The following is a 288,358-nucleotide window of genomic DNA, read 5'->3' as shown; positions in this document are numbered from 1 at the left end:
GAACACGTTGTCTTGACCAAAGCAGCTTCCCTTTGATCTGTTTTATACTTTAGACTTTCATAAAATATTTCTTTTGAAGAGAAGGGTCCATACTTTAAAATGTTTCAAAACTAAAGATGTAGGTCATCATCTTTGTTTTGCAAAGACTGATGACCATAGGGAGGAAGTTAAGGTCGGGAGGTAGTGGAAGAGATAGATGGAACTGGAACAGGTCGCTGCCATTCCCAGGCAGCTTCTGGGTTTCTCCTGATGGAATGCCAGCACTTGAAGGGGTGTTTTTTGAGTTTCTAGCCTCTCCAGTGACAACCATGCTATCCAGTAGCTACGTCCTGTCCAGGCAAACAAGAAAAGATGTAAGTGATCCCCTCTCTTCTTTCCAGGTGCTCCCTCTTGGATTCACACAATAAGGATGCAGTCGTTCACGTGGTATTTCTAATGCTCTGCCATTCATTTGGTATTCCCAGTACAGTGAGAATTGGCCAAGTCTCTTAATACTTCACAGGCTCCTGGAGTTCTATGCGAGAACCCACCTCTAGAGCTGTTTCCTTGGGAATGTGAAAAAAGTCACAGCTTTGTTAGCCAATTTCCTAATCATATTTCCCCTCCCTAGGCATATTGGTGCAAGGCTGAGTTTTGCAGATATTTCTGTGCTTTTCTGCTGAATACCTTTGGATAATGACATGGCCATTAGAACTGTCTACCAGCTCTCATGGGGCCTTGGTTCTTTGTCCTGGGGAAACTCATGGACCATCTAACTCAGAGAGCCCATCCAGAAATTGCATTTTTCTGGGAAGTCGGGCCCCAGCATCTGGGCTGCTGGAAGTGCTGAGCCCAGGGCAGGCTTGAGGCAGAGCGGTGTGGGTGGGTTTCATGAGGATAATGCGGATGAGGAGATATGTGTTTTGGAGCTTGTGGATGAGGAGAAAATGGTGCTCTTGTCTCAGAGGCACTGAGACACATGGGCACGGGGCTGGGGTGGGGCTGGGGGGTCAAGGTGACTGTTACAGAACAGAGAGATTGGCGTGGGCATCGCTGTGGATATGGGAGCCCCAGGAAAAAAATCAAGGCATCAGATTGACAAGGACAGCCAAAAGAAATAAAGACCATTGCCGGTGCACTATTAAGCACACACCTGAAGAGTGTAGATACCCAGACAGGCAGATTCTAGGATTCCTATGTTACGCCCATTCACCTCCTACAGAAGAAAATGAAAAGAACCTGGTTGTGGGGAAAATCCTCGTAGAGAGGTGGCCCAGCAGCAGGCAGCAGCCTGTGGTCTGGATCATATTTTGTCTTCCAGCATAACAGCTGAGCTATCCAGGGAAACTTCCTCAGCCTCTGTAAGCCTCAGTTTACAGAGATAGGAGATAGGGGTAGTGGCCATAGCTCTTCCTCTCAGAGTGTGAAGACAGAGAGTCTGCGTTTCCGTGCTTAGCACAGAGCCCAGCACATGCAACAAGAGGCAGCTGTTGTCAACCTGAAGCTGTTCTTCACTCCCTCCGCGGGAATGTGGACCCAGCCAGGGCCAGGGTAGAGAACCTCAAGGGGGAATCGTCTTGCCTCATCAGTGGCTGAGCAGAGACCACTCTGAGGAACCCACCATGCCGTGGGGCTAGAGCGAGTTGTGTGGTCTAAAGGGCTTGGGAAGAAGAGACCCAGGAAAGAAGCACCATCCTGAAATCTTTGATGGGCTCTCAGAGAGAAGAGGGGGTTTTGGGCTTTGCTACCCCAGAGGACAGATTGGAGTCCCTTGGCAAAGGTGGACCCCTGAGGCAGCCCAAGGAAGTCCTTTCTCCTAATGAGAGTCGGAGAAGAACAGAAGGTGCTGTCTGGAAACGCTCTGAGTTCCCTTCTCAAAGGCTCTTTACTGTGGTTATAACGTATGTGTCGCCAAGGACCCTCAAGAGAACAGAGCTAGAGAACCTTTGCCTCAGGAAATGTTCAAGCCAAAGCTGGATGGTCAAATGCTGGCGAGGGGTGCCCAGCACTGTGCAAGGCTGAGACCAGACAGCCCACTCCTGGGATGGGACTATCTACAGCTCAGTTGCATTGAGCACAGTTACATGCCAGGCAGGCCCAAGGCGAAATGCAGAACACACACACCTCATCTCCACAACACCAACATGAGGCTGTTTTACAGAAGAGGAAACTGAGGTCCTTGGATGGGAAGTCACTTGCCAAAGCTGCACAGTTAGAACACAGAGCCAAGATCAAAATCCAGGCCCAGCTGGCCATAGAGCCTCTGTGAGCTAACTGCCGCCCTGCACGGCTCCAGCCAGGGCGCTTGTCCTTGCCCTGCCTTCGTGCTGCTTGTGGCCAGGGCCTCTGGTGACAGGGGAGATGGAACCATGTGAGCCTGGGAAGCAGGCTGGCAGGAAGTGGCTGGCACTGTCCTGGCCTAGGGTAGGGCCAAGAGACCACAGCACTTTTACATCACTAGGAGAGATAGGACCTTGCCTGGGGCTGGGAGGGTTTCTCTAGCAGCATTGACTGGTCTGTTGCTTTGCATGCCTATTGCTTTGTATGGAGTAGGTATCTGATTTCCCCAACACCTGCCAGCTCCGCCTCTGCGTTCTTTCCCTTCCTTGTACACCCAGCCCCTGCCTCCCACCCTGGCATCTCCCTCCCTTCCCCCGCTATACAGAGATCTGAGTCATTGACAGCAAGTGGGTGAGAAGAAACAGAGAAGGCAAATCAAGAAATAAAAACCCTAAGGGCAGCAACAATTAATATTTAACTTGAAAATTGCCTGGGAACAGAAAGCTCGGGCTATTCATGTGCAAATCATATGCAAATCATATGCAAACACTCTCTACATCAGGCCCTTGCAATTATTCTCCAAACCTGCCTGGCCTGCTCTAAGGGCAGCTTGGGAACCCCCAGCAACCCAATCCTGCTGCAGGCTACACAGTTCCCCACAACAGGGCTGGGGAGGCTCTCCAGGTGACGCCACTTGAGTGACACCAACTTGTCCCAGAATTCCTCAGGTCAAAGCTCTTCCCAGTTATTGAGGAAATGTTTCTCCTGCCAGGGAGAGTTTCTAGCCCCACATCTGGGGTCCCCTTGCCACTCCCCAAAAATGCCTTCCTGATGGTCGCCCATGGCCTCCTGATGACTAAATCCCAATGCCTCTACTCATCACCCATTTCCAGGCAAAAGCCAGTGCATCTGATGCCTGAAGCTGGCTTCTTCTGTGGTGCCCACCCAAGGACTCCTCCTTTCTCTCTGGCTGCCCTTCCATGGCCCTGTCAGTGTCACCTTAGCTCTAGCGCCAGGGTGAGCCTGAGAAGGGCTCTTCTAGCCCCCATCTGATACGTCCTGGGCAGGAGGATGGGTCTCTTTGGAGGGTATGGGCAGGCCCTGCCCAGGCTCCTGATTATCCTGCACATGGCAGGAAAACAGTTCAGGCCCCACTCCCCTCCCTGGGTCACCCCAATCTGGCATCACTAGAAGCCTTGAGTTCACTTGCAGGGTTAGGTGACCTGGAGCTCCCGGGCCTGAGACCACAGGCTGAAGGCAGGTGCCTTTCTTTTTTTTTTCACAGTGGGAGCTCCCAGAGCAGGATGCAGCCCACCAGGCCCGTGCTCACCACTGCACCTGGACCTTGACAGTGTCCCATGGGGCATCACGTCCACCTGCACCCAAGCTGGGGAAGGAGGACACACAGGACCTGGGAGCAGCCCCAGCCCCTGCCGGAACAGCCTTTAGCACACGCGCTTGTCACCATCTCTGCCTGCATCCCTCACTCGGCTGCTTCGGCTTCTACTGGATCTGATTTAGTTCATATCCACAACCACTGAAGAAGGAGCCGGCAAAGAGTTCAGCACATTGGCTGGCCTATGTTCAGTACCTAATCTGAGGCAATTGCCCTTGATCATAAATGCGGAAATAAGCCAAGTGTCCACAGTTCCAAAGGGTTGCCTTGTTCTCACTGGCGTTGCAGAGCCTGGGGTTATGCACTGCCAGGCAGAGCTGTCCTGGCCAGCACCACCGTCCTCACTCATCATGCCCAGAGCAGGTGGAATAGGAGATGGTGAGGGGGTGGGCCCCACCATGTGTGGATAATTCCCTAATTCCATGATGCCTGTGGCAATTCATCCCACTAGGTATTTACTGAGCATCTGCTATGTGCTTGGCACTGCCCTGGCTTTAAAGCAAAGCCCTTCCCTCAGGGAGCTTCCATATCCATGGGGAACCTGAATTAAGAAGGAACCTGAATTCACTATCAATTGTAAGAGAGAGAGAAAGAGAGAGGAAAAAAATATTTACCACATTAAACATAAAAGGTAACATGTGAGATAAAAAGTGCCTCCCGCTGGGTGTGGTGGCTCACACCTGTAATCTCAGCACTTTGGGAGGGTGAGATAGGAGGATCACTTGAGGCCAGGAGTTCGAGATCAGTGTGGGCAACATAATGAGGCCCTGTCTCCACAAAAAATTAAAAATTTAGCTGAGCACAGTGACTTGTGCCTGTAGTCCCAGTTATTTGGGAGGTTAAGGCAGGAGCATTGCTTGAACCTAGGAGGTGGAGGCTGTAATGAGCTGTGATCATGCTACTGCACTCCCGCATGGGCAACAGAGTGAGACTCTGTCTTAAAAAAAAGTGCATCACCCCATTTTCAGAAATATTAAAATGTAGAGAAAAATTACATCTGAAACCCAAAGGACTGTAATAATATAGTTTATGGTAACATAACAATAATACATAGTAATATATATATTATAGTCATAAAGGGCACTTTATTTTAATAGCAACTCACCTGGTTGCCAGAAAGAAAAACTCAGTCACAGTAACTCAAATATAAAGAACAGAGGACAATTTATGACATTCAACAGCAAGATACACATCTAGGCCCTACAGGAGCCATGCTGGGGCCGGAATGGCATTGAGAATGGCAGCAGCCACCCTCGGCCTGGTCTCCCCTCTTCATGCCTTTCTCACTGCATGTTTCACACTCATCTTTCCACCAACAGCTTCCTCTGCTTCCTCGTGTTTCTGTCTGGACTGGCCAGGTCTCTGACTGTGGTCACAACTTTTGGTCCCCCACAGTGAGCTCCAGAGTAGTCATTCCAGGTTCCCGGGAGACAGTTTTAAAAATTTAGCTGAGTATGGTGACTTGTGCCTGTAGTCCCAGATACTTGGGAGGCTGAGGCAGGAGGATTGCTTGAGCCTAGGAGGTGGAGGCTGCAGTGAGCCATGATCATGATATGTGCACTTGTTCAGATATCAGTGTGACTCATTCCAACAAAGAGACCCCAACTCTGCAGTTGGCTTCAACCAGATCCACATTTGTTTCTCTCCTGCCAAAGTCTTTGCTGCCTGCTGCTCTCCTCTGCAAACTCTCCAGGCCTCTAGACTCCTTCCATCTTGTTCTTAGGGTGAGGACTTTGCCCACGTGGTCCACAGGGCTCATCCACACGGCAGGAGAAGAACGGGAGAAAAGCAGGGCCCTGAAATTGTATGCATCATCTTCATTCCCAGGGCCACAATTTACCCACAGGACTAAGCCTAGCTTCAAGGGAGCCCAGAATATGTCATCTTTGCTTGGCAGTCAATGTGGGAGGGCCATCAGCCATCTTTGACATAGGCAGGCCAGTTAGTTGTGTTGGTGAGAGGGAGGAATTTCTGCAAGGGGCTGCAAGATAGAGCCTTGGCAGCCTAGGGGCTCCCCTCCAGCAGCGTCCTGAAAGACGGCAAGCCCACCCTGTGCTGAATGCATGCTGGGCCATGCACTAGGGGACCTCTGACTTGTGAGAGCACTGAGGGAAATACTTAGCGAAGGTACCTAGGAGTCAGGATCTGCAGACCGAGCAGTGTGGGGCATCTCAGGAGTCTCTCCTTAGAGACCTCTTTTTTCTGTCAGGGTCAAGGAGCATCAATTAAATTTAGGCGTGGGAGGAAGAAAAGAGAGAAAAGCAGAGGAGAAAGGGAACAGAAGGTAAATACAGTCCCCAGGTTTATTCAAAAGGACTCTTACATGAGTTCCAAGGAAACCTCTTACTCTCAGTAGATAAAAAACTGCCTGGGAGGGTGATCGAGAGCTGATTTGTGATAAAGAATCTAAAGCAATAGGGGTATGTCTAGCACAGGGGAGACACTCAGCAAATGGCAGAGTTCTGTTTAGACTGAAGGGCACTTAAGCGGCACGGTTCAGTTGGGAGGTGCCCTCCGCATGCTGCATAGTCCAAGCACGGGCAGCCTTTCTTTGCCTTTCCCAGTTTGTGGGGAAGTGGTTCTCCAGTTTTAGAGTGCATAGAATCGCCTCCCACTCCCAGAGATTTTGCTTTTGTTAGGCTTAGGGTGGGGCCCAGGGATCTGCATTTTCATGCCCGGAAGTCTGGGGCAAGTAGTAGAAAGGCTGAACTTGGAGAGATTTCGCAGAAGGGGGAATGTCCTTCTCGGAGTTGGCTCTCTTCATCGACATAGTCATCCCCTACACAACGATCAGCATTGTGCCCCTTGGGATACAACTTCTCTAATTCCTTTTCTTGTGACGTTCCTGGGGGTGGAAGATGAGATGGGAGTTGTGGGAGGAAAGGCGAGGTGATGATGGGGATTCATTTGGTCAGAAAAGTTTATCTGGAGCATCCCCAAGCCCAGATAATTACCTCCCCCTCAAGCCTCCATTAGAAAACCAGTGGGCTATTTGGGCAGCATCTGAGGTCACTTCCACAACCAGAATGTGCAGACCCATTGGAGACACTGGAACACTATTAATAGTGTTGGGGAGGGGGGCAGGACCAAGCTCGGGGAATGGGAAATGCTTCTTCCAGGAGCACACAAGTCCTCCAAGAGCCCAGGACATCTCAGACATGAATGCAGTCATCCTGGCTGACCCCACAGCCATAGCTGCTGGCGCTCAGGGCGAAGCACAGGCAAAAGTGCAGCCCTCCCCAAAGCCCTTCTCTCTTACACATCAGACACAGAGGCCTCAGTTCTCTCGGAATCACATTTATCAACCTTTTTTCTTATTACTAGAATAAATATACTATCATCATAAGGTGTTTTCTGAAGATATGGAAAGACACAAAAGAAAAACAAAAGCCGCCTGTAATCCTACCATCCAGAAATAACCATTATTAACATTTTAGAGTAACACACTACTAGTTTTTCCTATGCATACATTTGCATAAAATTGCTTACATCAAATTTGGATTTTACCAAATCCTCTGCTCCGTAACCTGCATGCTTCACTTAACGATGTAGAATACTTTCCCGCGTCATCAAGTATTCTTTGACAGTCTCATTTTTTCCATCTCTTATTATTTTAATTTAAAGTTCCATGATACGTCTGCAGGATGTGCAGGTTTGTTACCTAGGTAGATTGTGGTTTGCTGCACCTACTAACCCATCGCTTAGGTATTAATCCCACATGCATTAGCTAATTTTCCTGATGCTCTCCCTCCCGCTGCACCCACCGGCCCCAGTGTGTGTTGTCTCCCTCCCTGTGTCCATGTGCTCTCGTGGTTCAGCTCCCACTTGTAAGTGAGAGTGTGCCACGTTTGGTTTTCTGTTCCTGCGTTAGTTTGCTGAGGATAATGGCTTCCAGCTCCATCCATGTCCCTGCAAAGGACATGATCTTGTTCCTTTTTATGACAGCCTCATTTTTAATAGCTCATCATATTCTAGCATAACAACTTAATTCGGACATTTTGGTTATTTCTGTTCTTTTATTTTTGCTACTATAAATTCTATATATCAGTACTGGTTTTCTTAGGATTGATTCTGAGATAATAAATTCTTCGGTCAAAGTACTTTTTTAAGTTTTAGGTACACATTACTAAATTGTAGATACTCAAGCAGAGCTTGAAGAAGGCATAATGAAGACCATTATGGGATCCACATCAGACTTCGGGGTATGAGGAGAGCAGTGCTGAGAAAGGGACTGTCTGAGCTCAATTCCTGACACCACGAAGAGATACTTGGTCAAGGCTGGATTGAAAAAATTTCCCCACCCTTCCCAAGAAAATCAATCCAAAACCCCAACAGTCCCTTAATAATCTATAGAAGATGTCTCTTTTCTGACGATATGCAACCCATTTTAGGGATTCTATGTGAATTTTCATCTGGACTATAGCAATCATTTCTGAAAACCAGACTTTTGAAAGAAGCACATTTAACTTTTTTAAAAATCACATTTTTAGTGCACGCTGTTATCATTGTTACTTATTCAAATGTGTTGATGGTAGAGTAGGTGGAAGGATAATGTTTGCATTGGCATGGCAACCAGCGACTAACTCAATTCCCTTCACAGCCAATAATGGCTTCTTTGACTAACACAGGGCCAGAAATGGATTTTCTTTTTGCCCCTGTGTGTCAGTAGCTTAAGTAGAGAAAAGGTTACCCACTCGTGATCTAACCCTTTTTTATTCTATTTATATTTTCAGTTTGTGCCACCTTTGGGGCTATGTTTAGTGAGTTTACTTCCCACCCTGTAATGTGAGATTTATTTTGATCTACAGATGCCTCGAGTAGGGTGTAAAATATGACTCTGGATTATGGTAACAGCTAATATTTATTAATCCTTACTGTAGTACCAGCCACTCAGCAAGGCATATAAAGTGCCTTGCTGAGTGGCTGGTACTACGGTAAGGATTTTGTTTTAGTCCTTAACAAAACTCTATGATGTGGGTCCTATTATTATCACCCTTTATTAAACAGGAGAGGAAGCGGGTGGAGGTTCCATGACTTGGCGAAAGACACAGAGTTCACAACAGGAGGGCAGAACCTGTGCTCCGGAGTGGAGAGTCAGACCCCTCTGCCATCCAGGCTGCATGGCGTCCCTGCGGGGATGTGGGATTTAACGGCCCAGCTCATGGCCAAGAAGGAGCTCTTCCTTCATGTGACAGTCCTTGAGCATATCCTTTCTCGGACCTTCTGGGCTGGAAAATGCCAGCACTTCAGTCAGTCCTCACATAAAAGTTCCTTCTTGTGTTTGCCTAATTGAATAAACCCTGGAGATTAAATGAGATTTTTCTTTCCTTTCTTTTGGTCTCACAGATGGTATCTTAGTTTCATCAACTCTCAGTTTTTTCATCTATAAAACGTAAAGCTAAAGCTGGTTCCCATGAGGGTTGTGAAGATGGCAGGGGCAGACCTCTGCAGAAGCCCGTTGCATGGGGCCTGGCGCACAGTAGGTGCTCAATAAAGCTCACTTGCCTGTGTCTCTTGTTGGATTTCCAATGGCAACCTGTCTCCATTGTAGAGCTCCTGGATGATCAATGTCATCTCTGCTCCTCCTGGCAGCACAGGGGTCCCACCCAGGCCAGGTGAGTTGGGAACCTGGCCTCATCCTCCAGTGAGTCATGAGGTCAGAAGTTGCAGTGGAGAGATGGGAACACAGGCCCAGGAGCAGTGGCTGTGGGGTTGCACCAGCGTAAGAAGCCCTTCAAAAGCTATCAGAAGGCTGACTCTGGACAATTCATGGACGACAGTCTGTTAGTCACTTATTGGCTCTGTAGGCATCAAAAACCAGCAAAACAAGGAACACTAGTGCTTGGTGAAATCCTTGGGAAGAACTCCACAAGCACAGATAGGAAATGACTGGAGGAGAGCAGTTATGAGTTGAGGGAAGCAAGAGATCTGAATGAACTATGGACTGACCATGGGCTACCAATGCATGCAGCTCTATCAAAACTCTGGCAACATGCATTACCTCATAGCATGACACTATGCAGCCATGAAAAAGAAAGCTGCAGACTGCTATTTTATGACATGGGAACATAGGCCCAGCATCTTGTTAATAAAGCAACCCAAACATTGTGTATCATATAATTATAAATACGAAAAACATTTTTAAAAAATGGCCAAAACTTTAGTAGTATCCTTCTTTGAGTGATTGAATTATGGGTTGGTTTTTATTTTTGTGTTTGAAAATAAAATTTCCCATAATAAACATTTACTTATTTTGTAATCAGGAAAAAAATAAGCATACCTTTTAAAGAGCACAGTCATTTCATTGAGGTTTTAAGGCTAGAAAGATAATTGGTACATTTGAGCTGGCAGAGCAGGTTCTGTCAAAAGCCCCAGGCCATTGATTCAACAAATTCACTGAGTGACTGTCAGGTGTTAAGCACTGTTCTAGGCTCCGTTCTGGACTCTGTGATAGTAGGGACGTGAACAACTTGGGAAGTTCAAGGGAAGGTTCACCGGAAAATCAAAGGTTTCACAGTCAAGGAGGTCAGTGATACTCAAACTTGTGCTCCTCAGATGGGCAAATCAGTATAACCTGAAAGCTTTTTTGAAATGCAAAGTCCCAGGCCCTACCTCAAAGGTACTGAATCAGAAGGTGCAGGGCTCAGAAATCCGTGCTTTAACAAGCTTTCCAGATGATTCTAAGCAAGCTACAGAATCTGAGAAGCACTGAGCTAGGTTATGCTGCAGGAACTAATAGCCCTCATCTCCAGACTCAGAGTGAAAAAGATTGCTTTCTTAGGGACACCTCATGTTCATGGAGGGCTAATTGTACTCTTCTTCATGACCCAGGCTGACCCACTCAGCTACCTTGTCTGGAACAATGCCAATCATCAAGGCAGATGGAAATCAGGGCACAGTGAACCACAACCTCACTCTAAGGCTTCTGCTTATCAGGGTTGTGACTCATATTTTATTGGCTAAAGCAAGTCACATGGCTAAGTCTCCATAAATGGGTTAATGAGGTTGGGAAATACGAATTTTCCCCAGGATAAAAACAACACATTTCCTTTTGGCTTTTTATTTTTGAGTTAATTATAGACTGCCTGCACTGTAAAAAAACAATACAAAGAGATCCTATATACCCTTCACTCAGTTTCCCCCAATGGTAACATCCTGCATAATCATAGAAAAATATCAGAACCAGGAAATCGATATTGATACAGTCCAGCAACCCAATTCAGATGTCATGTTTTACATTCACTCCTTTGTATGTGTGCATTTAGTTCTATGCAATTTTATCATACAGCAAATGTTTTTAAATGATAATCCAGTCTACCCCACCAAGTAAAGGACTAGGGCTACATAGGTTGGGAAGTAAGACTGCTATCTCTCCTCTCACCAAGATCTCTGTCTTTGAAAAATGAGTTCATGGAGACTGGTGGGACTAAATTAGACTCAATAAAAATGTCTTTAAATCTATCCTGAGTAGTCATAAAGGTAGTGGACACTTGTAGGTTTGGTCTACCCAGCATAATTCCCCCTTCTGGGGACAGAACTTGTAGTTTGTTTTGGGAAAGCTTCCTTCTCCCATTTTCAGGCCACATGTGCAGGTGGGGTGGACCACGTTCTGAGATTTAAGGATGGGCACCACACCTGGCTCATACTTGGCCTTGCAACACATTCCATCCTCCTGGCACAGTCCCTGGTTCAGAGACGGACCCATGAACTAAGCTGGTCCCGTAAGGACCAACCTAGGACATTTCACTGAAACTCTTGACAAAGATGTTCTGTTTCCACTGGTGCTGCCAAACTGGTAAATTATAACCTTGGATGCTGGAGACCACCAGATAAAGAAAGTCTAGCTGAAAATGCAATCAACACTAAGAAATGAAAGTAGACGACCACGCCGTGATAACATTGTATGATCCCCTGGATCCAGCCATGCCTGATGCTTCACTCCTTTTGGACTTTCCAGCTAAGTGAGCTAAGAGTTCTCTTTTAAAAAAATTCCTGCTTAAACTAGTTGGAATGGGGATTCCTGTTACTTATTCCTAAGAGTCTTCAAGTCCTAACTTATCCAAGAAGGGACTTCCCAATGCTAGACAGGGTAAGCAAAGAAGAGCAGTAGTTCTCCTCTTCCCAACAGTTGAAGTGAAAATAAGTGCATAGAGAGGCACACACACATACGGATGTTGTAGGAAGTGTGTGTGTGTGCGCGTGCATATATATATATTTCCTCCCTAACCACTTAAGCCCTGTTCAGAAACTGTCTACCTTAAAAAGTCGGGCAACGCCTAAGAAAATAGAATAAACTCCCTCTTCCTTGCCCTTGCCTTGGGATGGGTTTCCCACGCTTGTGAGAGAATTTTCAGATCTGGAAAAAAAAAATTGTGCAAAGGGACTCTTCAATGCTGAATGTTTATGATTGTAAGACTTATTTTACTGGGCAAATTTTGAAACTAGTAACTATGAAGGCTGTAGAGAAAGCTATAAAATGAACAATATTCTCAGAGTTTTGCAATGTTATTTTTCCTCCCAGGGGTTTCCAATCGGCCTGAGTGTTCACATGGTTATGCAGGTAAGTGCCAACAGATTGATGCATTTTCCCCATTGAACAGAAAGCTGTGTGTATGTGGGATCAATAAAATATGCAAATGAAGCCTCAAATTCCAGAGTATGTAAATGTGGGTATTTTAATTTCCCTTGATAATGGACAAATACAGCCATGAGAAGTTTCCCTGGGAGTTTTGTCATCTGCCATTTACAGACAGTGGGAAGTTATGCAGCAATTAGCTGAGGAGGGAGAAGAAGTGTTCCCCAGCTTGAGGAGGCTATAAAGGGCCAGAATGTGTTAGTACCAGTCCAAAATACACAGATCCTCCCAGGAAGCTGCTAGAAAAATGCAAAAAGTGAAGTCTAGATTGTGAAATTATGCTTCGTTCTTCTGTGCACTCAAAAGAGCTGCCACTTGGCTGCTATTGTGACTTTGAAACCCACTATAAGGAACACTTCTGCCACTGGAAACTTAATTGTGGCCTGTTTTGAAGATGTATGCTTTCATGGGAAATTATGGTGGAGCTCTTTGAGCCCTGTTTCAATGGTCTATCACTTCAGCAGGGCTCTTCTCCTGAATGGAGCTGCTGGAGCCCCGGTGGAAGTGGCATCTCAGCAGTGGGCCCTGAAGCTCTGCCACTGACAGCTGTGTCATCACCGCACATGGCTCACCCTTTCTGAGCCTTGATTTTCTTATGGATAAAATGCAATACTACCTATTCCATAGCTTTGTGGTAAAGATTTATAATAGGTAATAGGTTCATAATCCTTTTGCAAACATAAAGGCACATGCACACGAGACGCCACTATTGAAGATTCCTAAGGTCGTGTTTGAGAAGACACACAGACATCACAAGATCAACCATACGTAGGAAGAATGTAGTTTTCTATTAAGGAACGAGCCTAGGAAAGTGAGATTGGAGTAAAAATACAATGTAATGGGTAGACTTTTACACTTTGGGACTTAGCCATTGAAAACTGATCAGAAGGAACCTAATTTTATTTATTTATTTATTTTTTGGTAGAGACAGGGTCTCAGCATGTTGCCCAGGCTGGTCTTGAACTCCTGGGATCAAGTGATCCATCCACCTTAGCCTCCAAAAGTGCTTGGGGTTAGGCGTGTGCCACCATGCCTGGACAAAAGGAACTTAGTTTTGAAGTAGAGAAAGGCTGCAAAAAATTTTGAGTCCCTCAAGGTACTGAAAAGAACAAGATGAAGTTTCTGCAAGTTACTTGTATGTTTCTTGGTAATGGACAACTGTGTAGTATCAGTGAGAACACAGTTCAAACTAGAGTTTGAATCCTTGCCTACATGGCCTTATGCTCATTTTCTTCCTTACTGCCTCTGGGTGGTTTTCTTGTCTGTAACATTGGGATTACAATACACAACAGAAAGGGTTAGATTGAGGATTAAATGAGAAGTGCAGGGAAAGAAGTGAATGCCAAGAAAGGCTATGATTTGAAGAAATTTGGGATTCCAGGAGAACTAAAGAAAAGTATATTTTTACAAGGCCATAGAGAAAATAGACAGATAAAAACTGTCTGCGGTTTGTCAGCAGATTAGGCTATATCTTTTCTGCTTTCAATTTACTATTTTTCTCTTTCCTTCATTGTTACCTCAACTGCATATTGCTCCGATTTTATATAAACCCTGTGTCCCAACAGGGAAGCCCTGTGGAAATGAAATACTTAGTGGTATTTCCAACTTTCAGAAAGATTTCAGTAAGGACAGCTCTGCTCTGGGTGATGCTTTGCATTAATCCAATGGATGAAGAGTCTATTCCCAGCATTGAGACTGTTAACAGAAAGGTTTGAACAGAGGGGCAGGCTTGGGAAACTGGACAGATTCCCAGATTCACCCGAGTCAAGTCTTTCCAGTTTTGCTTCATCATGTTGTTTGAAATAAATTCCCAGAACATAAGATTCTGCCACATTCAGAAAAAATGTTCCAGAATTCCATACAAATGTTATTTGGCTGATTAGCTTCTTTAAGATGATCAAAGCTGTTTTCTTCACCATCAGTACCAATAATCAAGGGTTGACTCTGGTAAAATGGGAAATATTTTTGAAATACCATCATGCTTTTAGGACTCAGTCAATTTCATCTTAGGATGGCCGAATACTATCTTGCTTGCTTTCCCACTCCCAAGATGAGTTACAAATCATATTTAAATAGTAAAATGATTCATCACGCCATTGGTTTGAGGGAGGAATGAGGATTATATCTTCTTAAACTTTATGTGCACAGTGCCCAGCACAGTTGATGAAATGGATAATAATTGTGTAGGAAACACATTATAGATTTCTCACAAGAACAGTTTGTATTCAACAAAACTATGAGCTAGTTAGGAATTATACATAGTTAAGCAAATATACATAACTGACCCACCACAGCCATGCATCACTTAATGATGGGGATGACTTCTGAAAAATGTGTCAACGGGCAATGTCATTATTGTGTGAACATCACAGAACGGACTTACACAAACCTAGATGGTGGAGCCTAATACACACCTAGGCTATATGGGATAGCCTATTGCTCCAAGGCTGTAAATTTGTACAGCATGTTGCTGCACTGAATACTGTAGGCAATTGTAACACAATGGTATTTGTGTATTTAAATATATCCAAACACAGAAAACGTAGTGCATTGCACCAGGATGTTATGACAGCTACAGTGTCACTAGGCAACAGGAATTTTTCAGGTCCATTATAATCTTACGGGACCACTTTCATATATGCATCTACACAGTCCATTGTTTACCAAAACTTTGTCATTTGGCATGTAACTATGATCCATATCACCTATAAACATTAATTGAGAACCTACTGTGTGCCACACATGGTTCTAAGTACTAGAGATACAAAGACAAATAGGGCATGATTCCTGCCTTCACGTTCAGTCTGATAGGAAAGAAGCCAGTACTGGTCAAGGTTCTGAATTGCGGACAATATAATAATCCACTCTAGCTAGTTTGAACTGAAAGGGATTAATTAAGGTTTATAAATATCTCAAAAAACCATTGGGAAGTAACAGACTCTATGCTGAGCTTCCAGGACTCCACCAAAATAGCTTGCTCAAAAGACAAGTTATCTTTCCCACAGACAGGAACCTCTGAATCAGGAAGCTAACACCACTGCTCTTGGCTCCATAACCATATCACATCTGCCATCATCCAAGCCAGCAGAATGAATGCCCCATATCCTGTCTCTTTTCCCATGAAACTTAGATATGAGTCCAAGTCCTGCACGAGCATATCTGGTTTGCAGAATATAAATCAATATCTGCACCCTAGCACAACAGGCTGGGAATTGTAGGTGTGGTTTGATGGTAATTTGAGATGTATACCATGAGGAACTATGAAAATATGGAGAAGCTATTTAAAAGATTTAGGGCTGCTAGAAATGACCATTGTCCTCTGCAGTTATCAAATAAATAAATACTGTAGAAAGTGCAATGATGTGACTGACATATACGTGGAATACTTTAGGATTACAGAGAATGTTTAAATAATCTAGAATGAAGAAGACATCATGGAAAGTAATCTCTTGAACTGAGCCTTGACTGAGTAGGAATTAGCCAGGCAAAGAATTCCAGGGAGAAAACATTCCAGTGGCACTCAACATTCAAAAAAATAGTCCAATAACTTTGAGAACCAATCAGCTTTGGGCTGTACTGAGGTTACAGTTGTGATTTTAAAAAAGACCCATGCCTTGTCCCGATGGAGCACACAGCCCTGGGCAGCGGGAGAAAGGCCGCACTGAACTAAGTTCAGTGGATTGATGCAATTTTGCTATAAGATCAAATATAGGCAACATGGGGATCACGGCGCGTGCTTAGGGAGATGCACAAGGTGGCTGTATTATCTTCTATCCGCACCCTAGCTGCTGAGTGGGCACTGGCTTGAGGACAGCCAAGCCCTATGCCTGCCCATGACCTCAGAGTTAGCAAGAAGCAAAACTCATCCCCAACAGAGATGATGGTGATCAGCTGCTGAAATCAAATTCTCTCCTTCTAAGGATTGAACTGAAGGGTGAGTGGAGAAGATTCATGAGTTGGCTAACAGAAATAAAAGCAGAGAAAACTCACCTGAGAGAAGCTGAATTTTGTGTAAACAGAAGACAAAATCCATGAGGTATGAAAACAATGCCTTGACTAGAGGATGAGGCGTTAATGGAAAGGCAGGAACAGCAGAGGCCAAGGAAGAATGATGTCAGGCTCAGTAATGGCAGAGAATCAACAAGCTCCTGCTAAGGAGGTCAATGAGAGTCCAGTCCCAAGAGCTGTGCTGGATCCTTACATTTCTGGGACTCCATTCTAATCTCTGCAAGACCCAGGTATTTGGCTGTGCCTGGGAGGTCCTGTGTTTTTGTTTTTTTTTTTTTTTTCCAGTTCCCATCTGCAACCTCCCCAACCCTGTGAGTAGCCTCCCAGCCTCTCTGTTCCATGCCATCAACTAACACAGTGGGAAGCTGAAAGTTCTGGATCTTGGCCCAATCTACACGGAAGGGGGAGAACACTTTTCTTAAAACAAAAAAGATACCAGAGTTAAACATTAATTGATAACAGTTTAAGTTTAGGTTTTGTTATATTTCATTTGTAAGTATAAGTTTATTTCTTACCAAAGTGCTACTGCATGTTTATTGACTTGAATTGCTATGAAAATGTTACTAACAACAAGTGAAATAATATGTGCTGTTATTATATCCTCCTACCTCAATATCCTTTGACTCTCCTCCTCCCTTCCTGGAGATGAAGTCTGCATGCATAAAAAAGCTGGGATCACCAGTAAAGCAAATAGCAGAAATGCATGTTTTATTGCATAATATTAAAGAAAATCTACTTTATATTCAGAACAATACAGCCCTTCTTTCTTATCCTCAGCATGTAATAAAATGCTAAACACATATCTGGTGCTCTTAAATGCATATTGATTGATAATGTTTAAAATCAAAGGATGTTCAAATGCAAGTTACTGCTTCTGTGTGAAGCTAGATTTGAAAAAGAAAGACCCTGGGTTACTGTCCTAAATGGTGTAGCCTTCTCCCATTATGGGAACTTTTTCTTTAGTAGAGGGAGTTTATTGATTCTCTGCCATTACTAAGACTCAGCCCTCTCTGCCTGAGCTTCCACTGTTCCTGAGAAGGTTGGGCCATGCAGGGTCCAGGTGGAAAGCTGAGGAAGATGGGAGAAAATGAAGCCACTGTCCCAGGAGGAACTAGCAGCCCAAGGGACCAGTGACAGCCAGACCACATATTGATCAAGCAAGGAATTAGAGTGGATATAGAAATACAGCTGGCGCTGGGGCAGGGGTAGCTTTTGCTCGCTCATTCATTCATTCAGCAGAGATTTATTGAGGAGGAGGATTCAGGACTAAAAGACACAGGTCCTGTTCTCAACTTGTCATAAGCAAGGGAATCAGGCTGTCAGGGCAATCTACATGAGGTGATGTACAGCTGATACAGCAGAAGAGTCCAGCCTCCTGAAATGGACTGGGAGGAGATGATGAGGCGGCCCCTCGGCTGGCTAGCTGTGTTCATGCACAGCTTCAGCTCTGCCAGACAGGAGCAGGTTAGAGAGAAGTGACTGGCAAAAATCAAACAAAGAACAGCAACAGCAACAGTAGGTCCCGGGGACCCCACGTAGAATGTCAGTTTGGCTGGCTAGTTGCCATAATGGAAGTCTACTATTACCATTATAGTTATTCGTTAATATCTTTTATTGAGCACTTTATCTAGAACTTTATTTTATCTAGATGCTCTGCCAAGTAGTCTTTTGATTTCTCGTTTAGTCCTTCATTGTACAGGTGAGGGACACTGAGCCTTGGGGAGGTGATACTACAAGTCAATGCCTCAAACGCTAGGAACCCACCCATCAGTTGGGCTTCCAACTTTTGCTCTCATGGACCCCCAGGTCTCCCTTCCCATCTAGATACCTCGGCATCTAGAACCACAGCTGGTTCTAATCTCTGGTTGCTCTGGTGGAGGCAACAACTAAAATATGAATGTCCTGTTTTCACAGACCTGGGGATCAACAGCAGCTGCAAGAAGGCTGAGATAGTTCTGGTGTCTGTAGAATGAGGAGGGAATTGGCTCTCTGTCGTTTCACCTCCCACCAACAGTCTGTGTAAGATGCTTCGGATGTTCTGGCATTGAACTAAGTTCAGTGGATTGACACAAAACAGGGAGGTGAGGCGGAGGCTAGAACAATGAAGGCTGTTTCCGATTCCCAGGATTTGGAGGTTGTCTTTCAGCAATGACATTCCCAGAATGAAAGGTGAAATTGTCAGAGAAGGCTGGGGAAATAAGGATGAACCTTGCTGAATGGAGCATGGTCAAGTGGTAGAAAATTAAAGAGCTCTTTGTTAGTCACACAAAGGAGCAATTGGGTACTGGTTGCAAAAAGAAAAATAGGGTGATGTCTTTGAGACCAGGGAAATAAAGCTTAAAGAGATGTATTTTTTTGTTAGACACAATTGGTTTTACCTTTCGCTGTTCCTATCTTTATTGAGCCTTTGTTCTTTCTCCTAATATTCTGTTCCACGGGGGCATTTCATTGAATGCCCACTGTGAAGAAATAGACTCATTTAAATAGACTTTCACATTAATGTGATAATCCATCTTCAAACTGGAAACTAGAGGGCCAATTTGTCTTGGTCCATCACATCACCATTTAGATGCAGATTCATTTCTGTGACTGTTCCTTCTCCTCCCTCAAGTCCCCCCCTACCTGCTTCACTGTACATCCTTACCGGCTGCTCCAGCATTCAGAGTGGGGGGGTGTGGCACTCCTCCCATGTCAGGCACTGGTGGGGGTGGTGACGGTGCCTTCAGCTTAGATCTTGTTCTTGGGGAGTCCCAGTGGCTTCCAACCCTGGACAAGATGTTGTGAGAGTTCGGAAAAGGTAGCCAGCCTTCCCCGTGGGAGAATCAGGGCAGGCTTCATGGAGAAGACAGCTGGTCCCTGAAAGGAGGCATCTTGCAATCATGGAGGGAATATTCAGGGGCAAGAAAAGAAAATGTAAAGGGAGAGTGCAGGATGGGTAACTGGGAAAAAGGGGAATGGGAGCAAGGGCCAGCAGAGAGTTCATTTTCCAAGACAAACCTATGGAAACTGCCACTTGCTCTTGTCACGGTATTTGGATTGTGCACTTGGGACCTTGGGGACAGAGGTGTTGGAAAAGTCTTTAAGTCTTTCCAAAAGGAACCAATGTTATAATGGAATGCCTTGTGTTTGCACAGCCATCTAAGTCACATCTACGAGTGTATGTATACAGTATATAGATGTGTGTATACACACACACACACACACACACACACACACACACACACACACACACGAATTTCCTTTCTTTTCTTTTTCCTTCCCTAAACAATGGTTCTCAAAGTTTAGATGAGTTGGCATTGCAGACTGTGGGCCTACCCAGCATTTTTTGATTTTGGGATTCAGTAGGTATGGGAGTAAACCATAATTTGCACTTCTGACAGGTTATTGCTACTAGTCAGAGACCACGCTTTAAGAATTGCTGGTCTAAAGTATTCCTAAAAAAAGGCTAAAGGGTGAGTTAAGTATGTGAGTAAAAACGACCTTTATGTTTTTGTTTTGTTTTGTTTTGTTTGAGATCGAGTCTCGCTCTGTCACCCAAGCTGGAGTGAGGTGGCACAGTCATAGCTCACTGCAGCCTGGAACTTCCAGCCTTAAGCGCTCCTCCCACCTCAGTCTCCCCAGTAGCTGGGACCACAGATTTGAGCCACTGTGCCCAGGCAACTTTTTAATTATTTTTAAAAGAAACCTCATCAAATAGACAAGTCAGTCTGCAGTTCCAAGATTCACCCAGAAGATTCTGGGGCTTCAAATGACAGTGAGATGGCAGAGCTCATCTTCCTAAGGAGGAAATGCCTGTTAGCAGGATGCTTTGAGACAAATTAGGCCAGGAAGTGGGGAGCCCTGGGTTACAGCAGTTCTTTACCAGCCTCTGTACCTGGGATGCCCCATCTATCCTGAAGGCACCTCCCTCACCCAAGTGCCCAGGGCAGCTGGTGCCAAAGAAGGTGCTAGAACGAGTGCTGCATCTGGTCTGCAAGCCTGCTCTGCATCCTCAAGAGACACGTGCTCTGGGGTCCTGGGGGTTGGTGGACCCCAAGTCTCCCAGGAAACCTCCCTGCTGGTTTCCCACAAGGAGAGACCTTGCACCTCCACTGCCTTGTTATCTGTTCCTGTTTATATCTCATTATCCCAGCAACTGCTCGGCCACTGAGACTACCCAGCTTGAATGTTATTTCCCATTTATGATTGTTAAAAAGAGAAAAGAATCTCTTTCACAATAACCTCCTGGAAGCTTAGGAAGCAAGGGCCATCTGACAGGTCATACTTGTACAAAAGAAAACCTTTGAAATGCATGTTAAGGTAGTAATTTCCTTCATGTGTATCACAGAGAATTTCTAAAGCAGTCATGTTGCTTTCTTTTTTTTCCAATAAGCTCATTAGTCTGTGACATGCATTTTATTTGGAGCAAATGGGTCAAGGATAGGGAGGAGAAGGCCCCAGGAAGAAAGTTCCCTTAGAAATCATGTTTTGAAAAGATTACATATTTATCTATGCCAAGGAAAACTATCAGATGTACAGGTCATGTTAATAGTAGTTATCTCTGATGGTAGTATTATGTACAATTTTTATTTATTCTTTGCTCTTGTATGCCATTTGTAGTCAGAAAAAAAAATGTGTTTTAAAAATCAGTCTTCGGTCCCGTTGCCCTGGGGATATGGTACGTGTGCACGAGACCAAACCCGTAGGCAAACAGTGATTACAATGAGAGGTTCACATAGAAGGAGAGGTTCTGCAGGCCAGGGCAGAGAAATCCATGAAAAATGGGTGTTGGTTGGTTCCTGGGGGACATGTGGCTCTGAAAAAAGATGAAAAAAGTTCTACTTTTATTTCAGAAATAAGAACTGGCTTTTAACCCAGAAGAGAAAAAGAGGAAGGCACCAAGTTTTAAGTCTAGCAAAGGCAGGGGTGTTGTGGGTCGGAGGTGCCCCCTCTGTGGCTTCCCAAGAAGCAAGGATCCCTGTCCCCTAGTGCTCCCCTGTCCCCCGTCTGTGAGGCCCTCACCTTCCCCAAGGAACACCTTTGAAAGAGAGCAAAGGGTTTAAATGACTTTGCTGCAAAAAGCCCTGGCTGGCATCTCTGAAAATGATCTCAGTTTCTTTTTCTTTTCTTCTCTCTCTCGTCTTCTTCCTTCTGCATGACTGCATGGAGTTACTACATGTAATTCTAATGGATCTGTAAAGTGTCACCTTCCTTTGCGACTGCTCTGTTCTCTTCAGAATCCCAGGCCTATTCCAGACCTCTGGGAGATATTCTTACCTAACTTACTGACTCGGCTCACAGAGGGTCTCTGGCTGTGCTGCAGGCTGTGGAGGTTGGGTTTTCTCCATTCGTTTGTTGTCAGCCTTCTTTGGGGACTCTTCTTAGATTCTTGGATGAGAAAAAACCTATAAAAATCCAAGATGGCCAATTAATAAGACAGCACATTAAAACAAGGAGATCTCATTTTCTATGGATTGGCAAAGATGTTGGAATAATCCCACACGGAGCCCCCAGCATATACTCTCTCCCATCTCTGTCTTGGGAATATAAACTGATGCAACATTCCTGGAGGGCAATATAACAATGGGTACATAAAGCTTTAAGACCATGTTACACCCCTGGACCTAGCAATTTCACTTCAAGTAACCAGTCATAAGAAAATAATCAGAGATGTCCCCAAACAATTAATTATGCACAAGATGTTTGCCAAAGCATCATTTATATTAAATAATATTAAATTTATATTTTGTTCTTCTAAAAAGAAGAAAAATAGGGCAGCTGATTAAATGAGTGATAAATACATACAGTAGAATACTATGCAGTAATTATAAATCATGTAGCAGAAGTAGATTTAATGGTGTTCAAAGTATTTGTGCTTTACTGTCAAATAAAATCCTGAAGAGTACACCCAGCCTGCCGTGACCACAACTCTCTACTGAGTCAGTATTCATCAATAGCCACTTGCTTTTGTGACATGTGACACCTGCTTCTTCCCTCAATACTTTGGTCTGTGCTGGAGAGGTACAGAACAAAATCAGCTCCCCCAAAGTAGCTTTTTTTAAAAATTGCAAGTGAAGGAAAATCTAAACCAAACAGGCTTGGGAACAAACAGTATTGAATTGGCTAATAACCCAAAGGCAGGGCTGGATTCAGCTGGGAAACCATCCAGTGGTTCCACAATGTCACCACGGACCTGGCTTCTTCCTGGGAAGTTATTTGTCTCTCCTGTCTTTCCTTACGAATTATGTCTGAGTTGGTCATTGACAGGGGTTTTTAAATATCTGCTAGGAAGCCACTGGAGTTGTCCCTCATTTACTTATCCCCTTGGGATCAGGCAGGGTGCAGAGGATTTCTCTTCTGCGCTGCAGGGAGTTGATGGCATCGTTGGTTCATTTTCGCTTCATGGCTGTAGTAATTCCATCTTTACCTCACATATTCCAGAGGAGGAGAGAAAAAAAGGTTTGGTAGCTTTTACACAAGTTCTGGGAGTAATGTCTTCATTTGTCCAAATTCTATCATGTGACCATCCCTGAACCAATCACTTAATTGACAGGGGACACACGAATTGGCCAGTGCTGGAGGTTATGAGAGGTGGGAGAAGGAATCCATGGGGCAAAGGAACCCACAAAACACATATTACAAAAAGAAAAGATGCGCTAGTCACATAAACAAGAAAAAGGTTAACTGGTCACTCATTTCTTTATTGGAGCATTTAATGTTAATGTATACATATTATACATCTACAGTATATATGATCAAGAAAGAGGTGGGAAGAGGAAGGGCTGAGTATGTAGGATTTCACACGGAGAACACTGGAAGATGCTGGAGTGAACCTCAGGTAGGTAGGGTAACCATTTATCCTAATCTGGTGGGGACAGTCTTAGTTTATCCCTGCTGCTCCAGTTTCATCACCATTAGTCCCTACATTCCCTCTCAGAAGGGACCCAATTTGAATGATAAATTATATGGCCACTTCCAGTGACCAGTATTGAGGACTCCAAATTGCTAAATGTTGAATTGTGAATCACTGACCCAATCAGACCTTCTCTTGGAGGGCTGTGAATTTGAGACTAAGAAAAAGAGAAACATTAAGAAAAAAACGGAAACAGAGAAGCACAAGCAGTAATAGCACAGGTGGAGGAAGGCTGAGTCCTGGGTTTGGTGGGTCCCAGAACAGGAGCCATAGGGTGCGGCAGAGGAGCCCAGGGAAATCAGCCAACCCCAGGCACCCTGACTCACCAGACTGTTAGGCTGCTGAGATGCTGTCCTGGGTCAACTCACTCCCTAGGATGCTTGCACAACCTTCACCCCTGGAGCTCCCCTGAGCCCACTACAGCCTTTCTTGTTCTGGTTCTCAACTCTGGCTGTACGTCAGAACCACACTTGGAGCACTTAGGATATACAGACCATCAAAACACTGCCACTCTCTGCTCCAGGTTTTTTATTTACCAGGAAACATATTTCAAAATATTAGCTTCAAAACCTGGTTTGTTCTAGATGATGAGATTATAGCATGTTTTAATATATTCTCCTTTGTTCTTTGTCATATTTTCCAAAAGTTCCTCAATGAACAAATATTTCTTTTGTAATAAGAAAAAAGTAGGTATTAGGAAATAAGAAAATAGAAGTAATCCTTTACATTTATGGTCAGTTAATTGTCCACAGGGTGACAAGGTGATTCAACAGGGGAGAAAAATCATCCTTTTCAACAGATAATGCTGGGACCTCTGGATATCCACAAGCAAACGAATGAAGTTGGACCTTTGTACCATTATTAACTCAAAGTGAATCACAGACCTAAATATAAGAGCTAAACTATAGAACTCTTAGAAGAAAACGTAAGTATAAATCTTCATAGAACTAGGGTCATGGGTTTCTTAGATATAACAACAAAAAGGAACAAGAGACAAAAAAATAAAAAAGATAAATTGGAGCTTATTTAATTTAAAAACTTTGTGCTTCAAAGGACATCATTAAACAAGTGAAAAGACAACCCACAGTATGGGAGAAAATATTTGTATTTCTCCTACATAATACATACATAATACATAATACAAGAAATCTTGTAGCTCAACAATGAAAAAGATAACAATTTAAAAATAGGCAGAAGATTTGAATACGTATTTCTATAAAGAAGATAGACATAGCCAATAACCATATGAAAAGGTGCTCAATATCAGTGGTCACTAAGGAAATGTAAATCAAAATCACAGTGAGATACCTGACTTCACACCCACCAGGATGTGTTAAAATAAAAAAGACAATAATAAATGTTAGCAAGGATATGAAGAAATTAGAACCCTCCTACATTCCTGATGGGACTATAAAATTGTGCAGCCCTTTTTAAAAGAGTTTGGCAGCTCCTCAAAAAGTTAAATATAATGTTATCATATGACCCAGCAATTCCACTCCTAGGTATATACCCAAGAGAAGTAAAAACATATTTCTACACAAAACTTATTTAAGAATATTCATAGCAGCATTATTTATAATAGCCTAAAGTTGAAAACAACCCAAATATCCATCAGCAATTGAATGAATAAATAAAATGTGGTACATCCATACAATGTAAGTATTCAACAATTTAAAAAAGAAAAAAAGGAATGGGCCCAGCCTGGTGGCTCCTGCCTACATCTCAGCACTTTGGGAGATCGAGGTAGGAGGGTTGCTTGAGTTCAGGAGCTTGAGACCAGCCTGGGCAACATAGTAAAACCTTGTCTCTACCAAAAAAAAACAAAACAAAACAAAAAAAACAACAAAACCCCAAAAAGATAGCTGGGTGTGGTAGGGTGGGCCTGTAGTCCCAGCTACTGCAGTGGAAGGGAGGGCACTTAGGTGGGAGGATCACTTGAGCCCAGGAGGTTGAGGCTTCAGTTAGCCATGATTGTTCCAGTGTACTTCAGCCTTGGAGAGAGTGAGGCCCTGTCTCAAAAAATTTTAAAGAAACATTTAAAAAAATTTTTAAAAAGAATGGAATACTGATACATGCAACAATATAAACGGACCTTGAAAACTATAGTAAGTGAAAGAAGCCAGTCACAAAAGATCACACATTGTATGAGTCCATGTATATATGAAATGTCCAAAACCGTCAAAGTAATAGAGGTAGAAAATAGATTAGTAGTTGCTGGGAGCATGGGTTAGTGACCGCTAATGAGTATGAGATTCCTTTTTTGCACGACAAAAATGTTCTAAAATTAGACAGTGGTGATGGTTGTGCAATTCTGTAAATGTACTAAAAACAACTGAATTGTACATTTAAAAGGGTAAACGTTGGGGCACATAAATTATATCTCAATAAAGCTCTTATTAAACGGTAAAGTAACAAACAAGGAAGTCAGTAGCAAAAGCATGTGGGAATAAACTGAGGGCATTTCTAGAGGGGCAGAGGTTAGAATAGCGGGAAGGACTGGGAATGAATAAAAATGAATGAGGTGGGAGGGCAGGAGGTCCTCTGAGCCCATCCTGCCTCACCTGGCCACAGCCTGCTCACTGGTCCACCTGACTGAATTCCTTGAACTGCAATAGTGTTCCAGGACATTTTTAAAAATCAAGAGATAATTGGGGTGGGGGACAATTATATCTTGCGAATCCATCTGTTCCTATTTCTTAAAGTATGTTTTAGAACAGTTTTAGATTTACAGAAAATTTTTCTGTAAATTTAGATGTACAGGAAAATTTGTGCAGAGAGTTCCCACATATCCTGCACCCAGTTTCTGCTATTAGTAACAACTGACATTTTCGTAGTACATTAGTCACAATTAATAACACAATATTGATACATTATTATTATTTAGTATTATTTGAGACACAGTCTCACTCTGTCACCCAGGCTAGGATGCAGTGGCATGATCTTGGCTTACTGCAACTTCTACCTCCTGGGTTCAAACCCATCCTCCTACCTCAGCCTCCTGAATAGCTGAATTACAGACATGCATCACCACACTCAGCTAATGTTTAAATGTTTTTTTGTAGAGACGGGGTCTCACTATATTGCCCAGGCTTGATACATTCTTATTAGCTAAAGCTTATTCTTTATTCAGATTTCCTTGGGTTTTTAAAAAATCAGTATCTCTTTTCTGTCCTAGGACCCTACCAAGAACCAGCTCAGTCAGGAGACCCCCACCCAGGCGAGCTGAAGGTATTGAGAGGCAGGCACCAAGATAGCCAACAGAGTGGATCTATCCTGGGGACCAACAGCCTGAGAGCCTGCTGGACTGACAGCTCTCTAGACTGAAGGCCCTGAGCAGAGATTCATCCACATATTTATTTGCTCGTTGACAGGTGACTCTTCTTAATACACAGGTGTTCTACATATACACATAACTCAGGAATGCCTACCACTGATTGCAAACTAAAAGTATCTTTTACAAGAGAACCGTGGAGGCAGGGTTAACCTAATGTTTCTCAACAGGACCCCTCCTGGACGCTACATTACATTTCGTCTTTATGTTTCTTTGGGCTCCTCTTGACTGTGCCAGCTTCCCGGACTTTCCTTGTTTCTGATGTCCTGGGCAGCTTCGGGGAGTAGTTACTGGTCAGGCATTTTGGAGAAACCCTCTGTTGAGATTTGTATGATGCTTTTCTCATAAGTAGACTAGGCATAAAGGATTTTTCAGAAGATGATCACAGAGGTAAAATGACATTTTATCACATATCCAGGGCACACATTATCAATATGACTTATCAGTGTCGATGCTGACTTTGATCACTGGTTCCTTCATTTACATAGTTACTCATTTTTCCCACCTTTTCCACATTCTAGTCTTTGGACGGAAGTCCCTGTATGCAGCCCACACTTAAGAAGTGCAGAGACAGGCTCCACCTTATAAGACGGAGTATCTATATCAATTATTTGGAATTCTTCTGTTTTGGAGATTTGTCTCTTCTATCCAATGCCACTCATTTGTCTATGTCAGTATGAACTTAAGGATATTTATTTTATACTTTCGGTTATAACATAATTCTATTTTATTTTATTTTGAGACAGAGTTTCACTCGTTACCCAGGCTGGAGTGCAAGGGCAGGATCTTGGCTCACTGCAACCTCAGCCTCCTGGGTTTAAGCAATTCTCCTGCCTCAGCCTCCCGAGTAGCTGGGACTACAGGTACACGCCACCACACCCAGCTAATTTTTGTATTTTTAGTAGAGATGGGGTTTTCACCATGTTGACCAGGATGGTCTCGATCTCTTGACCTCGTGATCCACCCGCCTCCGCCTCCCCAAGTTCTGGGATTATAGGTGTGAGCCACCACGCCCGGACCGTATTTTATTTTTGTTGTTATGTTTGCTCAAATTGTTCCAGCTTTGGCCACTGGGAACTCTTCACCACAACTGGCAGGGAGAGGGTGTTTGGCTTTTTAAACATTTTAATTTATTTTTAGCCCTTCTTTACTTTCTGGCAGTACAAGATAAGAGCCTTTTTAAAAATATTACAAAACATTTCAATCTTAGAGAAAACTAAAGAAAATAGTATAAATAAATCTCACATTCCAGTGCCTTAGATCTAATAACTGCTAACTTTTTTTTGGGTATATTCATATCATCTGTTTTTATTTTTATATCTAACAAAGATTTTAAAAACCTGTAACTATAAAAACTGCAATGTCACTATCACATCCCACAAAACAAACACTAATCCCTGAGTATTACCTATGATAAGTCAGTGCTTAATCTTCCCTGTTTAAAAAGGCATTTTAAAAAAAATTTTAAAGTTTCAAAAAAAAAAAAAAGGCATTTTTATAGCTGTGTTGTTGAAATCAGGTTTACACTGGATTTGGCTAATTGTATCTTCATGGTGCTATTTAAGATGTTCATCTATCTCCCATATTTTTTATAAGCTAGAATTAGATCCAGAAGTTTGATTATGTCCCCCAAAGTTAAAAACATAAATGGGGAAGCCTACACCCTGAATGAGACTTTTTATTTTGATGAAACTTATCTCTCGTGGAAGTGAATGCCCTCCAGACCCTACATTCAGGAGAAAGCAAGAGGCTTGAAGGCTGCCAGGAATTCACTGCTGATGACGCCCAGTGGAAGTGCCAGGAGAGATGTAACCAGGCTCGTATTTTATTAAGGCTGTGAAAGTTGTTTGCGAGTGCTTTGGTTACCAAGTTCCATCGGTTTTTATGGACTGCCCCAACTCTATTTTTCCCATAAGCCCTACTATTTTTTAGCATGCCATTTTGTAGAACTCAGGCTTTTTAGCAATGTATATGTAACGTTACAGAAATGCCGATACATTGTTCTTGAAAAGAATAGGAAGCAGTCAGGTCAGTCCTGGAAATCTGAGAACGTTTGGTGTCTCTGTGTGCAAGACCCCTCTTGGCCTGTTCCCACTGCCACAGAGCCTGTCGGTCCTCTTGAGGGATTAGGTTGCAGCTCCTCCTCGGAACCTCCTCATGGTCCATAGGGAGGAGTCCGGGCTAGAGACTTAGCTTGAGTCCTTTTGGTGCTCCTGCCTGGCAGGGCCTTACCTCTGTGCAGCTTCTCTCAGTTCTCCTGGTTCTGCTTCGTTTATTCCCATAGCCTCTGTCCCTGTACCCGGGCAGCAGGATCAGTTTCTTTTACAAAATATCATGAGGCGGCTTCCTGCCCCTTTCCTCAGGACAGCAAATTGAGTTCCCACATCTGCCGTGCAAGAAGGACCTTTTGGAAATGTTAATTAACGATGAGGCCAGGCATTGACAGACCAAGCTCAGGAAACAGCTCGTGCGTGCCAGGTGATTGTGTTCCCAGGCAAAACTGTAGACATACTGTTGCTTTGGGAGTGCTTTTTTAATGAGTCATTTGTAGTGCTGGGAGAAAGGATTTTTCTTGTAGTTTTCTCTCTTTCTCTATTTTACTCTGTTCCCTGCCCCCCCAATCAATTTTTCAAGTAATTCCAAAGTCTTGGTGCCAGGTATCTTAGCCAGTGAGAAAATTAAGTTTAAACTAAAATGTATGTCTTATAAAAACAAACAAAATACACCCTATGCTGCTTTTAGAAAGAAGGCCACTGGGTGGATGACAGTTGTGAAATCAACAGAATTATGTCAAGTGACTAGGCCCCGCATCACGTCTTCCAACTTGGGTACCCCATCTCCTTCCTATTCCAAAGACCAGGGGGTACCACCAGATCCCCTTTGACACATGGAATCATGTAGACTGAACCTGTCACCGGGACTGCTCCCTCCTGCTTTCGGAGAATGGTCCTCCTGCTGGGGGAATGGGGCGGGTCTCAGGCTCCAGCTGGAGTTTTGCCGCCAGGCCAGTGGCCACCCCACTGCACCATGTCTGTGATGGAAGAATTTCCACGTCTGCAGGTGACTCTGGAGTGGACTCTTTGTGCTATGTCCTTTCAGATTCCTTCTTGGCTACAGTTCCCACCCATGAGGCTCCAAGAATGTCTTTGAGGTTCTTGACTCAAATAAGGTGAGAGTGGACACAGACAGCCTCATTCTTCATGGCCCAGAACCCGGGATGACCGTGCGCTTCCTTCTGTTCCTAATCCTGCTTCCCTCTCCTTCTTGGGATCCTTCTTTTAAAAAATTCCCCTGCTTTCCTGAATCCCTATTTCCTCCCGTTTCTCTGAACGTTCTACTCCCTTCCTCAGAAATCACAAGTTTCTTCTTGTGTCTTACATATTTCCCAACTTCCAGAACTTTCTGGATCTGGACAAAGAGGAGGGCCCCCTTTAGTCTCCTGGGTGGAGACCAATCTCCGATCTCCATCATCATCTGTTTGATGAGTCAAACGGCAGATGCACATTCAGCCTCTTGCTCATCGGTAAAATAGAGATAAGACTCACCCATTTCTCAGGCTTGCTGTAGTATCAAAAAGTGGCTTGCTGGGTGGTGGCCATTATTACTCCTGATGGTGGAAATGGAACATCATTTTAGTTTCCAAAATGGTGTTTCCAGCCGGTTCAGCTGTACCAGCACCTTTCTGGTAAAGCTGGACCTCGAGGCTGTAGGTTGAGGGCAGCCTAAATGTGGTCAGCCTGCTGAGCCCCAACTCCCTGCCAGCTTGCAGGCTCCTCTCTCGGTCCCTCCAGGAGCATCTATGCTGTGCTACTCTTTCAGGAGTCTGTTCAGCCACTGACGGCTTCCAAAACCTCCCCCTTCAGACCAGACCCTGGGGCCTTCGCCTCCTTTGCAGATCGAGAGAACTGGGGTCCTAGGGCAAATGCGAGGTGGAGCTCTACAACCACCTTCCAGATCCAGATTCAAGGAAGGGCCTTTCCCAACCTCTTTCCAAGTTCATCCTCACCTTTCTCATTGTTTGATTGAAACAAGGTCTCCTCCTATCACCCACTGTAGGGGGGCAATCATGGCTCACTGCAATCTCCACATCCTGGGCTCCAGTGATCCTCCCACCTCAGCCCCCTCGGGTAGCTGGGACTACAGGCATGAACCACCGTGCCTGGCTAATTTTTTGTATTTTTTGTAGAGATAGAGTTTCACTTTGTTGCCCAGGCTGGTCTCAAACTCCTGGACTTAAGCTATCCACCTGCCACACTCCCAAGGTGCTGAGACTACAGATCTGAGCCACCGCCCCCAGCCACCCTGCCTTTTAACAGAGAGTTGGAGGCGGCACGGAGTGCGGTAGGTGACCATTCCACAGACTCAAACCTGGCTCTCTCAGGCTTTCTAGTTCGGCTGAAAATCAACGTTTACAAGGTGGGAACGGGGAGCATTGGGTATTTCATTCCTTACAAAGCTCCTGTTGGGGCTGGAGGGTCAGTCTACAATATATCTGATGAAATTTGTCTCATGGGAGTCCAATTCCTGTATCTGATTCCCAAAAGTTTTGCCTGAAACCCAGATCCCATAATAAGACAGCCACCCAAGTGTGACGGAAGTCACTGAGAACTGCAGTACTTCAGAGTGGTTGGATTTGGGAAACAGAGAGCAATACTTTTTTCTACAAATCAATTCTGCTGAAGGATGGTGTACCCTCTGTCATGTGCAGTAGCAATTCAGCGTCCACTTGGTAAAAATAGCTTTTTAATTTATTGACTGGAAAAATACTCTATTTATCAAACCATTCTGGGTTTTTTCTAAAGATAAAATGGAGATAAAACCCAAAAGGAAAATTAAAGCTTTAATGCAGTCTTGCAGACTTCTGCTTCATTTCATTGTAAATTGTGTGCAATAAAACATAGCATCCGCAGCCTGCATAAAGCAGCTGTATAATTTTCTTTTGTGCAGGGAACTAATTCTGAAGACTTCTCACCTAAGAGAAGGCTTACGATGGTGGATGACTCCCCTACACTAATTATGTCTTCCTTTATATCTTTGGCTTGAACTCTAATTTGCTTACAGTTTAATGAACATCAGTTCTTGCTGCGAAATATCTAAGTACCTGGGAGATTGAACACTTAGGCAGTCAAATGCTCTCACTCCCAACACTAATCTTCAAACCCTCTGCATTCTAAACAGACTTCTAAAGGAGAGTGGCTCTTTAAAGGCTTGTGAATCACTTTTGAGCAGTAACTGTACACTTAAATTAAAAGCCATGATCTGGCAGGAAACTTGGGTTGTGCTTAAAAAAAGAAAGAAAGGAAAGGAAAAAGAAAAGAAAAGGCTCTCCTAGTTCAGGTACAAGGCATGAATTGCACGTTTCCACCATTGCCTGACCCAAAAACCATAAATTTTATAGCTGTTTGTTTCCCTGACTTTGGTTTTCCCAACAGTTTCTCCAAAAACACTTAGTTGCTTTCTGCAGGTGTTTTCCCTTTACAGATGAGAATTTAGAAACTGAGGAGCTGGAGAGGCAAGGAGAGGGTTTCCAACCTGGACCTTGCCACTGATTTCCAAGGTCTCTTTCCTTTAACACTTAACTCCTGGAATGGTGATGCTGAGCTTACTTTGATGGCAGATAATTTCAATATATATCATTACAATGAATGGCCATTGCATGCTTCACTTGCCATGACTTCCCAAACTTCAGTATTTGAGATGAAGGATCTCACTCAGATATATGACCTAGAGGGCAAAAGTACAGCTTCTGGTTCAGCAGGTCTGGGACTAGACCCAAGAGTTTGCATTTCTGAGAAACTCTCTGGTGAGGCTGCTGCTGCCACAGGACAATGCAATGTACTCCGAGTAGTAAGAATGAAGCTCTGTACCTAGATAGTCTTGAGTCTATCTTCATTATGGCCTCTGAGGTAGTACTGCCACACATGAGGCCACTGATACGCAAAACAGAGGAAGTAATGTACCTAAGGCCACCTAGCTATAAACGGCAGAGTCTGAATTTGATTCCATTCCATTTGACTCCAAAGCTTGAGCATACAGGCTTTTTCACTCTTGTGAAAAGGAAGACATGAAATGAATTTGGTTCATTGATCTTAACCCAGAATATTCTGTGTGCAGTCCTTGTTAAAGCCAACAAGCCATCTCTTAATTTGTCTCCATTGTCAATCAAGGTTTGTGTCTAGCTGGGCATCACTGTGTTGCCATAGGAGGACCCAACCTCGACAAGCACTGAGTGGCCTATGTAGGTCGACCCAGAGCTCCTGGCAAGGCAAGGGAGGAATCAGTGTGATGGAGGTCTCTGGTCACATCTCTCTAATGCTTTCAGCACTCCCCAAGGAAGCCATTTTCTCTCTGATGACTTTGGGTCAGATTACTCAGACGTGGATTGCAGGCAGACAGGGAAACTTTTGCCCTTCACTTGGGCATTTAAAATGGCACAGTGTGTTGCTTCTCCATTTGGTTGAAATAATCTACCTTTTTCTAACACTGCACGCTTAAGTCAGGGCCCTAAAGAGTTAAATGGTGGTTAAATGTGTCCACACTGGAGCCAGAATATGTGGTTAAATGTGTCCACACTGGAGCCAGAATGCCTGGGTTCAAACCCTGGCTTAGCTGGCTACTGTGAACTTGGGTAATTTACATGACCTTTCTGTGCCTGTGGTTTCTCACCTGAAAAAGAGAAGATGATAACAATATTTCCCTCATAGGCTTATTGTAAGGATTACAAAATTTATTCATGTGAGGCGCCTTGCCATGGGATAGCACCTCAAAAATGTGAACTGTCATTATTAACAGGAAGGTGGAACAGCCTTGCGGAGAGTGCTTCCTGAAATGTGGGTGATGTTTTCTTCTCCAATACCTGTAGCCCAAGGAGCTACTTTTACTGATTCTTTACAATAGGGAATAATGGGGAAATACACTTTTGGAAAGAACTGAAACTATAAATAGTCCAAAGCAGAGAGAAAGAAAAATGTATAGGTGAATGTTAGCACTTCTATGGATGATTCTTCTGTTTGCACGTTGAGTCTTGAGGCTATTTAAGACCTCCTGCTTTGATTACAGCTGTGTGCACAGGCTATGTTTGCTGAGCCTAGTTCCTGTGGTATCATTGCAGGACCGAAATGCAAACATACTTGTAAAGAGGAAACACACTTTTATTTCCTAAGGGCCCTCTAATCAAGGCAAAAGCTATTACTTGATCGCATAATTAACCTTAGGAATAGAAGTGTAAACAGCACAATTCATGAATTTGTTAATTGGTCTTCCCTGCTACCGATATTAGCCCAAGTTGATCTGTTGTTCTCCTCTGTTGATTATCTTAAACAGGAAGTTTTCTAATTTGGATTTCTCCAGGGTAAGCAAGAGAAAAGAGTGAAGTAAGATATTTTTAACAGCTTGAGAATATTCTGTAATTTTTTTTTCTTAGAGGTGGACATAACTGGAGTGAAGATACTATATATCTTATCAGATTCAGACTTCTTTACAGATTTCCATTCTGTGAACTGATTAGCCACTTTGCTGGTTACTGATGTGGGAGCTTTCCCCCAACCTCACCTCCCAGGCAGTGAATACATAAAACAACCAGTAATGTTCATAGGCAGTCATGCTTCTAGGACTCTAAATCTCAATCTAATTTGATTCTAATTTATTTTCCCCATTGCAATTCCTCACTCCTTAGCTGAGTGGAAATAAACAGAAACACTGGGTGTGTGTAGGCTTAGGTCCTACAGATGAAGAATATGTGTGTATGTGTGCACATGTGTGTGTGTAGTCTGGGGTGAGGAGGCTTTCAGGAATATAGTACTGGAATCCCTCTCTTATGAGTTTTAAAGAATTGTACTCACCAACTAGGAGACTTGAATTCTGAGCAAGTGGACATGGCACATCTATAGTTAGGAACTTGAGCCAAGTTCCAGAAACACCCAATCAACACTTCAGAGATTCTTTCACTGGAGCCCTGGTATGACACCTAGTTATTCAACTAAATTAGACCTTAAGCCTCTAAGGGCTGCTTTAACTAAAAAAAAAAAAAAAAAAAAATTGGCCAGGCACAGTGGCTCACGCCTATAATCCCAGCAATTTGGGAGTCTGAGGTGGGTGGATCACGAGATCAGGAGATTGAGACCATCCTGGCCAGTATGGTGAAATCCTCTCTCTACTAAAAACACAAAAATTCGTTGGGCATGGTGGCACGTGCCTGTAATCCCAGCTACTCAGGTGGCTGAGGCAGGAGAATAGCTTGAACCAGGGAGTCAGAGGTTTCAGTGAGCCAGTATCGCACCACTGCACTACAGATGGCGACAGTGCAAGACTCTGTCTGGAAAAAAAAAAAAATTTTTTTCACTGATGGTAGTGATACTCGGCCTGATTTATTCACACATATTTTTAAAATTTTTCAGATACATCTTATGAATCGTCACTGATCACTTCAGAAAATTAAGAAGCTGCCCACTTGAACAGACAACTTCAGTTAAGAAGGAATGGTTTAAAAGCTCTTAACAAAGAGAAACTTGCTAGTGGTCTCTCCAGTTACTTTGAAACCTTAAGGAATCTTGCTGGGTAATAGTCTAGGTCACCAAGCAGAAAGCCACAGTGAAACATATACAAATGAATAGCCTGTGGCTATGGGATTCAAACACCACAAACCGCCACGTGTAGAAACTTGGAATGTCTGTGGTTAGGGGGCTTTCTGGAAATCTAGGATGTGTTCAAAAGGATCAGGTGGCAGCAGTCTGTCATTTAGACTTCAGAACTTAGCCTGGAGAGCCGAGCTGACACAGGGAGCCCCCCAGGCTGACTGCCATGCTATGGGTGGGTCTCTGAAGCTCCCACTGGTTCTAGGGCCTTGAGAGAGAGCAGTCAGGGCAGATGATTTAATGGGCAATGCCTCTGACTGTCTCTGGCAGGTTTGGAAAATCAGGAGTAATTCACAGTGATGGCACACCCTGTCACAGCTGGGCTGGGGACCAATGTACACCCAGACCAATTCACACTGCACACTTCCAGGTATGAAAGACCTTTGGTCATCATGGGAATTATGAACTCACCCTAAGGATTCCACATAGCGGGACTCATAGAGGTGCACAGAAGTTCTTCCAACTCATTGCTTCTACTCTTCTATGGACCCCACTCTGCACATTTTGAAATTTCGATCTAGAATTTCAAGGGAAAAAGAGAGTCAGAAAGGGACACCCTGAACTTCACTTTATAAAAAGTTCAGTCATTTTCATTTTACTGAGAAGTATTTCCAAGTGGAGAAAACACTTGAGATATCTGGTGGGAGAATTTGGAAATAAACCCCAAGGGAAGTTAGGTGGAGGTGATGGAAAAAAACAGGTTGGAGAGGGGAGAGGGCGCTTATATCCTTGGGGATCCCCAAGTGACTGGTCCTCTTGATATAAGATGCATAGGGTTACAACTCAGTTTATCCATCTGCCCATGCTCGAATTAGAACCTGAAGTCAAAAGCTCTGGATTCTGCTAGTTCCAGATCTTAATGAATGATCACTTCCACCTTGAGACTGAGGAATACTGCTAACAGTAATATTATCAAGTACTTTTTATTAAGAACTCATGAGACAGAGACTATGCTAAGCACATTACCTACATCATCTGTGCAGTCTTCAGCAGCCTGATGAGGTTAGGACGATTATTGTGCCTGTTTTACAGATGAAACAAGAGATCAGAGAACTGAGGTAATTTGCCCTCACATGGCTTCCATCCTAGCCTCTACTTAGTTTTAGAACTCCTCCAGGAGGGGCACCCCTAAGACCCTCTTTGTGACATGAGACTGACTAGATAGATCATTGGTCTATCTAGATAGATCCACTGGCATTGGTAAAGAATGGTCAACTGTTTCTGAAATCTGCCATATTGATTTTTGGGGGAGGGGTGTTAGGGGTAACTTGCTTTAAAAAAATATATTTTCAGCAAAGTAATGCAAACACTCAAAGCATATCAAAATGCTATAACCCTCCACTTTCCCCCTAGCCATAGAGGCAAATATTTTTAACTTGTAGCTAACTCTTCTGATATATAGCTCCCATCTTTACATAAACGCATCTTTTTATTTTTTAGGTTTTAAAAAATCATTTTAGACATTAATAACTTCCAATTATGGTAGATTAGGATTTAACTCTCCCTCTACTATCCTCTCCTCCCCTATATGTTTTCACAATCATAATCACAGTATTTATTTTACACTTTTATGGTTATGTATAGTTTAGTAGAGTTTCTAGGGCTAACTAGTACACCAGGATGTTTTTAAACATACTTTTAAAAATTAATAATTGCCTTACTTTTATCTGTTGCATAGTTTTTTATATATTGAACCTTAAACAAATTTCTAAATGTACCATCAGCTGTTCTGAATATTGAGACTTCTTTTTCTTTAAAAGCTCTAGCATGATAATGAGACGATGATCATTTCCTTTTGTATTCTTGGGACCTTTCTTCCATTACTTTCTCTGCTTACACCTCAACTGCTCATTCTTGAATTCAAATGCCCATCCTAGAACTCCCTTCGCCCATCTTCTGTGTTACAATCCCTATTTTCTGTCTATCACGTTTTTCCAGATTGTGGTTTGTTGGACCACATGTTCTGAAAGAAAGAGTTTCTGAGAAGGAGTGCTTTGTGTCCTTCCATGATGAAAATGTCTTTATTCTACCTCCCACTTGATGATTTGGCTGGGTATAAATTCTAAATTGAAAATACTTTGCCTAAACAATTTTGAAGACTTTTGTCTTCTATTATAGCATCTGATGTTGCTATTGAGAAGTCCAAAATTCCCATTCTTATTTTTTTAACCCCGAGTTTTCTCTCCGCAACTTTTTAGGAATGTCTTTTTAGCCCAGGTGTTTCAAAATTTCATAATGATGAACCATGGATGGGCAGTTTGTTTTTCACTCATTTATTCAAAGGGCACTCAGTGGGCCATTGCTATCTAGGGGTTTTCTGTCATCCAATTCTGTTTATTTTTCCTGCATTTAAAAATGTTTTATCCTTTGTTCTCTATTTTCTGTTTTGGACACCCTGTTATTTTAATGTCAGATGTCCCAGAATGATCCTCTACGTTTTTTATATTTTTTTCTACTAATTTCCATCTCTTCCTTTAACTTTTGTTTGATTTCCTCAATTCTTATGTTCAGTTGAAGGTTTTCTTTTTATATTTCTATTATTTTAGTTTCCATGAGCTCTTTAAAAAATTGTGTCCTATACAGGGCACAGTGGTTCACATTTGTAATCCCAGCACTGAGAGCAGCCTGGGGAACGTGGTGAAACCCTATCTCTACAAAAAAATAAATTAAAAATTGGCCAGGTGTGGTGGCATGAGTAGTCCCAGCTATGCAGGAGGCTGAAGTGGCAGGAACACCTGAGCCTGGGGAGGTCGAGGCTGCAGTGAGCTGAGACTTTGCCACTGCACTCCAGCCTGGGGGACAGAGTGAGACTTTGTCTTTAAAAAAATGTATTCTGGCCGGGCACGGTGGCTCAAGTCTGTAATCCCAGCACTTTGGGAGGCCGAGGCGGGTGGATCACGAGGTCAAGAGATCGAGACCATCCTGTTCAACATGGTGAAACCCCATCTCTACTAAAAATACAAAAAATTAGCTGGGCACGGTTGCGCGTGCCTGTAATCCCAGCTACTCAGGAGGCTGAGGCAGGAGAATTGCCTGAACCCAGGAGGCGGAGGTTGCGGTGAGCCGCGATCGCGCCATTGCACTCCAGCCTGGGTAACAAGAGCGAAACTCCGTCTCAAAAAAAAAAAAAAAGTATTCTGGGCCAGGCATGGTGGTTCACGCCTGTAATCACTGAGTTCAGGAGTTCGAGACCAGCCTGACCAACATGGTGAAATCCCATCTCCACTAAAAATACAAAAATTAGCCAGGCATAGTGGCGCATGCCTGTAGTCCCAGCCACTTGGGAGGCTGAGGCAGGAGAATTGCATGAACCCAGCAGGCGGGGATTGTAGTGAGCTGAGATTGTACCACTGCACTCCAGTTTGGGTGACACAGCAAGACTCTGTCTCAAAAAAAAAAAAAAAAAAAAAAAGTACTCCGTTCCCATATTATAAGATGCAGTATCTTTTTGAGGGTATAAAACATTCTTTCTCAAAGTTTATTTCATGGGTTTTTGGCTTAGTCTTTTAAATCAGAGGCTTTTCTCAAATGTTCTTTGATTCTTGGCTATCTGTTCATATTTTAGAGGCAGATGCTAAAAAGTGAATAGGAAGCTCTGTGTGGTTAGAGCTCATAGAATGAGAAATTTCTCCTTTGATTGGGTGGGGAGGCAGTAGTTTCATTGAAGGAGTCCTCCAATAAAATCCTGATGCCATTGCATCCAACCCTCCAATAAAATGCCAGTGTCATGCTTCTCTGCCCAATGCCAGTCTAGAGACTTTTTCTCTCAGGTTGTTCACTTCTCTGGAAAAGAGTTCTCTGGTATATTTCAGACTGTTGGCATTCTGGGAGAGGGTTAAGGAGCATTTAATCTCTATTTTTGTTTCTGAGCCTCTCCTGTGCCTGTGTGCTCAGTGCAGGGTGGGGTGAGGTGGGTAAGTGGGATAGTGGGTAACACAGAGGTGGTCTCCTGGCTGAGAAGAGGAGGTAGGACTCCAACCATTCCATGTGTTCTTCCTTTCAGCTAGTCCTCCAGTTGTCAGATCATGTCTTACCTTTGCCTTCTACAGAAAAGGAAGTAGCTCACTTCTCATTTGTATCCCCCTTTCTGGGCACATTGGACTGTAGCTTTTCTACACTCTAGTCTTAGAGTAATCCACTTCTACATCTGTGTCCTATATCCAAACCGGATGAAATCTTTTGTCTACTCGATTCTCTCCTCCTAGTTCCTTTTTAGGGTCCTGCTTTTCAGATTTCTCAATTGAAATAAATTCTTTAGAGGGAAGGAAATAATTTATCATTTAATATTGGATTCCTGTTGCCTTTTTTTGTTTGTTTGTTTGAGATGAAGTTTTCCTCTTGTTGCCCAGGCTGGAGTGCAGTGGCGTGATCTTGGCTCAGTGCAACCTCCATATCCCGGGGTCAAGTGATTCTCCTGGCTCAGCCTCCTGAGTAGCTGGGATTACACTTACCACCATGCCCTGCTAATTTTTGTATTTTTAGTATGGATGGGGTTTCACCATGTTGGCCAGGCTGGTCTTGAACTCCTGACCTCAGGTGATCTGCCCACCTCGGCCTCCCAAAGTGCTGGATTAGAGGTGTGAGCCACTGTATCCAGCCCAGATTGCATATTGCCGTCTAACAGGGGAGACTAATCTCTTGGGTTCCTGGCACATTTGGGGAGGTAGTTCAAGCATTGTGTCCTGGAAGTCTTACAGATCTGCTCTTCCAGATAAACTTTGAAATAGTAATCTGAAATATAGTTACCAATGTCTTGTTAGTGGTAGTGATAATAACAAAGATGGCTAGTATTCATTAAACACATAATTAGGTTGGCACTGTACCAGGTGCTTTATGTTATTTCATGTAACATTCACAACAGTTACTTTCTTTTTTACAGATGATGAAAGAGGTTCAGAAAGATTTTAAAACCCTAGCTGGGCAATCCCAGCACTTTGGGAGGCCGAGGTGGGTGGATCATGAGGTCAGGAGCTCGAGACCAGCCTGACCAATGTGGTGAAACCTCCATCTCTACTAAAAATACAAAAAAAAAAAAAAAAAAAAAAAAAAAAAATTAGCCAGGCATGGTGGTACACGCCTGTAATCCCAGCTACTTGGGAGGCTGAGGCAGGAAGGCAGAGATGGGAGGTTGCAGTCAGCCGAGTTCCCACCATTGCACTCCAGCTGGGGGCGACAGTGTGCGACTCCGTCTCAAAAACAAAAAAACAAAAAAAAAAAAACAAAAAAAAAAGAAAGAAACCTTCTAGAGTCACATGAGCAGCTGAGATGGAATTTGAACTCAACTGTCTTCCTCATTCCTAATAATAAAATAATAATAGCTGCAACATTTAATGAGAATTTGCTAGGTATTCAACTAAGTTGTATACAGCCCTAACTCTCCTGACAATACAGCGTACCAGTTTGCTCCTTCACTTGCCTAGCTGTCTTTAGAACACAAGTACATCAATGATCAATTTATTTTTAACTTTTTTTTATGTAACGGAAGTATCCATCTTCTGTAGAAATAGCATTTTTTTTTCTCCTGAATTATCTGGCAATAGTCTTTCTATTAGTAATACACGATTTTACCTACTTTTCCTAACATTTCATCACTATGGGGATCGCTTAGAGTTAAGTTCTTTCTTCTTAGGCGACTCACTCTCTTTGTTTCTGCAGTAGGAAAAAACTGCAAGGGGATTAGCACAGCCAAACCATACCAGGAATCTACTACACATTTGTTCTTTAGGCCTCCCCTGTTGAAAATCTGGCACATTCAGGTCTCATGAGACTCAAAAAAAAAAAAAAAAAAAAAAAAAAAAAGAAAGAAAAGAAAAGAAAAGAAAGAAAGAAAGAAAACCAGGCACTAGCTTTATGTCAGCTTCTAGTTTGACAGGTCAAGACTGGGGCTACATCATTTTCTGGCATGACCTATGAAACACTACATGTTCCCGTATTTGCAAGGCAGTTGTGAAATCAATACGTAACACAGTGGTTACAAGGTTGGGTTCTGGAGCCCCAATACTCAGGTTTTAATCCCAGTTTCTCCAAGTTTTATTTTATTGTGTTTTGTTGAAACAGGGTCTTGCCTTGTCACCCAGGCTGTAGTACAATGGTACAACCACAGCTCACTGCAGCCTCAACCTCCTAGGCTCAAGCTATCCTCACACCTCAGCCTCCCAAGTGGCTGGAACTATAGGCATGTGCCACCATTGGGCTAATTTTTCTTTTCTTTCTTTCTTTTTTTTTTTTTTGTAGAGATGAGGTTTCACCATGTTGCCCAGGCTGGTCTGGAACTCCTGGGTGATCCTCCTGCCTTGGCTTCCCAAAGTGCTGGGATCACAGGTGTGAGCCACCACACATCAGCCCCCCTTTTCTTCCTCTTAAGTGTGTCCTTGAATAAGTTACTTGACATCTTTGTGTCTCAGTTTTCTTGTCTGTAAAATGAGATTTTGTATTAATAATAATAGTACATCATGGGATATTTGAGAATATTAATTTAAAAATACTTAGAACCATGCTAAGTTTTAAGTGCACAATGGTAGTAAGCTATGATAGTTTATTACAGGTAATAACAACAAACAACCCTTTAACAAATATGTGCCAAGCACTATGCCATGTGCTTTACATACATTGTCTTATGTAGTCCTCATGTTACCCATTCATAAGTGGGGTAGAACACAGAAGGTTAGACAGGTAGACATGGATTCATGTTGAAACTGATGAAGCTAATCTTGAGGCTCTCATTAAGAGATTTGTGGGAGAGCTAGGGGTTGCTGGGAGTTGTAGTATTTCAGGTGGGCAAGAGAAGCCAGGCTACAATCTGAAGCATTTCTGATAATTGCCTAAAGAGATCTGACTTGGTGGCTCACACTTGTAATCCTAGCACTTTGGGAGGTTGAGGAGGGAGGACTACCTGAGTCTGAGCTCAGTTCGAGGCCACCCTGGGGACAACATAGTGAGGTCCCATCTGTACTAACATACAAAAAATTAGCTGGGCTTGGTGGTGCACACCTGTAATCCCAGCTACTCAGGAGGCTGATGCAGGAGAATAGCTTGACGCCAGGAGGTAGAGGCTGCAGTTAGCCAAGACTGCACCACTACACTCCAGCCTGGGCCACAGAGCAAGGCTCTGAAAAAAAAGATACCGGAAGAAAAGGTGTCTGCATTTCCTAGACTTCAGTAATTTATCATCTTTCTCATTCCAAATGCTTATTTTTGGATCTAATTGTATGGTTAAGCTTCAGGCTCCCAAAACTCAGATCCAACCCTGACCAGAAATGTATGTGGTTTTGCTCTTTATCTCTATACCATACTGTGTTCTTGCTGGATGTATTTAAGCTACTCAAATTCCCAAATTCCCTTTAAAGGAGTGGACAGCATACTCAAAATCGTAGTTTTTCTAACTACATTTAGTAAGGAGAAAGAGTCTGATAAATTCTTAGTGGGTGCAATGTAAGTTTAAAAACCTTGCAAATAACTTTTCCCTCTAGGTGAGTAGTGGGTTTTTTTTTTTTTTTTTTTTTAATTTATATATAATCAATGAAACTCCTGGAAAAGGGTAAACTGGTAATATATTTTTGTGGTCTATTACATTTGAATCTTTGATTTGCAAGTGGTTTCAAAATAATTTTACTTGCAGAGCATGTCTGCTGAAGCAAAATAGAATCCAAACAGCCTTCATAGGTTTTGCCATGATAGATAGATAATCCAAAGGAAAGAATGAAACATCAAAATGTCCACTCAGTGGCTTCTTGTCCTTAAGAATCCTAGGGAGAATCAGATCATCTGAAATAGAAACTCTGCTATTTTTATACCCAACTGCAAATTGGGAAGTCGCCAGGTTTTTCATCTCAGCAATCCTAGGAACTGGATCTAGAATTTGTTTATACTTCACGCTCTGGAGAAACGTGCATTCTGAATCCTTTCAGCTTTTGGTGCTTTTCCTTTCCCTGAAGAATCTTGAAATTTTTTGTCTCATTCAACCTAGAAAGAGAAGGTGGCAGGGGACAAAGTTGGCAAGAACCTCACTCATTTGGGCATCACTAGTATTAACTGAATGGATGAGACATGTTGGTTAGTCAACAATGCCAGATCTTGCTATGTTTGTTTGGAATTCAGAGCAATGACTAGGCACTCCCCAGAAAAAGGAGCTGGGTGCAGCCACTTTGGATCTAACTTCATAACCATCTCCTGAGCAGCAGGAAATACCCAGATCAAAAATTATGCATCAACTTTTCAAATTACTGTATGGTTGCTAGATGCAAGACTCCGGGAACATTATGCACACACACATATGCCACTCTCTTCAGACATGGAGGCCACTAATCTATCTGGAGAGGAACATTAGGAAGTCTCCTCTTGGCCACCAACCCTTTCCCTTTATGGCCTATTCCTTGCTTTTGATAGGTGAAAAAAAAGAGGCCTAAGGGAATAATGGTATGACTCAGTAAGAACAAGAGGCTTATTCTCAGTTTCCAATATATTCTTGTGTATGTATGTATGTGTATACACACACACACACATAAACAAAAGCCATCTTCAAAATGTAGCAAGGCAGGGAACATTAAAACAATCTATGTCAGAAGCATTTATTCAAATCCATTCATCAGCAAACCTAAGCCACTTCTACTGTTAAGAGTTACAAATTGCACTGCAAAATAGGAGGTTCTCTTAAAATTGCTGTAAGGGACAAGACTGGATCCTTTATTGGCTGATGAACCTGAGGGAGTATAGTTACAATTCTGATTTTTATTGGGGCAGGGGATGACTCAAAGAATGAAAATGAAGCTGTGTCTGAGGGGTTATTGATTGGGGTGAAATATTTCAAAAACTTTCCTTCTCCTGGAGGGAACCAACCAGAAAAAATGTAAGCAATGGAGTTCCATGTTTCTGGTTTCAACATGGAATAGAGGGAGTTACAGGGGCAAGGACAGTGGTGGGTAGGCGCCTCTGAGATGTCTTCTCTTCTCCACCTACGTACCTTTGTTTCAGTGTGCAATGCATATCTCAGGGAGAAGTGTACAGAAAACCAGGGCTCAGCTGGGTCTGGGAAAGCTGCCCTTGGTCCCCATTTCACTTTAGGGAAGAGAAAAGCACAGAGGTCTTTTGTAGCCTCTAATCAATTCAGGGAAATAGAAGAGTTTAAAACAGGCTAGCTCAAAGCGGGTAAAGAAAATGGCTTAAAGCAGTTAATACCAATAACTAAATGTCAATTAGTTTTTTGAAACGAAAACAAATAAGGTTGGCTGAATGAAACATTTACTTAACCATTTGGTAGGCATTAGCTGTTGCAAACTAATGAAATAGCTGTGGTAATTGAATCTCAGTAAGGGGGTTTCAAAGTGTCAAAATTATAAACAATTCTAATAAAAAATAATGAGATAATCAACTCTCTTTGCTCAATTCAAGAAGTATACTAAATACCTGCTACTGGCTTTAATGTGTTACTTTTGTGTCCTAATTTCAGCTTTAGTTTCAGGCAATGTTTGATATTTGGAAACTTGTAACATCTAAATATGAAGAGTACTTATATCTGTTATGAAGATTTGAAAATGTACAGTTTTATAATGTGATCCATTTTTTCATTAAGGAGGCCACAAAATGAAGTTCTCTTGGTGACCTTTTTTTTTTTTTTAACTACAACTGTAATTTTTATTCCTGTAGAATGATGCTAACATTTTCCTTTTCAAGATCTATCATAATAAAGATTATTCATTTACTCATAAAACGGTATTTAATGAACACCTAAATACAGTCATCCCTCCATTATTTGTGGCCTCTCCATCCATGGATTAAACCAACAGAGAGTCAAAAATATTTGGAAAAAAAAAAAAAAAAGGATGGTTGTGTCTGTATTGAACACATACAGACTTTTCCCCTTGTCGTGATTCCCTAAACAAAACAGTACGATAACTATTCACATAGTATTTACATTGTCTTAGGTATGATGAGTAATCTAGAGATGATTTAAAGTATACGGGAAGATTTGCATATGTTACATGCAAATTCTATGCCATTTTCTATCAGTGACTTGAGCATCCATGAACTTTGATATCCACAGGGGTGGGGTTGGGGGGATCCTAAAACCAATCTCCCCCAGATACTGAGGGATGACTGTATATACAAAATCACTGTCAGGTGCTCAATACCAGTTGATCTCAGAAGGTTTCTGTAAGACTCAAATGAGAATCTAGGTGGCTCCACTTAATGGATTGCTCTGTGTGTGTGTGCATGTGTGTGTGCGCGTGCACGCACGCACTATTTTTTTTACATAATCTAAATGAGTCGCAAATACATTCAATTCTCAAATATAGAAAGTTATCTGGGTCTATTTACTTAAAAAATTTTAATAGAAGCTACCATTTACTGAGGTCTAAATGCCATCAGTATGCTATGTGCTTTACAATGTTTCACTTTATCTTTTTATAATAACTTTAGGAGATGGGTATCCTCTACATATTAAATGAGGAAACGTGGGTTCAAGAAATGTGATAAAGGTCCCAATAACTAGACCATATTAGAACTGAGATATGAATTCAGGCCTATTTGTCTGCAAAGCCTGTGAACTCATTCTCTAAAGTTCTAAAAATGGATGTTTCTCTTCAATTATATCATATAGTTAAGCCTCATTTACATGCTTTTATGAAAAATCAAGCAGTTTTAAGAACTATCAAAAGAATTACAACTTTTTCTTGATAATTCACAGTCATTAAAGCGAACAGTAGTCATGGTTTGGGCTGTAACCTGGTTTACTCTAAAGACCCTGCACTTCACGGCCTAGTAAGATTTTTGCCTTGCATTTAACCAGGTAGTTTTTTTTTTTTTTTTTTTTCCTTTACCCTGTCACTTTCCCTTGTTATTTTTGTATCTGTAATTTGCTGTGGACTTACTATTTGACTTATTAATCAAATAACCAAATGTACAGAAATGGTATCTAAAGCAGTGGCTCTTTAGTATCCACAACTCACCTGGTGAGCTAGTTTAAATGCAGGTTCTTGGGTCACACTCCCAGATGTTCTGATTTAGTAGCTTTGGGAGAATGAGGCCCAGGACTTGCCCTATGAGTAAAGAACACATACTTTATGACTATGAGAAAGGAAGTCCATTTTTAGTAACTTTTAGATTTTCATCTGTGGCCTGGTTAGTTGAGTATACATATATATATATATATATATATATATATATATATATATATATATCTCCTGCTATTTGAGATATTAAATATATTTAGAACTACATACTTTCAAAAACAACTTTATTTTCCCCCTTACATTATAAAATACTGGATTTGCTGAACAAAATGGCTACAGAAGCATCAGAAAATACCAGAAAAAAGGCTTATTTCCCTCTCAAACCTTGCTTTAGTCTGTCAAACTTTCTTAAAGGACAACATGTATTTACTCAGTCTTTGGAAATATGGGTTTGAGTCCTGGCGTTCTGCTAGTTATATGATGTGACAAATTGCCTAACCAGTCTCAGCTGCAGATTTTTGCTCGTCCATAAAATGGGAGATAATAGTGCCTACTTCTCTGGGATAGTGGGAGCTTGAGAGAGAATGAACAGAAAGTATTTAGGGTAAGCACTTAAAATGTGGTCAAAACTTCAAAATACATTTGTTACTTAAAAACCTTCTCGTTGTAATTATCACAAAAGTTTTGTGATTCTTTGAGGGAACTAGACTTCATATTTGTATCTCTAATGAGTGCAGATTGCTCATCTATGCAATCTACAGAGATGAGCACAGTGGAGTGTCCTCCTTTGCGGTCTAGGAGAGAAATAAAATTTGTACTTGCGGTACATTATCCTTACTTTCCTGTATAAAATAGGCTTGAAGTATTGATTTCTATGTCACACAGCAGGGGAGGCAAAGAAACCAAGACTTTGCTGATTTAAATATTATAGACAAATCCTAAATACTTATAATGAAGTATTATTACTTCAATGGAAGAAACAGACATACTAACATGAAAAAACACATTTTATTGCACTTAAGTTATAAGAAAATAAAATTTCTAAGTGAATCAAACCATAGACACAATCCCTTTAAAGGTTGTTTTCCTCCATCATGTCAGGTTGTTACATAACTAAAATTAACCAACTTGAATCTGATTGTTTTAAATCAGACTATAAATAAACAAAAAAAAAAAAACAGGAGGAGGAAAAAAAGATCACCTAGGATACAGTGTTAAACCACTTTCACAGTTCAGCTTGAGTTGTGGCTCTTGGAGAATGAGGCAAACCATCTGACTTTTTCATTCATTTTGTTTGTTTGCATGTGACGCCTTTACTATAAAAACTGAATAGTTTCTGCTTTGTCAGTTACTCAGAGCAATAAATCTGTAACAGTTGTTTTCCCAAATACTGTAAAACACTAAGACTGACCAGCAACTTTAATTTTGTGTTTTATATATTTTTAAAATATTTTGTCAGTTTTACGATGTACGTTCATCCATTCACCACAGCCCTCAAAAAGAAAAGTTTCTCCACAGAACAGGCAAGTAATAGCTCTGTTCCAAGGAATGTGTTTTAATTTTTGCCCAGATAAAAGAAAATAAGCTTTGCACACACTCTCAATTCTTTACTTGCAGGCAAACTTCACTCTTTATTATCTGAAACTCTTCCATTCTCAGCCTCTTAGAGGCACAGATGGCTCAAGTTTCAGTGGCAAAAAGTCTTTTTTCCGTAACCAAACTAGAGCAAATTTGGAATTCAGTCTGGGACTAAAACGTCACAGCAGAAAAAAAATAAAAAAAAATAATTTGCTTTTTTCTTTCTTTCATTTAGCAGCATAAGTAAGTTTGGCCACTGGGAGTACAGTACAGGGTGGGACAACAATCCCATATTTGAAGACCTACTTCTAGCACCAGCATCAAGAATTAAATCCATCTCAGGACTCACAGAACCCAGGACAACTTGCCACCTTTGAGCAACATATGCATTGAAGAATGTATATGGAAGCAACAGTAAATAGATTAACAGAGGCTAATACTGTGATTGATTGACATTGGCAATGGTTGGCAAAAAAAAAAAAAAAAAAAAAAAAAAGCTTTTCATGATAACTGTACAGAAACAATTCACAGTAATTTTTTTTAAGCTTTTCCACTCCAGAAAAATGACTTTTTGTTGCAGATGCTCTCTAATTAGAAAGTCAACCAGTACGTGTTTTGATGTTATTGCAGTTCCTTTCTAGGTGTCAGTGGTAAAAGAACAGGCTAGCAGAATCTGTAATGATGTTTCAGCATTAACACTGCCCAATGACCACTGGAGAAGAAAATAAAGAAATAATTGCACCTGGTTTGATTTAGAAAGTCTCATTTTGCAAAGCTGCCCTCAGTCAAAAGTGAAGCCTGTTATGTGATGAGACAGCAGACGCCTCTCTTGTCAGTTATGGTTTGTCATCTCTTCTTCTTTTCCTTCTTAGTCTGTAGGTCTTTTCAATCTGTTGCCCCAAGCCAACATCCTGCACCACTGAGAACAAGGGATTTTTTTCTTTTTCTTTTCTTTTTTTCTTTTTTGCAGGGGGAAGGGTAGGGAGTATATTGTCTACACAATTGGACAAATTCATCTTTTCTGCTCTTCACTTCATGTCCACATCAAAGTCCAGCACCAGCAGCTTGGTTTCTTCAGTCCCATTCCGACTCCCAACTGCACACACCAGCTTTGTGTTTGAGGCTCTGATCCGCCACACAACTCCCCCACTCCCCCCACTCTCCAATGTGACTAGGTTTCGAATAAATTCACCCGTTTTCAAGTCCCATAGTTTTACAGTTCCATCATCTGAGCTGGTAATTACAAAGTTCTTGTTGAACTGTAAACAGGTCACAGCACTCTGATGCTTGTTGGGACCTAGACAAAAACCAAAAGAATTTAATTACTGGTTAGAAATAATGGCTATGGGTTAGTTACATTATAATTTGTAGACTTCTACTTTAGAACATATGATAAATGCAACATTTGAAGTGATACTTATTTAGAAATATATGTCCTCAGTATTTTAGGATCAGGATGGATGTAAGAAAATCTGGTAGTGATTTGTAACTGAAACATTAACTTTCAAGAGGTCTGTTGTGCAAGAAGCTTGGTTAGCTACTAGACAAACATCTTATTTTTGGCTGTGTGAAAGAGAGCATTCCTTGGTGAGGATGTAGATAGTACAACTTTATGCTTTCTGCTAATGGACAAATGAGGACTAAGAGATCTATTTCCCTCACCACTATGAACCAGTCAAAGCTGATTGGACACTATTCTAAAACTCTGAGACGAGACAAAACCAATGAGTAAAAAGCTGCAATGTTGCCTATCAGATGACCCCACCAAAACAACAACAACAACAACAACAACAACAACAACAACAACAAAACCACTTTCTAAGGGCTACACCAAATAGAAAAAGTTGATCATGAGGCACTGTTATACCTCATGTAACATTAGTGATTTTCACTTGTCTCTTACTCTATTTTAGTAGGTACTATTATACCTCTCCATTCCAGGTAAGCACGTGACTAAATGGGAGGCCAAAGCAATTTTCTATCAGGGATGCTTTTGTTTTTTTTTCAATAAGGTAGCCCTTTAAAATGGGACAAATGAAAAATGCAATGGTCAATCAAAAATTATAATGAGTAAGTTGCTTCTATGATATAGCAAGATCTTTCTCCTCACTGTTCTTTAAGGTTAAGTAGAGTCAATTGAACATGCAGGAAGTGATTAAACAATTTTATGTTACATATTAAAAACACAGTTTAAAACATCTCCTTAAGAGTAGACTAGTTCTGTAAGTCAGAGTAAAAATATTCATAAACTTTTCTGAAGTAAGCATTCTGTATGAGGTTGGCTATTTTTGTAATGCTAAAGCTCCATATTTTTCTTGAATAACAATTTCCTTTTTAATAAACAAAACTAAAGGTGAGTAACCAATACTTACCTTGCAATGTTTGTAAACACTGTCCTGTTTTGATATCCCAGATTTTAACTGTAGAATCTGCATTCCCAGAGACAAGAATATTGTCTTTGAGTTCCATTCCACTTGTTAATGACTGATGCCCTGTTAGCGTGTGAATGCAATTCCCTGTCTCCACATCCCAAACTCGGATTGATGTATCAAGAGATCCACTGACCACATGGATACCATCAAACTACAACAGACACAGTTTGTTAGAAGAGAAGTAAGGATACTTTTCCTATTAATTACTGACCTTAATCCTAGCAGGAATGGGGGAAGAGCATGGGAAACAGGTAATGCCAGGAACAAAATGAGGTGCTAGGATAAATTGGCAATGAGAATAAAGTGCATGTCATCAAGCAACTCTACAATGTATGTTCTCAGACACTTCTATCAGAAATGCTCATCTTTATACCCAGCAGTTTCAAACTAGATGCAGAAACAACTTAAAATGAAAACAAAGCACCTAAAACAAACAATAGATTAATTTTCAAATCATCTGTCCCCACTTAGCTATACACCATGGATGACTGAGAGAATTGTTATTTGAGTTTTACTTCCCACTAGGAAGTTGAAACTAATGACATAGCTTATGATAAATGGAGTGCTTATTAGCACCTAAGGCATGAAAAGGGCTAGAGATAACTTTTGTGATGTTCAAAAGTAAGTTCCATTAAAAACTGTGTGTAAAATAAAATTTCACTTGTAAGAACCTAATGCTAATTAGGAAATATGCCAAAAGATAATTATATCTGGAATCAGAAGAAGTGGCATTTTGATATCAAAAGCACGCTACAAACTACCTCTTCTCCAGCTTCCCAGCTACACCAAAAGCCATAACAATCTTTCATTTCTATATAATAATGTGGCTACCTCTTTTCTCAACCAAATAGTTTATTTAAATTAGGATATTATACTGATTAGGCCTTCTGAGCATATCACAAAACATACAAATGGTTGCAGCCAATTCCCCTTCCACCAAATTCAGCACCTTTTCTAATTTAGCAAATATCTTTATCATATTGCCAGTATTTCATGACATGGACAACATCCCTTTGACAAAGAAACAAATATCCTAAGAACAGAACTGTCAGTACTAAGATTATGTACTAATTTGCTGAACATTGATGGGCAGTAACTGGCAAATAAACTATATAAGGTATAGAAAATATTTTAAAATTGAAAATGTTGCCTTTCTGGAAATAAAACAAGATTCATATTCTAAACCTTCTATTCATCTAGTTAATGATCTCAAAATACGGCAATGTTTTTAAGGATACTGGCTTGGAATGTAAACCAAAAAAAAAAAAAAAAAATCAGCTTAGTCAACTTTACTTTTTTATGACTAGAAATCAGTACCCCTGGGATAGCAGAGCGCTTTACGCAGAAAGGATCTATTTCGACTCTGAACGGGGATGGAATCACAATTACATGGTCCATCAACTTTCAGCTATCAAAGCAAAGGGGCAGTTTTGGCCATATTAATTCTCTGGCAAAGGAGTTTCTTAAAACCCAGGTTACTCTCCTATGAGACTATTTAGCCATTAATTAACATAGCAAAACTCAGAGTCCCAAATTGTCAGGTTGCAAGACAAATATTTGTATTTCACAGGGAAAATAGATGACAGAAAGTTAAAAGTATTTAAATAATTTTGAAATTTATACTTTCTTCATGCCAATTTTAAAGTGTATATAAACAGAATAATCTGATTAATCTTTTTGGACTACAGTGGATCAGCAATTTGACAGTTATTATTTGGGTAAAACAACCTTATGATTCATCAGGAGAGCATCTAAGAGAGAGATAAAGATCTCTTACCTGTAATGAATAGACTCTATTAGTATGCCCCTGCAACGTGTGTAGACAGGTTTCAGTCTCTGGATCCCACACCTTTACCATAAAATCATATGCTCCACTAACAACCCTCCTGCCATCATATTGAACACAGCGGACTGCTGCAACATGACCCATCAAAACATGTAAACACTGGCCTGTCTCAATATCCCAAACCCTAAGAGTGGCATCTCGAGAACCGCTAACAACTCTGCAGAGGAAAAAAACAGAAGGAAAAAAAGCACGTTTAGAATTTTTAATAATATGAGAAAACATGATAGATGAAGTCAGGGTTTCTTAGCTTTTTCTTCTTACACAGGAACAACTGTTTTCAGAAGAAATCCTATATAAAACCTTGGTATATACATGTACAGTATGGGAACGGGAAGCTGGGAAGCCTAGAATGCTGCATGCTTGTCCCTGACCTGTGGGCCTTAGTTTCAGCAACCCAAGATTCTGTGGGACAGAGTTTGAAAGCCACTGTACCATATTTTTTAAAATGCAGCAGCTGCTGCCTCTAAATATATACAATAAGATCTTGATTTTAGAAATAAAATGATCATGTGGGCATATGTATAAAATGTTAATGGGAGAACTCCAGGTGGTAATAGTTTAAATAATTTGAATTCTCTTTTTATGTTCTTTGTCATTTTCCAAAATTTCTATTATGAATGCATATACTCCCTTGTGATTAGGTAAAAAATTCAATAAAGGTTATAAGACAAAACAAGTCAGAATTTGGAATTTAAACAGCTACAGATTTGTGTTTACAGTATATATTCTAGTAGAAATTAACCAGTTTTAGACATGTCCTCAAATACAAGCTGCTTATGCTTCTAATGATCACATTTAAAAATATGCAATAGTCATGAGAATATTAAGAGATACAGATTTTTAAAGATATGCATACCTTTAAAAACAATGGCTATTCCTTAAACATTTGGTTCAACATTAGCTCTTCTGAAAACCAGAGCAATATACTAATCCTTCAATCATTTTTGGATTACAAAGCTGAAAACTCATATGTCCTTACGTCATCCTTAAGAGATAACGAAATACCACAGTTTCCATATTTGAAATAGTAGAAAATTAAAGGGTTGAGAGATTTAACTCAGAACATAATGGAAACTGGAATGCAAGGTCTTTTGATACTCACCCCCCAAATTTTAACAGTATAGCACACTGTTCAAAGTAGATGTAAATGACAATTGAAAAGGTACTCTTTTTCACATATTCTAAACCTGGTGTGAAATCTGCTTAGTACAATGATTCTTAATGAAGAAGATGCTATAGACAGAATTAAAGGTAAAGACTGCCATGGATTCACTGTAAGGACCTTTCAGAGAGACCTTTTTGACAAATTAGGTAGAAATCACACTCATTTAACAGAGGTATGATGAAGACAATAGAAAGATAGGATTTTAATAAGAGGGCTTTACAGGAGGAGATAAAAGCAACAAACAGCAAAGGCACTGAGAAGAAAAAAATCAAGCAGTCCAGTTTGACTGAAACCATTTTGAAAACTGGATTGAGGATTTTTTTCCTTAATTCATTCGTCAATAGCAGGCTCACAAAGACTTAAGAACTAGACAGCGAGACTATCATAATTGTAAAAGAACAGTATGTCAGCTGTGTAAAACATAAGTTGACCAAGTTAGAAAGCTGTGATAATAGTTCAGAATGAGAGAAAAATTACCCACAGGCCTCAGCTTTTGCCTAGAGCTAGAGGCTATGATGGGGTGGGTGTAAGGTGGGTAGGTAATTAAGAAAGGTTCAGATGTTTGAAACCTGAATTTGTCCCACTTGCAGAAATAAGAATATCAAAAAGAGAGAGAAAAAAATACCTGTTTGAAGATGATGAGTCATCAAAGACACAGAACAATAAAAAGGATTAGAGAGTTTCAAAGAGGAAGCCGAAAACACTAGCAAATGAGAAAGGACAATCCCCAATTTTAAGACAAAACACTATGGCTCTCCTAGAATAGAAACATCTGAAGTTTAATAAAAGTCTAATTCAAGAGCACACTGTCACTATTTCAGTAACTCTACACAGAAAGGGCCCAAATTCACAAATAACAGAGGAAGAAGTCCCAGCCACGATGAGATTTTCCCTTACCTTTTTTCGTGAAGATGCATACAACGCACAGTGGAAGTATGCCCATATAAGGTGTGTATACATTCTCCAGTCTCTGCATTCCACACTTTGAGAGTCCGATCTGTAGATCCACTAATGATGATGTTGTCTCTCATTTGTGATGACCATACTCCACCTGTATGTCCCACTAATGTTCTCAGACACTGGGAAAACACTTAAGATGATTACTTTTGGGTAGAAAGGAAAAGCAATTTAAATACTATTTTAATAGCTCATTAAAATTTGGAGTAAAGTTATTTATTCAATTTGTTTGGCTCATCAGAAAATATTTTTTTACCCATCCATATAAAATGAGCCCATCACTATTTATTGTTTTGTTTATTCAATAGCATTATAAATTTATATAAGCACAATCAAGTGAAGAACAAGTATGTAGAAAGCAAACATTATGATATAAAATATAATAAAAAAGAAACATGATATGAAAGCAATTATGATAGCTCTGGCCTGGCCTCCTTGATGAGATAATACTGAAATTGCAACTGAGTTTCTTCCATGGGAGTAGATTCAATGAAAGTATGCCAACAGTGTTGGGTGTGGCTACATACCACATTTTATCTGATTCGGCCCCAAGGTAGTAGTTAGGAGCCAGTGAAGCTACTTCCAGACATGTAAAGACAGACATTAAAACCCTGAAATAAATCCCAAACTAATATTACACTTATAGAAATATAAAGCTGCTTTAAAAAATTTTAACATCTGACTTGGAATATTTATAAGATACTTGCCAAGAAGCAATATGGTAAAAGACATTTTTAAAGACATGGATTTTTTTTTTCACATGCTCTTCTGTTATTTTTTTAGGTGGTCAATTACTTAATTCATAAAAATATTCTCTACTGGACAGATAAAAATTTTCACTGGAGAATGATTAAGGTGTAACATGTTACACAGTCAAGCTGACTGCTTGGGCTACTTTTTTCTTCAAACTTAACATTTAAATGCCTAGTCCTCTCTCATCTCACAAAGGTTTAAGATAAGTCAAAATTAACATGATATAATTAAGTTCTAAACTACAGGAAGGTTATCAACAAAGCAGTTTATAAGGAAAAATAATATCCCTCAATCATACTTTTGAAAAAGATTATAAGGTAATCAGGTATAACTTAGGTAGTAAATAATAATAGGAAAAAATTGAGCCAAGAAAAATATAAAGCACCCTTGAAAATGTTAAAGTATCTGTCACAAAGATAAACTATGTAAATGAAAATGAAACCTCTATCAAGAGAAACATAATTATCCTCATGCCAGTGACTTTCATAAATATGGGGGGAAAAGCTAAGTTAAAAGCTCTGATATTTGCTATCCAAATAATTGAGAATTAAAAATGAATTACTGCTTTCTTTTTTCCAGTTGCTACCTGCAATGGTAGACACAAAGTAATGACTTTGTGAAGTGTAGGAAGAGTAAACTTACTTTGCCCGTGACTGCTGACCAAACTTTTAAAGTGTTGTCATCAGAACCACTAACTATTCGGTTACCACAAAACTGTAAGCATGTGATCACATGATCATCATGGCCTTTCAGCACCTATAAGATGGATGCACAGATCAGAAATATGTTAAATAAATTATGTTCTTTAAAATACTGTTGAGAAAAATGAAGGCATAAACAGGAACAGTAATTTGTAGTCTATCTCTACAATTAAAATTTATATAAAATATAAAGCTTTATTCTTCTTGGCTGACAAATCCAGAATTAAACATTTTATTGTTTCCATATTCTTTTATTTATACTTAAAACATCAACTATTAAAATTTTACTGCATCAAGATCTCATATACCAAGGTATTTGAAAATAATCTATTTTATCAGTTCAAACCAATAGAATATGCCTCTAATTTTTACAACTTTGACACACAAGAACAAAATAAGCCTCTATTAACCAGTAAGAGTAACAATTATCAGCCTTCTCAGAACAAAAAAAAAAAACTATGACGATGACTCCCCAAATTGTTTTTTTCCAGTTGTAAAAATATGCCCAATAATTTCAAGTGTTTTTCTCATTCTTTATATATTTGAAATGTTGTAAGGCAGAAAACCAGAATTATGCTTCAATTTATAAAAATAAAACACAGAAAAGCCACCAAAACCAAAACATGGGCACTCCTCAAAAAATCATGTTTGGTTGAAAAAACCCTGTCTCTACTAAAAATACAAAATTAGCTGGGCGTGGTGGTGCATGCCTGTAATCCCAGCTGCTCAGGAGGCTGAGGCAGGAGAATTGCTTGAACCTGGGAGGCGGAGGTTGTAGTGAGCTGAGATGGTGCCATTGCACTCCAGCCTGGGCAACAAGGGTGAAACTCCATCTCAAAAAAAAAAAAGAAGAAGAAAAGACAAAAAAATCATGTTTGGACTATGTGGTCAGAGAGGGCAGCAAATTCTTAGGTAGAATGTGTATGATACAGTAAAATTCAACAGGATATAGAGAGATTTTCATTTATGTAAGATACAAAGACAACCAATTTAACTTATCTTTTATTCAAGTATGATTAGTTGTTAGATTAGATAAATTAGCGATAAAAGAATATTGTTAATAATACTTTCAGTTATTTTAAAATAAATGGTTTTCTTTCCACAGAAGAGAGTTGTCAAATTATACAGTTTGCCAAGAAGTGAAATAGTACACTAGGTACTAACACTGAGTCATGGTTTCTGTTACATTATGCAGAGTTCAGTTACCTTAGGAGATTTGAGTTCTCCTCGCCTCCAGTTAGTATCAATTCTGTGCTGTCTGATGTATGCACTTTTCCATGGACTGTGTATGAAACCTGGTTTTATTACTTTTCTTCTCTTGATGTGCAATGGTTCATCAATCCCTAAAGTGTTACAGTTCAAACGTAAATTGCCTTCACCAATAATAAAAATTATACATTTTATAAAGTATTCCATCTTCCTTTCTGGTCAAAACCACTGAACTGCAAGACACAGTCCAATTTCTAATACTGTTATCACAGTATGTAACAATAAAGTTTGCATTCTATATGGCATATTTTTGTATAATTTCATTTCTTTCTCAAAATGATTCTAGAAGATGCTGACGAAGATGTGAGGAGACTAGAAACCTTGTGCAAAGGTGCCGCTACTGCGGAAAACAGTCTGGTGGTTCCCCAAAACAAACACAGAATTAACATATGATATAGCAATTCTACTCCTGGATATGTAACCAAAAGAATTAAAAGCAGAGTCTCAGACAGTTATCTGTATACCTATTATTATAGCAGAATTATTCACAATAGCTAAAAGGTACAGGGAATCCAAGGGTCCATCGACAGATGGATAGCATTAGATACATATACACAACAGAATAGCGGAAATTCTGACACATGCTATGACATGGATGAACCCTGAAGACATTATGCTAAGTGAAATAAGCTGATTGCAAAAGGACAAATATTGTATGATTTCACTTATATGAGGTACCTAGAGCAGTGAAACTCATAGAGATAGGAAGTAAAAGGGTGGTTGCCAGAGCCTGTGGAAAGGAATAATGGGAAGTTATATCAGTGGGCATGGAGTTTCACTTGAGGAAGATGAAGTTGTAAAGATAGATGGTAGTGATAATTGCAAAACAATGTGAATGTACTTAATACCACTGAACTGTACATTTAAAAAGGTTAAATTGATGTATTACATACACATTATCACAATTTTTAAAACATTTTTTAAAATGATTGTATGGGAGAAGGGAAGGCAGGGATTAATGCCACTTTATGTATACAGATACTTAAGAAGGAAGATTTCACAGATTAACCTAAGCCCCACAGAGGGCAAAAGCAGGATGAGAAACCCCTGGATATTTACCTCTAACCTTTATTAACTGGACTAACCATCAATGCTCCCCACTTGACTATAACCACTATGAAGGGAAGGATCACCTATAGAGTACCTGCATTATGATCTGATTCTTTCTCAAAAATTTTGCTTCTGCGGCACATAATAGTTTTGTATTCTTTCAAAAATACTATTTTTCTGGATGCCTGCTGGGAGAAAAAAAAAAAAAAAATCCTCCCAATACAGAAGATAACTACTCCTCTACTAAGGAAAAAACAGGTTTCAAGAACATAAGCTCCATGACAGAAAGAGAACTTCAGTTCACTGCTATATCCCCCACCTTTAAGAAATGTCTAGCTTATAGGAGGTGTTCAATAAATATGTAAGGAATGAACTAATACTAAATATTTGAATATTTAATTGGTAATATAATTTTGGGGTTTCCTTTAAATCATCCTCAACTTGACTTTCATTGTTTATTAATTCTACTAGTGATAGGAAGCAAATTAGAAATATTTGCTATTAGTTACATTGTTTGTTAAAGGGTTCAGCTGCAAGATTTGGCTCCTTTGAATGTGTAGAATAACATGTGGATTTTACTAGAAGTAGGTGAATATTCTTATTTTTATTTTTTATTTTTTCCAGAATCACTCTGACTTTTCAAAGTGTAAACATAGTCTCTATGCAATTTTGAACCTTACCCTCTTCTTTGCATTTTTCTCTCCAGAGAAGGTTGTCTTCAGCCAAAATTCTCCAGTAGCGACACGTCTGAGCCGCTTGCAGCAGGTCTTTGGGTTCCAGGAATGAAAGCACATAAAGTGCCAACTAAGAAAAAGAAAAATGCATAGTGTAATACCCACATTTAAATAAACATATGGATTATATAATAAGTTACTTATTCTCCACAGGATGAAATACTTGATAAATATAATTCTCTGATTTCTAAAATTATGAAAGGCAGTAACTTCAGTCCTAACAAATGTACACCAGATAAAAAACATACACATATCTTATTGGTTTTTATGAACTTCATTCTACTAACTCTTTGCCTCTTCAAGGACTACTTATTAAACCTCTCTGTCTCTGCTCATGCCGTTGCTCTGTGAGACTCAACTCAATAATGCTTTTTTTAAAAAATGTTATTAGTTGTTTAACTTTGTTCTCTCTCTCGCTACAATGTAATTTCACTGAAGACAGGACCTAAATGCTTGCCTGACAGATAAGAAATGAGATTTTTATATATTCTGTGTGGTATGACTTCAGATCATTTCTGATAGATAGATATCATAATTAACAGTCTTCACATCAAAATGTTTATCATAATGAACTTTTGATTGTAAATGACAAAGGAGGAAAATTATTAAACTATTCCATAGACATATAAAAGTAATTGAGTTCTAATTACATTACTTATAAGGATCTTCTTGATGGGCCACGTAGAGTTGTATATTTGCGCTAACTCTTAGGTATACTACCAATTTTAAAATTTCGTTCATAATAGTTACAAACCATCATTTTTTTTTCAGTATGTCAGTTTATAAACAAACAAAGATAAAGGAAAAATAAAGAGGAAAAAAAAGAGAAGGGTAATTATAGCCTCTGACTACAATTATTCAAGTAGCCTCACTTATCACATAAAATTTTAAATTATTATTTTAGGGGAAATAATTTAAATAGAGCAATTAAGTTCAGTTTTCATATGAACTGAATGACAAGAACTAAAACAAATTATCCTTTAAAGGGTCAAGGATCATATAGGGAGTAAAAGCACAATTTTAATTATTTTTTGATGCTAAATAGAAATTATATAATATAAATTATATGCTTTCCCAATGACTTTGTATATATAAGGAATTCATCATTGGGTGGGTACAGTGGCTCACTGCTGTAATACCAGCAACTTTGGGAGGCTGAGGTGGGAGGATCACTTGAGGCCTGGAGTTTGAGACCAGCCTGGCTAACATGGTGAAACTCCATCTTTACTAAAAACACAGAAATTAGCCAGGTGTAGTGGCGCACGCTTATAATCCAAGCTACTCGGGAGGCTGAGGTGTAAGAATCACTTGAACCCAGCAGGCGGAAGTTGCAGTGAGGCAATCTTGTACCAGTACACTCTACCCTGGGTGACAGAGCAAGATTCTGTCTCAGAAACAACAACAACAATAACTCATCATTAATTACATATTTACTGAGTATATTCAATATACAAAATACTCCAACCAGCAAGTATTCAGTTTAATACTACTACTGATGAATGATAGTGAAAAAACTTTTTTTGTGAAATAATTACTTTTGGTACATCAGAGAAGACCAGTATTACATACAGAAGTTGAGTCATTTAAAATAAAAAGGTGTAACTACATTTAACAATACTCCCACATAATATAATATCAAGATTATACTTAATGGATACTCCAAAAGCCACTTAATTTGGGAATTACCAATCAATCAAAGCCTAGGCAAGTTTGCTTTGTGTCAGTATAGCAGTAATGTGATGTCACCATTACTCATCTATGTAGAATTATAATTTAACATAGAAATTACCAGGCACAAAAATATTTGTGCAAAAGAGGTGCTAATTAATGACCAAGATATTTATCTAAAAACAGAAAAAGTCTATTCTTTTCTTTGCTTTAGTTATCTGACTAAACTAGAAATCAGATAATTTACAGAAATAGTCAATGGATTTTAACAGCTAGGAAACAACAATTCCAGAACAGCTTAGATTTCAAAAGTATACCCCTAAATCAACAGGCAAAATTTCCAGCATTAACAGTGATTAAGATATCATCTACTCCAGTGCATTAAAGAGAAATATAAATAAATACTAAGGCACTAAAGAAAGCTGAAGTGCTAACTCTATAGGTTACTGGCATCCTTTCCTTTAAAGTAGTGAAGATCCTAACTCAACCAAGAACTTCAACTTATTACATGTCATAATCTAGCCAGTTCCATCAAAACATCGAAGCATTACAGAAAATACACAAAGCAAAATGAAAATATGAATTAAAAAATCAGAAAGAAGGTTTAAACTGGAGAAGAAGTAGAGCACAAATAAATATGCTTTCAACAAGATTATGTCTTATAAGGTTTTGAGTTAAACTGCCAAGCCAAAAAGAAAATAGTATTAGTTGCATGATTCTTACTACACACTATGAGGAAGTATACCAGTTCCCTGAAAGGAAGCAAGGTTGTGTCATGTAGGGCTCTGAAATGGACTGACTGTCTATATTCCCTCAAATTCATGTTGAAATCCTAACCCCCAATGTGATGTCATTAGCAAGCAAGGTGTCTGGAAAATCATCAGGTCATGAGGTTGGAGCCCTCACAAATGGGATTAGTACTCTCATAAAAGGGGCATCACGCTGCCACCCCAACCTCCCAGAAAATTAGCCAAGTGTGGTGGCACATGCCTGTAGTCCTAGCTAGTCAAGAAAACTGTTTGAGGCTGCAGTGAGCTATGATCATGCCACTGCACCCCAGCCTGGGAAACAGAGTGAGACTCTGTCTCTCCAACCACTTTGGTAGGGAGTCATGGGTTTCTTGCAGCCAAGTCATTTGGTCCAGCTAATGCAGTTTCCTTTTCATTTGTTTTAAATGTAAAACCCAGATTAGTATTTCTTCCTAAAGACCACTTCTGCCAGAGAAAAGCTCTCGAATTGAAACCTATTTCAGATAATTACCTTTTCCTTGTCTAACTCTGTAAGAATTGCTATTTTTTATTTTTCCCTATAACCTATATAAAAGACAACCACATTGCACTTAAAAGGTAGCCAAAATTTTCCCAGACTTGCTATATTTCAGTAGATTAAACTAGTCAAGGAAAAAAATAATCATCCTATATTAAGAATTTCAGGTTTTGTTCTACATCATCTACTATATAATTATGATTTTCTTGGTATTCGCTTACAAAGACATTGCTATTCGTCACAAGCCTCCCATATGAAACTAGTGAGATTTTTGTCAAGCTTTTTGAGATTAATAAGTAAATGTTCCTAAAGAGTTTTGAGATCTGTCCAAAGGAATTATAAGAAAAATAAGTCCATTTCCTGACAAGAAGGTAATAATGTTTTAAATAATAATACTTTGTTTCCAAAAGTATAATGTTAATTTTCTTAAAAACTTTGACCTATATCATTATTTATCCACATGGACGATAAAACATTTTTCAAAATAGGAGACTTATTTTCCTGGTAGTTGAAAACAAGTGGGAAACATTGATGATATGCTAAATCAAGGCTCTCCTGTAGTCTCCTACCTAACTAATTTCACTTCTTTTTCCCCAGGCAGTCTTTAAAAGCACACTTAAACCAAGAGAATCTTTATTGGATTTACCCTGGTTATTGATTATTTGTTATTAGTTCTTAGATTTTTTAAAATACTTTCATCTTCTAATCTTAAACCACATTTTTGTGTGTTAAGAAGTTACTATGGAAATTCAAATAAAGCAAAACAAACCAAAAACCTCGACATTATTAGAAATTCGAGAATAAATAAGAATATGAGAAGGCCTACATTTTAACAAAAATGCAGGGAAAACAAGGAGGATATCACTAAGGAAACTACAGAGAATATATCAAAGGTGAATAAAATCACTTTCAGTCAAATATTTATGTATTTCCCATTATTAATGCCCTTCTGGAATCAAAGAGAGCTGATGTCACTTTCATAAGCCAAATCTATTCAAATAATTCAGTTTTAGAATGAGCTAGCAAAAACAAAAATTTTCTTCCGGGCCAACGTCATTTTTAAAAAGCACTCAGTAGAAAACATTTCAGGAAGAAGAGATTTTCTCCACTTTGCTTTTCTCTAGAGTTACAGAGTTATGTTTAGTTCTATGCATTAAATATGACACAATTATTTTATTTGTATCCAATGTGAAATTCTAACTGGAACTATCTTTATTGGATACAAATAAAATATCATTAGGATATTTAGAATGATAATCTTAAAAAATGACTCCTTTTCTGTTCAAATTTGAAGTTTCAGGATCATTTGAAATGGTATATTAGTATTTTATATTGTCTTCTTGCTGACATATAATGAGTGGCATATACATATTACTTATGAAAATATAAATATGCATATTATGAAAATATAAATTCATAAAATCACTTGTGAAAATATAAATAATCAGCATGGAGATGCTGATTATTTAATGTTATATTATTTCTGCTTGCTGACAAAATAAAATTACTAAGTCTATAATATCAGTAATGCCTTATTTATAGTTATGAATGCCCATATAATCAGTCTATGATAGTTTCAGCTTACATAAAAATATAAAGAAATAGACAAGTAATTCCCAAAGAAGTGCTGTTAGCATGTAATTAGTATGGAAAATCTGTATGTGTTTAATGGAGATGGGGAGCAGAATGATTAGTAGATAAATATATACACGTGAAATTATAATATTTGTATTTAAAATAATTATACAATGTAAGTTCAAGAGAACTGTAATTCAATAGAATCATAAAACTATTGGTCTTGAAGGGGCTTAAGATACACAATAAAATAAGAGAAAAAGTACTGCCATTTTAATAAAGTCAAAATTTAAAAATATATACTATAATGAATATACCAAGACAACTAAACGTTGGGCTTCAAATAACCTGGCAAAAAAATCTTGGTAAAGAAATAATTAAATTAGTGAGACTCAATAGTTACTCTCATATATGACTTATTCAAGTAGTGGAAAGGAGTTATTTAGTCACATGCATACTTTAATCTGACAATTACATTAAGTCTATCAATTTACAGCCCTCTTTACCACTAATTAAGAGTGTCAAACTGACAATACTGAATACCATAATTAGCATGACAATGTTTAAAGGTGGTAGCCGTTGAGTTTTATATTCAAGTAACACCCAATGAAGAATGTAATTGATAATCCTTACCTCTTTAGGGAGCAATGAAATGAAGTCTCGTTGAAACTGGGGTTCTATCACTTGCATCATATGTTTTACTTGTGTTGGTTCACAACTATCAATGAGTTCATCTAAAGCAAGCAATTTCTCTGGTCCACTCCAGCTCTATCAAAGAGAATGAGAAATTTTTATTATTTTAACAGATGTCCCAAATGATAGGCTTCTAAGGGAAAACTCACACCTACACAGAACCATAGGTGAACAAGGTAGAATTGTATAAAAACTGGCTCCTTACACTGACATTTTTTCCACAAGGTATTGAAGAAGGCATTTAATTTTATCACTTACCAATCACTTTTATTTTGTAAAGCTTTAAAAAGGTCATGTTTGACCGAGAAATACTTTTTCATTAAATTATTATAATAGTTATATGTTCATCTACCACCAAGACACTAATTGAGAAGCCAAAATTTTGTTCGAGAAACATCATTTTCGGTTACTGAGTAAATAACAGAAATTTTTGACAATTTTTCTTTCTCTACATTCTTTTTAGTGGGCACCATAAAATTAGATGGTTTTATTAAGGCACTCATCTGAAAAAAGAGGAGCAGCATCATTCAGAGAAAAATTAGTAACTGGATATATTACACATTTGACAAGTGTCTTCTACAAATTAAACAGGCTTTGATTTGTTATGTGAAAATAATTTCAGATAAAAAACAATCAACAATAGAAAATACTAGCTGACAGTGGTAAAGTAAGAATATAAACAAAGGCCAAAAGAGGGTAAGAGAAAGTGATACACTATAAAAACATAAAAACACACAATTATGCTTCAAAAATAAGTTTCTTTAAATGACATCAGGAGATTATCTTAAAATTTTATTATTTTCCCCTCAGTGAAGAATCTGCACAGAAAAGCCATGGTTCTTAAAAGGAAAAACTAAAATGCCATGTGAATAATTCAAATGTTACAATTTTACACATTTAAGTAACCTCATAAAACTTAAATGAAAGAACATTCTTAAGCATGCCTTCATTTCTGCAAATCCACTGATTTAAGTATCACTGTAAGAAGTATTGTGTCTACTTTACAAGTGGGTGAATAGAGAATAGGTGAGGTTTTCAGTTAAAAAAGATCTCCATTCCATTTTGCCATTCCATTTCCTGTCCAAACAAGAAAACTTGATCCAAGCTGTGAGATATATAATAATTGAAAACAGATACATTACGGATATCAGGACCCATATTTGGAATACTTTTTCAAGTATTTACCCCTGTGGAATCTACAATAAACTTCACCTCTTCTTATGATAAAGTATGTATTAAATTGGCAATATGATAAAACATTTCAATAGTATTTATTTCCATAGTGTATTCCATTTTATAACCTAATGTTAAGGAAATACAGGCTTTAACCAGTTGTGCCCCTTCCTTTTGCTTCTACAAATCCATGCATCTAGAACATTTACCTCGAGCCTTACCTTGTACCTTTTATGGTCAGCAGGAGGATATATTATACATAGAAATGTAAAATATTCACAAACATGTATATGTACACATGTGACCAATTAAAAGCAGTTAATTTGAAGTTTAATAATCTTGTTTGGTTTCTCTCACATAACTTCAAATACTGGTTTAAAATTTACCCCTTTGACATAACTTATAGTGATCAACCTCCACTCATCTCTCTCCAACTGGTATCATAGAACAAACTCATTAACTTGTTTTGTTTTGATAATATGCTATTCCTTTCCATCTACATTATAGACGATGCATGGACACTAGTATAAGGACATGCTCATTTTGAGTGACTGGTAACTATGTTAACTTGATTAAAATGTAGCTTTAGGACAGATCTGTTGGCTCACACCTGTAATCCCAGCAGTTTTGGGAGGCCGAGGCAGGAGCATAGCTCAGGAGTTCGAGACCAGCCTGGCAAGATAACGAAACCCCATCTCTACAAAAAAATTAAAAATTAGCCAGGCATGGTTGAGTGTGCCTGTAGTCCCAGCTACTCAGGGAGCTGTGGCAGGAGGTCAAGTCTGCAATGAGCTATAATCATGCCACTGCACTCCGGCCTGAGTGACAGAGTGAGATTTTGTCTCAAAAAAAAAAAAAAAGGCAGCTAATATACAAAATATCTTTTATCAAGGTTTTTGGAGGATAGGGTATAGCATTAAAGAAGACAGGACAGACGATAAATAACTAATTCAGATCTTAGCTAAGTATTTGAAACTGTGTCAGAAATTTCTACATATTTAAGAAAAAGTACATGGCAAAAAATTATGCCTGTTTAACAAAATATTTCTAAGACTCTAAACAATATATTTTTATTTTGTTTTAAAGAATCTTTGATTTATTGAGAATCAAATACAATTTAAAATGTCTCAATTTAAATTATACAGTCAGAAGATGTTACTTTGTGATATTTTATTAAAAAGTATACCATTGACAAAGATGAGTAGCCTAAGAAAATCAGACTGTTTCCACTGATCACACATATTCAACAGTCCTGTTGTTTAAAATCACATCTCTTTGGTGATTCTAAATAACAATCTGAACCATAAAAACAGCTTTCCTCTGTCCAGCCTGGAGTTCTTCCTTGAACTCCAGACCTGTACATGTTGTTGCTTTTGCAACATCTGTTCTTATAAATGTAATTGAAACTTAGCATGTCCATGATCTTTTTCTCCAAATCTGTACTTCTACAGTCTTGCTCATTTCAGTAAAATCAACTTTATTTTACTAGTTACTCAGGCCAAGAAGTCTTTGGTCATTCCTGTCTCCTATCTCTCTTTCACCATCAGATGGTTTTGATTCAAATGAACTCATAGCCTTAAACTTTAAAATATATACACAATCTATTACTACACTGGACAGAGCTACCGGTATGTCTCACCTAGATTATTCTTCTACCTCCCTAAGTGGTCTTGCAGCTTTCTACGTTTGACTCCTCATTCTATTCTCCACGCTGCACTCAATGCTACTGTTAGAAAGTCTTAAACTTTCTTAAAGCCTTCTAATGGCTTTTCACTTCACTCAAAGTAGAAATTAGTCCTTAGGCTGGCCTATACTAATTTCCCATTACTTTTCCTCTTATTTACTCTGCTGTGCCATACACACTTTTTCTATGCTGTAAACACTCCAGGCACACTCAGCTTCACAACATCTTTCCTTGCTGTTCCTTGGAACATTGTTTCCCTAGATACCCACATGTCTTGCTTCCTTACTTCCTTCCCTGAGCAACCTTTCTAAAATTGCAACCAGTTCCAAACCCATCTACCTCATCCCCTTGTGACTAGAATGTAGGTTTCATGAAAAAGGGGTTCTTGTCTGTTTTATTCACTATTGCATACCAGACCCAAGTAGGGCCTAGCACATAAAAGGTGCTTAGTAAATATTTATTGGATAAATAAATGAATCCCCCAAAATATCAAGAAATACTATCTCTAAATTAATGCTATCATCTCAAGGCTACCTGTAGAAAGTATTTCTATTCTTTATATTTGATGGTATCACAGGGACTTGCTTGATTAGTCTGGTTCCAAGAGTGGTTTCAAATTTTGTCTTACACAATTTAGCAGAAGGGACATATACATTAACATGAAAACCTTGCAGCTAATGACCACATATATATATAAAATAACAACCTACAACAACCATTTACGAAGAATAGTTGAGAGAGAACTGAATTGGGGGTTAGCATATAATTTTAGGAGATATTGTCACTATAATTAGCTTACAATTTGACCTCTTCAGGCCTTAGTTTCTTTATCTGCAAAAGCAAAGGACTGAATAATTCTTATAATTATTGTTTTACTGCTATTTGAAAAGTGGTTGTCCCGGAAAAGAGAAAAAGAAAGTACTTCTTTTGGCGTTTCATGGTAGTCATGTTGGAACATATTGAAGGGGACAGGAAAAGCATTCCAAGTTCAGAAGCAGATTTTAATTTATGGACAAAATTGCAAATGCAAATTTGAAAATTCCCCATGGAAGTGGTGTTTTATTTCAGGTAAATAACAGCACAGAGGTAGTAGAGAAGAATAGAGGGAGTGCTAAACTGCAATCAAGCGCCTTGGTTTCACCAAGAAACTCACTGTAGAACCACATGGAGGTCTCTTAACGAGTCTGAGTCTCAGAGAACCCACCTACACAGTGAGAGGCTTAGTCTAGGCCAGTGGTTCCCAAATGCTGATCAAGGAAAGCAATAATTACTGAGCTCTAAAACCCACCAGCAGAGAGTCTGATTCAGTGGCTGAAGACATTTTATTTTTTAAACGAGCAACTCATCCAGTGTTGACATAGATGATTCACAAAGCAGCATTTGGGAACCACTGGTCTCAATGATCTTTAGCGTCCCAATCAGATACACTGTTTTATGACCTTGGATAGAACTGCACCTGAATTTCATGTGGTAAAGAAGTCACTTCTCCGGCACCTCTAGCACATGGTTATCCAGTCTGCTTGAACAGTTCCAGGGTTCGTGTAACTCATTATCTCCCATTCTACTGTGGGCCAGTTTTAATTGTTAGGTTTAACTTAATGACAAAATCTGACTCAAAGAACATGATTCAGGTTCTACTTTCTGAAGAAACTAAGAATGAGCCTTTTTTCTACTTTTACACAAAAGTCTTTAAAATATTAAAAACAGATAATAACATTTTCCCGTAGTCTTCTCTAGCTAAATACATGACTTTCTTCAAGTCCTTCACACAAAGCAAGGTTTCCTAATCACTGTGTCCCAAATACAATTTCAAAGTAACAATAAATTCAATTTTTGGCAATATACTGTGGGTTTTAATCTTTTGTTGACTAGTGAATAAGATGTAAATAAAAGGAGGTTTGAGAACATGTTCAATTTCTAAGTGTTCCTATGAAACCTAATTAAATCTTTCAATGGAAAAGTTTTTTGATTTTTAATATCAAAACACATGAATTTTTTACTTACCATTTTAAAATATTTTGAGTGCAACAGATCTTTTCAAAGTACATAAATAGCTTAATTCAACTATGCTTTAATTAAAATAATGTAATTATTTATTTAATTAGGTAGAAGTTCTGTATAAGGTTAAATATAAAATACCAATCATGTTGGTATTTTCTTCCATATCACTGTATCTTTGATCCTCATAGCAACATTGTGAAACTAGTGTTAACAGTCCCTTTTTAGATCTGAGAAAATTTCTGAGGTCCACTAAGATTATTTCTTAATCAAGAGAAGAAACTAACATTTATTGAGTCTCCAATATATTTCCAAGTATAACTTTAAGCACATGTACATGTTTTCTCCCCTTTGACAACTTTTTAATGTTAAGTGTTTTATAGAGTGAAAATAAAGGCAAGAATGGTTATATAATATTAATGAAATCGTTTTTAAGAGGAAATGTTAAATTTTAAACTAAGAGCTTGTCCAAGTCATTTGTGCTAATCTCAAGATGCTTCTGAATATAAATTTCTGTATAAAATAATGTTTATGTAATTAATGTCTTTACCTACTGAAAATTTCAAGTGAGAAACCATTTATTAGCACCCAAATGATATAAACAAACCAAAAAAGTGACCCACTCGCCTCCCTAAATAAACAATATGAAACATCAATGTGACTGCCAAACAAAGTGGATCAACGGCTACTGAAAATTCAAAAGATGTAAAATTTATATTTTTTGGTTTCTGTCTTTAACTTGCACTTCTATTTTCCAGCGGCATTCTGTTTCAGTCTTCTTTTATGCAAAATGGAATATCATTTGTTCATACTCAATTTATTAACAGAATACAAAGTGCTTTATCAAAATAGATGGAGCTGGAGCAGAACAGTAAGAGGATAAGCTCTCCCATACTGTTTATTATGCAACAGAAAAGTCATCATGAAATGCCCCCACAGCATATTTGTAGAAATCATGCCAGTTTAATTATCCCTCAACTATCTCACATAGGTCAACTTATGATTTCCCCACTTTATTATGAAATTATATCTCTCTACAAGTTAGACATTAAAGCACTGTAAGCCTTTAGGCAAGTGAGTCATTTCTAGTTACTCTGGTACCAGCCCTGAAAATAAAGGGCAATGTACAACGATGAGGCCTTGTGTGTGTCAGAGACAGGTTCGATGACGGTCCTGTCTAGTTGACCTTTTGTTGCTACAGATTTCTTTGCTAAAGAATATTTAACTGAAAAAAAAAACAACAACAACAACAAAAAAAAAACCCCCAAAACTTATAGTACTATACCTGCAGGGTAATTCCACATGCTATTCCTGTTAACTAAGAACAAGTTTTCTTCACTGTACCTACAGTTAAGCTAGTCTAACATTATTTAGCTTATTGAATAAAGCTTTTTTTTTTTGTAACATTAACATTTCTGAAATTGGAATCCATCTAAAAAAAATCTATGGTGTCTCAGATATGATGAAATACAGTATGTAGTAACATTTGGACATTTTATTTAAAAAGCATGAGTTGCTAAACAAGCAAACGTTGTACAATGGATTCTCTAAAATATCCTGACTAAATAAAGCTGAAATGCCTCTTCCTATAGCTCAATATTAGAGAGACCCCTTAAAATTGAGAAATACCCTGGATAGCAAGCAAAGAATATTCAGGTATTCCAAAACACTGGAAAAAATGAGCCCTACCACAGAAAAAAATAAATCTTACTCTCAACTACCTTCTGAGAAGAAATAAGCCTTTTCATATAAAGTAAGCATTTTGGAGGGTATTTATGATGATAAAACTATTGCTAACAGCGTAATTTTCAATCATGTTGGTATTTTCTTATAAAAATGATATGAAATCACCTCTACACTACTCCTGAGTACTGTGTTGTTCACACTATACGCATGTGTCCGCAGGGCAACACACACCCATATTCCCATCTCTTTGGCTTAATCAGAGATGATAAATATCTTTAAAGTATTTTTTAAGGCTATGTAAGTGTTCAAGTTTTATTTTAACCTCTTATTGATGGATAATTTTTTTTAAAAAAAGATGGAACAAAATAAAAAATTTAGAATTCTGAGGGCCTGCATAGGAAAACTTAAACATTAATTAACATTTTACATTTTTACAAACCATCAGGAACCAGAGGCAAAATAACTCAGGGGGAAGGGTAGGAATAATCCTTGGGGAAAAGGTAAGTTTAACCAACAAATGTTTATGAAAACTTAAAAAAAAATTCTTTGTAACTGCAGTGGCTCATAACATTTTAATAACAATAAAATATAACTTTCACTCCTCTAACCTAGAGATTCTTTAGTACCACTGACATTTTGGGCTGTATAATTCTTTGGCATGGAGATTGTCCTTTACAGTACTTCTACTCACTAGACGCCAGCAGCGTCCTGCCCACCCCCATCTCCTCAGTTATAAAAACGAAAAATGTCTTGAGACACTTTTGTCTCATCCAGTGGAAAAACTAATCCCTGTTGAGAGCAAGGCTCAAATCTTTCAGTTACCAATCAAAAAAAGGTTTTCCTATTTTTTGGAAATCACCTGAAATGCAGAAAACCATTTTAAAAATCTACTTAAAAGTAATACTGTTCCAAGTTAGTTTTCTAGCTACAGAAGAAAAAAATAGGCACATTTATCTCACATTCATCTAAGCATTTAAAATATTAGGATTTATAAAGTGAACACCTTAAAAATCTGAAACACTAAACGTCAAATAAGTATCACCTTTATTCCCTTATGCATTCATTAAATACCTAACCTATTCATGCAGCCAGAGGTAGAGTAGTATATTCATTTTCCATTACTATGGAGGCTAATATCAGATATCTTTGCTTTAAATAATTTATGTTATTTATTATTTGCAACAAATAACTGAGTGAGTGCTTAATTCTTGCCAACTGTTTTTGCTTAACTCGAATTATATGTACTATCTTACCGGAAGAAGAGATAAGTCAATGTAATAATACTATCTTAGGTTAGAAAATTCATAATACTCAAGGTTTGGTTGTAACCACTCTTCCCTGTAAATGTTCAAATAATATAAATACTATTAAAATACAGTAATCAGAATTCAAGCACAGTAAGCCATATACAAGCATGGCACCGAAGAAAACAAGCTTTAATTCTAGCTAGTATGGTTCTTAAATTACTCTTAAATGCCTAACTTACAAGCAATGCAGTTTAGAAAACGAGACAACTCAGAAATTCAAACATAAAGGAGAAGAGGAAGAAAAGTCTTATTATTTTAAAAGTAATTTTAAAAAAAAGTCAGTGCACAGTTATACAAATAAGTATTGGACTTTCTCAATTATGACTGAAAAATTCAAATGAGTTCCCTTGTTTTTAATAGCATTTTAAAATTGAAATATACATAATATTCACCATTTTAAAGTATACACTTTAGTGCTTCCTATTATATTCATATTGCTGTGCAACCATCACCATTATCCAATTCCAGAACGCTTCTATCACCACAAAAGGAAAACCTGTACCTATTCACAGTTAGTCCTCTCCTCCTCCAACCATTAATCTACTTTCTGTCCCTATGGATTTGCCTATTCTGGATATTTTATATAAAGAGAATGAACATGTAGCCTTTTGTGTCTGGCTTCTTTCACTTGGCAGAATGATTTCAAGGTTCATCCACAGTATAGCGTGTAAAAGTGCTGCTTCTTTTTTTTACAACTAAATAATCGCTTGCTTTTTCTAGCAAGTAAGTGAAACATTTCAAGTACTATGTTTCAGTATGTCACCTGAAACATTTTCAGCCATTCCTGGAGGCCTGTAGGCGGCTGGACAGATGTAATTCGGCGTCGTTGTTGCCCTTGGCCATTGGCTGCTCTGAGGTCCCCAAAAGTTGTTGGTGTTGCTGAACATGGTACAAGCCCAGTGGTACTACAGAAAAGAAAGAGAGAAAGAAAGCGAGAGAGAGAGAGAGAGAGAGAGACAGAGAGAGAGAGAGAGAGAGAGAGAGAGAGAGAAAAAACAAGAGTGAAAGCAAAGATAAATACTTATTAATAATAGATTCTAGTACAAAGAATAATGATCTGGCATATTTCAAACATCAATTCAATTACTTACCTTTCTCCCAGAGATCACAGGTACATAAAATCTACTTTACTGTTCTTACAGTAAGTTTCCTCCCTCCTACATAATACCTGTTATTATCCGGGAAATGCTAATTGCAACCAAGTAATAGAATCTCCATGAAAAAAACTGTAAGTTGTTAATATATACAAATAATGTTAAAATATTTCCTTAGAACATGTGAGTCCCACTTCTATGACTGGTCTTCAGTGACATTAAGTAAAAAAAAGTTTAAATTCTCTTTATAAAAAGGGTTGTGATACTTTATTAATGCTTAATAAAACTCAGACATAGAAACAGTATGTTCAAATGTTTTGAATTTCAAGAGTCACATTAATTCTTTAAGTTTGCCCCAGATGCCTTCAAAATTGTCTGTAATATTTCTCTCTAATTTTTTATTGTTATATATAAAGGTTGGTCTAAACATTTGCCAGGACTCAGTCTTAATCAGAAATATATTTAAGTATTAAGGACTTATTATATGCACAAACAAGATCATCTAAACATTTTTATACAATAATTTAAATTTTGAGATTTAACTGCCTCAAAGAACTTGAAATTCAATTCTGCCATTAGTAAAATGGGGACCAACTAGATAATCTCTCTAACATTGTCTAACTATTCTAAAAATGACTAATTAATAGCAGAAAGAATATAGATATATAACTATATTATGAATGTATTAAACTTTCCTTTCTAATTTCTGCATGTAATTAAACTCAAGGTAAATACTGAATATCCATTTTAAAGACATTGGGAAAAAAAGCAGCAGGAAGATCTGGTTTAATGAAATTATGTTTAAAAAGAAATCCTCACTCAATTCATTGCATCATAATAGTTAAGAATCAAACTGTGATAAATTACTAGTAAAATAACTCCTCCAGCTTTGTTTTCTATGCAGCATTATTTTGTTAAAAAATCTGTCTCTATCACCAGATTTTACAGAAAAGTCTTCTTATCTACTCCCTTTAAATCCTGTAATAGTAGAAATCTAAGAAAATCTCTAACATTCAACAATTAAGTCTATCTTTTCTTCTTTCAAATTCAAAGGTAAGTTCTATTTTCTTTTTCTCAAAAATAAAATAGGATGTGTTAATAACAAATTTTCTAAGAAAAAAAATGTTGGAAAAAAAATCACAGTTCTATCTTATTAGCAAATGTTTCAAAAATATCACAAAACATCAAATATATACCTTCCTAACTGAGAGTCAACCAAAAAAAAAAAAAAAGGAAATAAATATGCTGTTTGGTCTGACTTTGCTTTAATAAAATTATACATTAACAGGCTAAAAGTAAAACGTGTGCCTTTTCAGTTGCTTTTTCAATATAAAAAGTGAGCAACTAAAGATAAATTTTACTAAAATTCATTCTGTAATAAAAATTCAGCACTCATTTAAGTTGCCTTAAAAACAACTGAACAATGTAATACTTTTGTCCCAATATCAGCCATATTAATAAAAGACTGATACATTTTAAAAATAGCATTAACAGTTAGTTGCACATTAAATGCAAATTTCTCATCCAAGATATACTTTATCACGACTAGAAGGGAAAAGTACAATGAAGTGAATAGTTTCACTTGTCTCTCTATCCCTCCACACCCTCTGGTGGAAGTGCCAAAACACAGTAAAACTGTCAAAAGGCAAAGAGTAATGGGAAGGGGGACAGTTAACAGAAGAAAAATCACACAGAAAAGAAGCTCCTGAATAACTAAGAGATAGCTTTATTTTTCTCTTCTGTATAATCTCTTCACTTTCGAATGTAAGACTGTTCTAATTATTACAATTTCCAAATTTCATAAAAGAACATTTGAAAGAAATATTTTCTACAACTGAAATAAAAAGCAATTTCCCTGTAAGAGACACAATCTGTAATAATGTTCAATAAAAAATTACATCTGAGCAATGTTAGTTTTATTGCATCTTATAGAATAAAAAATAACTAAACCAAATATTTTGAGAGAAAGGAAGAAATGTCATAACCATGAAGTTCTTATGGTTTCTACTGTTAACTTTCAATCACTTATTTTAAAAACTGGCAATTATACAAAAAATTCTTTTTTAAAGACCAAAAAAAGCTCTAAGATACTTCTGTCATTTAAATTATAAAATACGACATTCCAAGTGACATTCAAAGCCATTTTTAATTGGCTGGGCAACAGACATTGTGCTTAAGTTAGCCTAATTAGTGTGAGAGTGGGAAAAATTTCATACTGATATAAAATCCAAAAATGATGGACTGAAGTAGAAAAATATTACAATTATATTTAGTTGTTATAGAAACCATTCTACTGGTATAGGAATGCATGTGTTAAAAACTTAAGACCTACCAAATAAAAGGAAATTTCTAACATATTGATTTCATGAAATAAGATTTAGTTAGTAATTGAGTTTTATTTCACTGCTAATAAATGTATTTTCAAATTTCCACACACAAATGTCTACCCTGTAACAGTTGTTGCTATAGGAACAAAATACAGATGCTCATATTCATATTTTACGGTTTTCTTTTAAAATTCCTTAAATTTTGTAATTTTAAATTTTTGTTCACAAAAGAATTTATTTGTGTCATACTTCAAATGTATTAGTAACAAAACAAACTATAGTGGTAGTCCTTTTATTATTTAAAATGATATAGTTCTCAATTTCCAGTAGTCTCAAAATGTGTTAAACACTCAACCATACTATTAACACCATTATTCTATAAGAATAAACTAAAACACTTTCAGAATCCACTCTAAAAAAGTGAGAATCATGAGATAATCAATCATTACATTTAATATTACCTTGTATATTCTGAGACTTTGCATGGTTTCTTTCCCAAAGAAAAAGAGCGGACCTCAGAACCATGGTCCAACTTTCTTTTCATCTATAAGGTAAAACAAACAAGATATGTTTTTAAAAAATTATCTATCAAATCTTGAGTTAGCATGATTAATATTTTAAAATTATTTAATTTTCATATGTCTACAATGGCAATTAAATATATAAAATAAATGTTTAATAGTTTCTTCTATTTGTTCTACTTTGTTTTACTCTGAATGGACTGGAAAGGTGAATTTTTCCTCCTAATATTTTATCCAGAAGAACAGTGTGTGATGATTTGAAAACTGATATTCCTCATATGTATACTCTCTCTCTCTCTTTATCTCTCTCTCTCTCTCCCTCCTTAAGGTGATATGTCTTTCATGTTTTCCAATTTAATAACCAACATAGGGAAAAATCTCATGTTATTCCACACAGAATAGAATCATATTTAATATGCCTTTCTCACAAATCATTTTTCTGTAAAAACATGTTTTAATAAAGATAAACAAAATTCAAAATCGGAAATAAGTATGAAAGTAACAAACTCAATTTTAAACATTCAGATCATTATAAAAAGGTAAAGAGCAGTATAAATAATCTTGAATAGTGATAAGGCAAAGAGCAATTAATATGGACCATAAGGACAGTTTAAAAAATAGTAAGAGAAGTCTGGAGATAGTATAATAAAGCTGAGGGGAAAAGTCATCAATTGATATATATACAGAATATAGCTCTATTGACAGATACTCAGGATAAAATATTCTAACTTGAAACAACAGAAAGATTTTAAAAGAATGAGTTATGCCTCTCTATAAGGTGTACCCAAAATCTAAATTTTAAGGTGTTTATAATGCCATGTTATACTATAAATATATTCACAATTGTAAACATCAATATTGAAATATTTTATATGACTATATGTATATTTTAAAACTAGAAAATAAAATCTGGTAAGATTCAACTTTTTCCATTTCAGCAACCCCTTTTTAAGATTTATGTCCACTAATTAATCACTGTATTACTCCAAGTTACAGGAGGAAAAATACTCCAGAGTGATGGAGAGCTATCCTCATGTGTATAAGAAGGTAAAAATCCTTGCTTTGCAGTAGTCTTATTTTCCTACCTCTTGCCTTACATAGGAACATCATAACATAGCATGATACAATATAAATACCAAAGAGACTAATAATCTTTTGGAGCCACACTGAATAATAAAGACTATGTTTTTGTCATCACGAAGAGTTTTCTAAAATACTGGAATGATCTTATGATATTAGGGGCTAGAGGTGAGGGTACAAGAAGCTCATCTACAATTTATACCTTAGTTTACGACATACCTACTGGAAAGAAATGGAATTGGTCTGGCTGGGTCTGGCTGGTTTCTTCCCTTCAGAAGTTTCTGTACTCATTACATTGTTTTAAAGTGATTCCTCTCAGAAACCATTATTTTCTTTCTCCAAATAATTTTATTAAAAAGCAAACATAAATATAAAAGCTGAAGTACATAGGTAACCACGTGTTTCCATGTATATAATTTATAGATACACATATATACACATACATGCAAATGAATCCATTAGGAAGGTCAGTCAGTACAGACTATCTTAAAATCTAGTTTTTTACAACTTCCACAAATTCTTATCTTTATCATTAGGAGAAACTTTGATATTTATTCTAATTAAGTTTGTAATACTGGCTTCAGAACTTCCCAGGATATCTTGTAAAAAAACATTGGTGCAAATACCATTTGCCACTAAAAGCAAACTTTATTTCCATCTTAGAAATCCTTCGATGAATAAACAGTCCAAAATGTGTATCAAGAAAACCACTGAGAAAGGATTTTAATAACATTTTATAAAGTAAAGCACCTTCTGTATGACTACAGAAGTCTTTTAAATACTGTCCTGTTTACTGAAAATACTGACTTCAGGACCAAAAATTAATTCTGCAATTTTTGAGGGGTACAGAAAGTAAACAGGATCTTTAAATATAAATCCCAAATAGTCTCATGATTCTATACTTTAAAAGAGTCAACTAATGAAAAAAGAAAAACTATACATAAGGTATAGAAAAACTGAAGGCAAAAGGTTCACTAAAAGCCAACTAAGGATAGAGTATTTCCAGGTCAGCATTTAATGGAGCCACATTTCTAAAGTCTTAATATATTTTTAGCGAAAAATTCTCAGATTAAAATATACATTTTATCTTATATCTAAAGCTTTTTCCAGCTTACAGTCTTCCCATTATTTGCTTACATTCATGATATAAAGCAGAATACCAGACATCAAGCTACCCACCAAAATTAGAGGATACTGCAGCCATCTCTGATGATACAGATTTTCCTTCTCAGGCAGGCATACACACACAATCACACAGCATAGGAAGAAAATAGATTACTTACTTTGTAAAAAATCATTTTTAATGTGCCGTAGAAACCCATATTTTCTGTATTTTTCCCCTTCAGTGATTCTGTGCCCCCGTGTGTCCGGCTGCTTGGCAGTCTCTGACAATATAAACCTTTTTCAGGTAGGTATGTCACAGATTCTAATGTGGACATGCTCAGGCACGTCAGAAAAGGAAGATTAGGGAGCAGAACCGGCAACAAAACTCCACAGTAAAGGCAAATGCAGCTCAGTATCAAACCGCTTCTCGGGACACACATACATACATGCAGCTTGACTGAGGAGAACTCGAGGGAATAATGAGAGAGAACGGAGAAGATTATTGGAGGAGACTATGCCCTGTCAAAGCCTTGACTGAACAGATTCCTCCCTCAGCAGCAGAGGGATCAGATTACATCTTCCCTTGAACACAGAATGGTGCAGTCCAGGATTCAGCAATGCAGACTGCACATCAATTATATGGTGATCCGCTCCAGGGAACCCGTAAGCACACAACGCACTGAACAGAGGGAGGATGTGGGCAGCAAATGAGACCGCCCCCACACAACAGCCCCCTCTCCCCTTTCAAACTTTCAGGAGGTTATTTTTGCATTTTGTAAAACCTGCATTTTTGAAGAGTTTTAAATAGCAAGGAACATTTCCACAAATAAGTCTTTTCAGAAACATTTTGAAAATAGGATATATTTTCATACGGTCCCCCTCAACAGAAGCAAAGCATGCTATTTTCACTAACTGTCTTCCTACAGTAGTCCTGGCACAGACTGATCAGATTTTTCCAAGTAGCTTGGATGGTACAAAACAGGCAATCCCAAAAAGAGAAATTAATATTCTTTGGAGTTCACTGACAATAAAGTAAACTGCTTTGGAGCTGATAACATTTGCAGAAATTATGTAATCTAAGTTACATTTCAATCTGCATATTTTGGTATTGATTTAATAAAAACATTCCCCATGCTTTTCCATTTCAATCATTTAAAACATAGTAATTTTCAGGAAAACTGCCACACACTTCATCAACCCTTATTAATCATGAGAATATCTTTTTAAGGTTAACAAACTAGCACTACCTAAGTGTGTGAAGTTTGGCCAAAAGGCTATTTTCTCCCAAAAAGAGCAAACACTGTGCTCACTGGCGAGGCTTGCCATTATTTGCTAATTTAATCTGGTGTAAACAGGAGGCACTGGACTTCTCTCTCCAAAATAATTTTGACAATCTATATTGCTTATCATTAAAAAGGCATTTTACATAATAAAGGTGCCAAAGTTTGCCAGAAGGCAACATTTTTCCTGTAATGACTACTACACAAATCTAGGTATTTCATCTTGCAACTTCCTTCACAACTAGCTTCAGGCGCAATTATAAGATTCCTTGAACTAGAAAAGCCCATTATTAAAGGCCTAGTTAATTAACTCCTACCCTCCCCATTAGTGTTCTTTATTACAAGTAAATTGTGTCTATAGTTATTAGAAAGTATGTTTCTCCAGAAGGACAAAATAAAACAACCATTCGGACTTAACTAACATTTTAATACTCTCTGCTATGGTGGTAAATGACTTTCTTTAGTAAAATGATTCTAAATACTGCATAAAGTAGTATCACAATTTTAAAAATAAAAATGTTTACCTTTATAACTAAGACATTATGTCAATGGAACATCTTTTGCTTTAAAACATAAATGAAAATAATACAAAATTTTATGAAGATGTACATCTTGAGTCTTCTCCTGGAAATTATATTCTACTGCCTACTTTAAATCTCCTACCTGGCTCTTAAATTAATTCTTATTCTCAGGAACAATATGTGTATGTACCCAGCAGAAGTTAGCTATCTAAATAATCTCATTTCGAAGGGAATAAAAAAAAAATTTTTTTTGGACTTGTTAGAAATGGATCCATAAACCCTTTTGTTACAAGTTCTGGGGACTCAAGATTTAGGCAAAGGGGGAAAAAGTTGATTTTCCTCCATGTTCAGGGCTATAAGAACACCTGAACCTTCATCTAGAATTTGTCAGTGGTAACTAGTTTTTCATAAGACAAGTGGAATACTAGTGCTATAATAGTATTTATTTTGGCTTCAACCGAAATCATGTCCTATTTCTAGTTGAACTAATCTTTTCAAATTAAGTCTACTCAGTGAAGAAGAGATCAGCTTAAATGAAGTAGGGGATAGTGTCTCAAAACCTAAAGAAAATATCTCTTCACTTTGTATATTCAAAGGACTGCTCCCACGGTTACATGGCTCCTACTTAGGGCTGTGAAGTTACAGGAAAATCTGTTCCCCACAAATACCGTTTATGTGTATATTACCCTGTAGATTCCTATTTTATTACCAGGTTTGCATGGTTCAAACAGCAAAATGATAAACAAAAAAAAAGTCTACACTGAGAAGTCTTTCTACTACTACACATCCTCTATCTACCACGGTTCTTACTTGGGAATGATTTTTACTAATTTGTTTAAGTGAGAAATGCCTATGTTCATAAGTATTAATGAAGACCTTCTCTTCCCAAGTATTTAAACAATTTCCCCTAATATCTTATGATGTTAATTTGAACTGTGAAGAATTTGTCAAGCAAAGCTAGTCAACCAAGCCTCTAAATGAATTTCCAAGTAACAGAATAAAAATGATTTTCAACATTCTCTGATGTACTATCAATGAAAACTATGACCTATTTATTATATTACTGTCCTCATCATCTATATATGAACAAAGCAAATAAAATTCTCATATTTCTATTTATAGCATTCTTGGCTAAAATATAGTTTGAAACTTCATTCAGATTTAAGTTTTTAGTAATATAATATTTAAAAATCTTTGTGGGTTTGTATCTGTATTTATCTATCTTATCCCTACGACAGAAACATTTTAAACCATAAATCAGTCTATTATCTCTGTTAAATAAGCTTATTTCTTTAAAGTATTTTATGCCTTAGACTAAAATATAAAGTAGTTTAAGTTCACTGGAAAGAAGGTCAACCAAACAGCTAAGTTAGTCAACCAAACAGCTAAGAAAATGCTTATGTTTGTCGTCTACATTTTTAGAATTACTATTCCACTATATTAAAGATATTTTCATTACAATAAAGTAAATTTTCATGTAATGTCAGCTAGGCAATCACTTCTCGCATTCCATACAAAATTAATTTTTTATTGACTGACAACCTAGAAGTATTATTGAAAATCCATTAGTAAAGGGAACAATCAACAATAAGGTCCTGGAATAAAATTCATCTGCTAACTCAGACCCAATGTTCATCTCATCACAACTCCACCGTGCTAGGTGTTGAAGTGCAACTAGTGTGCTAGAGTAGAAGTTAGCAGTAACAAGGGAAAAAAAAAAAAAAAACAGAACAAAAATATGATGATATCTTTGCCTCTGGAGAATAATACCCATAGAATCATTAACTTGTGAGCTCCTACTAGAGAAATGGCTCTCTCTGAGCAAATAATTGGGATGACTAAATTTTTAGAAGGGCAAGTTGTGGTAAAAAATTTATATACAGTGAGAAAAATATAAACAAATGGTCTTAAATGAATCACGTATCTTCAGAGAAATACTTCTCTTTATACATAACGTCAACATAAAGGATAAAGTAGTTAACAGAGTACTTTACCTCTTCACTCTCAAGAGTTCATTATTTCTGTCTTATATATAATTCTTCTGTTACTGCAGTTATTATAGTTCATTGTCATTATTTTTATACATCGTTCTCCCCTATCTAATCCCTAAAGATTCACATCTTACTCAACTTTATTTCTAGGACATCCAGAAATTGACAATAATGAGTATTTTTGAATAATTGGCCATACAAAGAAAGAGTAGCATCCACAGCATTATTTTTCTAAAGCATAAACATATATTACACTCAGTACTAAAACGTTTAACTCAACTAAAAAGTTTATAATTAGTAGATAATATTATGAACACTACTGGTTCTTTTCATTACTTTGCTAATATTTAAAAATATACTTCCATTTTATAGTAGTAGGAGAATGTGTTTGTATTCCTACGTCAGTGATTTTATTTTTATCATGACAACACTCTTTACTCTGGAAATGAGTAGGAAACCACCACAGTTAGCTGTCTTGCCCTCAGCACAGAACTTAGATTATAGACAGTTCAAAATTTCAGCATCAATGAAAGGAATGCCAGGCATGTTGAGACTGAAATACTTTTTGAAATTTCACTAACTCACTATCATTAACTTTCTTGAATGTGAGTGCTTATTAAAAGACTTGTTTATTGAAACTGGCAAATGAATAAACCTGTTCTATTACAGATATCAATTGAAATAGTATATATGCCCCGCATCTACATTTTCACTAACACAAACAGGTAGCAGCATTGATCAATAAGTAATTTTCCACATTTACTCATTCAGTAAACATTTGCTTAGCACCTACTTTGTGTCAGGCACAAAATATTATATATGGTAATTAAGATTTTGTTCTTTCTCCATTGGAAATATAGTCAATTAACACAAGAGCACAGTGTAATGTAATATACACAGACATCTGACTGTTAGAACTCATACTGAAATTAGTTCTAAAAAATTTTTGAGAACATGTAAAATAAAACAAGATGAGCCAGTTTTAGTTCAAAACTAACATCTAAGTAAACAAATACTGTGACACTAGTGCCTTAGAAAACAATCCCAAACACTAAACACTGTGATAGATAATCTTATTTTTGGGGGAAGGAGATGTTTACAATAATAAATATAATCCTAATCTTAGTAAATCAAGCTGCAAATCAAAATATTATAGATGATTGCTTTTAAATAAATTTTAATGTAAGTATAATTACAGAAGTAATCTTTTTTTTTTTTTTTTTTTTTTTGAGACATTGTCTTACACTGTTGCCCAGGCTGGAGTGCAGTGGCACAGTCTCGGCTTACTGCAACATCTACCTCCTAGGTTCAAGCAATTCTCATGACTCAGCCTTCTGAGTAGCTGGGCTTACTGTCATGTGCCACCATGCCCTGCTAATTTTTCTATTTTTAGTAGAGATGGGGTTTTATCATATTGGCCAGGCTAGTCTTGAACTCCTGGTTTCAAGTAGTCCACCCGCCTCAGCCTCCCAAGGTGCTGGGATGACAGGGGTGAGCCACTGTGCCCGGCCAGAAGTAGTAGTTTTTAATTCTTGAAGTTTAAGCTATTTAAAACTTTCCTTACAAAGATGCAGCCTCTGATGATTTGACACAAATCAACTGCAATATCAGTTCAAACAGTGATACTGCTTCAGATTGGGCCAAATTAGTCATCTGATGGACAGATGCACAAATGTATTTATCTACAAATACATAAATATACATACATACAGAATTTGTACACAATAATGCAAGTTAAGAATTCTATTTATGGCAGCCACAGAAGAGAATAATGAAGAAGGGGGTTTTACTTGTTCCTTTAAAATTTATATCATTACAGAGCTGTCAGACTAATATTAAGTCAACATTCTCTACTTTTTCACAGACAGCCAACATCAGTGCAATAATCTGACAACAAAGTTAGCAAGTCACCCTGGAGTTTACTCTGATTTATCCAGAAAGCAATTAATCTTTCATGCTTAAAATCCAAAATAAACTACCAATAAGCATTTGGAATTCATAAATTTCCTCTAAAAATTTTATTATCAATTCCTTAAAGTATTATCTTCAGTAAAGTAAGAAAGATATAATGGAAAAAAAAGTATAAAAAATAAGACTGACTTCAAGAAAAATAAAACCACAAATATGACCCAGGAAAGAATTTAACTTTGGAGAAAGAATGATATCAAATTTTCCTCAATATAAAGCCTAACCTCTATTCACTTTTCTGGTTTCTTTACACAAATCCATATTTATTGCTGCTGTTTGTGACTTTCAAATATATTTACCTGGCTTGAGAAAAATTTTCCATAGGTATGATATATTAATCTTGTATTCATTTCAAGAACGGTTTAAAATTCTGAGATTAATTTCCTAAATTAGTGATTAGTCATGATAAAAAAGTTTTGAGAGCTAAAGACTAAAAATAAGGTACAGCCACTGAATCAGCAAAAAACATTAATAGCAGGAAGCCATAGAGTGATTCTGGATGCCATCTAATTCCTCTTTGTTTGTGGAATGAACACAAGCAATGAAACTAGAAAAACCTGGCTTTAAGTGTAAGTTTTGCCATGACCAGAGTGTAATGTCAGGTGGTTACTTGACCTTTACGAGTTTCAGTTTTCTCTTTTTATAAAACGGTAATGAGTATACACCTACCTTACCCACCTAACCTAGAGAGTCACTGTGAGGACACAGAAAATGCCTAGCACATATCAGATACCCTAGAAATGGTAGCCATATTTGACAGGTGAGAAAAGTAGGTAGAGAATTAAGTGTCTTGCTCAGGCTTATACAGCTAGCTATATTTAGAACGTTGGTCTCTGGTCCCCAAGTTCAATAATTCTTACTGATTTCCATTAGATATGTGGTAGTTCAAGTTAAGCTAAAAAACGAGACATTGCTAAAGAAGAAGAAAGTATTACATTTTACAAATAACAAGTAGGTATGTAAACTACATCTAAGTCTTGATTATTCAGTTTACTGAATCATTATTTCAGATCCATATAACTATGCTTCTACTACATGTGGAAATCTGAGGCTAAGGCCTGGTGATGGGGGAAAGGTGACAGAAGCTGAGATTAAAATTTAGGTTAAAAAAGGTCAATTAATTAAGAAACAAATCACCTCCTATGTCCCAATATCTGTGAAATGCTACCAAGGGCAAACAAAAACATTGCAATTACCTTCCTCCCACAAGATACTTAAAATCAGGTGACAGGATAAGAAACTAGGCTGGGCATGGTGGTTCACAACTGTAATCCCAAAGCTTTGGAAGACTGAGGGTGGAGGATCGTTTGAGGCCTCAAATGATCCTACAAGTTCAAGACCAGCCTATGCAATATATCAAGACCCCATTTCTACAAATAATAAAAAAAAAAGTTACCTGGGCATGGTGGTGTGCACCTGTAGCCCTAGATACTTGAGAAGCTGGGGCAGGAGGATCATCTGAGCCCTGGAGTTTGACGTTGCAGTGAGCTATGATCATGCATTCTACCCCAGCCTGGATGACAAGGCAAGACTCTGTCTAAAAACAATACAAAACAACAACAACAGAAAACCTACCAAAAAAACCAACACAACAAAAACCACACAGATGGGTGAAGCAGGAGAATTGCTTGAACCCAGAAGGTGGAGGTTGCAGTGAGCTGGGATTGCACCATTGCACTGCAGCCCGGGCAACAAGAACAAAACTCTGTCTCAAAAAAACAAAACAAAACCCATAAAGACAAGAAACAAACAGAAAGCAATACTGGACTACATATCAATTGCCAAATTGGGTGAAGTGGGTCAGAAAATGGACAAGTTATTTAAATAGTCTGAAAGTTCATAAAAGACACAGTCCAGCTTCTGTGTTTAAAAAACAGAAGTTTGGTAAGTATGGAGAGGGACAAAGGAAATTATCATCTGTGGACCTGAGATGTATGTGGAAATAATGACTATTACTAACTTGTAGGATTAATAGCGTCTATTAGTCACTGGCCTTACAAGGTTCATTAGGTGATAACCTATGTGGTGCTATTTTTCCTAATTCAAACACTTAATACTAGAGTTAAAATGTTATTTAACTTATTGTTAAATTTCTTCAAAACAGTTCCTGTTATAACTCAACCTTCCATTTTAGGGCATTATGTGCCTTTCTGTACCAGGAGAACTTTACGCTGTAGGTATGAAGACCACTGACTTTTTCATTTTAGTTACAAAAGCTGACAAACAAGGGGACTGTTTGAACAGGCATTCACACTAGAAATCATAAATACAAGCAAGTTATACTCTTGAATATATGGGGTAGGAAAACAGTACAGAAAACATTCATTGAAACTGTGTATTTCCAGAAAAAGTTAATGAAAAGACAATCCAAAAAGTTACTCAGGGCAGTAGGTGAGTACATAATTCACCGATTCTTGCCAACATGTGACTGAAAGAACCTCTGCTATTCAAAAATGTATGGCTCACTAAGAAAATTTTTATCCTGTTCTACCCCCAGCCCTTTCTCCCCACACCTCCACTGTCTAGCCCCCAGACTCAAAGCCTCCTTTCTAAAGAACAGACTTCACTATAGAGCATTTTGAAGTCTCGGAAACTGTTCATCATATACAGAGCTAGGTGACTGTAGAAGGGTGGCTGTAAAACTAGAAGGCATTCAAAAACAACATAAAGTATGGTGCTTTTGAAAAAAGCATGTATTTTAACTTATGTGCATGCACACTGTGTATGCATAAAGAAAAGCCTAGAAAAATATATTTAAATGTTAATCATGGTCATCTAAGTGGCTTAATAAGAGATTTTCCCTCTTTTCTCTTGCCTGGCAATAAACAAGTATTCTTCGTATAACCTTCTGAAAACATACTGTGTGTTAACAACAGTCCTAGACACTAGGTATAAGGTGATAAAGAATGCAGATGAGCTCCCTATTCTCATTTAGTTTACATTCTGGTGGGGGAGGAAGAAACATAAGTAAGTTAATAAATGAACAAAATAATTCTATATGATGCTAAGTTCTAAGAGAGAAAAAAACAGTGCTATGATAGAAGTGAGTACTAAGGGTAGTAGAGAAGTGTGGCTAATTTTGAATGTTATTGCCCAGGAGACAACTTTTAAGCCAAAATGATTACGTAGAGTCTGGAATCAGCAAGAATAAGGCCAGTCTGGCTAGGATGAAGTGATTGGGATAAAATGAAGTCAGGTAAACACAGGTCAGATAATGGAGCCTCTTGCAGGCCATGGTTAAAAGTTTGGAAGCACGATGTGAAGTCATTGGAAGGTTTCTAGAATGAAAATAACAACATAACTTATCTGTATAATCTTTGGCCATATTATTTCTGTTTTCAAAAATGTATATAAAATTGAAGATCACTCACAAAATGATTCTCACTTTGAGAATTTACTGAAATTAGAGATACAGAGAAAAGGATATAAAGCAGTATTTGAATTATTTTCAACTCTTCAATATAACAATTACACTTCCATTTCCCTGATCACTTGCTACCACAAGACTAACTCTCAAACCAGCACCTATTCCATGAGATCCCTGAACTTACAAGAGGAAGAAAACTAGACTAGAAAACAGGTAATCCTTAATTAATGTATGCCACATACTGAACACTATTCTAAGCTCTTATATCTAGTACCTCAATTCTACGAGAATGAAGACATTATCAACCATATCATATCTCTATCTCCTTGCCCTTCTACTTCCTGTGTTCTAATTTTATTTTCCTCTTTGAGAGTTAATTCTTTTTGAGGGAGAGAGAAATTGGGCTCAGATCTCTAAGACTATCAATGTATCTCCATCTCTTATTTCAACAAACGTCTATTATGGTGAAAGATGTGGTTACCCTTAGTCATGGAGGTGAGAAAATACTTTCTCAACTGCTTCTCTGTGATCGCAAAATAATTCAAAACATAAGCATAGAATCTCAAAGCCAGAAAAAGCCTTCAACCAATGTTTATTCCTACTCTTATACACAATCTCACCAACATGTAGCATTCCAAGATCTGCTTAATTTGAAACACAGTTGTTATTCTCAATTCTGTTATCTTCTATTCGTTTGCTTACTAATTTTGATAATTATGTTCTATTGCCAACATTTGACGGGCAGATACAGAAAGTCTAGATTCATACGTACTGCACTTTTTAAAATACAGGCATCTCTTCTCATCAAGCATCTTACTAATTTTCCAGAATAATTCAAAATGACAAGGCATAACTTTAACCAATCTTTTAAAACGCTAGTTATGAAGTAAAGTCTGCAGATTCAAACTGATTTCACTAATTCAAAAGTATTTACTGGGTACCTATTTTGTTTTGGTGCTAGGCCAGTGATTAAAAAAAAACAAAAACACTGGGTTTTTGCTCTAGAATGTGTGCTTCACCGTGATCTTTAATCAATTCTTTAATGTAGCTTGCTTGTTCTTTAAGTAGTCACATATTTGACACAGTTGTCAAGTAAAGGAAAGAACCTAGTAATCAGGTCCCCACTACATTTTAAAAAGAGGAGTCTATTCATTTTGGAAACATCAATTTAAACTTTAAAGGAATTACTATATAATTTAACAAATGGCATTATTTGCTCTTAAAAAATCAAGAATTCTATGACTAGCAAATACTTACATGATCCCCTACCTGTATATAAGATTCCAAAAGACTCTGATCTATAAGACTCACTGTAGCACTTTGCTATCACAACATTCTTGTCATAGAAATATTTTATTCACAAACTAATTTTCTTAAAGTTTTATTTTAGCACATAATTTAAAAAATATTTACCTATAATCAAGAACTCCAAATGTTTGAAAACTAGCTTTCACTGGGCACAGTGGCTCAACTGAGGTCAGGAATTTGAGACCAGCCTGTCCAACATGGTGAAATCCCGTTTCTACTTAAAATACAAAAATGAGCTGGGTATGGTGGCATGCACCTATAATCCCAGCTACTCAAGAGGCTGAGACTGGAGAATTGCTTGAACTTGGGAGGTGGATGTTGCAGTGAGCTGAGACCGTGCCACTGCACTCAAGCCTGGGCGACAGAGCCAGAGTCTGTCTCAAAAAAATAAAAAATAAAAAAACTAACTTTGAAAGCTTGTTACATTTAATATATGACTCTAAAAACTCCTTTATGTGGAATGAAATCATGAGTTTCCCACCACTCACATGAGGGCATGGTATATAATGATGAAATGATGACTACTAAACAAATATGCATTATAACTAAAATTAAGAACTGCCCTGGATCTGAACAAGTACATATAGCTGTGGTCTGTTAAGAACTGCTACATGGTAAATTGAGACCACTTTTTAAAACCAAATCTTAGATTTCTTAAAATGTAAGCTTATGAGTCAATGTATGTTCATAATTCTGTAACATGAAAAAATCCTATGAGGAATAGTCTAAATCTACCCAAAATAATATAAATTCAAAGCTAGCAAAAAGTTGTGGAACTTTAGTGTAATCTTAAAATTCCAATACTTTTTAGTTCATAAGATAAAGAAGACACACACACACACTCCTTTCTTCACTTTAAACTTTTCCTTTAAAGTTATCCCATCAACAGACAACACAGCATTTTAAGAAAGAACATAGAATAGTTTTCAAGAGAAGATAAATGAAGACATGTTAATCATCATGATCACAACATAAACAGCAAAGATTAAAATTAAATGGTATTTTCTAAGATATTTTTATTCACCTTTTATTAAACTATTGCAATAAACAGATATTGTTAGACTAAGACGCAATTTACCCCCCACCAATCCATCTATTTCAAAGACTTCAACTTTGTGAGATTCACAATATTTATTATGTATAAGTAGCACAGGAAAAGCTAGTAACTGAGAGCAATTCATGTGAGTCTCTAACCCCAAATTCCATTATATCATTATCAGTCTCATCCAAATGAATCCTGAGTCATATAATGGTTCTCTATTTTCTAAACAATAAAACAAGAGAGAGAAAAAATTAAGCAGTGATTCAAATGTTGTATTTTTGAATATACTAACCACATTTGAGAAATATTTGTCCAGGGTTACTAAAGCCAAGCACTAAACAAAAAAGATGCAAGATTGAGCAAGATGTAGTCTCTACCCTGAAAGAACTCCCAATTCAGGAGGGAAGGACAGACAAGTCAATAAAAAATGACAAATTCATTTGACTAATAAGTGAAACTGCTTAATTTGTATAACAATATGTACAACCAGAAAGAGGAAGAGATAATATTTTCAAGAGATGCACATGGCAATATTTTAAACCAAATGATAAACACTAGATTTTAAACTGACCTGAATGCTCTTTCAATGCCCACTATCAAAGATGCTGTAAACTTTATTCCTGTTTGAATAAGCAACTCCTTTTCAAAAAGATGTTTTCTTAAGAATATAATGTGTACAGGAAAGGAAACTCACTATATGTCAGGCTTTCTTCCTAGGTGTTTTACTGATATTAACTCAATGAAACTGTTTAACAACTTTCTGCAGAAGGTACTATTATTATCTCTATTTTACAGACGAGGAAAGCGGCACAGAGAGTTTAAGTGACCCTAAGGTCATTTAAGGTAGATGGGATTTGAACCTAAGGAAGTCTTGGTCTTCAGTTTACAAAACAAAAACAAAAACAAAAACAAAAAACAAAAATAGGGTTCTCTATATACAAAGCAAAAAATATTGGCAGTTTAAATACGTCTAAGATGTATTCTTAGTTATTTCAGTATACAAATGTGTGCTGAGCATATGAACTCTTACTAGAGCCACTGCAGACAAGGAAAAAGAAGAGATAGACTAGGCAGCTATTTGTGTACTGTGATACACTTTACTTCTGGGAATTTACCAATAGCGGCTTGATAACAAATTAATACACTACTGCCAATGCCTCCACGTGGTTAAGAACTGCTCTTGTTATCTGTGGCATTATATTGAGGCCAGACAATCGTCAGTGGGCATACTGGAAGAAACACAACACCACGAGTTTTGCTTCCTTTCCCCAAACCCTCTAAGAAGTTCTATGTCTTACTCTCCTTCATTTATGTCGTATGCTTTATTTCCCTAAAACATGAAATAATGAAAGAGAGTTGAAAACACAAACATCAAACGATCTCCACTGGACTGTCCTTTCAGTGAAGCTTACTAGTTTTTCTTCTCCTTACCAAAATGATTTGAACCCTACGGAAAACTGACTAAAGTTATGTATCATAACATTGATGAAAGAAACTGCTTCAAATGCTCTTTGTTGATTACTCCAACCCAAACACACTTAACAAGGAACTATGACTTTTTCACTGAAAATTTTTTCAGTACACAGCCTAAAAATACTTGACTTACTAACCAAGTAGTAACATATTCACAAGATTTCCATCTGAATACACAGAACACATGCTTTTCAATGTGTGGCTATTGTTTGGGCCCTGTTTCTTAACTTCATCACATAAGACCTTTTTTAAAGAGCCAGTCTATCTTTAATAATTATCCATTTGATCCATGTGTGGTTATCATTCCTAGCAGTGTATTGATACACATGTATCTCTGTGATTTTATCTTATACTTTATTGTCTCAAGTATCTCTATAATTATATTCTACCTAGGATACATAATTACAACAAATGCAGATTTATATGGTTATTTTAGTCTGCCATGGACATTCTCATTCAATTTAATAGTTACTTGGTTGCCTACCATAAGCTAAACTAAGTCTTGTGTCTGTTTCATGGCTGGAGTTCACAGTATAGTGGGTAAGATAATGAGACAAACCAAAGCAAAACTGCAACTGTCTTAAATGCTTCAGAGTGTTAGAAGAGTGTTAAGAATGTTGAAGTTTCCACCTAGTGTGTGGGTTCAGAGAAAAGCATCTTCTCTCTGAATGAATGACTGAGCTAGGTTCATGGAAGGGAGGGGTAACCACCTATAGCTAGAAGACACAGAATAAAGGTAGTATGGTAAGTACAAGATGAGGCTGAAGAACTGGGCGAGAGACAGATGACCCAAGACGTTAAAGGATTTTGGGTTTTACCATAAGAGTAATGAAAAGCTAGGCCGGGCGCGGTGGCTCAAGCCTGTAATCCCAGCACTTTGGGAGGCCGAGGCGGGTGGATCACGAGGTTGAGAGATTGAGACCATCCTGGTCAACATGGTGAAACCCCGTCTCTACTAAAAATACAAAAAAACTAGCTGGGCGTGGTGGCGTGTGCCTGTAATCCCAGCTACTCAGGAGGCTGAGGCAGGAGAATTGCCTGAACCCAAGAGGTGGAGGTCGCGGTGAGCCGAGATCGAGCCATTGCACTCCAGCCTGGGTAACAAGAGCGAAACTCCGTCTCAAAAAAAAAAAAAAAAAAAGAGTAATGAAAAGCTAATGCTGGATGTTAAGTAAAAGACCATAATCAGATGTATTTCTTGAAAAAAATCATGCAGAGTATAATGCTAAAAACATAATGGCAGTGATTGAGTAGATGTGGAGAGACTGTGTGAGGAAGTTATTCCACTAGACCAGGTAAGAGATAATGGTGGCTTCGGCTAGCTAGGCAGAAACAGAGATGTATAGTAGTGGGCAGTTAAGAGACATTTAGGACATCAAATTGATAGGACAGTTAACAGATGGGTCATGCATGGCATGTAAAAAAGAGGAAGGTATCAAAGATAACACCTGTTTTCTCACTTGTGCAACTGGATAACAAGGACTGGATTGGCTGGTTGGTTGGTTGTTCTTGTTATCTGGGGGCCAGGGGTGAGGAGGATCTTGAGATATCTTGGATATAACCAGGTATCAAAATCTCATGCTTCAACTGGTTCTGGCCCAGAAGAAAGGTCTGGGTTGGAGATGAAAATATGTTAATTATCTTTATATAGGCCATCTCTGATTTCACAGTGCTTGAAGCAAACACCTCGTTACAGTGTGAGCACATTAAATATTTGTCTATCTTCTCCAATAGACTGTACGTTCCATGATAGCAGTATTTTGATTCTATTTTGATTCTTGTATCTCAGCTCCTCACATAGTTCCTGCATATAGTAGAGTACCAATAAAAAATACTTATATGAGATAATTAACAACATAAGACATTCTAATCAACAATGGTAGAACTATAGAAATAGAAGTAACAGAAAAAATGTAAATTTTCAACATAATTTTAAGAATTCAATTTTCTAAATAAGAAATGATGATGTAGGTAAACAATACATTTTACAGATTTATCATTTTATTATATTGTTTATTATTTATAATGCTTTATATATTTCTTCCCTCAGGGAAAAGTCATAAAAGTATTTCAGGATATTTATCAGTTATACAGTTCAAATACAAATTAAATTGGAAGAAAGTAAGTTTGATGTGCAATAAAAATGCAACTTCGCAGTTTACAACTTCTGTACCTCTAAAATGCCCAGCAGAATCTAAACTATTAGAAGGAATACATAGTTTTAGCAATGCTTGTTAAAGTACACCACTTCCCACAGATCTCACTTAAATCATTTTATTTACGCATAGTTACTAACTTCATAGACAACATTTTTACCTCCCTTTTACTGACAAGAAACCTGAAGCACAAGTTTCTGAGTTACCAAAAGTTTTGTGACTTAGACCAGCTTTAAAAACTAGCTATACCTGTATACATTTCATATATATTATATATATTCACATATTTTAACCCCTGTGAAAAGAACAAGTTCTATTTCCTTTAAAATTAAATTGAATACCATGTATGTTATACATAATTGCCTTGCTTGATTTTGCTTCAGTTGCTTTTCATCAGCATCTTCCATTGAGAGAGGATGTATAGAGAAACACTACAGTTAATAAAAAAGGGTAAAAAAGACTAAGATCCCACTAAAATACTTCAAGAAAAATGATAGTTATTTTAATTATGCTTCATTCACTTTGGTTTTATGAATATGAAAAATATGCAAGAAATATTTTTAACAATAGATACATTTCTGGGCACATGATTCACTTCTAACTTTGAATGCAGATAAAACATTCCTTGACTTCAACTTAGTTAACACTACACATACCAATATCTAAATCTTCTTTAGTTTTCACCTTCTAATAAATAATCTAATATACAGAAACTGAAGAATGTTATTACCACTTTCACAAAACATCTACACTTTTGTATACAGACACAATCTAGACATTTTAAATAAATGTATTTAAGACTATGACAACTCAAGTTGATAAGAGATACTAGGTGACAGTATTAATGTTTTTCAAATTATACTAAAGAAAAAATATACTAGTATAACAAAGAAAAAAACTGGTAAGACTTTTTTTTTGAGGAGGTATGGTTTGCCATTTATTACTTTTTTTATTAGAGTCAATTAATATTCCAAAAAGGTCTACAAAAAAGCTGAACAACCTCTTAAGCTCTGAATTCATGGCACTGACCTTAGACTTTCTCAGAATGATTTTTAATGCACTCTGTTATTAGTAAAACCTGTTCAAACACATGCCCCATCTGCCAGCACCCCATCTGCAAGAGAGCTTCTTATTCTTGTAGACAGTACAACTTCTGCCTGCTTCCTTCTCTTCTCTACATACCAGCTGTATGGTAATGAGCATGAGCAGCTGAAAAATACTGCATGATAACAAAGCTAATATGAAAACAGCAGAATAGCACTTCCCTTCAGTGAAGCAGTTGTAGCATGAACACAGCTGATAAGCTATTAAACAGAGGTAGGGGGTGGTTAGAATTTTATTTGTGTGTGTGTGGGATGCCTGTGTGTAAGGATGCATATATGTGTGTGTGTGTGTGTTAAATATGGAATTTCTATGTAACACAGAAATAAAAAGACCCAAGAGAAGCACAGGGTACTAAAGAAAAGTCTAATTTTCTAAGTACTGTTGTTAAAATTTGGGAATCAGTTCCTTAAATGTTTTAAATCTCAATTTTTATGTAGTAATGATATATCGGGTACCATTTTGACAAGATAGTTTTCAAATTTGTTAAAAAGTATGTTCCATTTCTTAATTACCAAATTTTGGGGTATTTAGTAGAAAAACTGTGTCAGAAATTAAAATTATAATGAAGACTATATACTAGACATTTTAGCAGCTAACATAATATGTAAATCAATAAGATGTATTTTTAATTCTTATATAGCAATTTTTAAAATTCCAATTTAATGACATTTAAAGCCAACACACTTATTCTGAACATCTGAGAATCTCCAAACAAAATACCAAGATGTCACATATCATTTTCTTCATGTAAGAAGACATAATGGGGTTAATTTTTACATATATGATAGCCATACTGAATGAATCTACATAATGTAAGTAGAACCAAATCACATTAACTTTTTATGTGCAGTATCTTTCCACTCTGGGAAGATTAAAAGTCACTCAGGAAACTGTTTAAGAAAAATTACTCAAAATTTATGCTGTGCATTTTCTTTCACCATTTGAAGAAACTAAAAATGAAAAAATACTCAAAATCTCTATTGTAAGTATAACTGTATCAGGAGAATTAATTATAATTTTTACCGACACAGCTAAAAAGTCTTATGAGGGCTTCAAACAGTCACGGAACTCTTATACATAACCATACTTTCCATGGGTTATTTCATTTTATCCTTACAACAACCCTCTGTAAAAGCTACTATTATTATCTCCATTTTACAAATGAGGCTTAGTAAGTGGTAGAGCAAAAGAACTTAAACCCAGGTCCAACTAACTCTGTAATCCATGCTCTTAGTCACTCTGCTTTTCTGATATAAACTCCATGAGGGTGAGGGGTTGGATCTGTTTTGTTCACTATTGTACTCTAAATGCCTAAAGCAGTCCGTGGCTCATAGGAGGTACTGAATAGAGTGAGTAAATAGGTGGAAGAGTTGTTTTCTTTTAAATATTAAGTTGGGAGGAAAGTTACTATATTTTCTAATAAAGTTTGTAATAACCTTAACCATTTTGATATTGAAAAAAAAGATTCACCAATTAAAGAATCTTAAAAATAAGACTGGTAATCTAAGTTCTGTTCCTCTGTCATATTGAAAATTAAGACTTTAAAAATTTTCATAAACATTCATTTTGAAACGTTGATACCTAATAAGAGCACTGATTTTGGTTTTTCAGATTTTTATAAATACATTTATTTTCATTTTTATTGTCAGACGATGAAAATGCATTTTTCCTTTTAACTAAACATGTTCTTTGACTTCAAATATAAATCAGGGCCAAGAGTTTTCAAAATATAAGATATTTTGTATAATATATGTAAGAATATGAACTGCAAGAATAGTTTCAACTTAATGAAACAGTACCAATCACCCTTTTATAAAGCAAGATGTAATTATATTATCTCAGAGAAGAACCAACTTCTAACAGTAACACAGATTTTTAAAATCCACAAATTCAGATAAGATTTACAAAAACAGTACTATACTGCCCCTACATGTTCATATTAGTAGCAACAGTGACATTTTAAAATCTTAGGTGATAATGCAGAGATTTCTATGGATTATTGAAAAGCTGTTTAACCTCAAATTGTTCCCAAGTGAACGATATGAAATCACCCACACATAAAAATGTAATTAAATAACTCAAGTTTCAATGTTCATGTTCAAGAGTAGCAAAGGAGAAGAAATTTACGAAAATTTCATTCAACATTATCATAAATTTTCTCAAATCCTCAAAACAGATTTTCCATCATTATATGAGGATACCATAAAATAATCACAAACAAATGGCTAGTTAGCTGTATGCTTTTGAAATAAATTTTGAACCTTTCCTGTCTTGTCTGTGTGTGGGGTGAGGAATGCTACATTTACTTGAGGAATAAAGTTCAACTTACAAGTCTTGATTTAGTTGTAAATTCCTAAAGAACATATACATGGAATTCCACTATAAAATTAATGTTTCATGTTAATTATATCAAAATCTTACATGTATAGTGGATCACTGCAATATTTTTAGCATTATCTACATTTAGAGTTGCTACTAACAATGGCCGTTTCCAACTATTCAATCTCCAGAAGAAAAGCAAATAGGCAAATAATGCCAATGTAGTAAGACGTACGTTTGAGAAGTGATGGCTCTCCTAAGAAGGAAAACCTGCTATTTTGTAGTTCAATAGCTCTGAAAAATATTCAGTATAGAAAAACAGAATTGCAAAAACAGTATTAACATTTGAGAAAGACTTATTGCTGATAAATTTTACCCCATTCCTAAATTACAATGAGCTTTATAAATATAAAAACACAAAGATATTATCAAAGTCACACAAAGAAACTTTATTAACATATTGACTGAAAAGAACCCTGCTTTAATAATTTTACCCTTCATATTTTAGGAATAAAACACTGTATATACAAATAAAGAGATGTGCTGTTATCAATAGGTACCTGTAAAGACAAATAACTGAATTGTAACTGCTAACATTTAGAACGTCATTGACTTTACCACAAATGGTAGGCCTTTCCGCAATTATTTGTATAGTAAAATTTACATCACATTAAAAATCTGAAATTATATCTATCATTATATATCCCAAAATATAAATAAACATAACACAAATATATCTACCACAAATTTTATCTACCATTATATAACTAATTTACATGTGAGATACATGTTAATTTATGCAACCTTCCATAGAGGCATGGAAAAAGACAAGAATTCTAATTTCTGATCCAGGAATAATTCAGAAAGAAATCACTACAGTGTGCCTCACAGAATTATTTAAAACTCCAAAAGAAAGTTGTTTTGCAAAAAATATAAAGAAAGGAGTTAAACGGAATTATCCTTTCAGAGCATCAAAATAATATTTTGTTTGTAATAGACACTCTCTAAAAGTATTTGAAAACCAGCAGATCATACATTTCAATAAAGCCACTAATATAATTCTATCAAATCAGGTAAACTGTATGTACATGTATGTAGTTACGTATACATACAAAAAAAACTATAATACAAATTATCACCAAATGATTTAGAAATGAAAAGTACCTAATTTAATAAAGGAGTCTGATGACACAGTGTATACTGACAAAAACTGCCTAATGCCTTGGCAGACTTCTCAGGACCACTAAAATGCTGAAAGGACTTTTTGCCTGTTTTGTTCACTAATGCATCCCAAGTACCAGAACTGCGCTTGGCAATTAGTAGATGCTTATTTTTTGAATAAATTAAGCCATGTTCATCTAATTTTGATATGTGACCATGAAATGCAAACAATGAGACAAGTCTCTCAGAGACATGAAGGCTTCTGTGGGCTCAAGGGAAAAGTGCACTACCTTATTCATCTTTGTAACAGTAGCAACACAGAGTATGCACGCTATATATCAGCAGATTAAAGTTAATTTGGTGGTGTTAATTTGCCATGGAAATACTGGGATAATTAAAAAAAAAATGTGGTTGAGGTTCTCTACCCTCATTTAAAGAATCAGTCTACTAGCATGAGCTGCATTTTAACCACTGAAGAAAATATAAAAGTTCCAAACTATCATTGTATTATATGGTGATAATAGCCTATAACTAGGTTAATAAACTTTAGGTACTCATCTATATATGGATGTTTTAAAGTATTTAATATGCATGTACTCAGAGACTTAAGCTCAGACTACTTTGACATTTCAAAGTGTGTTCAGATTTTTACGTGTGGGTGACAGTTGTAAAACTCAAAGGTCTCTGAAGTTAGTTCCATGCTTTTGGAGATAGCTGTGTTCCTAAATTCAGAGTATTTTGGATCGTACAACAGTAATAGAGTGCATACACTGTTTATCACAGAACACTTTCAGCGTATCACACACTTATATTTTTCCAGCAAAATATATAACTATTCAGATAAATAATAAAGGTGACTGTTTTATGTTAGTGTGTGTTAGGTTTTGCCATCTTTAACTTTTTAGTTTTCAGAGTGGTTTGGATTCCTACTCTGCAGACAAGGGACTGTGGACTTATTTCACACTCGTTTACCTTGCCAGGAGCTTAGTTCCAAGTTTATTTTTAGCGTATTTTTCATCTGTCTTCCATATTACAAGTCTTAACATTAAGTTAGTTTCTGTAAAACATTACTTAGTTTAAATTTACAAATTCATAGAGCCTTACCCCTTGATGTCAAAATTATACAAATCATTACCTAATTAAAAATTTGTTACATAAAAGACAAATTCATGGAAGATGTTTCCATAATGTAGTTACAGATTTATAAATCATGTGCTAATTCACTTTGTACTCATATCTGACAACTCAGGTACAACCCAATACTAAAACATCATCTGATGATAAAAACATACAGAAGGCGGTATTATCAGTAATTAGATAATGAGACCATCATAAATTGTTGGGAAAAGTGAGAATTACACATTTAAAATACCAAGATTATATGTCAAAAGTTAACCCTTAAAACATCTGGACACTAAGGGTCCATTCAACAAATCCTACTCCAGATCCTTATACTGCAGTGGCTGTGATGCTGGAATAAACATGCTTCAGTTAGAATACTAGCTACATTACTGACTAGCTGAGGCCAAGAAGCTTCCTATGTCTCAGATTCCTCATGTGTGAAACAGGTATAACATAATACAACTTACTTCACAAGGCGATTTTAAGGATTAAATGAGTTTATGTATAGAAAGTAACTAGAGTAATGCCTCTTCTACATATCAAATCAGACTCTATTCTATTACCCTGTTCTATTGTCATCAAAATATCAATCTTAATAGTAATATTTATTTTCTGTCTCCCAAACCAGAATCTAAGCTCCATGAGGGCATGGCCTTTGTCTATGAAATTCACTGCTATATCTTCAGGTTCTAGAAAAGTTCTCAACTCTATTCTAGGTGCTCAATACATATTTTTTAGTTGACATAAACATTAATAAATTGATGGCAAGATGTAATGTGCAGCAGTGTAATTAATATGGAAAAACGTAAGACATGAGCCCAAGCAATAATACAAGTTTCCTCTATCACTTCTCTGATCACCTACTTAGCAAACATCTTCATGTTTTAATTCAAGGTTACTGTGAAGCCCTTCCTGAACCACTCGTATTGAGCTTTGGGTGCCCCCCTTATACTCCAACGGTACTTTGTACGCAGGTCTATTTAAGCAATTATCATTTTGTAGTATAATGATTTGTAGTTTTATCACTGTAACTTTCCATTTGTGCATACTATGGGCATCAGGGATCATCACCTTAATTACAGCCGGTGCCTTGTACAGTACAGAGAAAGAAATCTCAAGAAAATTGACAATTTATGTTGCTTAATCATGTTGATGCATGATGCAGAAAACATTCTTAAAGAGAAAAAGACCAAAGGATCTAAAATAGAATGGTCTGATACGTGGTAACTAACAGTAATTAATGCTTTTATTGATAAAGTAAGTAGTGACCATAAAGAACATTAAAGGATCTGGGAATGCGTATATTTTTCAAGTACCAATGGAATATATACACAAGGAAGATAAGCTTAGAAAGCCACATTTTAATTTTCTCACTCAAAAAAAAAAAAAAAAAAAAACAAAAAACCCACCACAAAACAGGTACCCTACTATATTCCCTCCCTAAATTTGCTCAAACCACCACCCTATTCTTTCTTCTCTTCAAAGTACTATACTTTTTTTCCTCTATTTTAGCATTTTCTGATATTTAGGAGCTACTCTAGACTCCCCAAAGTACCACCTAAATAACTATACCCTGTGTGTTTCTTTTTCATTTTCAAAATTAGTAAGTAGTAATTACTTTTAAAATTAAGTGTCAAACTGTATCTGAGTTTCGTTAAATTTAGAAAATATTCAAAATCACAGCTGCACAGTCATTTAAAAACATTTAGTAAACAAAAACATCCCACATTCTTACAGCACAAAAATTCCTTAAAGATTTTTCCAAGTTTAACAGATACTTCAATGAATCAGCTATACAAATATTTACACTAACTTTCTCCTGCATATCTCTGGAAGCATAAAAAGGTATTAAAAATAACCACTCAATTGTAAGAGTTTATAACCTAACGAAGGAGATATCTATTCAAAGTTGTCATATAACATCATTGAGCAGCTGGTTTAGTATGCCTAAGGACCAAAGACAACAGCAGTAATTGCAGTATGTTTCATTTAATGGATGAGGACAACAGCGGATGAAGTCAGTGCCAGAAGGGAGGTTTCAAGAGACAGCTAAGTTGAACCAAGAGGTCATGGAAAGGATGCAGAAAAACAGCGGCACAAATGTAACCAGTGGATACCAAATAGACTAGCAACAGGGGAGGAAAGGATGATGGTGGCTTTTAAAAGGTTTTATATTTCTGTATGTTAAGGAGATATGAACATGTTTTTACTTGGCTAGGAGTTCCATGAAAGTGATGTTGAGTTTCATGAAATCTCTTTTAGTCATCAAGGCATTTTAGAAAAGGAGACTTGATAACAACTACTTAAAATGAGAATTAATCATAGCTAGACTAGAATTTTTTTTTAAAAAAAAGGCAAACCAGGATTGGGGCTAAATGACAAAGCTATGACAGAAATGCAATGCTAAGTAACAGTGCTATAGGAAATCGGCAAGTATTTCTGGCAGCTGCTCTTGCTAGCATGAACTCTTACAGTAGAGATTATTAATAGCTATATACTTTGGGAGAGGTTGTCACTTATACTCTAAAGATACCACACTAAAATTCAGAAATGTAAAAGTATAATCTAATTTGACAAAAACTTAGACAACCGTATAAGACTCTCTGTATAAAAAAATATGTTGAATCAATAAGTTATCAAATCATACATGTGGGTCATCTGTTTAGATAAAAACATGGATCATAGTTTTAAGACCATGAGAAGAACAGAAGAATACTACAGTTGAAAATAATATAGGTGACAAGTTCACGGCAAATATTATCTCCCATAAGAATAAAAAATAAAATCACCATGTGCAACAAATAATTTTTAATCTATTGATATATTTTACTTATGAGGCTTTAAGTAAAAGCAGATAGTTATTTTCTCAAAATGAAAATTCAGTTCATAGAAACCCTATAATAATAAACGTGGAAATACAATGCTATAGTAACAGCTAAGTCAAGTCCACAATACAAAGTTTTGCCATAAAAATAAATGTGCTTTAAAATATAATTTGTCTTTTAACAACATTAGAAACCCCATGCTGTTTCTGAACTGACACAATCTGAAAATAATTTAATAATATTTATCAAGAATCTAAAGAGGTTCATACTTCTTGACCCAATAAAACTATTTCTAGAAACCTGTGTACAATCATGTGGTTAAAGATTTATATATAACAATGTTCAAAGCAGGTCACAATCTAAATCAAAAATAGTGAAAAATTATGATATATTTCTATGGCAGATTATACACTTTTGAATACCTACAGCTATGGGGTAATACTAACAGTATATTAAAGATGAATTAAAGTGACAGTTTTGTTTAAAAAATTATATGCTTAAAATCCTTATTGTGATTATTTCTGGACAGTGTAATTATTAATAATTTAGGAAACTATAAAGGTAAGTCTCTTTTCTACATTATATATTGAGCATGTCTAATAGTTTTATAAAGAGAAGTAAAAGATATTAAATACTGGAGGGAAATAAAAATTCATTATATACCCATTGAACTCAGACTTTGGAGGATATTAAATTACTAAATTTGAGACAGCAATAATTTCCAAATTTGCTTTACCAACAGAGCTTATGATGGTCAGTGTTTTGGGTATGTACAAAATCTTCATATGAATGAAAATTTTATTGTAGAACAAATAATTAGAGATTTTATTTTCGGGAGAAAAAAAAACCAAAACGACTGTTTAATAATCCTGGCAGACCTTGCTGAAAAGTGCTAACGAACTCAACAGTCTACTACAGGAACATAATAGATTAAAATTATATACTCCCTGAACTAACTGAAGTTTATACATACAAAATCAACAAATTAGGTTATGTCCCAAAGAAAATGAAAATTCTGAATATAGGCTTGTCTATTATCATGAAAAACTGAACAATGAAGAAAAGCTTGAACCTAACACAGTGTTCCTGGAAGGTGTTGTGAGAGGTGCTGGTTTTTGTTTTTGTCATAATTGTCAAAAGTACTAACTAATTAACTGATGAGAATGGTACTGCATTGCCATTTGAGAACTGTCACCCATCAGACACCCTGTTCTCAGTTGCCTGACCTTGGACGCTGAAGTATTATCCCTTAGTTTACAAAAAGACACAGGACAAACGTGTATGTCTCAATATTTCCAGTTTTTTCATGACTAAAATTGTTACATAATCTGTGGGATAACTCTGGAGGTAAAATTTTAAAAATCATAAAAGAGATTACATGAAAAAGTTTCAATTTATCAAGGGACTGTACTACAAAAATTATTCATAAGTCAATTGTTTGAAACTTTGTATTTTTTCATAGAAACAATGTCAACAGCAATAAGCCGCCATGCTAACCCTACAAAATACTCATATAATAGTAGTTGAAAGTGTTAAGTTCACAAGAAAAAAATGTATATGTCATAAAGCATAGTAAAAGAACAGCTAGGCTGGGCATGGTGGCTCACACCTGTAATCTTAGCACTTTGGGAGGCTGAGGTGGGCGGTCTGTTTGAGTTCAGGAGTTCGAGACCAGCCTGGGCAACATGGTGAAACCCTGTCTCTACTAAAATACAAAAAATTAGCCAGGCGTGGAGGTGTGCGCCTGTATTTCTAGCTATTCAGGAGGCTGAGGCAGGAGAATTGATTGAACCCAGGAGGCAGAGGTTGCAGTGAGATGAGATAGCGCCACTGTACTCCAGCCTAGGCCACAGAGCGAGACTGCATTTCAAAAAAGAAAAGAAAAAAAAAAAAAAGAACAGCTAGTACCTACAGCATTAGAGAGTCTTAAGATTAAACACCAGTGTTATTAATTACCAGGAAAACTGGGAGAGTTATTAATTTGTCTGAGCCTCAGTTTTCCCATCTACTGAATGGAGACAAAACTTAAGTGTTTCATTAACATTTCAACCATTTAAGGATTAAATGAATTAAAATGTAAAGAGTAGCTGAGCAGTGCCTAGAATACATAGTTGACTCTTTTGAAATGATAACAACCATCAAAAGGACTATTATACGATACATTTAGAAGACAAAAAAAAGTACTATGTTAAAATTCTAGTGATTAGGCCAGGCCTAGTGCTGCTTGTAATCCTAGCACTTTGGGAGACTGAGGCAAGTGGATCACCTGAGGTCAGAAGCTCAAGACCAGCATGGCCAACATGGTATAACCCCATCTCTACTAAAAACTAAACAAACAAAAACAATTAGCTGGGCATGGTGGTGGACATCTGTAGTCCCAGCTACTTGGGAGGCTACAGCAAGAATTGCTTGACTCTGGGAGGTGGAGGTTGCAGTGAGCTGAGATGCACCCCTGCACTCCAGTCTGGGTGACAGAGCAAGTCCCTGTCACGAAAAAAAAAAAAAAAAAAAAAAAAATTAGTGATTAGATACACAAAAATAAAATCCTTCTCCCACAAACACAAAAAGAATTAGAGAAAACGAGTCTTTAAAGGAAAGTAATGGCTTTAAGCTCTAGTAACCCCATTCTAAAAACTCATCATCGACTGAAACTTATACAAAGAAAATTACATGCAAAAGAAAACTTACTATAGTACTGTTTTAAGAGTAAAACCTGTTTTTCACTGTTTTTGTATAACATTTTATTAAAACACACTCATGTCTATTTGTTTAGGTACTGTCTCTGGCTGCTTTCATGCTACAAGGGTGGAGACAGCTGAGTGTAACAGAGGCTAACTACATGGTCCATAAAGCCTAAAATATTTACTGGCCCACTGCAGAAAAAGCATGTGGACTCCTGATTTAAGATGACCATACATAAAATGTGATAGTAATACTTTTTCAAATGACACAAATATTCTAATTTATTCCTATTTTTATTTTAAAGAAAAATAATTTTAAGTATGGTATTTGGAATAGAATTTGATATGGAATATAATCACTATGAAACTGTTTTCAACTACTGGAAATGGCAGTTGCATATTTCACTATTTCCTGAGTTCCTGGGTCTCAGATGCATAAAACCTTGTCCCATATCTGCACGCCACCCTTCCCACCAAAGCTCTACTCAACTGTCTCCTGTGTTGCTGATGCCTATGCTACACAAACTCAAGAACATATGAGGCACTCTAAATACAGTATTTGTCTATGAACCCACACAGCCAAACCAGATATATTTAAGTCCCAAATAAACCAACATTTGGTTGTCATTTGAAAATTGCTACTAAAATAATTAACACTGAAGAATAATTTTAAGAAAATATTCTAAATGCTTAAAAGTACTCCAAACAAAAACAAAATGAGTCAAGAGATAAGATTTAAGCATTAAAAGTCCATTTTCTTTCAACATACAATTATTAAGCCAGGCATGGTGGCTCACGCCTGTAGTCCCCGCACTTTGGGAGGCTGAGGCAAGAAGATAAAACGTTGAGTCCAGGAGTTCAAGAGTAGCCTGGGCAACACGGTGAAACGCCATTTCTACAAAAATAGCCAGGTGCAGTGGCATGCACCTGTAGTCCCAGCTACTTAGCAGGCTGAGGTGGGAGGCTCTCTTGAGCCCAAGAAGTAAAGGCTGCAGTAAGCCAAGACGGCACCCCTACACTCCAGCCTGGGAGACAGACTGAGACGCTGTCTCAAAAAGAACAAAACAAAAACACCATGCAATTATTAGTTGTTCAGATGCATGTTAACATAATTTCTCTTATTACTAGAAAGAAAAAAAAATGATGCTAGGTAAGCTGTTTAGTGCCATCAAGATGTATTCTTATTTCACATATGCTTATAATATGAAAAAATAATGCATCTTAGGATTTAAGAAATATAATCATAATTAGGCATTCTAATTTCAAAGAAAAAATAGTTATTTTTCTATAACCTATAAAATAACTAGTTATTTTAAATATCTTTACCTATTTTACAGGTTAAATAACTTTTTCCTATAAAATTTCTCTTTCCCTAAAAGACAACCAAGGTTTTTTTAGTTAAAAATTGCATTCCCCAATTTTCCTGATACTCAGAGATACCTTGCAGAACTTATTTTTAATAAAGTATTCCAGCTGACATTTATGACCAGGAAAGTCTGAGAAAACATAAACAGATTATGAGGACTTTTAAAGACTAAAAACATTTTTTTTTCTCTCTCTTAATTTTAGCTTTTTTTCAGAGGCAGGGTCTCACTCTGTCACCCAAGCTGGGATCCAGTGGTGCCATCATAGCTCACTGTAAAACCTCGAACTCCTAGGTTCAAGAAATCCTCCTACCTTGGCCTCCCAAAGCGTTGTGATTACAGGTGTGAGCCACCATGCCTGGCCTAAAAACATTTTTATTTAAAAGTAACAAATTAATAGCTAGGTTGCTATTTATTTACTGTTGTTAGAATTAAATCCAATGTTTATATAGTATCTCAGAGGAGCAACTAGAATAATTTATATAATACATTAACCACCAGTATTAATATTACACTTAATAAGGCAAATTAATTTCCTGAAAACATTTGAAGAGATATAAATTGAAGTTATAGTTATGACTGCTATCTTAAAATTTTTTCCACTATTTTCAAACTCTTATTTTTTTATTTTGTGCAAAATATTAACTGTGCAAACATTAACTTGATTCCGTATCTACGATGAATAGGAGAACACCAGGCTTTCAAATTTTTATAGATCAAGATTGCATATAGTCTCATAAGCAATAACTATACATTCAGCTCACGACTTGGAAGAAAAAAAGTGGTCTGCAAAATACAGAAGAATGTTTGCTTTGCGTGCTTTGTTGTCAAGGTATATAGAGAAGTCTGCTTGAAAGAAACTAAAAATACCCAATGCAAAAGCCATTCAATATGTAAGGCACAAAACATTATTAATTATATAACCACAATCCATCTAATATTTCTAGTAGTCAATGAGTTATGCAATAGAAAATTATTGGCAGCCAGGTGAAAATTGAATGAGTTCATTTTAAAAATATCTTCTAAAAATTTTTAGTACAAATTTCATTTTTCATATTTTTTATTCTGCTATCATAACTGCAGGCTATAATTATAATTTAACATAACACAGTAACCTAGAAAAGTCAAATTAAATAGTGACCCTAGAAAGCCCTCAGGGAAGCCTTATAGTTCTCTATCAGTTTTTCTTACAGAACCTTCTCCTATGCCTTTTAAACTTAATGTCTATCTTAGAAGATAAAGACAGGAAATACATACTACAACATAATGAGGTAATCTCCCATATGTACTTAAGTTTATTAAAAATATTCAATAAAAAGAACAAAATTAACTTGATTATTAACATCTTAATCCTTTAATTTTTAAAAAGCCCTATAACTTCTTTTTCTCAATTTTTAAGTTTATTTGCATTAGTATTTTCTTTTATAGAGGTATAAGGTAATAAATTAGTTTATTAGTGACTTTAAAGCTATTAGAGGCCCCCATAAAATGCTCAAATCAGAGCAGTGACCTCATTCAGAAGAAGCTATTAAAAGGTGAAAGCAGACAAAATAAAAGAAATACTTTCTATAAACAGTAAAGCAGAAAAGAAACAAGAGGGTACTGGGGAATATTTGTATCTGTTTTCCATGTTTAAATTGTATTATATTTTAACCTCATGCAAAAGTTGTCCAACATGGCTGCCACTTGTTTGGAGTAGAAGTGGAAGCCACTCAAAAAGAACTTAAATAATTAGAAAATGAGTTTTTATGAAGGTTAAGTTCCAGAAAACAGAAGATTCTCCTTACTAAGGAGGAAAAGCACTTGTCCAGTGTTAAGAATTAATTCTATTTAATAGAATGTTTCCCCTTTAGTTAAAAGAAAAATACAATTATGTGTCAATTAAAAACAAAACTCTAAGAAATGCATAAAAAGACAGAACCCTAACAGTGCTGATGATATACCCAAATATACTCATTTAATCCCAAGCAGTGGTTGGTTGGTTGGTTTCAGGCTCATAAACATACATTACAGCTAAAAATATATCACTCTAATAAATAATTTGAAACTGGCAATTTCAATTAACTCAGGAAATACAAAAAACTGCTCATGTTAACAGGGTCAAAACTTGTTGACTGGGGGGAGGAGTACGTAATCCTGAGAAACATCCAATAGATCATACAGCACAAGTTCTACAAAATGTTTGTTAGTTCAGGATTGTCTATATATAAACTGTATCGTGACTGCCACACAATAGCATGCTATTTTTATTTTATAATAACAGCAAAAAGTAGTGTTCCTATTAAGTTTGAATTTAAGGAACAGCAACTTAAAAATAATACACCTTAAGAGGTCAAAGAAGTCTAAGGACTTGGAATACTGTTTAACGAATGAAATGCTCTATTTCCTATGTATATGGAGAATACCATCAATGTTTTGCCTTTAATGCAAAATAAAAACTACAAATTTATAGTGTTAATATTTGTCAACATATTTCAAAACATACCTTTTTACACTGACTAATTTTAGATAAATCTGCAGGATTCTAACCTCATGAAAAATAAAGGCGACAAAAAGGTGGACTGGGTAACCCTATCTTCTAGGCTCTATATCATATTATAAAACTATCACTTATATGTAAGTGTTTACTGGCTACACAATGCAGTGATAGTTTTAATTATAAATATCAATTGAAATGTGAGGCATCTCTTCACCAAAAGAGGCCAAAGTACTTCATTTAAATAAACATTCATATTTTTCAAATGTGTGAGACTTACCCGTCTTCGACAAAAAGGGAGGCCTTGGGCAATGATGCTAATGCTAAATATCTTCATCACAGTTTGATGTGGTAGAGGCTCTTTTGCACTTTTAAGATCAACAGGAACCAAGCCATGGTTTAGAGTAGTTTTTCCTGGTTTTGACATTTTAAAACTCTTCTTGGTTGACGAATACTCTCTACATGTAATACAGGCACATTACTAAAAGCTCTAACCACTAAATCTTAAATCTATATATTTAATAATAGTTTTTAAAAGGCTGAGAATTCAAGGCCTGCTGCTTTTGTCTTTCAACCTTCTCCTACCAAATGTCCTGACCTGTCTGAGGCTTGGTGAAGTGCAAACTATCCTAGAATAGCCAGGAATTATAAACTACTGAAGTGAAAGCTCCTGCTCCTGCCAGTCAAACAGCTGGTGAACCTCTCATACAAAGTCCGTAATATGAACACAAGCAAAGCAGGGCTGTGCTGTAAGGTCCCTTTTAATATATCTCCAACTAACTAACCTAAGAGTGTTTCCTAGAAAGTGAAAGTAAATTTTTACTTACAAAAACAAAAAAACAAACAAAAACACCACCAACATTTTATCTTCTCTTGAATATCTATTAAGTGTGCCTTATCCAAATGTCAGTATTAATATTTTAGGAATGCTTTGAATCATGTTTCAAATTTAAGGATGGTGTTATGAATGGTTAAAAAAAAATCCACACATACACGTTTGTTCTACCTTATATTATAATGAGCGCTATTTTTTCAAGTGCTCATCTTAAGTGTGCTCTTTCCCTTTTCCATACATACCATTCTTTATCTCATACTCACTAGACATAAAATACTGTATACTCTAGTTCTCTAATAGCTATTAATACACACTTCAGATTAACCTTCATATTAGAGTTTTCAATTGTCAATCTCTTTAATTCTGAAAAACTTATTGATTCCACTTGAAAGTATTTAACAGTCACCCACTGATTAAAGATATGTAAAAAGTGTATGTATTTATAAAGTAATCTATGATGGAAAGTAATTATAGTAAAATGGAGAGTAACTAGCCAGTCCATTGCAATCCCTAGTGCCTAATTTCTCCTACATAGTATGGTCAGATAAATCTTCCTAAAACACAGAGAGGGAATGTACTGTGCTGTCTACTCCTCAAGAACCTTCAGTGGCTCTCCAAGGCCTGAAATAAACTCTATAGAAATGAAGACTCTCCTTAAAGTGCCTCCAAGCTAAACTTTCCAGCATTATCTCAAATATGACCCTAAATTAATCACTTGTGCAAGTGTTAATTAATCTTTATACTAGATTCCATGTTCCTGATAGACAGTAGATAGTAATTGTGAACTATCCGTACACAGTGCTCAGTAAGCTATTCTCTCTTTCCATTCTATTTTCTTCTTCCAATAGCCAGTCAGCTCCACTTATCTCTCCTTCCAACTTTTAACTTCTAAGCTTTTATGGAGTTTTACAGTGGGAATTTAGACCAAGATATGGAGAGGATTTTAAAGGATAAAGTTAGAAATGGGTGATTTCTTTTTGACTTTGGAAAGACTGGCATCGCTAAGTATTAAAGTTGGCTGTTGGGAAGGCAATCCAAACACAAGAAATAGTCCCATTCCTACTAGTAGACCTTTCTCTTATACTACAACTTAAAATGTAGTTAAAAATGCAAAATTGTTGGCAACAATGCTACAAAAAAATAGATTTCTCCAAAGCTATGTAAATGGTCAATAGGCACAGGAAAAGATGCTTAACATCACTAATTAGGGAAATGCAAATCAAAACCACAATGAGCTACCACTTTGCATCCATTAGGAAGTTTTGTTTTTTTTTTTTTTTAAACAACAACAATAACAACAACAAACAGAAAACAAGTACGGGCCAGGATGTGGGGAAATCAGAATCCTTGCCCATCCTTGGTGGCAATGTGAAATGAATGTAGCTGCTGTGGAAAATAGTATGACAGTTCCTCAACAAATTAAACATAAAATCAGCACATGATCCAGCATTTCCACTTCTGAGTATATACCCTAAATAATTAAAAACAGAGACTTGAACAGATACCTGTATACATATTTATAACAGCATTATTAACAATAGCCAAAAGGTAGAAGCAACTCAAGTCTCAATGAATGAATGAATAAACAAAATGTGACATATACAAACAAGGGAACATTATTCAGTCCTTAAAAAGAAGGAAAATCTGATACACGCTACAACATGCATGAACACTGAAGATGATATACTAAGTGAAATAAGTCAGTCAAAAAAGGATAGCGTATGATCCACTTATGTAAGGTACTTGGAATACTTAAATTCATATAGACAGAAAACAGAACGGTGGTTGCCTGAGGCAGGGAGAGGTAGAAATGAGAGTTACTATTTAGTTGGCATGGAGCTTCAGCAGGAGAAAATGAAAACATTCTGAAGATGGATAGTAGTAATGGTTGTATAATGGTGTAAATAGATTTAATGTCACTGAATTGTATACTTAAAACGTGGTTAATATATTAAATTTTATGTTGTAGATATTTAACTATAAATTTTAAATGTTTTTAAACAACAAAGTAAATGACTGAAAATGGAAAAATCATCACCAAAAAAACCTCGAGGTATCTAAGGTTAGGAGAGAGAAGAGATAATATGAGAGTGCTGGAAACCTGTAAATTGGTAGTAGAAAAACGGTGAGAATGATATCCAAGGTACCATGTCTACAGCCCTATGAGACAACTTACTATCCTGTAGAATTAATGATACTAGGTTCATGCTTGTCTTAGCAACTTCTCAGATGCTCACTTTATTTTCTAACATAAGACTAATCGTTTTGTTTGTGAAACATATGTCATATTATGTCCTTCTCTCATTAGACAATCTCTTTTGCTAAAGTAGTTTCCATGGAATGTCCCTATCTCAGTTACTAACACTACCTATTTTGTTAATATTACAACAGTTCTGCAGTCCAACACTATTTTTTTTTTTAAATTCTGCCTCAGTGATATCTTTGAAATCAATTGGATAATTAACCCCTATGAATTTCTTTTTCTGAACTGCAAAGAAGATACAATTCGCCTATAATCCCAGCACTTTGGGAGGCCGAGGCGGGTGGATCAACGAGGTCAAGAGATCGAGATCATCCTGGTCAATATGGTGAAACCCCGTCTCTACTAAAAATGCAAAAAATTAGCTGGGCATGGTGGCGCGTGCCTGTAATCCCAGCTACTCGGGAGGCTGAGGCAGGAGAATTGCCTGAACCCAGGAGGCAGAGGTTGCAGTGAGCTGAGATTGTGCCACTGCACTCCAGCCTGGGTAACAAGAGCGAAACTCCTCAAAAAAAAAAAAAAAAAAGATACAATTGTAATAATGTGATACTCTAATGCAGAAAAAGTAGAAGAAGGTAGTACATTCTACGAGTTTAACATCTTCATCTGCCATTTAGAAAAATGAATCAAACAGATCTAGTTAACAGCCAGTGGTTATTCCCCTGGTTAATAAAGATAATATACTGAATAGTATAATTTTTCACTTTTTACATTTAAAACCCCTCAAAGAACTCTGAAGTCACATGTATTTACATGCAGACATTTTAAAGATAAGAAAAATCTCAAATCTCAGTAAGTCTGATCCTAAGGGGAAAAAAAATTTAGAATTGAGAAGAACTTGAATTGGGAAAATTAAAACTAAAATCAGCAGTTTCTAGTTTTTAGAGACCAACAGTTATTATGAAATAAAACAAGCCTTTTCATTTTCATGAAATAATTTACAGTGATAACAGGAACACAACATAAGTGAATATAATTAAGGCTGTTTGTGTATCAAACAGTGCGTTTTTTAGTAGATACCAAGTTTTGGTAAGCACAAAGTGGTGACATTCTAATTCAACTTTTTAAAAAATCAGTAAATAGCTGCCCTCAACTGGATAGTACAGTGCATTGCAACTGCAGCAAACCAAACAGTCTAACTGAATCATGTGTTTGTCATGATATTATTTTTGGAAAAAGAAGACATTATCGGTGATGGGGCAAAGTGAGTACTAATTTCCAAATATATATACACTACAGGTTTCATCTTTTTTGGAGAATTCAAGTAACAATACTTCTAAAGCAATATTCTCAATCAGTATGGAAACACTCAAAACACCAAACCTTCAAATACAGACAAAAACCCTAATAAATGGGGGAAATCACAGACACTGTATATAGGAACCCCAACTGTTAATATACTGCAAAATGTACAAACCACAGTGCTTCAAAAATTGAAGAAAAAAAATATACTTCAAAATGCAGCTAATTCCATGTCTTAAAGAAAAGATAAAGTCTGAGTCTCAATTATACTCTTAAAAACATTTAAGATACCCTTTATTTACTACCCCAATTAAGACTCTTAAAAACAAACAAGATGTTTAAAGACGAGCTTAGAAAAGATGATAACACAATAAGACAATACAATATGGTAGGAAGGAGCATGGACTCCAGAACCAAACTGACTTAGTCCAAATCCTGGCTCTACCAGGTATGACCTCTTAAATTAATTCACTTGTGTCTCAATTTCACCTATGTAGTACCTACCTCATAGGACTGTTGTGAGGATTAAAAATTAGTTGATACAAGAATCAGAATAATGCCTCACGCCTAGTTAGTGTTTGATACTGTTAACTGAACTGCCATTATGACTACCACTACTATTACTACAATCAAAAATCACATAGAGCTTTGTGGATTACATTACCAATTTAAAATCACCAGGAAATAAAGCAGAGATTCTAAAATCGATCTATAATAACTCTGGAAAACAATATTTTAAAACATATTATCTATAAGTTTCACAAAGACTTCTATAATTCTGTCAAAATGTTCACCAAAAACTGAAGCTGTAGTATCTTAGCCATAGTGTCCTGGCATTTTAAGATTCCAGATATCACTGATCATCCAAGATGGGCTAAACATTAGGGAATGTGTAGTAAAGAAAAGGTCTTTATATAAGGTAACTTATTTTGCCCACTTATCACTTCCTGATTTTCTTTCTTCTAAAAATTTGCATCCGCAAAAACAATTATATATAAATGTTACATGTAACAAAATATCATTGATGTGGTATCTGTACAATGTATTACAGCTCCAAGCACTCCAATTCTCTTGTAACAACAACAGAAATACCATCATGGCAATTTATTCTGGATTTCCATCTTTTCTTTCATTATTATACAAAAGGCTAGAAATTTAAGTGCTCTTGACCAAAGCCATGGCATACGAGCAGCACAAAGATTTTCCATTTTTCATAAATTATTCCTGAATCGGCTAAAACAATCATTTGGAAGATGTAAATTTACATGCAAATTCAAATTGACTTTATACTATACCAAAAGTTACCAAAGTCTTACCTCAAAAACTTCCACAGGAAGAATATCAACATGTTATTTGAATTCAGTATTATTCACTGCTTCTGTGAATTTAGGCAAGAAGTGACTTACTCCATTGTAGAAACAGAAAGTCCCACATGCTAAACATTATGCCATTACTCAAGTATAATAAATCAGAATCAAAATCTTCTGATCAGATAATATGGTATTATCAAGCATACTCATTTATTCACAGATACAGCATAAGGCAGATTATTTTCTCTACCAAATCAGTTTTTAGTCTTTCCTACTATTGCAGATATCAGAGTGGTATTTTCCTACAAGCAATTCATGAATGAAAGCAATTCATGGTTGAAGACAGAACAATTTAAACACAAAGGAAAACACTCATAAATCACGAAATTAAATCCTCTGCTTAATGATAAACTATCAAGCTTATATTCGCAATAAATGTAAAAAAAAAAAAAATCCAGCAAGGAACATATTACTTTAAATGCAGAAACATAAATACAATTAGATTTAGCTTCAAAGAAAAAAATATGGCATACCTTTTAAAGTTTTAGTATCCTTTTAAAGTTTTAGTATTCACAAAAGGTACGTCAAATGAATAAAAATATTTTATAAGATTAAAATCACATTTAAAGTGATTCCTAAAAATGTTCTAAAATATTTATTTACATGCTCAGTGTGCTCACTCAGAAATATTACAACTTCCAATTATAATGTATTTGAGACATTGTATGTATGTAAACATTCAATGGATCACACACTGTACTTCTCTGCTAATTTTATTTGGGCAACAAGGACAGCCCCTAACTACTTAAAAGAAATATGCTTGGGTTCTGATGCAGCATATATAACATATACAAGTGTTATAAAAATGTGACCTGGTAATTGGGCATTTGCAAAATAAAAGCATTGCATGTACATGCCTATATACACAGATATGTAGCATTTTCAAAATAAAAATGCTAGAATACTAGATTATAAAAAGTATTGTTAACTGCTCTGATTTATGGAATCAACATCTCAATGTCAGACATTTAAGCTGTTTTATATTCCAGTTATTTCCAAAACTGTGGTGGAACATACATTATAAATCAAAAAGTAAAACACAGAAAACCACCAAACAAGTGCTAATAAATTATAAGTTGACAGATGACAAAAACTATCCCATGGTAAACCAGAACCTCCAAGATTCAGAAACCTTAACTATTTAATGTCTTTCAGTACAATTACCTGGAGGTTATACTTCAGATTTCTACAAAGAGGAGGCTAAATATTTAATAGAGGTAGACTGTCTGACTTCTCTTCAGACAATTGAGATTAAGCACCTTGCAGTTTTAAGAGTATATTACATCTCTGAATCAATACAGTGAACAGACAATCTACAGAATGGGAGAAAATATTTGTAAACTATGCTTCCAACAGGGGGCTGATATCAAGAATATACAGGCAACTCAACAATAAAAACCAAATAACTCCATTAAAAAGTGGGCAAATAACATGAATAGGTATTTCTCAAGACATACGAAGACACACACATTTTTTTATGCCAACAATCATGAAAAAAATGCTCAACATCATCAATTATCAAAGAAATGCAAAGTAAAATCACAATGAGATCTCATCTTACACCATTCAGAATGACCATTAAAAATACAAAAAATAACGTTGGCGAGGATGTGGAGAAAAATAAATGCTTATATAGTGTTGGTGGGAATGCAAATTAGTACAATCTTTATGGAAAACAGTATGGAGATTTCTCAAAGAACCAACAATGGAATTAGGGCATCTAACCCCCAAAAAATAAATCATTATTTTAAAGACACCCAAGAATTTAGTTGGGGATTATTATAGTCACACTTCAAGTCAACTATGATAACTAACCCACATGTATGTGTGTGTACGCATATAAAAATGGAAAACTATTCAGGTATAAAAAAGAATGAAATATCTTGTGTGTACACATGAACATGGAGTCTGTAATAAAAGATATTTAGAGATTCAGAGGGTGAGAGGCAGGGAAGGTGTTGAGAGATAAGAAATCACTTAATGTGTACAATATACACTATCTGGGTGATGGGTACACTAAAGGCCCAAATTTCACCACTACATAATCTACCCATTTAAAAAAAACAAAAACAAAACAAAACAAACAACAACAACAAAAAAAAAAACTCCTCTACTACTTAACAAAAAAAAAGTATACTACAGCTCTAATAGTATTAAGTATATGGTCTTCTTGTAATAAGGTTCAATTTGGTGAGCTTTCCTTCATTATATTTTAGTGAACAATATAGCTAATTTATAAAATATATCTAAATAAAATGCATTGCTTCAATTCATTTGTGTCTGTCTTCTTTTAGAAAAAGGGCATGTAAATATTTTTGTATAATAATAAGAAAACATTTTCATTGGGAAGCAGGTACAGACATAATGATTTTTAAAGAAATTTTTAAAAGATAAAATTCAAGAAAAATAACCTCAGGATTTTTCTGATTCTATATTATACTATAATAATATGTGTGTGTGTGTTTATGTATTTCTTCCTCTCCTACCTACTATAGTGTTCTAAACAACAGCATACAGAGTATATTTGACTTTTTTTTTTTAATCACTAAACTCTGGCTTTTATTTATGTATTTGTGCCTAAGAAATTTAGTTGTTAATCGTAACATACTTTTCCTCATCCTTTCATACAGCATTTAAAAAAGTACTTCAGATAAAACAAAAATCCAACCATCACACTGAGTGTTTTTAGTATTCCAGAAATGCCCAGTATGAAGTCCTCAGTGACTTAACATAACCTGTATTGTGATTAAGTTTAACTCTGAAAGTCTGAGCTGGGTTACCCCAGCTGTTAAAATGGCCTTACACAGCTGCTCACCAAGAATTTATTTGGTGATTATTATAGTTACACCTTTAAGTCAGCTATGACAAAAATGACACAGTAATTACAGGTATTTCAGTCATGCAAAAAGCTTCATGTAATGACAGAGTAAGTGATTCAAAGCAACCTAATTTTCTATAATTATCAAAATAAAATGTAAGTATAAGAAAGACAATAACTTATTCAATATCAGTATTTAACTCCGTCATCTAAATTTACTTATATGAATAAGTTTAAACATAAACAGTTCATCAGACTTTCAGTTAAAATAAATTAAACATTATTTACCAATAATTTCTTTCTCTTATAAAAATTCTGAAGAGTACTGCAGGCCAGAGAGTCATAATACAAATTACACTAATAATTAGGACTAGGGACCTAATACTAATAATTCTTTTAAAATACAATAATTTTGTGCTGTTTTGCTATATAGCTTTTTAAAAAACTAAAATTAAACTTAGCTATAATGCAGATGGCTCAACCAAACTGACAGCTGGAAAAATTATCAGCATTTATCTTATGAAAAATAAAAAGCTACACTTATGGAAACGAAAAATATCTGAAGGAGTGCTGGCCCTTAGGTAAGTAAAATAGTATTTTATACTATTGTATTTTATACTATTTTATACTATACTATTTTATACTATACATCCTATATGTATAGTATTTTATACTATACATATAGGATGGGGAGATGATTATTTCCTACATTGTTGAGTTTCTGATGCAATTATAAATAAAAATCAATGTATTTTGAATAACATAAACATAGTACCATACTTCATTTATATAATTTTCAGTAATGTGCTATGAAAGTATGTGAAATTTATTAATATTAACTGAAAGTACTTCAGTACAGAATTTAAGTATAGGATTAAAGTACAGAAAACAAGTATAGGATTAAGCTACAGAAAATAGAACTTCATTCTTGGATGGGCTGACAGTTAATACCACTGGCCTTTTGCTCTGTCAATATTATATATTCAACAAAATAATTTTTCTGATAAGTATCAATGTTATTTTCTGTAGTTGGGGTTTAAATTAAGCTGAGAGCCTAAGTTTTCATTCTTTACAAGTAAAACACTAACTGGTTATTAAGAAAGACTAAAAACAAAGAAACAGGACTCAATTTTTATTATTCTTTAGTATGCCTGCAATAGAAATATCTCGGGATAGAAAGAGAAATAAGTCTAAGGAGACTATCAGAGATCAACAAGAGATATAAAGGAAGTCTGCAGCTGTAGGGCTTAGCAAATATATACATATTATTTCAGACTGGAACAATGATGAGGGGAAAGGATTAAATACTGGCAAGAGTTTCCAGTAGATCATGCTTTGTATCTCTTAATCACCATACGAGACTCTGAGGTATCATTATCCTTGTCTACTTTTAGACAAGAAAATTGAGGCTCAGAAAGGTTTAGAAATTTGCCCAAGGTGGCACAGCTGCCAGGTAGTGGAGCTGAGATTTTAACCCTGGTATGTCTAATTCCTAAATTTGTGCTTTTTAAGAGTACATCTATCCGATTCCACAGAACATTACAATCTAACTTAGTTGTGTTACTTCCTAACTTGGTTGCTCAGAGACATTTGTCAGTGTTTCAGAGTTCTCGAAAACTGAAATAAAGTACTGTATAAGACAATTAATTATTACATATGGAATGCTTTAATCTACCTAATTTTTATGAACTCCAAATTTAAAAAAGAAACAGGAATAAGATCAAACATATTACGATCTCCTATAGCAAACTGTATTCTCAAAGGTAATCACAACACTGTCCCCCATCCTGCATGCTCTTCTTGCAATGTGACTATTACACCCCTTTCACTAAGAGGTAGAGGCCATGTCCTCTTTCCTTAATAACAGGCCAGACTTCTGTGACTGTTTGGACCATTAAAGATGGTGAAAATGATATCATGTGACTTCCTAGGCTAAGTCATAAAAAGGAGATTCAGCTTCCACCTTGCTTGCTGGAAGACTAACTTGGTAGTCCTGACATGATGGCTAAGTGGTACCTTCAGGCCACCATGCTCTGAAAAAGCCCAAACTAGCCCAGGTAAAAAGACCGTATTTTACGGAGATGTCCTGAGACTATATGGAAAAAGAGATTCTGAATCAGCCCTCAGCTGTTCTAGACCCCTGCTTTTGCACTTTCAGAAACAATCTGACTGCCACCCAGAGGTAACAATGGCCAGACCAGCCCTCCCCAAATTACAAACCTATAAGAACAATAAGAAATAATAAAATAATTCTCATTTGTTATAATCCAGAAAGCTTTGAGGGTGACTGGTCAGGTGACCACAGATAACGGAAACACCTTATAAAAGAAGGAGCTCTTAGTTGGTTTATTAGAGTCATCCTAGTGGAGTGTTAATTTTAAAATTCAACAGAAATGGAAAACGGTAACAGGTAATCCAAAATGAAAACATAAGTGATCATTCTGAGGATGGCAAAATTTTGGGTGACAATTTCCCAACTTGATGCTCAATGAAAATGAGGCCTTAACAAGCCTCTATTTTCATAAAACTTTTTTAAAAGTTATGTATTACTTTGGCTTGAATTTATATCCAAAATCTGTTGATATATGACCAAGAAAGGAAAAAAAATCAACCTCACTTTTGGATTTCCTATAATCATGCTTTTGTCTACATTCCAAACAAACTCAGATGACAAGGGGATAAGGTAAGTAAAATCATGGAGAAAAACAAACTAGGTTTAAGATCTGAAAAGCCCTTTAGAAGGTACAACTGATGCTGCCATGTAAGTACATGGGCCCAGTTTGGCCAGTTGTTCCATATTTTCAAAACAAGGTGAAAAAAAAAATATATTTTTATGTGAACTCTCAAGATTTTCCAATGTTGGCAACAAATTTAAATGTGTTTAAAAATACTATTCAATTGTAAGTTGTAATGATGAAAAGAAAAAGATTTAAATACCTACTATGAGACATCATTTTGCAATCTCTATTCTGTTCCTTTCTAAAGAAGCACAAAAATATAATTAAAATGAATGTAAGATTAGTGATAACCTAACCAGAATGATTCTGTCTTAAAGTTTTAATTTTCTTTTCTATACCAAGTAACAGAGTAAAATAATGAGGAATAAACCCCAAAACTGAAACTTACATGATAAACAATACAGCGGTACTCAGTAGATTCAAGGTTTTCACTCATTAAACCCTAAGACAGATGGCAGCATATTCATAAAGTATGAACAATTCATTCTACAAAATTAAACATATAATGTAGACATACATTAATAGAACCAACATCTGTACCTAAGCAAATAAATAAATGTTGGCACTTACTCCTCAGATTCACCAGTACCTTCTTTGTACTTGCATTCCTCATTTGCAACTGATTTCAATAACCAAAAACTGCCATGAAAACCAACCAGAAACACAGAAAATTAAAGCATTTTAAATTAATGCATCTCCTAAAATCAAGTGCTATTTCTAAAGCAGAAAAACAACCTTTAATCACTGCATCAGTATAAACTGACTGACAGAAGGACAAGGTACATTTTAATACAACAGACCCTTTTCTGGGGAGGGGGAAAGATACAAAAAAAATTTAAACATCATTTTAAAATCTGATCTATGAAAACAATCATCATTCTTCTATTTACATTTCATATAATTAGAGGTTAAAGTTTATGTGCAAGATGCTACCCTGACAAAAATACTTATTATAAGAAATCAAGTTAATATCCTGTATGTCAGCTAGAAGTTATCCCAGGAATTTATGAAGTGTTCTCTAAAATGTATCATAAATAAAGATAATTTCAATCTATCCCGAACTATTGTTCCACTCATAGTGATTGCTTCATTTGTTTACAATCATCTCTTCACTGTGAAAAACTAAGATATTTTCTGAAGTATCAAGCAGTAATTCTAGAATTTCTAAAGAAGTGCCAAAGAACATCTTTCCTTGCATTTATTCCAGTTTCAGCTATTCAGTTCAAGAACACCCAAGTATCATTAAAAAATAAAACTTACATTTTCCTCTCTTCTGAACATTTTTATATGAGTACTCAAAGCTCTAAGATTACCAAAATTTACTTTTAGGCTCTTTTACAAATTCCTTCTAAGTTCAGCATTAACAACCAATAGGGAAAAAATACCTATCAGGGATTAAGAGTGCTTCACAGTTAGCGGTAACAAAATGTGCTGTATCTAACAGCTGAACTCTATGCTAAAAGCCATAGTAATGTAGGCAAAAGTCAATGGAATAGTTTCAACCCACCCAGAACAGTACCTTTGGAACTAAAAATATTTTGCATAGCATTCCTCCTAGCCTGAACTAAGTTAGCTGTAGCATAGACTTGTAACATCACAATAATTAATGTGACGAAATGTAATAGCTAATGCTTATTAAGGATTTTCTATCTGCCAGTCACTGTCCTGAGTACTTTGCACACACTACCTCACTGAATCCTCTCAATAACACTATGGTAGATACCACATATGGTAGATACTACTACCGTTCCTAAGAAACTCTATGAGGTTAACGGTTTGTGCAAGGTCAAACTGCCATAAAATGACAGAGCTAGCATTTGAAAAATCGCAAGTAGTTTGACTTCAGAGATCACACTCTACCACTATTCATGAGCATTAATGCATTTGTTACAGATATACTATTGAGGACATGATCTGCTGAGTCACTCAGCTGGTCCAAGGTAAGACTTTGAAAAATACTGGTGCAGACACTTAAAAGTCGACAACCTGTATTATCCTATTACCAGCTTTCTCCAACTCATCATAACTCAATCTTTACTTCTTCTCATGACCTTGCCTTCATATTCTACTCCAGTATTGTCCCTGGTTCTGATTTTCACGTACACTTTGCCACTTTATTATATGTATTTCTCCTACATATAGACCACTTCAAATCTCAAATTCCTTGTGGAAGTTGGATACCCATTTCTTTAAAATGAGGTCAATTCATTTGGCAGTTTAATACCTAAAATTAGTATATCAAATTCATAAGGAAAAAGTCTGTAGATCACTGGCTAAAGCACTTAATGTGCTATGCATATGGTACACTTTCACTCCACACAACCCAATTCCCATTAATTAAATCGGCACTGGAAGCAAACTACTGTAATTTTGCAATGAGTGACAAACATTTCTACAGAAGTGCCAAAGAACACCTTCCCTTGCATTTATTTCAGTTTCAGATATTCAGTTCAAGAACCGCAGTCCATTCTTCCATACATGATGTCTAGTGAAAAATGGGTTGTCTATGGGTTAAACCAACCCACGGAAATGCTTTTGAAAGTATTTGAAATCTGAAATTCCAATGAGTTTTGAAAAATTCAAAAACATGACAGTATCAAGAACAATATTTTCACAGCCATCCTCTTTTTAGAGAAGTTTTAGCTCCCTGGCTCTTATATGTAGTCCATTTCATTCACATCAATTACCTTTCTGGACCCTATCATCTCTTTAGGTGTTTGTATCTCTTATAAACTGTTTCTATCTCCTATAAACTGTGATACGGGAAAGCAGGAGTAAGAGAGTTTTCTGCTTGAAAATCATTCCAGACTAGTCAAGAATATCACTGACGGAAAATAGTTACAATACAGGTGTATGATATTCTAGAAATATCTCTAGTACTCATACTCATACTAACCTGCTTTTTCCAAATCTGACTTCTGAGTGGATAAAAGTGATCTCTTACCTTTATAAAATACTACAAATCCTCAATTCTACACTTGCCCCCTCCCATTAACCCTTTTAAAAGATAATGCAACTAACAATGAATATATGCATTTAGCATAGTAATCTACTCCCAACATCTTCCTTTCCCAACCCCTCCCTACAAGAGCTACTATTAAATTGTGGCATATCCTAGAAAAATAATTTTTTGAGTACTCAATAATATTGTTAAATGAATCAAGTTTTAACTAGTAGGCCAACGTTTTCTCGAGACACATGTTAAAGACACAATACTGGATGTCTTCAATCCATCAATAGCATCTAATATCTCTGCCACTCAAGGAGTCCTTGTGTTTTTCGACATATCCAAAGACTGATCTTATTATCTGATTTACATTCTTGACCATTTAAGAGTTCAACATTCACCACCTCCATTATGCTAACAACAACTCATTTCATTACCTGTGCAAAAGGATCAGAATTCAAGTTCAGCCTTGAATTACCTAAGCTCATGTCAATCTGCCAATAAATGTGGTTTTCAGAAAATGGCAGTGATACTGAAATCTAGCTAACACACCACTAAGTTATAAGAAATATAACTTTATCAGTTAGAGAATACTGTTTATCATAGCAGTGACTTTAAAATAGTAAGTTCATCAATATTCAAGAGGACTAACATCTCAGTAAAATTTAGAACTAAAGATCAAAGTTTTGTCACTTCATTATAGTAACTAATTTGAAGGAATAATTTAAGATACTAAAATTGGCAAATCAAAGGAGGAGAGATTTAAGAGACGAGATTCTTTTAAGTCTTTAAATGAATTATTGTTCCTCCTTTCTCTTTCACATGACCCTCTTTTATTTTCTCCTGTAAGTATAGATAATGTGTTTCCTGTAAGTTCATCACACTAATCTTCCTTCACCAAAAGACAGTATGAATAGTAGCTAATGAGAAATGTCCTTATTTCCCCCCAAAAAACATAATACAGAAATTAATATTTAATGAAGACCCTACTTAGGTCTGGAACTTCTTCTCTAGAAGCTACCAAAGATCCAACAGTATACACTCCATGGGGCATACGTAGCTCAAAGTCAGTTTTTTGGAACCAAGACAATGTTTTTCTTTTTTATATTTCTAAAGACAGAGTCTCATTCTGTCACCCAGGCTAGAGTACGGTAGTGCTATCACAGCTCACTGCAGCCTCAAACTTCTGGGCTGAAATCATCCTCTTACCGTATCTTTTTATTCTTTTAATTGAATATTAATACCTTTTGGGGAAGGCATATCTTATGTAGTTTATAAGAACCTGAACAGTTTCTGGCTGTTGATGACTCTCTTCAAACACTGACATTAACTATTTAAGTTCCTATAGGTTACATTTCTCATTTCTTTACCCTAAGCAACCAAAAAAAAATTTTTTTTGAGGCAGATTAAATCAGTTGTTCAAATATTCTTTACTACAGGATGATTAGGTGGTTACACCCCATATATTACTTTCTATGCTAACATAAGATGACATTTAAACAAGAAAGATAATTTCTTTCAAGAGATTATTCTTTTCTCACATACGTGCCAAGAAAACCCAAAGCATCTAACAATGAAAGGCCTATTCTTTTAATGCATATATGTTCAGATACTTGAGAAATTTTCTAAACGCATACTTATATTTCCAAAGCATAGTAAGTCTGCACATACATTTATCCCAAGATTCATTTTTATCACACTTCGTTGTTTAAATAGCAAAATGCTAGTTGCTTGTTAAAAGAAGATCAAAAACCCTAAATATCCCATATATTATGTGACACTGCATATAATTATTCGAGTGTATACTCCAAATTCTGAGCAAGACATAGTATACTAAAACACAAAGTAGGACAGACAAGTACACACTAAATATATTTAAATACATAGAAAGCAGCTCTATCTATAAGGTACTATATGGCCCTCTAGTGTTCAGTGAAGAAACAGATAAATTCTTAAGGAATTATGTGCTCTTGACATGACATTTCATAATAAGAAATACTTTCTACAACTTTCTACATATGCTCAACATATTAATATATGACTTCTACAAAAACCTAAATATTTTGTATCTTCTGTGATTTTATATCTTTGTGCTTTCTTTTGAATTACTGTCCATATTTAGAATATCCAGTGAAAGAATTCTGAAATATTCTTATAGTTTTCCCATAAATAATTGTAATGCTAAATGAAAAAAAAAATAGTATTTCTGAATTAAGAACGGGACAATACTGAATATACGGCAAATTTCAAACAAAAAACAAAAGAACAGGGTCGTGTCTACAAAGTAAGTATTTAAGCACACCTAAGCACACCTTTCTCTAACCATATTTTCTTTTCTCTGTATTCTACTTCTGATCCATCCAACTTGTTTCTTTTTATCATATTAATTTATAGACAATACAGATTAATTAAATACACAAAATTATGTCTCTCAGAAGAGAGGGCAAAGATAGGACTGAGATTTTAGGACAAATGTCAAGTAAATGCAGACTCATAAGCAGAAAAGAATCTCATTAATAAGATTCATAAAACTGTAATCACTGGCCAAATGGTTCAAAAATTGGTAATACTGTTTGTGGGTAGGAGATCCCGTAAGTGCTCAGGCAGGAGTCAGAAGCCTCAGCCTGTTCCCAATAAATGAAGAAGAAAATAACTAGCGATATAACGATAGTAGTTATTCTTAGGTGATCATAGTTATCCATAGGTGATCTCAGTTATTCACAGGTAACCATTAAGATATGTATATATACTCAGCCTAATCTTTTACTAATGCCTCTCAGGTTGTGAAGTGTGAATGTAAGGTGACAATGTGAAAGAAGTGACCTTAAGGCAAGACTCTAAGCCGTCTGTCATGCCCGCCTAAGGGCTGCTGGAGAGCACCTTGACTGTGTGGCAGCGCCAGTGCTAGGGAAGCGCCCGCTGTTTAGCCAGCTGTGGAAGGAGATGTCTAAGATGTCTCCTTCCCTGGAGGAGCTGGGAGAAAACTCCACTCCTCCAAGCTCCTACAGTAGGCCTGACAGCTGTCAGGAAGGCCCACAGACATCTTGGGGCTTAATTGTCTCTATATGATGCTGTGCTTCAGTGGTCACATTCCATGTCCACTTTCATGTTCCGCTTCCGCACCTGGTTCCTTTTTTCTTAGAAGAGATAATCAGTAAAAGTAACATCAATCTTAATGTATTTGTTCTTTCTTGACAAGTATGGAAAAAGTGCTAATGCATTATGCTCCTTACCTCATCTTGGCTACCTGAAAGTCCTGGGCCCCTATCCCTATGACATGTGATGTACCTGAACCCATCACTGGCCACCATTACCTCATCCTACCTGTCCTTACCCCTGCTTTGTACTCAAGAAAAGTCAGAGTATGCGGACACTTGGGACCACTGCTGGACTCCACACTTCGATTGGCAGTGGACCCCTGAGCCCAAACTCTCTTTTCTCTCTCTCTGTGTCTTGTGTCTTTTATTTCCACAGTTTCTCATCTCCGCACCAGTAGAGGGGGCTTGAAGGACCCTGTAGGGCTGGACCCTACCTACAACTGTTTAAAGCTGGTGAAATAATAAATTCAAAAGGAACTTGCTTTATGTTTAAAAAATAAACTTATATTTACTGTTTATATATTGGGGTTTTGTCGACGGGGGAGAGGTGGGAACCGAAATATAAGCAAAACATAAAATTTATCCCCAGCTTTGTCACTCAATTGCTGCAACCTTAAGCAATTAACATTTCCAAGCTAAAACTTCAGAGGCTACAGGAGGACTCTGTGAAGATCCTCTACTTGGCATCAACATCAATCCTTCAAATGTCAAGGAAAGGTAAATTGCCTAGGGCATGGAAATTCTGCAAGCAACCTTCAAAGTACCACAGAGTCATCTACTAAACCATTAAGAAATAGGATAGAAAGACTCATAGCAAACGAGGAATAGAGGGGAACTTTTTCAACTTGATAAAATCTATAAAAAGCCTACAGTTAACATCACACTTGATGAGAAATTCAAAGCTGTCCTACTAAGATCAGACACAAGGCAAGAATGTCCTTTTTAATCACTGCTTTTCAACACTGTACCAGAAGTCCTAGTTAAAGCATGAAGACAAGAAAAGGAAGTAAAAGATAAAGAGATTAAGAAAGAGGAAATAATATCATCTTTTTTGGCAGATGACATCACCCTCTACATAGAAAATCCTAAAAAATGGACAAAAAAGCAATTACAGCAAGGTTGCAAGATATAAAATTAATATATAAGTCAATTCCTACAAACCAGCAATGAAAAAGTAAAATTTGAAATGACAAATACAATACTGCTTACATTAGCAGCCCCCCAAAATAAAATATTTAGATATGAATCTAACAAAATATGTATAAGATCTATATAAGGAAGACTATTAAAAAAAAACTCTGATTTAAAAAATCTAAGAAGAATTAATAAGTGGATATATTCCATGTTCTTGTATAGAAAGACTCAATATTGTCAAGATTTCAGTCCTTGCCAATCTGGTCTATAGTTTAAAAGCAATACCAATCAAACTCCCAGCAAGTAACAAGTATCGACAAACTGATTCTAAAACTTCATATGGAGAGGTAAAAGACCCAGAATAGCCAAAACGATACTGAAGGAGAATGAAGCTAGGAGATAGACAGCATCCAACTTCAAGGCTTACTATAAAACTACAGTAATCAAGACAGTATGGTACTGGTGAAAGAAGAAAAAGTAGATGAATGGAAAAGAAGAGAGAGACCAGAATATGGTAAAGTGATCTTTGACAATGGAACAAAGGCAGTACAATGGAGAAAAGGTAGTCTCTTCCACAAATGGTGCTGAACAACTGAACATCCACATGCAAATATAAATGAATCTAAAATAAAGACCTTACACTCTTGACAAAATTAACTCAAAATGGATAATAGTTATACATAAATGTGAAGTGCAAAACTATAAAACTCTTAGAAGATAAGAGAACACTTAAATGGCCTTGGGTATTGAAATGACTTTTCGCTGGGATAGAGTGATATGATTTTGGCTCACTGCATCTTTAATGTCCCAAGCTCAAGCAGTCCTCTAACCTCAGCCTCTCGAGTGGCTAAGATCACAGGAATGCACCACCATGCCTGGCTAATTCTGTTCATTTTTTGTAAGGAAAAGGTCTCATTATCTTGCCTAGGCTGGTCTCAAACTTCTGGGCTCAAGCGATCCTCCCACCTCAGCCTGCCAAAGTGCTGGGATTATAGATGTGAGCCACAGCATCCAACTGGAAATCACATTTTAGATACAATGATACAATACTAACAGCTTGATATATGAAAGAAATAATTCATAAGCTGGACTTTACTAAATTAGAAATGTCTGCTCTGTGAAAGAGACTGCCAGGAAAATAAGAACATAAGCCACAGACTGGAAGAAAATATTTGCAAAACACAAACATTTGGGATAAATGACTATTATCCAAAATATACAACCTGATTAAAAGAAGGACAAAAGGCCAGGTGCGGTGGCTCACGCATGGAACCACAGCCCTTTGGGAGGGCAAGGCGGGTAGACCACAAGTTAAGGAGTTCAAGACCAACCTAGCCAAGATGGTGAAATCCCATCTCTACTAAACATAAAAAAATTAGCTGGGTGCAGTGGCAAGTACCTGTAATCCCAGCTACTTGGGAGGCTGAGGCAGGAAAATCACTTGAACCCAGGAAGAGAAGGTTGCAGTCAGCCGAGATCGCACCACTGACTCTAGCCTAGGCAACACAGCAAGACTCTCTCTCAAGAAAAAAGGAAAAAAAAGAAAAAAAAAAAAAAAACATGGACAAAAGTTCTGAACAGACACATAGACACCTCACCAAAGAAGATTTACAGATTTACAGTAAGCACATGAAAAGGACAATTGCAAATTACAATTTCAGCATCATGTATCACTAGGGAATTGCAAATTGTAACAAAGAGATATCCCCCACACATGTATTAGAATGGCCAAAATCCATAACAGTGACACCCCCATATGCTACCAAAGATGTGGAGCCACAGGAACTCTCATTCACTGCTGGTGGGAATGCCAAATGATATAGCCACTTCGGAAGCCATTTGGCAGTTTCTTACAAAATTAAACAGTCTTTTACCATACAATCCAGGAACTGCACTCCTTGGCATTTACACAAAAGAGTTAAAAACTTAGTCCATGCAAAAACCATAATTGCCAATACGTAGAAGCAACCAAGATGTCTTTCACTAAGTGGATAAATAAACTGTGGTATATCCAGACAATGGAATATTATTCAGTGCTAGAAGGAAATGAGCTATCAAGCTATACATGGAGGAAACTTCAATGCATATTACATAAGTGAAAGAAGCCAGTCTGAAAGTCTACATACTGTGGAATTCCAACTATATGATATTCTGGAAAAAGCAAAACCAGAGAGACAGTAAAAGGATCAGTGGCGATGAGAGGCTGGGGAAGAAAGGGATGAATAGGCAGAACACAGGATTTTTAGGGGAGTGAAACCATTCTCTACATCAGTAGATGCATGTCAATGCACATTTGTCCAAACCCACAGAGTGCACAACACCAAAAGTGAGTCCTAATGGAAACTATGGATTCTGGATGACAGTGATATGACAATGTGGTTTCACTGACTATAAAAAATGTACTACTCTGCTAAGGGGGAAGCTGTACCTGTGTGTACCGGGGGCATATGGGAACTCTCTGTACCTCCCATTTAACTTTGCTGTGAATCTAAAACTGCTCTAAAAATTAAAGCCTGTTAATTTAGAAAGGTAGAATGGCTAACGCAGGAAGGTCTCCAAAAAACATTTTGCAGATCTCAAGGATTAATAATTAGCAGAGACAAGGTTTCCTTGTAAAGGACAAGTGTATTTCTTCTTACTAGATTGGAGGGATAGAAGAAAAAAGACACATATGAAATACTAGGTGAGGGAATGCAGAAATAATTCATGTTAATCGGCCATGATCTCAGGGAAGCAGAAGGGAGTGGGGAAAATTCGCTTTGAGAGGCTGAATAAGCCAACTGTTTAAACAGGTTACCATATAATAATAAAGCTATGATTATCATAATAACTGAAAGACTGAGGAATACAAAATAGTATACACACTGACTCCAGCTACACAAAATATACATATGCATGGTCAATGACTAATAAGAATAAAAATTTATACACTAATTCTTTATTGACTAATAATCAGGTTATCAGGGTGCCTGATAACACAATAACTATTATTATGCAATAAAATAAATCAAAGGGCTTAAAAAAGAGACAGGGAGAAAAACAAATACAATGTGGTATGAGTCACAGTAAATATACCACAGTAGCAGAGGTTTAGTTAAGGCAACATTTGGGAACATGAAAATAGATGCTAGAATGATAGCTTTAGGTTATTTCACAGCCCACTCATCCCAAAATTACTAATACTGTTTAACTGAATTTCCAAATGTTAAGAAAAATACAACCTGGAACCAGAATAAGAGCTGAGTTCCAATCCCAGCTCCACTACTTACCAGCTGACTGATAACTGATTAATTTAACCTCTCTTTATATATTTCTCATCTCCGATATGGGGTTAAAAATTAGAAATTACATATTAGGACTGTTAAGATTAATGAAAAAAAAAATATGTATATATTCTGGGAACACACTGAAGGCATTCAGTCTGGAGATGATCACAGATGAATATGATAGCAATCTTCTCTTATGAAAAGAGCTGTCACTGCTCTAGGTAGAAGAACAAGGACCAAAGCAAAGTCAAGAGATGTCAATATAAAATAAAGAACCTTAACATAAAGAACTGTCTAAAATTATGAAGATACTTCATGTTGTAGTATTCCTTTGTAATGACCTCATTTGCAAGCTCAAATCTGTTGGTAAAGCCACTGGGTTCAGGTTTGGACTTGGTGATCTCAAAGGTCCACTCCAATTTGGAGTCCATCTTAGGAGACTTAAAATTAGGATTAAAAAGCTTTAACATGTTAAATATATAATTAGTTTGATGAAATATGGGGGTGGGAATAGGGGAAGAGAAGGAAGAGAAAGCACTAGTGATTTCCTCATAAAGCGCTAGCCACTTTAGAATTATGTTTTATGGCCAGGCCTTAAACTCATGCCTGTAATCCCAGCACTTTAGGAGGCCAAGGCAGGGAGATCACTTGAGGTCAGAAGTTCAAGGCCAGCCTGGCCAACATGGTCAAACCCAGTCTCTACTAAAAATATAAAAATTAATCAGGTGTGGTGGCAGGCACCTGTAATCCCAACTACTCAGGAGGCTGATGCAGGAGAATCACTGGAACCCGGGAGGCAGAGGTTGCAGTGAGCTGAGATCACACTACTGCACTCCAGCCTGGGTGACACAGCAAGACTCTGTCTCAAGAAAAAAAAAAAATTATGTTTAAAACAGTAGTCCTCAACCTTTCTGGCACTATGGACAGATTTCATGAAAGATAATTTTTCCACAGACAGAGTGGTGGGGGATGGTTTGGGGATGAAACTGTTCTACCTCAGATCATCACACATTAGATTCTCAGAAGGAGCACACAGCCTAGATCCCTTGCATGTGCCGTTTACAATAGGGTTTATGCTCCTATGAAAGTCTAATGCCGAGCTGATCTGATCTGATAGAAGGCAGAGCTCAAGTAGTAATGCTCACTTCCCAACCACTCACCTCTTGCTGTGAGGCCCAGTTCTTAACAGGCCACAGATTAGTACTGGTCCATGGCCTGGGGTTTCAGGACACCCATTTTAGAAGATGGACTCTGAAACTGCTCAGAGAAAGGTTTTTATACGAAAAATGTTCATGTTTATAGAGAGCCAAAAGTGATATCAAGGTGAATGAACTCTTTAAAGACACCACATATTAAATAAATATATTAAAAACAAGATACTACTATGCTATTTACTCTTGTAAAAATGTGCTAAGTTGATTTTAGAAAATTGCCAGGGTGACACCTGAGTCCTAGAAATGTGAAGAATCAGTTATACTAGGACTTAAAGAGTTCTGTGCTCTTTCCACTATGAAATGAGGGATTGAGAATACGGGAAGGTTTCCACTATATTCAGCTGCATTCTCATGCAGAGATCATTAAATAATGCCATTTCTTGTGAGGAACATCTTTTTATCCATTCCTCCATTAGGAGCATTACACATTATGTAAGTCATCAAAAAAGATTACATAGAATAATAATTGGTTTCCAGTAGATAGTTATTTTTCTAATAAACAGTCATATATGCTTGTTATAACAAAATGAAGAAATTTTAAAATGTTTGTAAGAAAAAAAAACTTTTATTTGACCACGTTCAGAGATAATTCCTAACTTTTGGCATAATTTCTTCTGATCTTTTTCTGTGCATATGTACATAGATATATATAGATAGATACATACATACATACACACACACATATAAAATATGTTTGCTTCATAATTAAGATCACACTGTATAGTTTTGAATCCTATATTTTAAATTCAATTATATTTTTAAGCATTTCCTGTTATTAAATATTCTTTAAAGTGTGATGTTTAATGACTGTATGAATTGCCTTTGATTGATTTCTGCATGTTAGCAAAATGATTCCTAAAGTGCGATTTTTAACTTCTCCTCAGGGCAGTCTCAATGTAACGATCTGAACATATACTGAATATCTGAGTCTTAACTTCAATTTTAATGACGTGTCTATTTATAATTTCTGGTCTAGCTTAGGTACATCTTAAGAGGTTAAATGAGGCCGGGTCATGATGGCTCATACCTGTAATCCCAGCACTTTGAGAAGCCCAGGCAGGAAGCCCACTAGAGCCGAGGACTTTGAGACCAGCCTGGACAACATGGTAAGACCTTGTCTCTACAGATAATTTAAAAATTAGCCAAGCGTGGTGGTGCCACGTGTGGTCCCAGCTACTCAGGAGGCTGAGGTGGGAGAACAGCTTAAGCCTTGGAAGTCGAGGCTATAGTGAGCTGTGATTATGCCATTGCACTCCAGCTGGGTGGCAAAGTAAGACCTTGCCTTAAAAACAAACAAAAAAAGTGAAATGACAACTGTTCACATTACAGTTTGCCAATTTTTCAACTCTCAACCTGCATTAGGAATGAAGATAAATTTATCAAATTTCTCCTGCTCAAAAAAGTGAAGAATTATATGTCAACTCAAGACAAAGCTTACCAAAAACGTCACTAGGTAATACCAAATGAATTGCACTGTGAAGAGAAGCAACAATAGTTCAAAGAAATTAGATTTTCTAAATCTAGGAAGGTATAAAGATAGGGAATTTGGACTTGGATTTGAAGGATCTGGTTGGTGAAGGAGGATCATTCAAAACAAGTAGAGAGGAAAGAAGATGAAATCAGGTATAAACTATGGTAAGATATTGGAAGACTTCAAATGTTCTCATGTAGGTTTGGCTTTATCAGCAGGAAATGGGGCACCACATATGTGTATTGAGGTTACTATCTATAGAAAGCTAAAAACTCATTTTAAAAAACTCGTCCAGTTATTCATACTGCCAACTCATCGTCAAGGACATGGCATTATAGCCTGATGCAAACAGAAACTCAAGCAAAGATGCTCTTAACATTTTTAAACACTGACCCTCCAATTTTTATCTTACAAGTGCCTGGGGGCTAAGAAAAGGAAAGGCGTGGCTGGCAACATGGAGGAATAGGAACAGCTCTGGTCTGTAGCCCTCAGCAAGATCTTCAATGCAGAAGGTGGGTGATTTCTGCATTTCCAACTGAGGTACCCGGCTCATCTCACTGGGACTCGTTAAGACGGTGGGTGCAGCCCACGAGGGTGAGCAAAAAGTAGGGTGGGGCATTGCCTTACCAGGTAAGCACAGGGGGTTTGGGAACTCCTTCCCCTAGCCAAAGGAAGCCATGAGGGACACCGTCATGGGGAACAGTATACTCCTGCCCAGATACTACACTTTTTCCACAGTCTGCACAACCAGATGTCCAGGAGATTCCCTCTGGTGCCTATGTCACCAGGGCCCTGGCTTTCAAGCACAAAACTGGGTGGTTGTTTGGGCAGACACCAAGCTAGCTGCTGGAGTTTTTTTTTTTTTTTTTTTCATACTCCAGTGGCGCCTGGAACACCAGGGAGACAGAACCATTCACTACCCTAGAAAGGGGGCTGTAGCCAGGGAGCCAAGTGGTCTAGGTTCAGTGGAACCCATACCCACAGAGCCCAGCAAGCTAAGATCTACTGGCCTGAGATTCTCACTGCCAGCACAGCAGTCTGAAGTCAACCTGGAAGGAACTCAAGCTTCGTGGGGGAGGGATGTCCGCCATTTGTTCCTGCCTGCAGGCTCTGAAGATAGCAGCGGATCTCCCAGCACAGTGCTTAAGCTCCGTTAAGGGACAGACTGTGCCTCCTGACTGGGAGACACCTCCCAGCAGGGGTCTACAGACACCTCATACAGGAGAGCTCTGGCTGGCATCTAGTGGGTGCCCCTCTGGAACAAAGTTTCCAGAGGAAGGAATAGGCAGCAATCTCTGCTGTTCTGCAGTCTCCAGTGGTGATACCCAGGCAAAGAGGATCTGGAGTGGACAACCAGCACACTCCAGCAGACCTGCAGTACGGGAAAGTTAGAAGGAAAACTGACAAACAGAAAGGAAGAGTATCAACATCAACAAAAAAGGAGGTCAGAGAAACCCCATCCAAAGGTCACCAACATCAAAGACCAAAAGTAGATAAATCCACAACAATGAAGAAAAATCAGCACAAAAAGGCTAAAAATTCCAAAAACCAGAATACCTCTTCTCCTCCACAAGATCACAACTCCTCACCAGCAGGGTAACAAACTGGATGGAGAATGAGTTTGATAATTAACAGAAGTAGGCTTTAGAAGGTGGGTAAAAACAAACCCCTCTTAGCTGAAGGCATATGTTCTAATCAATGCAAGGAATCTAAGAACCTTGAAAAAAGGTTAGAGGAATTGTTAACTATAATAACCAGTTTAGAGAAGAACATAAATGATATGTTAACAGTTAACAGTTAAATGATGGCGCTGAAAAACACAATACAACTTTGTGAAGCATAAACAAGGATCAACAGCTGAATCAATCAAGCAGAAAAAGGATATCAGAGATTGAAGATCAACTTAATGAAACAAAACATGAAGGCATGATTAGAGAAAAAAAGAATGAAAAGAAACAAAGCCTCCAAGAAATATGAGACTAGGTAAAAAGACCAAACCTACATTTCATTTGTGTACCTGGAAGTGACAGGGAGAAAGGAACCACACTGGAAAACACTCTTAAGGATATTATCCAGAAGATCTTCCCCAACCGAACAAAACAGGCTAACATTCAAATTCAGGAAATACAGAAAATACCACAAAGACACTCCTTGAGAAGAGCAACCCCAAGACACATACTCGTCAGATTCACAAAGGTTGAAGTGAAAGAAAAAATGTTAAAGGCAGCCAGAGAGAAAGATCAGGTTACCCACAAAGGGAAGCCCATCAGATTAACAGTGGATGTCAGCAGAAACCCTACAAGCCAGAAGAGAGTAGGGGCCAATACTCAACATTTTTAAAAGAATTTTCAACCCAGAATTTCATATCCAGCCAAACTAAGCTTCATAAGCAAAGGAAAAATAAAATCTTTTATAGACAAGCAAATAATCAGAGATTCTGTCACCAGGGGCCTGCCTTACAAGAGTTCCTTCCTGAAGAAAGCACTAAACATGGAAAAGAAAAACCAGTATCAACACTGCAAAAACATACCAAATTCTAAAGACAATCAAGACTATGAAGAAACTGCATCAACTAACGGGCAAAATAACCAGTTCGCATCATAATGACAGGATCAAATTCACAAATAACAATATTAACCCTATATGTAAATGGACTAAATGCCGCTAATCAAAAGACACAAATTGGCAAATTAGATAAAGAGTCAAGACCCATCAGTGTGCTGTAATCAGGAAACCCACAAACGTTCAAAATAAAGGGATAAAGGAATAGATATCAAGCAAACGGAAGGCAAAAAAAAAAAAAAAAAAAAAAAAAAAAAGCAGGGGTTGCAATCCTAGTCTCTGATAAAACAGACTTTAAAGCAACAAAGATCAAAAAAGACAACAAAGGGTATTACAAAATGGTAAAGGGATCAATGCAACAAGAAGAGCTAACTATCCTAAATATATATGCACCTAATACAGGAGCACCCAGCTTCATAAAACAAGTTCTTCGAGAGACTTACTCCCATAACATAAGAGTGGGAGACTTTAACACCCCACTGTCAATATTAGATCAATGAGACAGAAAACTAACAAGGATATTCAGAACTAACAAGGATATCCACCACAAATCTACAGAATATACATTATTCTCAGCATCACATTGCACTTATTCTAAAATTGACCATATAATCAGAAGTAAAACACTCCTCAGCAAATGCAAAAGAACAGAAATCATAACAGTCTCTCAGACCACAATGCAATCAAATTAGAACTCAGGATTAAGAAACTCACTCAAAACCGCACAACTACATGGACGTTGAATAACCTACTTCTGAACAATTACTGGGTAAGTAACAAAATAAAGGCAGAAATAAATACGTTCTTTGAAACCAATGAGAACGAAGACACAATGTACCAGAATCTCTGCAACACAGCTAAAGCAGTGTTTAAGAGGGAGATTTATAGCATTAAATGCCCACAAGAGAAACCAGGAAAGATTTAAAATCGACACTCTAACATCACAATGAAAAAAGCTAGAGAAGCAAGAGCAAACAAATTCAAAATCTAGCAGAAGACAAGAAATAACAAGATCAGAGCAGAATTGAAGGAGATAAAGATGCAAAAAACCCTTCAAAAAAAAAAAAAAAATCAATGAATCCAGGAGCTGGTTTTTTGAAAACATCAACAAAATAGATAGACTGCTAGCCAGACTAATAAAGAAGAAAAGAGAAAACAATCAAATAGATACAATAGAAAATGATAAAGGGGATATCACCACTGATCCCACAGATATACAAACTACCATCAGAGAATACTATAAATACCTCTACACAAATAAACTAGAAAATCTAGAAGAAATTGATAAATTCCTGAAGGCATACACCCTCCCAAGACAAACCAGGAAGAAGTCAAATCCCTGAAGAGACCAATAACAAGTTCTGAAATTGAGGCAGTAATTAATAGCCTACCAACCACAAAAGGCCCAGGACCAGATGGATCACAGCCGAAATCTACCAGAGGTACAAAGCAGAGCTGGTACCATTCCTTCTGAAGCTATTTCAAAAAACAGAAAAAGAGGGACTCCTCCCTAACTCATTTTACAAAGCCAGCATCATCCTGATACCAAAATCTGGCAGAGACACAACAAAAGAAGAAAATTTCAGGCCAATAACCCTGATGAACAACGATGTGAAAATCCTCAATAAAATACTGGCAAACCGAATCCAGCAGCACATCGAAAAGCTTATCCACTACGATCAAGTCGGCTTCATCCCTGGGATGCAAGGCTGGTTCAACATACACAAATCAATAAATGTAATCTCCATCACATAAACAAAATCAATGACAAAAACCACATGATTATCTCAACAGATGAAGAAAAGGCCTTTGAAAAATTCAACACCCCTAATGCTAAAAACTCTTAATAAACTAGGTATTGATGCAACATATCTCAAAATAATAAGTGCTATTTATAACAAACCCACAGCAAATATCATACTGAATGGACAAAAGCTGGAAGCATTCCCTCTGAAAACCAGCACAGGACAATGATGCCCTCTCTCACCACTCCTATTCAACATAGTATTGGGAAGTTCTGGCCAGGGCAATTAGGCAAGACAAAGAAATAAAGGTATTCAAATAGGAAGAGGGGAAGTCAAATTGTCTGTGTTTGCAGATGTCATGACTGTGTATTAAGAAAACCCCATCGTCTCAGCTCAAAATCTCCTTAAGCTGATAATCAACTTCAGCAAGTCTCAGGATACAAAATCAGTATGCAAAAATCACAGGCATTCCTATACACCAATATTAGACAGAGAGTCAAATCATGAGTGAACTCCCATTCACATTTGCTACAAGAAACTTGCAAGGGATGTGAAGAACCTCTTCAGGGAGAACTACAAAACACTGATCAAGGATGTAAGAAAAGACATAACCAAATGGAAAAATATTCCATGCTCATGAAAAGAAAGAATCAGTATCATAAAAACGACCATACTGCCCAAAGTAAGTTATAGATTAAATGCTATCCCCATCAAGCTACCACTGACTTTCTTCACAGAATCAGAAAAAAATACTTTAAATTTCATATGTAACCAAAAAAGAGCCCATATAGCCAAAAAAATCCTAAGCAAAAAGAACAAAGCTAGAGGCATCATGCTACCTGACTTCAAACTGTACTATAAGGCTACAGTAACCAAAACAGCATGGTACTGGTACCAAAACAGGTATGTAGACCAATGGAACACAACAGAGGCCTCAGAAATAACACCACACATGTACAAACACCTGATTTTTGACAAACTGGACAAAAACAAGCAATGGGGAAAGAATTCCCTATTTAATAAATGGTGTTGGGAAAACTGGCTAGTCATACACAGAAAACTGAAACTGGACCCCTTCCTTATACAAAAATTAACGCAAGATGGATTAAAGATTATAAAAACCCTGAAGAAAACCCTAGGCAATACCATTCAGGACATACACATGGGCAAAGACTTCATGACTGTAACACCAAAAGTAGTGGCAACAAAAGCCAAAATAGGCAAATAGGATCTAATTAAACTAAAGAGCTTCTGCAGAGCAAAAGAAACTAGCATCAGAGTATACAGGCAATCTATAGAATGGGAGAAAATTTTTGCAATCTACCCATCTGACAAAGGGCTAATACTCAGAATCTACAAGGAAATTAACCAATTTTAGAAGAAAAAAAAAAAACCATGAAAAAGTTGATGAAGGATATAAACAGACACTTCTCAAAAGAAGACATTTATGTGGCCAATAAACATGAAAAAATGCTCATCATCACTAGTCATTAGAGAAATGCAAATCAAAACCACAATGAGATACTATCTTATACTAGTCAGAATGGTGATCTTTAAGAAGTCAGGAAACAACAGATGCTGGAGGATGTGAAGAAATACGAATGCTTTTACACTGTTGGTGGGAGTGTAAATTATTTCAGCCATCGTGGAAGACAGTGTGGCGATTCCTAAAGGATCTAGAACCGGAAATGCCATTTGACCAAGAAATCCCATTACTGGGTATATACCCAAAGAATTATAAATCATTCTACTATATCTACTATAAAGACATATGCACACATATGCTTAGTGCAGCACTGTTCACAACAGCAAAGACTTGGAACCAACCCAAATGCCCATCAATGATACACTGGTAATGAAAATGTGGCACATACACACCATGCATTAACTATGCAGCCATAAAGAAGAATGAGTTCACATCCTTTGCAGAGACATAAATAAAGCTGGAAACCATCATTCTCAGCAAACACACACAAGAACAAAAAACCAAACACTGCATGTTCTCACTCACAAGTGGGAGTTGAACAATGAGAACACATGGACACAGGGAGGGGAACATCACCCACCGGGGCCTGTCAGGGGTGTCGGGGGCTAGGGGAGGGATAGCATTAGGAGAAATAACTAATGTAGATGATGGCTTGATGAGTGCCGCAAACCACCATGGCATGTGTATACCTATGTAACAAACCTGCACGTTCTGCACATGTATGCCAGAACTTAAAGTATAATTAAAAAAAAAAAAAAATTTTTTTTTGAAGTAGGCTGGAGAAAGAACAAAAAGTAAACATTTGTATGCTCACCCCAACCAAAAAAAGGTGGAAGGACTAGATCAAGTCTGTTAAATTCCTCAATTCTTCAGCAGGCCCACAGTCAGATGATAAGAAAAAGTTAAGCCATTTTTCCACCAACTGACCAGGAGACAGGACTATTGAGAGAGAAAAGAAAATCTGGAGAGGAAAATAAAACTTGGTTTGGGGAAAGAAATAGTAGTTTTAGTTTTTAGTGGACCACTCAGGTGATGATGCCCAACACTGACCAACAGACAGCTAGAAATGCAAAACTACGGCTAGGGTGAATGATGGGAGCTTGAGACATAATTTTGGAGTTACCTACCAAAGTAAAAACAGAATTAATCATGATATATTCCTACAGCCTTTCTCTTCATACTTCCTACCACCAACAAAAACAACATTAAAAATGATCAGATCATTATAATAATACACATATGAAACAAATTTGCTTTGGAAATATTTTGAAGATAACTATTTGTGATATTTGTGTATACATCAGGGAAGTTTATCATCTGTATAAAGAACAAATCAATGAAACACTATTTTAAAATGGCCCATTTGGTGTGTTAACTAAAATACTTTTTGAGTTGGGCATGGTGGTCCATACCTGTAGTCTTAGCTACGCAGGAAAATCTCTTGTGCCCAGGGGTTCAAGGTCAGCCTAGGCAACACAGCAAGGCCCCATCTCTTAAATAAATAATAATAATAATCTGTAATTACCTGCTGTGAATGAGATAGTTTACACCAACATTTAGAGCTATTATTGTTTAAAATAATATTGACAAATATTTTTAAAACTATATTAACAGGCATTAATTAGAAATTAACCATGAGCTAAAATTCATTTTGACATCCATATGGAAAATTCATAAAGCATTTAAATATATAGAAGCTTTGAAGATTAGAAGAAAGTCTAGAGAAATTGACTTAAATTCTAATGAAAGGAAAGGGTACATATTTATTAACTAGGGAGACCTATGGGTAGCATCGGCTTCAAATTTTATGTCTATTTTTATTGAAGATGGGCCTAGCTTATTATAATATTCCTCTGATCCTCCTGTGTATCCTTTTAAAAGAATTTATCTATTTCTCTATTTCTTTCTCCACTAGAGGGTGATACGATGACTGAATGCTGAAGGTCATAAAACATATAGAGAGAGATTGGCAACTGCTGTAGGGAATAGAGTGTATTTTGTGAGATCTGAGGTAAGGCACAGGAGACAGATGAAACGAGCTCACAAGGCCTGTATCTGTAAAATACCTCAGTGTTCCAGGCACTATACCACTTGTTTTACATAAATCATTTCACTTAATCCTTAGAAAAACCTTGAGATGCAGGCATTATAGTCTTTATTTTACAGATAAAGAAATAGGTTCAATGAGATTATATACTTATGGTTATACAGTAAGTGGCATAATCAGAATTCAAACTCAGATCTGAAAAGTTCTTATCACTCTACTATGTTAGGGGAAAACCCATCTCACCCATTGACCCATTTCTCCCATTTCCATTATCCTCCCCACATGTTTAAAATTGGGCTAAACTGGGCTGAGTCAACGTTTCATTTTTTCCTCCTTCACAAAGGTAGGGTACGTCACTATTCATTGGGCCATATTTACTAGTGGATGTTCTTCAAGATGACTGCCTTAAATAGCATTTTTTGCTCTCTGGACATGTCTATACCAAACAGAATTTAAACTTCAGTTATTTGTCTTGCAAGTGGACTAGGCCAGGGACTTTCTGAAGCAGGTATCATTCTCTAGAATTCTACAACAGAGTAACTTAGAGCCCTGTTGTATTTCCAGTGTTAGCCATACTGCCCTACAAAGTTGCTCAGCAACATTGGTCCTAGGAGGTGGTTGGAGAATGGTGGACCAGATACCCCCTGATTAGTTAATGATCCTAGTACCTGATACCTCTACTGTTCAGAACTTAGGGACAAGACAGGGTCTTAGGCTTTTAGACTCCATACACTAGATGCTTCTCCATATCCTTCTTCCTATATATGTATTTATTCTCAAACAGGGTCTTGCTCTGTGGCCCAGATCACTGCAGCCTCAACCTCCTGGGCCCAAATGGTCCTCCCACCTCAGCCCCCAAAGTAGCTGGAACCACAGGCACATGCCATCACACTCAGCTAATTTTTGTATTTTTTATAGGGACAGACAGGGTTTTGTCATGTTGCCCAGGCTGGTCTTGAATCCCTGGGCTCAAGCAATCTGCGCACCTCAGCCTCCCAAAAACCTGGGATCACAGGTATGAGCCACCTCACCTGACTATTCTTTACATATATTTTTGATAAACATTTATTTCTTATTTGAAGCACATGGATAAACACTGTTTAATTACCAGGAGGAATCTAACAATCAGGATGCGAGGGGAAAAAAAAGACTAATTTGATGTAAGGAAAGAAGTTATATGAGAAGAAAACAGGTAGAAGCCACTAAGATAGATACGGAAGCATCAGAAATTAGTGCTCAAACACGCTTCTCTTCATGAAGATAAGGATACCAACTCTGGCCTACAATCACCTCATTTGTTTTTTAGGTTAGCAGAAAATGAGTTGATACTCTGCATAAAATATGTCAAAGGTTCTTCAGTATGAGCTGAGCATCTCTTCTGAAAACAAAAATTTTTTAAAAATATGACAAGCATGTCAACAAAGGGAGTTAGAACTGAAGGGACAGACATTTATATCTGGAGAAGCGGGTTGACTCTAGAATTTACAGGTAAGTCAAATTTAGAGGAATAGCCAGCACACAACTTTTGCTTTAAAAGCATGTTTGATGGATTCAAGAGAGTATGACCTCTATCAGATTTTTCAACAGCGTCATTTTTTCCTGATGACTTTAGCCAAGAGCCCCAAAATCTTCAGTAATATTTTGTTAAGTACCACAAAGAAAAGTAGTTAACTGACCTCTCTGTCCTTTCTAAAGGGTAGCTCTGATCACTTCAAATAGGACACAGTATTAGAAAATCATCACACTCCAGAGTCTATGTTGGAAATCTTGTTTAGTGATGTTTGTCAAATTCTACCATAGGGGACAGCATAGCACGTGGAAAGAGAAAGAGGTTTTTTGAAATTAGGCAAATCAGGATTAAAATCTGTCATCACTTAGCATAACCTGCAGTAGATCATTTGGTCTCTCTGTAACTTTTGTTTATGTATCTTTCTTAGAAACTTTCAAACAGTGTGAGCTTAATAAATAGCAATTCTTGACTACCACTTCCCTTGACTTTTAACATTAAGACAATATGGAATTTTAAAAAATATACTGCTTGCCATAGGCTCCAGAAAAAACAAGCGTTTAGTGACAAGGGGGAGAAAAATTGTCCTCAGAGTTTTGACAGTTTTCAAGATAACTTTCAAAGAATAAAGCAATGCAAGGAAGAATTAAAAATATTTTTTCTCATTTATGTATTTGCTTATACAGCATATCTAGGGATGACAAATAAAATTCAGTTTGTTTATGAGAATGCCAAAAACTAAAACTTGAAAGGTATCCTGAGTAAAATTTGTAGAAAGCTAAGCCTATGTTAACATTTTAAAACTGGGATTTTACTTCTTATGCCTCTACTCTCAAAAGTCAAAGTTTAATACTTAAATGAAACCATGGTCTAGGGTAACATATGCAGAAGTGTCTTAACTTTATAACAATCAAGAATTTAAAGCTCTTCCAAAATAAAGTATTTGAACTAGTGAGAGCTTCTATTTATTTTATTAAAACATTTATACACGTAGAATACTGACATTTTCTTTTTAAGCGATGCAGTACTACGTGACTTTCTTTAATACTGTTGAAAGTGCTCTAGGAACTCTGGCAGAAGTTTCAGGAATGGACAAAAAGAAAAACATTTAGGCCAATTTCAGACTGAAATCTTACTTATAGAAGGGCATCACTGTCCTGGCAATCAAATAGCTTTGTATTCTTCATGCCATACTTATGAAGGCAAATCATCTCATGATAAACAACATATCAAAAAGTATATACATATATAATACATATACACATGTATATTGCACATGTATATATAAATAATGCATACACACATCTATTCCTGCTATGGTTACAGCCCAGTCCATTCTTGTTATCTTTTATGTACAGAACAATAATTGTTATTAATGATTTAGAATCACTAGAAAGAAACAAATTCAGTATACTTCATTTTTAAAGAGGTAATCATAATACATCTAAAATTTCTGTTAATGATTTTATCTTGAAGGTAAAGAAAAGATAAAACACCTGTCAAACTTGTGAACTGGAAGATTTCCTGCAGAATATTAGGATGAGTTTTCCTTTTCGAAAAAGATAATGTTTTCTCTAACTAGCTTTTTCTTGTTTGTTTTTGATTTAGAGTATGGCAGAAATGAGCAATAGCTCTGCATTGTTCAGCAAGGCTTAGTTTTGATTGAATCGCTTTCTGAAATAAGGTAATACAATTGGATCTTAAGTATTAAACCCCTATTTCTCTAACTAAACCCTCAGGGGAAAAAAAGAGACATATAACTCCCACTTTTGATGTAGTAACCTTGAGAAAGGGGATCAAGACAGGGAGGACAGAAGCTAGAGGAATGACACTATAAAAAGTCTGAGCCTTAGCAAAGCAGTGCTATAGTTGTTAGCAGTAGAGTCATCTGGCTGCAATCCAACATTACTGTGTCAACATCTTGACACAGGGATGGTACAATGGATCAAAAATCACTACTTGATGTCACTTCCTTCTTAGATCATGCCAGCTAAATAAAAACTGACTAGCAGATAGGCGAGGTAAATTAGGGAAAAACACATTTTAGGCAATTAAGGTTTCACAAGCGAATGTAAAACATGATTTAGCAATTCACTATTAATCTAAATATGTAAGATACTTCATTCCAAGTTAAGTTAAAAGACATGATGTTAAATCTATTTGTATATTGTTTATGGTCTAAAATCACTGTAAAATGTAAGAAATAATGTGAGTAGGAGTAAGAGGATGAACTACTACAGACAATAATGTCTGTAAAACAAGTAAGCTATTATTCAAGTTAAAATGTTCCTTTCCAAATCGCAGTTCAACTTGTAAGTCTACTTTATATAAATATTCATTATTTCTAATTCTCAAATGATAAATAAAGAACCAGAACTAATTTGAGGCAACTTTGAGTAATTTATGCCTTAGAGTAACACTTGTAAATAGACAGCCCACTCCAGCAGTGGCATTTTGTAAATAAAAAGTTTCTTCATTACTTTATTCATACAAATCATGTTTCACTCAAAACTCCTACACGCCACACAAGCTACTGATCCCTGTCCTGGATGCAAGGTTTAGATGAAAATTTAATGTTAGTAATTTTTCATAGTAATAGGCTCAATTACTTTCCCTCCATTTGGACTCAGATTGTCCCATTATCAGTATTTCTACTTGTAATACTAATACCTTCTGTAAAACAAAAAACTAGTTCATTTTATTACTACATATCTAAAGATTAATTTTTAGTAATACAAAGACTGTGAGGAAAGTTTCATTACAATTAAAATAGATATGTAGTTTCTCAGGTTAACAATATATTGAATATACTCACTTTTGTTGTTTTTGTATAGAATGGGGAGGAGAGTTGGTGAATGGGCAGGTCCACAATACTACTGGAGTTTGTGACACTGTTACTATGTGTATGTTCATCTTCTCTGCTACTATCATCAGATTGATCAAAATCATCACTCTCCTGGTCCATCTCCTCCTCCTCCTCATCCTCCTCATCTTGTTCACCAGCATGTTCCTCATCTTCCTCTTGTTCTTCTTGATTTCCCGAGGAGTCCTCATCTACAGAAATAAATCTATTATTGTTTTCTTCCAATTGTCCCTGCTGGGAATCATTTTGGTCTCCAGGTCTAGGTTCTACTCCAACAACTTCACCATTCCTTGCAGTGTGCTCCTCCTCTTGTCTGAGTTGCTGCTGCTGTTCCTCCTCTACCACACGATTCATCTGTTCTTCATCTACCTGGCTTGAGGAAGAGTTACCTCTCAGAGAGCCTCCAGTTCGTCGTCTTTTGCTGCCCACAGAGAGCAGTTCCTGATTCATTTCCAAAAGCCAGCTTGCTACTTCTTGGACCTTGGCTAGACTATCAGAAGATGCAAAGGTTTTCACATTCTGCAAGGGAAAACAGTGGGGAAAAAAAAGATTTGTACAATCTGTATTATCTTCTACTTTCATGTTATATGTCTACATTCTAAATATCATTAAAGATTGCAAAAAAGTATTGATACTACCAAGGCATTAAGATATTCTTTAATAATCAACATAGGACATTTTAATTTTAAAAATTATAAGACTTTATAAAGACATGCACAAAAATCACAGTAAACAACCTTAATCTCTTTTAATAAATTTTAGCATGAAGATTTATAGTTTAATTACTTTGACCAATAAAACATAATTTAACCAATAAAGCAATTTTAATTTTACATCAGTAGTTCGTAGACTATATCCGATATAAAACCTCCACAAAATTTTAAGAAATGTATCCAAAAAAAGACTATTCAGTGTTCAGTTAAATTCGAGAAATGCTGAAGTAAGTCAAATTAAAAGGCTTTTTACCCTGGGAATTTCCCAAGCTTCTCTGATCACAGAATCTTGACTTCAGACACAGTTTTCTAGCAGGTAACAAATATAACCATTATGATTTTAATTTTTTACAATGAATATAAATTGACTGGACAGCAAATAACTAAAAAATCTATTCAAAAAAAAAGACAAAAGTTCATAAGATCATACCCTCTGACCCAGTAACTCCACTTCTGGCAATCTATCCTAAGGAGTAATCCTAAAACATAAAAAAAAAAAAAAAAAAAAAAATTATACAGAGGATGCTCACTCCAGTTTATCTACAAAAGCAAAAAAAAAAAAAAAAAAAAAAGAGATAAAAATAAATGTAAATAAAAATAAAAATTCAAATGTTCAATATAAAGGAATCTATGAGATGGGATATATATGGTATAATTCCTAAACATAACGTTCACAAAACATTTGAAAAAACATGGATATTATATTATATTATATTATGCTAAGGGAAAATGCTGGAAATTATGATTACAGTATGATTATTCTTAAACTGCATGAAGACTAGAAGACAACATTTCGAAATAAACTGCATCTTAGGCAGTAACATTACAGATGCTTTAAACTTACTTCTTTTTATCATATTTCTCAATTTTTGTATATCCAGCATAGTTATGTTTTTTAACTAGGCTCTGGAATTTTACCTGATACAGCATCTTTTCATGATATTCATTCTTATATTTCATCCTTTGCTGGTATCTATATGGATATCTTTGAAGTTATATAATATAATGCCAACATACTATGCACACACAATTAAGCACCCGTGATCTAAAATTTGAAACTGCTAACAAATGAAGTATTGTCGATTCTAGTCTTTTTCAGAGAAAACTTTTAGTATGATTTACAACAGTGTATCATAAAACAAACATCAACAAACAGAAGTCTATATCCTAAAATTTAAGGAAGATCTTTTATTTCTTCTTATGAGAAATACAAAACGTCAAGTTGTATCAAATATTAATATATAACTTATGATTTTATCAGCAACTAATGAGACTGAACTTGAGTTCAGTAAAATAAAATCTCATGGCTAATAAACGACATTAAGTTGCATGGTTTTCTTGGCAATTGGACATTACGGGACTAGAAATGATCCAAGGTCAGGAATAATACTAATAAAAAAACCATTGAATTTTTAAATTGAAAATGTTCCTCATATTGTAGGCAAGGTAATCAAAGCTCAAAATGATTTGGTAAATTTCTCAAGATTACTACCTTCAAGTAAAGCGGGGCCAAGAATTTAACACACAACTGAGTCTTCTTTCATGAACCTTAAAGTAACTACATAATATCCTGAAAGAGTATTATTCTCTAACACTGAAACTGCCGTCTTTTCCAAAACTAAAATCACTACAATACTCAAAGATTATTAATTTAAAACACCTAAAATGCAATAAAAAAAAATTTAAAACAAGTATTTACTGCACATTCAACATGCTTCCTGTACATGTTAATTTTCTCGAGGATAGTGTTTAGAAATGTCTCTTTCAAATTAACCAATGACATTTCATCTTTTTTGACCAGAATCTACGGTAAAATTATATTTAACATCACAACTCTGCATGCATGTATTTAAACATATTGAAACAATGGTTTCAGAGAAAGGGAATTATGAAACATTTCTGCTATCTAAAGTCCCTATAAATCACCACCATTAATCAAATACAGTTGATTTGTATTCACAGCAATTGTGTTCTATAAAATCGCTGCAACCACTGAATTTACAAATACTGAGCCATTGCTCCTAGGGGAAATACAGTTCTCACAAGCCTCTGGTCACAAGAGTTTTGCCAACTGATCAATGCATAATCTTTTTTATTCGTGTTTCTGTCTAAATACATCGCTAATATAGATTGATTCATTAACATTGAACTCATGGTCAACAGTATTATAATGCCTGAATTAAGTTTATTTAATACACATTAGTTTCTCTTTAAGGCAAATTACATACAGCCTTCCTGCACTTAAGAACATCAGACAGAACTTGAGGATTATGCTTGGGGGCCATTCTAAACTGCACAGTTCACTAACAAAAAGCACCAAAATGAGGGAAATGTTGCACTTTTCCTCATGGACCATAAAAATGACACTTGTTTACGGTACGAGAACTGAAACAAGAGGGCAGAACATCTGGAAATAGGTTTGTTACGTGGCTCAAACTTTGTGCCACTCTGCACACTACGTGTCCACAAATGACTATGAAAGTATCTTTCGTGGCTGTGAAAGTGACTGTGTTGTTAAGAGTTCTGCTCATCTAACACAGCATAAATGATCAGAGAAATTAAAAGCTCCATTATAGATATACATCAATAAACGTTTCAAATAAATCAAAAGTTCAGATAGCCCAGATAAAATAAAGTTGGACTTTGCATTAAATTACGGCTGAAGAAAAGAACATTACTTTTCCTTTTACAAGTGCAGTGAACAACATTCTTCTGGCAGTGTCTTTCAAGGTAGTGGAAAGTCCAGAGAGGTCCTGATCTACGAGTACTTTAAAAAGATGCCTACAATCAGCTTTATCATGGGATGGAATAGAATTAATATAATTATTCCGCTCTTCAAAATAATTTAAAATAAGTTATTTAGAGAAAGCAGAGCTACTCCATGACTTTTCCCAAGTCCTAGAAAATACAGGGTAACTTTAAGCGACTATCCTTTGTTGATTTAGTGGCATTTCAGGCCTACCTTGAGGGAGGGGAGCGTGTTTTAAACTAGTTTCTCATAAACTTTTTAACTAGTTTTCTCAGTAACTTTGTTTTTCCAAAAGACCTTTCATAATTCAAAACCATTTGAAATGCTTATTCTAGGATGCTTAAAGGAATAAAAATGGACATAGATACAGTTGTTAAATAAATGGAGCTCTGAGAGCCTGTCTTATATTGACCTAGAGTTGCGAGCTCCAAAGGAAAATTCCAAGGCAAATACTAACTTTGAAATCATAGAAGACACTGAGGAATACAGTTTATAACAATAAAACAAGAAGCAGTTTAAGCAAATTACCAAAGCCTCCTCTGAATTACTGGGCAACATTAACATTTTCAGAATTTACATGGGTAGGTATAATCCATTAGGCTTGAGCTACAAAGTTATTTAAGAAGCTTAAGGACGGCCGGGCGCGGTGGCTCAAGCCTGTAATCCCAGCACTTTGGGAGGCCGAGGTGGGTGGATCACGAGGTCGAGAGATCGAGACCATCCTGGTCAACATGGTGAAACCCCGTCTCTACTAAAAATACAAAACATTAGCTGGGCATGGTGGCACGTGCCTGTAATCCCAGCTACTCAGGAGGCTGAGGCAGGGGAATCGCCTGAGCCCAGGAGGCGGAGGTTGCGGTGAGCCGAGATCGTGCCATTGCACTCCAGCCTGGGTAACAAGAGCAAAAAACTCTGTCTCAAAAAAAAAAAAAAAAAAAAAAAGAAGCTTAAGGACAAAGATAACAAGAAAGTAAACCAACTATACTGATCATCAGGAAGAATAACTCAAAGCTTGGAATCACTTTCTGCAAGAAGTTTAGGATTTTCACTGAATTCTAAAAGAGGCAACACCCTCTACTTCATATGTGAACTTTCAAAACCCCAAATTAATAATTAATTACCATGATTAGGAGTAAGTACCTGAAATGCATGATGAAATAAGTTTTATCTTGTTACTCCACTGCTCAAAACCCACTAGGAGCTTTCCATTTCACTCAGAGTAAAAGCTAGTGTCTTTTATGGTTGCCTGTTAGGTCCTTCTATCTATACATACTCCGACCACTCTGAACTCATATTTTACTACTCTCTCACTTTGTTCCACCCTTTCTGTCACCATTCTTTCTTGAAGAGTAAAGTGTGCTGCAACCTCAGAGCCTTTGTGCTGGCTATTCCTCTTATTTATTTTACTTCTTTCAGGACTCTGTTCAGATGTCCCCTATTCAATGATACTTTCTCTAACCAGTCAACTTAGTAATACCCCCCAGTATCACCTTTTCTTTTTCCTTTGTCCTGGCTTTACTCATCTCCACAGCACTATATCAAAGCAGAAATAGTACCTGCTGCGTAGTAAATATCTACCTATCCATCTATCCATCCAGCCAGCCAGCCAGCCAGCCAGCCACTTATTTCTGTACTATCTGCCTTCCCACACTAGAATTTAAGTTCTATAAGAAAAAGGAACTTTATTTTTCATCGCTGTTATCTCCAGCACCCACAAAAATGCCTGATTCATAAGGCATTATTTACTCATTTGTTTACTGAGTAAATAATTATCAAATCTTTTTAAAGGCAGGCATGTACTAAGCATGCTCTTCACCGAAAAAGAACTTCAAGCCAGGTCACAAACACAATGTCAATTACTTTAAATACATTTTTAAAAGTTGTATTCCATATTGAACAAGTCACTTATAGTACTTTTGAAACTGGTAAAGCATAAATCCTACTATCTTAACACATATTTGTAAATTATCTACTAAGTCATAAAAAATAGTTTTTCCTTCTGTATCAAATTATCTTCTGCACAGGCTTTAAAAAAAACTTTGTGACTAAAAAGATTAATACTTCAAAAACAATGATCATTTTTTAGTATTTCTGGTTCCATATCTTCTATACTGTAGCTGAGAAATCACATTGATAACTTTAAAGGTGAAAATCTTTCAGGGACAGCAAAATTTGATGAAAAGCTCCTTAGTAATGTACATTAACAAAATCAACATAAAATGGGCAATACTGGAGAATGTCATCATATACACAAATAATTCATGAAGTTTTATGGATGTGGACTGCATAATTTAAATTATAGCATGGCTAGTCAAGCATATATATCTGTACTGGAACGGCTGCAAAAGACTATTCCTCAGTCCACATGACAGTATCTACTTTTTGTTATTTGAATCGTAATACATATTCCTGTTTTGGCCAAATTTAATCCCTCATTCCCATTCATACCACCACTTGTGTGATCTGGGCTTACCCCATAATAACTAAATTTTAAAGTGGCCATTAAATCTTAATGACTGTTTTGCCATTTTTGTGGCTTTACACTCTGTTGGTCACTCACTCTCCTCTCTTTACAACTCTCTCCCGTCCCGTCATTTCCCTTGGTACATCCCTCGGTGCATCCCTCAGGCAGCGTTTCACTGTGCCCCATCCCAGCTCCTCCCTTCTTTGTTGTTTCTTTAAAGTCAGGATTTCAACTATCACATAGAAGCTAATAACTGCCCGTCTATTATCTCCAGTCAGACTCCTCTACTCAGCCTACTAATTTCAAGGTGTGGCAAAGTCACACCAAGTTCATTATTTTAACACCCAAACTTCTATTTTCCCCCAACACGCACACATACGTGAGGACCAAATTTGTGCTTAGATCCACCTATTATTTTCTCTATTTCAAGTGAATGGAACCATATTCTAGCCAATTGCAGATGTAAGAAGAAACCCAGATGGCTTTTCTTCCTTCTTTTCCTCAACAATTTAGTCAAAGATCCATTAGACAGAGCCAAGCAAGTTAGGTATGTATGTGGGAGGCAGATAATCCAAAATTTGGGAGTCAGTCCAAACAGAATGAAAAGAACCTTTCTATAGTGAGGGATGGTGGCGGGAAGGAACAGAGGGAGACCAACAAGGGGGCAAGGGGTGGCAAAGCTTGACTCTAAGAAACATGAGGAGTAACCCATATAGCAAAGAAGCCCCCACAGGTCAAAGGCAGAACAAAGTGACAACATCCCTATGGGTGGGTAACAGAGTAAAAAGAATATCCACATGAGGGAAGAATGTCAAAGCCTGAATGAAACCAGGAGGGTGTAGTGGCCACAGTGGTACCCTATTCAGATATCCGTTCAACCTAACCTGCTATGAGGAGCAGAGCTGCTTGACAGCCTCCAGCTATCTCACTTAGAATCCATGGCAACCACCCTGGCCTTGCTGCCAGCAAGCTACTGAGCAAGGTACAAGTACTAGAACCAGGATTGCTCTAAAAGATAATGTGGGAGGGGATTAGGGTATGGTGGGGGATTCCCTGCACATCAAATCTTGTCTTGACATCTATGTCTCAGAGGACCCAAACCAACAGAAAAAACATCTGTGTAAAAGTACTAATACCAAAAGCTCTTGGGGCAAAATGTTTAACCTCTGAAAGATGTTATAAAATGGTTAACTACTTCGTTAAACAAAGGTCATTTCACTCATTTAAAGAACAACTCTTACCACCCCCCTACAAACACACACACACACACACATAATCTACTTTGGGGTACTTGATCTGAAATGGGTCCTTTGAAGAAAAGAGTAGCTAGCCTGAATACTTTAAAGATTAATGGCTGCAGAAACTAGCCTACATAGTACTTACTTTTCAGTCCCTGTAAGATGTGAAGAAAATGGTTGGGTTTTCTTTATTTCAAAGGACAAGATTCTTGGATCTAAAAGGAAAATGAGCTTCTGGAAAACATGTTACAAAAGAAAATATTGCAATCTTTCTACTGCTCTTTGGGCTTGAGAGTGAGGAAGGATATCAGCAAGTCTCAAATCTTACTGGAAACCACCTGGAGGAGCTACATAACAAAACTGAATAGATTTTCCTTCACTTGAACACAAGTGTAGAACTGGAAAAGGGATCCTGTTTCTGAATGTTCTGACTGTGAAAATTTGACTTGAGGAAAAAAGAAAAAAGATCTGCAGTTTTACCATACATTAAAGACGAGTTTTACTAATCTTTCCCAGACAAGATCTGGATTTCTATGAAGAAAAGATTATCCTGCAACTCAGAGAAAAACAGTGAGCATTATGTTGCAGTTTTCCAACTTCTAGCACAATGAACAATCTTTTTCTTACTCAACAAACAAGAATAAGCTCAGAAATAGTCTTATTTCAGTTGGAAATGAAATTAACATGATTTGCTTATCTCAGGCTTGACCTGAAATTGGTATTTGCAGCAAGAAATGAGGACAAAAGATAATTTTTATACTAAAGAGGTAAATTCAAAAATGTAATTTTATTTAAAATTTTAAAATAATACTTTTATGCATATATGAGCCTATACAAGAAGTAATCTAACAGGCATACAATTGAGCCTGACCATATCACTGAGTACAGAAAAGTTTTTCAAAGTCTGTTATAAAACTATGTCTGAATTATACTTTCATTCATATTGCTTTGGCTTATGGTTTTAGTAGCATTACTATTCAACACTGTCAATTAATTTTCATTTTGTAAACATCATTAATTAAAATCAATTTATAATATTTATTAAATTAAATCTACTGAGCCTAAGAAAAATTAAGTACCATTTTGGCTTATGCTAGTTACTTAAGCAAAATGTATTACATTTCTTATGAGTTTGTAAAATTTATAAAAAGAGATTAATTTCAAGAAAAGCTAAACTTAATTACCATAGGGTTCAATTTTCCCCCAAGAAAAAGTGATTTAAATATCATTTTTAGTTTTAAGAATGGGGTGAAAACTACTCTTGTGTATACCATAACACATTTGGATCTCAAATAACAGAAATATGTGATAAGGCCCACTAGGTTAAGGTAAATGCGTGTGTGTGCGTGTGAGCGCGCGCGCGCACACGCACACAAACGCGCGCACACACACACACACACACAGTGGCACAGTTTATTTAAAAAAAGAAAAAAAATGGAGTTTCCTCTGCCTTTTGTAATGACTTTCATTGGGGCTGCTGTGCTTTGTGAGTTGCAGAAACCACACAAAAAGAGGAAGAAGTTAATGATTTCACCAATATTTATACCTCAGAAATGCTACAAGTTCGATTCCAGACCACTGCAATAAAAAGTTAATATTGCAATAAAGCGGGTCACAGAAAGTTTTTGGTTTCCCAGTGCATATACAAGTTGTATTTACACTACAGTATTAAGTATGTAATAACATGTCTAAAAAAATGTACATACCTTAATTTAAAAAGACTATTGCTTAAAAAAAAAAAAAAAATGCTAATGATCAACTGAGACTTTAGTGAGTCCAATTTTTTTTGTTGTTGGGGGGGTTCTGCCTTAATGAGATGGTTGCTGACTAATCAGTATGGCTGTGGCAATTTAAAATAAGACAACAATAAAGTTAGCCACATCAATTGACTCTTCCTTTCATGAAAGACACTATGCTGTTTGACAGCATTTTACCTAACTGTAGAACTCCCTTCAAGATTAGAGGCAATCCTCTCAAACCACCACTGCTTTATCCATTTATCAACTAAGTTTATGTAATATTCTAAGCCCTTTGTTGATATTTCAACAATTTTCAAAGCATCTTCACTAAGAGTAGGTTCCATCTCAAGAAACAGCTTTCTTTGCTCATCAATAAAAAGCAACACCTCAACCATTCAAATTTTATCTTGAGATTTCAGCAATTCAGTCATGTTGTGTTAGGCTCTATTTCTAGTTCTCTTGCTATTTCTACCACATCTGCAGTGACATCCTCCACTTTAGTCATGAGCCCTTCAAAGTCTTCCATGGAGTTAGAATCAACTACTTCCAAACTCCTGTTAATGTTGTTTTGACCCCCTCCCATAAATCACTAATGTTCTTAATGGCATTTAGAATGGTGAATCCTTCCCAGATTTTTTATTTACTTTGCCCAGATTCATCACAGGAATCATTGTGGCAGCTATAGCCCTAAGAAATCCATTTTTTGAGCTGGGCATGGTAGCTTATCCCTGTATATCCCAGCACTTTGGGAGGCTGAGGCAGGTGGATCACCTGAGGTCAGGAGTTCAAGACCAGCCTAGCCAACATGGTGAAATCCCATCTCTATTAAAAATACAAAAATTAGCCAGGCATGGTAGCGCATGCCCGTAATTCGAACTATTCAAGAGGCTGAGCAGGAGAATTGTTTGAACCTGGGAGGCTGAGGCTATGGTAAGCCGAGATCACGCCACTGTACTCCAGCTTGGGCAACAGGAGCAAAAATCCATCTCAAAAATAAAAGGAAAGAAAGAAATCTATTTTTTTGGCCGGGCAAGGTGGCTCACGCCTGTAATCCCAACCCTCTGGGAAGACGAGGTGGGCAGATCACGAGGTCAGGGGATTGAAAACATCCTGGCCAACATGGTGAAACCCCATCTCTACTAAAAATACAAAAATCAGCTGGGTGTGCTGGCAAGTGCCTATAATTCCAGCTACTTGGGAGGTTGAGGCAGGAGAATCACTTGAAGTAAGGAGTCGGAGGTTGCAGTGAGCTGAGATCATGCCACTCCACCCTGGTGACAGAGCAAGACTCTGTCTCCATTAAAAAAAAAAAAAAAAAAAAAAGGAAATCTATTTTTTAAATAATAAAACTTAAAAGTAGAAATGACTCCTTGATCCATGGGCTAGACAACAGATGTTATTATGTTTATCAAGCGTGAAAAAAATAGGGATCTCCTTGTATATCTCCATCAGAGCTCTTGGATAATCAGGTGCATTGTCAATGAGCAGTAATATTTTGAAAGGAGTCTTTCACTCAGAGCAGTAGGTCTCTGGGGTGGGCTTAACACATCTAGCAAACCTTGCTGTAAACAGATGTGCTGTCATCCAGGCTCTGTTGTTTCATTTACAGACCATGGGCAGAGTTGATTTAGCATAATTCTTAAGGACCCTATGATTTTCAGAATGACCAATGAGCACTGGCTTCCACTTGAGGTCACCAGCAGCATTAGCCTCTAACAAGAGGTTCAGCCTGTCCTTTGATGTTTTGATGCCAGGTATTGATTTCCCCTGACCAGCTAGAAAAGTCTTAGATGGCATCTTCTAATAGAGAGCTGTTTCATTTCCATTGAGATGAAATCTGTTATTTAGGGTAGCCACCTTCATCAATGATCTTAGCTAGATCTTCCAGATAGCTTGCTACAGCAGCTTCTCCATCAGCACTTGCTGCTTTACCTTGTACTCATACGTTATCAAGACAGCTTCCTTCTTTAAACCTCAGGAACCAAACTCTGCTAGCTTCCAACTTTTCTTTTGAAGCTTCCTCACCTCCCTCAGCCTTCACAGAATTGAAGTAAGTTAGGGCCTTGCTCTGGACTAGACTTCTGTTTAAGGAAATGTTATGAATTATTTGCTCTTCTACCCAGACATTAAAACTTTTTCCATAACAGTAATAAGGCTGTTTCGATTATAATTCATGTGTTCACCAAAGTAGCACTTCCAATTTCCTTCAAGAACTTTTCAGCTGGGTGTAGCGGCTCATGCTTGTAATCCCAGCGCTTAAGGAAGCCGAGGTGGGAGGATCGCTTGAGGCCAAGAGTTCAAGACCAGCCTGATCAACACAGCAAGACCCTGTCTCTACTTTTTAAACATACAAACAAGTTGTGGGGGAAGGGGGAGGAAAGAAAAGAACTTTTCCTCTGTAATCACAACGTTGATATTTGGCACAAAAGGTTTAGCTTTTTCCCTGTCTCTGCCTTCTTCACTAATCATTTATAGCTTTTGATTTAAAATGAGAGTCACACTACTCTTCTTTTCACTTGAACAATTAGAAGCCATTGTAGGGTTATCAACTGGCCTAATTTCAATGTTGTGTCTCAGGGAATAGGGAGGCCTAAGGAAAGAGAGATGGGAACAGCTGGTTGGTGGAATGGTCAGAATACATACAACATTTATTAAGTTTGCCATCTTTTATTCTTCTATGGGTTCATGGTACCCCTAAACAATTATGATAGTAACATCAAAGAGATTGCTGGTCACAGATAACCATAACAGGTATAATAACAATGAAAAAGACTGAAATATTGCCAGAATTACCAAAATGTGACACAGACACACAGTCAGCTGCTGGAAAATGGTACCAAGAGACTTGCTCAACACAGGATTGTTCCAACCCTTCATTTTGTTAAACACACACACACACACACACACACACACACACACACACAAGCAAGGTGCAATAAACCACAGTACGCCTATACAGTAAAAGGGATAACCTGATGCTTTATAATCTGAATTCGTCTAGCCTCTTGAAATCAGAAGAAATTCAGAAAAGATCAGTGGTCTGGCAGCTGTGGCTTGTTGCCTAACTATGCAACTGAATTACTGTGTTGAACACTGGCAGTGGAATAGTGGAGTAAAGAGGTGTGTAAAAAGCATATTAACTGGCTTCAAGGTATGTTTTGTATTCTCAAATCTGTTGCGTTTCCCAAATTTAGAAATCATTACATAGTTGTAATAGCACTAAATCTGAGTACTGGACTCAAGAGTTTCTATTAGAATCATTAAGACACTTTGTCAAATTCTTTCTTTCTGCTTTGAGATGACACTTACTATGACAATTAGAATCAAAATGGTTGCTGAAGATAATCCAGATGACACTGGACTATTACTGATGAAGCTCTAGGAGAGTTTGTATTAGATTAGCAGATCTATCAACTTTTTTAAAAAACTACTTCCATTTTTAGAGTAAAATAAAAATAGATACAGAAAATTATACAAAAACTTTATACCTTAGTATAAGATAATACATTTTTGTGACCACCAGACAGCTCAACACAGAGAAATTTGTCAGCTATCCCTGAAGCTCCTCTAAGTGCTCTGATTCAGTCATAGCCCCCTCCCTTCCTCTAAGTAACTCAACTTCTTTTAAATTACTCTTAGTTATATCCTGTATTTATCACTTTATCAGCTAAGTAAGCCTCCCTACGTAACTATTATTTAGTCTTGATCATTTTAGAGAAGATTTGCTACTTCTTTTCAGTCTCTTTTAACCTACAGGTTTATTTTCCATTCTTTTCTTTTCTTTTTTTTTCCAATTTATGTTTGACCTGGATTTTCACTGTCTAGATTTGACTGATTATATACACATAACATAATTGACTTTGATGTGCATGATCAAACAAATGGGAACATTCGTTTGAGAACAAGATTTTTTGCATTTTTCTGAAACTTTGACTAATAGGACAATCAATGTTTATTAAATTTAATACATAAAATGGTTAAAATATATTATGCACTTGACATTAAACAGAAATATAGCTAGAGACACTAAATCAAACATCCAAAACATAGAATAGTTCTATTACATAAAACTCTCTCTCCATCTCTTATTATATATATATATTTTAAAGCACTGTATTATTAAATCTTTTCATTTCTGTCACTAAACAAGAAGTACCCTGTACCAGAGTCCACTTGTTTTAAGCTCCTGGTGAGTTACTGCATGTGTTAACAATAAGTGGGGAACAAAACCTGCTTAGTTTCTTAACAGTTTGCTAGAGACACTAGTTTTGTAATTAGCAACATGTTAAGGAATTCAAATTTAAGCTACAAACCACTATGTAACACCTGTGTGTAGGGTCAAAACCTGAAATACTAAATCTAACGCTGCTAAGAATCCACAGTCAGCTAGTTATTAAGCAAATAAAGTGACACTGTGAACATCAAATGAATGTCATGTACTCTAAACAAATTAAGGCGCCTTCCTTGAAATTTAAAATAAAGATCATTGGCTCTGCAGGTCGATGGTTCAGACATCAGCTTAGATCCCTTGCAGGTGCCATTCACAGCAGGGTTCTCGCTCCTGTGAGAATCTAATGCTGCCATTGATCTGACAGGAGATGGTGCTCAGGCAGTAATGCTTGCTTGCCAGCTTGCTCACCTCCTACTATGCCGCCCAGTTCCTAACAAGCCACAGACCAGTACAGGTCCACAACCCAGGGGCTGGGGACCCCTACCTTAAGGAATTGCTACCTCCCATACCAGAGGTATGAAAGAAAGATCTTAACCATTATGTTAAGTCACATTCATGACTATGTATATGAATCACTTAGGAGTCCTGTTAAAATGCAGATTCTCAGTTGGTAAATCTGAAGTGGGACCTGAGATTCTGCATTTCTAACAAGCTCCCAGGTGATGCCAATACTGCCAGTCAATGACTAAATTTTGAAGAGCAATGCTCCACTCTAGTCTACCTAACTGCTGCCAAAATAAACATCCTAAGGCATAGATATGACAGTGTCAGCTTCCTCCTTACATAACCCTTTGACGATTTCACAAGTTCATCTTCCTTACTATGACACACAAAGACTCTCAAAAGTTGCATGTGGCCTCTCTGGAACTTTATTTGAGTCCATCTGCCTCATTTGCAGCAATTCCATACCCTACAATTCCATTTTAAGCCCAGCAAAACCAAACATCTCACATATTCTAACTCTTAATTATTCCCGTTTGTAATTTTGTTTTCTACTCCACCCCAGGTTTCCCCTAATAGTACTTCAATATCCACTTTAAATATTGCATTTTTAGTAAAAATCTTCCAAGGTCTCCCTGGAAGGAGTTAAGTATAACTCCTAACTCCTAGTAGAATGACCAACTACCAAACAGATACTATGAAAAACCTTCTCAAATGAAACAATGAAAATACCAGATAAAACAAAAATTAAAAGAGTAGGTCAGATAGTTAGATATAGCCACAGTGTTGACATGGAAAAAAAAAAAAAAAGAAATCCATATGGCAAGAACAAAGGACCCTGGGAGCTAAGCATAGGCTAAAAACCACTTTGGCTCTGAGAGTTTAAAAAATGTTGCAAACTTTGTTTTCTAACCTATATACTGGCTCAGGTTCTAGAGGCAAGAAAGTAAGTTGAAAGGCCACATAAGATAGTCTAACAGGAGATCACATATAAACCTGGGAGCTCTGCAAGGTAAGTACCTATACGTGTTCAGGGTGAACAGAAAATAAACCCACCACACAAAAATGGACAGTGAGGAATCTTTCTGTCTCAGCTTTAGCTACAGATAAAGAAGTAGAACCCCTGCCCCTGCCTATATCCCAAGAATTTATAGCCATAAGCAGGCCCTCACACAGGGCTCTGTGTAGCTCTGAAATCCTCAAGCAGTGACCTTAATTAAAAGTGGTAACCAGGTAGTAATGTTCCTGGGCAACTAGCTGAAGCAAACCTGAATTTTCTCTGAAGCAATGTAAATTCAACTCAAAGCTCAAAGAATTCCTACAGATAAAGCCCAAGGAAGAATGCAGCTTGAGAGATGTATGACTAAATAAGCAAGACAAGTGTGGAAAATATAATCAATGGTCTAGCATACATCTAGCTGGAGTGCCAAAAAGATATAAGCAGAAGAATGAGGAAGAGTAAATATTTCAAGCGATAATGGCTATGAACTTTCTGTAACAGAACTGTTGAAATATTTCAACTATCAAGTCCAGGAAACTCAATGAATCTCAACCAGAATAAATGTGCATAAATTAACATCCAGACACATCACAGAACAACTACAGAACAGTCAAGATAAAGAAAATATTTTTAAAAACTAAAGAGTAAAGATAATTAACCTAAAAGAGAACAGCAATTAGGCATTTGACTTAATTTTGAATAGCAACAGTGGAGGCCAGAACAGTGGAATAACAGCTACCTTTATCGAAAGCAAACAGCCAACCACATTTTTATAACCAGTAAAGCTCTTTCAAGGACAAAATAGAACTCTACTGGAAGTGAGGGAATTCCAACAGTTATACGTTGTTCCCAAGATGATCTATATTTGCTTTTAGCATAACATTCTGGACAGTTGCCAGATCCCTTAAGTCATGTCCCCAACCTTTTTGGAACCAGGAACCACTTTTCATGGAATACCAACCATGGACCAGGGGAAGGTGGGAGGAGCAATGGTTTCTGGATGAAACTGTTCCACCTCCTATCAGTTGCATCCAACATTAGATTCTCATAAGGAGCAGGCAACTTAAATGCCTCCCATGTGCAGTTCACAGCAGGATTCTTGCTCCTATGAGAATGTAATGCTGCCATTGATCTGACAGGGGATGGAGCTCAGGCAGTAATGCTCACTTGACAGCTTGCTCACCTCCTGCTATGCGGCCCAGTTCCTAAGAAGCCACAGACCAGTACAGGTCCACAGCCCAGGGGTTGGGGACCCCTTAAGGAATTGCTACTTCCCATACCCGAGGTATGAAAGAAAGATCTTAACCGTTATGCTAAGTTACTAGGGCCAAAGAATGATGGCACCTTGCATAAATAACAGGAATTTTCTCTTTGTAAAGCACTTCTCTTTATATTATGCAAGTCTATTATTAACTTTTCAACATTTGACTTTCAAATAAATTTTAAATATCAGTGTATACTTTACAAACTATCCTTTCAATTGTCAAAAATTATCTATAATAGTACAAATTGCTGTATTATTTAAATCTTTTAGATATTACTCCCTATTTTAAAGAATAGCTACTTATTTTGAAAAGTTAGCTTAAAACTTTAACTTTGTCAATTTAATTTAAAACAGAGGCCTAGGAAGAAAGCAGCAACACAGTTTTTGGATCTTCTCAAATCTATAAAAAGAGCAAGAAGGTACCAAAACCAAAACCCAATGGCAGAGTATCCTCAGAATCCTAAAACGTAACAGGGTAAAGGCAAACCACTGACAGCCCCAAGACCTACATAGTATCAGTGTCTTAGCATGAACAAGCAAAGGAAGCAATGGAAATCAGACCTGTGACAGGGGGATCCCCCCAGATAACTGGCGACTCAGCAGATGAAACTGGTGGGTCGTTTGCCCACTCCGGTAACAGACAAGTTAGGCCCTCAGCCAGGACTACAAGAACAAGAGAAGTCTAGCCTCTGCAAACTTTCAAAACTGACCTGCCAGAGCTCTCACTCCACAACAAGGCCTCACAGTCATGAGAAACTGTGGAAGTGAAATAAAAATCGCACAGAATAGAGAAAAAGGGAAGAGAAAGGCCACAAGAAACTTGGGAAAAACAGAGTCAAGAATCTCAGAAAATTATTTTTAACACTGTACACAATACAACGTGGAGCTCTGTAAAATTAGAAAAAAACGTTTACGTTAATAGATGGACAATTTCACAGGAGCAGTCAACTGGAGCTCTTTGAGAAAGACAAATAAGATGGTGACAGAGTTTAAAGTCAATCCCCATGAAGAATCATCTAATGAAATTGGTGTGGTTATGCTTGGACAATAAACTAGCTAAAATTAGGATTAAATTTCATTTGTATAGCAAATAGAGAGGTCATACAAATAGAAATTTCAAGGAGAAAATTTCAACTTCAGTAAAATGCTGTAACTACACAATTGATCAAGAAATGCAACATGTTACTCAGGGAATGGAAACTGCTGATCACTAAAGGTATTTAAGCAGAGGTTAGATTCTCTCTGATCCGAACCCACTAGCATTGATCACTGGGTGTGCATCGAGTGCTAATACATGCATTTGACCTGTATTAACTTAGTTAATATTTACAATACCCTCTGAAGTACATTATCCATATGCTATGCTCATGACCTCATTAAGATAACCTGGGAGTATTAAGACCAGGTTTCCAATTAACCTCTGCAATTCATTAGCTTTTGTGATATTAGACCGGGAACTTAAATGTCTAGAATCAGTTTCTAAAGCTGTAAAATAAGGGGATTAGAATACCTCTAAACCCTTCAAGATGAAGAGTCTATTAGTCTTTGTATGCCTTATAATTCTCTGGAAAACCTAGAATAGCAGTTTCCAGACCTTTTGGTCTTAGAACCTCCTTTACACTCTTAAAAATTATGAAGGACCCCCCAAAAGTGTTTTGTTATGCGAGTTCTATCTGTTGAGACTTACTGTGTTAGAAATCAAAACTGACACATTTTTAAAACATAAGCATAATTGTATTAACTATCAGAGGAACATCACCACAAGTTGTATAGTCAAATATACGTACTTGGAAAAGAATGACAGCAAAAAAGCCAGTAACTTCTTAGTATGTATTGAGAAAACAGGTCTGACCTCTCAGACCTCCTGCAAAAGGTTCGGCAATGCCCAGTGGTCCCCAGACCAAACATTAAGGACCACCAACTCTATTCCTGACCTTTGAGAGGTTAGAGAATGATATTCTTGCCACCTAAAAAGAGCTGAAGCTATATCCTTTCCCATGGAACCCTGGGTATATTTTTTGTTTGGAAGATAATTATTCTAACCTTGTAGGAAGAACCCAAAATGAGTCAATATTTGAATTAGGTATTCCTAATGACTGCTGGTCTCATTTCTACTGATACCATACTAAACTCATAACAAAGCAGCCTATTGGTGTGGTTATGCTTGGAAAACAAGCTAGATAACATTAAAATTAAATTTCATTTGTGTAGCAAACAGAGAGGCCATACCAAGCAGAAATTTCAAGGAGAAGATTTCAACTTCAGTAAAGGAAGAATTTGCAAATATAAAATTAGACCTGGAGCTTTTTCCCAGTCTAATTTTATACTTAATTTTTTTCCAATAAATATTCCTTACTCTTATTTAAAACCATTAGCTCAGCTGGAGCTAAGAATGGTTTATCTTTGACCACAATATTGTGTATTTCCACTGTCCTGGGACTGGAATTCAGAAAGAGGGAGTCAAGGTTCAACTACTTTTATCAGACAGATAGTGCTTGCAAGGCAGTGTAGCACAGGTTCTGAACCTTATTTCTTCCTCTGCAATATGGCATCTATATCATAGGTTTGCTGTAACAATTAAATCACAATTCATATGTAAAACATTTAACAAGGCTTAGTACAAAATGAGATTCAATAAGAGGTAATAATTATTATTATTTTGGAGTTGTGTTGAGAATTGGTAAGGAAGCAAGATGAAATATATTCAAACAAAGCTGAATATATTCTTTGGGTCAGAGAGTCCATAGATTTGATTTCCTTGTTTTGCCTAAAATGTTATCAATTCAGACTGCCAAAATACTTATAATCAAATGTAAGTATAGACTGTACTTAACAGATTCACACATAGCTTTAAGAACACTTTAGAAAACAAGAGCAATCAAAATGTGTACATGAGTTTTTGGGTGTGGGGAGGAAGTGGGGTGCTGGTATAAATTACCAAGATCCTTTAGTCCTGAAGCAGTCTAGACAAAACTCTTTAATCAATTCTCACTTGATTTCTTTTACTTTGTTAGGGGAAGTTGGGTGGGGGGAGGGGGAGAAGGGGAGCGAGGGACCATGACCCTGATGATTGAAGGAAAAGCAATGTGTAGGTCTAAGAAAAAGAGAGTTGTAGTTATCTTACCAAGAGGCTTTTTATATAAAAAGATAGTCATGATGGCAACATGTCTGTCACCTGTGTCTTGTTTTCTTTTGTACTGTAAGACACTAACAGGTATGCTGGAAGATAGCTTGGCTTAGTGGAATGTGCATAAATTTTGGCTCAGACATAGCTAAGTTTCAAACCTGGTAGTGAATCTTACTAATTATAAATCTTTGGGCAAGCAACCTTAATCCAAGTCTGTTTCCTATTTTGTAAATCAGGAATAATGATTCAGTGTTCTGGGTTAAATGAATATGTAGTCTCTAATACACTGTTGGTATGTAGTAGGCATTCTGTAAATGTTTGCTGGCTATATGAATGCAGTGAAATAATCTTTACTAATGTGAATATATAACTGGCTTCATACCCTACAAGATTGTCTGCTAATATTTTAGTTCTGTATCTTGAGTAGCTAGACTGGTGGTACAGAAAAAAAAGGAGTCATATTTTATGGTTTTGTTACTCTTGCTATTGAATGAGTGCTCTAATTTTGCCTATGCAAGAAGAGTAAATTCAGAATGACAAAGAAATCCAAAAAACCAGAATGAAGGAAACCTATTCAGAAACTTGATGTTCTAAGAAATATTCCTTCAACAAATCTGAAATCGGTGGTTTTGGAGAGTAGTGACCATGGTTACTGCCTCCTTAGTTCTTTGAATGGCTGAGTTTAGTGGTAAAATCCTGAAATAGTCTTCATTGTAATAAGAAATTCAAGTTGTGACCAACCCACAATGCTTTCTCTTAGTTTTAGGTTGAATGTACAACAAAGCATTGTTTGTACTGAAATTGAGGGTGTTTTGAAGTTTGAGAATGTCAACAACTACCTTGTTAGGTTTGTCCAAAAATACTGTTCTATAGCCTGAAAAACTTTTTAAATTTCTTGTGTGAAAAATTATACATCATTAAATAAGAGATACTATTTACAGATTTAACCACTACAATAGTGTAGCTTTATTTGTACACAGAGAAGATAGTTATAAGAAAATCATGAAATTTCTTACCATGAAAACAAAAGTTCTATCTGTACTAAAAAAGAAAGAGAGAAAAAAGAACAGATTTAAGTGGATTATAATGTTTCGTGAGGTTAGAATGAATGTTGTAGATATTTGTAGGTTTTTGGATTTTGTCAGTGGTGGTGGTGGTGGTGGTGGTGGTGCTGGCAGTATTGGCTTTTTCAGTCACAGTATTGACAGATAAGGACATTAGAGAGAAGAAAAGAAACCAGGGTAGAATGAAGTTCATTTTGCTTGGTTTCTATTATAATTATGTAACTTTAATTTTTTTATATCTTACAAAGTTCTAACTAGGATGGATGTTGTTCTCATAATCTTTAAAATTAGTATCCTTTTAGCAACTACATTATACTTACTTTTAGATGCAGGGTATATACCTTTGATCAGTATTGTATCCCCAGTGCCTGATACATATTTCTCTTTTCCAATTCAAATGCACATTTTTGAAATCACACTGTGTGCAGTACAATCATACAGTATCTCCTTCAATATATCCACTCATCCTTCCTGCCAAAAATTTGGAGAGGAAGATGAAATGATTGTTTCTGAGATCTACCTGTGAATAGTGATCACCAGGCATATTCATCTAACTGTGGTAACTGTTTGCCTTAGACAGCAAGAAAAGAAATCTAGACAGGAGTTTCTGAAATGGCAAGGAGATTAAATAAAAGAAATGAGGATATACCTGCATTTTAACTGCATTCTGTCAAAAGACAAAATTAAAATAGTTTAGTTATAGATCACACTGGCATTTATTTGCAATTCATGAATCAGGGCAGCCCCATTCTGCAAGGTAGAATGAGAGGTCCTTCTGAGCAACAGCAGAATAGTGGGTTTTGTAAGGTGGGAACAAGGAAACAAAAGGAGGGGGGAGCTGACTGGTTAGTACTGTACTTAACAGATTCACACATAGCTTTAAGAACACTTTAGAAAACAAGAGCAATCAAAATGTGTACATGAGTTTTTGGGTGTGGGGAGGAAGTGGTGTGCTGGTATAAATTACCAAGATCCTTTCCAAGACTGGAATCTCCTGTTTTCAGGAAAAAAAAAAAAAAAAAAAAAAAAAAAAAAAAAAAAAAAAAAAAAAAAAACTGGTCTGTTTTGGGATCTATATGCTTCCTTAAAGTTTCTATTTCATTATGTGGCAGTTAACATGAATGACTACATTTTAGTTTGACTGGTCTACTTGGGCCTAGGGCAGGAGCACAGTCCAAAACAATGGTGTCCCATAATTTTTGTTTAACAATACTTACCAAATGAAGCCTCCCAGGAACCCAGACAAGAGGGTATCAAGCAGTAGTAAATGAAAATAAAATGCCTAATTTAAAAAGTAAATTAACAAAAGGACATTTTTTTCTTCTTGTGGTTCATAATTAATAATTCCCATGCCAAAATTACGATTACTAAGATGAGAATCCTATCTTAAAAGAACAGACTCACTAGTTTTCTACAGATAATACAGTGGATATCAGATAATAAACCCCATTCTTATTATTCTGAACCTTATTCTGAAGCTCAAAACCCTCTTCTAAAATGATGTGAGGCACAGTGGAGTCCACAGCTAAAAGGATTTGAATCAGTTCTTGATACTCTTCCAGTGTCTCTATTATTGGGTAGAAGCTCCCTATAAAGATGCTGAGTTACTTCTGAAATTTAGCAGATTCTGATTTTTTCTGGTTCTACAGGCGGTGCTCGACTTACGACCACAGTCAGGACAGCGGACCGGTCGTAACACGATTTCGTCTTAAGTTGAATAGGCTATATGTACAGTTGAAATGGTGCACACGGAGATGGTAGTGCTGCCAGAAGCTGGTCCGCACTGTCGTACACCCAGCTGGACAACATTTGCGCTGCCAGACGCAGAGCAGTCATGGCTAGCGATTGTGGTCGTAAAGTCGAATGGTCGTAAGTTGGATAGGTCGTAAGTTGATCAATACCTGTATAGTCACTGGCTGTTATAGGGAAGTGGTTTCAACTGTGCTTCCTTCTAGTATAGCTACTTTTTTGGTCCTACCATATTCTTTGATCACAATTCTCTCTACCTCCTAGAGAATGTTTCACAGTGAACTATGTGCTGACTTGCAATACCAGGAATTGTGAACTCTGGGAACTGTCACCTTGCCTGTTTAAGTGGAAAAAAATCAGTATTCCAGGCCTCTATCCTAGCTTTCTAATGTGATCATATCTGGTATCAGTACAGAGAAGTCCCAACTAAGGAGAACAAAGAAAAGAAGACAAAAGCATTCTTCAACATGAAACAGACTCACAGTAGGAGAGTTAAAGAAGACAGAGATGTTTTTACATTGCCTTCAATTAATATGTGATTTAATTGAGGTACCTTTTATATAAAGTAGAATGCACAATGAGTTTTGAAAAACATATATCTATGTATACAACACCTCAATCAAAATATGTAATATTTCAGCCGGGTGGGGTGGCTCACACCTATTACAGGCTGAGGGAGGCGGATCATCTGAGGTCAGGAGTTCAAGACCAGCCTGACCAACATGGTGCAACTCCATCTGTACTAAAACTACAAAAAAAAAAAAAAAAAAAAAAAATTAGCCAAGCGTGGTGGCACATGCTTGTAATCCCAGCTACTCGAGAGGCTGAGGCAGAAGAATTGCTTGAACCTGGGAGGTGGAGGTTGCAGTGAGCCGAGATGATGACACTGCACACCAGCCCGGGCAACAGAGCAAGACTCCATCTCAAAAAAAAAAAAAAAAAAAAGTGTGTGTGTGTGTATATAAAATATTTCTATCACTCCAGAAAGTTCCCTCTTTTTTCATATCCCATTCCAGCCAATCAGTACCCTTATATAACTACTGTTCTATCAGTGCAGATTAGTTTTATGGATTTTAAACATTATTTATATGATGTTTACATGACTCATGCTGCTTTACTTTTGTGTCTTTTTCTTTAGCTTGGCATACTGTTTTTGACATCCATGTTATTGCATGTATTAGAAATCCATTCTTTTCTGTCCCTCTTTACTTTCTATTGTATGAATATACCTCAATTTATGTATCGCTTCTCTTAATGAATGTTTGAGTTGTTTTCAGTTTTTGGTTCTTTTAAACAAAGCTGCTATATGCATTCCTGTACCAGCCTGTTTGTGGACATTTCTCCAGGGTAAATAACTAGGAGTACTTGTTCATAGAGTGAGTGTTTCTTTTAAAAAAACTTGTCAAATGATTTTCTACAGGGTTGGTACCATTTTACACCTCCACCAACCATGTATCAGAGTTTCAGCTGCTTCCTGTTTTCACCATTTTCGGTGCTGATTGACTTCTTTTAATTTTAGCTACTCTTACAGATGGAAGGTGGTATAACATTGTGGTTTTAATTTGCATCTCCCTGACAGCTAATATTATTGAGGACTTATTCATGTACTTATTAACCCTTCTCATATCTTCTTTAGTCAACTGTCTTTTCCCATCAATTAAAATTTGCATAAAAAAATGAAAAAATAAGGACATCAATGACTTCTGTGATTATTTACCCTTTATCAGACAGATTTTAGCTTTCATATGCAAGCACTGAAGTCACAGTGACTGTAGTTCTGTACCTAAAAGAAGCAATCTATGTGATCTCAGGCACAGGGTTTTTTCCAGTAGTCTTCAGTCTTGAACTACAGCGAACAGAAATATCCATAACAATTTAAAATGGATACTTACATTTTCATATCTAAAAATCTATATTCACTATGCTTTCTAGTTTACAATCTGCAAAAAAAAATTATTGACTATTTTCTAGGAAATGGAAACATTATTTCACGCAACTTACAAGTATTTGTTGGTTAATGCTTTTAGAAATTACAGAAAGTAACAGAGTACAGTTGTCCCTTGAACAACATGAGTTTGAACAGCGCAGGTCCCTTTATATGTGGATTTTTTTCAATAAATACGGTCAGGCCTCCATATCCACAGATCGAAAGTATTCTCCACATTCAAGGGATATAGACACCCGAGTATACAGAGGACCAACTTTGCATATATATGTTAGTTCTGCAGGACCAGTATACCTAGATTTTGGTGTATATGGGGATCCTGGAACCAATCCCCTGCAGATACTGAGGGATGCCTATATATGGACAGTAACAGTGTCGTATGAACAGCTGAGTTTCACTTTCTGAATATGGAAAAGAGTCTATTATTTATTGTCTATGCATATACATGAATATATCCTAGGATTTTAAAGCTTAGAGCACTATAATGCAAACTTGCTATGTGGTACCAATTAACATAAAAAAAAGAAAAGAAAGTAGAAGTAGTTGCTGCTTTCTTCATGAAATCAGAAAGTGAGACAGTTGCAATAACAAGCCTTTTCACTTCTCTACCTTTCTACTTCTTATAATGTATATAAAAAATATGTTTATTAAATCTGTCCTCTATGCCTTAGTTTACCCCTCTGTCAACCTAATACTGCATTGCCTTCTTAGTTTCTATGTCCCCAGCTTTCTCCTTAATATTCCACCACTACTTACTGCCATTTTTATAAAGAGAAAAGGGAGGTTCTTACATCAAGACCTATACCATTCAATTTCAGCAGTTCCATGACAAAGATAAATAGAAGGGAGAGGGAAGGTGACTTACCTTGCCAGCAGGGCTTATAAAGGATGGTCAAAAAAGGTTAAAGAGAAGGAAACACCATTTGCAAAGATACAGACATATGAGAGCATATAACATATTGAAATGCAAATAGATCAATATTGTTGAGAAATATACAACTTCAGACGAACTGGAGTGTATGGATAGAGACTTGTATAATGTGCTTCAGAGTTCAGATTTTATCCTACAGAACAGTGGTTTTCAGAAGTTCTGCAGTTGCTCAAGGGTTCCTAATTCTCTGTTCCCCCAGCCTCCCTTCCCACACACACACAGCTCTTCCCTTATGTGTTTAATATTCTCCCTTCATTTGAGCAATGGGTTCAAGCATGCAAAAGGTTTGGAAATTAATGAGGTGTTGGTATTTCATTTTCTGGCAGCAGTATAGAAAGTAGATGAAAGAGATGGGAGACAAAAGATAGGCGGATGACCAGGGATGCTACTCCAATAGTTCAAGCAAGAGACAGATGGCACCTGTTTAATTAAACAGTACTAAACAAGTGGGACTGATTGTAGACATCTTTAAGAGGTAATCTTAGCAGGACTTCGTGATATGCAGAGTGACAAAATTGTGGAGACAAGGCAAAGGTAATTTGCAACAAATGATGTAAACCAGAATGATGTCTAAATCCCTCCCCAACTCCCCTGCTTTTTTAACTTTCAGAAAAATTCAATATACAGCACAGTATTAAGAACTTACGTTTCCCCCAGGGCATTGAAAATAAGTTTCCAGGTCTGGGGCTGTGGCTCATGCCTGTAATCCCAGCACTTCGGAAGGCCGAGGCAGGTGGTGAGGCCAGGAGTTCGAGACCAGGCTGGCCAACATGGTGAAACCCTCTCTACTAAAAGTACAAAAACTTAGCTGGGCTAATTTAGTGGTGGGTGCCTGTGATCCCACCTACTTGGGAGGCAGAAGAATCTCTTGAACCCGGGAGGTGGAGGTTATGGTCAGCTAGTGAGCTGAGATCACACCACTGCACTCCGGCCTAGATGACAGACCAGGACTCCATCTCAAAAAAAAAAAAAAAGTTTCCAACATGATGCACTATCACCTACCAAACACCTAAGTGTGCATTTCTTATAAAAAGTACACTTTTTTTATAATTACAACATAAACCTTAAGGGAAAATGGCATTGACATATCAGACTATCTATTCCTCAGACCCCATTTGAGTTTTGTATCTGAAATACTTACTTGATCCTTTCTTTACTTTCCTTCCTTTAACACTCTGAAAGATTATGAGCCATTTGTTTTGTGTAACAGCCCTTAATTTTGGTTTGTCTAATTTTAGATTCACATTAAGCCTCACAGGCAGGAATATCACAGAAATGATACTATGTTTCTCTCATTGCTTTGTATTATTAGGTAGGCATACATCCAGTTTGTCCCATTACCCATATTCACTTTCAACCTTTCTCAATCTTTCTACACTGGAGAAACACTTAAACTAATTTTCAGATCTCAGGAACCCCCTGCATTAAAATGGTTGTATCAACAACTCACATTACATTAGCTTGATCAGTAAGTTGTAGATATAGTAATTCACTGATACTTGTCAGTGCTCTTCTGAATAGATTTTTTTTTTCTGCAGGTTCGTTTATACAGGCATACCTCCTTTTATTGCACTGCACTTTACTGCACTTCACAAATAGTATATTTTTTAACAAACTGAAAGCTTTTGGCAATCCTATGCTGAGCAAGTCTATCAGCACAATTTTTTAAAAAGCATGTGGTGACTTCATGTCTCTGTGTCACACTTGGTAATTTCATTATTATTGTCTCTATTATAGGGATCAATGGTCAGAGATCTCTGATACAACTACTGCAATTGTTTTGGGGTGCCACAGACCACATCCATGGAAGATGGCAAACCTAATCAATAAATGCTGTGTATTCCAACTACTTCCTCCATCTCTCTCGCTCTCCTCAGGCCTCCCTATTCCCTAAGAAAACAATGATAAAATTAGGCCAATTAATAATCCTAAAATGGCCTCTAGGCATTAGCATTTAGGCAAAAGGAAGAGTCACATATCTCTCACACTAAATCAAAAGCTGGAAATAATTAAGTTCAGTGAGGAAGGCATGTTAAAAGCTGAGAAAAGCCAAAAGCGAGGCCTCCTGTATCAAACAGCCAAGCTGCAAATGCAAAAGTTCTTGAAGGAAATTAAAAGTGCTACTCCAGTGAACACACGAATGGTTAAGAAAGTGAATAGCCTTATTGTTGATATGGAAAAAGTTTGAGTAATCTGGATAAAAGATCAACCAAAACATTCCCTTAGGCCAAAGCTTTATCCAGAGCAAGGCCCTAACTCATTTCAATTCTATGAAGGCCTAGAGAAGTGAGGAAGCTTCAGAAGAGAAGCTAGCAGAGGTTGGTTCATGGGCTTAAAAAAAGAAGCTGTCCTGATAACATGTAAGTATAAGGTAAAGCAGCAAGTGCTGATGAAGAAGCTGCAGCAAGTTACCTAGATTGCCTAATTAAGATCACTGATGAAGGTGGCTACACTAAACAACCAATTTTCAATGTAGATAAAACAGCCCTCTACTGGAAGATGCCATCTGTGACTTTTCTAGCTGGACAAGGGAAGTCAATACCTGCTTTCCACACTTCAAAGGACAGGCTGATTCTCTTGTTAGGGGCTAATGCTGCTGGTGACTTTAAGTAGAACAGTGCTCATTTACCACTCCAAAAACTGTAGACCTCTTAAAAATTAGGCTAAATATATTCTGCCTGTGCTCTACAAATGGAAAAACAGAGCCTAGATGACAGCACATCTGTTTACTCCAAGACTTTACTAGACATTTTAAGCCCACTGTTGAGACCTACTGCTCAGAATGAAAGATTCCTTTCAAATATTACTCATTACCCAGTGACAATGCAAACGGTCACCCACCAAGAGCTCTGATGGACATGTACATGGAGATTCATGTTGTTTTCATACCTGCTAATACCCATTCTGTAGCCCATTAATCAAGGGTCATTTCTACTTTCAAGTCTTGTTTTAGAAATACATTACCTGCTATATATACATAGTGATTCACCTGATGGATCTGGGCAAAATAAATTGAAAGCATTTTGAGAAGGATACAGCACTCCAGATACCATTAAGAGTATCTGTGTTTCATAGAAGGAGGTCAAAACATCAACATCAACAGGACTTGATTCCAACCCTCAAAGATGACTTTGAGGGGTTCAAGACTTCAGTAGAGGCTACTTCAAAGGATGAGGCAGGAGAATCACTTGAACCCGGGAGGTGGAGTTTGCAGTGAGCTGAGATGGCACACTGCACTCTACCCTGGGAGACAAAGCAAGACTCTGTCTCAAAACAAACAAAACTTTAGTAGAGGAAGTCACTGTGCAGATACGGTAGAAATAGCAAGGGAACTAGAATTAAAACTGGAGTTTGACAATGTGACTGAATTGCTGCAATCTCATAATAAAACATGAATAAGTAAGCTGTTGTTTCTTCTGAATGAGCAAAGAAAGTCGTTTTGAGACGAAGTCAAAGAATTTAGAACATTGCATACACTTAACTGATAAACCAGAAGCAAGATTTGAAAGGACTGCCTCCAATTTTGAAAGAAGTTCTACTGTGGGTAAAACGCTATCAAACAGCATCACATGCTACAGAGAAATCTTTCGTGAAAGGAACAACCAATGCAGCAAACTTCACTGTTATTTTAAGAAATTGCCACAACCACTCCAACCCTCAGCAACCATCACTCTATCAGTCAGCAGATGTCAACAGAGACAAGACTCTAAACCAGCAAAAAGATCATGACTCCCTGAAGGCTCAGGTTATTGTTAGCATTTTTTTAGCACTAACCTATTTTTTAGCTGGGCACGGTGGCTCACAGCTATAATCCCAGCACTTTGGGAGGCTGAGGTGGGCATTCAAGACCAGCCTGGCCAACATGGTGATACCCAATCTCTACTAAAAAATACAAAATTAGCTGGGTGTGGTGGCATGCACCTATAATCCCAGCTACTCGGAAGGCAGGGGCAGGGAAATCACTTGAACCCAGGAGGTGGAGATTGCAGTGAGCCAAGATCATATCACTGCACTCCAGCCTGGGCGACAGAGCAACATTCTGTCTCGAATGAATGAATGAATGAATGAATGAATGAATGAATGAATGATAAAGTATTTTTTAGTTAAGGTTTGTACTTTTTTTAGGCATAATGCTACTGCATACTTAATAGGCTACAATGTCGTGTAAACATAACTTTTATATGCATTGGGGAAACGTAAAAATTCTTGCGACTTACTTTATTACAGTATTTGCTTTATTGCAGTGGTCTAGAACTGAATCCATGGTATCTTCAATGTACTAATTCTAACAAAAAGTGGACAGGTATGGTGGCTCACGCCTGTAATTTCAGCACTTTGGGAAGCCAAGGCAGGTGGATCACTTGAGGTCAGGCATTCGAGACCAGCTCGGCCAACATGGTGAAACCCTGTCTCTACTAAAAACATAAAAATTAGCCAGGAGTGGCACACACCTATAATCCCAGCTACTCGGGAAGCTGAGGAACAAGAATCACTTGAACCCCAGAGGCAGAAGCTGCAGTGAGTCAGGATTGCACCACTGCATTCAAGCCTGGGTGACAGAGTGAGACTCTGTCTCAAAAAACAAAAAACACTCTATTTTAAAACACAAAGCTATACAAGTAAAGTAAGGGACAAATGTTCACTGGTAAACCTATTCCATCACCCATTACTCCCCTACCCACATGGGAGATATGCGTGGTCTTATTTAACAGCACAGAAAAAAATAAACACGCATACCCAACTGCTACTTCATGTACTGACATGGCAGTGGCCTAGAACCAAATTCATGGTATCTTCAATGTATTAATTCTAACAAAAAGTGGCCAGGCATGGTGGCTCACGCCTGTAATCTCAGCACTTTGGAAGGCCAAAGTGTATTGACGTGAGGTAGCAATGACAAAACAATGGGACAAATACAAACAATAATCTATTTTCCTATTAAGACATGTTCCTGTAGTGTACATTAGTTCATTCAATCATCATTTGGTGGATGAGGTCAGTATGATATGACTGTCACTTTAGTCCACAATTTTCCCCAGCACAGTAATGTCTGAAAGCCAGCAGGGACAAGCTTTCTCACAAAGACAGAGCTTAAGCAATATATGATTACCTTAAGAAAAAAACTAGAAATTCAGATAGGGTAACCAGAGGCTAGTCAGTGGCTACGCATTCCACAGTATTAAAACTATCAGGTCAAGCTGTGAGTATAGATTTTTAAAAAGCCATGAAAATATTTTTTTTTTTTTTTTTTTTTTTTTGAGACGGAGTTTCGCTCTCGTTACCCAGGCTGGAGTGCAATGGCGCGATCTCGGCTCACCGCAATCTCCGCCTCCTGGGTTCAGGCAATTCTCCTGCCTCAGCCTCCCGAGTAGCTGGGATTACAGGCACGCGCCACCATGCCCAGCTAATTTTTTGTATTTTTAGTAGAGACGGGGTTTCACCATGTTTACCAGATGGTCTTGATCTCTTGACCTTGTGATCCACCTGCCTCGGCCTCCCAAAGTGCTGGGATTACAGGCGTGAGCCACCGCGCCCAGCTATTTTTTTTTTTTAAGGTATGAGAGGCAACTCATAAAAACAACATCTGTATCAGATTTACTAGTTTACACAATTTTTGATCATAAGTCCTCAAGGACCTACATCTCAAAGGAAAAAGCATAAATCCCAGAACTTAGAACTAACTAACTGGGTAAATATTTAGCTACATAATATTTTTATTAGAATGGGTACTACTTTTGTTACTACAGAGATTACAAGGTTACACTTGAACAAACCACTCAGAAATCTATTTTCAGGGCCTGATTTTGCAAAGCTTCAGGTTTTGATCAGAGACACACTATACTGTTTTATAACAAAACTAACTGCCTGTATTATGGTATTTAAAGAACTCCAATGTCACCACCTGCTTCATTTAGACCTCGTTTTACTTCTTCCATATTTGCTGCTATGGGGCAAAATCAATCTGAACAAAAAGATTAAATTTTATTGCTACTAAACACTTAAAAATTATTTCAGTCAATCCAACATATTGCCCATTTTTGTTTTAAAAAATACTGATCAAAAGTATTAGAGTGAGATATTCAGAATGAGTTAAAATTAGACAATAACAAATACAGATTGTAATAACACAGGTAGAACAGGTGGCCTCTTATGCCAAACTAAATTTAAATTCTGGTATATACTATATCTCTTAAAAAAAAAATTTTTTTTCAGTTTCTTAATTTTATAATAATACCACAAGCAAAATCATTAGAATGACAAATTCTTCCTTTAGAAATAATCTTTCTACCTTGCAGCATAGCACATCTGAAATTTTTTTTTAATGAAAATCTCAAAGTATTAAGGAGAAAGTGGTATGTACCACCCCTGGTTAGACAGAATACATTTCTTTACTAAGCAGAACAATAACAAAAATTGACTTCAGCATTCAAATTTCTTTTGACAACCTGTGTTTAAGACAATTCTAATACTTAGGAATGTCAAACTCTAACCAAAATTTGGTAATACAAGTTATTAAAAATTAAAAGTATTTAAATGTACAGGAAATTTTGTTTTATATCAAGGTATTCTGAAAACTTGCATTTTCTGAAATAGATACATCCTAAAATATTAAATCACTAAAGTTAGAAATACCAGTAGAGCATGCTTTAAAAGCGGGAAGAAGAGATAAAGGAGCTAACAAAAAAGGGGAGAAAATGGTACCTTGCACAGAACAAGTACACCCATCTAGCAAAGATATGTAATATAAGCCTTCCCCATCCCACTCCCTGTTCCAAATCATGTCCTGTATGCTTTACATAGAATGCCATTTGGCCCCTGACTGTTCATACCACTTTCTATTCTCTCTACCAATTCAGGCTCATTACTGTTAACATTCTGAAACACTGTTTCTCTTTCTGCATTCCTTACATTTACAGGATTTGTTTTTCAAAAACTTTCACTATACGTCATGTCTCTTCTATGTAAAAACTTAGAAGACAGAAGCGGCAATATATTTTTCTTATTGAAATAAAAACATTGATCAAGAACAATTTCACTGTGATAAACAGAAAATAGGTATCAAATTACACAGACCTACCTACATAGAATGTTATTCAGCAACTCAAACATATTGCTAAATATGTTCCTCTCCTTATTGAGATGATTGAAGCTTTCAAAGAGCTGTGTACCTATCAACTTGGGATATCTCAATCTCAAAGGTTTTGTTTCTTTACTCCTCTCTTCCTTCTCCCCTGTCTCTGAGGGGGAAAATGTAATCCCCATCATTTCTAAGTCTATTAATGGTTTTGATTTTGTCTACCCCTAGGCCTTTCCAAAACTTGCTCCGTAAGTTACACCCCTCAGGCTTAATGGTTCAATTTCTTTAATCTCACTCTTGTCTCTTTCTGTTAACATTCACCAATATATGACGTTGATTCTTTAATGCCAATACAAAACCAATGTAAACGAGTAAAGTCTTATTAATAGGATGAGAACTGCCCCAATTCAACTATTCAGATTTTTAAAATAATGAAATTCCATTTTCTTTCAAATTTACTCTTAATAAAGCTCTAATAAATAAAATGAAAGTAAAAAAGGAAGCAACAGTCAGTATGACAAAATACGCAAAGAGCCAAGGCTGTATGGCAATTATTTCCAGTCTTTATTTTTGAATAACCAATAACTTGTTGGTTATGCAAAATTTCATCTAAAAGTTAACCCAGATCTGATTCTAAAAGATAAATTTTAAGCAGCTCTCTTTGCAGGATAGACTGCTATGACTTTCAACAATAGTTAATTCCAAAATTTAGGAATTAATTTCCCATGTAGAAGCAGAATATGTTTTAAACCTTTGCTCCTATGCTTACTTTTCTTTTAAAAATTAAACCTGTTTCTTAACCTTTAAAAGGTTAATGTGATTTTTATTCACTCTTTATCATACATTTTAGGGTAAAGAATAACATTTCAGCCCCCACTCCTCCCATAGAGGAAAGTAACATCAATCAGTATTTTGATATTCTTCCTGTAAGTTTTGTGATCTTACACAAAATTCAAAAATTTTTCAATCTTACTCCTAGGCACTAAAAGATATTGCTTATTACATATTATTAGTAACTCTCATGACTTTCCCCTACTTATCAAAGCAATGTTGTTTCTCTGAAGTTTCCAACTTCTTATTTCCCACTCTACACAGCTCCCTTGGGGTACTATATCTACTCTCATGGCATCAACTACAATCTACAGTGGTGGTTCTCAAACTTCAACAGAATTAAGGATCACCCTGGAGGCAGGGGTTCTTGTTAAAATGTAAATTCCTAGGCTTGTGGCAAAAACAAAATCTATGGCTCCTTCTAAATTCACCTCTTCCAAGATGGCTTCCCAAGTAACTCTTCACTAGTACTCCCAAACATTAGTAGTTTAAAAACTTTCTGCTCCAATAGGTTCTATTCCATACCTATGTTCTGAAACACCTTGTAACTATTTTGTTGTCTGTCTCTCTCATTAGGACTGTAAACTCTAAGAAGGCAATTTTTGGCTTCTCTGTTTTAGTATTAAGAAGTTAGCGATTAGCAGGCTATCATTTAATGCCAGTACACATGTACTGTCCAGATCAAAGGACAGGTAATAAGTAGTTGAATGAAAATAAGCAATAATGACTCATCATATACTTTGCTCTACACTTTAATTAAACCATTAAAGTATATGAAAATGACAGAAACATCTTCCTTTAAAAAAAATGCGGTAATATTTTAAAACAAATACACAGGTTACTAATTTTAATATATTTAATTTTACAGATTAGCTAAATTACAATTAAAATTCAAAACCACACAGCCTAAAACATGGTTTTTTGCTTAATGTGGCTACCCAACTGACTCCTGCATAAAGTTGGTGGTCTTCAAGAACTCAATTCTTTTTAAAAAAACTTTGAAAATAAATATTTTTTTCTCTTCTTTTGAAGCATATTTTCCACTGCAGATTAAAATCCAATCAAAATTTGCTGGGTGGGTAAAGGTGTATATGCTCTATTTGCATAAACACGCTCAATAATAAGAGTTAAGAATATCAGTATAAAGGGTTCTTATACTAGCTTAAAGAATTTACAATCTTGCCTTCCTTTCTGCCGGAACCGCCATCTTCCAGTAATTCGCCAAAATGACGAACACAAAGGGAAAGAGGAGAGGCACTCGATACATGTTCTCTAGGCCTTTTAGAAAACATGGAGTTGTTCCTTTGGCCACGTATATGCGAATCTATAAGAAAGGTGATATTGCAGACATCAAGGGAATGGGTACTGTTCAAAAAGGAATGCCCCACAAATGTTATCATGGCAAAACTGGAAGGGTCTACAATGTTACCCAGCATGCTGTTGGCATTGTTGTAAACAAACAAGTTAAGGGCAAGATTCTTGCCAAGAGAATTAATGTGCGTATTGAGCACATCAAGCACTCTAAGAGCCGAGATAGCTTCCTAAAACGTGTGAAGGAAAATGATCAGAAAAAGAAAGAAGCCAAAGAGAAAGGTACCTGGGTCCAAATGAAGCGTCAGCCTGCTCCACCCAGAGAAGCACACTTTGTGAGAACCAGCGGGAAGGAGCCTGAGCTGCTGGAACCTATTCCCTATGAATTCATGGCATAATAGGTGTTAAAAATAAATAAATAAATAAAGACTAAAAAAAAAAAGAATTTACAATCTTGTAAAAAATTTTACTTTGTGTTTTTCACAGAAAGTTTGCAACTGTTCCCTGTTTTATTAATTTACTTTCTCCTATTTCAAAGGTTGAGTCTAAGATACAATAGAAAATTTAAAAACAGACATGTAAAGAAGAAATATTTCAAATTATCCATAATATCATCATCCAGAGATAATAACTTTATAAATTTGCTGTATTTCCTTCCAGTCTCCTTCTCTACAAAGTGTTACAAATATGTGCTTTAAAAATTGGTGTCATGTTAGGTTACACTATATGAAAATGTTGATATTCTACTACTCTTGACCTGCAAAACCAGTAATTTCGTATGATTTAATCTAGAACCACATGCACTACATGTATATATATTTATGACTATAATTTTATATTCTTCTTTTAACACTTTACGTTAAATCATGAGCAACTTCCTATGTCTTACAAAATCTTCCCCATATGACATTTTATGGCTGGATGGTAGTCCAAACAAATGGATATAAAAATTGAACCATTACTCCGATGTTTGAAATTGAGTTGTTTCCAGTTTTTCACCACTATTAATAATGATATAAAGATCCTTGTGCCTAATCTTACTGTGAATCTGACTATCTCCTTAGGATAATTCCTAGAAGTAGGTTTTCTGAGTCAAATTTTATGAATACTTTTAATCCTAAACATCTTCCTAAAACGAGCACCACAAAAGAACTAATTTACATTTCACCATAAGTCAGAGGATGATTTTACAAATCATCTATGGTTTGTAAACAAATTCTTAAAAGAAAGATAAAAAAGCTGCAAGGCAACATAGAAAAAGGGTAAAACAGGAAAACATTCTCAGTATCATTGGTTACAACAATTTAGTATAACCAAGAATCACGTGAGAGGCTTATTTAAAAACAAAGATCTCTGGATCCTATTTCGGTGATTCTTTCAATGAGTCCTGATCTAAACTGGTACTTTTAACCATCATCCAAAGTGACAGATACAAGTGATCCCTGAACTACACCACTTTTTTTTTTTTTTTTTTTTGAGACAGGGTCTCACTCTGCTGCCCAGGCTAGAATGCAGTGGCACAATCACAGCTCAGCTCTCTGCAGCCTTGACCTGCCAGGCTCAGAAGAACCTCCTATGTAGCTGGGACTACAAGCACATGCCACCACGCCTGACTAATTTTCCTGTATTTTTTGTAGAGATGAGGTTTTGCCATGTGGCCCAGGCTGGTCTCAAACTCCTCAACTCAAGTGATCCATCTGATTCTACCTCCCAAAGTGCTAGGATTACAGTGCCTAGCCTGAACCACACTTTGGAAAACATTACTCCAAAAAGTACAAATATGCTTTATATGAATAATTATTTCCTATGAATTAGTGCTGGGTAAGAGAACAAATCACTTCTTATTCAAGACTTTAAAAATTAGCTAATCATATAACATCTTCAGATAAAATTTGGCTTCATCTCTATACTCACAGCTTAATTGGAACTGCAAATACAAATTGAGTATCTTTTATCTGAAATGCTTAGAACCAGAAATGTTTCAGATTTGGGTTTTTTTTTTTAAATATTTGCATTATACTTATCAGGAATTTCAAAATCCAAAGTGCTTCTTCAATGAGCATTTCTTTTGAACGTCAGGCTGATGCTCAAAGTTTTGACATTGGTTCTGCTATTTCCTAGTTGTGTGATTTTTAGGAAAGGTATAGAACCTCTCTGAGCCTCAGTTTTCTCATCTTTTAAATTAATCATTAGAATGTCTTTCTCATAAATGACATAGTTAACATACAAGTGCTTAGTACAGGCAGGGCACAGTGGCTCACGCCTGTAATCCCAACACCTTAGGCGGCCAAGGTGGGCAGATCACTTGAGGCCAGGATTTAGAGACCAGCCCGGGCAACATGGAAAAACCCTGTCTCTGCCAAACACACAAAAATTTTAACTGGACATGGTGTCAGGAGCCTGTAATCACAGATATTTGTGAGGCTAAGGCGAGAGAACTGCTTGAACCCAGAAGGCAGAGGTTGCAGTGAGCCAAGATTGTGCCACGGTACTCCGAACTGGGTGACACAGCAAGACTCTGCCTTTAAAAAAAAACACTGCTTAATACAGTACTTGGACCAAAGTAAGGGTTCAATCAATCAACCTACAAACCATTTTGCCTAGGCAACAAAGATAACTGCACACAGCTTATCTAACAGGCATATCTGGAGAGAACACCAATAACATAATAGCCACCCTTCTTAAAAGGTGTTTACTAAAAAATATGCTAGGTAACTCCCTACTGACATTATCTTTGTTAGAAAGCCTAGAAAAAGGATGGCAGCACCAGATTTTAATCCCAGGTCTATTCTTTTAACCACTAGGATAATTTCTAGAATTACTATCCTACTTAGGAAATACTGGATATCAAAAAGATAAAACAGTATTCTTAGCAAAAACATGTTACCAACACCCATCCCCTCAAAAAGACATGAAAAGTGAAAGGAGACATTTTAACATCACCTACAACTGGTTTCTTTAAGAAACTTCATTCATCCTTTTTCCTAACTCCAACTTCTATAGCTTCAAGGTCAAGTATTCTAACTACTTCCCACTGGTAAGGGTAAATTGAAATTTTTTAATGGACATTTTTAAGAGAATGTTTAAAGGACTTTAAAATGTTCATACATAATTTGATCAAGGTTATCAAATAGATTAGTGGCAGAGCCAAATTAAACTCAACTATTTTAATGCCTGATTCAGGGCTCTTTAGAAAATGCAGCTCCACTGAGGCTAGAACTTCACACTGTCCATTTATTTTACATAAAATACTGTCTAATCATAGATCAATCACAGTTATCGTTCTAACTTTGATCAAAAGTAGTCAACACTCTGGTGTCTACTTCCGGGCCTCCTATTTGCTGAACCTATCATGAAAAAATGCTTTGATGTATGGCACTCCAGTAAAAGATATCCATGATTAACTTGCTGGCGGTCCACCATTAAACATTTTCAATATATATGAAATTCAGAGACACCCTTGACCAAAACTCAAATGATATTAACGTGCTTATGTTATGTTCATCAGTGTTCACAAAAGGGTGTTTTCCTTGGAAGTCAGGAGAGTCTATAAACTTTTTACCTATTAAATAATAAAAGATTACAAATACTAGTGTATACTAGTGAATACCATATTCACTCTTCCATAATTAATGTCTGAAGTATCTGAATTAAGAAAAACGTGCACACTAGCCCTGATGGTATTTTTAACTTTCTAGAAACACTAAAGCTTCACACACTATAGGTGACTATTTGAGTACATCAAAAAGGAAAACTCTCAACATGGTAATCTGAATACTTTATGTGATTATAATCTTATGCTCAATTTCTACTCTAGTAAATGGTTAATATTATTTAATTTTAGTACGTGTTTTTAGATATGGTTGAGAGAAATGGTGTCTCTACCATGGCAAGAACATGAATAGGGAATGATAAAAATAATTCAGTATTTGTATGTGTCAGAGTCTACATAAAACACTTTACATGAGGTAGAGGTATTGATGAGGAACAGAAAGGAAGAGACTTTTTTTTTTCTAATATAGCACCATCAACAAAACGTTTAAGTAATCAAAGTCTTTGACAGCATCTGAGTTTCTACAACAGTAGTTCTATTTTACAGTTAGCAACAGTCCCACACTTCTAGATTTGAACTAATTATTTGTTTAAAAGGCATAGAAGAGGAAAACAAAAATTATTTTAAAATAAATCACTTTGAAATTTAGAATACTGAATGTTAAATCTTTAATTTGCTATATCCTCAAGTACTACTTTAAAATAGCTTTATATATCTTCATCAGTATCCCTTAAAAGTAACACAACTCAGATTTCCTAAATGCTGTTGTCCTCATGAACAACATTTAGGAAAGTAAAAGACCAAAAAAGGATGCAAAACAAATGTAGGACAACTCAAGAGATCAAGAGCGTTACTATCATTCTAATATAATTACAGCTAGACTTTGAAGCTAATGAAATTTACAAATGTGAGGAATATCCCACTTTCTTTAGATAACATAGCAGAGTTACCATAAACTCTCATATTTTAGAGATGTGCTCTCATGGTCAATACCAGAATATGTTGACGCTGAGCCAGGAATATGGAGCAGAAAGACTATGAGTTGATGAATGAAATAATATATAATCTCTACAACTTCATGAGGGCATGCAAGTCAACTACAAAATTACCAAGCCTACCCACAAAACTTGAAACAAATAAAATAAGAAAGAAAAACTTACTAATCTAATCTTTAAAATAAGTGCTGCTGCTTTAAGTGGCCAGCAGCTTCACATAAACTCCAGGCTGCAATCACAACATCCATTAGAGTGCTCCACAGCTCAGAGCAAGCAAGCAAGCAAGTGGTTGTCAGTGCAGCTAGTAAATCACCTGATCCTATTACAAAATCAATTACTGCAGTGCATTTCCATTGCTACACAATCTGATGATGACAAAATGATATTGGATATCTACTGCAAGGTCAAGAAAACTGCTAAGAACATCTTTAATTGGTCTTTCATTTTTAATCATTTGGTCCTAGTCATAATGCATTCATTTTCATTGCATATTTTTATTTGAAATAAATCTATGTAGTTACCTTTGGTTGCCTGGGACATTCGATGGATAATCTCTGCAACTGGTCTGATTTATGGCTACAAGAGAACAAATCGGAGCAGCAGGTCGAACGGCTCAACCTCTTCATTAAAGAAGAAATAATGCTGCAGCCACAGCCACACATTGACTTGCTCATTAGATGAGAATCTGACTTAAAAAATCAGAACTGGTGATGTCACATATATACTCAAAATTGTCAAACTGCCTCATTCTGCAGCTCTCTAGCTGAATGAAATACTGCTAAAAGAATAAAACAACAGCTTTGCTACAGAAGATGCCAGACACAAAGTCATCACCAAGAAAAACTCAGTACTAAAAACAGAAGTGTCCTAGCTACTCTTTAGAAAGAAGGTAAGGTGCTTTAATATTTTAAATTGTTCTATATTAAAGCCCTAGTACTTAAAAAACACTCAAGATAAGACACCCCGAAATCATACTAACCACTTTCTGTCTTCCATCAGTTTAGATCTATTTGCCTACTCCTTCAGATCAGCCTATCCAACCTGTTCCCTCTGTAAATGCACACTATTTCAACAACCAACAGGAATGAGCTCCACCCCTCCCCACTGCCACACACACTGTTCAAGAACCGTTCAATATCTGGAAAAGAACTGCTGCTGCATTGCTTTGAGAAACAACAGGGAGCAAATTACTGGATGGATTCTTTAACTTACCAATCAGAACTGCTGACCTTTTATGACTCTACAATTCAAGAAGCCTGCCAAACACTCACAGTAAGAATAATCAACAAATTTTACTTCTATATTATAGATTAATTTACAGAATTGTTTTCAATCTTACTATTCAATCTATAATACAAAAATATAGGCCTAAGTATTTTAAAATAAACAAAATTGTAGACAGGAGCTATTACAAATCTTTGAGGACTGATAAGAGAGGGTAGGAGGGTAACTGAATAAGATATGCAAGCAAAAAATTCCCTCTGAATACTTTATGTAGACTTGAGAAGTAATGAACAATAAAAATCTATAGCAAAAATACTGGTGCAGATAATAATGTAATAAACAAGCTGGATACAAGGAGGCTCTTGCTATCATAAATGTTATGAGTTTTAATGAGAAAAAAGGACATATGGCTATATAGGTAAGTATTGACAGTAAGTAAAAAGCCATCAAACACCTCATTGTTTTGATACTGAATTTTCTCTCACTTGCTTATCTGCATTTCAAAGATTTTTTAAAGAACCATAAGCCATCCTGAAAACATAAGCAATAATTTTAAGTCTGTTAGCTATAATACCTTTTATATTTAAGCATTTTACCTTTGCCAATAATGCACAAAGATATTTGTTTACACCACATGATTAATCCACATTACAATTTCCAGGACAAGGGAGGCTCACATTAATACAAATACTTTATAGTCTTCCCAAATAAGCATACTTCAAATCACTGTAACTTAAATGAACATTCATAGACCAAAGATTGCTAACGTAATAGCACCCATTTTGGAGAAAGATAGTCTAAAAACTAAATGTAATAATAAACACCTTGAATTAAAGTATGTATTTTAAAACTTGCTATTGTCTGTGGCACTGAAAGGTTTCTTATTTGTGTATGTAAAATGCTCAATTTCTTCCTTGGTTTAAAGCTAAAAAGATCCAGCATTGCCTCTGCCTTCACCTTGCACTGCCCTTTTGATATTCATGTTATACTTAAATCAATTTCCAGAATATCTAAAAACAGGCATGCACTTCACATTCCATTTTTTAAAAATCCTTTGTAGATAAAGGCTATGGAAACAAACAAGAAAAATAATGCAGTAACCTTTTACTCGCCTGCTGGAGGTACTGTCTGCTGCACAGAATTTTAAATCCTCATCTGCAGATGCAATTGAGCTCGTACTGCCAAGAACTCTGCTTTTCCCGTGCTGCTGCTACACAGCTACTCATCGAAAGAGCACATTATGTAGAAAATATGAAGTACTATCAAATCTGAAGTTTAAGTTTCTTAAATGATTTAACAAAAGTACTTCTAAAATCTAGCTATACTCCCCTTCCTCTGTCACATTTTCAGATGCATGTCAGGCACATTAGGGAAAAATGTCCTGGTGCTGCTGAGGTACTCCTAGCAAATGGGTAAAAAGGCTAAGAGTAGTAACAAAAAAATTAATACACCATGCCAATGTAAAAACAAGATAGCAGCCATTAAAACTTGGTAGGATTTGAGTTGCCAAAAAAAATTTATAACCTGCCCATAATAATTTGACATATTAGTTTTCTAATTAACAAAAGCCTATAAATACATCATGTGTCTAATATTACCAACAAGCATCAATTAAAAATCCCTGTCATGCTGCTATTAGTCAAAGTAAGTTATCTTACTAGCTATTCAGTCTGCATCACTATTGTTTCCAACTATGAAATAAAAGACTTGAAGTTACAGAATACTTGTGAAACAGCTTTACTTGCAATGCTTCTTCCTCCTCATCCCCTACACCAATATCCCTTGGATCTTGTATTAATTATAACTGAGAGTATAAGCAATATGGGATATTTTCATTATTTATCATTTTCCTTCCACATCAGCTAATTTGATGTATAGTACTATTGATTCTTAGGTTGCAAATAGATGAAGCTGGAAGGCAAACCAACAAAGATAAGGTTTAAAAATTACTAAAAAAGCAGCATAATATTGCTTTGAAAAAACTTTATAATTAACTTTGTCTAGGTATAGATATGTTTTAAAAGAGGAAAGAACATTAATACTTGCTCACTAACGACAATTAAGCATCTTGAGTAATTTCTTCAATTAGTAAACTAATGCATTTTAAAGTTGCTTTCCCCTTTAATGGCAAGTAACTGTCAAAACTTGTTTTAAAAATATTTAACAATCCATTTCTATCAAATAATTTTCATTTCCTTAAGATACATGGTGACCATTCCTCTTAAATCGTAGTCTAAAAGATGTGAAATCTATAAACAAAACACTAAAACATGACATCCTTCCTCAATGCTCAAATTTATTTGTATAAGTAAGCATAAGCTAATTTTTATAGTTCCCCTAAAGGTAAAAATGTATCAAAGAATCCAGCTCCCAGAGGCTGAGTTGGGTGTGAGTATACTGCTTGAGCCCAGGAGTTTGAGAGCAGCCTGGGCAATATGGTGGATGGACCCTATCTCCACAAAACATACAAAAATTAGCAGGGCATGGTGGCACTTGCCTATAGTCCCACCTACTTGGGAATCTAAATTGGAAAGATCGTTTGGGTCCAGGAGGTAGTGCCTCAGTAAGCCATGGCTGCACTTCAGCCTGGATGACAGAGCAAGATGCTGTCTCAAAAAAAAAAAAAAAAAAAAAAAAAAAATCGAATAAAAACTTAGGCAACTGACACTATATTTTGAAAGTTATTGTTTCATTTGAAAACACTATTTGTCACATGTAATACGTAGCATCGCAGAGATGACTCCAGCAAGTTTCAAAATATGAACCCTGGGTGCTCCTAAGACACTTACATGGAATCTGTAAGATCAAAATTATTTCTGTAACAATACTAAGATATTACTTATGTTTCTTTCTCTGTCTCTTGAGTATACACAAAGTTTTTGTCAGAGTATACAGCATGTAATATCCTAACAAACTGAATACAAAAGCAGATATGAGAATCCAACTGTTTTACTGCAGGCCAGACTTTAATTGTATAAACATGTAACTAGCTGTTATTTTTAAATAAATTTAATAAATGAAAACTGTTTAAACTTCTCAGCTTTATTTTCTAATATGATAAATATTAAGAGAGATAACCCACATAAATCAAAGCTTTTTGGAGTCTTCAGTAATTTTTAAAAGTTTAAAGAGGTCCAGAGAGCAAAACAAATTTAGAATCACTAAAAATCTTTGCTTGCATTTTTTCCTTAAAATACAGTGTTGGGGGCCAAGCATGGTGGCTCACACCTGTAACCCCAGCACTTCGGGAGGCCGAGGTAGGCAGATCAAGAGACAGAGACCATCCTGGACAACATGGTGAAACCCCGTCTCTACTAAAAATACAAAAAAAGAATTTTAGCTGGGTATGGTGGCATGCACCTGTAGTACCAGCTACAAGGGAGGCTGAGGCAGGGGAATCACCTGAATTAGGGAGGTGGAGGCTGCAGTGAGCAGAGATCATGCCATTGCACTCCAGCCTAACAGAAGGAGACTCCATTCAAAAAAAAATGCAAAGTACAGTGTTGGTTATTAAAATAACTTCAGTAATTTTAAAGCAGTGATTTAAAAAATACTCACTTTTGCAAATATAAAATGTTTCTGAATTTTCACTGTCATTTTTAAAACCCAACTTTTAGTCATCTTTATTGTTGAGCACAATTGTTATCAGCTGTGTCTTATAGTAGTGTTAAATACTAACATCTTTCTTAAGTCGTAGAACAACTACAGTAGTCTATGGAGTAAAATTTAAAAATCTAGCATATAACTGCAAAATGAAAAAGAAAGAAGATCAGTTGTTAGAAAAAGATAAATGTGATATTATATATTTTTAATACAAAAAGAAATTATAAGAACACCTTCTAAAACTCATCTTGCCTGTACAAATCACTAGTTTTAAGTAATTATTTTTTCCAGAGAAGAAATATATAAACTTTAAATAGAACCTCAAGAAGGGACTGCCTTGCAGTAATAAATTAGGAGGAAAAATGCTTTTAAGAATATGTTAACAACAATTAGAGAAATTACAGTATAAAAACTTAATTACTGTCTGGGTGCAGTGGCTCATGCCTATAATCCCAACACTTTGGGAGGATGAGGCAGGTGGATCACCTGAAGTCAGGAGTTTGAGACCAGCCTGGCCAATACGGCAAAACCCCATCTCTACTAAAAATACAAAAAAAAAAAAAAAAAAAAAATGGCCAGGCGTGGTGGCTCATACCTGTAATCCCAGCACTTTGGGAGGCCGAGGTGGGTGGATCACAAGGTCAAGAGTTCAAGACCAGCCTTGATGGTGAAACCCCATCTCTACTAAAAATACAAAACTTAGCCGGGCATGGTGGCACATGCCTGTAATCTCAGCTACTTGGGAGGCTAAGGCAGAGAACTGCTTGAACCAAGGAGGCAGAGGTTGCAGCGAGCTGAAATCACTCCACTATACTCAAGCCTGGGCAGCTGAGTGTGGCTCCGTCTCAAAAAAAAAAAAAAAAAAAAAAATTAGCCAGGCATAGTGGAACATGCCTGTAATCCCAGCTACTCAGGAGGCTGAGGCAGGAGAATCACTTGAACCTGGGAGGCGGAAGTTGCAGTGAGCCAAGATAGCACCATTGCACTCCAGCCTGGGTGACAAAGCGGGACTGCACCTCAAAAACAAACAAACAACAAAAACAAACAAACAAAACCTTAATTACTTTATGCTGAGAAAATGTTAAATGCTTGACATATTAAAGCTTTACAGTCAAACAGACAAGATGACTTCTTATCCTAACTTCTTATGTTTTAGCCCACATTTTCTCTTGTAAATCCCACAGAGTTAATTTTCAAAGGAGTTCTCCTTGGTTCTGTCCTTAACCAAACCCCATGTCACCCCATGTCTTCTAGAACTCTGGTCCATTCAATCTATTCAGTCATCCATTCAGTCACTGAAATATTTACTCAGCACCTACCACATGCTAGGCAGGTATAGATAAGGAAGATGCGGCCATACAAAAATAGGCAGAAACTCTCTCCTGCCTTGTTTGAACTTTTACATTTCAGGGAGAAGGTACCTAAAAACAAAAGAAATCTTTTTCTAGTAGATGGTGACAGCAGGTAAGGAGAAAAAAATACAAGAAGAATGAAATGGCCAGGAAATGCCTCATTTTCTTAATGAAATGTAAATCGAATTTTTAAAGATGTAAGCACATTTTTAAAATGTTGAAAGAGTGGTGGCAGCAAAAATGTGGTCAATGGAAAAAATTTTGAGTATTTTTTAGTATGTGTTGGTTTCTAAAAAAAAAAATTGTTTTAATGAAATTTTTCAAATATATACAAAAGTGGAGAAAAGAGTATAATAAACCTCTATATATCTACCATCACTACATTTACCAGGTACTAAAATATTAGCAATATTCCTTTAACTATCTTTTATTCATTTTTTCCAAGGTATTTTAAAATAAATTCCAGACATCATGTCATTATTTCCCTCATCCATATATATCATTATGTACCATTAAATAATCTGACCACTGCCTTTCATACTCACAAAGTTACTATACACATTCAAATTAAGTATACTTCCATGATATTAAGTAATACCAGTCAATATTCAAATTCCCCATCTTACTTTAAAAATGTCTTTTCTAATTAATTTGATCTAAACAGAAACCAAAGTACTGTTTCTTATCTCTCTTTTACCGGCAAATAACTCCCTAAGTCTTCTTTTCTTCTCTTTCTCTTTTTTTAATGCCACTAATTTGCGGAAACCAAGGTAGGTGTCTCATATTCTGAAATTGTCTGTGTTTCTTCACTGTGTCACTTACATTGTACCTCACTTAATCTTCAATATGTCCTACAAATAACTTTTCTTTTTCTCTTTTTGTTCTTTTTTTCTTTTGCCTACAAATAACTTTTGATAATGACTATTCCAAATTCCAACCTGAACAGAAATATTAGCAGTATAGCATCAGACATAGGAGCTCTTCTAACTCCAGAGAAGTAAGTACTTTATGTCTATTGGTAATTTTCAAACACTGGTTGAATTAATGCAAAAAAATTAAACAGGGTGCAATAGCTCTAAAAGGACAGAAGAGGGAACTATAATATTTAGGAATTCAACACTAAACAGTTCTTTAAAAAAAAAAAAAATTAAACACTGGATTTTAATTTGTCAATGGCTAAAAATGTAGTAAATTACTTTTTTATATATCCTCCTTCCAAAAAACAAACAAACAAAAAACCTAAAATGCAAAAGAAAAACATCTGAAAGATACAGATAAAGACTGAATGTATGGATATTTTTAAGTTGTATCCACTAATAAATATCAGCCATTAACAAGAGCTACCATTTACAATTACTCTACCAAACAATGTACTTCCACTTTCCAAATAACTTTCTTCAATAAAAAATGAGCATATCTAAATAAAACATGTGCTTCCTTAAATAATCATTATAGTTATAAATTAAAATGCATTTTTTAAAATTATTCTTTTTAAATAAAAGTCATCAGGAAATCCAGAAATTAAAGGTTTAAAAAGAAATTACTTTTACATATCTATTTATTCAAAAAAAAGCTGTAAAAAACTTTTATAATGATAATATTTCAAGAATAAGTATATATAGTCTACCAAGATATTTGTTCTAAATATGAATTTTTTAATATAAATTTATTTTATAAAAATATAAATCTGTCACTTTAATTAAAACTACTTTATAGCAAGTACAGAATAGAACTGCAAATGTATACATAAATGACTGCTGCTATACCCAGGCAACACAGAAGACTTAGTCACATAACTATAGGACAGAATTCAGGTAAGCTTTCTGTTACAATCTCAACAAGGATCCCCTTTACTTGAGGAAGATGTTTCCAATAACATCCTCCTCAAGTCCTTCAGAGCCTCCACAAGCAGCAGCATCTTTAACATTCACATTTCCACCAAACAACAGTCTCTTTATGATGATTTAGGTATTCTCTAACATGATAACACATTTTCTCTACTGTGCTCCTCACCTCCTTCTGGGGCCTCACCAGCCCCAAAAGGGGCTGTACCATTGTACAGGCTTTCTCTACCACCTTCCTCAAAATTCCACCAGCTTCTGCCAATACCCCAATTTCAAAGCCACTTTCACCTTTTTAGGTATTTGCTACAGCACCACTCCACTTTGAGGTACCAAAATCTATCTGGCTGTTGTAAGAAATTACTATAAACTTGGTGTAAAGCAACGCAAATTTATTAGCTCATGGCCTTAGCTCATGACCCCTTCCTCCGTCTTCAAAGCACATCATTCCAACCTCTGCTGCAGTCATTCATCAATTCTGCCCTGACTGGTTTTGCCTCCCTCTTACAAGGACTCTCTGATTACTCTGGGCTCACCTGGATAATGGCCCCATTTAAAGATCCTTAACTTAATCACATATGAAAATTCCTAGAGACATGTCAGGTAATATACACACAGCTTTTGGAAATTAGGATGTGGACATCTTTCAGAAATCCTTATTTGGCCTACCATAATACAATACAAGAAGCATGATATATAAAAGAAAAAATATAAACGTGTACTCATCAAAATAAAAGACTTTCGAACTTGAAATTGGTAAAGAAAAAAAGCAAGCCACAAACTGGAAAAAATCTGCAAATACTTATTCAAAGGACTATTATTTAGAACACATAAAGAATTCTTATAATTCAATAATAAGACAAACAATACAATAAAAAAAATTAAGTAGTCAGGCACTGTGGCTCATGTCTATAATCCCAGCACTTTTGGAGGCTGAAGTGGAAGGATGGCGTAAGGCCTGAAGTTTAAGACCAGCCTGGGTAACAGTCAGACTCTATCTTTAGAAAAAAAATCTTTAAAAAACAAAATTAGCTGAGTGTCGTAGTACACACCTGTAGTCCCAGCTATTCAGGAGGCTGAGGTAGGAGGATCACTTGAGTTCAGGAGTTCAAGGCTGCAGTGAGCTATGACCATATCACTGCACTCCAGCCTGAGAAACAGAGCAAGACTCTGTCTTATTTAAAACAAATAAATAAGTAAGTAAAATATTTGAGAAAATACTTCAACAAAAAAAAATATGTCACTCCAGCCTGCAGCCTAGCGACAGAGCAAGAGTGGGTCTCAAAAAAAAAAAAAAAAGATATGTGAATGGCAAACAAGCATAGGTAAAGATGTTCAACATAATTCACATTTTCCTAATAATTAATGAATACCACAATAAGACGTTATTATATAGCTACTAAAACAAATAAAATACTGACCATACCAAGAATTCTGAGGATGTGAAAAAACTGAAATGCTCATACACTGCAAGTGGTAATATAAACTGATAGAAACTGTTTGGAAAAGTTTGGCAGTGTCTTATAAAGGTAAATACACACCTACTATATGACTCAGCCATTCCACTTATAGGAGAAATAAGAGCACAAGTCCACATAACAAAACCACACACAAACATTGTGACCACTTTATTCACAATAGTCAATAACTGTTAATAACCCAATCCAGTAATAATAGCTAAATGGAAACAGGCAAAAAACAAATTGTAATATACACTAAAAATGAAATACCATTCCCTAGTTAGAAAAAAGTATCGATTATTCATCCTAACAACATAGACAAATCTCAAATATATTGAGTTAACGTTGAAAGAAGTCAGACAAACGAGGAGACACATTACATAGCTCTACCTACATAACATTCAAGAAAATGCAAACTAACCTACAGTAACAGAAAGCAAATCAGTGGTTGCCCGGGAAGTGGCGAGGAGATTACAAAGAGGTTTTTGAGGGTGATATATATATATATATATATATATATATATATTCATTGGATATATACATTGTGGTGATGGCTTCATGAGTACACATATATGTCAAAACTCAACAAATTATGCATTAATTAGAATTCAACAAAACTGGATTTTTTAATTAAAAAAGAAGATGAAAATGGAGCAGAGAAATTAAAATCCAAAAATAACTTCTCTAGTAGAATCCTAACAGTCTGGAGAGAATCTCAAAGACAGTTGAAAAGATAAAAATTGTTATAGTGATACTATAGAATTTAAGAAAGATTTTTGAAGAAAAAGGGTAGTGGTACTCAGTTTCCAATGCATTTCTCTTCTACTCATATCTTCCCCACCCCTATTGAAAAACATTAAGGAAATTTTTTTAATCTGATGTTTAAAACATACTTTTTAAACAGGTTGACACAGTGGTCAAAAAGAAACTATACTAGTGATGGAGCACATCTATTTTCATCTTTTAAGAGCATCTAGTAAATTTTTCACTTGCCTTTACGTTCCTCTCAAGAGGTATAAGACATGTATCATCTTAGTCAACTAAAAAGAATGATCCAATCCCAGCATTTTGGGAGGCCGAGGCAGGTGGATCACAAGGTCAAGAGATCAAGACCATCCTGGTCAACATGGTGAAACCCTGTCTCTACTAAAAATACAAAAAATTAGCTGGGCATAGTTGTGCATGCCTGTAATCCCAACTACTCGGGAGGCTGAGGTAGGAGAATTGCCTGAACCCAGGAGGCAGAGGTTGCGGTGAGACAAGATCGCGCCATTGCACTCCAGCCTGGGTAACAAGAGCGAAACTCCTTCTCAAAAAAAAAAAAAAAATGATCCAGATATACATCATCCAGAATGGCACAGAGACTATTAAGAAGCCAACACATCTAGTCTCTAGGTCAGACATATCTTAGCAGCCAATATTGTATCAGACAAGCCACCATTTCATACACATCCATTTGCACATTTAAAAATGAGAGCACAGTTAACATCATGTTGGATTGTTACCACAGTCCCATATGTACTTTTAAGAGAGAATCAAACAGTATGACACACATAAAATTCCTTTGTAAACCAGCTCTATTAAGAGTGAACTAACTTACTTCTGAGAAAAAGAGCTTGTAGTATGAATACAAGAAACTAAGCAGGAAAAAAAGGTTGGTGGGGGTAGGATCTTGTAATCAAGAACCAATCCAGCTATGTTCAGCTTGCTATGCCACTTCTATGGACCGCAGGAAAGTTTCACCATAAATAAGAGATAAATAAGCAATTCAATCTTTTCCACTTTACAGCACAACTGAAGGCAAAACCAATACAGCCCTAACACAGGCAGACAACCACAATTGTTCCCCAACTGACCTAACTTGTAGAAATTAGGCTCTAGCTACTTCCTCTCTGTATATTTGCTCCAACATGAAGTAAAATGGTTCTCTAGGAGAGGTGAGGAGCCCTGCCTAGGAAAGTGGTATTCACTACTGTCTAAGTTACTACCCAAAACAGTACAGCTAGTTCAGACTATAACTACAGCATGACTTTACTACCAACACCAGCATTTAATCTACCACAAGTGCTACAAAATATTGAAACCAGAATGATGACATAATTATCATATTTTCAAAACCATCAGCACTTCCACTTTTTCCAATCAAGCTAAATTCAATAAACCAGAGAACCTATTTTTACACTAGCTTCCACTAAGTAAACCAGATTTCATCACTACTCCATCTCTTAAGCAAATAAGGTACTACAATACCATAGCCAAATCAGCTACAACAGTAGCCATACTGTTGTATGCATACACACAGAGAGCAAACTCAATAGTCATTCCAAGACTCTTTATAGACAGCAATTAACTCATTCAACTCATTCACCCTGGTGATCAATGGAGAATGACAACACAGGCAGACTGCCGTTATATTCATACAGCAGTAATTCCAAACCAAGGGGCTGGACAGTAAGTACACTAGTCCCCCACTTATGCACAGAGCATATGTTCCAAGAACCCCCAGTGAATGCTTGCAACCACAGTTAGAACAAAACTCTACATACACTATGTCTTTTCCTATACATATGTACTTATTAATCTATAAATTGGGCAAAGAGATTAACAATAATAATAATAATAATAAAATTAGGCCAGGCGCGGTGGCTCAAGCCTGTAATCCCAGCACTTTGGGAGGCCGAGGAGGGTGGATCACGAGGTCAAGAGATCGAGACCATCCTGGTCAACATGGTGAAACCCCGTCTCTACTAAAAATACAAAAAATTAGCTGGGCATGGTGGCGAGTGCCTGTAATCCCAGCTACTCAGGTGGCTGAGGCAGGAGAATTGCATGAACCCAGGAGGCAGAGGTTGCAGTGAGCCAAGATCGCGCCGTTGCACTCCAGCCTGGGTAACAAGAGCGAAACTCCGTCTCAAAAAAAGAAAAAAAAAAAAATCATACTGTAATAAAGTTATATGAATGTGGTCTCTCGGTCTCTGAAAATACCTTATTGTACTATAATCACCGATTTTCAGACCATGGAGGACCATGGATAACTGAAATTGCAGAAAGCAAAACTGTAGATAAGGGGGACTACTATATATAGGCAAATTCAGAAAGTAGATTAGACATTGCCAAGGACTAGGGAAAGGGAAATGGGAAATTACTGCTTAGTAGGTACAGAATTTCTGTTTGAAATAATAGGAAAGTTCTGGAAAAAGTAGAAATGAATGAACAACACTGTTAATATATTAAAAGTAGTAATGAATGAACAACATTGTGAATGTAATGTGCCACTGAATCGTACAGCTAAAATGAAAATGGCAAATTTTCATGTATTTTACCACACTTTAAAGTTTTATTATACATTACTAAAATTTACAATAACCCTGAGATGTACCATGTTCAAAAGCCTATTGTTTAATATATCAATTTGCATGTCATTTCATAACATACATGTTAAATATCGTGTAATATGTCAATTATCAAACTCCATTATAAACCCAACAATATAGCATCATAATTTTTGCTTCAAGTCACAGGTACTTGTTTTTAAAATAAGAAAAAATATAGTTCATAATTATAAAAATTAAATTATGTATTTACTCGTTTAGATGTTACTGGTACCATTTCCCTTGAAATTAATTCCTTTAGAATTGCTTGTAATGTTGGTTGGCTGGTGAAAATATTTCCCAGTTTTGGCTTATCTGAACACGTATTTATTTTACCTTCACTTCTAGCTGAACATAGAATTCTTATTTGATAGCTTTTTGCCTTTCAGCTGAATATACCACATCCATGACTAGAGGTCACCATTGTTTCTGGTAAGTTATTTCTGGCTACTTTCAAGAGATTCTCTGGCATTGAGCAATTTGACCACTTGTGTGCTTACATGTGTTTTTTGTGTATGTTTATCCTCCTTGAAGTTTGCTGAGCTTCCTCAATATGTAAATTGATACTTTCCACCAATGTTGGGGGTTTTCAAGCCATTATTCATTCTCCATCTGAGACTCCATTTAGATGGATGTTCAAACATTGTATTACCTCAAAGGTCTCTCAAACTCTGCTTATTTTTTCCTATTCTTTTTCTTTCCAATAGATGACTTTTATTAATCTATCTTTAACTGATTATTTTACCATCTCCAAACAACTGTTTTGCTTGTTTAATTAAATTTCATGTGTAGGCATGGTGGCTCATACCTGTAATCCCAGCACTTTGGGAAGTCGAGGTAGGCAGATCACCTGAGATCAGGAGTTCGAGTTTGACACTAGCCTGACCAACATGGCAAGACCCTGTCTCTATTAAAAATACAAAAATTAGCTGGGCATGGTGTTGCAGGTCTGTAATCCCAGAAACCTTGGAGGCTGAAGCAAAAGAATCGCTTCAACCCAGAGGCCGAGGTTGCAGAGAGCTGAGATCACACCACTACACTCCAGCCTGGACAATAGAGCAAGACTCTGTCACATAAAATTTCATTGCAGTTACTGACCTCAACCCTAAAATTCTCTTCTTTATAGTTTATTTCTCTGTTTTGATCTGCTATCTGTTCACTCAACAAGACTTTATTGTTTTTAATTTGCATTATTTTTATTGTTGTATTGTAAATTTTTATTATGTTTTTCCACAACTATTTTTGATTCATGGTTGGTTGAATCTGCAAATGCAGAAACCATGGAAACAGAGGGGTGACTGTATTTTTCTTTAATCCTTTTGAACACAGGATTCCCTAAATTCTTCTGATTATATTTAGCGCTATTTTAAAGTCTTTGCATGCTAAATCCAGTATTTAGCTGTACTCAGGGTTAATTTCTATTGACTGATTTTCTTCACCTGAGAATGAATCATATTTCTACTTTCTTTGCATATCTAATAATTTTTGGTTGAAAACAGATATTGTAAATAACATATTATAGCAACAGAATTTCGTCGCAGTCTTTCAAAGAACATTTGGTTTTTGTGTTGTATGATTCTAATGGGCTTGTATGGACTAAAACTGCAAACGTCAGTAAGTCCTCAGTTTGTATCATTGACAGGTTATTGGAAAGAGCAACCTGAAGCAAAACAACATATACCAAGATCCTTAAATATTGTCATTTCCTTTAATATTATTTTGTTAAAAAATGAGGAGAAAAAAATATTTTGTTATACATTGTTTCACTTAAAATCAGATTCCAAGAACCTATCAATAACGTTAAGTGAGGACTTATTGTGTGTCTTCCTTGTGGTAAGCAACAATGATTTTACTTAGTTCTTTCACCTTCCAGCTGCTTCCTTCTTCTAACCTGATGCCCAGGAGATTCCCTCTGCACCTCGGTAGTCTGGTGGTCAGCGAAGGAATTGGGCAGAGATTATACTCAGATGTGTGGCCCACATCTTCTGATGTTATCTTGCTTTCAGTGTTTCTTCCCTACATTTTAACTCTTTGTCAACAACATGTTCTGTCAAAAAAAGAAGCAAATATGAATTACATGGTTTAATTCTTTCAAGAGCAGATTCCACTCTTGTTTCTACCTGTTTTTACACTGGGTCCCCTGGGGTCTCCCTATGCATGTAGTTTCATGATTAGCTACGATCCGGACAGAGTTTCCATTCAGATTTTGGATCTTCTTGCTTCCAGGATTCCCCTAAGTAAATTTCCAACTGCTAAGCTAGCCCTAACTTCTTTCCTGTGCCACTGGAACAACAGGAGGCTAAGAAGAAAGCCACAAACACACAATTACACATTGCAATTGGAGGTTCTCATCTGGTTTCTGCCTTCTTTGGTTACTTTACATTGCTTTTAAAACAGTTAAGGATTTTCTTTCAATATTTTGTTCAGATTTTATAGTTGCTATGTGAAAGATGGTTCCCTCAACTACTTCACTAGCATCACTGCATCCTTAAAAGAAGAATCTCAAAATTCTAATTAGTGAAAAATTTCTCACATCCTTGATTTCTATTCCTTCCACCAAGTTAAAATCTTCACCTCATCAGACAAGAATTTAAAGTACTTCCACTTCCAGTTTTCTCTTTTTTAAAAAAATCTCACATAACATACTGAGTAATTTCTTGTTTGGCATATTACCTGTATCATTACAAAGAATGTTTTTGGTCTGCTGTGAAGGCTCATGCCTGTAATCCCAGCACTTTGGGAGACTGAGGCAGGTGGATCACCTCAGGCCAGGAGTTCAAGACCAGCCTGGTCAACATAGTGAAACTCCATCTATACTGAAAATACAAAAATTAGCTGGGCATGGTGGTGGGCACCTGCAATCCCAGCTACTTGGAGGCTGACACACGAGAATGGCTGGAACCCAGAAGGCCAAGGTTGCAGTGAGCCGAGAGATCACACCACTGTACTCCAGCCTGGGTGACACAGTGAGATTCTCTGTCTTAAAAAAAAAATAAAAAAAAAAAAAAGGAAGAAAAAGAAGAAGAATGTTTTCTGTGAAAACCAGGAACGAGGAAACATGTCATAAGAAACTTAGTTTTAGGTTTCAACTCTACCACTATCCATAAAACCATAAAGAAATCACATTCTCTGAGATCTTCATTTCTACTATCTGCAAATGAAAATGTCATCCTTCTCACTAGTCAAATTTAGGACCAAAATATGATAACTATTGTTAACAAGCATAGACAAGAATTGGTCAGAGATATTACAGGACTTATGACATGAGAATAGGTGAAGAGTTAAAACCTTTATCTTAAGAAAAAAAAAGATAAATTGAATGGATTGGACAGCTTAGATAAGGAGTTTGTTCATGATTCAAAAAGCATTTACTTAGTTCCAACCTATATCAAGCATTGTACAAGACAAACTTTTCCACTTGGGAAATAACAATTTTGGGGTGCTAATGACATAACGAGATAGTAGTAAAACAGGTCAGGAAGAAAAATGTGCTATTTGTGAGTCATCACAAATTTGTCATAATCTACATAATGAACACAAAGACCATCTCCTCAAAATGGTGTATAATGAGAAAGAGCTAAGAGCAAAGCTTCACCCCTATTTATATACAAGTGGTATATAAAATAAGAAAGCAGTAACAAAGAAAACAAACATTTAGTCAGAGAGAGGAGAAAAACCAGTAAGGTTTATTAAAGAAGACAAAGGAGAAGTGAATGTTAAGCAGCAGCTTAACAAACGTTAAAAAGGAAAGGAAAGGAAGAAAGGTAGAAAGAAAAGTTTAGCCATTTGGAACTCAATTTTATCATGGAAATAACAGCATGTTTACAGCCAGATCCATGCAGCTAATGTTTATCTACCTGGTTAAGTAAGAAATGTGGTACTTACACTTAAGAAAGCAGAACAGTGGTAGAAATAATAGTCAAAATTAAGAAAGCAGTCAAGTAAGAGTTGAGAAATTGGAGATACCTATAATGGACTATAAATCAAACAACCTTGGAGATAACAGGAAGGAAGTAAGGTACTTTTCAAGATTAACTCTGATAAGGCAGAGAACCCAGCATGGAGCATAAAGAAGAAGAAAAATGGTATAGGAAAGAAAGGCTATGGTTAAAAATAGAGATAATAAGCTTTTGAAATGAAAACATTTTATTCTTTAAGAAATACTGGAAAAAAAGGGTATAAAATATGAAATGAAAAAGGAGTAAGAAAATAGGGATAGGACTGGTCATTTGAGCACAGGAGAATGGGTCCAAATAATTAACATGTAGAATGAAACAGATCAAAAAGATTAAAATTACCAGGAAGGACCTCGGATAAACAAGGATGGGGAAATGTGAATTTGTACTAGAAACCTCTCAAAACAGGAAACTGATGAAACTCTAGAAACACTAGGCAGCCCATGAAGAGGGAACAAAAGTAGAAAAAATAAACAGTTGTGATTACTTAGAATAACAGACTGGAAATTATATGAAGACAATTAAAGAGAATTTGGAAATCTCAGGTATTCATAATAATGAAGTCAAAATGTCTACGTATGTGGCTTAATCTGAATTAAGTTTTTCATTAAAGAAGTGAATATTAAAAAGAAAAACTTTTAAGAAATATTCTCAGTGCTCTTGGATGTTATTACTGACCAGTGGCGGGCGGGGGGGGTGGGGGGTGGGGATATTCTCTGCAATGATGTAGTTACTGTAATAACTTTATTGGAAGAAAAAGGGGTCAGCATTACTGTTCAACAATTTGCAGACATTTGTGCAAAAACAGTATGGCAATTAAAATAATCCGAGTCCAGCTGAGCCTTTCTGAGTAAGATTAGTAAGCAAAGATCCATCTAATGAAGAACAGTTTAATTGTTCTAGTCAGATAACCAGAACCAATGTCTCCAAGGTGTATTATGGATCAGCAGAGTGGCAAAGTAAGACATGCCTTGAGAAGCTGTTACCTATTATATACGGAAACCTCTACTGACTCTAGTGACAAAGGAGTAGTTTAAAGGGTACTTACCTTGAAGAAAAAAAGAAAAAAAGCAAGTCTCTACTGATATTAAAACCCTATTTAAAATTAAATACATAAATTAATGTATACTCAATTATTATGATAGTAAGAATACAGAACAAGAGAAGGGAAGAGAAAAGAATAAGATATAAAAGCTATTTTGCCTTAATTCAGCCATAAATAGGTCACCAAAATCCTATTAATAACTACATTTGATATAAACAATTGGAGGTAACTCTCAACTATGTCTTTTCCTTATTTATATCAAAATTAAAAATTTAACAACATCATGAACGTTGTTTAGCCTTTTCCACTGCTAAATTTCCAAGGATACTATAACATAAACTATAAAACATCAATGTATAGAATCATATTACCCATCTGGAAGGGCATGGTGGCTCATACCTGTAATCCCAGCACTTTGGGAGGCCAAGGCGGGAGGATAACCTGAGGTCAAGAGTTAGAGACCAGACTGGCCAACATAGTGAAACCCCATTTCTACTAAAAACACAAAAATTAGCCAGGCGTGGTGGCATGCACCTGTAATCCCAGCTACTCAGGAGGCTGAGGTGGGAAAATCACTTGAACCCAGGAGGCAGAGGTTGCAGTCAGCGACATCACACCACTGCACTCCAGCCTGGGCAACAGAGTGAGACTCCTTCTAAAAAACAAACAAACAAACAAACAAACAAAGAACAATATTACCCAATTAATAGGCACTCAAGTGACTGTTAGCCAATGAACATCACTATTTTAAATCAACAAGAACACCTGTGATCTCAGCTTCACAAAATTTCATCAAAACAGACCTTTTGTTATCTGAAGTTGACAAAGAATACTGTCAGATAATAGGAAAGGTAAGAATAGTCAATTCCCCTAATAAAAACACATCTAGTGCATTTACATTACAATCTCAACCTTACACAGAAAACTAATGCTTTGAAGACCAGTGACATTCCATTGTTACACACCATTTCTCCAGAAACTAATTAGACAACAGATAGGCCAAAATCTCACGAAATACACCTTCAACTGATTTAAGAAGTCACATAATGGTAAAAATAAAATAAAATAAATTAACGAACTAAACTGGTCCCTAAGACACTGGCCAGGTGCGGGGACTCATGCCTGTAATCCTAGCACTTTGGGAGACAAAAGTGCATGAACTACCTGAAGTCAGGAGTTTGAGACCAGCCTGACCAACGTAGTAAAATATACTAAAAATACAAAAATTAGCTGAGCATGGTGTTGTGTGCCTGTAATCACAGCTACTCAGGAAAATCGCTTGAACCAAGGAGGCAGACGTTGCAGTGAGCTGAGATGGCACCACTGCCCTCCAGCCTGGGTGACAGGGCAAGACGCCACTTAAAAAAAAAATTATGCAGTAATTGTCTTGATAAACTAAACTATTGATATGGTTTGGCTGTGTCCCCATCCCAATCTCATTTTGAACTATAGCTCTCACAATCACCAAGTGTTGTGGAAAGACCACGTGTGAGGTAACTGAATCATGGGGACAGTGACCTCTATGCTGTTCTTGTGATAGTGAGTGAGTTCACACAATATCTGATTGTTTTATAAGGGGCTTTTCCCCCCATTCACTCTACACTTCTCCTTGCTGCCACCATATGAAAAAGGATGTGTTTGCTTCCCCTTCTACCATGATTGTAAGTTTCCTGAGGCCTCCCTAGCTCTGCAAAATGTGAGTCAATTAAACCGCTTTCATTTATAAATTACCCAGTCTTGGGTATGTCTTTATTAGCAGCATGAGAACGGACTAATACATCTATTAAGGATGGCCCCTCTCTTCTCCAATCCAAAAACACTAAACATAAATTCACAAGACTAATATCAATAAACATATCACACACAGCTAATATTTTCACAGTAACACATGAGATCAAAACATAAGGTTTTGCTTAAAACAATTAGCTGAGGAACTGAAGCACAAATACAAGGATAATTGCCTCCTTTGGGCTTTAGCTGTCAAACACAGGAAATGCCAATGCTTTTTTGCAGTCCTATGATAATTAAAACTTTGTCATAGACCTAGACTATCAATGGGACTTCATTTAAAAATAAACCTGCAATAATAGCAAAAGCACAAGTAACAAAACAAAAAACAGGTAAGTTGAACTCCAAAATTAAAACTTTTCTGCTTCAAAGGATACCATCATAAAAGAGATAATCCAGAGAATAGGAGAAAATACTTGCAAATCGTCTATCTGATAAAGTACTAGTTTCCAGAATATTCCAGAATAAAGAATGTTTACAATATTCAACATTAAAACTCTTTTTTAAAGGGCAAAAGATTTGAACACGTATTTCTCCAAAGAAGACAAATGGTCAACAAGCATGTGAAATGATGCTTATCAATGGTCATTACCAAAATCAAAATCACAATGAGATACAACTTCATACCTACTAGAATGACTGAAATACAAAAGGTTGATATTAAATGTTTATGAGAATGTGGAGAAATTACAATCCTCATACATTGTTGGTGGTATTGTAAAATGGTACAATCATTCTGACAGTTCCTCCAAGAGTTACACACAGTTACCATATTATCCAGCAATTCTACCCCATCCATATATACTCAAAGTAAATGAAAACCTATCTATACAAAATTTATATAAGAATATTCATAGAAAAGCAATCCTAATAGCCAAAAAAAGTAGATACAACTCATAAACTGATGAATAGATAAACAAAATATGATATACAAGGAAACATTCAGTCACAAAAATGAAGGAAACACTATGCTACAACATGAGTGAAGCTTTAAAATGTTATGCTTACGTGAAAGAAGCCAGACACAAAAGGACAAATATTGTATGATTCTATTTTTATAAAATGCCCAGAACAGGCAAATCTATACAAACAGAAAGTATACCGGTGGTTGCAGAGGGCTGGGTGATAGACGGTATCATGAAGATGGATGACAAAAGTAACCTAAGATTTCATAGTACTGATGGTTGCACAACTTGGTGACTATATTAAAATATCACTGAATTGTACACTTAGAGATGAAATTTCCTGGTATGTAAATTTTATCAATAAAATTGTCACTAAATTAATTTGCTAAGAAGAAATATACATAATAAGCATATAATGCAACAACTACTTCCCTCTAACTCAAATATATGCATCAACAGGGGAAAAAAATGACAATACGTTACTCTTTTCTACTTAATACATCTCCAGAAATTAGTTGCCACCTTCTAAAGTAGTAAAAATCTATTCAAGAGATCTTTGTGGCATCATTTGCTTCTAAAAGGGTTTATTACAAATGTATAGTAAACAGAAGAGTATAACTGTTGAATATTTAAGCATCTACTTTGGTTACTATAAAATTTAAGAAAACTCATTTGGTCAAATATTTACTATTTCAAACACATTAAAAAGCGTAATAAAAGAAGCCAATGCTTATCACTAAATATTTCCACCTTAAAAATCTGTTACTGACTATATTAAAAACAACCAAAAGCCTGTATCATGACAAGCCTCTATTATGTAAGAATGTTCATAGAAAAGCAATCCTAATAGCCAAAAAAAGAAGTGGATACAACTCATTAACTGATGAATACATAAATAAAATATGATATAAAAAGAAATATTCAGCCACAAAAATGAATGAAACACCATGTTGGCCAGGATAGTCTCAATCTCCTAACCTTGGGATCCACCCACCTTAGCCTCCCAAAGTGCTGGGATTACAGGCGTGAGCCACTGCACCCGGCCATTTTTTTCTGTAAAGAATGTAAACTTTTAATCTCATGCTGCATTACCATGTCCTTACTCAAGGCATAATACTCAATATTTATCCACTCAAGCATCTTGCCTCTTTGATACAAAACTGTTACAAAGAAATGCTTACACATTACCCCAATTTGAAAGGAATCCCTTAACTTTCTGATGATATGCTCATAGACACAACCAAATTAAAAAGTAAACTTGCAGTACTTTTAAAACATTTTATTTACCCCAATTGTTAAAGCACTGTCAAAATAAAAGTTTCAATACAATTTATCTACATTTCTACACAAGTACATTTATAGTTATGTCCTATTTTCTTCATCATTTCCACAAATCTTAAAAATACTTCTGAATGCTTTACAGTTGTCAATTGCCAATTTTTCAGACTTCTTATGAAGCCTGTGACCTACATCTTTCACTACCATCTTCACATTCCTTAAGTCAACACAAGCCCCCATTTATTAGTTACAACCACTATGTGAATTCTAAACCCCTTCCCCCAAAATGAACTGTATCTACAAACATAAACTGCTGCAAACCTTGATATTTGCAACTAGCACTCTGCCAAATTGAAACTTTATGTAGTCTTAATATTTCAGTTAATCCCTAAAATTATGATATTCAAACTAACAAAAACAAAAAAAGAATGTAATAATAACTAGGAGTGAACTTACTAACTCTTCAATTTTGTGCTATAAAATTGAATACATAGGATTCTAAAGAACAGAAGTGTTCCACAAAATCAAATCCATCACTAGTACATAGCAAATGGGGATAACAAAATCCCAGGGGAATTTATTTAAAATAGTAAGAGAGGACTTTGAAATGGTCAAGGAAAGATGAAATTAAAAGAAAAATTAAAAATAAAAACTTTATTTCTCAACATAAGCCACATCAAATTCAAGACACTTTTTAAGTGATCATATTGGCCATTTAGTCCATCCCTACAGAACTGAGGGTCCTGGAAATTTAATCATGTTAATGCAGCCTTTTGTACATTTTTAAATGAAGAAAAATTAGTGCCCTATACAATTTTTTTAAGATTAGAAAACCAAAAGAAAAAAAAGTAAGAAGAGGCCAAATCAGGTCTGTAAAATGGATACCTAATAACTTCCCATTGAAACTCTTGCAAAACTGGCCTTGTTTGCCAAGAGGGAGGAGCAGGAGCATTGCCATGGTAGAGAACAACTCTCTGGTGGAGTTTTCCCAGGCACTTTTCTATCAGAAAGCTTTGGCTAACTTTCTCAAAACACTCTCCTAAAAAGATGATGTTATCGTTCCTTGGCCCTTCAGAAAGCCAACAAGCAAAATTCCTTAAGCATCCCAAAAAAACTACTGGCGCTTTGCTCTTCATCAGTCCACTTGTGCTTTGACTGGACCACTTCCACTTACTGGTAGTCATTGCTTTGATTATGCTTTGCCTTCAGGATCATATTCGTTAAACTGTGTTCCATCTCCAATTACAATTCTTCAAAGAAATGCTTCAGGATCTTGACTCCACTTATTTAAAATTTTGACTGAAAGCTCTGCTCTTGTCTGCAGCTGATCTAGGCACAATAATTTTGGCATCCATGAAGTAGAAAGTTCACTAAACTTTTAATTTTTCAGTTAGAATTATGTAAATTGAACTGAGATGCCTATGCTGCTGACTATTGTTTTTGCTGTTAATCATCAGTTCTCTTCAATTAGGGAACAAGCAAGATTATTTTTTTCCTCACAAAGTGATGTGGATGGTCTGCCACAGTAGGCTTCATCTTCAACACTATCTCATCCCCTCTTGTGATGAGTTCTCCACTTGAAAACTGCTGATTGGGGGGGTGGGGGTCATCCCCATAAACTTTTTGTAAAGCATCAATAATTTCACCATTCTATCATTAAGCTTCACCACATATTCGATGTTTCTTCTTGCTTCAATCTTAGCAGAGTTCATGTTGCTCTGATAGGGGCTCTTTTCAAACTAGTTATCTTATCTTTCTTAATGCCTCAAACTAGATCCTGTTCAGACATGTTACAACATGTTAGCACAAGTTTATCTTGGTGCAAAAAAAATTCTGAAATTCATCCATGTATTTTCTGTGAACTTTGTGAAGACCCCTCATACAGTTAGTAAAAAGCAGGCCTATTTAGAAGCATGCATTCTAAATTCTAATGTCCTTTCTTATTAACCCATTGGCTACAAAAAAAATAGGATTTAAGGTTTAAATCCTACTTGGTTTTAAAACATATCGAGATGGGTGATTAAAATATTATCCTTTTCCTTTCACAATTACTCCAACCAACCAGAGAATATACAGTCTTTAAATATACAAGAAATATTCACCAAAACAAAAGAGCCTTAACAAATTTAAAATAATTGCAATAATACAAATTATACTCTTGACTATAATGGACTTAAATTAGAAATGCGTAACAAACATCTGAAAATCCCCTATATGGGAATTCAACAACACATCTAACCCTATGAATCAAAGAAGTGTCAAGGGAAATTAAACAAAGTTTGGAACTAAATAAAAATAAAAATACAACGTATCAAAATATGTATGATACAGTCAAAGCAATCTTTAGAGGGAAATTTATAGCATTAAATGCCTATATTGGAAGATAGTCCTCATATCAGTAAGCTTCCACCTAAAGAAACTGGACAATGAAAAAGAGGGCAAACTCAAGCAAGCAGCAAAAACGCAACAATAAAGAATAGAAATCAACAGATTTAAAAAGCACTGAAAACAGAAAAAGCAGAGAAAAAAAGATAAAGACAAACGCTGGCTCTTTGAAAAGCCCAATAGAACTGATAAACCCTCTAGGCAGACAAACCAACCGGTAAATCAAGAGTGAGGGAAAAGATACAACCAACATGAGAAATGAAAGTGGGAATATCACTATAGACCTTACAAATGTTAAAATAACAATTAAGGAATACTATCAGTAACATTATGCATAGAAATTCAGCAACTTACATGAAATGGGCTGTTTTATCCTGAAAGCTATAAACTCCCAAAAATCATTCAAGTAAAGACAGATAACCTGAATTGCCCTACATAGATAAAAGAAAACAAATTCATAGTTTAAAACACTCCAAAAGAGAAAACACCTGCTCTGATGGTTTCATAGCAAATTCTACAAAGCAGTCAGGAAGAAATAATATCCATTAAACAAAATCTCTTCCAGAAAACGGAAGAAGAGGGAATACTCACCAATTCAAAATACCAAAGAAAAACAAAGATATGAGAAGATGGTAGACAACTTCCCACATAAACACACAAAAAAACCTTCAACACGGTATGAGCAAAGCAAATACGGCAATACAGAAAATGAGTAATAGTTCACAACCAAATCTGGTTTATTGTGGGAGTACAAAGTTAGTTCAAGATTTGAAAATCAAACAATGGAATAGATCATATTGACACCTAAACAAGAAAAACCGCATGATCGTTTCAATCATTCAAAAAAAGGCATTAGATAAAATCCAATATCCATTCCTGATTAAACAGAAAAGACTCTCAGCAAAGGAAAAAATAAAAAAGAACTTTCTTACTTTGATAAAGGGTATCTAAATAAACCTACAGTTAACCTTGTATTTAATAATAAAAGAGCTCGGGAACAGTGGCTCACACCTGTAATCCCAACACTTTGAAAGGCTGAGGCAGGCAGATCACTTGAGGTCAGGAGTTCATGACTGGTCTGGCCAACATGGTAAAAACCTATCTCCTAAAAATACAAAAAAAAAAAAAAAAAAAAAAAAAAGTAGCCGGGCATAGTAGCAGATGCCTGTAATCCCAGCTACTCAAGAAGCTGAAATGGAAGAATCACTGGAACCCAGGAGGTAGAGATCATGCCACTGTACTCTAGCCTGGGTGACAGAGTGAGACTCTGTTTCTGTCTCTCTCTCTCTCTCTGTCTCTCTCTCTCTCTATATATATACACACACACACACACACACACACACACACACACAATTTTTTATATATATATAAAATATTAATAATAATAAAAATAAAAGAGGCCAAGGGTGGTGGCTAACACCTGTAATCCCAGTACTTGCAGAGGCCAAGGTGAAAGGATCACTTGAGGCTGGAGTTCATGACCAGCCTGGGAACACAGCAAAATCTCATCTCCACAAAAAATAAAAAACTTAGGCAGCCATGATAATGATACATGCCTGTGGTCTCAGCTACTCAGGAAGGTGAGACAGGAGGACCACTTGAGTCCAATAGTTTGAGGGTACAGTGAGCACTACACTCCAGCCTGGGCAACAGAGCAAGACCCCGTCTCTAAAAATAACAGTAACAGTAAAATAACAAAAGAGGCCAGGCACAATGGCTCACACCTGTAATCCCAGCACTTTGGGAGGCCAAAGCAAGTGGATCACAAGGTCAGGTGTTCGAGACCAGCCTGGCCAACATAGAGAAACCCCGTCTCTACTAAAAACAAAAAAATTAGCCGGGCATGGTGGTGGGCAACTGTAATACCAGCTACTCAGGCAGCTGAGACAGGAGAAGCGCTTGAACCTGAGAAGTGGAAGTTGAAGTAAGCTGAGATTGCGCCATTGCACTCCAACCCAGGCGACAATATGAGACACCATCTCAAAAAAAAAAAAACACCAGGTACAAAGCAAAGATGTGTTTTTACCAGTTCTATTCAGCAATGTCATGGAAAGCTCCAGCAAGCGCAATTAAGAAAAGAAATGAAATAAAACGTATACAAATTTAAAATGAAGATATTTTTAAAACTGTCTTTATTCAAAAGCATATTATCTACATAGAAAATCCAAAGGGTTTTATGATTACAGTATGATTTTAACAAGTTGTGAAAAATCAATATGCAAAAATTGACCATATTTTTATATATCATCAATAAGTGAGTACATCAAAAATGTTTAAAGCAGTAGCATTCATAATAGCATGCAAAAAAGAAATACTTCTACAAAATATGTGCAGGATTTATATGCTGAGAACTATAAAGTACTGATTAAAATAATCAAAAACCTAAAAAATAGAAAAATAACTATATTCATGGATTGGAAGACTCAATATTGTTAAAATGCCAAGGCTCCTCAGATTGACACGTACGTTAAACATAATACCAATCAAAATCTCAGAATATCTTTGTAGCTATCAAAAAGTTGATTCTTGAATTTATATGAAAATACAAAGGTAGTAAAATATTCAAAACAATTCAGAAACAGAACAAAATTTGAGAACACTAATTGCAATGACTACTACAAAACTGTTACTATTTACGTCAATGATGTCTTAGCAAGAGGACAAACACAGAAATCAACAAAACAGAATCATACATCAAGCAAAGCATACTTAGAAATATGGGCAACTGATTTTTGACAAAGGTAAAAAGGAAATTCACTGAGGGAAAAGATAGTCTCTTCAACAAATAGTGCTAGAACAAGTAAATATCCATATGCAAAAAAAATGAACCTGAACTCTACCTAACTTTATACAAACAAAAGGTAATGCAAGATAGATCACAGATCAAAATGTAAGATATAAAATAATGAAACATCTGCACGAAAACACAAAAAAATCTGTGATTTTCAATTAGGCAAAAAGTTCCTAAGACACAATCCGTAAGAGAAAAACTTGATAGTTATCAAAATTAGAAACTTTTGTTCTGTAAAGCGATTGAAGAATATGAAAAGATATCACAGACTGAGAGAAAATACTTGCAAATCACCTGACAAAGGACTGTACCCAGAATCAAGAAAGAACTCTCAAACTCAACATTAAGAAAACAACCTGATTTTAAAAGCCAGCTAACTATTTGAACAGATAACTTCATTATCTCCTGTCAGATAAATCAGAGTGGTATACTAGTAAAAAAATTTGCCTGAAGACAAAATAGTATAGAAATGAGCAGAAAATATTACTGGGAGACAATTTTCTATGGGACTCTCATGTTTCTGCACCTCTGAGGAGCAAGACACTCACCCTTTCATTCTGCGCTATCCTTTTGAAGATACTCTTACAGAAACAGTGCTGGGAGACAAATATAGTATCTTGCTCCAAAGCAAAGAAATGCATTCTTACTTCCTATTATACACTACTATTCAGGTTCTGTAAAAAGCTGAGTATTCCTCATCTGTTATGCCGTCCACAGTATGTACAAGTATCATGTGGCCCTCTTCTTCACACTGCTACATGGAAACCAGGGCTTGGAAAACTGGTTTAAAAAAAAAAAGGGCAAGCTAATACTCTGGCCACTGCTACTGCTTGCTGCACTAATAAACTGTTTTTCAACTCCAACTCAGGAGTCTCATATCTTTAACTACCATTCATAAAACTACAACTGAGTAAATGCTAGCTTCCAAGTAGGGTAAAATGTCAGATTCTTCACAGTTCTTGACAATGGGACTCTAGTTCCAAATAAAAGGGGTAGGTCAATATTAGAAAAATATAAAAGTTCTAAGAAGAATTCAAATAAGGCCATTTGGAAGAGTATTAACAGTCATCAGGCCCATCATCTCTCACATTTCTACTTTTGTGTGTTTCCTTCCACCCTCATTGAACATGTATCTTAACAACTGTATGCATTTGGAAATCTTACAGATAAAGCCAAACAATGAAAATGTCTCAATGCAACTGCAGCATAATCTAAAAAGAATCCAGAAGAAGTATTTAAAAGAGGAGATATTAAATTTGGGGGAAAAAATAGCCCAAAAAAAAAAAAAAAACCATAAATAGCCACTGCATATTTGTCATTTGAATTTTTCACATAATTATTTCCCAGTTTTGCTTAACATTTTTACATTTTTATGGTATAGTTAAATATGACCACGTCAATAAGCATCTACTGTGTTGCATTACTTGCCCTTTTGATCTCTTCCTTTTCTGTGCCTACAATCTAGGGAACATGACACCTTTTCAAATCTGGTTTATTTCTATAGGACTAAAACCAGAAAGGTTTTTTTCAATCTGTAAATTTAAACTGTTGATTCTGTGTAACTTAACGTAAAACAGAAAGGACAATAAATAACATGATATAATTTTCCTCCACTACCCCAGAGTACTGGGTTAAAATTTCTTTCTGATACTCTTTTTCATTTATACAGCTGTAATAGTACCAAATGCATCTAATTTTTAAAACATATTCAAAGAGGGAGCAATGAAACGACAAACAAAAATTTTATTAGTGAAATATTTTTCACAATATCAAAATGCAAATTTTTACTTTAAAAATATTTTTGTAACATAAAATATACAGAAAATGTACCATTTTAACCATTTTTAAGTGTACAATTCAGTAGCAATGAGTACATTTAAAATGTTGTGTAACCATCGCTGTTATTCATTTCTAAAATTTTTTCATCATTCCAAATAGAAACTCTATATACTCATTAAGCAAACTTCCCATTCTTCCCTCACCTTAGGCCTTAGTAACTTCTATTACACTTGGCAGCTTTATAAATTTGCTACATTTACAAATCATAAACTAAATTTGCTACATAAGGCTTTGGATAGAGTAGAATCATAAAATATTTTGTGTCCAGCTTATTTCACTTAGCACAATGTTTTCAAGGTTCATCTATGTTGTAACATGTATCAAAATTTTGTTTGTTTTTATAGCTGAATAATATTCTACTATATCTCAAAACACATTTGTTTGTCCATTCAACTGTTCACAGACATTTGGCCTTTTCCACCTTTTGGTTAGTTTAAATGACGCTGCTATGAACACTGCTATACAAGTTATCCATTTGTGTCCCTTCTTTCAATTCTTTTGGAGATATGCCTAACAGTGAAATTGTTGGATGATACAATTATTCTACATCAAACTTTTTAAGGAACTAGTAAACTGTCTTTCATAGTAGCTGTACCATTTTACATTCCCAGCAGCAATGTATGCATGTTTCCAATTTTCTCCACATCCTTCTCAATGCTTATTTTCTGTGTCTTTGCTAATAGCCAAATTGTATCTAAATGTCATTTTGATTTGCATTTCTCTAATGACTAATGGTGTTGAGAATCTTCATATGTGTTTACTGGTCATATTATATCCTCTTTGGAGAAATATCTGCTCGAGTCCTTTACCCATTTTTGAATTAGGTTTTTTGTTTTGTTTTGTTGTTGGGCATAATACTTTTCTAAGGTTAGAAAAAAATTAGAGGCAATCTTGCTTTAATGAAATTAACTGAGTTAACCATTATTCTCAGAACAAACTAAAACAAGGCTTAAAAGCAGTAATCTAATAAACAATAAACAAGGATGTAGTAGATCTGATTACACACCTATTAAATAAAGCAGAACATGAAGACAGTGAATGTCCTTTCAAGCAAGCTTCTTCGGAAGACGGTTACACAAAAGCTGAGCTTTCATCAATGGATATGAACCTCTTAACAGATGCAAATGACAAATATGTATTTTATATTTACTGATTTTATCATAGACTATACTGGGTAGTAAAACATATCTTTTAAAACAAGTCTTACAAATGTAATAAAATCATCAAGTAAGACATCTAGTGAAAAAAAAAGTAAAAACAAAGTAAGTTGTTATCTTGATGTTATCTCAAGTGTCTCAAAGATATCTATTTTTAAGCCTGCAGAGTAGAGAAATCAATCCAGGGCCAAACAAAAATTTACGCGTAACATTTGCTAGTTACATCTCTTTAGTCTCACCTGTCCTAGAATAATCTCACATACACACACACACACACACATACACACACACACACACACACACACACCTTTTTCTTAAGACAATGATGTATAGGACTCATGGCCAGTTTTCTTATAAAATGTCCCACAGCCTAGATTTGCCTGACTGCTTCCCAGAATGTGTTCTAACTTTTCCACAATTCCCTGCATTTCTTGGAAACAAGATCAAGTCTAGAAACTTGACTGGATTCTACATAGACATTATGCAAAAATACACCAATTACATCATTCCACATTACATCGTAACAAAAGGAACACGGTATCAGGCTGTTCCATTTTAAGTCTGACCACTTAGTTCAAGTAGCAATCTACAGATCTCTCTATTGCAAAGGCAAATTTTCCCTTTGTAATCATAAGAGATTTATAAAATGGTAAGTGGGCACCATTGCATATATATCATGTTCACAGCACTCTTAAAACACCTACAGATTCTGGAATCCATTGATGCTGTTGGCATAGATTGTTTCTCTGAGTTTACAGTACAGTTTTCCAGTTCTAACTCTGCTAATGCAATTCTCTACAAGAGGGCTTTCCTTTTCTCTTTCTTTTCTTCTTATCTCTCTGGACTCATGGATTATTTTTTTCAATCCAAAGTTTTATAATTATAGGTATAACCTCATTTTACTGCATTTCATTTTATTGGACTTCAAAGATACTATGAATTTTACAAAATAATGGTTTGTGGCAACCCTGTATTGGACAAGCATATTTGGTACAATTTTTCAAATAGCATGGGTTCACTTTGCATCTTTTTATCACATCTTAGTAATTCTCACAATATTTCAAAATTTTTCATTATTACTTCATCTGTTACAGAGATCTGTGATCTTTGATGTTACTATTGTAACTGCTTTGGGCCACCACAAATCACACACATAGAAGATGGCAAGCTTAACAAACGTTGTGTGTGTTCTGACTGCTCCAACGACTAGCCAATCCCTATCTCTTTCCCTCTCCTCAGATCTCCCTATTCACAACAACATTGAAATTTGTCCAGTTAATAACCCTACAATGGCTTCTAAGTGATGGAGTAAAAAGAAGAGTCACACATTACTTACTTTAAGTCAAAAGCTGGAAATAATTAAGATTAGTGAGGAAGGAATGACGAAAGCCAAGACAGGCCGAAAGCTAGGATTCTTGAGTTGAGCAGTTAACCAAGTTCTAAAAGGAAAAGTTCTTGAAGGAAATTAAACGTGCTACTCCAGTGAACACATGAATAATAAGAAAGAGAACGAGCCTTACTGCTGATATGGAGAAAGGTTTGGTGTTCTGGATAGGAGATCAAACCAGCCACAACATTTCCTTAAGCCATGGCCTAATTTAGTGCAAAGTCCTCTCTTCAATTCTATGAAGGCTGACAGAGGTGAGAAAGATTCAGAAGAAAAGTTGAAAGCTAGCAGAGGTTAGTTCATGAGGTTTAAGGAAAGAGGCTGTCTCCATAACATAAAAGTACAAGATGAAGCAGCAAGCGCTGATGGAGAAGCTGCAGCAAGTTATCTAGAAGATCTAGGTAAGATCACTTAGTGTCTTCGCTGAAGGTTGGTGTGAGGTTTTTAAGCCCAGTGTTGGTTGAGACTGTTGCTCAGAATAAAATACTACTCATGAAGGTGGCTACACTAAACAGATTTTCAATGTAGAAGAAACAACTCTCTACTGAAAGAAGAGGCCATGTAGGAGTTTCCCAGCTAGAAAAGCTAACTCAATACCTGGCTTCCAAACTTCAAAGGATAGACTGACTCAACATGTTAGAAGCCAATGCAACTGGTGACTTCTACTGGAACAATGATCGCTTATCATTCCAAAAATTGTAGAGCCCTTAAAGAAAAGGCTAAATCTACTCTGGCTTCTGCAGTACAAAAAGAACAACAGAGCCTTGATGAAAGCACATCTATTTTACACCACGGTTTGCTTAATATTTTAAGCCCACTATGCAGACTGTTGCTCAGAATAAAAGACTGCTTTCAAAATACTACTCATTGCTCATTGACTATGTACCTGGTCATCCGAGAGCTCTGATGGAGATGTATCGGAAGATTTATGTTGTTTTCGTACCTGCTAACACAACATCCACTTAGCAGGTCATGGATCAGGGAGTCCTTTTGACTTTCAAGTCTTATTATTTAAGAAATATATTTCATAAAGCTATAGCTGTCATAGGAATTCCTCCGATAGATGTGGGCAAATAAACTGAAAGCCTTCTGAGAAGGATTCATCATTCTGGACGCCGTCAACAACATTCATACACTCATAATTCATGAGCAGAGATCAAAAATCCGCATTAACAGGAGTTTAAAAGAAGTTGATTCCAACCCTCATGGATGACTCTGAGGAGTTCAAGACTTCAGTGGAGGACATGACTGCAGATGTGATAGAAATAGCAAGAGAACTAGAAGCAGAGCCTGACAACATATTTGAGTTGCTAAAATCTCAAGATAAAATTTGAATGGCTGCGGTGTTGCTTCTTATAAAAGAGCAAATAAAGTGATTTCTTTAGATGGAATCCACTTTTGGGGAAGATGCTGTAAACATTAGTGAAGTAACAACAAAGGATTTACAATATTACATACTTAGTTGACAAAGCAGCAGCAGTGATTGAGAGGACTGCCTCCAATCTTAAAGAATTTCCACTATGGGTAAAACACTATTAAGCAGCATCACATTCTGCAGAGAAGTCTTTCATCAAAGAAAGAATCAACTGATGTAACATACTTCATTGCTGTCTTATTTTTAAAAATTGCCACAGCCACCCCAACCTTCAGCAACTATCACCCTGACTGGTGAGCAGTCATCAACATCAAGTCAAGACCCTCTACTAGAAAAAGGATTAGAACAACTCACTAGAAGCTCAGTTGATCATTAATTATTAGCATTTTTTAGCAATAAAGTATTTCCAAAGTAAGGGATGTACATGTTTTAAACATGTTATTACACACTTAAGAGACTACAATATTGTATAAACATAACTTTTTTGTTGCTGTTGAGAGGGAGTCTCACTCTGTCTCACCAGGCTGGAGTGCAGTGGTGCGATCTCAGCTCACTGCAAACTCTGACTCCCTGGTTCAAGCTATTCTCCTGCCTCTGCCTCCCTAGTAGCTGGGATTACAGGCACATGCCAACACCCCAGCTAATTTTTGTATTTTTAGTAAAGACAGGGTTTCACCATGTTGGCCAGAATGGTCTTCTGACCTCGTGATCCACCCACCTTAGCCTCCCAAGTGCTAGGATCACAGGCATGGGCAACCGCACCTGGCCTAAACATAACTTTTAAATGCACTAGGAAAACAAAAATTTGTGTGACTCACTTTATTGTAATATTTGTTTTATTGTGGTGGTCTGGAACCAAATCCACGGTATCTCCAAAGTATGCCTGTGGTTGCAATTATTATTTTGAATGTAGCCAGTAGAATTCCTTTGAGTTGGTTTTTTTTTTTTCCACATAATTCCTCAGTTTTTTAGCACTTCCTTGTTTTCTGGCTTGCTATGTGTTTTCCTAAGAACTGGGGTCATCTATTTTTCTAAGACATCTTGAATCCTTTCAATGGGGACTCATTTAGCAACCAAGATGCATGTAATCATTGCTACTGAGATTCTCCATGCTTCTTAGATCTTCTGGTAGATAGAAAAGGGTGGGGATAGAGATACTTATTTATTTACTCATGCATTCATACCAGTATTTCCAATTAATCTGATGTCAAGTATTTTTCTTAGTTCCTTTTATTCTATATTTGTGTCTTTATTCTCTTACAGTGAAATTTTTTAGTTCCTAAAAATATGAAAAGGTTAACTTAAAAGTCCCTATCCTTCTTCCTATGTGAGGTTTTTAGGGGAAAAGAAAGAAACAAAATAAGGGAGAGAAAAAAAAAATTACTATCCTGTAAGATAAAGTAGCCGGGCACGGTGGCTCACACCTGTAATCCCAGCACTTTGGGAGGCCGAGGAGGGCAGATCACAAAGTCAGGAGATGGAGACCATCCTGGCCAACATGGTGAAACCCCGTCTCTACTGAAAATACAAAAATGAGCCAGGTATGGTGGCGCATGGCTGTAATAACAGCAACTCGGGAGGTTGAGGCACGAGAATCACCTGAACCCAGGAGGCAGAAGTTGCAGAGAGCCGAGATCAAGCCACTGCACTCCAGCCTGGTGACAGAGTGAGATTCCATCTCAAAAAACATATATATTTTTTAGTTCCTAATAATAGGTTAACTTAAAAGTCCCTATTCTATAAAAAAAAAAACTAAAATAACTTCAAGTTTACCACAAATAACAGACCTACTAAGTTAATGAGACCATACTATACAGATCATTCTATATTTTCATGAATAATATATCTGGGATATTTTGCCATACTTGAACACAAAGATCTTACTCGTTTTATCAGCTTGCTAATATTCTAAAATATGGATTTGCCATTTCCCTATTGGTGAACATTCAGATTATTCCAACTATTTGGTATTACAAATAATGCTATAAAATACTTGTACATACATCTTTATGAATACTTCTATAAAAACTATTTGTGGGCCGAGACAGGCGGATTACCTGAGGTCAGGAGTTCAATACTAGCCTGACCAACATGGAGAAAACCCCTTTCTACTAAAAATACAAAATTAGCCAGGCATGGTGACACATGCCTGTAATGCCACCTACCCAGGAGGCTAAGGCAGGAGAATCACTTGAGCCCGAGAGGTGGAGGTTGCCGTGAGCCGAGATAGCACCATTGCACTCCAGCCTGGGCAACAAGAGCAAAATTCTGTCTTTAAAAAAATAATAATAAATAATAAATTAATAAATTAATAAAGCAAAACTATTTGTGTATATTCTTTGAATTATTTGTACTTATAACCCATTTTCTTCTATTAATTTTTAGGTCTTTATTATGTTTGTTAAAACTTTGCTGTATGGTACAAATATATTTTACTAGGTAGTCTGATCTTGTTAAAATGTCTTCTCTCACAGAATTCCATTGTAATGGAGTCAAATCTGTTTCCCCTTTTATATATATGGCTCTTTATAGAAAGAAGAAAAAAAGCTTTTTGAGGCTGGGCGTAGTGGCTACTGCCTGTAATTCCACCTCTTTGGAAGGATGAGGTGGGAGGATCACGTGAGCCCCGGAGTTTAAGACCAGCCTAGGGATGACAAGACCCAGTCTCTACAAAAAGTACAAAAATTAGCTGAACACAGTGGCACAAACATATAGTCCCACCTACTCGTGAGGCTGAGGTGGGAGTATTGCTTAAGTCTGGGAGGTCAACACTGCAATGAACCATGATCATGCCACTACATTCCAGCCTGGGCAACAAAGTGAGAACCTGTCTCACCCTCCGACCCCCTCGGAAAAAAAAAAAAACCTAATTCTCAGTTTTTATTTATTTGGACTCTATTCCTGTATCAGCAGCATGGTGTTTTAATTACTACAGCACTACAGCATAGCAAGCAATATAGTGTAACAATACCTGTCTTATTTTTATTTTTAAATTTTACACTGGATATTCTCATTCACATACTCTACTACATATATTTGACAATCAGGTTTTCCAATTTCCCCCACTCCAAAAAAAAAAAAAAAAAACAGCAATTTTGACTAGGATTGCTATTAGTTTTACAGATTTAAACTCTGGATAGAATCTACATTTGACTGAGTCTCACACATATTGGATTCAGATGAGACACTGGATAAAGAAAAAAATCTAAATTTGACACTATTTGGTTTTTCATTCTGAAAAAGTTCTCGTTTCATTTATTTGATCCTAGAATGTTATTTTCTTCATACAAATCCTATTCATTTTTTAAAATTTATTTATCAATGTGTTCCAACATGCATTCTACATAAATTTTTAATAACTACGTGTAGAGAATTTTTTCTTAAAATGATAAACATCAGCCAGGCATGGTAGCTTACACCTGTAATCCCAGCACTTTGGAAGGCCAAGGTAGGCGGATCATGAAATCAGGAGTTGAAGACCAGCCTGGCCAACATGGTGAAACCCAACTCTACTAAAAATACAAAAAAATTAGCCAGGCATGGTGGCAGGCACCTGTAATGCCAGCTACTCGGGAGGCTGAGGCAGGATAATCATTTGACCCTGGGGGGCAGAGGTTGCAGTGAGCTGAGATGGTGCCACTGCACTCTAACCTGGGTGACAAGAGGAAGACTCCATCTCAGAAAAAAAAAAAAAAAAGATAAATATCAAACACACGAAATGAAAAATCAAGATTCTTATAAAAGAAAAAGTAACCATCATCCTTTGCCTTTAAAAGAGAGATAAAGCAAGAATGTGCCCCTTTTTACAGTTCAAATGCACAGTATATATCTGAGGAAAAAAAGGGAAGCTCAGATATGGCAAAGCGAAGCATTTTTTATAATTACTTGGCTATACATACAAGGTGGAAAGGGGACATGTAAACACACTAACAATATTGTAAATGCTCCAAAAAAGGGAAAATCAATTGCAGAACAATTTATATGAGGCCCATTGTTCATATAAAACAAATCCATTCACACAGTAATTTTTTAAATTATTAAATGCTCAGACAAAAATTTTCCTCAGAATGCAACATTTATACAAAGGAATGTATAGGACAGGTGCAGTGGCTCATGCCTATAATCCCAGCACTTTGGGAGGCCAAGGCAGGTGGATCAACTGAGGTCAGGAGTTAGAAACCAGCCTGGCCAACAGAGCAAAAGCCCATCTCTACTAAAAACACAAAAATTAGCCAGGCATGGTGGCAAGTGCCTATAATCCCAGCTGCTTGGGTACCTGAGGCAGGAGAATTGCTTGAACCCGGGAGGCAGAGATTGCAGTGAGCTGAGATTACACCACCGCACTCCAGACTGGGTGACAGAGCGAGACTCCATTTCAAAAAAAAAAAGGAAAGTATAAAGCCCAAGTAAATGGATGGAAAAAAGAAAACATAAATTCTAGCTAACAAAATTAAACATAGTAATGGTGACAAAAATACCAATCAGACTGGAAAACTATATCTAAGACCAAAATTCTAAAGATCTAGAGAAAGGAAGATTTTTAAATTAGTAAAAATACTCTTTAAAGAGTAAAAAAAAAAAAAATATCTAACATAAAATAGGCTTAACCCTCCTATCAGAAAAAGTTTCAAATTGCCTATGTGAAAGATATAATTAAAATAACTATAAGCATAGCACTCTGACTATATACCTTCACTGGGCTATATGCGACACATAAAAAACTGCATAGCAATCTTAAACTTAATTGAGATTATTAGTAGCAGTGGTATTACGATAGTAATTCCAGTGTTATATCACGTATATTGTAGGGCAGAACAAATGAATAAACATATATTGATGTTACTGGTAAACTGGATCTTCATTACAGGAGAAGAGAAATATGAAAACAAGGAAAGAAAATAACCTGTGTCATCTGGAATTACAAATATCAGTAGTTTTTAAAAGTGTATTTTCTCGCTTTGTCTAATAAAAAGAACCAATAGAAGCAACGATACCCAGTAATATATCCATGATGTTGGCTTCCAAATGCGATTCCCCACTAAGAGAAACAAGAATTTTTGGTAAAATAGCCAAGTCTGGGTCTGAGGTAGGAAAACCATAATAAGGAAAGGATGGAAGGTTTTGTTGCGCCACAAAGCAAACTGGTGCTATAAAAATGACGGGGCATGTTAAAGAAACATAGAAACCAGACTGACTGAATTCTTGTTGGTTAAATTTTAACAATTTTGAGTCTCCAAAGGATACACAGTCATGCGTCACACAACCACAGAGATAGCTTTTAAGAAACATGTTAGGCTATTTCACCATTGTGCTAACATCAGAGTATTTACACAAGCCTACATGTATAGCCCATTGCTCCTAGGCTACAAACCTGTATACCACGTTACTGTACTGAATCCTCCCAGTAACTGTAACATGGTATATCTGAAAATATCTAAATACAGAAAAGGTACAGTAAAAATACAGTATAAAAGATTTTTTAAAATCATGCACCTATATAGGGCACTCACTATGAATGGAGTTTACAGGACTGGAAGCTGCTCTGGGTGAGTTAATTATTGAGTGATGAGTGAAAGTGAAGGCCTAGGGCATTACTGTACAATGCTGTAGACTTTATAAATATTATACACTCAGGCTACACTAAACCTATTTTTAAATAGTTTCTTTCTTCAATAATAAACCTTAGCTTACAAAAACTTTTGGTTTCAAACTTTTCTGACTTTTGTAATAACATTTAGCTTAAAACTAACACATTGTAAAGCTGCATAAAAATATTTTCTTTCCTTTTATTTTATAAGCCTTTTCTATTTAAAAAAATATATTGCTTTACTTTTAAAACTGTTTTGCTAAAACCTAAGACACAAACAAACACATTAGCCTAGGCCTACACCGGGTCAGGATCATCAGTATCACTGTCTTCCACCTCCACATGTCACTGAAAGGTCTTCAGTGACACAGACATCCATGGAGCTGCCATCTCCTATAATAACAGTGTCTCTGGAGTGCCTCCTGAAGGAACTGCCTGAGGCTGTTTTGCAGTTGACTTTTTTTTTAACTGTAATGTAAGTGATACATTCAAAATAACAAAAAGTATAGCATAATAAATACATAAATCAGTAACAGCTGTTTATTATTATCAAGTATTATGTACTGTACACAATTATATTCGCTATACTTTTATACAACTGGAAGCACAGTAGGTTTGGTTTACACTTGCATCACTACAAACATGTCAATAATGTGTTGGTTGTGACGTTAGTCCTAGAATGTTATGACAGCTACAACGTCACTATGTGAAAGAAATTTTTCAGCTCCATCATAATCTCATAGGATCAACATCATATATTGGTGCATGACTACATAATAATAATGGATCTTAGTTCACTGAATTAATTAAGAAACCATTGAGCCCACAGTGATAATGAAGGGTAGAAACTCCCTTACAGAATAATACTAGCTAATAAATGCAGAAAGAATAATAGATGTAGAAAATCATTTGGAAAGCATCAATGTAACCAATAATTCAGGCAAAAATCAGTAATAGATGTTAAAAACACCTGGTGAAAAGGCTGAGACACAATATTTACTCAGTCTCAAGGCATTACCCTACAGATTAATGACTAATTATGAAGGGGAAAAGGATACTTTTACAATAGAGAAATCAGGTCACACCACCTAACCAAGCAATCAAACTTAGTATTATAAATAATGGAACAAACTAATAATGCAGAAAATAAAATAAAAAACCTTTAAGTACATACAAATATCAACATAGATAAATCTTGGTATAAATAAACACTGAGTGAAAAAAGCAAGTTAAAAAGTTAGGCCAACAATATGTTACTATTATTTACGTTTTAAAACTAAATCAGTACTATTTATCTTTTTACACAAATGTGTGCTAAAAAGTATTGAAAGTTTAAAGGATATTTTTAGAAAAGTAATTACCTCTGGGAAGAGAAGCAAAAGAATGAGATTAGTAATCTTCAATTATATTCTTAATTTGTTTTTAAAAGTTCTGAAAGAATGACAGCGAAAGGTTAACATTTGTTAAATTTTGGCAGTACGGATACAAAAGCATCTTATATTCTTCCTTGTATTTTTTACATTTTTAAGTATTTTTAAATATCACTTAAAATTGTTAAATTTTGCTATATAATTTTTAGTTTAAACACCTATACAATACTTAGTTCTGTAATTCTTGCTATTTAAAACAAATGTTTTGAAGAACTTTGATTTAGAAGGTCACCAATGACTCCTACTTTAATCTTTGATGTAAATAAACAAAAGCAAATCAGTACTTCCAAAATAATTCTAATAAGCAAAAGCCATTTCATTTAAATAAAAAATAATTTGAAAAGTATGCCATCCAAGCGGCATTACATCTTCTCCAGTTTAATACTTTCTGAATCTCATATTGCACTTAAAACTGAATATCGTTAGAGAATTGAAGGTTTGCTTATTTTAATAATTTGCTTTGGTCAATCACTTTGACCTAACTCTACAAAATCATCCTATTAAAGTTATTATTTCAAATGTCAATTAATAGGTCTATTAAAAAATGTACTAAGACTGGTGCACAAAAAAATATAAATTGTTCAAGTGATTTAGCAGTAATTTAGTTCTTCACCATGTTTCTTAAAAGGCTTTAATCTATCATCTATTTGAAAAAACTTTTTTTTCTTTTTTTTTTAATTTTTTTTTCTTTTGGGCTCTAATACTTGCCATGTAAAAACTTTCTATTTTCTCCTTAAAAGAAGGTCAACGGCTTTCACTTCACTTGTCTAACATAATCATGAATTGAAATAAGAACTCTCGGCTCTTTGGAACGACAATGCTACCAGTATGCCTAGGCCAATAAAGCGATTCGTTCATTAATGCTGCTAATAAAGCAACCTTTTGTTAGTCTATGAAACATCAGAAACCTCACAGACTCTAACTTTGCAATTTTTCCTGTTTTGCCGCATGAACTTAAAAGTTCTCTTACATGCCATTTACTTTAACAACTAAAATACTACCATTCAAAAATGCAACCTTCCACTTAAGGTAAGTTAATAACTTAAAAAATATTAGTTCCAAATGCAGAAAATTATTTCTAGATAAAATTATATTTTAATTAATTATTCTCTTGTGTTTTTCCATAAAAACTAATCTGTATAGAAGTCTGTGCTATCTTCTATTATACAACTAAAGGAACAACCCATATAATATTCTCAAAAAGAAAAGCATAAATGTTCATTTATTCAGTCAGCACTAGTCAATCAACTACAGTAAGCAAGGCAAAGAAAGTAAGGCAAAGATTAATACACAATTCCCGCCTTCAAGCAACTCAATTTAGGGAGTAAGCCAAGTACATGTAAAAATTACTGTAATTTAGTTTATAATATTAATTACTAAATATAATAGTATAAAGAACATAATTAGCTGAGCTTAGGATTTTTAAAAAACCTTCCATGAGACTTTTGAGGCTGAATAAAGAGTAGTCTTTTAGGTAAGTAAATAGCATATATAGAAACACAGATGAATCAAACACCAAGGTAAATCCAGAAATTCTTAATTTTGTACGGCTCAAGGGTCTCATGTATGTAAGGCTTTATTTATTAGGAAATGTCTGCCAGTTCACAAAGGGCCACATTTGTGTTGCTCTAGAATTTGAACTTTATTCCAGGCAACTGGCAGTAATTAAAAAGTTGTAAGAAGAATTATATGGTGCTTAGATTTGTTTTTTAGAAAGGTCACTCCTGAACTACCTGAATTCCCAAAAGCTATTATTTTCAATAACTTCAGAATACATAAAGCTTTTGGTAATTCAGGTACCTCAAGAGGACATGAACGGTAGACTTCCAAGCATGATTCAAACTCAGTATAACTATATATCTATTCTTACTGCTAACTTAAGTTTAGCATTTTCTAAACTAATTGCTACTCAAGGGGAAAAATCAATTAATACATGAAATACTTGTTCTAATATTAGTCAAATATTTTAAACTTCTTCAAAGCATTGGAAAAATATCAGTTTCCAGGAACTATAAAGTCACGTTATTGGTCAATGTTAAAGTCAACAGAATGCATTTCGAATTTATAAAATTAATCTTAAAATTTAGCCCACTGTAATCCTTACTGTGAACATCCCTGGAAATGAAATCTGGCACCCTTATCTTTTTCTGAGCACTATCTTTTATGCTTACTACCCTCCCCTCAATACCAACCCCCATACCTACCTTGAAAATTCCATATTCTTTTTTTTATTGTATTTGGGCTCTGGGATACCTGTGCGTATCCTGCATCCTGCAGGATTGTTACATAGGTACATACATGCCATGGTGGTTTGCTGTCTCCGTCACCGCCACCCACCCCTGCCAACCACCGTCACTTACATCAGCCATTTCTCCCAGTGTTATCCCTCTCCATCCCCCCCACCCCTGCCTCGCTCTCCCTCCCCTCCTACACCCCCACCCGACTTAGCCCTGTGAGTGTTGTTCCCTTCCATGTGCCCAAGTGTTCTCATTGTTCATTACTTGCCTATGAGTGAAAACACGTGGTGTTTGGTTTTTTGTTCTTAAGTCAGTTTGCTGAGAAAGATGGTTTCTAGATTCATCCATGTCTCCACAAAGGACATGAACTTGTCATGTTTTATGGCTGCATAGTATTCCATGGTGTATACGTGCCACATTTTTGGCCCAGTCTATCATCGATGAGCATTTGGGTTGGTTCCAGGTCTTTACTATCATAAACAGCAAGGCAATGTACATGCGTGTGCATGTGTCTTTATAATAGAATGATTTACAATCCTTTGGGTATATACCCAGCAATGAGATTGCTGGGTGAAATGGAATTGCTGGATGAAATGGAATTTCTATTTCTAGATCCTTCGAGGAATCGACACACTGTCTTCCATAATGGTTGAACTAATTTACACTCCCATCAACAGTGTAAAGGTGTTCCTTTTTCTCCACATCCTCTCCAGCATCTGTCGTCTCCAGATTTTTTAATGATCACCATTCTAACTGGCGTGAGATGGTATCTCAATTTGTTTTTGATTTGCATTTTTCTAATGACCAATGATGATGAGCATTTTTTCAGATGTTTGTTGGCTGTGTATTTGTCTTCTTTTGAAAAGTGTCTGTTCATATCCTTCACCCAGTTTTGAATGGGTTTTTTTCTTGCAAATTTGTTTTAGTTCTTTGTAGATCCTGGATATTAGCCCTTTGTCTGATGGGCAGATTGCAAAAATTTTTTCCCATTCTGTTGGTTACCAGTTTAGTCTAATGATTGTTTCTTTTGCTGTGCAGAAACTCTTAAGTTTACTTAGATCTCATTTGTCTATTTTGGCTTTTGTTGCCATTGCTTTTGGTGTTATAGTCATGAAGTCCTTGCCTACACTATGTCCTGAATGGTGTTACAGCTAGTGCTCGACTTACGACCATGATTGGTTCCGACAGACCGGTTGTAACACGATTTGGTCATTAAGTTGAAGTAGGCTATATGTATAGTACCGTGAAATGATGTTATAAAAATCTTTAACTCATATTTTATCATAATTTTCTTTCATTGTTATATATCATAATTTTCTTTGTTCATTTTATGCCATTTGTATCATCTCTACACCATTTTTTATTTTTACATTCATCAAGTTTAAGTAAAACACTGCATTACATACACCAAGCTGGGCAACATTTGTGCTGCCAGACTCGGAGCAGTCATGGTTAGCAACTGTGGTCATAAAGTCGAGTGGTCGTTAAGTTGCATAGGACGTAAGTCGATCAATACCTGTACTTAGCTTTTCTTCTAGGGTTTTTATGGCGTTAGGTCTTATGTTTAAATCTTTAATCCATCTGGAGTTAATTTTAGTGTAAGGTGTCAGGAATGGGTCCAGTTTCTGCTTTCTGCACATGGCTAGCCAGTTTTCCCAACACCAGTTATTAAACAGGGAATCCTTTCCCCATTACTTGTTTTTGTACAGTTTGTCAAAGATCAGATGGTTGTAGATGTGTTGTGTTGCTTCTGAGGCCTCTGTTCTGTTCCATTGGTCTATCTCTCTGTTTTGGTACCAGTACCATGTCGTTTTGACTACTATAGCCTTGTAGTATAGTTTGAAGTCAGGTAGTGTGATGCCTCCAGCTTTGTTGTTTTTCCTTAGGGCTGTCTTGGCTATATAGGCTCTCTGTTGGTTCCATATGAAGTTTAAAGTGGTTTTTTCCAGTTCTGTGAAGAAGGTCAATGGTAGTTTGATGGGGATAGCATCGAATCTATCAATTACTTTGGGCAGTATGGCCATTTTCACAATACTGATTCTTCCTAACCATGAGCATGGAATGTTTTTCCATCTGTTTGTGTCCTCTCTCATTTCCTTAAGCAGTGGTTTGTAGTTCTCCTTAAAGAGATCTCTTATATCCTTTGTTAGTTGTATTCCTAGGTATTTTATTGTCTTTGTAGCAATTGTAAATGGGAGTTTACTCATGATTTGGCTGTTTGTTATTGGTGTATAGGAATGCTTGTGATTTCTGCACATTGGTTTTGTATCCCGAGGCTTTGCCGAAGTTGCTTAGCAGCTTAAAGAGGTTTTGGGCTGAGATGATGGGGTCTTCTAAATCTACAATCATGTAGTCTGCAAATAGGGATAATTTGACTTCTTCTTTTCCTAATTGAATATCCTTTATTTCTTTTTCTTGCCTAATCGCTCTGGCTAGAACTTCCAATTTGAATAGGAATGGTGAGAGAGGGCATCCTTGTCTAGTGCCAGTTTTTAAAGAGAGTGCTTCTAGTTTTTGCCCATTCAGTATGATATTGGCTGTGGGTTTCTCACAAATAGCTTTTATAGTTTTGAGATACGTTCCATCGATACCTTGTTTATTGAGAGTTTTTAGCATAAAGGGCTGTCGAATTTTGTCAAAGGCCTTCTCTGCATCTATTGAGATAATCGTGGTTTTTGTCTTTGGTTCTGTTTATGTGGTGAATTACATTTATAGATTTGTGTATGCTGAATGAGCCTTGCACCCCTGGGATAAAGCCTACTTGATTGTGGTGGATAAGCTTTTTGATGTGCTGTTGGATTCAGTCTGCCAGTATTTTATTGAAGATTTTTGCATCAATGTTCATCATGGATATTGGCTTGTAGTTTTTTTTTTAGTTGTGTCTCTGCCAGATTTTGGGATCAGGATGATGTTGGTCTCATAAAAAGAGTTAGGGAGGATTCCCTCTTTTTATATAGTTTTTAATAGTTTCAACAGAAATGGTACCAGCTCCTCTTTGTATGTCTGGTAGAATTCAGCTGTGAACCCATCTGGACCTGGACTTTTTTCGGTTGGTAGGCTATTAACTGCTACCTCGACTTCAGACCTTGTTATTGGTCTATTCAGGGTTTCGACTTCTTCTTGGCTTAGACTTGAGAGTGTGTAAGTGTCCAGGAATTTATCCATTTCTTCGAGGTTTACTGGTTTATGTGCATAGAGTTGTTTGTAGTAATCTCTGATGGTAGTCTGTATTTCTGAGGAATCGGTAGTGATCTCCCCTTTACCGTTTTTTATTGCATCTATTCGATTCTTCTCTCTTTCATTAGTCTAGCTAGCAGTCTATTTTGTTGATCTTTTCAAAAAACCAGCTCCTGGATTTATTGATTTTTTGAAGGATTTTTTTGTGTCTCTATCTCCTTCAATTTTCCTCAGATCTTAGTTATTTCTTGTCTTCTGTTTGCTTTTTAGTTTTTTTGATCTTGCTCCTCTAGCGCTTTCAATTTTGACGATAGGGTGTCAATTTTAGATCTTTCCTTATTTCTCATGTGGGCATTTATTGCTATAAATTTTCCTCTAGGCACTGCTTTAATGTGTCCCATAGGATCTGGTACATTGTGTCTTCGTTCTTGTTGGTTTCGAAGAACATTTTTATTTCTGCCTTCATTTCACTATTTATCCATTCATCGTTCAGGAGCAAGTTGTTCAGTTTCCATGTGATTGTGCAGTTTTGAGTGCTTTTCTTAATCCTGAGTTCTAATTTGACTGTACTGTGGTCTGAGAGACTGTTTGTTATGATTTCCATTCTTTTGCATTTGCTGAGGAGTGATTTACTTCCAATTATGTGGTCAATTTTGGGGTAAGTGCAATGTGGTGCTGAAAATAATGTGTATTCTGTGGATTTGGGGTGGAGTGTCCTGTAAATGTCTATTAGATTCGCTTGGTCCAAATCTGCTTTCAAGTCCTGGATATTCTTGTTGACTTTGTCTCGTTGATCTGTCCAATATTGTCAGTGGAGTGCTAAAGTCTCCCACTATTATTGTGCAGGAGTTTAAGTGTCTTTGTAGGTCTTTAAGAACTTGCTTTATGTATCCGGGTGCTCCTGCATTAGGTGCATATATATTTAGGATAGTTAGCTCTTCTTGTTGCATTGATCCTTTTACCATTATGTAATGTTCTTCTTTGTCTCTTTTGATCTTTGTTGGTTTAAAGTCTGTTTTATCAGAGACTACGATTGCTACCACTGCTTTTCTTTTGCTCTCCATTTGCTTGGTAAATCTTCTTCCATCCCTTTATATGTTGAGTCTATGTGAGTCTTTGCATGTGAGCTGGGTCTCCTGAATACAGCACACCAATGGGTCTTGAATTTTTATCCAGTTTACCAGTCTGTGTCTTTTGATTGGGGCATTTAGGCCATTTACATTCAACGTTAATACTGTTATGTTTTAATCTGATCCTGCCATTTTGTTACTGGCTAGTTGTTTTGCCCATTGGTTGATGTGGTTTCTTCATTGAGTCATTGTTCTTTACCATTTGGTATGTTTTGGCAGTGGCTGGTACTGGTTGTTCCATTCCCTATTTAGTACTTCATTCAGCAGTTCTTGTAAGGCAGGTCTTACAGTGACAAAATCTCTCAACAACTCCTTGTCCGTAAAGAATTTTACTTCTCCTTCACTTATGAAGCTTAGTTTGGCCAGATATGAAATTCTGGGTTGAAAGTTCTTTTCTTTAAAGATGTTGAGTATCAACCCCCATTCCCTTCTAGCTTGTAGGGTTTCTGCCAGGAGATCCGCTGTGAGTCTGATGGTCTTTCCTTTGTAGGTGACTCGACCTTTCTCTCTGGCTGCTCTTAGGATTTTTTCCTTCATTTCAACCCTGGTCAATCTGACAATTAGGTGTCTTGGAGTTGCTCTTCTTGAGCAACTCTTTGTGGTGTTCTCTGTATTTCCTGGGTTTGAATGTTGGCTGCCTTGTTAGGTTGGGAAAGTTCTCTTGGATAATACCTTGAAGAATGTTTTCCAACTTGGATTCAGTCTCCCCGTCACATTCAGGTACACCGATCAAGCATAGATTAGGTCTTTTCACATAATTCCATAGTTCTTGGAGGCTTTGTTCATTCTTTTTTTCACTCTTTTTTGTCTAATCTTGCCTTCTTGTTTTATTTCATTGATTTGATCTTCTATCTCTGATATTCTCTCTTCTGCTTGATCAGTTCGGTTGCTGAAACTTGTGTATGCCTCACGAAGTTCTCGTGCTGTGTTTTACGGCTCCATCAAGTTGTTTATGTTCTTCTCTGAGCTGGTTATTCTAGTTAGCATTTTGTCTAACCTTTTTTCAAGGTTCTTAGTTTCTTTGCATTGGGTTAGAACATGGTCTTTTAACTCAGAGAAGTTTGTTATTACCCATCTTCCGAAGGCTATCTCTGTCAATTTGACAAATTCATTCTCTGTCTTTTTTTGTTCCCTTGATGGTGAGGAGTTGTTATCCCTAGGAAGAGAAGAGGTGTTCTGTTCTTCGATGCTTTCATCTTTTTTGCACTGGTTTTTTCCCATCTTCATGGATTTATCTCCCTTTGATCTTTGAAGCTGGTGATTTCAGGAGTCTCTGAGTGGACATTCTCTCTGTTGAGGATGGAGTTGTATCTTTTTTGGCCTGTAGAGGGTGTTGCTGGACTCTCTCAGGTTCAGCCAGTTTGTTGGATGGGTGGTTCTTCCCTGGAGTTTGTTTGCAGGTGAGACTTGCCCTGCCTAACCAATGGTGTCTCTCCCAGAGCTTGATCTTCCTGGTTGGGGTTAAACTGGTGTATTTGCTGCCAAGCTCTCTAGCGAAGGCTCCAGTTTGAGTTCTGTGAAGGTGGGGTGTACCAGGCTTTATGGTCTGTTTCCCCGCTTTCAACTCTGCCTCCCTCTGTGGGACAGTCCATCCCACTGGCGTTAGTCCAAACTTTCACCCAGGTCCATGTGACAACTTGCTGCACCCAGTGGGAGCCACTGCTCAGATTTGCATCAACAACCCACGGCACCCCACAGTCTGGCAGGGCTCTTGTGGACCGTGGGTTGTAGGAGGGATGCAATAAGCACAGGATCCAAATCGGAGCACCGAAGGGATGAAGTCCCCTGATCCTCCGAGCTAGCTGCATGTTTCAGGTGGAAATGCACCCCACCCACCGCTCTCCTGTCTTGATTTGCCCCCCTGGGCGGCTCTCACCCTGCGGCTCCTTCCCTGGGCTATTTTCAGTGCCCTATCAGTCCCACCAAAATGAATCAGCACCTCGTTTGGAATCATAAAGTCCTCTACCCCCTGCATCTCATTCACTGGGTGCTGCATCCAGTGTTGCCTCCTCATGACCATCTTTGCACCCTCTCAGAAACTCCATATTCTTTCATGACCCTAGGCTACAGTGAATTGGTCCAACTTGACCCAAGCATACCAGTGTCTTCTGTTGTTAGCTATTATGACTAAATCCATAAGCATTCTTTAAAAAAGCCTTGCAAACATGTTTTCATTTCTATTAGGGAAGTACTTTCTCCAACCACAAGAAATGGAATTAGAAATCAACAACTACAACATGAATTAACTTTGAAAATAGTACGCCAAATCAAACAAGAGAGTGACAACAGGACAAACATTGTATGATTCTATTTATGAGATACCTAGAACAGTCATAATCATAAAGACAGAGAGCATAACAGAGGTTACCAGGGGAGGAAAAAAATGGGACTTATTGTTTAATGGGTACCAAAGTTTTGTTTGAGATGATTAAAAAAAATACAAAAACAAAACAAAAACCTTCTGGAAAAGGACGGAGATGGATGGTTGCAAAATGCTGTGAATGTACTTGATGCCACGGACTTGTACATTTTAAAAATGGCTAAAGTGTAAATTTTATACTATGTGTATTTTGCCACCGATAAAGAAAAAAACCTCAGAGAAAACGTTGAGACTTAACAGACTTCCTAGAACACAAAAAAGTAAAAAATATCTAACATTTACTAAGTACCAGGCATTACATATACCACCTCATATAGTGCTCCCAACAACACTACAAGGTACACTTAGTATCTCTGCTTTAATGGGAAGAAACAGGCAAAAATCAGGTAAGTGAAAAGCCACTGAGCTAGGAAATAGTGGGCACAGGACTCAAGCCCTGGCAGTCTAACTCTTCCCAAGCCCACACCATTATAATATGCTGTCTCTCAAGCAGCAGCATAAGTTAAAACACATTCATTACAGAAATCTATGTTGCTAAAGTTGCCCAAATACTCCATGGAAATATGAGCTGGCAAAAATCAAAACATAATCCTGTACCTACAATACCAATAGTGTGTATTTGCATTAAGGACAACATGTTTAATGGTACGATTGTAAGCAAAGCATATTTTTTCTATCTTATTACTTATAAGTTTATACCTTCATTTGGCAGTGAGACATACCAAAATCTAAAACATAAAGCAAGCAGTATAAAATAATAACAAAACACAAGCTTTTAAAGAACACTGTCCCTGATAAATACCAAAACTAACAGGCAAAGGAAGCAGTACATTAGAGAAGAGAGAAAAAAAAGATGTCATTTAGAATATTCTTTGTAAAGAGGGAAGGGGTCTTTCACTCATGTGGCTTAATAGTTACATAATAAGTAACAAACATAATAAAGCCCAAAGGCATTTGAGAGCTGACAGGACTTTTCAGACATGGTTCCAGATCTAATTATACAGTATCATTGCTCCTTGTTTTTATCAGATACCAATAAAATCAGAAAGAAAGCATTATCGTTTCTCAGTCATTCTCTCACATTCATAAATATTATACTGACCCTACAAAGTAAGCAGCAATAGAATAGCTCTTCAATTTGGGTATGCTTTTTTTTTTTTTTTTTTGAGACGGAGTTTCACTCTTGTTACCCAGGCTGGAGTGCAATGGCGCGATCTCGGCTCACCACAACCTCCGCCTCCTGGGCTCAGGCAATTCTCCTGCCTCAGCCTACTAAGTAGCTGGGATTACAGGCATGCGCCACCACGCCCAGCTAGTTTTTTTGTATTTTTAGTAGAGACAGGGTTTCACCATGTTGACCAGGATGGTCTCGATCTTTCGACCTCGTGATCCACCTGCCTCGGCCTCCCAAGGTGCTGGGATTACAGGCTTGAGCCACCGCGCCCGGCCTTGGGTATGCTTTGATTAAATTTTTTTTTAAACTACACCAACATAATCATTCAATAAAAATATTATTATTCTAGACACTAAAACAGCAAGAATAGATACATCTTGCCCTCCAAAACCACAGACTTCATCTACTGTAGAAGTTGTTAATAAATAGTTAAGCAAATAAATCATAATTATGATAAAAGCTATGGAAGGACTTAACAGGGGAACTTAAAACTAGTGAGTGTCCTGAATCAGAAAAGGCATTCCCCCATGGAAGTGACATTTAGATTGATATTTGGAAGATGTCTTAAAAAGTCAAGAAGAATTCAGGATAGTCGATGGGGAGAAAGGAGTGCAGAATCAGGATACAGTTCACAAGAGAAGAAAACTACATTAGTAAGCATTCCTTATTAAGCTGGTAGTGAGACCACAGGTGCTGTTTAAGTGTCTTCATAACTTTCCAATTAAAAAAAAAAAATCTCTTTATGTGGAAAATTTTGAACACACACAAAACAAACAAAATAGTGTACTAAACTTCCCTACATCCATTACTCAACTTCAGCTACCACCAACACTCTGCAATTCTTGTTTCATCTACACCTCAATTAATTTTATGATTTTTAGGTAAAACTTGTATTTTTATCTAAAATATGTGCATGCCATTGAAATACATACTTCTGAGCTGTACAATTTTAATAGATAAGCTCATATAACACACATATCTATGAGATATGGAACATTTTCATCACTTCAGGAAGCCCCCTTAGGCACCTTCCCAGTGGAATATCAGCATTTTCCATAACCAAAAGGCAACCTTTGTTCTGTTTTTATTTTTCACTACAGATTATCTTTGCCTATTCTAGAAGTTAATATAAATGAAATCATACATTATTGTATCCAGCTTCCTTTGCCAAGTATGTGAGATTCATCCATGTCACTTGGTATACATTTGCCATTTTGTAGCTTTATTACTGAGTGGCATTCCATTGTGTGAATACAGCAAAAAATGTTTAGTCATTAATCCTACTGATTGACATTTAGGCAGCTTCTAGTTGTTAGCTATTATGAATAAATTACTATATATTTTTTTAAGTTTTTTGTGGACATGTTTCCATTCCTTTTCCAAAAACACCTAGAAATAGAATTGCTGGATCCAAAGGTGTATGCTTAAATTTCTAAGAAATTGCCAATGGTTTTCCAAAGTGGCTCTCCCATTTTATACTCACACCAGCAATTTATGAGTGTTCTAGATGTCTTCCTAGAATATTTATCATTGACAGTCTTTTTTTTTTTTCTTTTTTTTTTTTGAGACGGAGTTTTGCTCGTTACCCAGGCTGGAGTGCAATGGCGTGATCTCGGCTCACCACAACCTCCGCCTCCTGGGTTCAAGCAATTCTCCTGCCTCAGCCTCTCGAGTAGCTGGGACTACAGGCGTGCGCCACCATGCCCAGCTAATTTTTGTATTTTTAGTAGAGATGGGGTTTCACCACATTGACCAGAATGGTCTCGATCTCTTGACCTCGTGATCCACCCACCTCGGCCTCCCAAAGTGCTGGGATTAAAGGCGTGAGCCACCGTGCCCGGCCTGACAGTCTTTTTAATTTTAGCGCTTCTAGTTGGTTTTAGTGATTATTTTATGGCTTCAGTTTGCATGACTTTGTATCTCTTGTATATACTGAAAACTGGGTAATTCTGTAAATGAAAGATGAGGAACACATATTAACAAGCAACAAGAACAAAGACTCTGGAGGAAACATTATATTATGTCTGGACCAAGAGGCCACACTTTTACTACAGCGCGTAATAATGCTAACCCATTTGATTAGGGTCAAATCACATGGATGGGGATTATTATTAGTTCAGATTTGAACTTGCTTTTTAAGGTATCTCTGGGATAAGCTAACTGGCATTATCAAATAGGTCTGAAACTTAGACAAATAAGTGCTGGAGCAACAGGTACATAATTGCTTCATAAATGCAAATCAAAGTGGTAACACTGCCTGGGGAGAAATAATAGAAGAGAAAGCAGAAAATACCAAAGGACCAAGACTCTAGAAATTTCCATTTTTAATGACCAAGCAGAAGAGAAACCTGTAGGCTGGGTGCTGTGGCTCACACTTTGGGAGGTCAAGTCAGGCGGATCACGAAGTGAGGAGATAGAGACCATCTTGGCCAAGATGGTGAAACCTCGTTGCTACTAAAAGTACAAAAAAATTAGCTGGGTATGGTAGCATGTGCCTGTAACCCCAGCTACTCGGAGGCTAAGGCAGGAGAATCACCTGAACCAGGGAGTCAGAGGTTGCAATGAACCGAGATTGCGCCACTGCACTCAAACCTAGCAAGAGCAATACTCCGTTTAAAAAAGAGAGAGAGAGATGCATGTTTAAAAAAAAAAAAAAAAAAAAAGCTGGGGGGTGGGGGGGACTAAAGAGTATAGATCAAAGAGGCAAAATAAAAAACCAAAGAGTTTACAAGGATAGGTTTTTTCTTCTTCTGTTTTGTGTCTTTTTTTTTTTTTTTTCTTTTTTTTTTTTTCAGAGACAGACTCTCGCTCTTCTCGCTCTGTCACCCAGGCTGGAGTGCAGTAGCGCGATCTTGGCTCACTGCAACCTCTGCATCCTGAGTTCAAGCGATTCTCGTGCCTCAGTCTCCCGAGTAGCTGCGATTACAGGTGTACCCCACCACACTTGGCTAATTTTTGTATTTTTAGTAGAGACGGGATTTCACCATGTTGGCCAGGCTGGTATCAAACTCCTGACCTTAGGTGATCTGCCTGCCTCAGCCTCTCAATTGTTCCCACCTTCTGCTCTAGTACCATAAAAGCTGAGCCTAGGACAATAAGGCTCACTAGGCATGTCTGTCACCGCTACCTCTAAACAGCTCAATGTGTCACACCCAGCATCCACATTAGGAAGCAATTCCAGGCAAGAACTGTTACCCTGCATTTCTCGGACCCTGAATTAATGTCTTACACAGATGCGTCTGATCAATAAGGCCTAGGTCATATGCTTGTGCCCTAGCTGCAAGAAATGCTAGGAAATTGAGTTCTGACTCTATAAAACATGAACACGCAGACTTAGCCAACGTTGAGAGGCTATTTGAAATGAGCAACCACAAATACAGATCAAGTCTGTGCCCCCAATCAAGATCCTCAAACCTGACAGATTATAACTAAGCCTTATACAAACAAAACTCTCTCTGTTCCTCATATCGAGATAAGAACCAGAGACTTAACAGTTATTGCACATGGCCAGTATCAGAATCTCTGGGTAATGTCCCCCTCCTTTCTGTTTTCTTGTATAACCAAAGAAGTAAAATGCATAAAGGGGGCATCCTCCCAAGTAGCTGAGACCACAGGCCCATGCCACCACGCCCAGCTAACTTCTGTGTTTTTTTTGTAGAGACAGGGTTTCACCATGTTGCCTAGGCTGGCCAACTCACTCTTATGATAATTCAAGTCAGGCCTTCTCTTATGAGACCTAAAATTTTTTGTTCCTACAGATAAAGTAGGATCTTAATAGGATGCCTCTCTATTTTGGACCTAGGAATCCATGATCCTTTAGCCACAGCCAAAAAGAATTCAAGTCAGATCATCATGCCTGTCAAATTACCTTATGAAAATGATGCCTGGGCCTTACCTAGAATCTAGTCATACCCCCAAAGTAAAAAAGACAATTTCAATGAAAGTATCTCCTCCCACCTACAGATAAAAGCAATTGAATTACTTTTCATATAGGATGGCACTACCCTCAAAGTATTTCTCATTAGGCTGGTGTCTTCCAGATCTCTTAGAAGAGAATATTGGAGAGGGAATAGGGGAGATAAGTGAATGGCCACAGTGATAAATCCACTCCAGTCCTATTTCTTTAATCTTTTGACTTCTTCTATATTATGCTACGAGTTCTTAGGCATTCGACTTCATTTAGTATAGGTCAATGCTGAGACCAAAAGGGCAAACAACTAGAATCACTACTGGCTACTTGAATGAGAACAATGAATTCAGAATCTCTGATAACTGCACCATACCATACATTCTGCCAAATGCAAAAGCATGTTTCTACATTATCATCATCACCCATTTCCTATGTATATTCCTGAAGGCTTTGCTATGTTAGCAAAAAAAAAAAAAAAAAAAAAATTTTACTCAAAAAAAATTACATATAACCCTTTTCTTCCCAGTGTGACTGGAAAGGAGCAGCATGATATAATCTGACTCCAGTTACAGGTAAGGAAACAGTGAGTATAGCGGGAAGGGGTATGAGTAAACTGGCTTCCCGCTGAATGCTGTCTTAATCAAGGTTGTTAAGACAGAAAAGGATGGCTTCTGCCAGCAGGAGTTTGGAGACTTGAAGTACTATTTGTCCGCAATTCCCTGTATACAGAAACATATTCAAAAGATTATTAGCAGCCAACAATAATCACATGTCCAATTTAAAATGTGGGTATTTATAAACTGCAATTCCGTATCCTCATATTTTCTTAAAATTAAGCAACATAAGATGTTTTCTATTTGGTTATTTTGTTACCATGAATTTGGTTACTGTTAATTATTACAACTTCATACTAAGATCAGGCAGCCTTGTGGTACTCAAATTTAAAAGCAACTGAATTTATGCCTCTAGAGGGCAGCATTTCTCACAGGATAGACAAGTCAGACTTAATGTCACTGGAAGAAGTTTAAGAAATGCAGAAAGAAAAGCTTTACCAAGTTTCTTTCTTGTAAGATATCTCAAAGCATTTGATATATTAATGTGCATGGTGAAATATTCAACAGGCCATTATTGTGGTACATAGTGTTTCTTCAAACTTAATTACAGAACTCTTTCAAGGACCATCTCTAGTGACTAGCAGAATGCACTTTGGAAACCATTTAAATGGGCAAATTCTCTAAAGACAAGTTACACTCACTTCCTCATGAACTTAACTCTTTATATTTTTAAAACAAGGTTTTAGACATCTCCTTATATTCTCGTATCGTGACAGAATGAAATAAACAACAGCAATAGCATTCATTTATTTCTATGGAAATCAAAAACATAAATTAACTTATTGCCTACTTGCTCAAAGGATAACAGCAAAGTAATAAAGAAGGAAGGGGCCGGGCGCGGTGGCTCAAGCCTGTAATCCCAGCACTTTGGGAGGCTGAGGCGGGTGGATCACGAGGTCAAGAGATCGAGACCATCCTGGTCAACATGGTGAAACCCCGTCTCTACTAAAAATACAAAAAAAGTTAGCTGGGCATGGTGGTGCGTGCCTGTAACCCCAGCTACTCAGGAGGCTGAGGCAGGAGAACTGCCTGAACCCAGGAGGCGGAGGTTGCGGTGAGCCGAGATCGCGCCATTGCACTCCAGCCTGGGCAACAAGAGTGAAACTCCGTCTCAAAAAAAAAAAAAAAGAAGAAGAAGAAAGGTTGGTGCTTTAATAGCTAGTTGATTATGACCACCACTAGCTTTAAAACCACAAAGGACTTGAAATACTTAATTTAAAAATTGTATATTCATCCAAACTCAGGATATTAAATATCTGAGCTCCGCTGAAAATTTTTCCACGATCCATGTCAACTGAAAATTGAGCTTGCTAATCTAAAAGTTCGTTGTAAACCTGATGAGACCTTGACAGGTCTCTACAGATGAACATTCTTTTTCTTTTTCATTTGTGAAAGAACTATTAAGCAAAATTACTTTTTTTTTTCACCCAAATGATGAAACAATACTCAGAATATAGAAATTTTTTTCCACACTCCAGTACTCTAATAACAGAGAGGCAAGCTATGATTTCAAATACGTATGTCCAAATGCTTTTCTGATTAAATCTTTTTATCAACGAAAAAGTTTGAAATTTTTTCTACTAATTCTTCATGACTATAAGAGATCCAAAAAGAAAATGCAAGAAGTTCTAAGAAGCTCTTCCCAGGGTGCTTGATTCAGAAGTCCCCAATACTGTTCGTATTACATCAGCCTTATCAAAAATGACTGTAATCTCTAGTCTCAAGTAACCAAAATACTTTAACCACACACATAACCAACTCTCAAAGGTTTAACTTGTAATACATTAGCTATTAGTCACAAGTGACTACTGAGCACTTGAAATGTGGCTAGTGTTACCAATGAATTGAGATTTTAGCTTTATTTAGTTGTAATTAATTTAATTTCAATTTAAAAGCTGAAGCAGCATATAATCCCAGCTACTTGGGAGGCTGAGGCCAGAGAATCACTTGAAACTGGGCAGCTGAGGTTGCAGTGGGCCAAGATCACGCCATCAACAGTGTGAGACTCCATCTCAAAACAAAAAAAAAAAAAAGCTGAAGCTGAAGCTCTGTAAAATGTCTTTCTACTAAAGAAAGTTTTATTGTTTTGGTAGCACTGCATTTCATTGTGACCATTGCACTGCATATTATACTGCACATGTCAGAATACAGTGAGTCATTTCTAGTATTACACATAAAAATACTGATGTAGTTGGTAACAATTAACTAATTCAGTTAGAATAAATTTTTTTTTCTACTCACCAATGTAACACTGTAATGCCTTTACTTAAACGTTTTTCACAAACAACGCAAGGTGCAGTGATGCCTATGTAAATCATAACTGGTAACTCAACTGAAATACTTTTTATTTTTACTTTATTTTTCAATTGTAATGTATTTTGAATATAATTAATTTTCTTACTTTAAAAATGAATGGACAAGAGGAGGGCAATTTTTAAAAATAAAAGGAAGCATTATACAAATAAACAATCAAATAGAGATACAGAAGCCTATCCTACCACCAGAAGAGTAAAGTAAAAAGAAACTGGAAGAAGGTATGCCAGAAAATTTTAAATGAATGACAATTACAATTGGCTATGACAAAGCAAAATTAAAAGCCATTTCTTGTGTTTTAAAGTTTTAAAAGTAAAGTAGACAATATTAGAAGACATTTTCAACAAATACATAGTGAATTTTAGAAGAACTTTCTGCTCTACAGCCAGAAGAAAAGCAACAAAATTAGCTAAATGATGTCAGGATTCAATGTCCAGTAAACGTGTTTAAAAGATTTTTAACAAATCCGGGCTTGTAATTCTGGTCAGCTATAAACTGGCTTGGATTCTTGTACCAAAAGAAAGAAAATCACATTTACATGAAAAGACAGTATAGAAATTATTTCAATTATAGAAATTTTGTTAGGAAATTATGAGGAATACCAAAATAGATGCTTTACAACATGTGGAAGAAAATCTTCAATTAAGTCACCATCCATAATATGAAAGACCTTTCTAATAACATCAACAATCAACAGATTCAAAATTTGAAAAACTATTATTTCCCTTTAGCTTTAGACGAGGCATGTGATATAAGAGACACTACCTAATTAAATCTTTTTTTTTTTTCCTTGAGATAGTCTTGCTCTGTCACCCTGGCTGGAGTGAAGTGGCGCAATCTCAGTTCACTGCAACCTCTACCTCCGAGGTTCAAGCGATTCTCCTGCCTCAGCCTCCAAGTAGCTGGGATTACAGAGGTGCACCACCACACCCAGTTAATTTTTCGCAGTTTTAGTAGAGACAGGGTTTTGCCACGTTGGCCAGGCTGGTCTCGAACTCCTGACCTCAAGAGATCCACCCACCTCAGCCTCTCAAAGTGCTGGAATTACAGGCGTGAGACACCACGCCAGGCCCCAATTAAATCTTTTAGACAAATTTTATTTGAAAGAACTTCTAAATTTAAGAAAAGTTGTCAAGATACAGCTTTAAAAAAAAAAAAGTCAAGAGAGGCATAGATTTTTTTTTAATCCTTTCCCTCTGTCAAAGAATTTCAGCTAGGTATTAAACAATTAGGTTCTAGCACAACAGATATCTCCAGCTATGTTACAAATTTTAAAAGCAAAAATTGATGTTTCTCCTCCTGCTTTATTACACTGTATGATACACATTGAAAATATCTATGTTCAGCTTTCTGAAGCAGACTATGAAAAGCCCCATGTAAAGAGTTTTATTTAAATTGTTCAGTATGTACATACCAAAGAGATGAATCCTAGCCAGCTCACAGAAATGTTGAAAAAATAGAAGGCAATACATTCAAAACATCTGTGTTCTTTGCTCACCGGGTATAGTGGAATAACTTCACAAAGATCTACTCTAATGTTAACCCTGATTTAAGAATGGGATGTTTTTCACTATTAAGTAATAAAAGACAAAAATGGCAGTATTCTTTTGTTTTCTCACTTATATCTCAATGCCAGTGAACAAGCTTAACTTGAGGCACCAAAGAAAGGTAGCGTCTACTTATGACCAGGCTACACAAATATGGGAATTTACACTGAAATTTAAAATTTTCATAACACAAATCAATGAAAAAGATCTTATACTTTGCTCTAACATGAATCAACATACATAAATTTTAATTATAATTGACAGTGTTTTTGCAAAGTGGCTGCAAAAATTATAAGACATCATTGAAAAACACTTTACTTATATTGATAAATATAGATTTGCCTAACATCCAATATCCTTTTGAATGTGGTATCAGTAATACGGAGTTGACACAAGAGTTAGTGAATTTGCTTAACTTGAGTAGCTCAATTTTGAAATGGATATAGTTTTGCTTCAAAGTTTAATACAATCTACCAAAAAACATGAACTAGTTTTACCAATTTAGATGCAAATGTTACAGGAAAATGATTTTTTGGTACTTAATTTAGGTACCGAAATACTTGTGTGTTTGAAACAATAAGGTATGTGAATCTAGTTTTTCAACCATAAATTTTATGAAACCTAAAGGAAGGTCAATTACTTTTGGTAAAAAGTTAGTGTTCAAACTGAGATGTAAGATATATACCAGATTTCAAAAATTTGGTACGAAGAGAGAATCTAAAATAATTTTTTATAGATTATATGTTGTTGGCTCCATCAGATTAAATATATTAAAATTAATTTAACTGCTTTTTACTTTAATAAGGGTACTTCAATTTTTAAAATGACGTATGTGGCTCAAATTATACAGTCACATGTTGCCTCCTGACAAAGATACATTCAGAGAAATGTGTCAGGCAATTTCTTCTTTGCATGAGTTTTACAGTTTTTACACAAGTCTACATGGTATAACCTATTGCTCCCAGGCTACAAACCTGTACAGCACATTACTGTACTGAATACTACATACAACTGTAGCACAATGATATTAACATATCTCTATATACAAAAGGTACAGTAAAAATTAAGGTATATAAAATTTAACATGGTGCGTCTGTACCATGACTGAAGCTAGCAGGACTGCAAGGTACTACGGGTGAGTCAGTTAGTGGTGAAGGCATATGAACGCCTAGGACATTACTGTATACCACCATACACTTTATAAACAATGTACACTTAGGCTGTACTAAGTTTATTTTAAAATTTTTTCCTTCTTCCATAATAACATCAGCTTACTATAACATTTTTACTTTATGAACTTTTTAATTTTTTGGCTGTTTTGTAGTAACACTTAACTTAAAACACCTGGGACAGCTATATAAAAAAATTTCTTTCCTTATATCTTTATTTTATAAGCCTTTTTCCTGTATTAAAAAAAATTTTTTTTTACTTTCAAAACTGTTTTAAGACACAAACACACATAATAACCTAAGCCTGCACAGGATTAGGATCATCAGTATCACGGGTCTTCCATCTCCACATATCGTCCCATTAGAAGGTCTTCAGGGGCAATAACACACTTGGAACTGTCTCCTACGACAACAATCCTGCCTTCAGGAATACCTCCTGAAGGGTATTCCTGAGGCTGCTTTGTAATTAATTTTTCTTTTCTTTTTTTTTCTTTTTGAGATGGCTCTGTCACCAAGACTGGAATGCAGTAGGTGTTATCACAGCTCACTGCTACCTCCGCCTCCCGGTTTCAAGCAATTCTCATGCCTCAGCCTCCAAGTAGCTGGGATTACAGACGTGCACCACCACACCGTGCTAATATTTGTATTTTTAATATAGACAAGAGTTTTGCCATGTTGGCCAGGCTAGTCTCGAACTCCTGGCCTCAAGCAATCAGCCCATCTCAGCCCCTCAAAGTGAATTTTTTTTAATAAGTTGAAAGAAGGCATTCTAAAATAATAAAAAGTATAGTATCATACATCAACCAGTAACAAAGTCCTTTATTATCAAGTATTATGTACTATACATAATTGTATGTGCTATACTTTCATACAATTGGTAGTGCAGAAAGTTGTTTACACTATCACCACTACAAGCACATGAGTAAGGTACTGCAATAAGACTTCATGACAGCCATAATATCAATAAGCAATAGTAATCTGTCAGTTCCATTATAATCATATGGGACACATTTCTTCAAAATTATCTCAATATCCCTAAGAGCTAGGTAAACAGGTAATATTGCAGAGAAGATAAATAAACTGGTACTCTTATTCCCTACCCCTACGACCTGAAACAATTTAAATGAAACGTATATAGCAGTGCTTCTCAAACTGTAACATGTTTCAGGATCACCTGAAGAGTTTGTTAAAATTAACTGCTGCAACTAGGTGGATCCTAAGAGGTCTGCATTTCTAACTAGTTCCAACATGAGGCCCATACTATACTAGTAGGGGACCACACTTTGAGAACCACTGATAAAGACAATTTACAGATAAAATCAATGTGCAGTAGGCACACTGACTGCGTAATAGACAATATGAATGATTTCTGTGAGGACAAGACAACATAGTCTATCTAACCTTGCTTAAAATCTCAAATATCTAGGATCTCATGGCTGGTAAATTACATACCACAATGTTTCCCTTTTCCAACCTTCTAGAAACTGCAAATTTGAAGTTATAGTCTATTTATTATATATTAGGAGCAGATGCATGTATCAGAAGTTAAATGGATCAGAAAAGACTGAAATATTTTACAGACATTGAAAAGCTAACCAAAAAAGTACTCTAGATGGATGGCAAATGACCCTCCCACATGGAAGTGACCTGAGAGTACCTGAGACAAAGCCAAGACTTTTCCTTTAAAAAAAAACTACACCAAATAAATAAATAAATGAGGAATGTAAACATTCCTTTACCATATAATACTAGAAGGAAGCTCTTAGAAAAGTTTTTTAAATTGTTATCAAATACCTAACAAAGCAAAAGAAAAAATTCAATTGTATTCCCATAACATATTTGGCACAATGTAACCTGTGAAGAAATCCTCCAGGATTAATTAATGCAAAATTAATCTGCTAGAAACTAAACAGAGTCTGCTACAAGAAGAATTACTGTGTATAAACTAATTTCTGTATATCAAGGTAATGTGTCCAGATCATCCAACAGAGTTTTAAGATACAAAGACTTTTAAAAGATGGTAAGATACAAGTACTAGGGGGGAGTGGGGAAATGGAAGAATTCCAACTTCCAATAAAAGGAACCAATATTCCTTGGTGAAATGGCTGATTTCACCGCTGGGGCAGAGAAAAGTATAAGATGAGACTAGAATATTTTGTGCTGCTACAAAGTTAAGCCTTCTGGCCAGGTGTGGTGGTCCATGCCTATAATCCCAGCACTTTGAAAGACCAAGGTGAAAGGACTGCTTTAGGCCAGGAATTTAAGACTAGCCTGGGCAACACGGCAAGACACTATCTCTATTTTTAAAAAAAAGAGAGAGAGAGAGAAGAAAAGAAAAAAGAAAAAACTAGCTGGGTGTGGTGGCACATACCTGGCCTATAGTCCTAGCTACTCTAGAGGCTAAGAAAGGGGGATCACTTGAGCCCAGGAAATCAAGGTTGCAGTGAGCTATAATCACACCACTGTGCACTCCAGCCTGAGTGACAGAGCAAGACCCTGACTCAAAAAGGAAAACAAAAAAAAGAAAAGAAATAAAAAGAAAGTTAAGCCCTCAAAAAATGTCAAAAGGACCAGGAACCTCCTTGAAAAGGCTTCACAGGGCCAAACCTGGGATAATTACAGTACCAAAATAAATAATGATGGTAATAGATGAAATCCATAGAATAAGAATCTGTAAGTCCATCTGACATAAGCAGAAAAAAAAAAATCCATGAGTCCATTTTAACATACATAAAACATTAAATACATAAAAAGGGAAAGTTCTTCCTTACCAAAAAACCACAAACCTAAATACAAAAGAAATGATGGAAATAGAAAATCACCATGGCAAAATCATCAATGAAAGTTAAAATCTGGGGCCAGGCAGTGGCTCACACCTGTAATCCCAACACCATGGAAGGACTGCTTGAGCCCAGGAGTTCGAGACTAGCCTGGAAAACATAGTGAAACCTCATCTCTACAAAAAATATGAAAAACTAGCCAGGCACGGTGATGTGCACCTATAGTCCCAGCTACTTAACAGACTGAGGTAGGAGGATCACCTGAGCCCAGGAAGTTGAGGCCTGCAGTGAGCCGTGATCGTGCCACTGGGTGGGGAAAAAAAAAAAAAGCAAGGAAGCTAAAGATCGCAAGTTAGAGTATGATGAGAAATGATAATTACCTGGTCCCAAAGAACTTATTTTTAAGTACATTCTCATAGGATACTTTTTTCTCTCTCCTTTTCTGTACTTAAACTCTAAATCAACAATACTTATGAATTACAAAGGGGAAAACGCAACTAGAGTGGACAAACCTGACTGATACCACCTTAACCAGGTGAAATGAAAGTTAGTATCACTGGTAATTGGACAAAGCAGCATCATGTGCCTCTAAATAAATAAAATCACTTTTGCAGTATTCTTAATCAAAAATGTTTAAAATTAATTGTATCATAGGAAAACACACAAACACAAATTGTGGGATATTCCACAAAATTACTGACCACTACTCTTCAAAAGTATAAAAGTCACAAAAGGCAAAGAAAGACTGTGGAATTGTTTCAGATTAAAGAAAACTAACAAAACAACTAAAACACAACATGTGAGTCATCTCATGTTGTGATCCTGGACCAAAGAAAGGTCATTAGTGAGAAAGTGGGTGAAATCTGTATTAAATAAAGTCTATAGACTGGATACCAGTATTACATGAATGTTAATTTCCTGATTTTGATCATTGTTCTATCATTGCATAAGATGTTAAATTTTGGGAACTTGAATGAAGGGCATATAAGAATTTACCCTTTATTTTTGCCGTCGTTTTCCTGAGTCTGAAAGGAAAAAAAAAAGGTGAAATCACCAATCAAAACTGAACTGGCAAGTCAGAATACAGTGTTATTTTTCTATAATGTCAAATTAATGTATATATCTGTGAAGAAGCTAGTCTCCTGTTAACCCAGACTTTCATGGTAATATGCAAAATTACATGTTTAGAGCAGATATTGAGGTTAACGGATATAAACTATCATTGCTTCCTGCTTTAAAAAAAAAAATGAAGAAATAAAGAGAAATCATTATCACAAATAATCTTATGTAATTCCTGCCAAAATTTTTACAACACTAATTCTCAATTGGGAGCAGTAATTCCCCTCAATGAGTGTTGAAGTTGTTGTTTGAATCAGTAAATACATACAACTGTGAAACAATGACCTCACAATGAGGCAGAGGAACCAGGAAAGCTAGGACTATCACTCAATGGGTTGTCTTATTAACACATACTCCCTACAGGATGATGAAGAATGTGACTATGGTCAACAATAGGTAGTCTATTTGTTACTGCTATAAAATAGCCTGAGAGCCTGCATCTGCAGAACCGCCTGCTCAGTAAGGTTAAAGAGCTTGTTTTAAGTCACACACCCATTTAGGCAATTGAGCTGTGATTAAAACTGAGATGTCCTGTGCTCCTTAAAGTACAAGAGGGGAAATAAAGGGAAATAACACTTTCCTAAATACAGCCATTAAGAAACATTCTCAACAGTGATAAATGGATAGCACACAGACAAAGATGTTCACTGCAGTATTTTTTTATACTTATGAAAAAACTGGAAACAACCTAAACTTCTAGTAGTTAAATTATAACACATCTCACCATTTTGGTAAGAGTTAGAATACTAAATGACTCAATAAATGCTCATTCACTTGTCAATAAACACTAAGTTATAAAAATGATTCTGCTTTCAAGTAAAGTTATGTCAGTGTATCTGTACTACTAAATTTTGGGAGAACAACTGCTGATTCAAGATGCCTATGTACTTTATTTTGATAGCTACCGTCAAACAGCTCTCCAAAAAGGCCACAAAAATGTATACTCCCAACAACAGTATAAGAGTAACTTTTCCACCATATTGAAAAACATATGTATTATCAACCTTTTTCATGTTTGTGAAAAATAACCTTTTTAGCCTTACTCGTTGTTCTCATAACAAGTAAAAAAGGGAGGAGAGGAAGAGGAAGGTGGTACATGTGAAAGAGTACCATAGGTCTCTGCAGCCACAAGTCAAGCCTAATACTGGGCAAGGGCAGAAATAGACTTTCCATAAGTAAAAACATATTGGGAAAGCTATGAAATTAATCCAAGGTGATGTTAAAAAGCAATTAAGGAAAATGCAAAAGACAGTGACAGGGAAAAAAAATTTTTCATGAGTTCAGTACTCACCGAATTCAGTCTATTTAATAAGGCTACCTTACAACAATCTTCTATACTACCTTTTGCCTTATTTTTTAAAATTATTTTTTATGTAAAGAGCAAGGGACAGGGGTTTTTTTTCCCAAATGGTTAGAAAGTTGCTGCAATGTAAATTACCAAATAATCCATCTTCTCCCCCACCAATCTGAAATGCTGCCTTTAATATACATTAAATACCTACATATACTGGGATCTCATTCTCTCACCAAGGCGAGAGTGCAGAGATCACAGCTCACTGCAACCTCAAACACCACGGTTAAATTTTTTTAATTTTTTTGTAGAGACGAGGGTCTCTTGATGTTGCCCAGGCTGGTCTCAAGCAACTCCTGGGCCCAAGCCATCTTCTCACCTCAGATGATCCCAAAAATAAAGTCTGGGATTTTATTATTTCTCTCCAAAAAGTTGCCAACTTCTCTCCTCTTTTGCTCATAAAATGCCATATGAATATAACAGGAAGAACAGGAGCTTATTTAAAATCAGGAACACCCGGGTTAGCATTCTGACACAGCACACCCCTCAATCCCCACCATGTCCGGGCCTCTGTGGGGTACATGACCATGGACAATTACTTAAAATTTCTAATCCTCCATTTTTTCATCTATAAACAAAGTTTTTAAAAATCCATAGTTTCTTTTTTCCTATTTATTTCCCCTTATCTCTTTCTCTATGCTTAAAAATAATGGGTAATCAAATTGAAGGTGGATATCTCTTTTGATCCAGCAATTTCACTTTGGGGAAATTATCCTGCAGAAATATTAGCATACACATGAAATGATGCATGTGCAAACTTATTCACTGTAGTATTATCTGTAAGAGTGGACCTGGACACAACCTAAATGTCCACCAACAGGGAACTAGTTTAAAAAACAATAGCACATTCATCACAATGGAATAAACAATACTACTATGAAAAAAAAAGTTCTGTGTGCTACTATTAAAAGATCTCTAAGATCTACTGTGAAATTAAAAAACAAAGTATGTATAGTATGCTCTTTTCTGAAAAAGGTGAGAGAATATATTTGTTTCTAGTGTACATGTGTGTAAGACATTCTGGAAATATTTTTAAGTATATGTAAAAATATTTCGTTTTTATTATTTCAGGCATGTGAAAAGGAGAAAAAGACTGACTATCTGGATTAAAAAAAAAAAAACTGAAGACTCAGAAAAACAAAAAAAAACTACAGACAATGAATAATTTGAATGAGTTCCTATGTATCAAATGTTTATTCAAAATTAAGGTTTTTAGTCACATTATATGAAACTAAGTATTTCTTTGAATGGACCAACACAGGAAAAAAAAATTGTTTTACTATATTTCTTCTTTACTGATACTTGTCTTTCTCAAATTCTCCATCTACACATATTTCTTAGTTTGTCAGTATAGAGATTCACTTTTTAAAATTAGATCAGCTGACAAGTTTATCTATATTGTCTACATAATTTTATAATTCATATAGCACATATTTCAGACATAGTAAACAACATCATGATGGAAAATAAGAGTGGAAGTAGCTTGAGGTTACCCTTTATATAAGACTGAATGCAAACTAAGTATTTTTCTATTATGTTTATAGACAATAAGAAACCACTGAAAGTTTTGACAAAAATGGAGGATGGGCCGGACATGGTGGCTCATGCCTGTAATCCCAGCATGTTTGAAGGCCAAGGCAGGCAGATCATGAGGTCAGGAGTTCGGGACCAGCCTGGCCAATATGATGAAACCCCATTTCTTCTAAAAACACAAAAATTAGCCTGGCGTGGTGGCACACACCTGTAGTCCCAGCTACTCAGGAGGCTAAGGCAGAAGAATCGCTTGAACCCAGGAAGCAGAGGTTGCAGTGAGCCAAGATTGTGGCACTGCACTCCAGCCTGAGTGATAGAGCAAGACCCCTTCTCGGAAAAAGGAGGATGATATTAACAAATTAACGTGCCTGAAGAATGAATGTTATCTCAAAAAGCAGAAACAACCCATAAGACCATCAACTAAGCAAAGAATAAACAAAATGTGGTACCCTCCATACAACTGAATTTTATTCAGTCCCAAATAGAATGAAGTACTCATGCATGCTACAACACAGAAGAACACTGAAAATATTATGTTACATGAAAGAAGCCAAACGCAAAAAGCCATATACTGTTATGACTCCATTTATAAGAAATACCTAAAAAAGGCAAATCCATAGAGATAGAAAGTAAACTAGTGGTTGCTAGGAGAGTGGGCAAAGGGGAAACGGGAAGTGACTCCTAATGAGCATCGGGGTTCTTTTGAGGTAATAAAAATGTTCCAGATTAATACTGGTAATTACTGCAAAACTTTGTGAATACAATGAAAACTGAATTCTATATTTTATTTTATTTTATTTTATTTTATTTTATTGATTGACTGATTGATTGAGATGGAGTTTCACTCTTGCTGCCCAGGCTGGAGTGCAATGGCACAATCTCAGCTCACTGTGACCTCCACCTTCCCAGGTTCAAGCAATTCTCCTGCCTCGGCCTCCTGAATAGCTAGGACTACAGGCACACACCACCACACTTGGCTAATTTTTGTATTTTTAATAGAGACAGATTTCACCATATTGGCCAGGCTGGTGTCAAACCCTGGACCTAAGGTGATCCACCCACCTCAGCCCCACAAAGTGCTGGGATTACAGGCATGAGCCACTGTACCCAGCCTGAACTGAATATTTAATAGAGTGAATTTTCTGGTGTGCAAATTATATCTCAATAACTAAAAAAGCTGGGGGGTGTGCAAGAGATCGCAGATAGTTAAAATAGAAAGCAACTACACTGGTTTAGCAATTAGTGCATAAAAGCCATCAAAGTTTCTATTGTCAACCCTAATCCAGGGAGCACCATTCAGGTTACTGTGCTCCAGAATACTCCACTCACAGAGACCCTACTGGAGGATACAGCCTGAGAAAAAGAATGCATAAATTTAAACAAAGAGGTAAAAGAATTGTCAATAATAATATATGTCTGAATGTCAACAGGAAGGAATTATGACAAAAAATAAATCTATTTTCTTTGATTTAAAAAACAATTTTCCCAAAAAGAAAATTCAACAAAGTTTACCATTGGTTATCTCTGGACTGAGGAATTGAGGACAACTTGCTGTCTTTTCCCCAGTCTTTTCCAGCTCTTCAACAATGACATGACTTGTATAATGAAAATGATAAAAAATGTGTTTACCTTTATAAAAATAAAAAATTTTGTATCTCAACCACAGAAACCATTCTGAAACACTAAAGCCTTAACTTATGAGAGTCAAACAGCTGTTAAAAGACAATTTCTTGTGGAGTCTACATGCTATTGTCCTTTCCTAAAAAGTTCATAATCTACATCTACACTGTCCACTAAGGTAGTCACTAACTAATGAGCATCTGAAACGTGACTAAGTCCAAATTCAGATGTCTTGTAAGTATAAAATATACATTGATTTCAACGATTTAGTATTAAAAGAAGAATTTTAAATATCTAAGTCTTCATAGTTTTCATACTGATTACATGTTAAAATAACATTTTGCATATATTGTGTTAAATAAAATATATTAATAAAATTAATTCAGCTGGTTCTTTTTTGCTTTATTAACATAGCTACCAGAAAATTTAAGTTTAGATATCTCACTTGCATTCCATTGGATGATGCTGTCTCAAAAGGAGTTCAAAGGGCTTTCTAGGGGCTTCATTTGAGTCTTCCACTGGTCCCCTTTTTCTTATGTTTCAAGAAGCACCATTTTTCTCAGAGCATTTCCTGCAATGGAAAATACTATACACACCAAGGAGAATGAAACAAGCGATAAATTTAAGAAGTGACTAGAAGGGAAATCTTTCTTTCACGTTTCCTACAACTCATACTGTAATAGGAATTCTCAATAAGAAAATCTGCATTTTGAGATTCTCAGGAGTAGGGCGGTTTGTTCTCCAGGGGATGATATAATTTGAATATTTGACACTTCCAAATCTCAAGTTGAAATCTGATCTCCAATGTTGAGGATGGGGCACAGTGGGTGGTGCCTGGAACATGGGAACAGAGTCCACATGAACAGCTTGGTGCTAGCCTCAAAAGTAATGAATGAGTTTCCCCTCTCTAAGTTCTCATGAGAACTAATAAAAAGAGCTTGGCACCCCTCTCTCTGTCTCCTTTCCTGCCTCACCATGTGACACCTGCTCCCCTTCACTCTCTGACACGAGTAGAAGCTTCCTGAAGCCCTCACCAGAAGCAGATGTTCTGACATCATGCTTGTTATACAACCTGTAGAACCATAAACCAAATAAACTTCTTTCTTCATAAATTAACCAGCCTCAAGTATTTACACAAAAACAGACTTGGACAGGGGGTATGTGACAGGTGAAAAGCCTCAGTAACACTACACAATTGTTTAGGAGCTGAGAATGTCTAGTTGAAAATCACCTCTGTTTATGGTCCTACAAAGATAGTAAGTAGAAACACGGATTTCGGAGCATGTAAGCCATGTATAGTTTAAAAGAGCCAACTCTGGATATGCTGGAGAAAACTTAAGGCAAAACAGAGGTCAAGAACATCTAGGTAATGTGCTTAGAAAGCTCCAAGAAGAATCCTTTTACCCCTACACTAAAGGAATATATCTAATAAAGAAACTAGGATTTCTCTAAGAACAAATAGGTCTGAGGAAAATATAAAAATTAAAAATAGCTTGTCTCCATCTCCTCTTTATTCCACACTGCTTAAAATACTAAAAAATGCAAACTAATTTATAGTAACAAAAAAAGCAAATCACTGATTGCCTGGGGCAAGGGTGCAGGGAAGGACTTAACTGTGAAGGGGCATGAGGAATCTTCTGAGGGTAATAGAAATGTCTTGTCATTTACTGTATATAAATTGTATCTCAATAAAATCAACTAAAAATAAATAGGAGGGGAAAAAAGCAATGACACTTTACAAATCACCATTTGCCCGTGGCAGTCACAACATAGTTGCCATTCCCTGTACATTTGCAAACTCAGTCATGGCAGTTTATAGCGCCATAATTCTTAATACATTCTGTACACCTTCTGGTACACAAGTCATGCTTACTTCTTAATTTTAAATGTCCTATAAAAGACTATACTATGATTCCACATTGAAACAAAAAGATGTTAACAAAAAAAGCCTACAAACACAACAGTGGAAAATAAATTTAATATTTCTGAAGTAAATATTGCAGTTGGAGGAATAACCACAATTCTTGGTTGTTTTTGTTTTTGTTTTTTTTTGCAAGGCACTATCCAAGAAATAGTGCATTTTATCATATTTTTTCTTCCTTACTCATATATAAAATAACAATTTGTCTTATATTTTAATCCAGCATTTTTCTTCCTTAGTCATATACAACATAATGAGTTGGCCACATGGCAAGAACATGGTGGGGTATGGGATGGGGGGCTTTAAGGAGCTCAAAGTGGTCCCTGGCTGACAGCCAGCAAGCAAACAGGAACATCAGATCTAGAAGCACAAGGAATTGAATTCTGCCCACAACAAGTGAGCCTGGAAGAGAACTCAGAGCCTCAGAACAGATAGCAGCCCCAGTTGACTCCTTAATTTCAGCCTAGTGAAAACCTGAAAAAAGACCCAGCTAAACCACACCCAAATTCCTGACCAACAGAAACTATAAGATAAGCTGCTAAATTTGTGTTAACTTGCTGTAGAGCAGGGTCCACAACTGGTACTGGTCTGTGGCCTTTTAAAAACCAGGCCGCGGCTGAGCATGGTGGCTCCTGCCTGTAATCCCAGCACCTTGGGAGGCCGAGGCAGGCAGATTACGAGGTCAGGAGATCAAGATCACCATGACCAACATGGTGAAAGTCCATCTCTACTAAAAATACAAAAAAATTAGCTGGGCGTGATGACACATGGCTGTAGTCCCAGCTACTCAGGAGGCTAACGCAGGAGAATTGCTTGAACTCAGGAGGTGGAGAATGCAGTGAGCCGAGATCATGCCACTGCACTACAGCCTGGGCAACAGTGTGAGGCTCCATCTCAAAAAAACAAGAAAGAAACCAGGCCACACAGCAGGAAGTGAGCTGCAGGTGAGTGAGCATTATGGACAGAGCTCTGCCTCTGGTCAGATCAGCCGCAGCACTAGAGTCTCACAGAACAAACACTATTGTGAACTGCACATGCAAGGGATCTAGGTTGTGTGCTCCTTATGAAAACCTAATAATGCCTGATGATCTGAAATGGAACAGCGTCATTCCAAACCATTCCCCTCGCCTGCCTGCCCTTTCCCCAAACCCTGGAAAAACTGTCTTCCACAAAAATGGTCCCTGGTGCCAAAAAGGTTCAGGACTGCTTCTGCAGACAATGGAAAACTAATACTGTACAGATGACTATTTAGATTTGAGGAAATATGGTTTATATTATTTCTTTTAAAGGCTGCAAGTCTTTATTGTATCATCAAAACAACTAAAACTTCACATTATTTTAAGTGATATAATTCAATTTCACAAGTCAGCAGGATAAAGGGTAATATTCTCAACACTTTACAGGTTAAAAAAAATTTGCAACTTCTAAGAACTTACTTCTTCCACCAAGCAGGCAAAACAATACTATAAACTTAGTATGGTTGTTTCTGCCTTTTTTTGTGTGTCGCCCAGGCTGGAATGCAGTAGCACCATCTTGGCTCACTGCAGCCTTGACCTCCTGGGTTCAAGCAATCCTCTGCCTCAGCCCCCCAAGTAGTTGGACTATAGGCATGCGCCACCACACCCAGCTAATTTTTGTATGTTCAGTAGAGACGGTGTTGCCACGTTGCCCAGGCTGGTCCAGAATTCCTGAGTTCAAGCGATCCACTCACCTCAGCCTCCCAAACTGCTAGGATTACAGGCGTGAGCCACCGTGCCAGGCCATTTCTGCCTTTCTAAACCAATGACATACCAAAACAAAAGCCCAACCTTGGTCCTTATCCATTTCCAAAGAAGTGTAAATAAAGTTGGATGGGTGATTATTTTTTAAAAAGTTAATTTTGAGATCTAGCATGGCCACATTATTGGGGGCAATCATCCCGTTTCTAAGAACGTCAGTAAACTTGGCTACTTAAAAAAAAAAAAACAGAAATCTGAGTAAAGTCTACCGTCTAATTAATGGTATAAATTTAAAAATGGAATAATAATGCATGCTCTGCCAACCTCATAGAGTATATAATTAAATGCCAATGAAAATAGCCAGTACTTCTATAGCTCTTATTGCATGCCAGGCACTGTTCTATAAATAATATGTAAGAAATAAATTTACAGATGATATAGATAGTATAGAATAAACATTAAGGTTCCAGGCTCTAGAGCCAGACTACCTGGAAACAATCCCAGCTCCACTATTAACTAAAGGTGGGACCTTGACCATGTTTAACTTCTCTGTGCCAAATTTTCAGCTATAAAATAGGGATGTTAACAACACTTACCTCATAAACTATTGTAAGGATTAGATGAGGTAATACACACGAAGGACACAGAACAGCACGTCACATAATAAACACTCAAATATTGATATCAATATTGTTTGTATAAGGGTGCCATATTAACATTCACTTCTAAGAAAGGAAATCTGTAGTAGATGATGTCAGAGGATACTAATGAGCCCAAGACTTAAAATCCAAAAATCTTGAAGTGCTTATCTGATTCCTTCTACCCAACCCCTAAATTCTATTTACCAGAATTTAGTTCCACTTAGGCATTTTTAATCTTTCATAGTACATCATTCAGCACTCTATAATTATTTTTTTCTTTTATTCTTCAAGACAGAGTCTCGCTCTGTCACCCAGCTGGAGTGCAGTGATGCAATCTTGGCTCACTGCAACCTCTATCGCCCAGGTTCAAGCAGTTCTCCTGCCTTGGCCTCCAGAGTAGCTGGGATTACAGGCACGTGCCACCATACCCGGCTAATTTTTCTATTTTTAGTAGAGACAGGGATTCACCATGTTAGCCAGGCTGGTCTCAAACTCCTGGCCTCAAGTGATCTGCACACCTCAGCCTCCCAAAGTCCTGGGATTACAGGCATGAGCCACCACACCCAGCCTACTATTTTGTTTATTTATTTATCTGAGACAGGGTCTTGCTCTGTCACCCAGGCTAAAGTACAGTAGCAGGATCTGGGCTCAATACAGAGTTGAACTGCTATAATTAAACCATCCTCCCACCTCAGCCTCCCAAGTAATTAGGACTACAAGTGCACATCACCACCCCTGGCTAATTTATTTTATTTTATTTTTTGTAGAGACAAGGTTTTGCTCTGTTGCCCAGGCTGGTCTACAACTCCTGGCCTAAAGCAATCCTCTCACCTCAGCTTCCCAAGTAACTCGGATTACAGGTACAACCCATCACCCTCAGCTCCAGCACTCTATATTTATTATTTGTATGTAACTTTTGACAAAATTTTACAAAAACATATAATTTAAAATTTCTGGAAAGGGCAAAGTTCAAATGTATTTAACTGTAGTTACAGTATTTTAAATGAAACCAAGAGAAAAATCTTTCACAAAACATTTTTAAGGGCCAACCCCTAGGTTTAGTTCTTTATAAGGTAACAAAACTACAAAAACTATTTTAAATATCCTAATGAAAAAATAAAAATACAGATATCAAACTATGTTCTCACAGTATTAATTAAATATGAAACAGCTATAAATAAACTCACTGGGTAAGGAATGGTTCTACAAAGTATGTAAAAGAAGAAAAAATAATTTTTTTAATTGCAAACACCAAATCAGCAAATAAAAATAGTTTAAGAAAATAAATAAAGCAAATATTCCAAGATACCCCCTGACTTAAACAATTTATACCCAAGAGACTAACAAATGTGGATTCTCAGGTTTTCTGCTACACTTTACAAGGATGGCAAACCACAGGTTTTCAAATCCTAAATATTTGAGGCTCATCCTCTACCCAAGAATAATCTCCTTCAAAAGATTTAACTCTCATTAAAAAACACATTTCACACATAAAATCAGTTTCCTCCATAATCTTACACAGATTTTGCCTAAATAAATTTCTTCTACTGCTAACATAATGTATCTGGGACAACCGTCATGATGAGGATTCCAAGAGCAAGACTAAAAAATGCAGGTTAGTGCAAATCAATTCAAATGACAGACTTCAATTTTACAATTACTTTGTATAACAATATAAACTTGTGAATTGCCTCTCCACGAGTCTGTTAAACTGCCTTCCAACAGGATGATTTTCTATCATTTTCCCCTCCTATGTCAGTACAACTTTCCATTTTCAATAAAAACTTAAGAGACAACAGGCATGACTAAAAGCATAGACCATGGAGTATGACAGATCTAGACTTGAATCCCTGTTGTGCAAGGTAAAATTCCTAACTATGTGTTCTTGGACTTTTCTCTACATTTGTTTCCTCTGTTATAAAACATCAGTAGCTATTTCATATGAACGGCTGTGAGGAGTAAGTTAAATAATGGTTGTAAAAATCCTTTGCACAGTTCCTGACACACAGTAAACATCCAATACATGGTAATAATGATGATCATGAATTACAAAATCTACATTCTTATCTTCCAGATTCATAACCCTCTCCTTTCTCATTAATTCTTTATAAATAACTGGTGGGTAAAAATCAATCATTATCAAAAGAAAAAGAGACCTAGTAAGTCACTTCTTCACCTCTAGTTGTTCTCTTTCTTTCCTATGCTTCAACAGCCTCAGTCATTACCCATACTTAAAAGTACATACTCACTTTATTTAGGCTCAAATGTTCAAAGGAGACCATGGGTTTTATTTAACTCTTTTACTTAAAGATGGCTCCTCCATGATGTAAAAATGGTACTACATATTCATCTTTCCAACACACTCAACACCAGAATGGGGCCATGGGTAAAAAAGAAATAAGCCAAAAGCATCATTCGGGAAGTATCCATTGGATCAAAGTTTCACTACTGAATCAAATAGGAAGGTACACTCTAAGAATAAGATGTTCCAAAATATCTCAGCTACTTTACTTCTAGAATATGCTTTCTAGAAATGCAGAAGAAAAAAAGTTCACATGAAAATTTTTATCAACTCCTGAGATTTGCTCCTAATTCATCAATAAATATTTGCTTAACACCTATGGGCAAGCACAACACTTAAGCACTTGGAAACAAAGGTGACAAGATAATGTGTGGTCTCCCCTCCCCCAGCCCCCACAGAAATTATTTAAAAGCTTTCCAGTTTTTTGTCTCTTCCATTCATTTGTTAATATACTATATGTCTACAATGTGGCAGGAATGTTAGGTACTTGGCAGAGCAGGCGTTGACTAAGACTAGACTCTTACCGTCAAAGAACTGACAGACCAGTAGAAGAGACAAATACAAATAAGGATGTTAAGTGCTAGAAAAACCACAGATACTGTGGGTAACCAGTGGAAAAAAATAACTCTAACTCTACCTATATTAATCAGGACACACTTCCTAGGAGACCAATATTTAAGTAGGGTCTGAAGAAACAAACGTTCCCAGATGAAAAGAACAGAATATTCAAAGCAGAGAAAACAGTAAGGTGTTGAGACAAATATACATGAAAGACTATAAATGTACACACACATACAAATAGACATTAAAGTACATACATGCTGTATATACATGGACACACAGCCAATGTTTGGATACAAGTGAAAAGAAGTCATCTGAACCACAAAATACAGAAAATAATGCGACTTCCCAATTCTCCCAAAGATAATACACAACAAACCCTATAAATAGCAGAAAAGTCAGTAAGTACATTCAAATTCCGGCCTTAGGGTATTAAGGCTGAATTCTCTCCCAGAAATAAGGGGAGCATGGAAAGAGTTCTGAAGGGTACATTGGATCTGGACTAGAAGGGATCCTAGCAAAGAAGAGTCAATTCAAGCGCAATACAAAGAAAAAACAGAAGCAAGGAAATCAAGAGTCTCCTGAAATGGACAAGGCACAGTAAGGGTCGAATTTTTGTTTTTTTTTTTTTTTTTGAGACCGAGTCTCGCTCTGCCGCCCAGGCTAGAGTGCAATGATGCAATCTCAGCTCACTGAAACCTCCATCTCCCTGGTTCAAGCAATTCTCCTTGCCTCATACTCCTGTAGCTGAGATTACAGGTGCATGCCACCACACCCGGCTATTTTTTTGTATTTTTAGTAAGGGTCCAATTTTAAACAATTAAGGGGAAAGGAACACATAGAAAAACAAGGTCCTAAGTTAAAGAGCCCTTGACATGGTAAGCAATAAAACCTAAGGAAAAAGGGAGCACTCAAGGTTTCCCCCAATAGATAATTCCATTAACCTTGATACCTGTTTTTTAAGTGTACATTTGAATTTATGAATACATATTATGGCAATCACATCTCATAAGCCCTCTATTCTCAATATATTTTTATGTGAACAGTTTACCATTAAAAAAATTAAATGAGTAAAATCCATCTGGAATCTTTTCCCAGTTTTTGAAAAAAGTGTAAGCACTTTTAGATTAATTTTGGAGTAATTTCCCTGTAACCTTAAAAAAATATAATGAAATCTACTAACCTTCCCACATGTCTTTTAAACTGAATGTTCAATGAAGCCTATCCATGTCTGTGACTCATCTTTATCAATAACCAGCATTTATACAGAATATAAATGGCAAAGTACCTCATACAAAGGAACTATCCAAATGAGAAACAGAGTTTAATCATAGAGCTGGGTTTCCTAATACTGCTTGGCAGGGCTGGCATTTGGACCAGGTAGTTTTTTGTTGTGGACGCCGTCCACCTTGTTTACACCTAACCTCTGTCCACTAGATAGCAGTAGCATCCTTTCCTCTCCCCACTCCCCTAAATGACCATCAGAAACATCACCAAATATTGCCAAATGTCCCCCGGGGACCCTGTTATAGATTGTTATATGCTAAGCACTGTTTCGAGCTTCTCATTTACTTCCTTTAATACTAACAACAAAGTATCCATGAAGCAGGTAGATATTATTTTTCCCCTCCTTATAAAGAAACTGAGGGAGGTTAAACAACTTGCCAAAGGTCACACAACCAGCAAGTAGTAGGTAGCCTGTACTTGAACCCAAACAATGATGGCTCAAGTTCCTGCTCCTAATCACTGTTGAGCTAATGACCCAGCATTTATCATCTGCTACTTGAAAAGTAGTATTTTGAATCTTATCTAAAGTAAAAACTAAAACTACCACCACAAGTGAAAATTGAAAGTTCACAAATTCAATTCAGGAAAAATTAACAAGCATTTTTAAGCACTGACTATATGCACAGCATCAACTTTTAGGGACTAGAGTGGTTCAAAGAAGCAGCTACCATTTATTAAGGATCTGGCTGCAGGATCCCTTTCACACATTATCTCTTTGAGATCTCACAACATCCCTGGGAGGTATTATCTTTTTCTCAAGAGAGAAAGCTCAAGGTCAGAACAGAAAAGTGGTCCCTGACCTAAAAACTTTCACAATTTAATTGAAGAGACAGAAAAAAATTTTTTTACGAAAATAAGCAAGTATGTCAGTGAACAATAAAGGGTGGAAAACATAAAATATGAGAAGGGAAAGTATACAGTTAGACTAGTCAGAAAATACTTCTAAAAAGAGGCTTCTAGCATCCCCTCCTAAGAAAATGGCATAGATGAGCAAGAGAGGAGAAGCTGGGGAAGAGCAACCTCCCTCAGAATGATGTGCAATATAAGTTTTGGGGAAAGTTTTCAGATTGCGATTTTAAGTAATAAATGAAGGAAATGATGAAGATATCATTTAAAAGTCTGCCTTAAAATTAGAATAAAGCTAAAGCTGGAGAAAATAGGCTAGTCTATGATAGGCTTTTAGGGACCCCTACCTCCATACACTCTCAAGCACAGCAACAGGAATAATTAGAAAATATTTAAAGGTTAAGACTGCTAGATTTGGTTAATGAAAGCTTAGACAAAGTCCAACAACCAAATTTCATGAGTGACACATCATCTATTTTGTTTTGTGTATTTTGTCTCTCCTAACCAGAAAGTAAGTTTCAAGACAGCAGGTATTTTTATGTTTTGCTCATTTAGATCAATGCCTGACATAGTAGGTGTTTAGTAAATCTGAACTGAATCTGATGCTGAATAAAGGCAGTATTCAAAATAGTGACACATTTAGGAGCATTGAGAAAACCAGCACCCTCACAGAAATAATAACTTAATACTGTAATATTTCTTTATTATTATTGCAGCAGCTAACATTCATTGAATGCTAACTTAGCCAGACACTGTGCTAAAGACTTACATGCATTATCTCACTCAATCCTCTTAATTACTCCACGAGGAAAATAGGTACTATTATTATCACTCCAGTTTTACAAGAAACACACATGGAATAAATAACTTGCCTGAGATCATAAAGCAGCAAAGCTAGAATCTGGGTTTATCAACTCCAAAGCTTGCCTCTCAGCTACTATGTCACATATAGAATTACAAGCACCCCTCTCAGACAAAGCTAGTGAAATAGGGACAATGAAGAAAAAACAACAGAACAAAAAAAAAAAAAAAAAAAAGAAAGAAACTCCTCTGTAAGTTAAAAACTCTTTGGCCATGCCCTTCTCCTAGCAGGTGTGGTAGTCTCCCACCCTAAAATAACACTGATTATCCCCTACAAACTAAACCTTCAATGGTTTAAAAGAACCCAAATGTTGAAAAAGTATGAACAAAAACCAATCATCTAATCATCATTTCAAAGGGTGGCAGATAACAAGTGGTAACACCCCATGTTCACAACCCAAAGAAATAACAGGGTGTGACCTCTGACTAAGACTGACCTCAAAACGTCCAGAGCCACTCTCCTTGGTATCTGCCTCTTCTTCCCTCCTTCCTATATTGTCTCTGTCCCCACCTCTGTACAACCAAATTATCTTCTGCTCATTTATAAAAAAATGAAAATTTTGTTTCTTCCTCTAAATGTCTAAATCTGGTAATATAAAAGTTTAAAGCCGGGCGCGGTGGCTCAAGCCTGTAATCCCAGCACTTTGGGAGGCTGAGGCGGGTGGATCACGAGGTCGAGAGATCGAGACCATCCTGGTCAACATGGTGAAACCCCGTCTCTACTAAAGATACAAAAAATTAGCTGGGCATGGTGGCACGTGCCTGTAATCCCAGCTACTCAGGAGGCTGAGGCAGGAGAATTGCCTGAGCCCAGGAGGCGGAGGTTGCGGTGAGCCGAGATCGCGCCATTGCACCCCAGCCTGGGTAACAAGAGCGAAACTCCATCTCAAAAAAAAAAAAAAAAAAAAAAAAAAAAAAAAAAAAAAAAAGTTTAGTATTTCTCTGCAGGAAAAAAAAATCTGCCTGCATAACATTCAGTAGAAAAAGGTTTCCCACTCACTGTATAAGCATTCCAATTTATACTGTCAAATTCACACAGCAGTCAATTAAGAGACCACCAAACATGCAAAAGAAAACTTACAACCCAAATATTTATCAACACAACCTTCCAGTATTACATAGATAATAACCAGAAAGAAACTAAATAAACTGGAGAGAACATGCTCTTCTTCCCAACTAGTAACTTACTATAGTCTTTTTTGAAAACCTCTGAAATGTGAAGACCCTTGAAGCATAATTTAAATCGTTACCAACAAAGAAAAATATTTAAAATATATATTAAAAACATTTAAAATGCTGACACTTATTTAAACTAGAATATTCATTACTCACCTACCCACCTGCTAGATCCACTGGCAGACAAACCACTCTAATTTCTACATTTACACCAAAATCTAAAGCAAATTTTTCTTAAAAGAAGGAGTCATAGCTAGCAGGATAATCAGTGCTAAAGAGTATCTCTTTTTTTTAACTTTTACTTTAGGTTTGGGGTACATGTGAAGGTTTCATAGGTAAACACATGTCACGGGGACTGTGTTGTACATATTTCATCACCCAGGTATTAAGCCCAGTACCCAATGTTATCTTTACTGCTCCTCTCCCTCCTCCTACCCTCCCCCTCAAGTAGACCCCAGTGTCTCTTGCTTTCTTGTTTTGTAAGGTTCTTATCATTTAGCTCCCACTTATAAGTGAGAGCATGCAGTATTTGGTTTTCTGTCCCTGAGTTAGTGTGCTATGGCTAGTAGCCTCCAGCTTCATCCATATTCCCACAAAAGACATGATATCCTTCTGTTTTATAGCTGCACAGTATCCCATGGTGTATATGCACCATATTTTCTTTATCCAATCTGTACTGATAGGCATTTAGGTTGATTCCACATCTTTGCTATTGTGATAAGTGGTGTAAGGAACATTCATGTGCATGTGTCTTTATGGTAGAATGAATTATATTCTTCTGGGAACACACCCAGTAATGGGATTGCTGGGTGGAATGGTAGTTCTGCTGCTAACTCTTTAAGGAATCGCCATACTGCTTTCCACAATGGCTGAACTAATTTACACTACCACAAACAGTAAGTGTTCCCTTTTCTCTGCAACCTCACGAGCATCTGTTATTTTTTTACTTTTTATAATAGCCATTCTGACAAGCGTGAGATGGTATCTCATTGTGGTTTTCATTTTTATTTCTCTAACAATGAGTGATACTGAGGTTTTTTTTTCACATGCTTGTTGGTAACATGTATGTCTTCTTTTGAGAAGTGTCTGTTCATGTCCTTTGCCCACTTTTTAATGGGGCCATTTTTCTCTTGCAAGTTTAAGTTCTTAAGGATGTTGGATATTAGACCTTTGTCAGATGCATAGTTTGCAAATATTTTCTCCCAAGACTATATCTCAATCTTGTTTTTCTTCTTTAGATTTTTTTCATATACCTTAGATATACAGTTCTATTCAATAAACAGACTATGAAGGAAGGCATACCAAAACTGTTCTCAAAATAGAAATTCTCTCCAAATACAGAAACAGTCAAGAAGCATCTATTTCTTGTATCGGCCAATAAAACACTGATTATGCCCTGCTTGAAGAAAACGTATTTCTGAAAACCGATCTTGTATGTAACAAATACTAAGCACAAAAAAAAAAAAAAAAAAGGAGGAGAATTTAAGAAACCCACATACTAATTATTTGGGGAAAAAACAAAAACTAAAATTAAGTAGTTAAAATAGAATCATGTAAATAAAATTATTTCAATCTTAATTTGAGATGTAAATGACACAGATAAAACTTCTGTTCAACTTCTTAATGATTTTTTAAAGCTTTTTATTTCCAAGGGTTAAAGAGATGGGCAATTTAAAAAGCTGATAACTGAATTAGATCCTGATATTTCTAAATGGGCAATTTAAACCACAGTCACTATCAGAGATAATCACTAATTATTCAAAAAAGGACTCTTTTCTGGTCCATGCACACTGAGATCTTTGAAAATAAATTCAAATTCCAGTTATGTTCAAATCAGTCTTTCTTTTCTGTTATTTAAAAAAAAAAAAAAAAAAAAAAGCACAACAGGGTTGTTGGGCACGGTGGCTCACACCTGTAATCCCAGCACTTCGGGAAGAGGAGACAGGCAGATCACGAGGTTGAGAGATGGAGACCATCCTGGCCAACATGGCCTGGTGAAACCCTGTCTCTACTAAAAATACAAAAATAAACCGGGTGTGGTGGCACGCGCCTATGGTCGCAGCTACTCGGGGTGCTGAGGCAGAAGAATCACTTGAACCCAGGCGGCGGAGGTTGCAGTGAGCTGAGACTGTGCCACTGCATTCCAGACTGGCAACAGAGCAAGACTCCGTTTCAAAAAAAAGCACAACAGTTCTGTCATTTCTTTAGTTTTTAATAAAATGCTAATGAAATTTTAGATGCTTTTGAAAACACAGAATTACTTCAGTATTATTTGTCAAACTCAAGGGTTGAATTTAAATGGTAGGCAATATATGGCCTGACTTAAACCTTCTATCTACAGCAGGCGTCCCCAAACTTTTTACACTGGGGGCCAGTTCACTGTCCCTCAGACCATTGGAGGGCCGCCACATACTGTGCTCCTCTCACTGACCACCAATGAAAGAGGTGCCCCTTCCTGAAGTGCGGCGGTGGGCCAGATAATTGGCCTCAGGGGGCCTCAGGGGGCCGCATGCGGCCAACGGACCGTAGTTTGGGGACGCCTGATCTACAGCATACTTTACAAGAACTAACTGCCTGCCTGTTGCTGGCTCCAGGTAGACCTATTTTCAACCATTACTATTTTTAGTGAAGCAACTCCTTCTCAGACCTAGAGAATGTCATGCAAAGGTATATTACCCCCATACACTCCCGTAAAAAGCATGCAATCCTAAAAGGCTGTTAAAAAATATATACATTCAGCTGGGCACAGTGGCTCACACCTGTAATCCCAGCACTTTGGGAGGTCAAGGCAGGTGCATCACCTGAGGTCCGGAGTTAACAGACCAGCCTGACCAACATAGTGAAACCCCGTTCCTATTGAAAATACAAATTTAGCCAGGCCTGATGGTGCATGCCTGTAATCCCAGCTACTCAGGAGGCTAAGACAGGAGAATTGATTGAACCTAGGAAGCAGACGTTGCAGTGAGCCTAGATTACGCACAACATTGCACCCCAGCCTGAGCAACAAGAGCAAAACTCCATTTCCATACACACACACACACACACACACACACACACACACATTCTGACTGGGCACTGTGACCCATGCCTGTAATCCCAACACTTTGGGAGGCTAAGTCAGGAGGATTGCTTGAGCCCTGAAGTTTGAAACCAGCCTGGGCAATACAGCAAGACCTTGTCTTTACAAAAAAAAAAATCTTTTAATTAGTAGGGTGTGGCGGTGCACACCTGTAGTCCCAGCTACTCAGGAGGCTAAGGTGGGAAGAGCACTTGAGCCCAGTCGAGGTTGCAGTGAACAAGGATCACGCCACTGACTTCCAGCCTGGTGACAAGGTGTAACCCTGCCTCTAAAAAAACAATTAATTTTATATACACACACACATTCTCTTAAGCATTGAGTAGATCAGGAATTTTTGTTAAATATTTAAAAAGTATACACACACACACACACAGACACAGACACACACACACACACACACACACACACATATACATACATTCTTCCAAAAACAAACGAGCAATTTGCCTTGAGACTTTACATTTGGTACCAATAATATATGTTGATGAATTCGTTTAAGATGTTGTGAGATGAAAAAGCCAAAGCCAGAGGATGGTGATCCTCTCAGAAAATAAGCTAAATGATATTAAAAATATTTCGTTGTCTTTTAGTATTTCCTAAATTCCAGAGCAGTCATGCAGAAATGAACATCTAACACAACACTAGGTACATGTGTACACACACACACACACACACACACAGAGAGAGAGAGAGAGAGAGAGAGAGAGAGAGAGAGAAAACGTGCTATCTCCTTCTTACAGCCAGATTTCCAGTAGCTATCTTCCAGCTGGAAAGAAAGGGCAGAGGTGACACAGCATAGCAACAGAAACTGCACAGTATCTCACTGATCCACTAGCTGTCCCTTACGTCTGATGGGGGAAGAGCAGAAGATACTCAAGCAATAAGGTCTCTTGTGCATTTCTCTTTATTTCTGGTTTTCAACTACTTGCATGGCAGGATAATACAAGAGAAACACTGGCTCCCATATTTTCTTCTTATAAGCCTTCTGTTTTACAGAAATCAAGTGTTACTCAAAAATTGTAAAGGCACACTTTAGAAAAATTTTGTTAAATGTTGTTTTAGTTTGTCATTCCAATATCCAGATCAAGTGCTCAGTGAAAACTACAGATGCTCCCTCAAATGTTTCACAATTCTGAAACTGTAATAGGAAGAAATTTTAAATATACTTGCATGTAAAAATACAATTACTAGAAGGTATGTATCCCATAGTGTTCAGAAAATATATATCCCCTAGTGTTCAGAAAATGTCACATACTTTGAGACAATAAATTCCATTTAAATATACGGTAAAGGTATCACGAGAAGTATCAACAAGGTATCATCAGAAAGCAGTAAAAACATAAAAATACATTAAGACATAAGACAATGATATTAAGTGATATTAAAAATATTTGTAAAGTCTTTAAATATTTCCTGAATTCCACAGCAGTCATGGAGGAATAAACATCTAGCACAATACACTAGGTTCATGTACATACACACACACATATTGTGTGTGTATGTGTTGTGTGTGCATACATTTTTCCTCATTATACTTAATGGGGGGAAAGTCTAAAAACAGAACAATTTAACAGCAAGAATTCATTATTTAAAAGCAACTGTACTTACCTTTTTGTAATGACAATTCAGCTACACTAAAAAAAAAAAAACTAATACACATTTTTCCCTGGTCCACTGAAAGTATCAACAAACTAGAATAGTTCTGTTTGGAGTATTTGCAGATATGAGATAAACACCTTTAAAAGACCTTTATGTCTTTTAAATTGCCACCTATCCCTAGGGTTAGAACAATGATAAAATTACTTGAAAAGGCAAAAATTAAAGATTTTTAAAAAGATTTTTAAAAATCCTTCCCAAATAATAGGAAAGCAACTTTATAGTGACCTTCTAAAAGACATACTAACATTGTCAGACTATATACTTTTTAAAGGGAAAAAGAAAAATTAAAAAGTTAATTGTTAGTTCAATTTAAGTAGCAATTAATATGTAGAAATACTATATGTAATATAAAGTAGGTTTCATACTAACTAAAAAGTGATCATAATTGCAAGAGTAGTCTCCACCCCTGCCATAAACAAGAGAATTCTAAAATAAATAGGATTTATGAAACTAGAGTAAATATACCATCATCCAATGTTGGTATCTGCTGACATATGAAAGAAATATTCTTATTTTTTGAGACGGACTTTCGCTCTTGTTACCCAGGCTGGAGTGCAATGGCGCGATCTCGGCTCACCACAACCTCCGCCTCCTGGGTTCAGGCAATTCTCCTACCTCAGCCTCCTGAGTAGCTGGGATGACAGGCATGCACCATGCCCAGCTAATTTTTTGTATTTTTAGTAGAGACAAGGTTTCACCATGGTCTCAATCTCTTGACCTCATGATCCACCCGCCTTGGCCTCCCAAAGTGCTGGGATTACAGGCATGAGCCACTGCACCTGGCCTTGTTTCATTAAATAGGTTTTCTAACACTGATTTTTCTCTTTGCCTTCTGCTTTATGGTATTCCATATGTCACACAGTCTTTGCTTATTTATTTTTATCTGACTAGGTTATTTCCAAAGACCCGTCTTCAAATTCTGTGATTTTTTTTTCCTTCTGCTTGATCTAGTCTATTGTTCAAACTTTCAAATGTATTTGATTTGATTTGATTAATTCTTCAGGTCCAAATTTTGTTTGGTTCTTTTTTATTATCTCTATCTCTTTGGTGAATTTCTCTCATTCATGTCCTGAATTGTTTTCTAATTTCGGGTATTGTATTTCTGTATCCTCTCATATCTCATTAAACTTCTTTAGAATAAACAATTTGAATTCTTTTTCTGGAATTTCATAAATATCTTTTTTTTTTTGAGACGGAGTTTCGCTCTTGTTACCCAGGCTGGAGTGCAATGGCGCGATCTTGGCTCACCGCAACCTCCGCCTCCTGGGTTCAGGCAATTCTCCTGCCTCAGCCTCCTGAGTAGCTGGGATTACAAGCATGTGCCATCATGCCCAGCTAATTTTTTGTATTTTTAGTAGAGACGGGGTTTCACCATGTTGACCAGGATGGTCTCGATCTCTTGACATCGTGATCCACCTGCCTCAGCCTCCCAAAGTGCTGGGATTACAGGCGTGAGCCACTGCACCCGGCATATGAAAGAAATATTCTAATATTAACTGTAATGTAGAATTCCACAAAGTGCACTACACTTTTTTGAAACACAGTTTCACTCTTGTTGTCCAGGCTGGAGTGCAATGGTGCGATCTCGGCTCACCACAACCTCCACCTTCTGGGTTCAAGCAATTCTCCTGCCTCAGCCTCCTGAGTAGTTGGGATTACAGGCATGTGTCACCACGCCTGGCTAATTTTTTGTATTTTTAGTAGAGACGGGGTTTCTCCATGTTGGTCAGGCTGGTCTTGAACTCCTGACCTCAGGTGATTCACCCACCTCAGCCTCCCAAAGTGCTGGGATTACAGGTATGAGCCACGATGCCCAGCCCGTGAATTACACTTTCTGAACAATACATTTGAGAAAGATTCACTCTTAAAAACAAAGCAATGCTGGCTGGATGTGGTGGTTCGCACCTGTAATCCCAGCACTGAGGGAGGTCCAGGTGGATGGAATGCCTGATTTCAGGACTTGGAGACCAGCCTGGGCAACATGATGAAACCCATCTCTATCAAAAACACAAAAATTCAGTAAGGCGTGGTGGCACATGCCTGTGATCCCCACTACTTGAGAGGCTGAGGTGGGAGGATGACTTAAGCCCTGGAAGTGGAGGTTGCAGTAAGCTGAGATAACACCACAGCACTCCAGTCTGGGTGACAGAATGAGACCCTGTCTCAAAAAATTAAAAAAATTTAAAAAAATTAAAAATATATATATATATAAATATATATATATATAAATATATATAAATATATATATATATATATCTCAAAGCTTTTTAAAGTACACATTTAAATGATTTAAGTGATTTGTTAAGATATACTACTACTTGAAATTAACAAAAAATAAATTGCAGAGTCAATAATTCTACACGTTGAATTAGTCACTGCAAGAGATTAAGACTTTAAGAGATAGCAGTATCAAACTTTAATGTTCTTATAATTTGACTCATTCAAACCAACCATAAACACTTCTAATTTTACATACATACGAAGTAAATGCTTTACATTTATTTTCAGAAGGTTTCAAAAGTATGCCCATAAGCTTCTTTACAGATACATTAGGCCATGAAACAAAGTCAGTGTATCACTAAATGCCAATTGTGGTTATCTTTAAGTAATAACTGCAGGTAGTCCCTAATTTTTAGCTGCATCCCTTTAGAGATGGCATCATCTCTGTCCTTCAGTCCATAGTTTTCTTCACTATGAAGGCAAAACAAAAGTATTTTGTACAGTAGAGTATGTGTTTTATGCAGAATCATTTTAAATAGCTCAGAGAAAAACATCTCATCTAGAAAACAGAGACCACCAAAAATAGCCACTCCTGGCTTTGCAGTGTAATAAAGCTGATACTGTTTGTTGGTGGATTTGGCAGTTGTCTATACGAGGGATCCATAAACCTCGGCCTAAGGGCCAATTGGAGCACAGCAACATTCGTTCACTTCAGTGTTGTCTACAGCTGCTTTCACACTATGAGAACAGAATTGAAAGTTGTGACATATCACGTGGCCCATAAAACCTGAAGTATTTATCTAGCTGGCCCTTTACAAAACAAGTTTGCCAACTCCTCCTCTACACAATGAGATATAAGGCATCAGAAGACTTCTCCAAGACCCATCTCCAAAGTACAATGAAATGAGCCTATGCATGGCCTGTGGAGGTCATCTGGTGGATGCTAAAACACACACACACACACACACACACACACACACACACACGCACAAACATATACCCTCAAGGCTCTCTAATTCCCTATCAATCCAAAAGTTGCCAAGGCAAACTACATGAAGTTACCACTCCCTAATACCAGAGTCCCAAGATTCCCACTGTCCTTACTAGCAAATAATGTTAACTATAAACGGTTGCCTTTTAAAATTCATCTGAACATGGCTTCAACTGCATAAAAACTCTTGTGGAAAGTAGAAGGTGAAGAGAGAAGGCCTCCATAAGGCATGTTATCGAATCCCTATATCTTCACCCTAGAATCACCTTAGACCTATCTCCCTGTCTAAATATCTCTTCCCCAGAGTTTCTGTCATTTGAATAATCACTCTTTTAAGAAGTCAGAGAAGCTAATGGGAAGGCGCAGAATTCCAAATGAGAAACACAAAAAAGTATGAATCTCTATTTCCTTCCTCACAATCCTTAACCCTCGTTAAAGTAAATACTAAATGCAAGTCACAGAAATGTCTACATTTTTTTAAGTGCCAAGTTGTTTTTTGTTTTTTAATAAAAAGGTTAAAAGAAAAAAAGCATGTTCAGCACTGCTGTGCCTACAGAGGGATATCCCCTCCATTGTATGGGACACAAAGACACACACCAACTGCGAACAAGGGAAGCAGCCTTCTCTGCTGGCTATTTTTAGCCTCACTTCGTCATATTAAGACCAAACTTAGGATAATAATGCAGAGTGAACTTTAAAAATATGAATTTGAGGAAACAAAACTGTCCTTCTATTTATAAGTTCTTTAACAATGAAATTATATATACTCTTGTCAAAATCTCAAGGGACCTATACACCCTATTTTAAAAAAAAAAAAAGAAAAAGAAAACTATTAGCTTGTTTCAAAAATACAGAATAATATAACCTGGGACTAAACTGGTGGCCATGTTTAAAGCCTGCTCATTCCTTTTCAACTTCAACTCTTATCCACTTTTAAAATAACTATTTTAGGGAATGTCTCATTCATTCAGATTTTCCACTCCTAACTAAAAATACCCATTTTTCAGCTCTTCACTTTCCATCAGTACTCTGGAAAACCTAAATATTTTGAAAATAATTCCAACTTTACATTTTCAGCATATTACCTGCTGAACTATCTTGCTGTCTGGAAACTACACCAGTATCCAACTGTTGCCCTACAATTTAACATCCAAAACAAAGTTTACTGTCCCATTTCCAAACTCTTTTTTGTAAGAAGCTACTAGCAACACACTAAGCATCTTTTTCACTCCTTCTGTATAGCTCAAGAGCTATGATGTAAAAATGTTGGTTCCCCAATCCAGGCACAATGGCTTTGCCTAAAATGTAATTTCTCCCCAGTCACCTGAAACTACTCTCTCAGAAACACTCTTCTCAATTGCTTATTTGAGCTGTAATCATGTATCTACACAAACACAATTGACCCTAACACTACTCAACAACCTCCATCTGTATTCCCTTCAGACCAACTTCATAATTTTATCTGTCCCTTATGCCTTCCAATTCTAAAAGTCTTAAATATTTTGTCTCCACTTGCTCTTTTCTTCCTAAATCTTTCCAGATTCTGCTTTAACACTTCAATTAGTTCTACACATACATGTCCAAAAGCTATAATTCACTAGTGAAAAATGTAAAAATACATTAACATCTATAAAGTGCCATATAATATCTAACATCTAGTGTGATCTTAGACAAATATTGGTCTATCTCCCCTTTCCTGTAGCTTCGTGCAATTTGTGTTTGATTGTCTCCACCACCCACAAGTCAAAGCATCTCAAAGACAGGGATCCCAAATACATTGTCATTTCTACCAAACATGCAATAAAACATTACCATAATTTCTGGCTGGGCACGGTGGCTCACACCTGTAATCCCAACACTTTGGGAGGCCGAGGTGGGTGTATCATTTAAAGTCAGGAGTTTGAGACCAGCCTGACTGACATAGTGAAAACTCATCTCCACTAAAAATACAAAAACACTAGCCAGACATGGTAGCGTACGCCTGTAGTTCCAGCTACTGGGGACGCTGAGACAGGAGAATCACTTGAACCTGGGAGGCGGAAATTGCAGTGAGCCAAGACTGTACCACTGCACTCCAGCCTGGGTGACAGAGAGAGACTCCATCTCAAAATAACATAAAATAAAATTACCATAATTTTTAACCATTCTATAGTTAAAGCAATAAAAGTAGGTCCAAAAGTTAGTGAGCAACTTTGACAGAGTGTAACCTACATTCAAACTATAGTTTGTTTCTTAGTTTGTCCTCCCCTCCTTCTCAAAATACAGGTTCTACATGACTACATTTCTCTTTATCATATCTTTGTGAAAAACAAAATACATGACTCTGATTCAAAGTCTAACATTACATCCACTACTCAATATCTTCACGTCAGTACACACTTAAAAGACAGAATTTAAGGTTCCTTACCAAAACATAATAAGGCAACTAAAGAAAAACAATACAGTGGGAGAAGTTCCAGAGGAGGGAAAAGTGGTCAAAGAAATAAGAGACATTATTCTAAGACAAGAGTTGGGGAAACTGATGGTAGAAATAAAAAAACTCTATAAAAGTAAGGAAAGATGAACTGAGGCTCGCTCTGGTATTTCTCGAAACACAAACTCTGGCTGTGTCCTGAAAATTTAAGGACACAGGTATGGAATATATAAATGAATTGTCCATAGAATTTATAAATCAACTGCCACATAATACAGAGGCTAATAAACTTGCAGAACTCATTACTTTAAAAGAACAGGACCAAATATTGTTAAGTTTGAGAGAGTTTTAAATAAATTTAATCAAGATCCTGAATGGAGAACTTGAGATAAACTGATAACCCCAGGCTTACATTCATTACCACAAAGCATCTCTCAGCAGTGGCTTCAGATAGAATGAGCCCACACAGTTGTCTAGATGGACCACAATTCTCAGTATAGTACTGTCTCTGCCTTCTTACATAAAATTCTGCTCTATGTTTAACCCTTAAGGTCTGTATATGATGTTAATTACTTTCATGAAACTTTAATTCGGTACTTTGAGAACATTGCTAAAATGCAAGTCAAAGGTTTTACAGACTTCAACTTTAAAACAATGGAAGGAAAAAGTCATTCCTGAAAGAATATCAAAAGTGTATCCTAAATTGATACAGAAATAAAGATAATTCAAAAAAGAAAAACCTCCAACAAAAAGTGTTGTCATTTTAAGATGTTACTCCAAAAAAAGATTAAAAATTTGGTGAAGGGAAAAAAAATCACTTTTATAAAATGATTAACGTGATAAATGCTCTTCCCCAAATAAGTTGTGATTCCTAAGAACTCAAGTTCCTAAGTGAAATCTGTTACAGTGTCTCCTGACACACGGAGAAGTTACAGTGTCTCCTGACACACCCAGGAACTGAGAAGGTTAACTCCTGTACCAATAGGTACTGACATGAAAATCTCCCAAGACTGTTTTTTCGATTTTTTTTTTTTTTTTTTAAAAGGGAATTTTGCTTTCGGGGGTCCGTAAGTGGCTCTCATTTGAAAACCTATGCAAGAGTACCCTAGAAACAAAAAGTACACCGTACACACCCACAGTACCAGGAAAAGGTTACAGATACAGATGGCCTCTGTGCGCACATATGCTCTTGGCTCCCTCAATTTCCCTTTGCCAATTACTGGCCAGAGAGGTGCGAGTATTCACTCCGAAGAAAGAACTCCTCCAAGAGAAACCTGCATACTTGCATTACTCGTACAAGGAGCTAAAAAGTTACAAAATACAGGCCTCCCTAACACCTTCGCCCTTCTGTGAATAAAGCTAGACGCTCTTACGATTCCCAGCACTCCTGGAGAACATCAGCAAAACTCCAGGAGGACGCGCCGGCATCCGCCCACTTTCTCCCCCTCAATTGCCTCTCCCAGGGCCACTCACACTTTAGAGAAGAGCCGCGGCGCCGAGAAAGTGGGTTGGTTCCCTTCCTCCTTCGGGCTGAGGCGGCAGCTGCGGAAGGCTCCGGCGCGGTCCTGAGAAAGAAGCGGTGCTCGTGTCGCTAAACCAGGCGGCCACTCGGGTCTCTTCCGTGCTGCCGGGGGAGAGGAGGCGGCGGCCCCGCTTACCTCTTTTCCTCTTCCTGGGTCTTTTCAGGCTGCGACTCCTGCCCGTCCAGGGCCACTTCTCCCGGGACAGTCACGTTTGGGAGGCTCCGGATTTTGTTTTTATAAAGTTTCCTCTGGGCGGAGGCTGTGGCCGGCCCCCCGGGTCCCCCCCGGCCCCGCCGCCCTCGGGGCTGGGGCGGGGGAGGGGGGCTCTGAGAACTCCTCCCGGAGTCCAGCCAAGGAGCCGGGGGGCCGGCGACTGGCCAAGGGAGAAGACCCCCGAAGGGGGCGGAGGGGAGGGGGAAGGTGAGGAAAGGACGGCGGCGTCGGTCCCGCTCTCTCCGCCGCCCCAGCCGCCGCTTCACATCGGGGTCCCCGTCCCCCCGGCCGGGGGGGTGGTTGCAGAGCTTGGTTGGGGCCCGGGTTCATACACTCCGGGGCAAGATGCTACGGACCCGGGCGGGTGGCCGAAGAGGCGGCGAGGCGGGGGACCCGGCCGGCTCCGCTCGGCGCCGCCCCCGCTCCCGGCTCCCGCATGTGTCGCTGCGGCTGGGACCCCCCTCCCTACACCTTGGGGGTCCCACGCCCCACGCCCCGGGACGAGGCAGAAGCTCCGGCGCCTCCTCAGCGTTCTCTCACCGCGGAGCAGCTACCCAGTCCCGGCCCGCGGTGGCCGCCTCCCTGCCCCCAAGCCGCCGGCTCCGGCTCGGGCTCGGGCTCGGGCTCGGGCTCGCGCTCCGGCTCCGGCTCCGGCGTGTGCAGCCGCCGCTGCCGGCCGGGAAGGCGAGGGGGGGAGAAGAGTGCGGCCGCGGCTCCCGCTGACCCAGGTGAGGGCGAAGGTCTGAGCGGCGGCCAGGGCAGAGGGGCTGAGTCTCTCGGATGCTCCTTCGCTCTTACTCTCGGCGGCGGCGGCGGCAGCGCCCGGAGCTCAGCTCGCTGTCTCCCTCGCTCTGTGCGGGGCTCTCGCCTCACTCTAGAGAGAGGGGCGGGAGGAGAGCGGCGCCTGCAGATGACGCAAGTTACCTAGCAACCGCTCTCCTCCCCCTCCCTCTTCTTTCCGCTCTGAGGCTTCCTCCGTGGGCCTTTTTTCCCCGTCCAGCCACCCCGCCCTGGGCGCCTCTGGCGCGCTCTGATGACGCTCCAAGGGAAGAGGAAGTGGGGATCGGCGAGCGGGTGGGTGCGCCTCGGGCCGCGGGACTCACAGCCGCCGCCGCCGCTGCCGCCTCTACGGCCGCGTCAGAACTGAAGAGAGGAAGGGGAGGAGCTGAGACGAGCCTAAGCTGCCGCCCGATTTTACCCCTGACCCGAGGGCGGCCCGGAGAGCTTGCTCTGTAGCAGTTTCCTGCGGGGCAGGTGGGACTGCTCCTTTGGGAGGAAGGAGGGAGGCCCAGGCCGCGCCTTCAGGCAGCTGCGCGCACCACCCGAAGGTGAGGCATTTGGCTCCAGACAGGCTCTCGAAAAGCCGGACTGATCGAGGAGTTACCCCACGGCCTGATCCACTGCACCTGCTCCAGGGAGAGAGCGCCCCACCCTTCCCGTGGCGTGGCGGTGAGACTCAGCGCTGGATAACGTGTGGTCGGGCCGAGCAAATGTTTGATGAATGAATGAATGAATGAATGCCTCTCTCACGTGGCACTCGCGAAGCTCCTAGGATATGGTGGAAGTGCAAGCGCTTTGTAAACTGCAGTGCACTGTAAAAATGAGTTGTAATACATTCCTCCCCTCCCCCTAGCTATGAAAGGAAACAGGGGAGCGGCCTGAGTACAGAGTCACAACCTGAGTCTTCAGTGGAAAAGCACATGAAATGCTGGGCAGGGGAAGGAACCCATCCTTGGGCAGATTGTTAGGGCGGCGGGAAGGGAGGATTGGAAGGGAGCCATCCTCCGGGAGATTGTGGAAGGATTTTTGACTGTCAAGGGAAGAATTTCGTTAATAGTGCCTCACATTTACGAATCGTTCTTTCTTACGGGTTGGAGCTTTCGAGAGCTTCTCGTCTTGGTTCATCAGTGTACATTGTTATCAAGAAATGTTGGCCTGTGTTTCAGGTCTGACTCAAAGGTTATTTTCTTTCTAAAACAAATATTATTACTATTATGCAGCTTTTCCTACAGACGTTATCCTGGAAAGGAAAGTCAAGTAAAAACTCATGAAGTTTCAAGTGTAGTTCTCCAGGAAAAGAAATTTAAAAAAAAAGGATCAGAATCCTGAGAAATCTGTCTTGAGTGAATAGCATGAGAATGGTCAATCGTATCAGAAAGACAGTAAAGCAGCAGCAATAATGAAAGCAAATTTCACAATTCTGTCGCTGCACCCTAGTACACTCCACCTCCTCTGAAAACAGTAGTAATGGATATTACAAGTATTTCCACCTGGAGGAGAGGTGAGATAGGAGCAAGTGTATTATAGACAAATTTGGGAAGCTCTGGGTTTCTGTCACTACTGCCACCACCATCTGCACACGGTAGACTAAGGAAACTTTTAACTGGGTAAATCCTAAGGCTCCTGTTCATTAAAATGCTACAGGAAAGGTGGTGGGAGGGGCAAAGGAGGATGTGGCAAAACCAAGGAGAATCTCACAGGCTAGCATCTGACTTTACTGCCCTTGACCTGAAGTTGCAAGAGCCAGGTTAAACATCCTGCTTAAGGCCAGGCGCGGTGGCTCATGCCTATAATCCCAGCACTTCGGGAGGCCGAGGCAGGCAGATCACGCCAGGTACTCCGGAGGCAGGAGAATCACCTGAACCCAGGAGGCGGAGGTTGCGGTGAGCCGAGATCTCACCACTGCACTCCAGCCTGGGTGACAGAGTGAGACTCTGTCTCAAAAAAAAAAAAAAAAAAATCCTGCTTAAATTACCCTGGATCTTTCTGTCTTTACATGACCAATCCCTGCTGCATCCTTCCAAATGAGACTCACAGTTAATCAGACCAACAAGTAATGGTCTCACATGACTACAAAATAAATATTTTTTGTTTTTCTCCCTCTTCCTATCTTACATCAGGGGAATGGTGGAAATTAAAGGAGTAAAATACACAGATTTAGGGGATTTTGTGAAGCTAAACACCTCAGAGAGTTTAAGCTTTGTGGGCTTTGACAGAAAAGAGTGGAAACATCAGAGTTCTGCAGCCCAGCAGATAACACCTCCAGTTAAGTGTGTTCCACATAGGGGTTTTCAGCAGCCTGAACCGTTTTCATTGTCGGTGGCTCCACCTTACAACCTCAGTGCTGTAGAACAGAAGGGCACTCAGGAGAGCCCTGAGCCACCTACTTAGAAAGTATTTAATAACAGCACACTAAGCTTACTAGGCTAGATACCCACCTCAGCACCCAGCTTGATAACGGGAGGAAACAGCTGCAACTGGAGACTGGAGAGAAGGAAGTTCACACATTTCCAATTTGGTCTGAATCTCTTTAGTTCCTTGTATGCTTATTAATCCAGAGGAGAAACTAGCTAGTTAATTCAAAGTTCCAAAAAATCTGAAGTTGTTAGCTAATAGTTCTTTCTCTGGTTCATCAATTTAAGATAAAGATTTACATACTGTGTTAAAATACAACAAAAGGAGATTCGTATAAGGTTTTTGGCCTTTACACTTGAAAGTGAACTCTAATGAGAAACTAATCAGTGTTATTCCACATCAGTGGGTTTTACTGTCACAGATTGTGTAAGCTAAATTATCTGGCAGAATTTTGCTTTCCAGAAATGCTATCCACAGTATATTAATTACTTTTAACATTTTTATTGTGAAATATACTTTAAATACATAAAGCAATAATATAGTATAATAAGTGATTATAAAGGAAACCACTATATAACCGATCAGCCAGGTCAAGAAATAGAATATTTCCAGGAACTCAGAAGTCCCTCTCCCTGCCCCATGACTTTCCTGAACACAACTGTTTGCCTCCCTCCTAAATGTAGCCATTATTCTGACATTTGTGATAATCATTTCCTTGCTTTTCTTTATTGTCTTGTTGCAAGCATGCATCCCTAAACAATATGTTGTTTAGTTTCACTCTTTTGAACTTTATGTAACTGGAACAATATAATATGTAACCCGTTGTTCTTGCTGCTTTTGCTCAACATTGTATTTAATTCATACGTTGTTCAGGTTGTTCCCATAGCTGTAATGTGTTCATTTTCATTGCTGCATATTACAATGTCTCATTGTCACAGTATGTGACAATATGTTTAGTGGTTTTATTGCTGATGGACATCTGGGTTGTTTCCAGTTTCGGACTCTTATAAATGCTAATGTGAACATTCTTCATGTATGAATTCCATCACATCTACCGTAAGTTTCTATAGGGCATATACCTGAGAGTGGTAATATATATCATAAACTTGAATAAATAATGCCAAGTTCTTTTCTAGAGGGTTACACACTCTAGGCGTGTATGAGTCCCATTGCTCCACACCTTCACAACACTTGACATTGTTGGTCTTTTTCAGTATTACCAGTCTAGTGGGTATGTAGTAGTATCTCATTGTGGTTTTAACTAGCATTACTGATTACTGATGCTGTTGATGACCTTTTTGTATACAACTAGCTATTTGGATTTCCACTTTTATGGTGTGTTATTATCTATTTAACATCTAAGTCTCTGAGATACCCAACTTTTCAATATCCTTTCATAGTCCACATTTGAACAGGTAAAGTAATATTATGGGATGTTCAGAGTGTTGCTTTTCTAGCTGTAAACCTCTGTGGCCAGTGGCGCCTTTACCCGAGTCTTGCTGAGGCCCACTGACTCAGCCTGGCAGGCTGCACTCAGATTATGCTATCAGCCTAGATCCCACGCCTGCCAAGGGCAAGTGAGGCATGGAGCGGGGAGGCATGTTGTGAGCAAGCGTGGGGTCTGGTCACTGTGCAGTCAGACACACCAGCTGCTACAGTGGGATAGGCAGCTCCAGGTGTGCTGGCTCTACAAAGCTGTGGCTGGACCAGGCATACTGCAAGCAGCTTCTACAGGTGGCACCAGGGAACACATTGGCACCCAGAAACTTGGAGATGCCAGGAACTGCAGGGACCCAAAGAGGGAGTCACAGCCCTGGTTTGGGGAACTCACAGGTCTGGGCTCCCCAAAAGCTCTTCACCCGCAATGTGGCAAGCAAGGGCGATGTCTCAGCCTTGTTTGTGTTATAGTTCTTTTAGCCTCACCATTTGGCGGGTCCCAAGTTCTTGTCCTGTGACCAGGAAGTATGAGGTACACAGACAAGTGGAGGGTGAGCAAGATGTTATTAATGAAACAGCTCAGAGGAGACCCACAGAGGGTAGCTCCTTTCTGCAGCCAGATTGTCCCAATGAGTGTTCAGCTCCTAGCAGAGAGGGCAGCTCCTCTTTGCAGGAAGATTATCCCAATAAGTGTTCAGTTCTCAGCAGAGAAAGTAGCTGCTCTCCACAGCTGGTCATCCTAATAAGTGTTCAGCCAGCAGCAGGGAATGAAGCTCCTCTCTGCAGCTGGTCATCCATGGTCTGCTCAGCCCTGGCAGTACCTGGGGCTTTTATGGGCCTCAGAGGGGAGGAAGTGCACACTGATCACTCCTTGGGCGGGCCCAAGAAAAAAACCACAAGTTCCCCCTCTCCTCTACAGAATTGGCAACCCAGCCCCCAGGCTTCAGGCCTTCCCTGACCTAAAAGTGGGGCTTCACTGGGGACCCGCTCCTTTCCATCTTGGAGCCTGTCTGCCTCCTACCACTTTTTTTTTTTTTTTTTTTTGAGATAGAATTTTGCTCTTGTTGCCCAGGCTGGAGTGCAGTGGTGCAATCTTGGCTCACTGTAAACTGTACCTTCTGGGTTCAAGTGATTCTCCTGCCTCAGCCTCCAGAGTAGCTGGGATTACAGGCATGTGCCACTTACACTCAGCTAATTTTGTATTTTTAGTAGAGACGGAGTTTCTCCATGTTGGTCAGGCTAGTCTCGAACTCCTGACCTCGTAATCCGCTCACCTTGGCCTCCCAAAGTGTGGGATTACAGGCATGAGCCCCCATGCCCAGCCTCCTACCACTTTTCATGGCACCCAGGCTATTCCTGCAGAGGGGCGCCTGTGGGGCCAGTGCGGAGCTGCCCTCAGCCCTGCCAACCCTTGCTTCCCTCCCATGCTTATTGGTGCCCAACATCTAGAGGGGGCAGAGGCGGCAGGGGGCTGGCATGTCAGCATTTCCCCAAGCCTGCACATACCCAGCCGGGCTGTGACAGTGCCTGGGCTTGGCCCCAATCCGCCTCCGAGATCTGAGTAGGCACTGGGAGCAGGGAGAAGCCAGCCAGTGGAAACACACAACCTGGGCCTGCAGGTGCGAGAGGGCCTTCCTTCCCTTTACTCCCCCTCACCACCCCTCACAAGGGTGCAGAGTGCAGAGTTGCCCTGGTCCTGCACCCAGGAGAGTGGGGCTCCCACCTGCTCCATGGAGTGTGCAGCCCCAGCTGTGCCTCCTTGCAACCTAGGGCAGGGACTCTAGGTCCTCGCTAGGCTCCTCTATATTGTCCAGGCTGGTCTCCAATGCCAGGACTCAAGCAATTGTCCTGCCGCAGCCTCTCAAAGTGCTGGAATTACAGGTGTGAGCCACCATGCCCACCCTATAAACTTCTTTTTCTTTTTCCTTTTTTTTGAGGCAAAGTCACTCTGTCACTCAGGGTGGAGTGCATTGATGTGAACACAGCCCACTGCAGCCTCAACCTGGGCTCAATAGATTCTCCCACCTCAGCATTCCAAGGAACTGAGGCCACAGGGATGTACCACCACACCCAGCTAATAAACTTTTTAAAAGTAGACCTATAGGGCTTTTTATTTCTTTACCATCCAAAATAATGTAATTTTTCAACTATTAGGTGATGGCCAGCAGTCCCTCATGGTGGTTTTTATTTTTGTTGTATTTTCATTTCCTTTGAGAATATAAAGAAAATTTTAATTCTCTTGAATCTCTAAAACTAAACTTTGTCTTTGTTGCTTTGTATTTTTCTCAAGGCAACCATGTCAGTAATTGTTTTCCCTGCATATATTTTTTCATTTCCCAGGTTCACTGATTTTTTAAAAGTCACAATGGCTTTTTCTTTTCTCCTAACATTTCTGCTACAATTTATGGATTTTTAAAATTTCACTCATTAACATAAAATATATACCATCCATGTCACTGCCTGGCCTATTTTCCCAACATACTATATTTGATTATTTTCATTAATTTCTTTTCTCTGCATTCTTTGTTTAGAATCAGTGATATTTTAAAACTGGAGGAAGGTGAGACCGAGAGAAATTGACTTACCCAGAGTCAGGAGGGCAAGTAAATAGGAAGCCTGGACTCCACCCCAAGTCTTCAAATACAGTACGCTTGCCATTATGTCACACTGACTCTGTCTTCTGGAACAATAAGGTAAATTAATTCCGAAGGTCTATAGAATATTGTTCATTTCCACGTGGCAGCCCTCTTATTCTACAATTGAATAAAGTCTATTTTAAGCCTAACAGATTTAGGATCAAATTAATATTGATACAAATGGAAATTAAAAAAAAAATCAACATAAATAATAGCACTAAAAATGGGTTAAATAGAAGAAAACTTGCTTTAAAAAAATTAGATTTCTCTACTGTCCCCTTTATCCTTTATGGCCAATCTGTCACTGGTTCCTATTGCTTCTTCAAAGAATCGCCATACTTCCTTAATAGCTGAGGAAAGAGTTTTACAAAATAAAACAGTGTCAAATGTTGCAGGAATGCCCTTGGATTTGGTGATGAGTTTCTTAATAAATTTGTAGTACTGTAAAATGTTAGAGGCTCTCAGAATTTAATAATATTTTAAAATATAAGAACAGGCCAGGCACAGTGGCTCATGCCTATAACCCCAGCACTTTGAGAGGCTAAGGCAGGCGGATCACTTGAGGTCAGGAGTTTGAAACCAGCCTGGCCAAAATGATGAAACCCCATCTCTACTAAAAATGCAAAAATTACCTTGGTGTGGTGGTGTGCACCTGTAATTCCAGCTACTCGGGAGGCTGAGGCATGAGAATTGCTTGAACACAGGAGGCAGAGGTTGCAGTGAGCTGAGATTATGCCACTGCACTCCAGCCTGGGCAACAGAGTGAGTAAGACTTTGTCATAAAATGATAAAATAAAATAAATAAATAAAATAATAAAAATACAAATCAACCTGGAAAACTTAGAGACTAATGATGAGATTTCCCCTTTGTTACCTTTCTGATCGTCAGGGTTTGCAAAAAAGATAAATTCTGAAAATTAATAATAGATGACTACTGGTTTTAATAGAAAATAAAATAACTTTGAATCACTTATAATTATTGAAAATGTAACCTTAAAGCTTCAGAGGAGTCCTTCAGGATACAAGCCAGTTGGTTTTGTCATAAATAGTCATGAAATATTTTTATTGATAAAATCCAGCTTTTTTAAAATTAAAAATTGAGTAAAAAGATTTAAAAATAACCATAAAATGTTAAGGTAGGCTTAAATGTAACTAAGCTTGTAGAGCAAAGGCTTTAAAATGTTCTGGCTTGAAATTCAAAGTTAAATTATTGAATGAACAATAGGGAATTACCAAAGGGACAAGCTATTATAAATATTATTAGTAAATTTTTGTTTTAACTTCTAAAAGGTAGTGATGTATTGAGTCAATAAAATCTTACTATCACCTACTATTTTCTTTTTTTTTTTTAATTCTTTCTTTCTTTTTTTCTTTCTTTCTTTTAAAAAGGCAGGGTTTCACCATGTTGGTCAGGCTGTTCTTGAACTCCCGACCTCTGGTGATCTGCCTGCCTTGGCCTCCAGAGTGCTTGGATTACAGGTGTGAGCCACCACTCCTGGCCTCACCTGCTATTTTCTAACACTAGAGCGAAGTGCTGGACATACAGTGATAAGAAGAGGGAAAAAAAGAACTTGTCCCTGCTTTCATGGAGCATACAATCTGATACCTAGAATGTGCCTCAATACTTGACCCCAGCCACTACCATCCAAAATTATTTGATCTAGGCCAAACATGGTGACTCACAACTGTAATCCCAGCACTTTGGGAGGCCGAGATGGACGGATCCCTTGAGGTCAGGAGTTCCAGACCAGCCTGGCTAACATAGTAAAACCCCATCTCTACTAAAAATACAAAAATTAGCTGGGCGTGATGGTGCATGCCTGTAATCCAAGCTACTTGGGAGGCTGAGGCAGGAGAATCACTTGAACCCCAGATGCAGAGATTGTGGTAAGCCAGGATCGCACCATTGCACTCTAGCCTGGCCAACAAGAGTGAAACTTCATCTCAAAAAAAGTAAAATTATTTAATCTATATTTTCTGAGGATGTTCTCAGGATAAACAAATGGCATTCTAGAAACCTTCAATCCTATTTGTCATTTTTCAAATTTTCATTGTGACAGTTTTTAAAAATATAGAAGCATGGCCTATATTTTTATAGGCCATGGTGACTCACCTCTATAATCCCAGCACTTTGAGAGGTCAATGCAGATGGATTGCTTGAGCCCAGGAATTCAAGACCAGCCTGGGTAAAACCATGAAATCCCCATCTCTACAAAAAATAGCAAAAGTTAGCTGGGTGTGGTAGCACATACCTGTAGTCCCAGCTACTCGAGAGGCTGACGTAGGAGGATTACCTGACCCAGGAAGATTGAGGCTGCAGTAAGCCGTGATTGTCCCATCCACTGCACTCCAACCTGAGCAACAGAATGAGATCCTGTCTCACACACACACACACAAAATACAGAAACATTGAACATTACAACAATATACAATGATATTCATAATACCATCACATATTCAGGGTATTTCTCTTCCTTTGCCATCTTTATTACCATCCATGTCATGTTGACTTTTATCATTAAACCCGTTACCTGATGACTTGCAAAAAAGCTGCCAATCCTCCGGAGTCACATCCACACTGATTATTTTCCCAGTATTTCCAGCACACTTTTGTTTAGCTCTCCTTGATAGAGTGGTATCTTAAGGCCATACCCAGCTCTAAAGAAGGCTGAGAAGACCCTGAGCATGGTTGTCCAAAGTGAGGTTTGAGTTCTGTTAATAAGCAAAGAAGGAAGAATATTTATAGGGTAGAAAGTTACCGGTGTCTGACACACCCATAAAGATGTTTTTATTAAACAAAAGGACCATCTACCTCAGAGATGAAATGCCACTTTCTAAACCTCAGAAGTAACTGCTATTCGTTTTTCCTTTAAACGGCAATTTCCTCAAATGCTTTGCATACAAGTATCAGTACTATGTTGAGTCTCCTTTTTTTGCTTTTTGTGGTTAAAAAATTCTAGCAATTTAATTTCAGGAGTATTTTTTAATGTATGAGTTTGTGGTCTCCAGATAGTTGGCCTTGAGTCCCTTACGTCGTCATTGCAAAACACGTTTTGTTTTGTTTTGGAGATGGAGTCTCGCTCTGTTGCCCAGGCTGGAGTACAGTGGTGCAATCTCAGCCCACTGCATCCTCCACCTCCTGAGTACAAGTGATTCTCCTGCCTCAGCCTCCCCACCTTGATAATTAATAACATCTAATCCTGAAATACCATTGTTTGATCAATTATCCCGGTAATATTTCTTATAACAAAAATAATGGATCCTCTTTAGAATATGTGATGCATCTAATTGTCACGTCTTTGGTGTCCTTTCTCTGAAACATTTCCTCAGTTTTTCTCTGACTTTCATGACCTCAGTACCTTTGACGATTACAGCTAGTTATTATGGAACATCACTCAGTTTCAACATGTTTGTTTTTAACAGGAACGTCACCAAAGTGATGATGTTCATCGCTGTACGTTCTTACTGCATATTATCAGATGATGCTCAATTTCAATTTATTCTGTCAGTCATGATGTTCACTTTAATCACTTGATTAAAATGGTGTCTACCAGGCTTCTGTACAATGAAGTTACTATTTTGTCCATATGGAATTAATAAGTATTTTGTGTGGAGATATTTAGATCTAGATAAATATTCAATTCCTCATCAAACTTCGATTTTATTGTTTTATTTCTATTAGCCTCAGGTTTCCTATTTTGTTCAATTGATTATAACCTGTTACCATTATTATTTATTTATTTTGATGCTTAAATTCCTCCCATATTTGGCTAATGGGAGTCCCTTTAAAATGATGTCTGTGTCATTTCATCCCATCATTCCCTGATTATTTACCTTTTTTCTTGTACCCAAAAAAAAAAAAAAAAAATGTTCTGACTCTTCTTGTACCTTCCCTGACCCAGTATTGGAATCAATCATATCTTCAAGGGGTAAAGTTGCTGCATAAAATACAGGGTAGCCAGTTAAATTTGAATTTCAGGTAAATATATATTGCATGTATGTCACATGCAATAATATCTTCTTTGCTAAATATTTGCTTTATTTTCATTTGCCAAATCTGGCACCCTATCAAGGAGCCCTGATTTCTTTAAGTGGTGGATGGTATTTAGAAGCCACAATCTGGCCAGGCACAATGGCTCACGCCTGTAATCCCAACACTTTGGGAGGCCACGGCAGATGAATTGCTTGAGCCCAGGAGTTCGAGACCAGCCTGAACAATATGGCAAAACCCTGTCTCTACAAAAAAAAAAAATACAACAATCGTCCAGGCATAGTGGCATGTGCCTGTAATCCCAGCTACTCAAAGGCTGAGGTTGGGAGATAACCTAAGCCTGGGAGATGGAGGCTGCAGTGAGCCATGATTGTGCCACTGCACTCCAGCCTGGGTGATGGGAGTGAGACTCTTATCTCAAAAAAAAAAGAAAAAACCAAAAACCACAATCAGAGCAACATCTGCTGGTTCTAGTTTTGTTTCACAGTGCCCAGGCTTTCTCAGTGGACAGTACTAGGGAACACACACACACACTCACATAGACATTTACCTCTATAAATATCAACATTGACATTGATGTCATGTGGATACAGAAACACTGCAATCCATGAGTTCACACTGATATTCTAACTCTAATTCAATACCTCAGGGATTATTCCAACTTCTCCCTTTCCATATTTAGGACTCCTTTCAGGATGAGAAAGCTGACTCCCATGAGCCTTAATATATTTATTTATTTGATCCATCCCCTGGTAGATGAACCAAGCTTGCATTACTGCCACTGCTCCCTCCCCAGTGTTGCTGTCCTCAATCTGTGCCTTGATCCTTGTGCCAGGCCATCCCTACATGTAGACACCCCCTTCAATCGACTTGCACTCTGATAGCTCACCCAGGCCACCCCACGGTGTGGATGCCCTCTTCACCTTGCTTGGAATCTGGCACCCTGGATCAGGTCACCCTACTGCATGGATCTCTCCTCTCCCGGCTCGGGCTCTGCCACCACACAGCAGTCTGTCCTCCACTCATAAGCCCTCCTTGTCCTGCTATGGAACTCACACCACCCAGATCCTTCCCTGGTGGGATATCCCTCAATTTCAGTTTGTGTTTGTGTTTAGCAGGAACTTCACCAAAGCAATGCCATGGACACCCTCCTTACATTGCTCTAAGCACAAAAGTTTTATATAAGGGACTCCTAAGTTTGAACTATTATATTACTCTTATTGCTAATAATACAAACTGAGGATAGCAGGAACTTCACCAAAGTGATGCCATGAACACCCTCTTTACCTTGCTCTAAGCAGAAAAGTTTTATATAAGTGACACTTAAGTTTGAATTGTTAAGTTACCCTTACTGCTAATAATACAAACTGAGGTTTTCAGTGTAAAAGAAAGTTTGGCAGAGGCAACTAGAAAAATAATTATCCAATGATATTTCTATTCATTTAAATTGAGTTGATACTAACCAATATTTATTGACTAATACAAACTCAAGGTCAAAATTTTAAATGTAAACTCTGCTAAAAACCTGTGTTTCCACTTCCTCCTAAAACCCCCTAAGATAACAGTAAAGGAATAAAAGTGGCACAAAAAATACAAAGAGAACAGAAGAGCTGATGGCAGCAGAAAAGAGTTGTCAGGAAATTCTAGGAGCTAGAAAGTACTTGGACAAAGAATGACTGATTTGGATAAAAAGAAGCTAAAACCTAAGCTCCTGAACCAGTGTCCAGCTTTAACAGGCTAATCGTTGATGCAGAACCCCAGAAAATGTCAGAAATTCAAGTCACTAGTTGCCTCTCAAGGCACAGAGTAAAGCAGAAAGCAGGCTTTCTTTAAACATGAATGGGCAACGAAGGATCAACGCATGTTTGAGGAGAGTCTAATATAAAAGTTAAAAAAGAAAATTAACCTGGACAAAACTATGACAAAATGAAGAAAAAGTTATCAAATATTGTGATAAAAGTATATTAAAATGAAAGGAGGGGGATGGTGGGGCATGCATGCGTTTTAAGATCATTAAAGACTCATCTTTAACAGTAGGAAATTAATAGGTGATGTCTTGATTTGTAAAATTATTACACATATGTATAAGCATGCTAGTTAGATGCAAATACTAAAGGAAAAAACAGCTGAAAGAGTGGAAAATGGTTGCCTCTAAAAAAGCCATAGCATATGATGGGAAAGACAGGTGAGACTTGGTTTTCTTTACTATAAGAAACTCTTGTTTTCCCCTGTATTACTTTGATTAAAATAATTTAATTAAAAAATATGAAATTTCTACAGATTGATACATCTTAATACAGCACAGTTTGACAAAAAGCAGACTGTAATGGAAACAACCAGAATTTAGATTCAAGTACCAATTCTGCACATTTACTGCTTATGTAACTGTACAACAACCTTTGAGACTCAGTTTACACATTTGTAAATTGGCGATAATTATACTTGCCCTACTGTATTAGCTTGCCAGGGCCACTGTGACAAAATACCATGGGCTAAGTGGTTTAAAACAACAGAAATGTGTTGTCTTACACTTCTGGAGGCTGGAGGTCCAAGACCAAGGTGTTAGCAGGTTTGGTTTCTCTGAGGTCTCCTTGGCTTGCAGATGTCCATCTTCTCTCTGTCTTGAAATGGCCTTTTGTGTATATGTGTGTGCATTCCTGTTTCTTCCTCTTATAAAGGAATCAGTCACCTTGGGTTAGTCCAACCCCATGGCCTCTTTTTAACTTAATCACCTCTTTACAGACCTTATCACTACATACAGTTACATTTTGAACTTCTGAGGGTTAGCACTTCAAGATATTAATTTTAGGGGAATTCAGTTCAGCCCATAACACCTACCTATTACTTCATTCATTTGCTTAGATTTACTGGTCTCCTTCCGTGTTCCAACCTGTGCTAGGCACTGAGGATTAAATTGAGAATCAGATGAGATCATGACATTTTGAAAACTGACTTAAAATACACAGAAAAGA

General features: G+C 37.0%; 1 protein-coding gene and 2 long non-coding RNA genes across 9 annotated transcripts; all 3 read right to left on the bottom strand.

Moving 5' to 3' along the window:
- Positions 1–20,012: 20,012 nt before the first annotated feature.
- LOC141584056 (uncharacterized) lies at positions 20,013–40,094 on the bottom strand. The gene is made up of 4 exons (XR_012516977.1): positions 36,121–40,094; positions 35,566–35,671; positions 21,555–34,835; positions 20,013–21,093 (listed from the first exon to the last, which is right to left on the bottom strand). It is a non-coding gene; the product is annotated as an uncharacterized LOC141584056 (long non-coding RNA).
- A 6,998-nt stretch (positions 40,095–47,092) lies between these two features.
- Positions 47,093–275,078, bottom strand: FBXW7 (F-box and WD repeat domain containing 7). Of its 5 annotated transcripts, XM_074396821.1 has the most exons (13): positions 273,925–275,078; positions 145,669–145,717; positions 144,478–145,044; positions 75,521–75,603; positions 72,402–72,543; positions 63,731–63,865; positions 58,535–58,658; positions 56,742–56,878; positions 55,477–55,590; positions 54,022–54,203; positions 51,891–52,116; positions 50,054–50,264; positions 47,093–48,978 (listed from the first exon to the last, which is right to left on the bottom strand). In XM_074396821.1, exons 3-13 carry the CDS (start codon positions 144,973–144,975, stop codon positions 48,710–48,712), a joined length of 2,121 nt encoding a protein of 706 aa, XP_074252922.1. In that variant the 5' UTR covers positions 144,976–145,044; positions 145,669–145,717; positions 273,925–275,078; the 3' UTR covers positions 47,093–48,709. The 5 variants fall into 5 exon arrangements, with proteins under 5 accessions (XP_074252922.1, XP_003928023.1, XP_003928025.1 ...); XM_003927974.4 differs by lacking the exon at positions 145,669–145,717; XM_003927976.3 differs by lacking the exons at positions 144,478–145,044; positions 145,669–145,717; positions 273,925–275,078 and adding an exon at positions 108,203–111,455.
- A 4,442-nt stretch (positions 275,079–279,520) lies between these two features.
- Positions 279,521–284,103, bottom strand: LOC141584057 (uncharacterized). Of its 3 annotated transcripts, none has more exons than XR_012516980.1 (4): positions 283,927–284,103; positions 283,690–283,769; positions 281,345–283,604; positions 279,521–279,597 (listed from the first exon to the last, which is right to left on the bottom strand). It is a non-coding gene; the product is annotated as an uncharacterized LOC141584057 (long non-coding RNA). The 3 variants fall into 3 exon arrangements; XR_012516978.1 differs by lacking the exon at positions 279,521–279,597 and having other exon boundaries at positions 281,353–281,439; positions 282,028–283,604; XR_012516979.1 differs by lacking the exon at positions 279,521–279,597 and having other exon boundaries at positions 281,452–282,145; positions 283,509–283,604.
- Positions 284,104–288,358: the final 4,255 nt, after the last annotated feature.

The sequence above is a fragment of the Saimiri boliviensis genome, chromosome 3 (genome assembly GCF_048565385.1).
Source record: "Saimiri boliviensis isolate mSaiBol1 chromosome 3, mSaiBol1.pri, whole genome shotgun sequence".
NCBI classification, from domain to species: domain Eukaryota; kingdom Metazoa; phylum Chordata; class Mammalia; order Primates; family Cebidae; genus Saimiri; species Saimiri boliviensis.
Note: the sequence above shows the minus strand (reverse complement) of the source record. Positions and strands in the feature narration are given on the sequence as shown.

Bases quoted from the DNA above. Each gene is read 5' to 3' on its own strand.
- FBXW7 (XM_074396821.1), bottom strand. From the start codon at position 144,975: ATGAATCAGGAACTGCTCTCTGTGGGCAGCAAAAGACGACGAACTGGA. The intron at 72,544-75,520 runs GTAATATTAAAT...TCTTTTCTGTAG, and splicing joins AAAGTCTCAGAATATACAAG to TACCACTGGGCTTGTACCAT. The intron at 48,979-50,053 runs GTAAGTATTGGT...GTTTTTGTCTAG, and splicing joins GTGTTTACAAACATTGCAAG to GTCCCAACAAGCATCAGAGT.